General features: G+C 43.3%; 10 protein-coding genes and 1 long non-coding RNA gene across 27 annotated transcripts; 6 read left to right on the top strand and 5 right to left on the bottom strand.

The window, feature by feature from the left end:
* Positions 1–11,754: 11,754 nt before the first annotated feature.
* LOC125750652 (interferon regulatory factor 1-like) lies at positions 11,755–15,587 on the top strand. The gene is made up of 10 exons (XM_049028800.1): positions 11,755–11,909; positions 12,843–12,931; positions 13,074–13,173; positions 13,309–13,479; positions 13,596–13,642; positions 13,755–13,848; positions 14,099–14,206; positions 14,398–14,438; positions 14,537–14,669; positions 14,957–15,587. The coding sequence occupies exons 2-10, from the start codon at positions 12,845–12,847 to the stop codon at positions 15,073–15,075; spliced, it is 900 nt and encodes a 299-aa protein (XP_048884757.1). The 5' UTR covers positions 11,755–11,909; positions 12,843–12,844; the 3' UTR covers positions 15,076–15,587.
* A 676-nt stretch (positions 15,588–16,263) lies between these two features.
* LOC125750653 (uncharacterized) lies at positions 16,264–29,003 on the bottom strand. The gene is made up of 2 exons (XR_007400392.1): positions 28,901–29,003; positions 16,264–16,629 (listed from the first exon to the last, which is right to left on the bottom strand). It is a non-coding gene; the product is annotated as an uncharacterized LOC125750653 (long non-coding RNA).
* A 2,951-nt stretch (positions 29,004–31,954) lies between these two features.
* LOC125751172 (PDZ and LIM domain protein 4-like) lies at positions 31,955–40,376 on the bottom strand. Its single transcript, XM_049029756.1, has 7 exons — positions 40,169–40,376; positions 38,706–38,857; positions 36,120–36,204; positions 34,899–35,077; positions 34,569–34,696; positions 33,753–33,879; positions 31,955–33,651 (listed from the first exon to the last, which is right to left on the bottom strand). Exons 1-7 carry the CDS (start codon positions 40,259–40,261, stop codon positions 33,456–33,458), a joined length of 960 nt encoding a protein of 319 aa, XP_048885713.1. The 5' UTR covers positions 40,262–40,376; the 3' UTR covers positions 31,955–33,455.
* A 3,260-nt stretch (positions 40,377–43,636) lies between these two features.
* On the top strand, positions 43,637–53,385 carry LOC125750887 (prolyl 4-hydroxylase subunit alpha-2-like). 5 transcript variants are annotated; one of them, XR_007400449.1, is made up of 16 exons: positions 43,637–43,774; positions 43,884–43,982; positions 45,142–45,242; positions 45,413–45,509; positions 46,271–46,422; positions 46,556–46,693; positions 47,673–47,912; positions 48,333–48,523; positions 49,268–49,444; positions 49,633–49,703; positions 49,832–49,931; positions 50,077–50,130; positions 50,811–50,870; positions 50,943–51,008; positions 51,598–51,666; positions 52,018–52,088. XR_007400449.1 is itself a non-coding variant. In XM_049029223.1 (16 exons), the coding sequence occupies exons 3-16, from the start codon at positions 45,161–45,163 to the stop codon at positions 53,034–53,036; spliced, it is 1,599 nt and encodes a 532-aa protein (XP_048885180.1). In that variant the 5' UTR covers positions 43,637–43,774; positions 43,884–43,966; positions 45,142–45,160; the 3' UTR covers positions 53,037–53,385. The 5 variants fall into 5 exon arrangements, 4 of the variants coding, with proteins under 4 accessions (XP_048885180.1, XP_048885178.1, XP_048885176.1 ...); XM_049029223.1 differs by lacking the exon at positions 50,943–51,008 and adding an exon at positions 52,966–53,385 and having other exon boundaries at positions 43,884–43,966; positions 52,018–52,114; XM_049029221.1 differs by lacking the exon at positions 50,943–51,008 and adding an exon at positions 52,966–53,385 and having other exon boundaries at positions 43,884–43,966; positions 45,132–45,242; positions 52,018–52,114.
* Positions 53,386–54,899: 1,514 nt separating this feature from the next.
* LOC125750339 (janus kinase and microtubule-interacting protein 2-like) lies at positions 54,900–70,946 on the top strand. Of its 6 annotated transcripts, XM_049027966.1 has the most exons (22): positions 54,900–55,034; positions 58,917–59,170; positions 60,181–60,678; positions 61,045–61,254; positions 61,999–62,097; positions 62,291–62,437; positions 63,132–63,272; positions 63,555–63,608; positions 63,693–63,815; positions 63,989–64,117; positions 64,697–64,780; positions 64,945–65,007; positions 65,109–65,207; positions 65,390–65,488; positions 66,018–66,071; positions 66,192–66,257; positions 66,497–66,565; positions 66,672–66,749; positions 67,365–67,568; positions 67,960–68,025; positions 68,334–68,407; positions 68,575–68,711. In XM_049027966.1, the coding sequence occupies exons 2-21, from the start codon at positions 59,042–59,044 to the stop codon at positions 68,382–68,384; spliced, it is 2,463 nt and encodes an 820-aa protein (XP_048883923.1). In that variant the 5' UTR covers positions 54,900–55,034; positions 58,917–59,041; the 3' UTR covers positions 68,385–68,407; positions 68,575–68,711. The 6 variants fall into 6 exon arrangements, 5 of the variants coding, with proteins under 5 accessions (XP_048883923.1, XP_048883922.1, XP_048883920.1 ...); XM_049027965.1 differs by lacking the exon at positions 68,334–68,407 and having other exon boundaries at positions 67,374–67,568; positions 68,575–70,946; XM_049027963.1 differs by lacking the exon at positions 68,334–68,407 and having other exon boundaries at positions 68,575–70,945.
* Positions 70,947–72,645: 1,699 nt separating this feature from the next.
* Positions 72,646–89,289, bottom strand: atp7a (ATPase copper transporting alpha). Of its 2 annotated transcripts, none has more exons than XM_049027958.1 (24): positions 89,076–89,289; positions 88,822–88,924; positions 87,177–87,307; positions 85,776–86,253; positions 84,645–85,352; positions 84,354–84,554; positions 82,084–82,247; positions 81,831–81,992; positions 81,680–81,756; positions 81,346–81,568; positions 81,006–81,239; positions 80,794–80,885; positions 80,511–80,638; positions 80,247–80,401; positions 79,458–79,592; positions 78,946–79,140; positions 78,195–78,377; positions 77,882–78,089; positions 77,626–77,772; positions 77,416–77,558; positions 76,403–76,606; positions 75,066–75,183; positions 74,207–74,309; positions 72,646–73,763 (listed from the first exon to the last, which is right to left on the bottom strand). In XM_049027958.1, the coding sequence occupies exons 3-24, from the start codon at positions 87,294–87,296 to the stop codon at positions 73,490–73,492; spliced, it is 4,452 nt and encodes a 1,483-aa protein (XP_048883915.1). In that variant the 5' UTR covers positions 87,297–87,307; positions 88,822–88,924; positions 89,076–89,289; the 3' UTR covers positions 72,646–73,489. The 2 variants fall into 2 exon arrangements, with proteins under 2 accessions (XP_048883915.1, XP_048883916.1); XM_049027959.1 differs by having other exon boundaries at positions 89,124–89,289.
* A 27-nt stretch (positions 89,290–89,316) lies between these two features.
* LOC125750338 (A-kinase anchor protein 17B-like) lies at positions 89,317–94,143 on the top strand. 3 transcript variants are annotated; one of them, XM_049027962.1, is made up of 5 exons: positions 89,317–90,217; positions 90,573–91,322; positions 91,440–91,573; positions 91,898–92,120; positions 92,353–94,143. In XM_049027962.1, exons 2-5 carry the CDS (start codon positions 90,588–90,590, stop codon positions 93,871–93,873), a joined length of 2,613 nt encoding a protein of 870 aa, XP_048883919.1. In that variant the 5' UTR covers positions 89,317–90,217; positions 90,573–90,587; the 3' UTR covers positions 93,874–94,143. The 3 variants fall into 3 exon arrangements, with proteins under 3 accessions (XP_048883919.1, XP_048883917.1, XP_048883918.1); XM_049027961.1 differs by having other exon boundaries at positions 89,318–89,919; XM_049027960.1 differs by having other exon boundaries at positions 89,317–91,322.
* Positions 94,144–95,883: 1,740 nt separating this feature from the next.
* Positions 95,884–104,761, top strand: fbxl3l (F-box and leucine-rich repeat protein 3, like). Of its 2 annotated transcripts, none has more exons than XM_049027969.1 (5): positions 95,884–96,229; positions 99,983–100,361; positions 100,500–100,622; positions 100,718–100,889; positions 101,490–104,761. In XM_049027969.1, the coding sequence occupies exons 1-5, from the start codon at positions 96,171–96,173 to the stop codon at positions 102,131–102,133; spliced, it is 1,377 nt and encodes a 458-aa protein (XP_048883926.1). In that variant the 5' UTR covers positions 95,884–96,170; the 3' UTR covers positions 102,134–104,761. The 2 variants fall into 2 exon arrangements, with proteins under 2 accessions (XP_048883926.1, XP_048883927.1); XM_049027970.1 differs by lacking the exon at positions 95,884–96,229 and adding an exon at positions 96,747–97,120.
* A 15,988-nt stretch (positions 104,762–120,749) lies between these two features.
* On the bottom strand, positions 120,750–185,433 carry atp10b (ATPase phospholipid transporting 10B). Of its 3 annotated transcripts, none has more exons than XM_049028814.1 (23): positions 185,371–185,433; positions 151,786–152,068; positions 151,037–151,231; positions 144,105–144,309; positions 141,489–141,574; positions 138,842–138,948; positions 137,297–137,428; positions 137,069–137,196; positions 136,700–136,952; positions 136,219–136,430; positions 133,182–133,361; positions 128,611–129,187; positions 127,578–127,684; positions 126,901–127,027; positions 125,988–126,172; positions 124,753–125,026; positions 124,249–124,325; positions 123,949–124,074; positions 123,637–123,837; positions 123,328–123,408; positions 123,113–123,217; positions 122,606–122,793; positions 120,750–121,805 (listed from the first exon to the last, which is right to left on the bottom strand). In XM_049028814.1, exons 2-23 carry the CDS (start codon positions 152,061–152,063, stop codon positions 121,514–121,516), a joined length of 4,116 nt encoding a protein of 1,371 aa, XP_048884771.1. In that variant the 5' UTR covers positions 152,064–152,068; positions 185,371–185,433; the 3' UTR covers positions 120,750–121,513. The 3 variants fall into 3 exon arrangements, with proteins under 3 accessions (XP_048884771.1, XP_048884773.1, XP_048884774.1); XM_049028816.1 differs by having other exon boundaries at positions 151,786–152,064; positions 185,371–185,418; XM_049028817.1 differs by lacking the exons at positions 151,037–151,231; positions 151,786–152,068; positions 185,371–185,433 and adding an exon at positions 149,543–150,261.
* Positions 168,524–174,937, top strand: LOC125750145 (uncharacterized). Its single transcript, XM_049027552.1, has 3 exons — positions 168,524–168,553; positions 173,849–174,208; positions 174,251–174,937. Exons 1-3 carry the CDS (start codon positions 168,524–168,526, stop codon positions 174,548–174,550), a joined length of 690 nt encoding a protein of 229 aa, XP_048883509.1. The 3' UTR covers positions 174,551–174,937.
* A 10,755-nt stretch (positions 185,434–196,188) lies between the features above and the next one.
* Positions 196,189–229,451, bottom strand: gabrb2a (gamma-aminobutyric acid type A receptor subunit beta2a). 2 transcript variants are annotated; one of them, XM_049029668.1, is made up of 10 exons: positions 229,242–229,451; positions 229,049–229,140; positions 228,342–228,409; positions 213,676–213,896; positions 208,102–208,184; positions 202,857–202,994; positions 201,359–201,511; positions 200,486–200,730; positions 199,265–199,405; positions 196,189–197,721 (listed from the first exon to the last, which is right to left on the bottom strand). In XM_049029668.1, the coding sequence occupies exons 1-10, from the start codon at positions 229,322–229,324 to the stop codon at positions 197,371–197,373; spliced, it is 1,575 nt and encodes a 524-aa protein (XP_048885625.1). In that variant the 5' UTR covers positions 229,325–229,451; the 3' UTR covers positions 196,189–197,370. The 2 variants fall into 2 exon arrangements, with proteins under 2 accessions (XP_048885625.1, XP_048885626.1); XM_049029669.1 differs by lacking the exon at positions 199,265–199,405 and having other exon boundaries at positions 229,242–229,446.
* Positions 229,452–241,126: the final 11,675 nt, after the last annotated feature.

The following is a 241,126-nucleotide window of genomic DNA, read 5'->3' as shown; positions in this document are numbered from 1 at the left end:
TATGTAAGGCGTAGGGTCTGGGAAACAGCACCCCACACATCGCCTGCTGCAGCACCCCCGCTGAGCCTCACGCCCACTGTCACACACAAAACTCTGTCTCGCTTAATTCCCCCCCTCCCCCCCCCCCCCCGTCACACATTTCTCGACAAAAGAAAGATACAATCTTGCTAACATTAGCCAGAGGTTCCCCTTCAGGAATACCTGTGTTTCCCAGACTGGTGCGTGAAACATGTGAGTGGACATGGCATATCATATACCTTCTATAAACAAAACCTATTATAAATGTTCTGGCCTAATTTGGTTAAACTGTGGCATTATTAAGAGACATTATAAACCACTCCCCAGGGTCACACTGCTCTTGTAGGGGACGAGGCAAAGTTGGTAACGGTCTATAGTAAATGAAAATATTTACATGCAGTGCATTTAAAGCATGAAACCCTGAAAATTAATTTTAAAGAGATATACAAAGGGATATTAAAAATATATACACATCTATATTTAAAGCAAAAAAAAAATACTGCAGAAGCCGAAATGTGAGACTGACAGGCCCAAGAGAGGAGCTGCTGTTTTCACTCGGTTGCCAGACCAGTTGCTCGGTGGCAGCCTTGATAAGGCAGCCTGATGACAGGGGGGGGGGGGGGGGGGGGGGTTCCACGGCACTAAGGGCAGAAAAAAAGCGAGCCAGCCCCTGCATGTGTGTGTGTGTGTGTGGAGGGGGGAGTCGGCAGGGGGAGTGGGCTTGCAGGGCCGTCGTCCTGGCGATGACGTAACCTCCTAAAATTAGCAACAGCGGCAGGGGCAGAGACAGCACAGCGAGAACGAAAATATTTAGCTTCGGTATCCAGCCGTGACGCTTCCAGCAGACCAAACATCTTCATCGCTCCTTCAACTCAGCCTAATGTGACTGAGCACTAGGAAACATCAGCAGACGGTAAAACGAGTCCCCAGTTATTCCACTGCAAGCGGCAGCCCAATATTTTTCCCCATTTGTAACCTCTGTCTGGTACGGCACACACGTCACAGAAGTTTGGGAAATGCATGATAAATTCTGCCAATTTTCTCAAAAGAATGCAGATGATTCCATCCCTTCAGCAGCAGAACTGGGAGCATAGAAATATCCTCAAGATCTTAGTCAGCAGCGTGTGACATCGGGACATTAATGCCCTTTATATTAGGATGCAGAGCAGGTTAACCGAGAGGACACCATGTAATAATCATGGAAAGAGAGAGACTGCAGGAAACAGCCATCGCATGAAGTCTGGGTTTTTAAGGTTTCCCACCCAAGCCTAAAATGAATCATCTCTGTCTCTCTTGGCTCAAGGAATGAATTGCAAACACTCTGGAAACCGATGGATGTGTGTCTGTACATTGACGTCTCCCAGTTAATATACAGGGAAAGTCGCAATAATCACCTGTCTCCCGCTTAGAGAGCAAAGCATAAGAAAGCCTGCAGGACAGATCCCACACAAATACTGTTTTCTCAGTATCTTCCAGCTGACAAAGACACTGGGGGAATTATTCATATGACTAGTGTTCCTCTTATGGAAAACACTGAAGGACCAGAATAGTGCTGTGAAAGAGGGATATGAAAGCCGAGGGTCTCCATGACCTGAGATGTTAGAACAGCGTGAATGATTTTAAAACTTTGTGTAATTCATAAATCTAGTCCTGGAAATGATTTTTTTCTTACACTTTCTTTGAATTGCACATAGGTGCTGAAACTGACAAAGCCATATAAAATTAAAATATTTAATAGTTCTCGGCTTATTTCAGCATTTATTTACGAAATTCAACAGGACATCCGGCACTTTCATTAGGAATTCCGGATTACATCTAACATTGTCATGACTACTGCAGTTCCTTGTGACTCCTTCAGACGATGTACCATTTTGCTGCTAACATTCTGCCGCTAACATTGGCAAAATTAATGTGATGGATGGAAGTACAGATATTTAGACGTGACCTTTAACTCCAGTGACTCAAGAGAAGTATTTGCTTCCAGATGTTTCTGCACTGAGTAAACCCTGGATTAATAGGTTTTCTGCTAAGACGACATGAGAAAGAATGCAAGCAAAATACAATAATCAACAAAAAATCCTCTTTGGTTCATACGCAATATATATGTTATCTTGATGGATGAATGATAATTTCATTTTTTCCTAATCAAGATAGATGGTTTAATTAACAATTAACAACATCATTACTGTATTAAGTTTATATAATTGCGGCCCTTTCCCCTTGTCCTTTAGCTATTGGACGCTGTGCGGTCCTTTCCCCTTGTCCTTTAGCTATTGGACGCTGTGCGGTCCTTTCCCCTTGTCCTTTAGCTATTGGACGCTGTGCGATCCTTTCCCCTTGTCCTTTAGCTATTGGATGCTGTGCGGTCCTTTCCCCTTGTCCTTTAGCTATTGGACGCTGTGCGATCCTTCCCCCTTGTCCTTTAGCTATTGGACGCTGTGCGGTCCTTTCCCCTTGTCCTTTAGCTATTGGACGCTGTGCGGTCCTCTCCCCTTGTCCTTTAGCTATTGGACGCTGTGCGGTCCTTTCCCCTTGTCCTTTAGCTATTGGATGCTGTGTGATCCTGTCCCCTTGTCCTTTAGCTATTGGACGCTGTGTGATCCTGTCCCCTTGTCCTTTAGCTATTGGACGCTGTGCGGTCCTTTCCCCTTGTCCTTTAGCTATTGGACGCTGTGCGGTCCTTTCCCCTAGTCCTTTAGCTATTGGATGCTGCCAGGTTCTGTCCCTTTGTCCTTTAGATAGATTGGCGGGTATAGAAGGTTGATGTTAGTATGAGTGGGTTTGCAGTCTATTCTAAAATTAATCAGTTAAGGAGAGTTAGGTTGGTTTCAAATGGATGCTCTTGTGAACTTCAAATATACTCCAAGCAAGGATGGTATTATAAATGGACATGAATAATGTGACCATCACATGCATAAAAAAATTGTTAAAATACAGCAAGTAGGAAAAGGAGAAACTGAGGAAGTTTATGCGGCGGATGTATGGAGAAAGACCAGCTGAAAAACAGGTTAGGCAGAAGAGCCTTCTCACCAAGCCTGTCAGAGACAGGTCATCTCTGGGCAGCAGCCAGATGAACCCGCCCGCCTGTCCACATCTGCCGTGATGCGGACAGACTCTGGAATGAGTGCATCCTGCAGAGAATGTGCCAACGGAGCCACTGGGTACAACATGCAACAGAAATCTGTGCCTGTTTCCAGGTGAAAGTAAGATATTTACCTGTTTAATGTGTGTTGACTCTGCAATGACATGCAGCCCCATCTTTTCATCCTTCAGTGAACTTGGATGAAACCCCACGACAACACGGGGAGAACATGCAAACTCCACACACATGGAGCCTTGGGGGAGACTCGAACCCTGGTCCCAGAGGTGTGAGGTAACAGTGCTAACCATGGTGCTGCCCCCTAGCGGAATATTATTTGTATTGTTTTGTTTTGTATATATATATATATATATATATGTGTGTGTGTGTGTGTGTGTGTGTGTGTATAATTAAATTATAATATATGGAGATGATCCCCTCTTGCATATCAAGACATTTTGGACAATTCTATGCTTCCAACTTTGTGGGAACAGTTTGCAGAAGGTTCTTTTCTGTTCAAGTAAGACTGTGCTTCAGTGCATAAAGCAAGATCCAGAAAGACATCGTTGGGTGACTTTGGTGTAGAAGAGCTTGACTGGCTCACACAGAACCCTGACCTCAACCTCATCAAACACCTTTGGGATGAGCTAGACTGGACTTTATGAGCCAGGTCTTCACATCCAACGTCATTGCTTGACCTCACAAATGCTCTGGATGAACGGGCAAAATATCCCACAGACACAGAAAACATTCCCAGACCCAAAGTTCCCCACAATGTGACAAAAACCTGTTATTGTGACATTGTTGGGACCATTTTTCAGGTCTTGTATTTAGTTTGGTTATTTATGGTTAGGGTTAGGGCTGAGTAGGGCTTAAGGTCGTCATGTTGGGATTAGAATTTTCACCATAGAAATGGTGAAATATATATATCTTTATGTATATCTTTATTCTACCACTAGATGGCGCTATATGCTTAAGTTGCTTCATACGTCCTTACAATAATATTCTCTTCGATTCAAACTGTGTTCTGTAAAAAAAAAAGAAAATAATACATTACAACAATACATAACACTAATTAAGAATGCCTTACTGATGCTTACTGCTGAAAAACCTCCACAGTGGAATTTTAAAGACACCCACAATGTTTATGGAGGGGTGGCTAAAATCAATGCAGCTGCAGGTGACATGCAAATCAGTAGATAGATCACACTTAGATGCCGTGAAATCTTACCCATACGGGCCATAGCAAGCTGCTGGGCTTTACTGTGTCCTGGGAAGTCCACACCACAAGGTGGAGTACATTAGAGAAAGTCTTCAATCGGGGTGCTGACCATCGGTGGAGTCACATGTTAGGCGAATGGTAACGGCTACAGTGAGATGTTGGAGGGAACCACTTTCCAAGAGGTTCAGTCCAAACTGTCCCCAGATTTCACTGTATATACCTGTGTATAAGAGAGAGAGAAACTGTAAAGGCAGACTTTCTGCTGGAAACCTTCAGCCAGAGGGACACACTAAGTTAGACATATTGATTGCTTCGCAAAGGTTGAAATCCTTGATACACTTGCATTCAGAACAGGGAAAAATCACATGATTAGGGCCCTGTACGGATTACGCAATGAAGTGAATTTATGCTACCAAGCACACGCATAAACATGGACACACCCATGTTGTGCTCACCGAGTCATCAAAAATGATGATGATGATTGAGTTATTATTACCAGTTGGACTCCTGTAACCTGTACTTACAATAAAACCCTGAAAAAAAACTGTTGTGGTCTCGAGCCTCTTGAACAAACTTAAGACTCATTTAGGTTACATTGGAATTTCCCTGTTGTTTATATGAGATAAAAAGGTGGTGTTAGGTAAAGAGGCATATGGTGTAACTCTACCTTCTCAGCAGGCAGAGCTCAGCCCTAAGCACCCTTGATATCCCTTTTTTCCCTCTGAAATCTAATATCACTGAGCTCTGGTCAAACAGCTAGAAGAGAGAGATGGGCCTGCATGTATGAGACGCTGCGACACCCACAGAGTCTGTATTCCCACGGCACCTTCTCAGCTGCCCTGCTTTTAATTCGGCAGCTTTTGATGACATCACCAGGCACATAACTATGCTGATGTCATTATCATGCGACACATCTGTGCTGATGTCATCATCATGCATACAACCACGTGTTAACAGGGAAAGGGAAACCTGGACTGAGCCCTCATTCTCTCATAGTGAATGCAGCTGGAAAGGCCTCCAGAATTGTGGAAGACCCCTCCCTCTCTGTCCCCCTCCCATCTGGCAGAAAGTACAGGAACATCCAAGCTCCTCTGCCAGGTCCAGGCAACGGCTTCTTCCTCAAAACTGTTAGGACTCTGAACTGCTTACCAGCCCTTTTATAAATCTGGTTTTACCACCAGCACTAACCACCTTATCCAACGGACTCTGCACATGACTGCAAATTTCCTACATCTGTGACACGTCTGTCGTATCGGTACATCTGTCATATCTATTAATTAATTTCTTTTTACTGGCCTATTCAATTATATTTCAGTCTGTTATTACTAGGATATTAATGCATATAGAAAATTCTGCGCACTGTGAGTGCACATTAGCAATACACTGTGGCCACCTTTGGTCATACCTCCACCACCCCTGGGATACCCCAGTTATAAATTACTAGACCCGCCTCTGGTTTCAGCATATAAACATTACTGCACGCGACTGGCGTAGTGACTTTGGTTGGCACTCTAGCCTCAATCCCTGTAACCCTGAATTAGTGAAGTGGTTGCAGAGGATGTATGGATGCACAGTATTCTGTATTCACTGGAGGATCTGTGACAGTGTGCTGTAGAGGAGACAAAAGACACACAAACAAAAGTCATTGTCTTTGGTTTCCTTGGCGTTGTGGGTTACCACGTTGGCCTCGTGGGTGAAAGTGCCCCAGTCAGTCACCTTGGGGGATGGGGTGTGCCTCAGTGGGTTAGGGCGCTGTGTCTATGAGCGCAAAGTCAGCAGCTCCAATCCCGCATATACACGCTCTTAAATTGCGTCGTGGGCGATCAGAACCCAAGCAGACAGCTGAGACACATCGCCTTTTACACTTGTGCCTATCATGCCTCTCCAAGGTGTCCAGCTGACCACTGGTGCTCATATTTCCTTACTGCCCTGCACACAGTTACTGTAACGTCCTAGTGTGGGACACATCCAGGATGCATTTGCATTTACACAACAAAAAATATGGGGTCAAATTCGCCCCAGACCACCTCGGTGAGTGGTTTGCGTAATCGGATCACAGTGTGTCTTGGTGGTTGTTCAGACTTCTAATTTGCACTGTCCATCTGTGATCCGGTTTCCCAAGATGCATTTTAAAACCAAGTGTAAAAAGAGTCAGTGGAGTGGTTCCATTCTTTGCGTCCTTAACCCCTAGTTGCCTCAGGGATTGTCTGACGCTACTCTCAGCTGCACCTTGTATAAAAGCATCTGTTAAATGAATAGATTGTAATTGACAACAAATACAGTCTTTTGTCCCTGTGCTCTCCATTTCAGCCAATGAATATATATTTTGGTATAACTAATGAAGCGGTTTGTCTAACTTGCAGTCCACACACAGAGCTACCCCAACCATTATAGAGTATGAAAAATCCGGAGTGTAGCCTTCGCGACATTCTTATGTATCCATTGTATGTATGCTAAACGGCCTAGAATATTGTCTTTGCATGTCATTGGTTGGGTACAGATTCATGCATAGGCCATCTTAGGCTATAGTCCAAGGTCCGGGCAAACGTCAGAAAAAAATGGAATGACTAAACTTATTAAATCTGGCCTGCAGATGGATGCGCTGGCACCCTGTGCACTGATTAGTGGATTATTTACATAATGTCTTTCTTTTATTCCTTCATTTCTCTTTTGGCTCAAAAAACAGCTCAACTGACCTGCTTGGGAGAAGGACTCTTACCCATCAGGCACTAAGCTTTTTAAGTGTGAGATCCTGGAGTTTAGCTAAATCGACAACAGCTGAGTGTCCATGCCGACATCGGCCTAGGATCCCAGATAGGCCCGTAAAAAGCAGCGTATGCGTCCACCTCCCTCAATTTATTTTAAAAAGACAACAAACACACACAGTGACGATGTTTTTGTTGCTCCAAGGATGGTTTGACACACATGTATTCACACCAAAAGGGGGAGCAATTTGACAAGAACTGTGCTGCAAAACATTAGCTGCAAAGGTAACAGTAACATCAGCTGCAAAGGTAACAGTAACATCGGCTGCAAAGGTAACAGTAACATTAGCTGCAAAGGTAACAGTAACATCAGCTGCAAAGGTAACAGTAACATCAGCTGCAAAGGTAACAGTAAAACTTATTTGAGCCCAGATGTTTCCGAGGTAAATAAACAAGCACCAAATTTTTAACAGTTAGAAGTACTGGTGTTGGGGTTGGCACCGACCTGTTTGTAAGTTTATAATGCATAAAAGCGCCACATAAATTTGTGTACTGCATCAGGAAGCTCTAATTAAACAAAATAAAAAAAAAAATAATAATAAAAAATTCACTAGGCAAGCCATGCCCATACATGTAAGGCAAGATAAGACCAATTCAGATTATTTATTTAATTCTGTTGAGGCTTATTTTACCATTATTTTTTATTGAAAACGAGAGGTATGCTGTCATAGGAAAGGTCCAGAAAGCCTCACCAAAAATATTAAAACCAATCTTTTCATGGATAAGGAGGCCTAACAAGGTAACCAAGAGATAAGAAACAAATTGGATGATAAATTATAGTTTTGAGGGTATTTTATGGCTGGTTTAAGACACGGGTCAGCACTAACCCGTTTAACATAAAAGATAGGAACAGAAAGCGAACACAGGATGAAGGTTAATCACAAGACAGTGCCCTCTTGGTGACGTTCCTCTATGACCCAAAGCATTACAAAGAGCAGCTGTGCAACTGCATGAGAAGCACTGGCCAGTGTCGCTGGCAGGACTCAGACTGCAGGACCCAGACTGCAGGACCCAGACTGCAGGACCCGGACTGCATCTTGGGAGAGTACATACTCTGCCAGTTCCACTTTTCTCTGCAGCACTCCCACACTCTGCTTTATCACAAAAGCAGGATGTGGCCCTGAGGCACACTGAGCCATCAAACCGCAGCAACATTGCACCAGCAGATGTCTTGCAGAAACTGCTAAACATATTACCTGGTGGTCAGTAAAACTGCAAGACAGGTCAGCATTAACAAAGACCTGCAGCACTCAATGATGAGAATGAGAAACAGTGGCCAAACTGCACATAATGAACCTGCCACTTCGTTTTGTGACGTGACATAAAATAACTTTATGAAAGACTACAGTTCACTCAGACAGAGTTGTACAATGTCAAATAAACCTGTACAGACTTCGAATGGAGACGACGTGATCTAGCAAAAAAAGATAAGAAAGTCCATATCACTCACACATATTTCAAATATAAATAATTACTGGCACACAACATGGACCTCAGGTCATGCAAGACGTCCCGTCAACGAAGCAGTGGAGACAGACTAGTTTTTTTCTCACTTTTGCAGCGATGTTGCCTGTTGACGTTTTCAAGGATCTTGTTTTTCAAACAAGGACCTAGCGTCAGCAATCTTTCTTGTAGGCCGTAGGCTCTCGTTTGCACACTGCATGCCAAAGGTGTTATTGGTGGTCTTGCTAAGTAGAACAGCTCTCTGGAAACATTTAGTGAAAATGCCATAATTACAACACATTTTTTGTTAAAAATGGGCGCATGGATGTAAATGTTTTTCATTTATGCAAGCTTACAGTGTAAATGACTTACAACCTAATGTACACAAGCAAACCGTAAGAGCCAAAGGAAACACAACACAAGCAGAGAATCGGTGAGTAAATGACATGTAAATAAATGCCAGTGTTCAAAAAAAGGAAGGAAATCTGTACAGAATTTCATGGAGAAATTAATATTTAATCTAACTGGAGCATACAGTGATTACAATTTTAATTGCAAAGTTTTTAAAAATATGTCTCATTTTGCAGACCATTTGCAAACTCTTTTCTCACGGTTCACTTCATATTAAGCTGCCTGACCACATTGTAAGCAGTCTGATACAGTCATCTGCCAGTCCGGCTGACTGGCTGAGTGCAGAACGCTCAATGTTACGTGAATCTTCATATCTGAAATACTCATCATCTCTATACAAACAATTCGCTTGCACAGGAGCAGAGAACTCGACACAATATACCATTTTCCATGGGCACGTATGCAAAAGTGTGGCACAGAGGAAGAAATGTGTGTCCTACAAATGAGTGGATGTCCGCGTTGCCTCTGATAATCAATTAACAACCTGCCATTAAAACAGCGATTAAAAATTAAGCCAGAACTTGGCATTGAATAGGGGCTTTCCAGTGGATGTATTTTGTTTTGGGTGTCAAACATTAAAATGTGTGGAAGTAAGATTGTAATATAAGTGAACTCATGCCAATACTACTGTCTGTCCATGATATTAAGACCTCCACAACACTGAAAGCGCGGAAGGTGTAACAAATTCACAGACGATGAATACTGACTAGACATAAACTGTGAACAGCCTGCAAAATGATGCCCCAATTACAAGGTCTCCTCGTGTGAGGGGAAGGACAGGGAGTATCACTGCTTTGGCACAAATCCCATGGTGCACCAAAGGCAGTGACTCACTGGAGCTACCCTAAGGCCTGGGAGCCACAGCTCTGGAGGGCAGCATTGTGGAGCTGAGGATTTTCCCTCTGTCTACTTATTTGGCTCCTGAGGCAGTAAGACATGCTGCTGGACTGAAAGCAGAAAGGAACTCAGTGCCTTATAGAAAGGAACAGAAAGAAACTCATAAGCTTAACTGGGGATTGCTGTGGCAGTGCGATGCCAGTGACAGCCATTATCCTGGACGGGGACGTGAGACAGCCAAAACACTATTCCTGGTAAAATAGATTCAGAATACTTTTACCCCATCCCCCCCTACAAGAGGAGTAAGGTAGATGTGCCGCCTGCAGAGAATGGCACTCCATCGCAGGGTACACGGTAAACCATTCAGACCTCCCATCCTTGGGGCTCCTGCTGCCATGTCACGGGTCACGTCCATTGGGACATTGCAACTGTGGCTCCCGATGAAAGCGATCCAGCCCCGAATGATTCACTTAGCTCTCAGCGTGACAACTCCAGATGGGTCGAGAACCTTGCAACACCCCTGGTTACTCTTGTCGTTATGAAATTATATTCTATTCTTAGTGCCGTTCCATCTCATTTTCTCAGAGGAGTGTATGCAAAAATATATAGGGATATCTATACTATTATATGCTCTATACTATTATATGCTATATATATAGTATATGCATGAGTATATGAGTATAAACTTGCAATGAGTATATGCAAAAATAATGTTACTACAGCAATCTGGTTCAACATATATGGCACATAATAGAATGTTAGAATGCTTTGCATAATATCCATGTTCAGACTTTTTATCCAGTACTGTCACAATGAGCCTGAAAACGATCTGATGAAGCACAGCGCGTAGTAGAGAAGATACAGGTGGAATACAGGTGACGTACCAAACGTGTAAATATAATTTTGTTATTTTTCGCGCATTATTTTTTAAATTGATTTTAATTGTTAAACGTCATTAAAAATACTTTTTGTGAAGCGTGCAATGGTCTGGGGCTTCAAATTATAGTACGTTGTTAAAATATCGGTCATTTTAAATCATAAATGAACATCGATATTCCAAAAGACAATGCTTAAATCTTGATGGGAAACCCCTGTGCTTTCCGGGAACGGAAAACCCTGCGGAAAATACCATGGTTCCCTGAGCGCCACGCCTGCTACTGCGCAGAATCGGAAATGTACGAGGCGCGCGTGATAATAAACATTATTATAATCTAAAAAGTACAATAAGAAAAAGAGAAATAGACATTTGAGTTAGTCGGTAACTACTGTACGCGTCGAATCGCTACAGATTCAGATAATATAGTCAATTTTAAATAGAGGTAAAGTTGATTATATCCCGAAACATAAATAAGGATATGGATTATCCTTCCAAGTTAAATTGCATTTGTTTTTGGTACTGTTCGTGTCTTTAATGGTCAATTATATTTGTTTAGTGTAATCACTTTTAATGTTTGTATCAAGGAGAGATCGCTACTGACTTCGGAAAAGTGTCCATATATGAAAGGGTCCACAGCGCCACAAGTGGCTCCATATAAATATTACAGCATTTCCCGGAAAGGCGCTCTACAGCCTGTTCAGCGCCGTTTACGAAAAGCCGCGATCCAGTTATAGATGCCGAAGAGGGCAGCATGGGACGCCAGCATTGCTGTATATGCATGTCATGCACATACTTCAATCGACAATATGATCATGATAGACTTATGAAATATATGACGTTTAAATTAGTCTAGCCTGAGGTTTAAAATATTATTTTAGTCACGTCAGTCTACAGTTATTGCGCTTAATGTTATATTCTACGTGCTTCTTAAAGTACACGTTATTAATAAACCAGGCGCGTCCTTGTTTGCACGTGTGCGCGTACGCGGTGGCCTTGCAGCCACATACTTTTTCGTCGCTGTCATCTGCTGCAGACAATGTGTTGATTTCTCGGAAATCACACCGCCTCGCAGCATGTTTGCGATCTGCTCCGCGCGCAGGACCCGCCCCAAACACGGGCGTCACGTGAGGAGTGCGGGGAATCCCGGTCTCTTCTTTAAAAGGAGGACGCTGGGCCGGCGTTGGTAGTGAGAGAAGTGCGCAGGTAGATCGGATTATTCAATTTCCAAAGGACACCAGTCATATACGTCGTTGCACAGTAAGTTTATTTAGAGTTTTGAGAGGCGACATCCAGAAAATATGTCATCGCATGCCTTTATTGTTTAACATATATAGAGTGCATCATTTTATATTAATTTTTTTTCTATTATATGTGTGCTATCCTGTCTTATTTTTTTATTGAATTAAATCCAAGGCTTGTGTTTACTTTTTAAACTAATTTCTAAAACGTTAGAAATTGTGTTTCTGTATTTAACCTTGTGCACATCAGTAACTATGCTTGTTAAAGCGTACGTTGTAATTATGGCATTTTCAGTAAATGTTTCCCGAGAGCTGTTCTATTGCTATTTTAAATTGCAATATACATATGTACAGGTATTATTATTATAAATCCGGTCACTTTTGCGAACGACATATGCATTTGCGTGTTAATTATTCTAAGTAATGTCAGCGCCGAAAATTCAATGCATTGTAGTAAATAAGGCTGTAAATATCGTCAGTCTTGTCCGCATCTAGCATCAGAAAGCAGCTACAAAGTATTGTCTTCTTAAGGCATACCTCTTCCTGTTTGGCACATAATGAATGCTTGTCTTCATATGCTCCACCCAGTTCCTGTGAATTACAAATAGGCAATAGATGCACAACTGTTTTTGGACTGAACTGGTTGTAGTGGTCAAACTACTGAAAATGTTTTAATGGTCATGGGGGTCAGGCACGTTAATTGTTTGGTCCCCACTAAGACCACCTAATTTTTCAGGCTGTATGCCATCTTTTGTTGTGCAGAAGTGTGGCGTGATGACTGTTAACTGTGCTTCAATATACCCTGGAGGAAAGACTATAAAACAAATGGAGTTCTGTAATAATTAGAACGATCCCATCTTGTAATTTTTGCATCATCTTTTTACGTAGTAAATAAATGTTGTAATAATACTCTGCATGTCTCTCTCTCTGTCCCCCTTCCTGTATCTGTCAGTCATGCCAGTGGCACGTATGCGAATGAAGGCGTGGTTGGAAGATCGCCTTCAATCCCAAACTATCCCTGGATTAGTGTGGCTGGACAAGGTATAGCGCTTTTCAACCGTTGCGTTCCAATGTTTTTGCCTTGTTTTCTTGAGAAACTCAAATATAAGTATATTAGTTTTAACTTGAACCTTGGAGACAATATTGAAGTGCCTGAAATTCTTGACTTTGTGATAATATCTAGGATAAGAAGATATTTTCCATTCCCTGGAAGCATGCAGCCCGCCATGGCTGGGAGATGGAAAAAGATGCCAGTCTTTTTAAACAGTGGGCGATTCATACAGGTAAGATCACAGAGACAATAAAGATGTTCTACAGTAATAAAACAAGCCACTGTTGAAAAACCCAAAACATGGTTTTAAAATTGTCATAAAGCGTTAAGTATGTTTTTTTTGTTTGTCTTCCTTTTTTTGTTTTAGGAAAATACAAGGCAGGAAATTCTGATCCGGATCCTAAAACGTGGAAAGCTAACTTCCGATGTGCCATGAATTCCCTGCCAGACATCGTAGAGGTCAAAGACCAAAGCGTGAACAAAGGCTGTGGAGCTGTGAGGGTTTATAGAATGCTGCCGAATGACTCCAAGAAAAAAGGTAAACACCACTCGGATGGATTTGCTGCTTTATTTAAAAATTGTAAAAAAAAAAGTGCTAAAATAAAAGGACACCGATGCACAGTTTTCAAGATGGCGTCTTCCTTTCATCCTCAGTGAAGAAGTCACGCGCTAGAGAGGCCAAGCAAAAGACGAAGAGCAAGGCAAGTATATTTACATTTTTTTTAAAGCATTAACGATTAACAGATGACGGCATTCTATTCTAAAACTTTGACTGGACTCACTTTTGTAATATTTTGGGGACCTGCTTTACAGAGGGAAGTTGAAAATGAGGAACCCAGTTGTCACAGTGCACAGACTGAGGAGCACGTGCATGTACCTACTAGCACTGAGCACACTCCCCAGTCAGGTACGGCACGGCAGAATGCTCTGCCCGCTCTATCTTAAGGCTGTTTTATTCCTGTGCCATCACAATGAGCAAACAGTGCGCCACCAGGCCTACACTCATGTTAAGAACCGGTTTTATATTTCTCACCCTGAACGGCATGTTAGGGCTGTTACTTGTTTGGACGGCATAGTCATGGCTGCCTGCTCTAAAGACTCCCGGCAAATAAGTTGGGATGCAGCCATGTGGTTTAACAAATCTGTTTTGTTTTTAGAAATGGACATTTCAAGCAGTCCGTATTCGACAGATGAAGGATCACTTGAAGATCCGGACAGTATGGCTATCCAACATCTCCTCCAAGTGTCACCAAGCCACCCCCTAGGTACCAGACGCATCATTTGTTGTAGTGTTACTGTTCATAATGTTCGTGTGATAGAACTAATTTGATTCTGCTGAACTGAATTGTCATTAGTACAAATATACAAGATGTGAATATTGACATTTTCAGTCTGACGCCAATTACAGTCACTGTAGAATGTTTCTAACCATTTTTTCCTGCCTTATGTTTTCCAGATTTTGATGATAATGGTTTTGACGATAAAGTAACACCTGAGGTATGTTGTTATATTATGTTGTATTAATTTTTCTGCTCAGATCTGTTGCACATTCATGTGGGATCGTGAAAGGGTGTCACAGAACATACTATCTTCAGCTCTTTCAGATTACACAATACTTGGAGCAGAACCCAACGCAATGGCAGGAGTTCGAATTTGAGCTGCAGAGCAACATCGTGAATAGTACAGACCTATCAGACAGCTCACTAGACACCTGGAGTGACAATTCAGGTAAACATGCATTAATTACCGTAAGGTTATGAGGTATTACTGAAGGTGTACTGAGGTCAGGGGCGTGTCTACGGCGTACTGACTTATTATATAATAATAATATGAGTTTGTTCATTTTTTTCCATAAAAAATGGTGGGGAACCAATATTAATATCAGTGTGTCAGCAAAGAGCAAATAATAGTATGAATTTACAAATAACAAGCACTCAGAATTTTATCATAATTATCAATGAAGTTCTGCAGTCTGTTCTTTCCAACAAGTATATTCTGTGTTCTGTTGTTTTCAGGAAAAGAAATTGAGGTTCGATTTTATACTGAACTGAGGAGGGGCTTGGCAGACAGTGAGGAAAGCCCTGGAATTAACGATCCCTGGTCCATCTCCAGCTTTCTCCAGCGACTTGCTTGACTGCCCTCACTCACAACTTCACGAACTGTTAACAGGATCTCAGGCAAAGACTGTTGCACCGTTGTGGATGCTAAAAAATCCGTCTTCTTCTAGTGAGCACCAATCACGAGGGACCCTCTGAATGTCTGCAGTGCTGTTGTTGGCTCCAGACAGTCGCCATCCAGGACTGTTTACCATCTCACCTGCTGGACTTACTCTTTTTAAAGTATGCACTTTACTGTGATGTGTAGACTTGTATGTGAACTACTCATGGACTTGTTGCAAAATGTGTTTTGTCACCAGCTGTTATCCATTGTTTTGTTGACCATAAATGAAATTGCATCTCCATGAATCTACACAAAACAATGCTTCAGGATTTACTGGAAATTGGCTGATTTAGCTGATAAGGTAAATTCTGCATCAGAGTTTGTTTCCATGCTAAACTGTACATTTGTAAATGTTGTAAAGATGTTTCATTTGCCGTTTTCTTATTGTCGTTGATGAATATATTAATAAACATGAATTTTACCATATTGTCATAAGTCTTACACTGAACACCTTTCAAAAATTTGCCTCTTTGCTGCTCTCACATGCAATGCTCATTTACATAACAGGAAATACAGGCATCTCCTCATCCGGGGCCTCTGTGCTATTCAGTCTAGGCTAATGATTCCCACTGTCTTGCTGGAAGGATGATTCAGCTTCATTGTTAATTACTGGCTCTGTAAAAGGAACTCATAGCGACCAATTAGACACTTTAAAAGCCTGGATAACCAGTTTATAAAATAATCAAACTTAACCTGCTGTAAGATAAAGTGGCTTAGAAATCCGAATGACACAAAAGCAGGTTGAAATGAATTTTAAGCATAATGGGAAAAAAAATGTCTTCATATTTTAAAGTAATCCTAATATATGATCAATAAAAAAGTAGAACTAAAAACAATATAACTAATAGAAAAGGAAGTATCACACAGTCGAATTACTTAAAAAAATTATCATCTCGTGGGAAAGGGAAGTGGCTGTTTATTAAATGAATAAGGGCGACTTAAAATGAAAAGAGTTTGATAAATGCAAAAGAGCAACATATTCATGATTCAGCACACTAAAAAGACCCCTAGAAAAGTTACAAAGGATCTATTTCACACCTGCATATCTTTTGTTTATCTATAAAATGTGAATCATTTCTGTACCAACAAAGTAATTCCACGCTTAATTTTTTCACTGAGCTTTACAGTCAAGTGTTAAGACACAAAGGTACTTCTGTGAACTTTAATCAAGTTATGTTCACATCCATTATTCATTATTAGTCCCTTGGGCATGAGAATTATTACATGTCATACAAAGGAATTTCCTAACGACGCACTTTCCTTCTTCCCCAAACTTAGTTTCATGTGTCAGTTGTAGGTTTACCACAAGCGTCTCATGATCAGTAACAAAAGGATGCAGCAGTATTTCTCAAAATCATGTGCAGAACTTGTTCAGCTTCGCTCATTTCATCTGCCTGCCTGCCATTCAACACACAGTTGGACCAGCACCGTCGTTAGACTGCAGGTCAGGTTCCGAAGCATTCAGAGTCTGAAAAAGAAGAAGGCTGATTAGCAGAGGAAAAACTCGGGAGATCGGTGTTCAACCTACAGTGTACTGAGGTCAGGGGCCTGTCTGTGGCGTACTGAGGTCAGGGGCCTGTCTGCGGCGTACTGAGGTCAGGGGCCTGTCTGCGGCATACTGAGGTCAGGGACCTGTCTGCGGCGTACTGAGGTCAGGGGCCTGTCTGCGGCGTACTGAGGTCAGGGACCTGTCTGCGGCGTACTGAGGTCAGGGACCTGTCTGAGGTGTACTGAGGTCAGGGGCCTGTCTGCGGCGTACTGAGGTCAGGGGCCTGTCTGCGGCGTACTGAGGTCAGGGGCCTGTCTGCGGTGTACTGAGGTCAGGGGCCTGTCTGAGGTGTACTGAGGTCAGGGACCTGTCTGAGGTGTACTGAGGTCAGGGGCCTGTCTGAGGTGTACTGAGGTCAGGGACCTGTCTGAGGCGTACTGAAGTCGGGGGGTGTCTACAGTGTATTCAGTTCAGGGGCCTGTCAGCGTCGTACTGAGGTCAGGGGCCTGTCTGTGGTGTACTGAGTTCAGGGGTCTGTCTACGGCATACTGAGGTCAGGGGCCTGTCTGTGGTGTACTGAGGTCAGGGGCCTGTCTGTGGTGTACTGAGGTCAGGGGCCTGTCTGCGGTGTACTGAGGTCAGGGGCCTGTCTGTGGTGTACTGAGGTCAGGGGCCTGTCTGCAGCATACTAAGGTCATGGGCCTGTCTACGGCATACTGAGGTCAGGGGCCTCTCTGCGGCGTACTGAGGTCAGGGGCCCACCCCTCATTGTTCTGCTCTAACTTAGCATCCCCATTCCTTTTGTGACCTCACTGAGAAGAGAAAGGCATTCATAAAGATCCTAAATATTCAGCATTAATATAGGAGTTCATCTGCAATGATACAAAGAAGCTATTTTCACATTGTCAACTCTACAACAATGGCTGCACTCATTATATAGCCATCTTGAATTATTGTGTGTGTGTGTGTGTAGCCCTGCAAAGGTGTGCAGAATAATGGCTGGGGCTTGATGAGAATCAGACTCAGACATTCACACGGTCAGTCTTGTCAAAAATATGTCACAGTAATGTTATCCCATCCCATGGCCCCACCATCCAAAAGGGAATATGAGCTACGGCCGGCAGGACAGATTTGGGACTATAGAAAACGTACCCAGGGGTTGAGGCCAATAGCCCAGGCCCAGGTGCACCCTGCTGGAGTTCAGGCACTGTGCCTCTGGATGGGAAGACAGGGGTGATGGTCCCAATCTTTAAGAGCTGTACCTCCTATACTTTTATATTGTGTATTGTAATTGCTTCATGCTATTTATTTGATCTGATTTTCATCTAGTACAGATTTTACAGAGGCTTCTACAGGAAGATCCAAGCATTATCTCATTGTACTCGTTCAATGACAAACCGGGCAGACCGAGGCATCGCAGCAACAGCAGCGAATAATGAGAAGACTTGCTTGCAGGGAAAAATCAGGCCCTTTTATTGAGTGCTTAACAGAACCAACACAGACATCCAACAAATACCAATCATAATACAATGGAGAAAGACAAGGAGGTCAGACACTGGGTCACCTACACAGTAGGAGATTTATACAAAGCTAAGGACACGTGAGGATTGGACAGGGTCCACATAAGACATGAGTAAACACACACTTGGCAGTTGGGAGCAAGCATGAAGAATAATACCACAACAAGGGCTATTTGCAGTACACAGACAGGGGCAATTTACAAGTGCCCATGAGCATGTTGGAATATACTAATCCCTGCCAGTGATACAATATCTTGTATCTTGTATGTACCAGCTTCAGAGGGATCTGGTACTGGAGATCTATGCCAGAGTACTGGAGATTACGGTCTGTCTGTTGATCGAACCTCGGACCCAGAAAGTACAATACAAATTTCGTCCTGTTCATGGAACACTGGACCAATCTTGACCCTCCCAAGGATTCCGAAGGGTTAGTAGGAGATTGCCCAACTGCTCTACATGTGTTCTGTGGACTTGGAATAGACAAACAACCGTGTCCCTCGAGGGGTGCTGAAGAGGGTGCTTTGTCACCAATTCTATTTCATAACTTTTATGGACAGAATTTCCAGGCATAGCCAAAGGGCAGAGAGGGTCCGGTTTGGGGACCCCTGGATCGTGTCTTCGCTTTTTGCAGATGATGTGGTCCGGCTGGCACCACTGACCTGTGACTTGTAGCATGAGTGCGAAGCCATAAATGAAAAGAATTAGCACCTTTATCAATGAGCAGATCGGGGCAGCAGTAAGCAGGAACCAGGCATTAGATGGTTGTCCCCAGAAAATGGATGGTCACTAGTCACTAGTGCCAAATTCTGCAGTGTTTTCATATGAACCTTGTGCTCAGCTGTATAGGACAGTTCTTGTTATCATGGGCTGAGTGGTTGATGTTGCAGTTGAGAAATCATACAGTTGATGTTCCTCCAGTATTTCATACATTAATTAATAGAGAATGCAAAACATGCGGAATCATTTTACAGTGCAGTAAATGAAGATATTAATGTTGCGATGCCTTCAACCTGTTCTATGTTCTGTGTAACGAGCTGCAATCAGTTTTACTACATGAGAACTTGACAACTGGTGTGCTTTCTCAATGCATAATCTCGAAACAGAGAACAGCTTAGAGTTCTGTTTTGGGAGTGTGGAGGTGCACAAACCACAACACTGTTTCATTTTGCCAAATATCACAAGTTCTAAAATGAAAAACAAACCCATGATACATGTATTGACATCTGCATTTATTAGCAGAAAAGAACAGCCTGCATGTCTGTTAGCTTGAGAATGAAATAGACCGTAAAATGGTAAACCCACCTATCACACGCTTCAAACCAAAGGGCGTGTAAATTAACTACAAACTTCTATGCCTCCACACTGACCAACTGTCGTTTTAAAAAGTCTAATTAATCGTAGTCAGAGCCAGCTAGTGCATAAAGAGGGCTCTCTGGAAACCTCGCAGTTTCACCTTTCACCTATAGCTCACACCGGACTAAGCATGGAAATATGCAGAAGTAAAACAGTGTCATAAGCTGCAGATCCGAAGCTTTAAAAAAATGAAAAGCATATAAACGTGAACCAGAAGTCCACTGCATCATCTGCCTGGCCAGCCAGTGTCTCCTTTATGCTACATCACAGTTAGACCCAACAGAAACAGCCAATATCCCTCGCATTGCAATCAGAGAGGCAACGAGCATCTTGCAGTCACACCTGCAGTCTTTAGTCATGACGTCCACTTAATCAGGTGCCTTGTCATTGAGCACCTGGCACCTGACGTCATGACTGATGTTCATAACTAAAGAGCAACTTTCCAAAACGTAGCCTTTTATTCGCCCCGGTCCCTTAATCTGGCCCATCTGCGGCACTGCAGACAAAATTCCGATAGAAAACATTGTATGTAAAACAATCCGATTGAAAATGAGTTAATTACAGTGATGCACACGTTTCCAACCATTAGTAAACATTATAAGCTTAAATTAAAAACTTAAATGAAAATAGTAATACTATTTGCTACAGTATGTCTACTAGTTAGCCTGTGCACTTCCTGTTCGTTCACATGAGTAACATAACACTCACAGCACTAAGACTCATCTCGGCATTCATACCTCCATAAGGGTCCAAAGATCAATTTATGTCGCCGGCCTTTAGTCTAAAAACAAGCTCAGAGGCTCAAAAACAGCAAAAACCACCCCTGTGCGTCACGTTACCAGTTACACCCCGTGGTTTTCAATACGAACACTATGTATTCACACAAATCACCCATTCCATACGTAGGCCTCGGCCTACTGAACAAAATGAGCCTGAATACGAGCTAATCTGGTCAGTTTTTGCTGAATGACAAGGGTTTCCAGCCGAACACCTCGAAACGTGGGAATTACCAAAACTCCATTTTGACGGACCTCTCGTCCACCCAGTAGCTTGCAGCTCCTCGAAACAGGAGAAAAACGACCAGCCTGGACAAAGATGAGTTCAACGACATATCACAAGCCACACCTTCTTTAAAAGCTATGCTGGACGACAGCTTCATGGCACTGGTCATTTCAGCGGCGGACAGTGACCAGTGACATACAGATGATGGTTTCCAGCCCAAAAACGGTTCAATAGTTCAGTATTTTAACTGCCACGAATGCTTACTGTACCATGATTGAAGCAGGGCCATTGTTAAGCCTACTGTAGGATTTTTACCCCCCAAAATAAATATGTGTTTATTGGCTTAAGTCATAAATAGTTTGCCATCAGCCCCCCCATTACAGACTCAGCCCCTCCAATCCAATCATCTCTATGCCCCTGCTTAAAAGTAGGCATGTGTTGCTTGATACCTGATCTAAACAATGTTACGGAGCAATGCACAAGCACCTCACTTGAAACCACGCTTTCCTGCTATCTTTGGAAACAGCTTTGTGTCTCATCTATGCTGCTCTTTGCACAAGCACGAACACACTCCGAGTGCATTCAATGCGCCCATGCCTGGTTTATGGTCCCAAAACTGGTATATTAACAGAAACAGATACAAAATAATTGCGTAATCGAGCACATTTCTGTTCTTAAATACTGCACCTGTGAGGTAAGTTGCCGACTGTGTTGGGCTGCTTGTGAGGCCTGACATGGCTACTTTTTTAGCGCTAATTTTACAACATAGCATATATACACCTGCAGATAAACGTTTTTATGTTTGCATTCTGTGTGAAAGGACATTTTCCATTTGCATAGTATGCATTTTTATTTCAATTCTCTGCACCTGCACTCATCGGTTCATGCCCTGAATCCAAAAGTTGCTAAGAGTCATCGGCAGCTATCAGGCCTGTTCCGTGAGCGTGAGATTCCGCAGCAATGTGCAGTGCGTACTGCACACCTTCCTTTCACACAATGTTCTACGCAAAGATGCATCAGCAGTATCATACTTTACATTTTCCAAACAATGAACTTTCACTCGCCGTGATGGTTTCCCCCGCAAACATGACATTTTTTATGCTGCCCTGCCCACACATTTTATTTATAGACAAGCCCTATGTCCACTGAATAGTTTAACATAGTTACAACGACGGACATCAGTGGAAATAAAATCGCAAAAGATTGCTTTGAAGCTTTCATTAATTATTATTTTAAAAAATTTGTGCGGTTGAAGCCCTTGAGGCACCGGAGGCCAGTGCCTAATTTTAGCACCGAGGGGGTGGGAGCGGGGGCTAGGACGTGCGAGCAGTGGTTTCTTAAGTTGGCACCTCCTCAGAAGATGGTGCATTAGGGCAGCTGCCAATTCAGCACTGCCCAGGAACATGGTACAGGGGGAAGTGAAAGAAGGAAGGTCTGATGCTTGGCTGGGGCTTGAGTCATGTGTCTATGCTTTGGTCTGCTGTCACACTCACTGACGGGACAAAGTGGAGAATCTGCTTCCCGGATCAGAGACTCCATTGGCATGACTGCAGTAATCCCAGAAGAGACAGGTTACCATGGCGACCTGCTCACTCTGACACTACATCATCTCTCATCCATCCTTCTGTCATTACTGCATACCCAATGCGGCCTCATGTAAGTCAAGCTGCAGATCTATAGGTATGATCAGATATTTATAGAGGGAAAACAATGGCTCTCTGATGGCTCAGGATGTAGGTCCTGACCAAAGAGCCTCACACAGACCCCCTGGGATGGAGCGTCTTACAAACACAAGCATGTAGATAATAATGGTATCTGGTGAAAATGCATACTTTCAAACAGCAGGGAAGCTAATCACAGCTCACACCCTGGTCTTCATTGGATGTTTTACTATTAAAAGTCTTGCCTTCACAAATCTGGCCTTGCTGAGCAGCATTCCTGCGTTACAATATTGAGTATATAAAATTAGAACTTTGCATACCAAATAACTGTATCACCTGTATGACTGGACAATAAGTCACCATTTAGTCACACATACCAACAGTTTGGTAACTCCAATAAACCTCAGCATGTTTTTGGACTGTGGGGGGAACTTGGAGGAAACCCCACGACGACATGGGGAGAACATGAGAACTCCACACACACGTAGTCATGGCCGAGACTCGAACCCGGGTCCCAGAGGCATGAGGAATATAAACTTATGCAACACAATGACAAAATGTAAGCTTTGAAAAACTTTTAATCAATGTAGTTTGTGGTGGAACATAACCTTCTTAGCATCACATCAAAGTAACCAGAGAAGCATGTTTTTGTGCCGTGCCCTGACCCACACTACATCTTATGGCATATGATGATGATGATGATGATGATGATGATGATGATGATGATGATGCTGGGGAGACACCTAGTCCAAGGACATCCTCAGTTGCCAAGGCACCAAATAATCGTAAAAAGGCGCTGGAGACAAAAACCAGCTGGGCGAGCTGGGAATGGAAATGGGGCAAGGAAGAGACGATGCTGTGAGACTTTCCTGTGATAAACTATTCGATAAGAAGAGAAAGCATATGAAAGATGTGTGTAACATGGCGTCAGACACACTCCTGCAGGGTGTCCAACCTTGGCTGTAACTTTGCGGATACAATAAGGACTGAATCTGGAGATCTATACAAGCAGCCTCTGACGCCTGATTGGCTGAGAGGAAAAGCCACAGCAATAACCCTAAAAAAGGCTTATTCTACAGTATATTAATTCTTGAATACTTTCCATTGCACTCCTATTTAATTAAGAAACCATCTTTTGCTTTCAATATTGATGCTGTCTACAAAATGTATGATATTTGGGTGAAATATATTTTTTAGGAGTATGATAATAGGAACCTTTCTCGGGAAATCTAACTTCTACTGTGATGTTTAAGTCTTAATGAGACTAATGTCACCCAGGTCTAAGTTTTAAAGCAAAATACATTGCCTTAAATTGTCTGGATCTCTTATATGCACCTGCTGAAATCAGGTCGGGGTACGAACAGCAAGGTTCACAAACGCGTGTAGCTTTAACGAATAGTGCATATAGGTCATAGTGTTTATGAACTGAATTTGGGTAAATCTCAAGATACGTACTTGCCTGTCCTTGTGCTCTCGTGTACCTGTTTGACGTCTCCCATTGCCGAAGACCTTTTCCAATACTAAGAGCACAAGTACGCAAAGACAGTGAAAATCCCCGGATGCTGGTCCTGCTCTGCCCAAAATAAGGATACATCAGATGCATCCTCGCAGAATGAGACCGATCCCATGATTCATTGTGCCCCAAGTTCGTCCTTGGAAGGCGAGTTGGCAAAACCGCTCTTGCCAAGACCACAAGTACAGTCTTTGCATTCTTGGAATCAAGATTCATCCTATGTCTTATTTCAGCCCTAAATCTACTTCTAATGACACTTTATTGATCCCTCTGCGGGGGGGGGGATTCTCTTTTCCTACCCCATCTTGCTCTCCATGAAACACAGACAGGTGAGAACAAGTTTGGCAGTAAGCATGGAGCTGAAGCTTAAGGATCACGGTCAAGGGCCAAAAGGCATGTTACTCTTCAGCGACCTTGAGCTTGTGACCTTCCGACCGCAGGTTCAGAGACTTGCTGGGCTGCACACCACCCTCAGTATAGATGTGGAGTTAATACATAACTCAGTAATTTCTAAGATCAAACGGAAGGGGCTATACAACTGATTGTGTTTAGAAGTACATCTTATTTACCTTGAAAACCCAATAAGGTCTTTGTGCCCCCAAAATTAGATTTAGGTGTTGCTGCATTGTTTCATTGTATATGTAGAGGGGCTGCACTGCATTGTGAGTCCATAGTTTTTTATCCTCATTATAAGTACTCTGCATGTGAAAATACTTTGCAAACTGTAGGCAAATGTCAGGCGCATTCAAAGTTTTACAGTGGGATCATAATTTGCATGGTCAACGGTTTACAATAACATTCCGTGTTGTTCCTAAGAAAAGCATGAAAAATGATGGTGGCTGTTTGTTACAAAAAGACTGTCTTTAAAATTTAAGGAGGAGATTCCTCAGAAGCACAGTGCCATGGTGCATAAATCTCTGCAGTAAACATCTGATGATTTACAGGAAGTCTGGGGTGGCTCCACACCTCGCAGAGGAATGCAGTGTGCCTGCAGTGTGCCAGCCGTGCAGCATAAAGATTGCAGTAAACATGCACAAAAAAAGGAAAAATTTGCAAATAAGGAATATGACTAGTGGCGATTTGAAAAATAAATTTAAATAAATAAATAAAATTTAACATTTTTGAAAGCCAGGCATCATATGTAACAACAGTCTTACATAAGTGTTATTAAGTGCAAGGTCATTGTGATACCGCCACTAAGAATAACAACAGAGCTCGTTCCAGTGACAGGCAGTTAGTCAAACTGGTGCGTGATTGTGTGTGAATATTAGCGTACTTTCTGCATTGATTCACTGCTGCCCTGGCCAATGGCTTTGTAAAGCAGATGGATGCATATTAAAGATTCTTTGTTGCACTCCCTAGGTTTGCTGGCAGATAGCATACGTGCCGGTCACACGCTACTCTCTCCCTGTTTCTCAGCAGTCATGTGACATCGGTCTACTGGCCTGGAAGGAGGTGGGCGGGTCTTAGCTGCAGCAGTATGAATTACCTCACATGCAATTTACTTCAGCTGTTGCACAATGCCCTACTTACAGAAAAGACAACTGTTAAAGGAAGTTACACATTACTGACTGCAACATAACCCCTCAGAATGAAGGGGTAGCATTAGCACACAGGCTGTATGTGCACAAATCAGTTGTCAGAACCTTCGAAGAACATTCATAAATTTTCCCATCAACACTATTATATTTATTCACAATGTTTTACAGACTGGGCTGGGTTACTATAGTTCCTTATGTGAGAAGTTATAGAATTTTAATGTCTTATCAAAGGAGAAGGAGAACAATGACTTGGAGGGTCACTCCAGGACAGCTCTGCAGGAAAGCACTCCCCAAGGGCACTCAAAGGCTGAGATGTAGCAATACTGCGAGCACTATCGCCATGAAAAAGCCATTGGCCTCATACAATCTGTAACACATCATACAAGCTGTAGTACGAAGACAAATAATAGGGGGAGGAGTTTAGCAGTAGTGGGAGGAGATTAAGAGCTGGTTTTGCAGTTTCCCAGGCTATAATATTGCACGTCTGCCACTATATGTCAAATTTCACATCAAACCATATACTTCTTATATGTAACTGAGTTAGATGGCATGGATTTGTAATAGACCTGGACATGCTGTCGTCTGTCATTCCCAATGCAGCTCCCCACTTGTGATCCTTGGGGACCTGAATACTCATCTCAGCAAACCATGCCAGCAATGGGCTACAAGAATGATTCCTGGTCTTAGAGGAATGTCTTATGAGGAGAGGTTAGCTGAGCTGAATCTGTTTAGCCTTAAGCAAAGGAGACTAAGGTGGGGACATGATCCAGGGATGTATGATTTTAAAAGCTCTGGATGTTATTCAGCCCAATAGTTACTTCAATATTAGTTCAAATACAAGAACTTGTTTCCATAGGTGGAAATCAGCAGGAGAACATTTTAAACTGGATTTGAGGAAGCACTTCTTTACACAGAGTGTAGTTAGAGTATGGAATAGTCTTCCTGTTAGTGTTGTGCAAGCTAAAACCATATGGTCCAGTCAGAGCTAGATAAGATTTAAACCTCTCTGAGCTATTAGTTCAGTTCATCCAAACGAGCCTAATGCACCGAATGGCCTCCTCTCCTTTGTGAATTTTATGTGTTCCTGTGTTATTTTACTCCTAACTTCCTTACTTTCCTGACCTCATTTGGCTTCGGCCTGCTCTGCATTTACACAAACTCCAATGTGAGGCTACTCCACTCCTAGTGTCTCCTTCAGCTGTAACCTTTGCTCCTTCTTCCCTTCCTCATTCTCTACTTCTGTCTCCTCTCTCATTCCTTCTCCTTACAAGTTCTGTTCACTTAGCGTTAATAAAAACTTTAACAACCTCATGCTTGGACGCCTTCTGTGCCCTCTCCTCCACACTCACAGCCCTCTCAGCCCTGGTTCCCCAGTACTCTCCCTGGGCAGCGGACAAATTGCCCTCTTGACTGTTGTGGATGCCCTGCAATATACCAGATCTGCATCTCTGTCATCTGTTCTTAACTTTCGAAGGCCATTGTGCAGCCTACGACACAATCAGCTACCCAATCTACCTGTCCACACTTGCAGATCAGCAACACAGGGACTACTCAGAGATGGTTTGACCTTTACCTCTAAGGTAGATCATTCCAAGTATCTCGGGGTGCAGAAGTGTCTAAGTCCCATCAGGTAACAACTGGTGTGCCCCAAGGCTCAATACGTGGTCCCCTCCTCTTCACCATGTACACTACCTTTCTAGGTCCATCACATGGCTTCTCCTGCATTTACTATCTTACCGACATCCAACTCTATTTAACCTTCCCCACTCAAGACAGTCCTTCACATGCCTCACTGACATCGCAGCCGCGATGCGGGATTGTCACCTTCAGCTGAACCCGTCAAAGACACAGCTTCCTGATTCCTTTGATAGCCCCACCATTTACCGCAGCATTGCTGTACATATGAACCTATGTTAACATTACCTCCATCAAGATCTTCCAGAAACCTAGAGATCATAATAGACGACCAGTTATCTTTTGCTGCCTGCTTTGCACCTATTTTATAGATTCACTCTATATCACTACATGATGAAGGTCAATCCTTATTTGTCAGACTATGCAGCACTGCTACTACTCTTACTACCATATTACTGTAACTCACTGGTAGTGTTCGTGCTGTTAATCAACTGCAGACAGTTGACCAAAATGCTGTCATGTTATGCCCCTTGTCTCTCTTCACTGGCCCCCTATATGCCTCCAATCAAGCTCAAGTCCATAGTGCTGGCTTACAAGAGCCATTAATGGAACAATATGCACTTTTGCCGAGACACTTATCGAGACCTATACCCTGTCTTGCTCTCTTTAGCCAGTAGGCTAATGCCACTTGGAGAAACTAACCTGCTCCACTGCTATGACCTCTTGTAAATATTGGATGCTCTTATATTTTTGTGCTTAAGTCATAGGAACCCAGCCCTCATGGTCATTTCATTCGAATACCTTTTTAATTCTTGCAAGGTTTTGTGATGCATTATTGATTTTCGTCATGGAGGTCTCTCATTGGAAGCTCCAGGTAGCTGCACTTAAACCTAACTGGCTCCTATGCTTGTGTCTCAGTTGTATATCACTATTCAATATATGCCTATAATGTAAATGTGCACGACAAGAGTGCAGATCATGTGATTTGTGACGTATGTTTTTCTGTTTGCCTTTTTTTTCTTTTTCTATGTCCTACCCTGTAATTTTCTTCATTTCTCTTAGCCTCCAGATAAGCATCCCCAGATTGTCCATCCTTTTGTTTTTGAAACTCTATTAAACTAAAACAGCTTTTTTTTCTAGAACACCATAGTGAGATTCATGCCACTTTTTATTTGAAACATAGTGAAGTCCCAACTTGGGGTTTATAGCATAATATCACAGTTACCTCTGAGGTCTAAGACATAATCTTAATAAGAATGACAATAATAATGATTTAAAAAAACCACTGAACACATGGACTACAGAGGGAAGGTTCCCGTTTGCGTATCTGGATGAAGTAACCGAAGGGTAATGCTGCCCCCTTGTGGCGAAGTGCATTCTAACAGTGTAGGGCTACAGGTAGTACCCATCAAAAACTTCCCCAGTGTAGAACACAACATATGGTTTGTCGAAAAGCAAAATCCTGTATAAATTAACTAAATCACTCTGGATTAAACTGCATAGTAAATTGTAAGACTAATATAAACAATCAACAGAAGAAGAACAACAAAGATACCAGGGAGAAGTATGACTAAACTGAGAAACTATATAACGCAAATCAATCAAAATGATGCAGAGGCAGCCTCTCTGTAAGGTTGCTAAGGTCTTGCTATTGATAGATGTTACTTGATATTGTCTATTGTCAGATCCACAGTAGATACTATAGTCACCTGAAGCCATGTGGCTTTACTGTTAAAAACAAAAGTGAAAGTAACAATTTCAAACTGAAAAATATAAGCTTAAAACCTAAACTTCAGTTTTTTAAATGTCGAACAACGACGCCCCCAAAAATTAAGAGTATAATTTACAACGGTGATTAGAATTCATCAACTTCACAATCACCATCTTTCCATGTTTTTGTTTAGGTCTTAGGAATTATCCAATTATACAATGGAGAATTATTATTTATTACACAATAAAACACAAAATTGTTTCAATAAATAAATGACTTTCTTTGAACTGTACAGTAATTTTGTTTCTACTCACCATTAAATATTCCTGCCCTATATATCCAGCTGCTGAGCTCACTTTTACGGCTAAACCTAAAGAGTAAACGGACTGCGATCTCCCTCTGCTTTTACTTTCATTTTTACTTCGTATGTCATGGGAAAATATCTATCTTTCAGCAGCAGATTCCACCACGTGTTACAAACTGTCACAAACAAAACGACAGTCGAGCTGTGGTTTCTGTAAAATTTTTTAGTAGTAGGCCTATAATGCCTTTTTGGCCATTATCACAAGTACAGTTACATTTGAACGCATCTCTTCGCCGATCCCATCTTACTCTTCACAGCTTGACAATCACAGCGCAGGGTCAGCTAATTAGCAGCACCCCGACACAGACACACAATACAGAGACATGCAAAATCTGAAAGAAGTTATTTATTATAGGGTAACAATATAAATATACCTTCTTGGATTATGGAATATTATTTAGCACTATATGTAACGCATACAGAATGTAATCATTAGGACTCTATTAAGAAGCTGAAGAGTGAAGAGTGACCTTGTAACCTTCAGAGAATGCAGACCAATTATTGATGTGCACAGTGTGACGAAGAACAAGTATGAATTAGTACCTGGTGTTGGCTGAGAAGTTTCTGTATCTGTTAGCTATCTTATGTTAGCCTTTGGTGTATGAATATGTATTCTATTAGTTCTGCAACTTATCACTATGTTGAAAGACAAATATATTATAAACCCTCTAACCAGACAATGTGCAAGAAGCGGAAGCCGCCAAGATTTGCTTCTGAAGGGAAGGGATTCGCCTGAGTTCAGCAAAAGTTTTTTTCTTTTTTTAAAAAAAAACCGAGTAGAGATGGTCGCGCCACAGTTTGTTCAGCTGAGGGACCAAATAGTAAAAGAAACGGCTGACAAACTTATCACCTATGAGGTGTGCATCAAGGGAGAAGACAATGATGGTGAATAGTTGAAGGAATGCTTAAGTGATGAGATATTGTTAAACGGTAAGAAAAGGTATAAAAATTTGTGTAAAACAGTACTGGACACACTGCTGCCGGGTTACGGTTGGGGTTATGATTAGGGGGGTATATTATTATGTCCTCTTGGGCAGGTATCTGAGGATTAGCGGAGATGCTAAATACAATCAGACAGAGTAAGATCTGGAATGCTTGGAATAATACATGTTGTATTATTAAAGGGATGATTAGATAAATTATCCAAAGCTAACATAGCTGGTCTGATTGTTTCAATAGTGTTTAGATAAAGCTTACTTCTGTAGCTAATGGCAACCTGCCACCTAAAATTCAGGCACCATACGATGATGATGGTATGAGGTGGTGAAAACGCAAACAAGATTTTACTCGAAGAGGGAACAGCAGGACAATCTGCAATGGAAACGATTAGATTAACGTTTAACTCTACCTAAGCAAATGAATGTATTTACATATTTTATCAATAGATGGCGCCAGTTGTCTGTCTGGCTGCCTATTTCCTAACTTTTCTAATTTTCATATACTGTATACAATGCAAACTGTATCCCAGACTGGCTGACTTAAAATCCATTGAGGATAGATTTAATGCTAGTAATTTATTTTGGTAAGTGCTGCAGACTGCAATGCCTGAGAGCTGTCCTGAAACGAACAATCCAACCAGCAAACCGAGGGGGGAAAACTGAGGTAGTGAGAGGGACGTTCCAGGTTCCACTGCAGGGAGACACAGAAAAGCAAAAGTGCTCTGAACGCCGATAGCATTAATCTTCATAGTATAGATCTTCACTTGGGTATCACTTTCGATTAAGATACATTTGGGTTGAATGGATGGATGGATACATTCAGATAATGATTATGAATAATAATTATTCATATGGTTTATATGTTATAAAACAATCTCAAGGCAACATTACATGCATTTCTATACTGTTACCTACACATGTGTACTTCAGAATGGGTGCTTCTACATAGTTGCAACGTGTGTTGATGGTCCTTTAACCACTGGCAGTTGGTAGTAGGACAATTTATGACAAAGCATGATACATGTTACATTGAATTTTCTGATACGTTTTGATCCTCTGCAGCCAGCAGCCCAATGTCAACGGGCAGAAGCTTTGCTCGTCTCTCATGACATATTAGGCAGAACTGTGCCAACGCAGACTCACCTCGGTGACAATGGGAGGGCGAAAGGTCTGACTGTAGTCTGTCCAGCCATCAGCACACTGCTCCAGCTTGAGATCAGTGACGTGGACGTCCACTCCAGGCGTGTAGTGGAGGTTGTGGATCACACCCAGCCTGCATCTGCTGCACCTGCTCTGCTCCATCTACCCACTAATTGTCTTCACAGGGATGATGGCGCCTCCCCACCCCTGGCTGATGTGGGAGGTGTCTGGAATCTTGTGGTACTGGGGAGGCACGGATCCCGCAAACACGATGTAGAGGCTTCTGTACCCCATGGAAATGTAGATGACATTGAGCAGGAAAAAGGTGGCCCCCCATACAAGCCCCCCATTGGCCCAGAAATGCAGTTATTTCATCATATCTCATTAAAATGTTCTGCCGTTTAGCTCAAATGAGCAAATTCTGACGTTTTGGTAAAAGCAGTTACAGCGATCACGCGTACCACTGATTACGTTTCTAAACAAAAGTTCATTTGCCACTTAATACAGTGAAAAGTTTGTTTTGTCTGTTTGTTTAGCTGGTTCTGAGAGAGATTCCGCACTTCTTTGTTCCTGTTGATCATTTTCTCTCCGGCAAAGAGACCGGAGTGTCACACAGACACACACTTTGAATGGTGTTCGGAGGTATTTTTTTTCATTTCATGAAGCACAAGGAGGTGGAATGTTGCGAAAATGTACGCACTGATGTGAAAATCAGCAGTCACGTGACCCGCTATCATCAAAGATAGCTGCCGGTCTGAAAAACTGGAAAAGAGTTCGACTGATTGCAATCTGCAGAGATATAAATTGCAACATTTGTTCGTGAGATTTTGTGCAAAAAATACAGTAATATAAAACAAATAAATTTACTTGGGAAAATAAAATTAAAATGAATTTCAGAATAAGTTTAATTTTCCTGAATGCTGAGTCGTCTGCACAACAATTAGAAAAACGGCGAGCAATAGTACATGAAATTACAGGACTATTGCAGTTTCATGTAACAGCAGGTAGAGGAAAGTAACTAAGAGGAAACACAACATTGTCTGCCGCGGTGCTGCTAATTGGTAGCGCGCAGTACATGCATATTGTTAATACCCATGTTTCAGTTATGGTAATGAAACATGGAAAAGTAAAGGTAACAGAACAACCTTTGATGCAAGGCAGTGTCCCAAGGATCACCTGCACGCGGTCTGCTCAGCCTTCTCTCAGATCTCGATGCTGGTGTTCTGGGCTGGGCTCTCCGGTGATGAGCCATGTGTGTCATCAGTAGCGTGCTAAGCAGGTTAGCCTTTGAAGGTGTCTATTGGGGAGCCTTTCCACCACCTCTGCTACCGCACCTGCTTGTGGGACTGAGGCTCCTGGCAGCTTGTCAGCAAAGCAAAAACCAGGTTTAATTTACATGTCAGCAGCACGGAGGACTGAAATGATTTATGCCTGGTTACAAAACTGAAATTGCACCACACCGAAATATTGCCTTAGCACATGTTTATGTTGAGTAAAGGAATCTTTCTCTAATCTAATACCACACAGTCCGATCTGGACAAAAATATACAACATTTTTATTGTTCCTTTACAAGAACAGCTGCCAGATTGAAATATCTGAAAGCTGTTTGGCAGATTAATAGTCGGAATCTGTAAGGACATAAACAGAAACATTCGTTCTCTTGTTTTTGAGAGTTTTGGGCAAAAGTCAAATTTATTTCATTTTTGACCTTTGGAGTAATTGCATAAAATATAAATGAATTTCAGTTGCAGTCCGCAGGGCGACATTTTCCCAAAAGTACTTTAGCAGTAGCTACTGCAGAAAGCGGAGTCATTTACACAACAATTTAAAAACCAGAAGAGGCAACAGTGTAAGAAATTACTGGACAATTACTGTTTCATACAGCAGCAGCTGGAGCAAAATAACTAATAAACACAACATACCTCATTTCCTATATGAGGCCTGCTGTGTTGCTGCTAAATGGCAGCATGCAGTACATGCATTCTGTTAATACCTACGTTTCAGTTTCTAAAGTGATACAACTGAGGACTCATTTCATGAATTTAATGCAACAAAGAAAGTAATGGTGACAGAACAAGCTTTTCCTGCAAAGCAGCGACCAAGATCTTCCCATTGCAATGTTTAAATGAAGAGCAACAATGTAATTAATTTAAACATTTAAACTAATATATCATAAAACAATGAAAGAAAGAAGAAGACCAAAGTATTACTAAGACCCCCATACCCTTACTTCATGGAAACTACCTGTTACACGTGTAACCAATCAAAAACCATGGCAGCGATAACGCAGGTGAGATTATGAAATGTGAAACTTCATCTTCTGTTAAATCCTCCCATTCTTGTCACAATCTTAATGTTTTTTGTACATACCATGTAGGAAATTGAAAACTAAGGCACATATTTGAACGAACACCGACTCAAACCAGCTACACTTTGGCGTTGGGGTAGACCGCGACGACGTCGTACCCCTCGGGGGGCTGGACACGGGCCTTGGCGTGGGTCTCACAGTACAAACTCTCCTCGATGATAAAGTAGCCCTTCCCCTTCAATTTCATTCCGCAGTCGTCACACAGGAAGCACTCGGGGTGGTACAGCTTGTCTCTGGCTTTTACAATCACGCCGCTGTGCGTCACGACAGACCAAGACGCCACATTAGCATGTTTAACTTCATATGCAACATTTCCTGTAGTTTAGTTATATTACTGTTCACATGCTCTACTCACATGATATTCTTTGCACAGCGGGTACACTGAGGCAGTAGCTGCACACTGGGGTTGGGGCCAAGGTGGGGTAGCGGGGACTTGGCGGAGGACCTCTTACCCCCAGCCAGCCGCTCTCCTGGCAAACGACCTGCAGAAAAGGCCAAGGGGGCTAGCTGAGTTTTCAAGTCTGGCTTTAAATGAATTCAGCATATTGGTCAAAGAACGAAAAAAAAATATATATTGATAACACTTTACTTGACGAGGCACAAATAACAGTATTATGCTATTGCTTATGTATTAATTAGCTACAAACTAAGTCATAATTACTTACTGATCCCATGTTAATTCATCATTAATGAATCGTGATGCATGTTGTAACTACTGAAGGAACTAGTGAAGGAACAAGCCATGAATAACATAAGTGATATAGCGATCTCATGCTTGTTCATCATTAATGAATCGTGCAGCATCTTTGATCTCAAGTATCAACTATCTTCGTTGATAATTTGCACTTCAGTAGTAACTATTTGTGCTGTGTCAAGTGTTACCAAAATATTGGTAGCTTTCCCATATACCACATACAGATTTCTCCACTTTGAAGCGCGATATTTTGTTTGCAGTTCATTAAATTTTTATTAAACCTGTGTGCAGTCCATTCAATCTGTTTTAACAGGCCACTAGTGAAAATCAGGAAACAATTCCGAAACTATTTTTCCAGTCCATAAAATGTAAAGGAAGGAGAGCATTTTTAATGAAAAGTGACTTTTGATTTAAGTAAAAAAAACAATACACAAAAAGGTGACTAAACATTTGAAGTGAGACTGCCAGGCTACAGACCTCCTCCTTCCGCTTCGAGCATTCCCTGCAGGTAGAGAAATGTGCCAGACTGCTTTGGCGCCATCGGCGGCTCTTCGGGCTCCCGCAGCATTTTAAAGACGTCTGACTCGCCAGTGAACGTGCCATCGCTGCCGGGAGTGAAACACCCATCAGTGTTAAGTGATTGGAACTTACAGTGTTAACTTATCGGAAGTTTGGCCACTGCCCAGACACGTGCAGTAGGGCTGAGCTTTCTGCAGAGCTTATTAGCTGGGTGTGTATTTCAGTTCACGTTCTGCTTTTCGCTCTGGGAATGTTGTTTACATTGTTCACAAGTCACCTGTAGCTCACCTCTGAGAGCTGAGGCTCAGGTCGGCCATTTGCTTCGGTAAGCCAATGCTTCTGTGTGAGTACAGCCCAGCAGGACTATTGCACTGGGGGGGCAACCTGGAGTTTCTGCTGCAGAGAGTCACATCTGGGCCGTTCTGGGCCACTTTTCCATGGCACCCACTTCCAATAGGCCTGAAATCCTGGAAAAGAGCAGAAACTAACATAAGAAATTTAGCTTCAGCCTTTACATTTGCTGTAAGGAATGGGCTTGTTCTCAGCCTGAATTTGTAAGAACTGTGTAATCTAATACATAAACATTAGCGAGGGCTCTTGGTGGGAAATTTGACCGAGACTAGGAGTGTGTGGGATGTTGCGTGTGATGTTGCATGGGATGTTGCGTGGGATGTTGCGTGGGATGTTGCGTGGGATGTTGCAGGCGATGTCTCTGTAAGAGTAGAAGTCCTGGCGTCTTGCTCTGGCTCGCCCTGCAGAGCTCTTAAACGGGCTGAGTCATAACATGGAGATGAGACATCGTCACTCTACCCCCCTTACTTCACACTTGGCCTCGTCTGCTAACATTCTCTCCCTCCAGGGGAATTCTGGGCTACCGCAGGATACACTGCCAACAGGTAACAGGACAGTAAACTTTTAGTTGCTGCACCTTATTTATTTAACTGTTGAATGAAGTCAACATTAGTTGGAATATTTGCTTGTTCAGTTGTTCTCTGGGGAAACGTTGCCCTATTTAAAACGAGTTATTAGTTATACCTGTCGACCTACCCATGCTTTGCCACCTACCTAACCACTGAAAAGCATCCGAAATGGCAAAAGAAAACCATCCATTCTACAGCCCTGTAGTACATACAGTGTAAAGTCACTTTTCAGCTGGTATAATGTTTTAATTTTATAATGTAGCAGTATGTTTGGAGTTGATTATTAAAGTTGATTATTATAAAAGTATATAAAAGACTGGAAAACACAAATTTTCAGTCATCAAAAGCTGCCAGCGTGTCTGTTGGTCCCCATTGGTGCTGTTTTGGTCAACTGAACATGCTGAATCAGCTACTTGGTGAAACTGAGCTATCTGATTGGGCTGCATGTCAACCATCCCATCTAGTTGTGCCAGTGTGTTCCTGCATGAATTTTCACAATCGACAGGAGGGGACTGTGTCGGACTTTGGTGCGAGTGTTTTGCTGTTGGCTTGGTGTGTACCTAGCTTATCATTGCACTGATGGTCATACCTTAGACTCAGACTCCACATTAACATTGCATGGCTTTGTTCTGTCATCCTCAATCACTAACGGAGAGTCGCTTGTTTCTTTTGACCTGTAAAAAAAGATTAACCATATTCAACTGTTTTCTGTGACAAGTGTAAGAATGGCACTGAGTGACCAGTAACTGTAGCACATGGTCCTGCTGCTGTACCCTCACGGATCACCTGAAAGTGGAAGTAACTCTATTATGCTGAAAAGGAATTAGACAATGAATTCTAAATTTGCAAATTGAATTCCCAGAAACAGCTAGAATTATTTGTTACAATCATGTTGTCTTTCTGCTATACTGAAGCAAGACATGACAGGACTTGTGTCATTGAATTATTTACACCTTGGCAACAAGATCCTGTTACTTCAGAACAGCTACAGTCCATTTAAAGCAATGAAAAAAATGCTGAAAAATCAATATTTAATTTTTTTTTCAGAGAAAGCGGATGTTTTAAAAGAATAACCACACAATGGCCAGATGTCAGTTAATACTACAAAAGAGGGCTCCATCCATCCGTCCGTCTGTCTATCCATCCATCTATCCATTTTATGTATGAGTCGCGGGAGAGCCTATCCCAGAAGCTACAGGTGCAAGGCAGGGAACAACCTTGGATGGGTCGCCAAAACATTGCAGGGCTATTTTGGTAACAATGAAGAATAATTTCAGTTCATACTTTGAACATAAAGTTTGACAGGACATCCCAAACAAAACAGATTAATATATTTTATAAGTTAATAGGCTGAGGAAAAATTTTTATTTCTCCCAGATAACTTCACCAAATGTGAATCTCAGTATTTTCTCGGGAATTAAGGATCAATTACACACAGCTGCTTTGGAAAAACCCTGGAAGCAGTAAACTATGTTAACCATGCCGGACCTTCTGTTTGTCTGGCTACGTTGGCATCCTTTCCCAACATGGATCCCAGCTCTTAGGATAAAGACTCACAATGACTCACTGTTTCCAATGTCGGACTATGAATTGCCTAGACAAGTCATGCTGTTGACTCACCCCGTTAGAATCAGTTTGGGAAGGCTGTTCCCGATGTGCTAACCATTTGATAATGTAGTCAGTAACTAGAAGCTCAGCTGGAGGGCATGCTTGTCACGGGGGTGGAGGGGTGGGGTGTCTCCATGAGCCGATGTGTCATTTGCTGCACTCCTGCTGGGCGACCTCACGCTGACATTCCCAAAGCCTCACACCATGTTTTAGGAGAGCATCTGGGGATATGCTGCCATGTAGCGTTTTCCTGAAGCCAAAATGGCTCTTTTTAGGGAAGGGAACTTCGACAGTGGAAAAAATTTGCAAACGGACTGTAGCTAGAGGCGGCGGGCCAGGCTCACAGTACAAGCCGTACACCACAACTTCCTGTCACTTCACAGTGCAGCCCATAACAACGCAGCAGCTCGTTAAAATAGAATACAATCTCGGCAGGGATACAACCCTTTCTTTGAGAGGAAAAGAGGACATTTGCTTATTTAATCAATGGCTGTGTATGAAATACGCTCAGGGAGGACAGCGATCTCTTGAGTTCACTGGAGACATGCATGTCATTCCCAAGGCAGCAGTCATAAACGATATATATCTTCACGACTTTGCTATTTCAGTGTTTTATTCCGTGTTGCACAATGAAAGCTTAGCCTTGAGTCTGCTGCCTGATTACTGCTCTTTTCTTGGGCTCCAGTCTCCTTCATCAGCAGTATCAGACGTTAGGTTTGCATTTTCACCCTGGACACAAGGGGCCCTGTTCTGCGGTGGGCTAATTCGCAAAGAGCCCAAGGCCTATTCTGGACACGCTGTTCATGCTTCTACTTACACTTTCACTCTGTTGCCCTGTTTTACTGGGAGAGTCTCTTGAAATTTACTGCAGTATTTAGTCATGGTTCCACGTCAAGCAGTTATCTGAGTTACTCGTATTATTGGCAAGGATCTGAACCAACATCCAACAGCTGCAGGCGATTCTGCGTTGATTCAGGTTCATCTCTATGATACTAGTTCCAGGTCACATAACAGGGCAGCTTATGCTTTATTCACTGTGACAAAAGAGGAGATTAAAGGTGTTTCTGTGGCCATTTGGACTCTGAGGAACGTCAACTGTGTGTGATGTAAAACAGCAGCATTAAGAGCCTCTCTGGGAGGGGTGGGCTGCTAAAGCCACCCTACCATGGGCATAAGTCCCCCCTCCCCCATGATTAAAACCAACTAATACAAGCCCCCCCAATAATCATGTCTTCTCCGAAATTAGTGGAGACCTCAACCCCCCCCCCCCCCCCCCCCCAATATACAGACCAAAATTACGCTCTTGCACCCCACTGCCCCCATTAAACACATTTCTTGCCCAAGGGCCCCCACCCCTGTCACTGGCAGCCTCTCCTCTGCTGGTGCACCCTCTGGAAGCGAGGCTGGGCTTGCTGGTTCAACACAATCCTCATGACTCAGAAACCATCTCAATGACTTTCACTATTACCTCTCCTCTTCCTTCATAAGCCTTTCTGGGCTACTTGTCCCTATGCAATGCCCTAATTTATGAAGACCTTCACTAACTGCCCATATTTCCTCTTCTTACCTGCTGATGTCCAGTGTGAGGTGGTCAGAACTGCCCTTGATGCGACTCTGTGCTTCCATGTGGCTGATACTCTCTGTGCTTTCTCCATTGATGGCCAGGATGACATCGCCGAGCTTCAGCTTGGCCTGCTCAGCCTTACTTCCCGATGTTATCTTTTACAGAACAACAACAAAGGGACCAGCTCACAGAAACCCTTCGACTGAATGTGAATCTGAATTTTGGTGCATTGTTAGAGACTGTCCGTTAGAGTCTCCCTTCCACAAATTCCTGTTACCCATTAGCACATATAATAAGAAATAACTGGTGTTATATGTGAAAAGAATTCCAGAATATTTGCTATAGAATGAAACTCACAGCAATCCTTCCCATTTAAATATTGTATATTATTTTGATGTAGTTAGGGGTATTTATAGATGCAGTGATTAACATTTTTCACAATTTTTCACATTTTTCACAAACGCGAATTATTTAAGAAAAGTAAACTTTTAGCTACAATATTAGACATTCGAATCATTCATTGTATTAAACATACCTCAGCGCATAATGAATTTCTACTTTGATCCCCGGATTTGTAAACCTACAAACACATATGTAATTTTTGGATAACATCTATGTCATATGCATATGCTCATTTATTAACAGGGTTTCTGTTTGCCTGAACGCGAATAACGTTTCTTTGAAAGCAGCGAACGTTGAAAAGACATAAAACAAGTTTGCGCTTCATTTGACTTTGTGAGTGAGTCTTGCATGACAACCTGCCGATAAATCTTACTTTATCTCTAACCACAAGGAATGGGATACTTTATGGATTCAAAATAGAAAGGGGTCACATAAAATAATAAGAAAGTAAATTAAACAAACGGAAGCTGAAATCCCGACAAAGGGAAGATGAGGAGCGTAAAACAGGAATAAGCGGACACGTGTCAGATAGGAGACAAATACATTCCTGAGATACATTTAAAAAGCCAAAGAGGAGTATAAGAGTCAACGCAGTTAATGTCATCATACTAAAATGAGAATTTTACATAAATCGTCTTCAAAAAGATAAAGGTCTTGTATAAATCAACTGAGGATCCGTGTGTTCCACCTTTTTTAACAGTCCATTCAAGATGAGATGACTTTTCGGAATAGTTATAAATCCGTGGTACGTACGTTATTTGATAAGTATTAATAAAGCAAATTAGGCATTATTAATCGAGGTATTGATAGTTATTATGATTGAAAAAAGTAATACATAAGCAGAAGTTACGTTTATTTATCCATTAATTGCGTTATAGTCTGTGGTAAGACGAACTCGGTACGGATGCATTAGTTAATAAACTTCTACAGATGATAGAACCGCACTTATAATTGAAATTGAAATACGGGATGGAAACAATAACCATATCCCACACCGAACCTGAACTTATTCCAAGCGACGGAAAATTCACTGGAAGGTAAATAAAGAGACAAAGGAAGCCTACCTTAGATATTGTTAAAGGTGTACTGAAATCCCTTCCACCGACAAGTCTAAAGCCCCAAGGAGAGGGTCCGTTTAGAATTACAGTTTTGGACATCGCGTTGTTTGTGATTTTCTAAAAAATGAATTAAAAACTAAAATAATATCCAATCCACAATGCAAACTTAATATAGCCCTACTGCGTCGGTGCGTCAGAGGATTTTCTCTCTCACTTGTTCGCACCTTAAATAATGAATCATCCTCGTGACGTTGAATAAGGGAAGTTTTGTGGACGAGTGACACGTTAAGCGACAGAAACCAAAAACACACGTATAAAATATAAATCATTTAAACGTGTTTAAGATCAAAATGGAAACATCGTAATCTCCATACAGACCAAACATCTTCCCATAACTGAACAAAGCAGCGTCCCACCAGCGAGTCGCCGCTTACAATAGTGATATAAAAAAAGGCAAGATTTGCAGTTGAGATCAGCCAGGGATCACTGGCAAGTCGGCTTCATTTTACACCAAATCTTCTTTCAATGCTTCTGATTTTAAGATGACATTAATGCACTGCATCTATTTTCCTCATTTTCGGGGATTGTGCAGCCCCGTGTGACAGTGTGATTTTTACAACCGGTACACGTGCGTCCTTCTGCATGTCTAACACCGTATTCCCAGCACGGTGTTATTCCCAGTACAGGTGCTGTGAGCGGACCTCAGGGCGATCGGTGTCGCTTTGTCGGGATGCCTGTGTTCTGCCAAACAGTGACTGTCTGCCAGAAACTGATTACGATCCGCGGGAGCCCTCACAGCCTGTTCTGGACACCTCGCACAGTTTCTGTGCTACTACATCGGCTATTTTCGATATCAAATCGTCTTAAAGTGCAAAAAAAAAAAACAGTACATGTATCTCCGAACTATAATAGCGAAGGTATGTCTCTGGCAGATGTAAGGGTTTGGTGAATTTTTAAATAATTAATTGAAATAAGAGTCAGAAGAACCCATTGTCATGTAAAACGTTTTAAACTAACCTTATGTCATGAAGCCATGGAAGTTCAAATGCGACACGTAAATGAACATAAATGTAGATTTATGTTCATAAATGTTCATACGTCTAAACGAGTTTCACTACACAACCGATGTGGATTATTTATGAAATAGAGACAATTCTTCATCTTGCAGTCATATTAAAGAGTCAGTGGATTGTTCCTGCTCTGTGCTGCAGTATCATCCATCCAGTCCTTTTACCACTTTAACACCGCATTTTACCCATGGCCAAAAAGTGATTACAGTCAATATCTTTTTACTGGCAGGCATTTTCTGCCTGACTTTAACTGCTATGCACTCCTTTGGGTTATATTTACAGAATTTGATTAACGCGTTCATTTTAACGTTATATGTCCAGCTGAGATTGGATAGTCCCGTTTGGTGTCCTGTTAAAATGTTTTACCTTTTGATAAATAAATGAACGAATAATCAAAATATATATAACCTGTCTCTACAGGACTGAAACATCGTATTTATAGAACAAAGAGACCTTTTATTCACATTACTGTATAATACAGTTTACAGTTTAATGCAAGTTTTCATCCGATCTTTGAATAGAACTAAAGTGTACCGTGTCTGCTGCTTTATGAAGGCACCGGGGTGTGATAAGCGAGTGCGTAGCATTGCTTGCCTTGAACAATGTAAGCTGTGTTTTATTTACAAACCGTAGCAACTAATACATTTGCCGGCGCAAGCATTTGAAAAATGAAGCTGCAAAATATGCCTACCAATGCTATTATTAAAGACAAAGCATCTGAATTTCCACCTCACCTTCCATAATATTCTTTAGAAGAGATTCTCATTCATACACTGGTGTTTAACCCTGTTGTGGAATGACCCGTATTTTTGTGTGAATTGTGTTCTCATTCGAGTATCAATAACACGCCTACAGAAAAAACTCTGTATTGTCTGTTTGTCTAGGTCACGCTGTCTACCTCCGTCTGCCCCCGTCTTGTTCCTGTTTGGCCAGCAGATGTCGCAACTGGCCATCCCGTGTGCTCTATTTTTCCACACTTGCCATTAGTCAATTGTTATGGTTCACACCTGTCCCTCACGTACAGTAATACCCATTATCTCTGTATGTATTGTGTATGTATGCATGTGCCTGTATTCGCCAGGCTCCCTAGCTCAGTCACTGATGTTATGGTAGCTGTTGTTTGTGTTGGTTCAGTGAATATAAGTCAGTATAAGTCTTGTCACTATCTTGCCTGTTACACTGCGTGTGTCTGAGGTTAGTCCTGGTCCCTCTAACTGGTTTCTCCTTACCCCTTGTTTGACTCCTTGTGGTCCCTTGATTTCTGTTACTCTGTGTTTTGTTTGTCAAAAAACCTTATCCGTTCAAATCACATGCCCATTGACAGATGCCACTTTATCCTGCATGGTGTCCAGGCACATGCAGAGTGACACCATTTCCATTAAAACTTGGTTGTCACCGTACTGCATAGCAATACAAACAAACATACTGTAGGCAAAGTAAATAAAAAATAATAACTTGCATATATCTCACAAAAAGTATGTTTCTCTGATCAGAGTGTGGCCTCAAAGGAAAATAAGCCCACTTGTGAATTGTTCTTGTGAATCCTAGATATCCATGTGGAGTATTGTTCACCACAAAACGAAACATGCACTCTCATTGGCTAGAACAGAACAAGATTTAAACAGAACCTTACAGTGTAATCTTTGAAAATAGCTGCTCTACATACTAAGTAGTTCATATAACCACAAGTAGTATTCCTCATGTTCGTCATCCTCACACCAAACTCAGAGGCATACTCTGAGAATTTGGTTTTATGGCATCACTATCATCATATGTGAAGTAATTTAACAGGCTTTCCACAATTCTTCCTAAAAACAGAGGACTGTTTCAACAACATAAGCAGTAATGGAAAATATCTTGACTAGTAAATGGGAAAAGATACTTATTGTACAATAAAACTTCTGAGTCCCAAATAAGACCATTCATCCACTCACATAAACAGTTTTACTTCCACAGAAACACAACAGTAAAATATACTGGGAGAGGAGAGGATTTTACATAGACCAACAATGTTATCTACAGGCCAATGCAAGTATTTTTACAGAGTGTTGACTAAACAAATGAATACTAAAAGGGATAGAGTATAATAGTTTTAATATAAAATGTATTTAGTCCTTGAAAGATGTGTAAAAACAGATGTATGCTTAATCCAAATAATGAATGCTCCCTTAGTGGCGCAAATTTCAACAGATATTTTGGATTCCATATATAAAATACATACTGTTAACAGATCCAAATAAATTAAATATTACTTTTTAAATAGCTAAACTCAAATTATAGAAACAAAAATTTCATTGTTATTATTTTTATCACCATCAGCGTCGTCCCCTTTTTAATTAAACGCGCTCTATTTGTAAGTCAAAGACCCCCTGAAACGTATTTTTTCTTGGCGCATTTTATACAAGGTTTATGTCACTCTTTGGGATGCTACCAAATCGGGAGGGGTGTTTCCTTTTAGGCAAAGGCATCGACACAACGTTTAAATTGTGGCTGAAGATTTAATATATTGTTATATAGAGAGAGTAATGTAAAGAAAATCCAGGTAAGCCTGATCACTGACCGCATTTCTGTTAGAATAACTCTATCTATTATTCATAAAAACAAAAGCGATGTCGATAACACAGACTTGCCGCGCCTCCAACTTTCTGCAGAGCTTCGGCGCACTGAAGTTCTCGAAGCTTCCAGAAGTTGAATCACGTCCCTGGGGAAGCTTATCAGCAGAAAATCAAATACGGTCAGCATATGCCACAGTATGTTTTTTTAAATATATTTTTCTATATCAGCTTTAGCAGGGTGTCAGGATAGACATCGTCCAACCTTTCTGATTTTACAATGCTTAACATCTTAGTGCATTACAGATACAATTGGTTTTTAGGATGTTTACTTTGAAGGCTTCGGTCCCAAACTTTGGGGGGGGGGTAAGACAATTTTCTAATCGATGTCCAATTAAAGAGTTACTGGCACGGGTGTGTTGTATATTTTCAGTCGAAAGCAGGATTTTCGATGTTGTTTGCAGTTGGTGTGTTGTACTCAAACTCATCTAAATATGGGAAATTGGTGAATCACTGCAAAGCTTATTTATTCATAAATGATACAATTACTTTTCAGTTGTAACATTTTTCATGTCCTTTATGTAAAATGTATCTGGTTATTAAATGAAGTGCAATACAAAGACTGTTTGAAATTGAATAGAACATGGAGGTATATTGATACCCTGAATGAAGAAGCACTGTGGCTTTGTACCCCGTAACCCTGCACTGGACAAGCGGGAGTTTCTGCAGGAATCTGTTTCCCTTCCATTTCAGATGCAACAATGTATTTTCCTTGGCACTACTTATACAATGTGTGTGGTACTTTGAATAAAATCTTCTGCTTAATATAATACACCGCATTCTTAATACTATGCTTAATATTTTGCTTATAAAATGCAACTTATTTTAAAAAATAAGTTTTAAAAAAATATATACCGCAAAAGAGAGTGCAAATCTGATAACTGGACAGTGTAGAAATGGTGCAGTGATAGTCTGTATGGTAGGGCGAACCATAGTGTACTTTCTTAAAAACTTTTGGCAACACTTTGCAGCTTTGTTCTTTGGGCATTCACCGTATTTCCTGCAACTGAAAAAAGCTTGTTCACTTGGAACAGAGGTTGCTGTAGTTAGCTATGAAATTTTGTGATATGAAATGTTGTTACTCCCTTTAGGAAAAGAACAATTTAGTTTGATTGATTGAGTTTTGTCTCATTCTACATGCTGATTGCTGCTCTCAGTTTATATACGGACATTTCTAGCATTATGTTTTGACAATAAGAGAGTAGTGTAAATGGAGAACAACTCTCTTAAACCTTGGCAGACTGAATGTGCTGACTGCCTTACCTCAGCACCGTTTGTCTTATTCAGGCTTATTCAGGCTTTATACTGAAGTAAACATGAGACTGGCCTTGTTCTTCTGCGTGTCCGGAGCCCTGTGCTGCATCCCTCACATCCAAGCCGAGTTCTACACGTCTGTCGGTATGTGTGTTCTCATTACACAGGAATGCACCATACTTTCATTACTTGTTGCTGGCAGAAACGTTTGACGTAATTTAAAATTAGTTTAAATGATGAATGTACTTCTTTGAATAGCGTTTCAAAAGCAGGAATGTTTTCTTCTGTCTTTTCTCCAAATCGCTTTCTTTTAGGTCAGATGACAGAGCTGATATTTACAGAAAGGGAACTGGTTCACTCTCTGAAGGAGTATATAAGCAGTGCGGAGTCGAAACTTGCATTTATTAAAAGGTAAAGTAATAATTACTGAAATGTGAGTTGTAATACTTGTGTTGGTAACATTTGAAGTTCTGGCTCCATTCTTTTTGATGATTGTTGCATACTCAAATACTTATTTCTGTAAAACACATTGAATTACCTCTGTGTATGATAATATGTTATATAAATCAACTTGCCTTGCAAACTTACAGTGCGAGCCTGACACCAGGCAGCAGTAACCCATTTCTGGAAATATATAAATCAGCTAAATGACAATTTAATCCATCCATGCATCCATTTTCCAAACCGCTTATCCTACTGGGTCGCGGGGGGTCCGGAGCCTATCCCGGAAGCAATGGGCACGAGGCAGGGAACAACCCAGGATGGGGGGCCAACCCAACGCAGGGCACACTCACACACCAGTCACTCACACACGCATTCCTACGGGCAATTTAGTAACTCCAATTAGCCTCAGCATGTTTTTGGACTGTGGGGGGAAACCGGAGTACCCGGAGGAAACCCCACGACGACATGGGGAGAACATGCAAACTCCACACACATGTAACCCAGGCGGAGACTCGAACCCAGATCCCAGAGGTGTGAGGCAACAGTGCTAACCACTGCACCACCATGTTGCCCCCTTTATGATTGATATAAATTATTATTTTTATTATTAATCAGTAATAACGGCTTGGTAATTCTGTACACGTTAAACAGCGTGCAGAGTCACCTGAATCTGTGTTTCTGTTATGCAGTCATGCATCGTGTGATCAGTGTATGTGTGTCTTCCTCAGTTGGGCAAACAAGCTGGATGTTTTGACACGAATGTCCACAGCGGACCCCGAGGGCTACTTGGCTCACCCCGTCAATGCCTACAAACTGATGAAGAGGCTCAATTCAGAGTGGCCACAGCTGGAGGCCTTGGTGCAGCAGGACCTGTCCAGCGGTAGGATCGAGAACCAAACTTATTTTAGGGCTTGAATCGGTAGAACGGGGAGTTCAGTTGTGTGTTTGTTGCTTGCGGCCCAGGAGGCTGAGGTGAAGGTCAGCTCTGCTCCATTCTCTGTCACCTTCCTCAGGCTTCATCGCCAACATCTCACTGCGCCGTCAGTTCTTCCCTGATGACGAGGATCAGAGGGGCGCGGCCAAAGCACTGCTTCGTCTTCAGGACACGTACAGACTCGACTCAGAGCTTTTGTCGAGCGGCCAGCTTCCAGGTGAGCGGGATGGGGCAGTGGAGTAAGGTAGATCATTGTGTTCCCTTTTATCACAAGTGGTAGCTTCTCTATTACATACTGCTATAATACCTCATAAACTTTCATCCCTTTTAACATGGGCTAACATATTTTTTTTGCATGGAGGGGTGAGAGTCGAAGGAAGATCTTTTGAGAAATTTGATGTTGAAACCCTCAACTGTGGTAATTTCCATTTAAGCTGTATACAATGTTTTCCTCCAACACTTATGGCTGCCACTAACGACTGTTTTTCTATGGATTTAATTTATCGACTATTTTACCAATCGATTAAAAACTGCACGTCATTGCGGTGCTTTAGTTAATGGATGCCGACTTTTCGACACGATACTGGAATTACTTTCGCCCATGATTCCATAATCATATATTGTGATGCCAGAAAGTTTAAAATCTGTATGCATATTAGATTGGGTTAGTGGGAGCTCTAGGCAACCACAACATCTTTTAAAAGAGGACATATTGTGGCTAAACTAGGCAGAAATATGTCGGTAGTGTGGTGTTTCTTTTTGCAGATTAAAGTCTGACACTTTTTTGGGGAGGCGGGAGGGAATACAAGGACAAAAGCTATTAAAACGCTCTCTGTACTAATGGAAATTTAATAAACACGAATAGATATTGCTTATGGTGATTCCCCCCCCCCCCCATTATGGCAGTCCATCACCCAGAATAGCACCTGTGCATTTTCTCTTCAGCTTCTTGCGCGTGTAGCATGCCAACAAAACTTCGCGCAGCGTACAAACCATCTTTTTGCTTTGTTGTAATCTGAACTACTCCCATAATTGCACAGTGGTATTTAAGAAAAAAAAAAACGCATTCGATATAATGAACTGAAGCATTTCAGAAATCATAAAGGTGATTTCATGAAAATAATTTTGAAAAAGCCATGCGTCGATGTTATTGCGATATCCCTAATTCCTAGAAGTAAAAAGTCTCGCATGTTCAGGTGTGCAGTACAGCAGCCACCTGACAGTGGACGACTGCTACTCCTTGGGGAAAATGGCGTACGAGGAAGAAGACCATTACCATTCCATACTGTGGATGCAGGAAGCACTGCGGCGGCTGGACACAAGCGAGGAGGCCTCCGTCTCCGAGGTTGAAGTTCTGGACTATCTCAGCTATTCCGTCTACCAGATGGGAGACGTTCATCGGACGCTGGAGCTGACAAGACGCCTGATTTCAGCTGGTAGACCTGGCTTCTGCCGCCATTTTCATCGTCCGTTTCAGTCTGTCTGTCACAGCAGGAGCCTTTGCTGTCCCTATTTGGCCTTTTGCAGTTTTACTGTAAATGCTTACTTGGTTTCCCCTGAAATTGCAATGTTTTATTCAAAATGCAATTGATTTATCCATTATGTGGCTTTTAAAATATATTTAGTTAATGCTATAGTGCTTCTAGTTTTGCAAGTTACTCTCGTAGTTTTGCATTTGACACCGATATATCACAACCTGAATGAAATTGACTGGAAGAAGATAAATCGTCGTACAGAGTCGTCCATGAGGCTGCGTTGGTCTATAACGATAACATTGGGAGTGCGGTGACAGCTGGAAGTCGAGCCCCCGACCGAGACGTCGGTGTCAGAGTAACGGTCCTTTCTGTCTTCGTCAGATCCCACCCATGAAAGGGCGAGAGGAAACCTGCAGCACTTAGAGCTGATTCTGTCCAATGAGGCGACCCAGAGCAGTACCATGGTAACAGCGGCAAACCCCATAACGCTGGAAACCTATGAGCGTCCCCCCAGTCATCTGTCCGACAGGGAGATATATGAGGCCCTTTGCAGGGGAGAGGGGGCCACAATGGTAAGTCTCCAGTGGGGAGTCTGCTGAGCTGCTGTCTGTCTGCCTAATGGCTGTCCTGTGTTGACCCGTTCCAAATTGATGGGGGGGGGGGGAGTTCTGCAATACAGGCTGCAACATGTTTATGAAACTTGTATTAAGTCTGGCTAGCAAATTGGTCTGTTATTTTCCACAGAATAATAAAACCATGTAACATTGCCAACACTTGTTAGCAGGATAAGTTTACCTGTCCGCACCTATTGTATTAGACAGAAGTATGTCAGTTAGCGACTGAATTTTGTGATGCTGGAATATGGAGTTGCAAGCAAAAAGTACTGATTAATGCATTTAAAAATAATTCCATAAGCTCATTTTTGCTCTACTGTTGATCTTTTCCCAGCACTTCTGCATAACTTCCATGTTAGTGCTGGTGATTGTGGTCAACCAGTCAGCAGAGTACATTGAAATGAGTCCCACCCAGTAGTTGTTGATCAAGCAAAAAATATCCAGTCTGTAGTTAGGGACCAAAGGTTCAGGACCTGCTCTGAGGAGGTACAGTCGGGCCAAGTTCTTCCAGTGGGAATACAACAGAAGTTCCTGGTTCCTGAAAAAGGTTCTGGTTTCTGCTGTGGGGAAGCCCCTTTTGTCGCTTCATTCATACATGTACTCTCCCATCTCGCAGACATGAGTAAACAGTAGGTGTAGACCGGTGTTCGCACTGCTGATAAATGTGGTGAGTAACCCCTCTGACCCCCATCTTGCGCTCAGACTCCAGAAAGGCGCAGTAAGCTCTTCTGCCGCTACCAGGACCGGAGCAGGAACCCACGGCTGCTCTTGGCCCCTATGAAGGAGGAGGACGAGTGGGATAGCCCACACATTGTGCGCTACCATGATGCCCTGTCTCAGGCTGAGATTGAGAGGATCAAAGATCTCGCCAAGCCCAAGGTGAGAAGGTCACGGCACATGTCATTGAAGGTCATGGTCATGCTGCTAGAACTGCAATTAAAATCAAGGAAGTAATTTCAGTCTTTGGTCAATTTTGATGGAAGTACCGCATGTAAAAAACACTTTTCGATGATTATCTGTTTTTCCTGTTTTTCATGTTTGTCTTTTGTTTATACCTGTTCCTGAAGCTTGCAAGGGCTACAATACGCGACCCAGTGTCAGGCGTACTAACTGTAGCAAATTACAGAGTATCTAAAAGGTAAGCAGTGAAACGGGCTCGTTGGCCGTGTTCCCCGTGCTGACCGATTCCTGAGATCGTCCTGGGCGGTGCCTGTCTCCGCTGTTCATGCTGGCTCGGTGTCTCGACTCTCTTTCATGTGCCCCCAGCGCCTGGCTCGAACACAGGGTGGACCCTGTTACTGCCCGCGTCACTCAAAGGATAGCCGACGTAACGGGGCTCTCGCTGGAGACTGCTGAGTCGCTGCAGGTGCTTTGTGTCTTTCTGTGGGTCTGATGTGCATCTGAGCTGTCCTTAGATACACATGTACCCATCAGTCCAGAGCCAGAACATTTCCTCCCATTTGCTGCCTGTACTTCCTCCTTAAATGCGTCTTTTATGTGTCACTGAACAGGTTGCAAACTATGGGATAGGAGGCCAATATGAGCCACATTACGATTTCTCAAGGGTAAGCTCTAGACGCAGATGGCAGCCTAATCAATGACACTGAAAATCAAAATTATTTTCAGAGATGAAAGATCCGTTAACCCTCTGGGGTCTGGGGCGTCGTCGACGATGCAGCGTATTTTTGCGTGTCTATCTCAGTTGATATCTCGCTGAAATCTTTATGAAGAAACATGAAAAAAACAATGCAATGTCTATACTTTGATGTCAAATTACAAACTTCCCATAAAAATGACATATTTACGAAGTACACCAAGATTAAGATGAGTTTAATGCCAAAACAAATATATAAGAAATAATGTATTTGCCATGAATTAAGTTTATGATATTTGAAGAAATGTATGATCGTGCCCTAGTCAGTGAATGTGTTTCCTACCCCTAGACCCCAGAGGGTTAAAACAGGCAAATACTAAATCCCCGGTTTACTGAGTTGAAATCCAATTATTGGTCTTATTAGGTTAACTGACATGTAAAATACTAATGAAAAATAGTATTTTCCTGGACTGAATCAGATGGGTGTCAGATGTGGACAGTGTTGGTTATAGTGCCACCTAGTGAGCAATGCACATTTAGTTAACAAACATTAACCCCTCCCTGCATATTACACTTATAATTATACTGTATATTTGCATTGTAAGGGCCAGAAGTTTTTGTTTGCAGTTAAAGCTGTAAACTTTCTTTCAGCGTCCGTTTGACAGCAGCCTCAAGATTGAAGGAAATAGGCTTGCGACGTATCTGAATTATGTAAGTACGTGACTCTCCTGTGGGGCACACGCTACCCTTCAATGGATTTACTGTACAATTTTATCTTCATAGAAAGATGAGCCTGATGGTATCAAATCATTAGGCAGTGGAAATCATCAGGCTACTTTTTAACGTTAAGTAAGTATGAAAGTACCGATGACACAAGTGGACGAATCAATGTTTTTCCTCGCTGTTTCCATCGTAATGCATCATACTTGGTGGTGTTTCTGCCTAATGCATCAGCTGTAGCTTGATCTTGCATTTTAGATTTACTGTGTATTCAGAGTGAACTGTTTCTGTTTTTTTTTATTAAATATTAATTATCATTATTAAAAAACTAACTTTATTGTTGTCATTGTATCAGAAATGCAATGAAATTTGTTTGGTAGCTCAAGGCTCAGCCGCAAGGAGTCATACATTAATGTACCACATTAATATAGAATAGAGTCTCGTAGACATGGTATAAATATGATGATATAATTTGCAAAAAGGCTGATCTCTCCCAGGTAACAGTTACCACTTCTGTGCACATGATGTAACAATTACTTGGCACGTATACATTCATTATAGCCTCGCATTGAATTGCATTTTCACAATCCCTTATCAGTAAAACTCTGTGTCGTAACAGTAAACCTTTAACTAAATATTAAGTTCATTTTGGCAAGCAGGCAAAATGTCGGCTTAAGCTGCGACTGCCCGTCTGACATCGCTGTGTTTCCCTCAAAAGCTGAGCGACGTGGAGGCTGGAGGTGCTACGGTCTTCACAGACATCGGCGTGGCGTTGAGGCCTAGACAGGTGGATGATCATTTCAGTAAAGGGTGACGCTGTCACACTTGATTGCACTGCGTGCAAATATCATTCTATTCTTTGGAGGTGTATTTACCCTACCATAGCAGTAGGTGTCGCAATTTCACATTAAATTTCTTCATGGTAGTCTCCAAACTGTCAGGGGTAGGTAATGAAAAATATTGTTTTAGGGAGCAGTATTTTCTTCCTCTTAATTTGATTTAAATCAAATTTTGAGTTATTGCCATAGCACTTGATTTTTAAGCATTTTTCAATAAGTAAGAATAATCAGCAGAAATGTTTTAGCTCTTTTTTTTATCTTTCTTTTTCTATAATTTCCCCTATTTTCTTACCCTCCAGGGTACTGCTGTGTTCTGGCACAACCTCTATAGGAGTGGAAAGGGAGACTTAAGAACGAGACATGCTGCCTGTCCAGTGCTGGTAGGAAGCAAATGGGGTGAGTCTGCACAGTGTTACCCTCTGAGTACAGAGACAGACAACCGTTCACATTTAAACTTCTGTGTTATTCACCAAACCTCATGTGCTAGCAAAAGGAGCTCGTGTACCTAAGATGGACGGTGTACTATTAAAGCAATGCTTCCCAATCCGGTCCTCAGGAACACACTGATGGATCACATTTTGCTCCATCCCAGCTTCCTGTCAGACAGTTCACTTTTTTTTTTTGCTTGGGAGGGAGCAAAAACGTGGACTTTCTGCGGGTCCCTGGAGACCGGACTGGACCGTATTAAAGAAATAAGCCGAACATCAGTGAACGTCTGACACCATCAGGGTGCCAGCAGTTAGAATGCAGTCTATACTTACTGGTTCCTGGTATTTGGGCTCTGTGGCGTTATGTGTCTCCCCTCGTTTTAGCTCTCTGTGGTTTGTTTTTAATGTTTTCAGAGCCAAAAACCAAACCGAAGTTCAATTCATTTAATAAAAAATTGTGTTTAGCAGTTATTATTAGCTTTTGATGATTTTTTTTGCTTTATTTGTTTAGTGTTATTGAATTAAACTCTGGAGGTAGCGGATTAGCAGTTGTCGGCCTTTTCCGGTTAGCTGTACCCACCGCTGACAACTGACATCGGTGACTTGGCCTGTCCCGTGTTCCCTCTTTTTACTCTCTAAAGTAGAACCACGTTAGGGTAGCCTGTGCTGCCTCTTCACTAGCTTTTTCAGAACCGGAGTTTTTAACTGTTGCACAGTAACACCAAGCAGCTTGGTACTCCTTGTGAGATCAGTGTGCTGGGCAGACTGCAGTGTGAACCAAATTAACACATTCTGCACCTGACATTTTGCTGTTGGCAGTGGCAAATATGTGGATCCATGAGCGAGGCCAGGAGTTTCGAAGGCAGTGTGGACTGACGGAGGGGGACTGACCTGGATCGCTGCTGTCATCTCCCCAATGTTCCCAGCCAGTGATTGCTGCTGCTTGTCCTTACATGGTTCTCATTCTTCACTTGGGCTGCAGAGTAGCTGGAATTTAATGCAGATGTGGAAGCCAACATTTCTCTAATTACTCAGTTTTAATGCTAGATTGCTTGTTTTCAGTTTCTGTAAACCAAACATTTTTTAATTTAGCATTTTACTTTTTCTTTTAAATTGCATTATATAATTTAAATGTAGTAAACAATTATACTGTGTATCACCTGACAAGCTCCCGAAATAGCTATGTTTTTAGTCTGCATCAAAAAGTTAGTCAAAAAGAATAAAATGTTTTTCAAAACATGTCCAGTAGAACTTGTCTAAATTATTTAAATGTATGGAATACTGCATCGTTGATAACAGACAGTCAGCTATTTTATTTATTGTATTTCTTAAATGAGGAATACAAATGGGTTTAGAACTGGCCACTGCTTTCATGGCAGATACTTATTAAATCAAAACATATTTGCCAATTAAATGAAATATTTTACCAGCTTTGCACATGCATTGTATGGGTGAAAATCTGGAATTGATCAAATTTTGAGACAAATCACACCAAAATTAAATCAGCGCTACTTAGTTGCAGCAAAGGGAGGGTGACTGCAGAAGAGTCTTGACCTTGTGCATAACTCAAAAAGTATTTGCTGAGTGTTATTGTCACTTAACAACAACGTTATATGGATCAAGATCTATACCTGATTGTATTTTGATACAAATCACACCAAAACTGAAGAGGCAGTGCCATGTGGTCACAAAGGAAGGAAAGCAGCTGTAGAAGATGTTTGTTCTTGTGAACACTGGAATTCTATTAGAAGTATTTCATGGATCTTTCTGATTCTCAATGTTAATGACACTAAATCCCTATTGCAGCAGTTTAAAATGCTGACTTGCGATAACCTATAAAAATTGTTAATCCAATGGTTTTCTTCTACCAAAATTATTATCTGGCCAAGAGTCAGCTGTTGAAAAGATTTTGCTTGAATGCATGGATTTGTGCTTTAGGGAGATCCATTAAATCTGTGGATTGTGGCTCAGTGACTCAAGGTAAGTCCTCAGTGAATATGAATACTTCATGGGACCATAATGGCTGATTAACAGATAGATATTTTGCAATGCAATCCAATGCAATTATGGTTAATGGAATTGCTATGTGTAGCTTCCTTGATGTGAGTTTTACATTCGAAAAAGATCATTTTTTTAAACTTAATTAGATGCCAGTGTAGTACAATATAATGCAAAGACTTAAAGTCTCCTGTTAAAGCCAATACCTGTTTTGAAATATTCCAAATTGATCTTTCGCAGTCGGGTTACCATTCAGTGCAATTTCACTCTAGTGTGTCTTTTGCCAAAATATTTCCAAGGATGCTTTTTAAAATAATGACCAGAATTCAGGAGTCAAAGAGCATCTGCACTTAAAACGTATGAAGTTAACAAGGTAAAGGTGGCAAGTGAAACTGTGTGTGTTTTATTAAAGAAAGTGTGATATCATCAATACAAAAGTGTAACTTTCTGAAATTACTCAAATAAGCGTAACATTTCAAAATACATACTTATTTATATTTTCAAAATTACCTTTACTCTGTATGAACCATTGAAAGGCACACTATTCAAACCACTACAACCACAAACCACTACAAAACACACATATGATTAACTTTTCCCATCGTTTCCCTGCGATATATATCAACATATTCGGATGAGGAACCTAATAAGTCTGTTAGAATTAGCTGGCGGAGAAGCGGAGAGCGGAGCGGAAGCTGTCAAACCGGGCAAATTCGCTGAGGATGCCGGCGGCGGCGGGCGGGGCCTGACAGCATCATCATCACCGCCAGCGTCTCCGCCATCATCATCCTCACACGCAGTTGCTGATGTTGAGCAGCACTGGAGCGAAAGCGGGGAAGCCATGAGTTTGACTGGCGTAGGTCTTTCCTCTTCGGGGTTTTCATAACAAGGTAAGAGAGTTTATTGCCATTGATGGCGCTGCGCAACCGACAGTCTGAAGGACGCAGCAGCTTCTCTGCCTCATGGTTTGTATTATGCGTTCACACGTATGGGAATTTCCCTGTGCCTGTTATAAATGCGGTCGGAGACGGTGATCAGTCATGTAAAAGCTTTGGACCGGGGCGAGGACTGCTTCTCGGTACCTTTACACATTCCTGTAAATGCGCCCGTTTTTTATTACTATTTGCTCTCCCCCTGAAGCCATATTCGTTATAAAAACAAGCGACTGTTCCTTTTAATTTATTTCATGGCAAAATATATCACGCGGTTCTATCTTATTTTATGTTACTTTATTCTTTTCCATCTTCTTATGCTGCACAGGGTTAGTTACGATCGCGGCGTGCGGATACCTGCGGAGGACCGGCTCTCTCCGCCGGCTCTCCGGCTGCCTGGCATCCCTGTATGATGTGTGATTGCCCGTGTGATCTCCCCAGGGTGTCCCGATGCCTCGGGGTGGCTTCAGTACCCCCCGTCTGGGATAGGTGTATAGATGGATGGATATATTACGATGATCAAAAATAGAACTGCTCTCTCTCTCTCTCTCTCTCTCTCTCTCTCTCTCTCTCTCTCTGTCATGGTAGTCTTCGATTTATTTGTTGGACGCATTTAAAATCGCCTCTATGCAAAGCTGAGCGAATCTGATGTTTTCATTGCGGCTGGTCTTTTACTCTCTCTTATTGTTGTACTGAGTCCATGTCCTTTAATTTCCCTGTAAATTAATATGATTCTGGCTTTTATAACAGTTGTATACATACTGCTGAGCTGGTCAAAGTGGTTCTATTACTGATGAAGGCCCAGAATAAATTAAGGCCTCAGAGCTTTTCTGATCATCCGCATCTCACATCACCATGACTTAATTACTTTATCGAATTCTTAGAATGTGTGAACAAAAATACTGCACACTCAGTGGTGCTCACTACTGGTTGTCTAAGGACTATCATGATATTTAGTACTAGATATATCTTAAGAAATTAGTAAACAAATAGTGTGCATCTGCTCTTTAGAACACATTTTTAAAGGTACGTATTAAAAATAATACCTGTATATGGGTGTTTATACTTTCCCCAAGTGAAACAGCATGGTTTTATTGTAAGCAAAATAAAAGGTATTGTCTTGTTTTAAGCAAAAACTTCTTTTAGTGTAACTTATGAGGACATAAGTCAGAAATGACACCAGGCTAACATCACATGTGTAAAATACTAGGTTAACCGTCACATGTTCAAAATAATTCACAAAAAAAGACCCATCGATATACTATTTATCAAAAAATAATATTGAAACATGTTTCGATGTGTTTTTACCTACAGTACATAGTCATTTATAAGGGTGTTAGACACATACTAATGGTACTTAATGCAAGATCATGATGCAGTATATGAAGTGTACCTTAAGTTATAAAATGCAACTGGAATACTGTAAGATTCAATACTTTACAAAAAATAAAAACATAAAACTAAATAAAAAAATAAAACGTTTTAAGAGGGGCAATTGAGAAAAGGGTGTCAAAGATAAAATGGGCCGTTGGCACATCTCTGCGCATCAAGACCAGAGTGAGACGTAGGAAGAGAACGTCTGTAGAACCTTCACTAATATCCTGGTCTTTGCTGCTAGACTTGATGTCTGACTCATCGTTGATGAAATACTAGAGCAGGATTCCGTGTCTGACCGGTACTTTTTGTTCTCCTCCGGCAAACTTTCACGATTAGAGGATCCCTCGAGAGATTTTGCGTGGTCATCTGTTATCGATAATGGGCACTTGGGTCATTAAGGGATTTTCCTTGTCCGAGGCCTGGGAGACACCTCAGACAGAATGGCAAATGCAGGCTGCGGAGCTGAGCCAAAAAGTTCACCAGAAACAGGAATTTTTATGGAGTCGTCCTTCTAGAAATTGTCCCTCTAGATACAGCCTTGTGTGTTCTGCACTTCGCAAATGTACATTGGTCACTCTGGAGAAAGTAATACGTAGAAGCTGGTGTTCTGTGAAGTCGTCTCTTGTGGTCCCTATTTTAAGGCGTTCAGTGTCAACAGTGGGCAGTTCTGTATTTACAGTACAGATACATTCATAAATAATTTGTGAACCTCTATTTCAGGGCTCCCCAGTTCTGGTCCTGGAGGGCCAGCCTGCACCACAGTTTGCAGATTTCCATGCTCAAACACACCTTATTCAGCTCATGTCAATCACATTTCAGATAGACAGAGGGGCCACTGGGTAGACGGCCTCGATTAGTGCATGTTAAAGCACGTCCAGGCATTATGATACATTATGCTGCTTCGGAAACTGCTGTTCATGTTATTAGATTATTTTCTGTTTCTGGGAATGATGTTTGTTTCTTAGTAGCTTTTCAGAAACTTCAGTCCTGCGGACTTTGGCTTTAGGCGCTTAAGGCTGGGGCACTCTGGGCAGAGGATACCAAGTCAGCCCTTCAGACTTTGGCTTTAGGGGCTTAAGGCTGGGGCACTCTGGGCAGAGGATACCAAGTCAGCCTTCAGACTTTGGCTTTAGGGGCTTAAGGCTGGGGCACTCTGGGCAGAGGATACCAAGTCAGCCTTCAGACTTTGGCTTTAGGGGCTTAAGGCTGGGGCACTCTGGGCAGAGGATACCAAGTCAGCCTTCAGACTTTGGCTTTAGGGGCTTAAGGCTGGGGCACTCTGGGCAGAGGATACCAAGTCAGCCTTCAGACTTTGGCTTTAGGCGCTTAAGGCTGGGGCACTCTGGGCAGAGGATACCAAGTCAGCCTTCAGACTTTGGCTTTAGGGGCTTAAGGCTGGGGCACTCTGGGCAGAGGATACCAAGTCAGCCTTCAGACTTTGGCTTTAGGCGCTTAAGGCTGGGGCACTCTGGGCAGAGGATACCAAGTCAGCCTTCAGACTTTGGCTTTAGGGGCTTAAGGCTGGGGCACACTGGGCAGAGGATACCAAGTCAGCCTTCAGACTTTGGCTTTAGGCGCTTAAGGCTGGGGCACTCTGGGCAGAGGATACCAAGTCAGCCTTCAGACTTTGGCTTTAGGGGCTTAAGGCTGGGGCACTCTGGGCAGAGGATACCAAGTCAGCAGCTCACTTCTTAGAAGGAAACTCACTTATGAAGAAAAACTTTTTTGGGGTCGGTATCTGTTGGTCCATCTGACAGCACTTTACTCGAGGGAACACAAATAATGTAGTGTAACTCTTACTCAATGTATTAACCAGAAAGTAGGTGTTATTTACATACTGATCTCATGTTTGTTCATCATTAATGTATCACGACGGTTCATGTAATTCATGCAGTTATTATATTTGTTCATGATTTGTACTTCAGTAGTAATTGAGTTACTAAGTTACTTGTACCTCCTCAAGTGAAGTGTTACCGTATATATTTGCGCTTTCAAACTTTTAGCATCGATCGATTGCATCACTGTTATGGAACGGCCCCTCCCCCCCTGAAAAGGCACGTCTATTATTGACTGTCCTACTTTTATCTGTTCCCCTGTTACCACTACAGCCTATTGGTTACCTACTCACTGGCATCAGCATTGATCTGCTCCATTAGGTAGATGCTACACATAGAGGGAGAGGGACCTCAGGACTGTGCTTAGAGACACTCACCGAAGAGTGAGCTCAAGGATCAGATTGTCAAACACTGAGGTTTCTGACCTACTGAAGCTCCAGCTCCAGTTAAAACTCGCTGCTATTATGTGCTGCTAAACTTTAAACCAGTGCAGGCAGAGAGCATGCAGACCAAGTGTCCCACAAGTTGAGTTATCATGGTTTGCTAGGTCACAGGATTGAGAACGAGTGAAGTCAGGTGCAAACAGATATTTGTGGGTCTGTTTTCAGAGCATGATGCATTTTTGCAGGTCATCGGGCCACTAGAATAATGGGAAGGAGGAAGGACTGGAAGCCTTGGAGGACCTTACGTTCGATCTATGAGGTGATGGACCTTTCCAAATGAAGGTATCAGAGAAGGAGCTGATTTGATGCCATGGCCAAGAAGGGACGTCCCAAGGGCGAGAGGCCCGAAGTTCTTATTTCCTCCCTGCAAGCAGCTAACGAAGAACTCAGGTCCAAACTCACTGATATTCAGATAGAATTGCATCAAGAGAAATGCAAGGTATGTTTCATTTTATCGTGGTATTTTTGCTTTCTACTGTGTGTCTGATGAACTTTCATAAGATATGCCCGAGATTTTTAATGAGAAAGATTAATTTAGGTATTTGGTAAAAATGTAACATAAAAATGAATTAATCATTCGACCAATGAACTAGCTTCCTCCGTCAGATCGTGTCTCTTAATCCCCTCCCCCATCCCTCATCATTCCCGTCTTCTACCAATAACGTTGCACATCATCAATGAGTTGTCACGCCATGACATTCACGCTCGCATCTCAGCTCCCGTAAACAAGGTTAGCTAGCTGTTTACAATTGCTAGCCAAGTTAATGTGCTACTGCAAGTCTTCAGCGCTTGATTGTTTCTATGTTGTCGTCCCACAGACATATGTTGCATTAGCCTAAAACTATCAAAATATATCTCACGCATGTTTGCTTGGGTAGCTACGTAATCAGTGTGCTTGCACAGACATACCGTGACACTGCGTTACGGACTTATGTTAATGTCACTTGGCTAACGTTAGCTAGCAAGACTGATGGCCGACCAACTGTCTTTGTAGTTTTGCCTGTACAAATTACGCTGTCCTACAATATTTGCTAGCCAGCCACAAACACCAACGTAACACAGCCATTTCCATCTTCTGGTCCTGTCCACAAACACCCCTGACTATATCAAACCATGAACCGCAGAAGAATTAGTGACATCGTCTAGACCAGCGATGTCAAACTTCCATCCTCGGAGACCTGAGCCCTGTGTAGCTTAGTTCTTTCCCTGGTCCTCCACAGATGATTCAGCTCAAGAGCTGTGTGCTAGTTAGCACAAGGAGTTTGATCAGGTGTGTTAAATGAGGGGAAACCTAAAAACGTGCAGGGCTCCGGCCCTTCAGGACTGGAGTTTGACATCCCTGGTAAAGACTGATAAGAGTCAATTCCAGAGTTGCTTGGATCACTTTCAGCTTTCAATTACCAGCATTCCTGCTCTATCTGTCATCTTCCCAATTCTTCTTGTCTGCAGGTGAGCAAGCTGGAGCGGGAGAAGTCGCAGGACGTCAAGCGGATCCGAGAGCAGGAGCAGCACCGGCACACGGTGGCGATGACGGAGCAGCGAGCCCGCTGGCATGAGGAGAAGCAGAAGGAGCTGCAGGCCTTGCGGGAGATGCTGGCACGCCAACACGAGCAGGAGGTTGCCCGTATTATCAAGATCCGCGATGCCGAGAACCAGCGGCTGAAGACGGCTCTGATTGCCCAGCGTGATGGCAGCGGGGAGAAGGTGCGGACGGCCCTCACGCTGGAGGCCCGGGAGGAGGCCCGGCGATTCTTTGACCAGGAGCGCCTAAGGCTGCTTCAGGAGATCACCGAGCTCAAGGCCTCCAAGAAGCAGGCGGACCAAACATTGAGTGACATCATCCAGGCTGATAAGATGAAGGCTGGGGACTTGCGCAGTGAGCACCAGTTGCACCAGGAGGAGCTCTCCAAAATCAAGTGGGACTGCGAGCGTAACATCCGTAGACTGGTGAGGGCATTTCCACGATTTTTGGGGAATGCCAAGGAAGGTAGAATATGAGTTTCAGGAAGAACAGTGGGTCAATCTGTGGGCCCTTGAGCAAGGCCTTAGCCCCCAACTCCATGAGCACTAAGGTGCAAGAAGTGGTAGGCAAAAAGGCAATTTCCCTGTGGGGATCAATAAAGTGTAATTATTATATCTGATCCTGAGGCATCATCTACAAAGTCTCTCTCATTAGCTGAAATGCTACATTTAATGCTTCTACGAATTGTATTTAAAGGACATATAAACCAGCAAAAACATCCTTTACCAAGATGTTCAGCATATAATTCCTCAGGGCCATTTATGTGGCGTTCTCTGTGCTGATATACGCAGGTGGACGAGATCAAAGCAAAGGATCGCACCATATTCTCCCTCGAGAGGGAGCTGGAGACGGCGATGGGCTCCGTGCAGAAGCTGCAGCTGCAGAAGGACGCCCTGGACGAGCAGCTCTTCCTGGCCAAGGAGGCCGAGTGCAACCTGAGCAGCCCTAAGCGGGAGATCCCCGGCCGCATGGGAGATGGCGCTGAGCAGTGCGGCAGTCCGGTAAGAGGTCCGGGAGATGGGAAGCTGAAGAACAGCAACAGCTAGCTGGACCTCGGTTATAAGCTCTAGAAACCCAGCGGAAGTTTCCAGAGGATAAGGTGGATTAACATTATTTGGTTAATAACACCATATGAACAAAAGTATTGGGACACCAGCTTGTCCAACATCTCTGTGAATCAAAGGGTATTAATATGAGGTTGGCTAACCCTTCGTTGCTATAATAGCATATGATCTTCTGGGAGGGCCTTTCCATTAGATGCTGGGAGATCGCTGGTGGGATTTGCTGCCATTCCGGTTGGGTATTGATGTTGGGTGATCAGGTCCCTCTCTGAGAGCTTGTGTGGCCCCCCCACCTTGCAGCTGAACCTGCACGTCACAGACACTTCACTCGCAGTTGGCCAGGGCAGATCTAGCAGGACAGAAATGTGGAGAAGCGACTTGTTGGAAAGGTGTCCAATGGTGTCCAACGACGGTGCTGGACTGACTAACCTCTTCTGCATGATCCACCCCATGCTGCTGCCATTGTGTGACGCTGCAGGTTGCATGGCATGCTTAATTACACACCTGCATCTCAGCAGTGGGTGTGGCTTATGTGGCTACTTCCTCTAATTACTACAGGTGTCCCGATACTTTTGTTCATATAGTGTAAGTAAAATCATAATGTTACAGGAAATAATATGCAAGAAATATTGAGATCCTCTTGTTGATTTAACTTCGTTGGCCGTTTTGGGTGATGTGACCCAGGATTTGCGCAAGAACCAGAGGCGTCTGGCGGGACTGAACTCCACCATCCGCCGACTGGAGGACCGCAACGCTCTGCTGGTGGAAGAGAGGAACGAGCTGGTATGGGGCTGATCATGAGCTCGAACCCGTGGCCTTAACCAGCTAGCAGGTTCCTCTGGACCTGTTATATTCGACCAGGAGTCGTGGACATGCCTTTGGTTCACAGTTAGCATGAGAAACTCCTCTGCAGAGGATCTGGGGTGACGAGCGTTCGGCCTCAGGCGCCACTTCTAAGCACGTGATGTTCTTGCAGCTGAAGCGTGTTCGAGAGACGGACAAACAGATCAAGCCCCTGTTGGAGAAGAATAGGCTGCTGGGTAGGAGAAACGATGACTTGAGCCAGTCTCTTCAGCGACAGGAGGAGAAGATCCGCTCGCTGGCCAAGGAGAACATGGAGATGGTAAGACTTCAAGCTGCAAGATTATCGCTGCGAAATCTTCTTATAAATCAAAGGCAAAATTTATGTCAACAACAACAGAAACAAATTTAATTTATATACCACATCACAGAGGAAATAAAAAGTTAAAGGTATTAATTACAAATAAAAGGTAGAAGAGATGAAACAGAACCACAAATAATATGACAGAGACAGTAGACTACCTCAAACTGTAGTAACAGAGAATAGATGAGAGAGTCACTGATCAAAGAAAGACCAGCAGCGGAGAGAGAAGAGGTGGGACTTGAGTTGAGATTTGAATATGGGGAGAGAAGTAGAGGCTCTGGGGGAGGGAATTCCTCCACTTGGGGGCTGTAGCCTTAAATGCGTTCTGTACTGTCCAGGCTCACCACCACCCTACTGGATAGCAAGGGTGTAGATTTGGATGTAGACGGTAGGCACATTTCCCTAAACATAATGTGGGAGTATTGTGTCTGGTTCAGAGGGGCGATAATTTGGGGCTGATTCTGTCCCTACCAGCGTTGAAACCAAGCTTTCACCCTTGGTGGACAAGCATTTGGAAATGGATGTATGGACAAATAGGTAGATGTTCCGATGGACACTTGTTTCCCACAATGTGATTTATGAATTGTCTTGTCGGAAAGTTACGAGGTTATGCAGAAAGGCTATAAGGACCAAGCCATGTTTTTGCCTGTAGAAAGAAAAGATCAGTTCCCACCCTCCTCTGAAGAAGCCAAAGTCTCTGAATGATCTGGACCAGGTTCATGCCGAGCAGGAGATCGAGTTCCTGAAGCTGCAAGTTCTGGAACAGCAGAACATTATAGATGATCTGACCAGGGTGAGTCCACTAAATTCAGTTACAGATCATTTGATAGAAAGTACATCACCATTACCTTTGAAAGTCATCTCGTATAACACCCTACCTTTGTGAAATGAAGACTGCCTTCTTTTCCATGGAAGCAGCTTTCCGATATGAAAATTCTCATGCTGAGTCAGACACCCAAACACTCAAAATTCTGTTGTTTCATTATGTTTATTTATAGAAATATTTCTATATAGTATATTAAAGCGCATGGTCTTCTGATTTGCCGTGTGTGAGTTAATGTTCTCATTGTGTCAGGATAGGGAAAGACTCCGTAGAAAGCGTCAGAAACGCAGCTCCAGGCCTTTGAAGGTAGGAATTCCATGGGGGTTAAAACATTCATTTATCTCAAAGGCAAGGGACCAGATAACGGTAATAACATGCTGATTGGTGCAGAGGCATACAGTGGTGGACACCTTCTTTGGGTATGACGAGGAATCGATGGATTCTGAAACCTCGTCGCTGGCCTCCTTCCGAACCGACAGGACCCCCGCCACTCCTGAGGAAGACCTAGAAGAGGTAAATCACCCGATCGCTGCCTAGCAGCATGTTTGTTCTGAGTTTCTGTATGTCGTGCGGCTTAAAAGTACGGCTCCGTACGACTTATTGGGGGACCATGTGGTCCTGACACCGGTCTCCTCTCCACTGTCGTCCCCTCGCTGCTCTCTCACCCCACCTGTGCCTCTCTGCAGGGCTTACCCTCGGAGGATACGGAGCTGCGTTTTCGACAGCTGACACAGGAGTACCAGGCATTGCAACGAGCGTATGCCCTTCTGCAGGAGCAGAAAGGGGGCGTGGTAGATGCTGAAAAGCAAGCTAAGGTGGGTCAGCAAACTCGCGCGACTTGCTGACGTTAAACAGCTGGGCAGCGTAGTCATATATGAACTGAAATCTGAGATACGCTACAGTATATAGCCAAAAGTAGTAATTAAGCCACGTCCATTGCTGATGCAGGTGTATAATTAAGCACACAGTCACGCGGTTTCCAGCAACAAACATTATCAGGAGAATGAGTGGTTCTCTAGAAGAGGTTAGTGACTTTCTGCTTGGCGCCATTACAGGACGTCATCTTTCCGACGAGTTGGTTCTTCACGTTTCTGTTCCGCTAGAGCTGCCCCTGGCGAAACACAAGTGAAGTGATTGTGTGGGTCTGAATGTCTGGGAGCAAGTTTGGTTGTGAAGTGGTTGGCCTCAAAAGCTCACAGAAACCTTTTAACCCAACATCTCCCAGCATCTAATGGAACGCTTTCCCGAAAGAGAAGAAACACCGAGAGGACCAGCTTCATATTAATACCCTTGGTTTTGGATCGAGATGTTGGACAAGCTGGTGTCCACATACGTTTCGCTGTACAGTGTGTGTATTTGGACCTAATACTTCACAACGACTGTATGTCGCTCAGGCTCACGAGCAGCTCCAAGCTGATCTTCTGATGTACAAGGCCAAAGCTGAGGACCTCGAAAAGGAGCTCACCCTGAGAGGACAGGTACCAGTCCGCAGAGGCTGAGAACAGATTACCGTCATTCAATGCTATATGCAATATCATTAAATGCTAAATGTGTGCAATTCCTCTGGAGCTCATTCATGACCACAGATGTATCAACGGTGTAACATGCTGCTGTAATGTGTAGAACACGGTCCAATTTTCAGGACTCAAAGTGGGTGGAAGACAAGCAGTTGTTCCTCAGAAGAAACCAGGATCTCGTTGATAAGGTCTGGTTCTCTCTGCATGACAACATCTGAAAATTCAATTTGTACCATTTATCTGCCGCACCGGCGTAACTGTGCCAGAGTGAAATTGGGCCTGTCTCCAGGTAGAAAAGCTTGAAGCGGATGTTAATCAACTTCAGCGGGAGTTACAGGACACCAGGGATCAGGGCGAGCTGATGGAGTTCAGGATTCTGGAGCTGGAGGTAACTTTCTAGGCCTGAATCGATGAGGACAAAAATTCCTTAAAGAGCAAGCAGCAGTAATCTGGGTCTTCGGATTTATGCAGTTGGAGGCTCTGATCTCCTGTGAACTTTCAATCTCTCTTAGTGGTTTAGCTACATGTTTCGGAAGAAACTGGTAATGAAAATATTTTGTTGTTCTGTAGGAGCGGGAGAGAAGATCACCTCCGTTTAACCTCCAAATTCACCCTTTCAGAGAAGGGGTCAGCGCTCTGCAGATATACTGCATGAAGGAAGGGGTGAAGGTACGACTCTGACCTCGGTACCACGTCTGTATACAATCCAGCAGTACAGCAGAGGAAAACCCATTTAAAGAATTTGAAAGCTTCAGTAAGAAATGCATAGAATAATTTGCAAGCATGTCAGTTGGATAAAATTGACATTTGTCTTGAATGCATTTGAATATGAGAAAATATAAATCACACATTAGATTAGCATTTTAGAAAAGTGCTTTTTTTCCCCCAATATATCTGCGGTCCTACATTCTGTGTGTTAAGTTTGAATGTGTGTACTTCATAAACTACTTAAATAATTTCTTTTATTTTTACTGTTCAGATGTTAAAATACATGTACACATAACCTAAAACTGAAGAACCCAGGAAGTGAAGATTACCAGGCACTACCCCTGTGCCTTTTGCTGCAGCGTAATAAAGCCTGTCTGAGACAGTGAGGGATGTGGGACGTAGCAGGAGAGCATCTGAGTGACTCTCAGGTATCGACTTCAGTGCTGCGTTTCAGATGATAATGACCCTGATGTGTCTGTTCGAACCCCAGGATGTCTGTATTCCAGATCTAATCAAGCTGCTGGATATCCTCGGCGATAATGGGGTGAGCATTATGTGATCGTGTTAATTACCAGGTTTATCCGGACTCCTGTCCCAGACAGAAGCTGAGCACTGATGGCACCTCTCTGTGTAACTGAAGTTTGTGACTTTCCTTAAAATGCAGAATTTGCGAAACGATGAGCAGGTGGCGATAATTCAAGCCAGCACTGTACTCTCACTGGCCGAAAAGGTGAACTTCCTAATATGCGTTATTCTAAATGTATGTGTTTTTTTATGATTATAATTTAGTTTAAATAATGTCTTGTGTTTTTACCATTTATGTCCCCAAATTGCTAATATTAGCATAGCTAAAGTAATTTTAATTTGATTTCTTTAGAAGTCATTCGGAAGATAAAGGGGTCTATTTCTCTGACAGCAGTGTGACCTATGACACTGTATTCAGCACGTGGCCTTTCTGTCGCCCCCTAGTGGATCCAGCAGATCGAGGGCACAGAGGCCGCACTCCATCAGAAGATGGTGGATCTGGAGGTAGAGATGGTGGGTTTCCTACGTCGTGTTACCAGAGGCCTCAGTGGGAGTCTCACTGAGACCTGCTGCTGTCAATAACCTAGACATGCTCTTCATGCCGTGTTTTTTTATGCAGGAAATGTTCCGCAAGCAGAAAGGCTACCTGGAGGAGGAACTCGACTACAGGAAGCAGGCCTTAGACCAAGCCTACACGGTACATACACTAAATAATCCCTTTTTAATGATAAAACTCACGTTCATGCTTTTAGATAAGGTTGGTCAGTAACACGGTACTTCACAGGGCACAAATACCGTAACATTATGCTATTACTTATGTATTAATTAACTACAAAATAAGTCTTAGTTGCATGCTGATCTCATGTTTATTCATTAATGAACTACAAGCAGCTACTATATTCGTTACTGTATCTTTTAACTCTGCAAACCTTCGTGAACTACTGAAGGAAAAAGTGATGAATAACACAAGTGAAATACTGTTTTTGTGTTTGCTCATCGTTTAATGAACTGTGACGTATCTTTTATTTCAAGTGGCAGCTATATTTGTTCATGATTTGTACTTCAGTAGTAACTGAGTTACTTTCCAAGTATTTGTGCCCCGTCTAGTAAAGTGTTACTGGTTGCTCTTACTCAAATGTAATATTTTCATAATGTGGTCTCCTTTGTTTCATGCCAGATCCTTAAAATAGAATTAAGTTTTTAATATCTGACTGGAATTTGTGGTCATAAGAGCAAAAAAGCTGGAGGCTGCATGCAGGGGGTGCTGTTTGGGGAGAGGTGCTCAGTCAAACCGCAGCCTCTCCTCCCTCAGCAAATCCAGGAGCTGGAGGCGACGCTGTACAATGCGCTGCAGCAGGAGCCCGCGGTGCTGTACGGGGAAGCCCTCAATGACAGGCAGCGCGACGAGCTGCAGGCCGCCGTGGGCAAACTGCGACGGCAGATGCTGCGCAAGAGCCGCGAGTATGACTGCCAGGTGCTACAGGAGCGCATGGAGCTGCTGCAGCAGGCCCAGCAGGTGAGCACCTTCGGGCAACGTGACAGTTCAGTTCCAGAGACTTCATGCGGCTTCCTCTGGACACAGCCAAGCCGAGAGGGTGTGCATTAGTGATGGATAAAATGATGCTTCATGCACCATTTGCCGTATTTTCTGACCCCACTAGACACAAGACGGTGCTCTTGGTTTACTTTGGCCCATGCTTTGTGCCCTCTTTGAACAGAGAGCACCATCTAGTGGAGTCAAAAAATACAGCAAATGGTTCATGAAGCACCATTTTGTCCATCACTAGTGTGCATCTGCGCAAAGCCACTGGCCAGGTTCACTCTGGGTCTTAGAAACAACACTGGAATGTTGCGGCCATGAAACCGAATCTTTTACAGTGGAGCCTTTCGATCATTTCGTACTGCAGAGAATCCGAGATCTGGAGGACAAGACCGATATTCAGAACAGACAAATCAAGGACTTGGAGGAGAAGGTGAGGAGGCTGTGGTCGAGTGCCAAGCCCACAGGTCACCTACCTCTGTCACGCTGTAGAATTAAATTCCTTTGTTTGCACTGTAACAACAAGATATCGAGCGGCACTGTTGTAATTGAGATCTGCCAGGAAGCCCATAGTTATTCCAGGTGGGAATGCAGCACGTACACAGAGCAGAGTGCATGCTGTTAAGGGGCTGCTACTTGTTCAGATAATGACAGTAATTACACATGAATAGCTAAGTTCTATGGCTTTAACTAACTCTCTCCCTTTCCCCACTTTTCTCTCCCTTTCTATTCTTTCTGAAGTTTCTCTTTCTGTTTTTATTCTTCTCTCTTGCCTTTATTCTTTGGCCTTGATGTCTGTGACATCACCTGCTGAGGTGGGTAGACCTCCTAAAAATCAAAAAAAAAAATGCTTTTCAGTAGAACAGAACTAAAAGAAGGTCTGGTCCTACATGAACTGTGTTATACTGGTCTTTGCTTAGCCTGTGCAGTTCTTTATGTCTGACAGGCCGTGCTGATCGTTCTCTTGGCTCTCTCCCCACAGGCTCTCTGGCAGCGCGAGGACACTGTACACAGCAGCATTAGTCTTAAACCATTTGTTCACCCTGGCCTTGTTTACAGCTTTCACATGTATGTAGCAAGAGCTACTCCTGCCGGATGAAGATAAGCCATTTGCTGGACGATGAACGGAGATTCTGCATGTTTCCTTGTAAACCCACAAGTAACACTTATATGCTGCAGTATTAACTGGTGAAGGGAACTTCTGACTTTCATGGGACAAGATGTGACATAAAAAATGAACTCCCATCTCAGATATCAAGCAAACCAAAGATGGGAAACCTGTTTCTCTGCCATGCAGGGGGAAGCTAAACGACATCACTGTCTCGAGGTCAGCGACGGTGAAGCTGTGTTGGGGGAGGCGCCCTCTGGCTGTTGGAGGGTTAACTGCGGGCAACCCTGTCCCTACTGTAAAACCTCTTTGAAGGCACGCGCGCCTGATATCTCGCCACACTGTGACGGAACGCAGAGAATCACGTCTTGCTGCATGCATTCAGCAGATCTGAAGGTGGGGTGGCAGACACAGCAGATTGGTGATCACTGCTGCTTAATCCTTTTTAAAGGATTTTTTTCTTTATTTAAAAGAAAGGTTCTTTATTTAAAAAAAAATATATGGAAAAGACGCCTTTGTCTCCACATTCCGAGATATCGACCTGTGTACACAGGCATACACTATGCAGCCGAAAGCGTGTGTTCACAATCACCTGCTGTTTTCCTGCACGGACAAACGCAAGTTCCAAACTGGAATCGAAGTTTGCCCCCCGCCCCTTTCACTCGAGAAATTATCTCCTGTCTCACAGACTTGAGGTCAAATGCATTGGTATTTATATGCACCTGGAAATGCAGTGTTTAGCGATAGATAGTTCACTTTGAACTGAATGTAATTGTGCTTTAAAGAGCATGCACCCTGCAAACATACAGGTAAGCAATGCTGAATTTTGCAACAACAGACTCAGAACTGCCTTATTGCATTTACTGGTAATGGATTACGTAAAGCACTGAATGTGATTATTTTGTGCTGTGCTTATGTGAGCCTTATACATACAAATTCTTTTCCTCAAAGAATTTAAAAACGTGCATGTTGGACAAAATTTAACACTTTGGTGTGAAAGACAATCTATTTTCTAACTTTATCACACTGTAGTTCACGTTCAGTGTACTGCTCTCAGTGCAGCTTTTTGTTACCTAGCGCAGTATTTTCCAATCCGGTCCTCATGGAATGTCTGTGGGTTCCCACGGACTGGGTTTGAGAATCACTGGTCTAGAGTGGAAGAGGAGTAGAGGGAGATGGATATGTGTGTGCATTGGGGATAGCTTGGGAAAGTATATACGCGTTTGTAGCATACAGCGTTAAAATGCAGTTTTAAATAGTCTTGTTAGATTCCTTAATTCTGAGAGAATGTGAAGGGCACATGAATACTGCATTTGTATGCTAAATCTGAACATGATCAAACTATTTAATGAATGTACAGAATTTATTTCTATGCATTTGACCCCAGGTCTGATTCCCTGTCTGTAACTACATGCCTGATGGATCATGGCGTGTTTTGCTCGTCTGTAAATACCTGCCACGTTTGCATTTTGGTGGATTACGATGAGAGCGCTTACATTTTTTTAAGCAGGAATTAATTTAAATGTCTTTCTCTGCAGTTGGGAATAGATCTTTGTTTGATGCAGGAGGCATGGAGAGTGTCTGTAAGAAATACCTGCGATTGCATTATTGTTCCTAATTATTGCCAAGCTATGGTCCCGCTTGAAAAATGTGTGAATAAGAAAATTATTCATGAATAAATGGTCAGTCAACAAATGGACACGTTAAATGGGATGTACATGGCAGTCGAACATTTTTGACAGATTTTTAACGATATATCTATTATAAACTGCCTTAAATTCACAGATCCTCCTTTGACAGTTTGATTTAACGTGGTGTTTTGGTATTAACTTTTACACGTCTATTCTTTGTCCATTTATTTTTACTTTACTGTTATATTCTTTGTAATATATGCCACAAAAAAGAACTAAATTAAATGTTCATGGCCTTCAGACGTTTGCACCTTACGTTGTGATGCTGCTTGATTGGCTTGATTGTAAGATACTTTACAAACTGGCCCTGAGGGACCAATATTGATGACTTCTATTATTTTGCATAAAGTGATCTTAAATCGTAGGTCATAAACACTGTATATTGTCACAAATAAAAAGGGGATGATCAATATAACTATCATTTTAGTATATTTTAATGTCTGGAGGTTTGTAACCAACATATAAGTAGGTTAGTTTTGCAGACCGGTTCACCGGTTCAAGACAATATCCCATTTATCACTTTTACGACATCAGTTCTCGAGCAATATAAAAGCAGTTTATTCCTTACAACGTGCAATAAACTTATAAAATACATTATTTCAGCTGGATTGAGACAAGCCACAGAGAGTGAATGCCAAGAACGATGTTTCAGAACAAGAAGTTCAGTAAGATAAAACAGATAAAATGTTCGAAATGAGGAGAAAATAAATATGAGGAACAAGGATCAAACAGATGATGACTGAGCAGCTTCAGTAAGTAACATTTTTGGATTGACAAGGAACCACTAAAGCAAAGGGACAGCCTGCCTGTCCGCGTTACATTCACCCTGCACACACAGCAAGCCTGACACATCAACACGTGCTAGTAGGAAGTGTGTCGCTAGCAGGGAGTGTGTCCTTCAGTATGCGGCTCCACACAGTGCAGCGTGTAGTGAAGTGTCAAAGTTCAAAAGTCACAGTACGCTGCAGGACACCGGTCCCGGAGCAAGACCGCATGCCTGTACTTAAACTTACACTTAAGTCCTAACCTAAGGCTAGTCTCTAGGTCAGGACTAACCTTGCAAAACATTGTATAGCAAACATAAATGCAACATATATTTTTATACGCTTAAGGGTATATAACAGCATGTATAAATAAAAAAATCAATCTTCTATTTTGGAATGGACACTGCCCCCCACAGGGACGGCCTGGGATGGTTCTGCTAGTGTTAACATATTCGGCACGTCTGCATAAACGCAGTACTGTAACTGACAGCAGCTTCACCATGCTGGCTCAACAATTTGCACCAGTTCACTCATTTCAGCCTTAGGTTTCTGGGAAAGTGTACATCTCTTACCAGCCCTGGCCCACGAGACTGTGCCCATCAGCAGTCAATGTCTTCTGTAGTCACAGTTAAGGCAAGCTTATGACTTTACTACTATATTTCCATTCGAATCCCTAATTTCTCATGTGATTCAGGCTGGTACCCATCTGTGACAATCTAACAACCTCAATGCTTTCACGTCCATGCAGAGGTCATGGTAGGAGGTAAACAACAAGCATGGAACATGTGACATATTAATACATATATTAATATTAATACCCAATGCCGTCATTTTCACTGACGGATTCCTTCATTCACCGCTCAGGCTGGTATTTACAGTCAACTCCAGAAAAAATGACCCCCTCAAGAAAGTGAGCACTATAGATAATGCATGTGATGATTATAAAGGTTGAAAAGCATGGACCTGATGAAAATTTGCCAGGAAGGGGACACATCCACATACTGCCCCCACAGTGAGGAGGATGCTTAGAGAGGCAAAGAGCAGCACAAAGATCACAGTTTCATAACTGCAACATTTCAGATCTAAATCTGGTCGCTCCAGCCAGACAACTAAAACTAGGCCGAGGCTGGGTCTCCCAACAAGACAATGACCGGAAGCACAGATCAAAATCGACAAAGAAATGGCTGCAGAAACCTGGCTCTTTCAGTCTTCGGACTTTTGTGGCATCAACTGAACAGAAGGTTCTCAATGAGTTGGAAATGTTCTGCATGGAACATATACCCCTCCACGGGTGATCCGCAGAGAGACCCCCCCCCACGGGTGATCCGCAGAGAGACCCCCCCCACGGGTGATCCGCAGAGAGACCCCCCCCCACGGGTGATCCGCAGAGAGACCCCCCCCCCCACGGGTGATCCGCAGAGAGACCCCCCCCCACGGGTGATCCGCAGAGAGACCCCCCCCACGGGTGATCCGCAGAGAGACCCCCCCACGGGTGATCCGCAGAGAGACCCCCCCCCCACGGGTGATCCGCAGAGAGACCCCTCCACGGGTGATCTGCAGCCTTGTTAAGCCCTACAGAGAAAGAGGCGAGTGCCGTCATTCCCACCAGGGGAGGCTCCACCAAACACGGAAACTTAGGCTGTCAGTATTTTTGGAATTTGCATTTTTCAGAAAATTTGTGTTACTAAAGGAAAACTATATTTTGCTCTAAAAGTCTGTTTGAAAATAAAAACTATTTTTTTAGCCAAAAAATATTTTGCATGTGTGATTCTTTTAAAATACTCATTTTAGTTCGTTTTCATGAAGGGTGCCAATAATTCTGGAGCTGACTATATGTTGGGAAAACAATTTGCTGGTCCTTCTATCATAATCATATAATCATATCGCTTTAAAAGACAAAAAAATTATATTACTCTTTATATAAAAAATTTCAATTGTGTTACAACTAAAAGATAATCATTTAATAAAATATTTTATCAAATCACTCTATCAACAACATGGGTAAAATTCTTTTTACACTAGGGGATTCTTCTAAAAGCCTCCGATTGTCTTAAAACAGCACTTGTGTCAGACTGGCTCTTCACTGCCCTCCATGTGGGCCAGTGAGTCTCCGACCTCCAAGCTGAAGCACTGTGGTTTAAGTGATCCTGGCTACCAGCTGTTGATTAAATAAAGCCTTTACAAATACCCGACTAGCTCCCTTTGGAGTGCAGCTTGCATGGTGGAGATGACGGAATGGAGAATCGACGGGCCTATAGAGAGTGCCTTGGCACTGTGGTCTGACCCGTATGGGGGATGGGGTGTGGTTCAGGTCAAGGCCCTGGGGGCGACCGGTCACACGGCATCCTCGTCATAGCGGCCCTCCCCCACCAACAGCGAGTGCTTGTCGGGCTCCGCCATCGCCATACTGTTTAGTGAGCGCTTGTCGGACCGCAGCGAGCTGAGGGAGGCCCGGCTGTAGTGCATGATGCGGTCCAGCAGGCTGAGCCGGGGCGAGGGCCGACACCGATCCCCCATGCCAATGTGCACGCTGACGTCTGATAGGCTGCTCTGTCGCACCGGGGCCTGGAGATGGGACTCCAGCTTCTCAGCACTGGGTTTGGAGTAACTGCAGGGGGGGGGGGTGGGGGTTTGAAAAGGAGAGAGAGAAAGAGAGAGGAAGGGAGGGAGGTAACCTTTCAGGAGGAGGAGGAGACTAGCGACACAAACGCTCCTATAATGATGAGGATAACGATGTTAAGATGTCATAATAATAAGTGCTATTTCTGTTACAGTTTTCAATAAACACCTGATCGTTTACGCACCACACTGCCAGCTATATGGTGCCTCTGGATTTAAAGCATCTTAAACCGTAAGCAGCGACTGAGGCCTTGCTGGACTCTACTTGAAACCCGTGTGAAAATATCACAACCAGGAGGACTTCCCGGCTGCGGCACTTTCCTGGCTGTGGCCTCTGTTTCCAGAAGCTTCCAAAAAGGTTCCATAAAATCCAGGGGTCAAAGCACAGTGGATTAATAGGGGAAGATCAGCGGTAGGGAGCAGCAAGCTCACCACTTCAGCAGGAGGGACGAGAGCACGACGGAGACGGAGGAGGCTGCCATGGCGGCGGAGGCCATCCAGGGCTGGAGCACAAGGCCAACGGGCAGGAAAACACCTGCGGACGAGCCACACGTACATGCATGAGCGCCCAGGCACACGCCATCACACACATGTACATGCATGAGCGCCCAGGCACACGCCATCACACACATGTACATGCATGAGCGCCCAGGCACACGCCATCACACACACGTACATGCATGAGCGCCCAGGCACACGCCATCACACACACGTACATGCATGAGCGCCCAGGCACACGCCATCACACACACGTACATGCATGAGCGCCCAGGCACACGCCATCACACACACGTACATGCATGAGCGCCCAGGCACACGCCATCACACACACGTACATGCATGAGCGCCCAGGCACACGCCATCACACACACGTACATGCATGAGCGCCCAGGCACACGCCATCACACACATGTAAACACACAGGTATACATGTTAAACCATTTAGCATGGTAGTGCCAGCAAGGTACGGGGCAGTGTGTACATTATTACATTATTACATTATTACGTTATTACATTATTACGTTATTAGTATATAAGGTGCCACTTTAATAAGGTAACATATACAGCGTTTATGAATGGTTTATAAGCTGGTTATTAATTAGGTTGTAACACTTTGTCAAGTATTAATAGACAATTTTAAACAAGTTATAATATATATATATATATATAGTTGTCTTTTTTTAATAAGTTACTACCATTTAAAAGTGGGAAAAGGGAGCCTTATTGTAAAGTGGTACCGTATACAACATAAGAAAACAAACATAAAACACGCAGAAATGGAAACTCCTACCTGCAGCGATGGGAATCCCAACAAGATTATAAATCAGGGCAAAAACAAAGTTAATTCGAATCCTCTTGACTGTCTTCTTTGACAAGTCAATGCTGCCGACCACATCCAAAAGATCATTCTGAAAAAACACAAACATCAGCTGGCTGTTAATATTCTCCTTAGTACCGTTTAGGCCAGAAATGGCTGAAATTATTCTTACTTAGATAACGGTCCCACTCTCTTTAACAGACACCTTCTCTAGTCTATACAGCTGTATGTTTTACTGTTGGGGTCACGCTCTTCTGGCTTAAAGGTCACGGCGGCAGCCGTATGGCTGCACCAGCAGCACCTTTCATTACGGTTTCCTGTTTACCCAAAACACAAGAATCACACTAACAACATGCTACAGTGTCACCGTTTTACAACAGTGATGTAACGAAACCCATGTCACTCAGGTAATAAAGGCTAATCCATCTAAGCAAGTAGGGATCGGAACTGGAATGCTATAAATTGGAGAGTAGGAGCTCGCAGGCGGCACCGAGTCGGACCCAGAGCAGGCCGGCTGGGGCTGGTGTTGCATGCACTGCCTGTCCCAGCATCTTGCTCCCTAAAGTGGCTCACGGCCGAGGTTTCACAGGAGTCCTGGGGAACCTTCAGCAAACTGCATCTGATCAGCAGCTTATGGACAAACATCCGTCACCGTTTTGGCTCATTGTGCCAGTATGTTTAAGATTCAGTCACGCATTTCCAGAGAGCTGCCCTCGGTGCAAAGGTAATGCCTGGTGTAATTCTCTGGATGCTTTATAGGTTTTACTATAATGCTGATAAGTTATCTCAGGGTACATAAGCGGTAAGCTTTTCTGTTTCAGTGTTAAAGGCTTCACTAACACCGACTCTAGACTGCAGACAGGTCAGAGTTACTCCACCGAACCTCCAACGTACCAAACAGAAATTGGTGATCAGTGGTCACTGTTGACACACCACAGCACACAGTGCACAACAACGAAAGGCGTCCTCTGCATTTAACCCATATGTGACAATGTGACATAGCAGGGGGCAGCTAATTCAGCGCCCGGGGAGCAGTGCTTGGGGGCGGGACCTTGATCAGGGTACCTCAGTGGTGCCTTGCTGGTCGGGGATTCGAATCATTAGGACACCACTGCCCAGGAACAACTGTTTGCTTTTGTGATTTTGTACGGCTTTGCTATGCACTTCCTGCATCTCAACTGTTGAGAGACGACAAATGTCATCAATGGGGTTCTTAAACACCAACGCCCTGTTGCTCCTTGTTCCGAGGACAATGTCCATCTCTGTCAAAGCCTCAGTTCCAAGAAAGATATCAAGCCCCCCCTGCTCACCCTGATCAACACGACGTCGGCGGCCTCGATCGCCACGTCCGTGCCCGTGCCAATGGCAATGCCCACGTTGGCCATGGCCAGCGCCGGTGAGTCGTTGATGCCGTCCCCGACCATGGCCACACGCCTGCCCGCTTGCTGCAGCTGCTCCACCTTGGCCACCTTGTGCGAGGGCAAGACCTCAGCGAACACCTTCCGGATGCCCACCTGGCACGGGAGAAAAGACACGGGTACAGCTCAACACACCGAGGGATACTTGCAAAATCTGCAAAGATAAGGTTCGCAAATTGGATGGCAACATGACGAACTTTTTTAACCGTCTCAGAAGAAAACACCGGATAGAGTACGCTGAGCGTGTTTGTCTTTTGGGTGTTATCCATCCATCCATTTTCCAACACACTTATTCTACTGGGTCGCGGGAGGTCCGGAGCCTATCCCGGAAGCAATGGGCACGAGGCAATGAACAACCCAGGATGGGGGGCCAGCCCATCACAGGGCACACTCACACACCATTCACTCTCACACGCAGACCTACGGACAATTTAGCAAGTCCAGTTAGCGTCAGCATGTTTTTGGACTGTGGGGGGAAACCGGAGTACCCGGAGGAAACCCCACAATGACATGGGGAGAACATGCAAACTCCACACACATGTGACCCGGGCGGAGACTCGAACCCGGGTCCCAGAGGTGTGAGGCAACAGTGCTAACCACTGCACCAGCATGCCACCCCGATGTTATTATCTTATAGGGAAATAAATAAATAACAGAAATAGGGCAATTAGTTTGGTTGCACTGTTAAGTAACTCGCAAAATAGTTTTAAAAACAATCATGAAAAAGAATCGCGATAAGATCATGGACCGTGACCCTACATGAAAAACTGGTGATGTGATACGTTCGCCGTACTGCCCACCCCTACTTTCTGTTACTGCGTGCGTCCGTGGCCGACTGCCCCCTCGCAGATCGGCCTCCGAGATGTCACTTTAATGCGACAGGGGAACGGGGGCGGCGGCCTGACCTGGGCCGCGATGGCGCGTGCGGTCTTGCTGTTGTCCCCAGTCATGAGCACCACCTCCAGGCCCATGGAGATCAGCGTGTGGACGGCCAGCTCAGCCTCCGGCTTCACCGTGTCTGCGATGGCCAGCATGGAGCAGATGACCCCTGCGGAGGCCATGGTGATTAGAGACCGTGGGGGCGGAGTCGTGGTGGGGTTAGGGGCGGCCCTTACCATCGACGGCGACCAGGACGGCCGTGCGGCCCCTGCACTCGTGGGCCACCATGGCCTCGTCCACATCACCAGTCACCTGCAGCCCGTTCCTCTTCATCCACTCCCTGTTCCCGATGAGGACCGAGTGGCTGGCTGTCTGCACCAGGCCTGCACGCGTACGTGATCACATGACCGTGCAGGTGAAATTATGCATGACATGTGCCATCAAAAAAAAAAAAAACAGAAAAGCAGCACAGACTGTCTCCCCCCCCCTTACTTAGCGGCTCGGGCTCCATGATTAGAGGGTGCGAGCTGAGGCTGCCCCCGCTGTCTCCCAGCTGCACCAGCAGCGCGTTGCGCTGGTTCCTGTCATCTCCGTCCTCATGGCCCAGCGGCGGCGGCATGTTGCTGACCTGGCAGCGGATCCCACAGCCTGGCACGGCCTGGAAGTCGGTGCACGCGCCCAGCGACTCGGATCCCAGCTCCTACACGCGAACACAGGCACTGAGGCCATGACCCGTGACACCCGGGAGGGGAGGAGTCAAAGGTCGCCGGCGAGAGGCCCGGCGCTGAAGCGTCTCCCTGCGCACCTGCTTGCAGAAGCGGGCGATGGCCGCCCCCAGCGGGTGCTCGCTGTTGTTCTCCGCCGTGCCCACGATGGCCAGCAGACGGGAGCGGGGCATGCTGTTCCCCTCCGCCAACATCTTCACCTGGACCACTTTGGGGGTGCCGTAGGTGATAGTCCCGGTCTTATCGAACACCACCGTCTGGATCTGCAAAGGAAGACCTTCTGAGTGACACACCCAAACGCTTGCTGTATAATAACTGAGCAGAATATACAAAAACATTCAAATGCATCCCCTTCAGCGAGTCGCTGAACTGTGACGCCACTCACTTTGTTTAGGCCTGAAATAGGTGAAAGTGTTTTGCTGCTTGGATGATTTCCCTCTTCCATTAAAAGATGACTTCTCCAGTTTATACGGCTGTACATTTTACCGTTGAGGTTTAGGGGTTAAACCAGTGGGGCTCTTCATCCATAGAAATCACATAACCAAAGTGCTACAGTCTCACCTCTTAACACCAATAAAAGGAAACACAACCTGTCACTCAGACAATAGAGGCTAAACAGGCTGAAGAAGTAGGGATTAGAACTAGGATGCTATAAACGATAAACAGGACAGCAGGCGCTAGCCGGTAACACCGAGACAGACCCAGCGCAGGCCAGCTGGGCTGAACAGAGACCGCAGACACTGCACTGAGCTTTCAGTGTACTTCAGTTACCACCAGCTACAACATCTTTGCTGTAATCTGACCGAAATGAAAGGCAGTGCTCTCCCTCACTTTGTGAGCCATCTCCAGGGGCTCGCCGCCCTTGATGAGGATGCCGTTCTGGGCTCCCACACCGGTGCCGACCATGACCGCGGTGGGCGTGGCCAAGCCAAGGGAGCAGGGGCAGGCGATGCACAGGACAGTGATGGAGGCCTGGAAGGCGAACCTGATGGCCACCTCAGCCTGGGAGATGCTCTGGTTATACCCCTGGGGGGGGGGGGGGGGACAATAGATAAGAGCACAATGACTCCACACTCCTATTTAAAAGTCAATCTGGGGGTTCATTCAACACTCAGCATGACATTACAGAGGAAGCACTCAAAGAAGGAAACATGTAGTAATTACAGAAAGCTTCTAGGTTGTAGCATATTGCCGGGAGCTATCAAAATATTCAACATAGCATCAATTATTACATTTAATTACAGTACTAAACAGGCAATCCTCAATGGTACTAATTTAAACATGTTCTGGAGGGCGCAATGTCATCCGCATGCCTGCTTAAGCAGAAGGACAATGTCACTCACTGGGAAATATTTCTCAACCAGAGAAAAGTCTAAAAATCCAATGATAATCCAGGCAAGCAGGGTGAGGAAGGAGACGCCGACAATGAAGGGAACGAAGTAGCCACTGATCTTGTCTGCGAACTGCTGGATGGGAGCCTGGTGAGAGAGAGGGGATGAGAAGGGGGTCTGTCAGCCGGAGCAGTGGGGTACGGAGGGCAGCACAGTCACGCAAGCCGCGGATCACCATTAACCTGAAAAGCAGGACAGTCTTCAAGTGCCTCATCAAGGCTCCTTTATTTGGACACTTTTCACTCTTCATGTGATACTAAATTCACAGTGAAAGCGTAAAGTAGGGCATGTGACTCAAAGCTCGATACACAAGGAGTCTGCTGCTCGGAAATGAATGTCCCTTTATTCTCTATGCTGTCCCTGTAAAGGACAAGCAGGGCAGCTGCAGGTCCCATTGCTGGAGGCGAAAGTGGGTGGAACGACGGCAGGGAAATGGGGCACAACTGATCTCAGGTCACCAGTAACTGCGAAGTCCCCTCTCTAGTCCCAGGAAGGATGGGGGGGGAAGGGCACTACTTGCTTACTAGTTGTCTACATTTGCTAGAATTGCAGTATGCTTACATTACCTTCAAAACTCAATAGCATCCAGAAATCTAAATGAGCGGAGAAGTGGACTGAAACACTCAGTGTCTCACGCTGTGCATGTGACCAAACCAGCAGCTCAAATCCGACTCCCAATATACAACAGCGTGACTGCAGGCGTCACATGACCACTGACATGTGAGCCGAGGGAAAAGGCACCTTGGATGTTTGGGCCTCCTCCACCAGCTTGACGATCTGGGACAGGGTGGTGTCCGCCCCCACATGCGTGGCTCTGATGAACAGGGACCCGTTCTGGTTTATGGAGCCGGCGATCACCGAGCTGCCGGGCTTTTTCGTCACGGGCATGGCCTCTCCTGCAACGCAAAGCCAAAGTAGCATTTGTGGGTCTTGCTGATGATGCACAACGCCAGAGAGTGGAATGTTCTGCAAACTTCTGTCACATGCATTATAATTTACCGATACCTGTTATGAGAGACTCATCTGCCATAGAGTGACCTTCAAGGACTCGTCCGTCAACGGGGAACTTCCCACCTGGTACAACCTTGACCACATCTCCCCTCTGAACCAGCTCCACGTCCACCTGCTCCTCACTAGTGTTGACACACAGCCACATACGAAACCATCTTCAGGTCTACCACATACAACTGTGTCACAAACCATCTTTACACCGGATCCCCCATCGATGGATGAACGTCCTATGAGCGTTACTGGAAATCCCACTGATGACAGGCAGAAGCAACAGTACCTCAGGACAGACATGTCACTGTTAAGAGTGACAATGGTGGCCTCCGTAGCCTGCAGCGACATCAGCTTAGACAGAGCTTCAGAAGTTTTGCTCTGAAAACAGCAGCAGAGAAATGCAACTAAATGAAGCAACAGATGACACTTTTGATACTGGTATAGCACAGCAGCTATGCATGTGATAGCTGAACAATTTATAACAATTAAGCTGAAAACCTTTGCTATTTGCTCGAGCCACCTTCCCAGCGAGATGAACACGAAAAGCATGGGAGGAGTATCAAAGAAAGTGGTGGGGTTGGTCTTCGCCTTCTCGATCATGGCCACCAGCAGGATCACCAGAGAATAGGTGAAGGCTATGGAAGTTGCCAGGACGATGAGAACATCCATGTTGGCCGTCCTGTGCTTCAGAGCTTTGTATGCTTGGATGTAGAAGTAGCGACCGCCGATGAACTGTCAGAGGAACAGGATTGAGGTTCGTAAGTCTCAACACCACGATAATTAAAAAGCTTCCAATAACTTCACCGTCCTTTAAGTTGTGCATAAACGCTTGAAATACCTGTACTGGGACACAGAAGAGGAAAGAGATGAGATTCATGATGGACAGACCGGGAAGAAGCTGCCGCTCAAGGATCATGTTGGAGTGATACTGCTCGATGTCTGCCTTACTGGCGTTATGGTGGTGCTGCGTGTTTATCTGGTGGTCCACGATAATCATGTACATCATCATGCCCATCACAGGAACGCAGAAAAAGAGGCTGATGATGAAGGACTTCCTCCACCTTGAGAAAGGAGACAGACTCACTGCCAGCTTGGCACTGGAGGCCGAACTGAAGATAGAGCCACCACCATGCATGAGATGCTGGCAAAGACCCCAAAACGTGCCAACTTACTGCCGTATCTCCTTGCTGTGGTCCAGGTGACTGGCGGAACGGTCTCTTTTCACGAGAGACGCCTCAAAGCCTAGATTCTGCAAAAAGAAGGGCCGCTTTAAAAAGTCATAAGAATTGGTCAAGCAAGAATTCCAGAAGGGTAAAATCTCACCTCAATCAGTTTGATCAAATCACGTGGTCCAGTTACTTCCGGGTCATATTTGATGTGGGCTTTGTTGGTAGCTAACGCCACAGATGCATAGACGACACCTTCGTTTTTCATCAGGTTCGACTCGATTTTATGCACACAGGAGGCGCATGTCATCCCCCTCACCTGGTGAGTGGAGAACATTCCCCATATTTAAGAGCATCCAGCACGAGACTCAAAGCATGGTGTAAAGGGCGGTGCGAATACGAGCCCTCACCACCAGTTCCAGGCTGCCATCAGAGCCATCGTAATTCTCCATGACAGACGCGGTGAAGCCCAGCTCTCGGACGCACTCCGCAATGCTGGCAGCGTCAATGATCCTAGGGTTGTAACGCACTTCTGCCTTGCTGGCCATTAGCGCCACGAGCACAGAGTAAACTCCTACACAACATGACAGGCAAGAGTACACGAGCATGAGGCCGACAGCAGAAGAGCCCACACCTCACAGCCATCAGCAATATACATTTCCCCTCATCATTCTTTTGGCATTCCACAGCCTGGTCTGACAGGGACATGCGGTACCATCAAAAATTACTGCCACTGGTTAAAACTGAGGTTATGCAAAAATGTTTCTGGTTAGTTTAATCTCATGGTAGCAACAGGTGGTTAATGGTTAAACGAAACTTAATTGTTGTTGCTGTTGATCAAGTTCTTCAGGAACACAGAGATGCCTCAGACTGGACTGTGATCATTCCTGAAGTTCAGATCGGCCTTATGAAATCCTCAATACAGCACCCTCCAGAATTATGGGCATTTGTAAAAATGGGTAAATAAAGCTATGAAAAAATGTGTTTCTGGCCATTCAGATTAATCTCACATTGAAAATGTTGGCAAATTGCAACCTTTAACAGATGTACATTTATTCCAGGAAAAAAAACAACAATAATCAGAATCTTTATTGCTGAATGATTAAGGCCGGGGGAAATTTTTGTTGCCACAGCTTGCTATTGCTGAATACATCATGACAACAGACAATTAACAATTAGGGCATAGCAGGGACAGTAGATAAATATATGGGACAAGATGTACAAGAGTAAATGCAAAGTATGTAATTAACAAAACCAAAAGTGCCACAATTACTGGCACCCTTATGTTTAGTACTTCATCCAGTGTCCCTTTGACAACATTACAGTATGTCCTCTTCTTCAATAATCTGTGATAAGATTTCAGAAGAGCCAGGAACACGAGAGCAAGAATTTAAAGGGGTACCAATAATTACGTGTCATGTGTGGTTTTGGTAAAATACAGCTCTGGAAAAAATGAAGAGAACGCAGAACATTTTTTTATTTCACTCATTTCTCAATTTATGGGGGTGCATCTGTGAATAATTATATATATTTTTGCAAACTTCAGCCTGGTTCCTCTCTCACATCAATGAAGGGCTTCATTCTTGCTTTATGGGACTTCCTGCTTCTAGGAGCCTGAGCTAACAGTGCACTTCACACCTGCACTTAATGTCTCCTATTCTTTTTGACGGTCACTTGAGGTCATTCTCCAGTTCATGAGATGCTGTCGGATAAGTTGATCCTCTCTGCCCTTAGAAAGATGCTTCCGCCCACCAACTGCCTGGTTTCGGTCATTCCCAGCGTTTTGTTTCTATCCTCTTTTCCGCTACAGTTTTTGTGCCTGGAAGCAACCTAGACTGTAGAGGTTTGCCAGCAGAACCAGAATGAAACCAGGATTTCACTAAAACATTTTTTTAACATGGAGGGGTCTCTTAATTTTTGCCAGAGCTGTACATATAATACGTTCAGACCATAAACTTATTATTTTTTTTTTTTACCTTTTTCTCTTATTGCTTCCAAGAGCACCAATAATGCTGGAGGGCACTGAATTAATGCTGCATTCCTATTACCTCAGAGGTTGGAAGGTGGAACCGGGAGTGACATAATACCCAAACTAAACGCATCCCAGTACAAGCCGGAAAGCTATTTAGCAGTACCAGTTCTACCCAGGTTCACTGTTAACTATTGCTACCGATACCAATTGATAAACGTATTATGAGGCATTTTGCATATACAAAGACCATAGACACAAGTCCTCAGATAGAGGTTGGACAGTACGACTGATTTAACGAGACACAAATAATTCATAAATGCTAATAAACCGTAAAGAGCTACAGCCTTCAGTTCTGTTGAAGGCCGCAGCAGCCATCTTGAATTCCCAAGTTGGGGTTGTAGCGCATCTCCCGGAACGTCAGGGGACGTTCCAGCTGCAATTCCCAACTCAGAACTTCAAAATTCCGACTTCCCAGTTCGAACGGAGAGCAGAATAAGGGTTACATTAGGTCATTCTAAACTTGAAGAATGCTCACAGGCCAGTCGGAGACATTTGTCCTTCCAAGAAGCCTATCCCCTGTACCTGGTTCATTATAAACAATTAACTATTCTAATTTTAATGTACAACACCTACTGCTAGGCTATTAATATCTATTGTCACACTAAAGGCCATTGTTTCCTGGAATTCAGAGCATGACCATGTCCGTACCATCCTCATTCTTGAGGTTCCTCTCGATGTTTGCCACACAGGAAGCACAGGTCATTCCCCCAATGTGTATATAGCACTTTGACAGTGTTTTCGCCCCTCCTTGCTCTCCCTGAACAGCCCCAGTATCTTCGTTACCCTCGTCCTTCCTCTTGGGGGTGTTTTCTGGGGGCAAAGGCAACTCCGTGACCAAGGAATTTGTTTCTTTGAATAAAAAAAAAAGAACAAAAAGAATGAGAGAGTACCAAGATGCTGATACTCAACCACAACAACAATTTTTCATATTAAATTTACCTGGTAAGAAAGCATCAAAGCCCATGTCTTCGATGGCCAGACGGAGCTCTTCTGGTGTGGTGACAAGAGGGTCATAGTCAAAAGTGCCCTTATGGCTGGCGAGAGAGACCTGGACAGACTTTACCCCCTTGTGCTGAGACATCATGCCCTCGATAGACTGCACACAGGAGCCACAGGTCATGCCTTCGATGCCGATAACTACGACTGACCCCTGGGGCAGCAAAACTCCGGGTTCTGGGGCCAGCGGCAATGGGGCGGAAGGGCCCCAGGACACTTGGGGGGGTTCACCATCCATACAGACCCGGAAATTCCCGGGTGGGAGTGCTTCGATGGCCTGGCGTATCTGTGTGACCGAGATAAGCCTAGGATTATACCACACAGTGGCATTCTCCCGCTCCAGAGAGACCTCCACAGAGAGCACCCCCGGCAGAGAAGACGTGTTGTCCTGGATGTTGGTCTCGCAGGAGCGACAGTGCATGCCAGTCACCCTCAGCAGCACGGTGGCAGCAGTACCCTCGGAGGGCGGCAGGCCAGTCGGTCTGGGGGAGGCCTGCAGGTGCCCGACCTTGCTGCTGGACAGCTGTATAGGACTGGGCTTGGATTTCACATGAGCCTGGAAGCCTTCCGCGCTGATCTGGCTGACGATCTCATCAAGAGTGACGATCTGAGGCACATACACCACAGTGGCTTCTTGAGAGTCCCAAACAACTGCAGAACGTGAAAAGCAGACATTGTATTTAAATGATTTTATATAATTAGCAGGATCATTTTTCACATTCTGATGCTACACTCAGTACACTGCGGATTTTCCACTGCATACAAGACATTTCAGGCTTAAGTATAACAAATAGGGGAGTTTATGGCTCCGTACAAGAAGGTTTCCACTTCAAATCCCAGTAGGAGTGATTTCAGCATTGGGCCCTTCAGCAAGGCCCCTAACCCCGGCTGCTACAGGAACTGGCTGACCTGGCTTTGTCACCTGCACATTGCTTTGGCTAGAAGTACAGCATGCACTAAATAAATACATGTAATACAAATCTGAAGTTGCCCTCGGATACGATACTATATGATACTTGGGGCATGAAAGGGGAACACAGAAAATCTTCAGCATTCATTGGCGACTCGAATTACCTTTGACCTTCCGAACACCATTCAGCTTCCCGATTTTCCCTTCGATGGTGGCGGTGCAGGAGAGGTAGGCCATCCCGTCGATACGCATCTTCACCTGCACCTCGCCATTCTGACTGGCCCGCGGCTCCTCGGGGGGCTCGGCCTTCGCTTCCAAAGCTAGACCCCCCAGCGCTTCATCGAGCCGCTTGGCACTGGTCATGGACGGAATGAAAGTGAGGGACAGACTGTCCTTGCTGGGGACCACCGAGGCCTGCACAACCCCCGTCAGCTGGGACAGGGAGCTCAGGGCCCGGGACTGGGATTCAGGGGAAAGGCCCGTCAATGATACAACTCTAGTTTCTGTGGGTACAGGTACAGCGGCAGGGAACTCGGGCAGGCTGGACTCGAAGCCCATGTCTTCAATGGTTTCTGCTAAGGACTCAGGGCTCTGGAGGCTTGGATCGAATGTCACCATAGCCTGCTTCAGCTCCAAGGACACCTACAAGTAGTTATTGAAAATAAAAAAAAAAGCACAAACACAGATAACGAGTGTTAGCTCATTCAAGCTGAGACAGAGCAAACATTTACAGATTTTGTCCGTCATACAAGAATGGTGCTGGTCCAAGAAAGTTCAGACTGAAGGGGAAAATACACACTGCTGATATTTTAGCGAGCAGCGCGACTTGAGTGAAAATAAGGGAGGAATAAAAGTCACTCGATCTTTCAGCTCAGAGTCACGAGTCAGCAAAAAAAAAAAAAAAAAAAAAAAAAAACCTTTCAGTAATGTCCAGAGATTTCACCGATATCAGAAAATCAGGCTCCATTTGGATCTTCAACTACCACGACACAGAGGTCAAACAAGATAAAGCCAGATGATGTTCATGTACCCCCAGGCCAATGACATTTGACAGGCCTAACCAGCTATTGGAAATGGGAAATAATGCTGTAGGTTTCAGTTTTGCAAAGGCCAGAACTCCGTCAAAGGGCAGATTATTGCATTAACTGCTCGTTCTGCTTTTCCTGCAGGGAAAGCAAACCATTAGGGGAAGGTCAAGCTTCAGGAAAACTAAATTCTAGAGAGTCCTCCAGCTCCACAGATTACCACATCTGCTCAAATGATAGACACTCCCCCTGGGAGAAGACAGTTAATCCATTTGCTATTGTTAATCAGGATGCCTGGGTCTTGGGCAGAGACCAGCTTGTGTCAGAGTGACATCCCATCCATCTCAACAACCCAGACACTGTCAACATGTTGACCCATGTCAACATTAAAGCACAGCACAAATACGCCCCACGCCATCCCTGACAATCTTCGTAATGAAACATGCATTATTCAGCAGGTTAGCAGTTGTATAATGATCATGATTTACACCCCAGAGAGAACCCCAGACAGCCCGTCCAGGCTGAAGCATACTCACTCACCTGAACGCCATAGATGCCGGGGAGCCCAGCGACTTGCTGCTCAATGCTCTGCACACAGGAGCCGCAGGTCATGCCTTCCACCCCCACAGTCGCAGAGCTCACTGCCGTCTTCAGAGCCATGACTTGGCAGCCTTCAGGGCAGCCAAAGAGGAGAGTCGTTACAGCACGTTACAGCCAATGAGGAGAGTCGTTACAGCACGTTACAGCCAATGATTCAGAGAAATAAGAGCACCCCCATGGTTCAACGACCCTGGCATTGACTTCAGTCAACGATCAGAAACCCAACAGAATTTAATCGCCGTGCATCTACCAAATACCAGATCCATTCAGCTGAAACTCCCCCACCAGTCTAGTTTCCCACATGTTACGCATCTCATATAGAGTGAGGCTCGAATCCCTGGCTCTTTAAGCCACAATCAGAAAACTAGAGATTTAAGTATTTCCAGATAATCAGCAGACACTGCACCACAGCCAGATCCCCGAGATCCAGCCCAGTAACCTTTAAACACCCATTCTGTTCAGAGAGCTAAGGCTGAGAAGGACAAAGAAGGAAAAGCCTCACAGACCATTTATGAAAGATTATACTTAGGAGAGTCGAGACTCAAAGGTTTAACTTATGTTACACAAAATGGCATTATGTTAAAGACTTACAAAGCCGATGCAAAACCAAAAAACAAAGTAAATAATATATAATGGATGCAAACAATATATGAAAGAACAGCAAGATAAGTAGTTTCTCTCAGAGGTAAAATTCTTAAAGTAAACTATATATAATAGTAAACATATTAAGGTTGTTCAGTTGTTAAACAAATCATAGACAGACTGTTCAACAATGACAAATGAGTATTATCGTAGGTTACTGCACACTGAACAGTCATTTTCGCGAAACTGCTCACAACCATATCTAGTGTTGAGAATACAAACAAGTTCAGATTTATACACCTGTCTCAGTGTCTGTGTCCCCCATTGGTAGCGACATAAGACAGTCAAATGGACCGTTTCCCCTCAGTTGTCTATAAACATGCAAACTCCAAATAGACGGCACCCTGGTGAAGATTCAAACATTGGTCCCAGAGGTGAAGCGGCAGTGCTAACCACTGAACAACCCCCGTTTCAAGCATATTTTTATATTTTATTGTTAAAAAGTACACATCATAAAAAAAACTAACTTTGGCGAAACTTTTACTGGCATATTCTAGTCTAATGGCCGTCACTGGCAATATTCATAACATTCCATCTAAAAGAACAGTTAGATAATGTGATGAAAATTTATTTCAACACAGACAGGAAACGGCTATAAAATTATCTATATATTTACCTAAACATCCTTAAAATTAAAGAGTAGCAGACTGCCACGATCGAAAAAAAACACCCCGATATCACTTTGTTGCAAGTCACTCTTAGGAGGCATTTAACTTTTCTGTATCTGAACTGCCTAAGCTACGGAAAACGGTAAACAAAGAATGACAGATAACGTTAAAACATTTTTTGAAAAATAGTATAGCTACACAGCTTATACATAATACATAATCCATATCTTCATAGCGCAAAAGGTTATTTAAGATGTTTACCATGATGGTAAATCGTTAATAACGGTTTAAAAATTGCTTAGATAAGTAATGAAAAAGCTTAACTAGCATATTACCTTAAAGCAGTCACGTCCGAAGTCAAAGCTTCCAATGAAACTTGCGGTCAGCTTCCCCTTTCTCGCACTGTAAAGCCAGATTTGACCCCAGCTCACTCTTCATCTGCGGATACACAACATCACATAACAAACTACACCAGAATAAGATGGTAAATAGACGAAAAGCTGTTAAATGTCAACAGACACATGCATATTTAATCTAGCTAGCTGCACACCGCTTTTTAGTTACAGACTACTATACACAGCGCTCTCACCCCAATGGAACGCTGGCGCTGGTGCTCAGTGGCATTTTAATGACAGACCTTTGGAAGTGAGGCACCCTTTACATTCATTTACTCCTTGTCTTCAGCTTGTAGAGTCATCACAGCCTACAGGCTTTATTTCATACAACCAATGCATTTTTTTGGAGTTCCTTCAAGTAATTTATAGCCATGTCGTCACGTCCGGTATGACCGGAAACACGGGGCGCAGCATGTTGCAAATGTGATACATTCGGAAAAGGGGCGCGTCCTAGACCCCTTTTCATCATAATTAACTTTAACGGAGTTATACTTCACAATAAACAATAGTATTTTCTTGTTAAGATGTTTAGTTAAAATATTTGTTGTATCAGCCAACGGGGCTTTATACTTGTTTCGAGAAGCGTAAAGAAGATTATAACGTTGTATTGTATTCTCAAAACTCCGTCCAGCAAGTTATTATAGCGTAGGAGAATGTTAGAGATAATAATACAGATTAATTAAATAAGGAGCAAAGACTTAGTGTCTTACGTTATCGATAATAAAATCTTATTCAGTTCGATGTATTTTAGTACATTAAGTTGAGTTTTAGTTTATATAATTTCCGAATACTTTATCTACTTATGTATTATAATTCATAATTTTAAATATTTTATTTGTTGACTAGGACGCTAACGAGTCTATACAGATAGAATTTTTACTATGATAAATAACCATTTTAGTGAAGACGTGAGCGCGGTCATTCTGCCGTTGGAAGCGCCATGACAGCCTCAACCACCTCCGATCTGCGGAGGTAACTGCTCGGCGTCAGTAGCAAGAACCCGGAAGTGCTTACAGCTAGCGTTCCCTCGTTAAAAAGGTATTTTGGAATAATTAAAGTGGATATGTGTAGTTAGCATGTATGTTTTATTGTTATATTTCCCGCATCGTGAAACGATTTACGCGTTAAGTGCACGTACAGCTGCCAGCATGGCAGTTTCTGACCCGAGCAATGTTAGCCTGCATGGCTACTGCTAGCGCCAGCTATCTATGGCAGCCTCACATTCGTGCGAAAATAAAACCGTCGACTAGATGGTTCTTAAAATTTTGCTGTTTCGCAAGCTGCAGATCAGTGGACTCCTTTTGGTGTTTACACAACAGACGAGTGTGTTATCAAGGTGTGTTTGCATAGTTCGTCGACTGGCTAAAGCTGCTTTACTCTGTTGTAGCTGAGTTGGTAAACTGAGAATGAAGTTTTTCTGCAGCGATTGACTGGTTTTTAGCGCAAAGCAAAACAAAATAACTTTCAAGCTTATATAATTGTATAATGAGAGACTGTTAAATTGGCACAGTAGGCTAACGAGGAACATTGCTAAAGCGGTTTATTTAGGTAAACTAGCTTGCTTTTGAGGTTAAAGATGGCATGCGTGACTACTCTCGTAAATATTTGCGGCGAACTGCGTGACGGTGTCACTGTAGAATACAATTCTGTACTGGTCAATGATGCAATTTTTGTCTTTCACTTCTGTGTAGGCCATAAAAGTTAGTATGGCTGCGACTATTATTCATGACTCCTCTGAAGCGCTGGAGTTATGCTGCAGCCGGCGTCTCTTCCTGAAGCCCATATCGAAGCTGGCCATTACAGTGACGTGGGCCGACTTACTGGAGCCTGCCAAGGCAGTGTCCAACTGGGAGGTCATGGCCAGGCTTAAGCAGATGGTGCACCCCCTCCAGTTCACCTCCATACGTGTTTCTAAGAGTACTCTGGATTTTGTGCGCTTTGAAGCGGAGCTAGAAACCAAAGCCTTGGGCAAGGTGCTGTGTCAGAAGCTGAATGGGCAGACACTGGATGGCATGGCTGGGGACAGAGCTTTCCAGGTCCTTGCTTCTGAATGCAGTACAGACTTCCCAACTCGCAAGGAGTGGGAGTCCTTCTTCCAGGATGAAGAGGAATGGCCAGATACGCTACACCTGGATGGTCTTCCCTGCAAGTGGTTCAGTACCTCAGAGTCCCGGTGCCAGAAACCTAGGGAGGAGATCGTTCGGGAGGTGTTTGAACACTTCGGCCCTATACGCAATATGGACATTCCAACTCTTGATGTTTACAGAGAGGAGACGGGCAGTAAACTGTCTAATGCTTTTAGCGTGTCCGGCCTGCAGACCTTTGATGTTTACCTTCAGTTCCAACAGCGTGAGGACCTTAGGAACGCGATGGAGTCTCTGAGAGGAATGAGGCTAATGCTGAAGGAGAGCGATGGAAAAGCCTTGGTGTGCAACGTCAAGGTGTGTGGAAGCGGCGGGGGTGGGGTAGCCCGCAGGAACCTCAACGGCGAGGATCTAAGCGTTTTTAATATTGCTCTGTTTGCAGAGGCACTGCTAATAATTGTGCATGTTTCTTAGGTAAGCTTAGACTTAACCAGCCACTTGAGTGAGGCAGCAGTGCAGAAGAGGCAAATGGAAAGAAGGCAGCTGGAAGCACTGGAGGAGAAGAGGCAGCGGGAGAAAAGATACGAGAGGGAAGAGGAGGCTGACAGGTAGAGGATGTCACCAGAGCTGCCATTTTGTCTTTGTGTGGCAGATTAAGAGTTCATCCCTGCTTGATTTTATTCCAAAGTGCAGTGTGTATATATTAATATAATGTTTGTTGTTGCATTTACTATGTGTTTACAGCAGAGTGGATTGTCTTTTAGTAGAAACTCATGTGTTTTATGTGTTTTAATCACTTGAAACATCTACAATACATTAAAGAAGGACCAATCCAAAGTAAGCCTGAGTTAATAGGTGATATCGGAACATAACCGTTCCAGTAGTGTCTGATGAGGACGGCCCGGGTTGTGCTTCTTTTTCCTAAACCTAAGAAAGCGACGAGAGGACCAGCGACTAAAAAGGCACCAGGACAAGCTGCGACGGCGAGCCGAAAGACGAAAAGAGGAGTCTGAGAGGAGGGCGCTGCAGACGCAGGCACACGTGCAGAGTCAGGAGGAGAAGGAGGAGCAGCTTTGGGAGGAGAGGAAGTTCGTTTTGGTGCAGAGAAGGCTGCAGTCCATCAGACTGCTCTCCGCCCTACTTCACAGAGCCCAGGTACAGACTTGTAATGCTTTAAGCAGGAGATGCTGCCCTTGTGAAAATCACACTTCAACGGTTATGTCTAGTAATATCTACCAATAATCTGTCCACATATTAGTAAGATTACGGCAACACTTTGGGAATCTTTCATTTAATATCTACTTTATTCGTTTTTTTTAGTGCTCATTTTTATGTTAATTAATGCTCAATTTTATTGTGCCAATTTTGTGTCTCTTCTTGCTCCTAGCGTGGTTTAGCCAAAGTGCAGTATGCAAGAAAGGTGATCAAAAAAGAAGAGAAGTCGAGCTGCATACCTCCAGTTTCTTCATATGAAGGAAGCAGAGATGTAAAGGTGGAGCCTGGACAAGACCTTTCCGCAGAAAGCAAAAAGCCTGTGGTTTGTTCTCCGGACACTATCATCCCAGTTCCCTCCAGGGAGCGTACCACTGGCGATGAACATGCTCCGTCTCAGGAGCATTCAAGGCCGAGTGGACCGTACAGCCCACTCCGGATAACAATCAGCCAGAGTCACACACAGCGGGACCTCACCGAGAACACGTGGCCTCCGACAAATCAGCGTCACCACAGTTGCTCCTTGATAGCAGGCGGAGAATTTTCTAGCGGTAAGCACTGGTTTGCAGTACACAGCAAGAAAGAAAAGGTCTATGAATCGGAAGAGTTCCTAAATTACATACTCAACCACTACCCACATACAAGCTATTTGGGGCCGTATGAGAACTTCCACCCCCCATGCAATGAGTCCATGTGGCGGAGGAGGGTGTCTGATGATGGCAAAAGTTTCCTCATCAGCCTTAGAAACTTAGATAGGGGGGTTTGCACAGAGGTGAGCATCAGTCAGAATTCAGATAAAAGTAATCCCAGTGATGAGGATAGGTACAAATGGAAAATTACCATTAAGGAAACTGAACCAGCACAGAAGATGCTCGGCCCACACAGGGGGTTGATGGGGGGATACAGCAGAGAGTTTGAGGTTTCCTGGAACAAGTCCAGCTCTCAGCACACAAAACACACCTCCCATAATCAGAAGGATGACCGGGATGATCATCCCAAAAGAGGGACTGTCGTCTTAAAAGATGAATTTCCAAAGAAGAATGAGTCAGTCTGCCGTCCTGCATCTGCTTATTTTAAAGAATGTCTGAGTGAAAATAAGTGCAGAGAGTCCAAAAAGCTGAGTGCTGAGGATGCTGATGGCAAGATTCAGAACCGGAAATACGCAGAATGCGAGAAGAGAATGGATAGTGGAGGTGCCTGTACGATTGGGAACGAGAAAGACGAGGTTCTGGAGAAGAAAGTGGCGGTTATGGAGAGTGAAAGGTGGTGGGAATGTCCCCAGCCGGAAGAGAAACTGAGGAAGAAGGCAAAAAAAATGAAGAAGGACTACAGTGGCCAAGCAGATGAGGCGGAGGACACGAAGAAAAGGAAGAAAAAGAAGAAAGAGAAGCACAGAGATGTGGAGCCTGAGAACGACAAAGTGGATGTGGCGGGAGAAACGAGGACATGGAAAAAAAGCTGCAAGGCCCCCCCGGGGGCTAAGTCTGATCCGGCACGCAGGAGTAGGAGCCATGAAAGACTGGACGCTTCCTGTGGAAATAAGGCAGCTGCAGATAATTTTGGTTACTATGGTAAATGTATGGACGCTAGAACCACATTCACCTTTGAAAATGAGCTTGCAAACTGGAGGTATGATGATGAAGATCAGCTCTGTTGGGTTAGGAGTAGCAGCAGCCATCTGGGAAACAAAATGTGACATTGACTTAAGGACTCAAAGTGAGCCAAATAGACCTAAAACTGTACAACGTTCGGATTTTTAACTAAAAATCTTTGATATGTCTAAAGAAATTATTTTTGTCGTATGTGACTATACAATGACACAATTTCAGGGAGTTTAATATGCTTGTATTTTTTTTCTTTTATTTACCTCAGAATATAAAGCCTTTTCTAAATTATGCCTTTGAAATGTTTAATTTCTTGGTATTGCACCATCTGTGTTGAGTTTAATACAAACTTCTAAGCCTTTTCTAGTGTTCAGATTGGTGTTCAGTTTAAACCTCATATCCCAAAGCACTTATACAAATTAATAATACTCCAGAAATTCCAACAAACTAGTTTTCTTACAATGTGCAAGTTCTGGCAAAATAATGATATAAATACTGCAATCACAGCATCAGCAAGATCTTGTAAGAAGTCTTTGTATGTGCAAATACATTTCAAATGAATTAGCTAAACAGTTTATATTTCAGGAAGGTTCCCAGATACAGTATTTGCATTTCATTTCTCAATGAATGTTAATGGATGGTTTTACATGTTCTGAGAAATTAACCATCCAAGGGTCTTAATGTAAAAAGTTGCTTTTTGAACCAGCTGATAAGCGGATCTGGTGTTAAAAGAGGCTGATGTGCCACTTCTGCATAATTTCTGCCGTATGAGGAAGGTGTCCCTTGTGGAGAATGAAGAACGTGTCATAAATACCACTGGAAATGTATTTCAGGGATTCATTGTATTACCAAAAATTTTGTAATCACTGAGATATCTGATATGTTTACGCTGCCTTGTGTAATATGCAGTGTGAAGAAATCAGGAGAAAATATTACATATATTAAATTAGTGTCGTTTGATTCATTACTAGATGTAGTGATTTTAGTCTTGTGAGATAAAAAATTTGTTCTAAAAAAAAAAATCTAAATCCAATTTCTCTTGGCAGTGATGGATGTTCACCGCCATGCGTAACCTGATGAGAAGCTTAATATTGTTATCCATTGAATAATGTTTAACACATATCCGGAATCAAAATTAACTCAGGGTATTTTTCCTTCAGGATATTAAGGTTATCATATTTTTTCCAGTCTATAGCCACGGTTAGACACGATTGGCAATTTTCGAGTGTACAGTTTAATCATGTTCTTCAGACAGGCGTCAGAGTTTTTAAGTTTTAGTTTTTCCGCTGAACAGCAGATGTCGCTGCTGCACACAAAAGCATTTCATTACGCCGGGTTTGGACGGTGAAGAACTTTTGTATTGTACAAAAAATATATATTGCGGATTTCCATCCATCAATTTTCTGGATGAACAGTGCTGAAAACAAAATCTATTCATTGCCCCTTCTTCCCGTCCATATAATTCCATTTGCCCCCCCTTTCCTACAATTACACGGTGTAATATTATTCTTATATGCTATTTATTACTTTTTATACTATGATCTAGAAGAGCCGAGACGGCAATAAAGATACCTTGGTATTTTTATAGCATGACGCAGATACGGCCTCTTAATAATGCAGGTTCTTTTTGCTGCTTGCACTGACGAGTCGCTTGTTTCCCATATTCGAGCTACTGCTGCCTGACACACTGACCTACTTTCGGAGCTAATCGCCTCCTGGGAGCTCATGAGTAATGCATTCAGCAAATGGCTTGAATTTTAAAACCTATGTGTTTTTAATGAAAATAATCACACCCGGAATAAGCAACAGTAATCATAGTAATAATAATATTGTATAATTGAACCCGTATTCAATATGTTGTGCACAGATTACATGCAAGGCATTTAATTCATGTAGAGTGAATCATCATCTCATATAAGCATGTTTGCCTAATGTTCACGGTCCCGCCATCGTCATAATTTGTCTAAATTTAAAATTTTCAGAGGATTAACATCCACTTCTATAACACTAATAACAACATGTATAAACACGTACACCAGTCTGCCCAATAGGAGGCTGGTGAACAAATCGGAGTCTGCGATCAATGGTGGCCTGACTTGTCAATCAAGGTATATTTTTTTAACTCAAAGCTTTGATTCACACAGCACCGGCAAACAAGTTTACAGCGGGTCTGGACGGCTGATTGTAATTCAGAGAAATACAGTTTAAACTAAATGCGTGAAACAAATTCATGTAAGCTGTATAATTCCATAACTGATTAAACTGTATTAGGGTTTATTAATATTTGCGATTTTATTCTGTTGACACTTATAGACTTGAGGGTTTATGATACGTATTTTGAGCAGAAGTAACATAAAAGCAGTAACACTGGAAGAGGAGAAGACGTCACATGGCTACAGCCACTACGATTAATTACTATACGAATTACAGCCGCTCGAGACCTTGTAGGTGAGTAACCTGCAGTAAATTGGGGTAAATCGCCTTGTACATCTTCCAGAAGAGCGCGTTTGTCATGTAAATGATTTCTGTGATCAAGTCAATTCTGCCATATGTACAGGACATAGATGATTGAAATTATCTACATTTAGTGACCTGTTATTGTTTGTTAATGTTAGGAATTACAGGGCATTACGAAATGTTCGGTATTATTCATACCACGACGATAAATCCATGCGATTGGTTTATTGTGTCGCACAATGTTGTTATGAAAGGTTATTATTTGATTTCCTATTTCGCAATGAATTCCTTTCTTTAACTAGTACACTTATTGTAAGTACACAGAAGCGAAATATGAGAAGTCATTGATACTACATGACAAAATAAGGTTTTTTAGGAAGTCACAGAAGTGGTATTTGTTTTTATAGTTCAATCTCTTCGTCCTGTAAACTATTGGAAACAGTAAAGTAAGATTGTGTTTTCCAGTAAATAAGAGTAATAAGAGTAATAACATGATAAAATTAAATATTTTATAAATTGCTTTGTCCCAAACCACGTTCGTGCTTATTTATACGCAGAGTCGTTCCTGACGTGGCCCTGCGTTTTATTGGAGGAAAGCAAGCGCCTCTTCTACGTCATTCTGCGCTAGGGCGCCTGGCGCTTAAGGGAAATCCATGTTTCGCGGCGCTCACGTGCAGCCGGCGCTCGAGCCTCCAGCCCCATGCTGTCTATTGGGCTTGCTGCCAGGAGGGAGGCTGGCCTATATCCTAAAGGGAGAGATCTGGGGTAATCTGCGGCGATGACGTCTCTTAGGAGTAGGGGTGGCGCAGCAGCAAATACAACATGACTTAGGGGGATTTTTCTTCCTAGGAAGAATCAGGAAACGAACCAAGCAAAATCCGAGTAAGTTAGTATGGGCGCCTTATTATCTGATCTGAAATACCACCGCAGTATCATGAAATTCGCTAAAACAGCTTGATTATAAGCAATTTTGAGGCTACTTGGAAGCACTTCGGGCTGTTTGTTTATTGGGCAGTGATCATTTTGCTGAATAATAAAGCCAATGTTCCTGTTTACGTTAGATTGAAACATTATTTGCAGTTCTGGGCTGTAGGATGCAATATGAAAGTTTGCATCAGTGTTGTCATTTGTTTCACAGTTAGCTGTCAAAATGTATTTCAGCGTGTCGTGTTCCCTTTGAACACCTTCAAAAGTAATTAAAAGCATTCTGAAAGCATGGTTTGATATGAAATTTTAAGCCGCGTAAGCCTTCTAATCATTATTAATAGCTGCAGTCGTTGTCACAGTACAGTATATCCCGTACATATGTTTCAGAAGATTTTAAGAGGACTCGCCCCGCAGTGCAACAACATCACACGGTTATGGCGAGCTGTATGTTTCTATTCATCCTAATCAAAATTCACATTCTTTTTCGTACCGCTGGGGTCCCACTGCATGATAATTGGCCACATCGCCGAGATGAATGATCTTGTTGCTTGCATTTGTTAAAACCAGTATTTGGGTGGCGAGACACAAATAATTTATGATTAATTTATTTTCACCAGAAGATAATTACAGCTACTGAACTAAATGAACATTAAGTGTTCATATCAGATGTTGGGATTCCTTCTTATTGTTGGAGATGCTGACTGATAAAACCAATACTGCAATAACGTCATTATGAGTAATGATTATATGGTTACTAGTAGTATTACAACCAGTACTAGTAAATATATAGTAATGATACTCATACAGAACTGTGCACAAGTCTTATGCAGTCAAACAAAATGTTTAAAGCTGTGTATCTGCATAGTAAGATAAAGTAAGTGTATCTTTGCTCAGAAAACAGCACAATTTAACATTAGAACATATATTAATAGATATTATCATTAACACAGTAAAAGCAACAAGATTTTTTTTCTCTCTTCCTAAAAGTTGATAGCTTATTGGATGGCTAGATGAACACCGCTTCAGTTCCCAAACCTCTCCTCAGGGGCACCTCAACCATTCCATGCATGCATAAAATTTCGCCACCAGCTTAATTAATTAACTTAATTCATTAAATAACTCAATGAGGAATTAATTTGCCAAACGGTGTGCTAGTGGTACTAGTCAAAAAATACATGGGTGTGTTGGATGGTCACTGCAAACTTTGGGATGACTTTAGGAGAGCTGATGAAGTGGCTAAGCTGACACTTTGACTGACATAATGCCGAAGTTTTACACCAACATGAAGATCATATAAAAATTTTCTTTGACTGCCTCAGATTTTTGCACAGTACTGTAAATACAGATGCTTCTGTACTTGCGAATTTTCAACTTCCGAACTTTCAGACATACGAACGAAAAGGACCGTAAGGGCTCCCGCAACATCAAATTTTGTTCTGCACGCCAATTCCGCCTAGTATGAATTCTGGCTGCTACTCCCGCCACACGCAGTGTAGCGTGCGTACTACCAGCATCCCGGGTCTATGTACTTGCGTATCGGTTAGACGTGCTTTCTTGAGATTAGTGTGTTTTAGGATGAGACATGTATTGACATTATATCATACTTACTCATGCATGCAGATTTGAGTACCCTTAAAATGATGTTGAATAATGACTTACGAACACTTCAATTCACGAACGGCCGTTCAGAATGTACCTCGTTCGTAAGTAGAGGAGCATCTGTACTGATAAAAGTTGACAGATGGAGAAACACATGTTGAGGTTGTTGTGATGCCATAAAGCATCTGAATGTCACGCTTGGCTTAGTATGATCCGGAGTGGCCTTCAGGCTGTGGGGGTCAGCTGTTAGGTCACAATCTGTTCAGTGAGAATAAAATGAAAGTAGGTGAGTGTGACACCATCATAAGCTGCTGCCTCCATCCATCCACCTTGCCTGAGCATCAGGTGGGTCAGTGTTCCTCACTCGTATCCTCGTGCACATGTTTGCTCCTTCCCAGAGGACTGGGCTGAGAAATGGTGGTCCAGGTCCTATGTGAGGTAACACAGCTGCAACCACATGGGAGAGTCTCTGGCCAGCATTTGACATGGAGGCTCGGCACAAAAGAAAATGCTGAAATGTGGAGCAGGGTAAACCACCATAGAATAGGGAGACCGGACACGCCATGCTTTATGTCCTGATGATGAAAATGATGTCAGCAACATGAATTATTAAAAACTGCATTTTATGGCTGGTGGTCAGGAACTGGTCAAATTTTGAGACACCTCGTACCAAAACTGAAGCAACACTGCTTACTGGCAGCAAAGGGAAGGGTGACTGCAGAAGACACGTGACCTTGTGAATTTGATAACTCAATAAGTATTTGATGGATCTTATTGTCACTTCACAAAAACGTTATATGGGTGAAGATCTGCATGTGATTTCAGTTTGAGACACTTCACACTAATGTTGACGTAACACTGCATAGTAGCGACAATGGAAAGGATGGTTACAGAAGACATTTGGTATTATGAACAGAGAAACTCCAGAAGTCTTTTACGGATCTTTTTCAAATTTTCGAGACACATTGTATGTAAGGTGACTTTGGGTGACAACAGCATCAAATTTTTAGTTTGGTTGTTTTCATTTACTCTCTATACAGCACTTCGGTCAACAAAGGTTATTTTTAAGTGTTTTATAAATAAAGTTTGTTTACTTGCTCACCTAACTTTTCATTAGGAAATGTAATATAATACTGGGAAATCCATGATTGGACCAGTATGTCCTCCTTAGTGTCAGGATCTGATCTGGGTCACTTTTCTTTCTTTTTTTTTTTACAGGATGAAGCGAGGAAGATTAAATATCAAGCCAGATAGCGAAATCCTTCCCACTCGTGACGGGGCAGTGAAGCGATGTAGGAGTGCAGCGGTGGGCTTCTTCCGTGGCCAGTCCCAGCAACACGACAGCGTGGAGAACTGGGGCAACCTGCCTCACCACGTAGTGCTGCACATCTTCCAGTACCTGTCCCTGGTGGACCGTGCCCGTGCCTCCTCGGTGTGCCGCCGCTGGAACGACGTCTTCCACATCCCCGACCTGTGGCGGAGGTTCGAGTTTGAGCTGAACCAGCCGGCCACATCCTACCTGAAGTCCACCCACCCCGACCTGATCCAGCAGATTATCAAGAAACACGCTCAGCATCTGCAGTATGTCAGCTTCAAGGTAAGGCTCCCTGCCTTATGCTGAGTGTGCACAGCAGGCGTCACCTATCAGGGCATCTAGTCTTCGCCGAGGAAATGCTGCCAGCATGTAAAATGGACTCTTTTTGGCATTTAGTTAACTGAAGACCTGCACTTTCAGGTTGACAGCTGCACAGAGTCTGCAGAGGCAGCTTGTGACATCCTGTCCCAACTGGTCAATTGCACCATCAAGACCCTGGGACTCATCTCCACAGCGAGGCCCAGCTTCATGAACGTTTCCCAGGTAGGGCCCAGCCAAGCTGGCTTGGACAGCGATGGAGTCAGACAGTGGGGCCAAACTGCGAGCCAAAGATGTGCCTGTTTCTGTTCCTCCCGCAGTCGCACTTTGTCTCAGCGCTGACTGTGGTGTTCGTAAACTCCAAGTCCCTGTCGTCTATAAAGATTGACGATACGCCCGTGGATGATCCGTCCCTGAAGGTACTCGTGGCCAACAACAGTGACACGCTCAAGTTGCTGAAGATGAGCAGCTGTCCTCACGTTTCACCCGCAGGTGGGTCCGGCTGTGACGCCAGTCGCTGACATCAGAGGTCTGTGCTTTTTATAACCCTGATTCTGTGTTCAGTGCCTTCGAACAGATCAGCTGGGATTAACCACATGAGTCCATGGCTCAGGAGTTTGTAGAAAGCGGTTACGTTAACTGAGTGACAGAAGACATTTACTCAGAATGTGCCATTTTATCGAAAGTACTAAGTGCAAGGTGAGCTATAAGGCCAGCTATTAAGCTGCTAAGGTAATGTAATCTGGTTCACTCACCAAAATGCTGAGTGAAATAGTTTTGGTTTATTCTGGGCAACATTACAGATGAACTACAATCTACAGACTTCACATTATATATATTTTGATCTCTGAATCGTATGCAAACAGACATAATAAAAGATATGCGTTCACTTTCACGGGTGCAGCAACAGCTCATGTTGTTCTTGAGAACATGTCTTTTGAAGGATCTAGCTGCAGGTCTATTGAGCAAAGTCTTTAACCGGAATTGCTCCAGTAAATGATACAGTTGCATGCAGTTGTAAGTTGCTAAGTAGCTAAACTGTAATGTAGCATCTTAGCTTGCTGAGGTCCTTCAGGCCTTCTGTATCTGCAGGCATCCTCTGTGTAGCAGACCAGTGTCACGGGCTCCGGGAGCTGGCTCTCAACTACCACCTGCTGAGCGACGAGCTGCTGTTAGCCCTCTCCTCGGAGAAGCACGTGCACCTGGAGCACCTGCGCATCGACGTGGTGAGCGAGAACCCAGGCCAGACGCAGTTCCACACCATCAAGAGGAGCAGCTGGGACGCCATGGTGCACCACTCGCCCAAGGTCAACATCGTCATGTACTTCTTCCTCTATGAGGAGGAGTTCGACCCCTTCTTCTGCGAAGAGACGCCCGTCACCCATCTCTACTTCGGCCGGGCCGTCAGCAAGGAGATGCTGGGCCGCATCGGGCTTAACTGCCCCCGGCTGGTGGAGCTGGTGGTGTGCGCCAACGGACTGGAGCCGCTGGACGAGGAGCTGATCCGCATCGCCGAGCGCTGCAAGAACCTGACGGCCGTCGGGCTCGGCGAGTGCGAGGTCACCTGCAGCGGCTTCGTCGAGTTCGTCAAGATGTGCGGCGGCCGCCTCACCCAGCTCTCCATCATGGAGGAGGTGCTCGTCCCGGACAACAGCTGCAGCTTGGAGCAGATCCACAACGAGGTGTCCAAGTACCTGGGCCGCATGTGGTTTCCTGACATGATGCCCACCTGGTAGACCAGCCCAACAGGAGCATTGTCTCATGTCTGCTCCTTCCTGGTACAGCTGTTGAGCTGTTATATGTCCGTCGCCTTGTCATGTCTTATTTAATATGTGTAGTTGTGCAGTTTTAGGAAGTATTCATTAAAAATGAATGGTGTTAAAAATTCTCCTGGATGAGAGACTAACATGCAAGATACATATTCCATCCATCCATTTTCTGTAACTGCTTGCCGGTTGCGGGGGTGGGTCCGGAACCTATCCCAGAGGCTACGAGTGCAAGCAAGATACATTTTATTAAATGCACTGTAACCCTAATAAGCAGCACTGATATTTGTATGTCGGTGTATAAACCCATTGTCAACAGTCAGAAATATGAGGTCTGACTGACTCAATTTTTATTTACTCCATCATATAAAAGAGTAGGAAGCCATATCCATCCAACCATCGTCCGTCCATCCATCCATTTTCCAAACCGCTTATCCTACTGGGTCGCGGGGGGTCCGGAGCCTATCCCGGAAGCAATGGGCACGAGGCAGGGAACAACCCAGGATGGGGGGCCAGCCCATCACAGAGGAAGCCATATGTACAGGAAAATGTTTGTCTTTCATCTATAAATTCAAGGCACTTGAAATATTTAAAATATTAAGTGTATATTTTTAGCATTGTCTTTTTTGTTCATTTGGTGTTTGTTCAGGGTAACTACAGTGACATCGCTGCATTTCTGTACGTCATATAACAGCTTTTCTTAAGCACGGTCGTATGGCATGCAATATGCTTCTACTGGTAAGCGGTTGGAAGATTCTCCAAGGTGATGAAAAGAAAACAGGAAATCCAGTTTTGAAATTCGAAAAAAAAGAAACGCATGTCCCCCAAGTCCTGTGAGAATGACCTTAACAAAAAAATAACTCGGGTAACTGGTCCTACTTTTAGCAGCAGAGACAGAGGTGGGTTCCCCTTATGTTAGCCAGACATTTGTAGGTCAGTTTGTCAGGCCTACATCCATTGCACTGCAAAGCCGCCTTTCTCAGTGTAATTGTGGCTGCAGCACCTTCAGAATATGCACCATCTGTGCAGTTCCTGTTCCATGGTTTCTTCTGGCTTCCCCTACCCTGGCTTTAATACCACGATACAATGGTGACGTCAGCCACTGCAGTTGTCACTGATTGGCTGAGTGAATTGCTTACTCATGCATTACTAACACGAGAGGTGCGTTTTTATATAATAGTAGATTTGTTTTTGGTGTAGCATTGGGTAGTGTATGCTTTTATAGGGGGGTGTCTCTCTTTGAAAGGGGAGCTGATATTGCCAAAATGTCTAATATTTAGGTACACAGCTCTCTATTAAAGATATACCACAAAGGTGTTTACTTTTGGTGTCAGATTAGTTTGGTGTGCTAGCAAAAGCATAGTGTGCTAGCAAAGCACAATTTGACCTGTGCTATGAATTTTGATTCGTGCCATAAATACCGTTAAGTAGTGATGGACAAAATGACACTTTATGAACCATTTGCTATAATATTTTTCCCCACTAGATGGTGCACTCTGGTCAAAAAAAAAAGGGCACAAGCTGTGCCCCAAAGCAAGTGAAGAGCACCCTCCAGTGGGATCAACAAATACAGCAAATGGTTATGGAGGCTTCGTTGTATCCATTGCTATGATTAAGATTCTTTAAAGGTAGTATTGATGGTGTTGCTCATAAAGACCAGTAGCAAATCCACATCTGTAGGTGAACTGATAGGACTGCATGCAGCAGAAAGAACAGAGAGGCTTGGATCAGGACTGGCCAGCACTGCCTTGGTTCTCATGAGAGTAACACTTCTGCAGTCTTTGCTGCATCTTTGTAGTCGCTCTGTGTACCTTTGCAGTGGAGTGTGCAGATCTGCGACATCCAATAGATGGAGACATGCCGATAAACTGATCATGAACTGCTTCATCGCAAAGAATTCATGTTCGGACTGCTAAATTTCAGCTGCTTTGAATAGTGTTATGGAAGCGCCTGGTTCTTTTAAGTTATGCTATTAAAATTGTTGCAAATAGCCCCAAAAATCCTTTTGTTTTCATTGCTCCAGGACGTGGTTTACACTGGCCCCTCAAAACATCCATTTTCACTACTTCAAGAGGTTAATTCAGCATGTCGTAATAAATGCTCCCCCAATGAAATCACACTTAGATACATGGGCTTTTTTGAATTTGCCATGTGGCTTGGCATCATTTGTAGATTTCTGAGGCATTGTGGGTAATAGTGCTCCAATCACACTCCTCATCCATCACCTCTGCCAGGTCTGAAGGACCTGAAAGCTTCAGGCCTGAGTGCATCACGCAAAGCACCACAGCAGCTTATTCATCCTACTTTGGCTTTTGGTTTTGACCCACTAATGTTCCTGAGAAAAGGCCGGTGGGTGAGCAGAGAGCAGCCACAATGCCTGATGGACGCCTCTGCTCTCAGAGTCACAGGGCCACATGGCTGAAATTAAGTCCACCAGCACAAACACATTGCCATTTAGGGTTCATTCATCCTTCTTGATTCGCCTGTGCCATGTCACGCAGGAACAGAAGTCTCCGAGCTGGGCCGTGGACATTTTCACACTGTGAATTTGATTAATTCGCCAATTTAATTTCCTTTTATTCTTTTTCTCTCCCTGACAAGGACATTGATATTGTAATTGTTGTTCATGGTCCATAATAAGTCCTGATGAGACCCTGGCACGAAGATTAACACATGCATTGTGTAAATCTGGGTTTCTCAACCATTCCAAGCAGACGATCCTGCTGCTCCCCATTTATCATGTCAGGGGGTGGGGTGGGGGGGTCCCGGTCCCCTCGGAAAACTTTGCCAGTTGGGGCCAGGACTTCTAGAGAGCGAGCTGATTTCCTGCCAAAGTTCCACAGACCAGTGGTTGAGAATCCCTGGTCTAAATTACAGAGAAAGGGTTTGTCACAGTTTCACTACAAAATTCATTCACTACTCTGTGATATCTTCTGGAAAAGTTGGAAGATATCATGGGTGAAGATGTTGTAGCTTTGAAGTGCTGGTCATTCCCTCTAAAGACCGAATTTCCATTCTGCATCATTATCTTCTCACCAAGCTTCATGTAGGCTGACAAGGCCCCATTGTTTCAGTCACAGCAGGACCTGGAAATACTGAAATATGTCTAAATAAATCAATACCTGGAAAAGCACCATTCTCCGCTTAATATGTCAGCTTTGTGTCAATGCAATCCTTGCATCTCTGAGTTATTTAACAGTTCATGCAAAAGTGATTAATGCACCTGAAATGATTAGGTGTCATCACCATGGTGAATGCTGACATTTTGATCAAAATGCAGTTTTTACAATGCTATTTAAAAACGTTACACACACACGTATATATTGAGGATTTCTGAAAATTCCACTTACGTGCTGCAGTTGTAACTATACTAGAGTTTCCTGAAGCTTTGTCATTACTATTGTTTCTGACGGAGTTTCCAGAGCAGCCACTAGAGGGAGACAGAGACAATGTATTATTATAATTATTATTATTATATAATGATGATGATGATGATGATAATAATAATAATAAGCAAGTGAAATGTGAAATACCCATAGACAAAAGTTCCAGGTTAATAGAAGTTTTCCTGTGATTTAACAATTTGAACATTTTAAGGTATAAAATTAGTTAGATGATGCTAGACTGAAGAAAAGTATTTCAAAGAAACACATTATCATTTAACATTATGGGTTTCCCTCAGCAAGGATCATGTTATTTAAGCCCCAAATTGTCCACTAGGTGACAGAAGAGATTCACAAGAACTGGAGGTTGTTCATTCCACAATCTGAGTGAAGGACAACGAACTCACAGAGATGACTACGTCATCTGATTCTGATATATCTATAATAATGAGTAAACATATATTTGTGATTAATTGTAACTGCTGTAACACATTGCCAATGAAATGCCTAAATTATTGCTGATATGGTACATATATATTTTCGTATATTTTTTACTTAAATGCCTAGATAAATCTCAAAGTTCCATGTCTGAAATGGGTCTCTGCTGTCTGTGAATGAGAACCACGGAGTGCTGTTTTGTTTCTGAGGTAATATAACAAAGATCTAAGACAGGGACGCTTGTAACCAGCGGCGCTACAAATTTGCCATTAAAGGCATTTTACTGTAAACTGTATTAACAGCAGTTACAAACTGGCAGCATGAGGGGGCTGACGGTGAGTGGGAGAGCCAAAAAGCAGGCAGGGTGCGTGAAAGAGGTGCTTTATCAAATATCTGCAGAGCACTTGCTGTGCGACCCCACGTCCTGGCAGCCAACCTTGGCTATGGAGACGAGCACAATAACGTCTTATCTCACAATTACAGCAGCCTGAGCTGGTGTAACTGCATCTTTCTGAGGGCTACTTTTGCAACAATTTAAGAAAAGCTACAAATCACAGTACAAGAAGGGCCATAATAAGATGGACCATAGTAAGAAGGGCCATGGTAAGAAGGGCCATAATAAGAAGGGCCATAGTAAGAAGGGCCATAGTAAGAAGGGCCATAATAAGAAGGGCCATAGTAAGAAGGGCCATAATAAGAAGGGCCATAATAAGAAGGGCCATAGTAAGAAGGGCCATAGTAAGAAGGGCCATAATAAGAAGGGCCATAGTAAGAAGGGGCCATAATAAGAAGGGCCATAGTAAGAAGAGCCATAGTAAAAAGGGCCATAATAAGAAGGGCCATAGTAAGAAGGGCCATAGTAAGAAGGGGCCATAATAAGAAGGGCCATAGTAAGAAGGGGCCATAATAAGAAGGGCCATAGTAAGAAGGGGCCATAATAAGAAGGGCCATAGTAAGAAGGGGCCATAATAAGAAGGGCCATAGTAAGAAGGGCCATAGTAAGAAGGGCCATAATAAGAAGGGCCATAGTAAGAAGGGCCATAATAAGAAGGGCCATAATAAGATGGGCCATGGTAAGAAGGGCCATAATAAGAAGGGCCATAATAAGAAGGGCCATAGTAAGAAGAGCCATAGTAAAAAGGGCCATAATAAGAAGGGCCATAGTAAGAAGGGCCATAGTAAGAAGGGGCCATAATAAGAAGGGCCATAGTAAGAAGGGGCCATAATAAGAAGGGCCATAGTAAGAAGGGGCCATAATAAGAAGGGCCATAGTAAGAAGGGGCCATAATAAGAAGGGCCATAGTAAGAAGGGGCCATAATAAGATGGACCATAGTAAGAAGGGGCCATAATAAGATGGACCATAGTAAGAAGGGGCCATAATAAGAAGGGCCATAGTAAGAAGGGGCCATAATAAGAAGGGCCATAGTAAGAAGGGGCCATAATAAGATGGACCATAGTAAGAAGGGGCCATAATAAGATGGACCATAGTAAGAAGGGGCCATAATAAGAAGGGCCATAGTAAGAAGGGGCCATAATAAGAAGGGCCATAGTAAGAAGGGCCATAATAAGATGGGCCATAGCAAGAAGGGCCATAATAAGAAGGGCCATAATAAGAAGGGCCATAATAAGAAGGGCCATAGTAAGAAGGGCCATAATAAGATGGGCCATAGTAAGAAGGGCCATAATAAGAAGGGCCATAGTAAGAAGGGGCCATAATAAGAAGGGCCATAGTAAGAAGGGGCCATAATAAGAAGGGCCATAGTAAGAAGGGCCATAATAAGATGGACCATAGTAAGAAGGGGCCATAATAAGAAGGGCCATAGTAAGAAGGGGCCATAATAAGAAGGGCCATAGTAAGAAGGGGCCATAATAAGATGGACCATAGTAAGAAGGGCCATGGTAAGAAGGGCCATAGTAAGAAGGGCCATAATAAGAAGGGCCATAGTAAGAAGGGGCCATAATAAGAAGGGCCATAGTAAGAAGGGGCCATAATAAGAAGGGCCATAGTAAGAAGGGCCATGGTAAGAAGGGCCATAGTAAGAAGGGCCATAATAAGAAGGGCCATAGTAAGAAGGGCCATAGTAAGAAGGGGCCATAATAAGAAGGGCCATAGTAAGAAGGGGCCATAATAAGAAGGGCCATAGTAAGAAGGGGCCATAATAAGAAGGGCCATAGTAAGAAGGGGCCATAATAAGAAGGGCCATAGTAAGAAGGGGCCATAATAAGATGGACCATAGTAAGAAGGGGCCATAATAAGAAGGGCCATAGTAAGAAGGGGCCATAATAAGATGGACCATAGTAAGAAGGGCCATGGTAAGAAGGGCCATAATAAGAAGGGCCATAGTAAGAAGGGCCATAGTAAGAAGGGCCATAATAAGAAGGGCCATAGTAAGAAGGGCCATAATAAGAAGGGCCATAGTAAGAAGAGCCATAGTAAAAAGGGCCATAATAAGAAGGGCCATAGTAAGAAGGGGCCATAATAAGAAGGGCCATAGCAAGAAGGGCCATAATAAGAAGGGCCATAATAAGAAGGGCCATAGTAAGAAGGGCCATAATAAGAAGGGCCATAGTAAGAAGGGCCATAATAAGATGGGCCATAGCAAGAAGGGCCATAATAAGAAGGGCCATAATAAGAAGGGCCATAGTAAGAAGGGCCATAATAAGATGGGCCATGGTAAGAAGGGCCATAGTAAGAAGGGCCATAATAAGAAGGGCCATAGTAAGAAGGGCCATAATAAGATGGGCCATGGTAAGAAGGGCCATAGTAAGAAGGGCCATAATAAGAAGGGCCATAGTAAGAAGGGGCCATAATAAGAAGGGCCATAGTAAGAAGGGGCCATAATAAGAAGGGCCATAGTAAGAAGGGGCCATAATAAGAAGGGCCATAATAAGAAGGGCCATAGTAAGAAGGGGCCATAATAAGAAGGGCCATAGCAAGAAGGGCCATAATAAGAAGGGCCATAATAAGAAGGGCCATAATAAGAAGGGCCATAGTAAGAAGGGGCCATAATAAGAAGGGCCATAGTAAGAAGGGCCATAATAAGAAGGGGCCATAATAAGAAGGGCCATAATAAGAAGGGCCATAGTAAGAAGGGGCCATAATAAGAAGGGCCATAATAAGAAGGGCCATAGTAAGAAGAGCCATAGTAAAAAGGGCCATAATAAGAAGGGCCATAGTAAGAAGGGCCATAGTAAGAAGGGGCCATAATAAGATGGACCATAGTAAGAAGGGGCCATAATAAGAAGGGCCATAGCAAGAAGGGCCATAATAAGAAGGGCCATAATAAGAAGGGCCATAGTAAGAAGGGGCCATAATAAGAAGGGCCATAGCAAGAAGGGCCATAATAAGAAGGGCCATAATAAGAAGGGCCATAATAAGAAGGGCCATAGTAAGAAGGGGCCATAATAAGAAGGGCCATAGTAAGAAGGGCCATAATAAGAAGGGGCCATAATAAGAAGGGCCATAATAAGAAGGGCCATAGTAAGAAGGGCCATAGTAAGAAGGGGCCATAATAAGAAGGGCCATAGTAAGAAGGGCCATAGTAAGAAGGGGCCATAATAAGAAGGGCCATGGTAAGAAGGGCTATAGTAAGAAGGGCCATAGTAAGAAGGGCCATAGTAAGAAGGGGCCATAATAAGAAGGGCCATAATAAGAAGGGCCATAGTAAGAAGGGCCATAGTAAGAAGGGGCCATAATAAGAAGGGCCATAGTAAGAAGGGGCCATAATAAGAAGGGCCATAATAAGAAGGGCCATAGTAAGAAGAGCCATAGTAAAAAGGGCCATAATAAGAAGGGCCATAGTAAGAAGGGCCATAGTAAGAAGGGGCCATAATAAGAAGGGCCATAGTAAGAAGGGCCATAGTAAGAAGGGGCCATAATAAGAAGGGCCATGGTAAGAAGGGCTATAGTAAGAAGGGCCATAGTAAGAAGGGCCATAATAAGAAGGGCTATAGTAAGAAGGGCCACAGTAAGAAGGGCCATAATAAGAAGGGCCATAGTAAGAAGGGCCATAATAAGATGGGCCATAGTAAGAAGGGCCATAATAAGAAGGGCCATAATAAGATGGGCCATGGTAAGAAGGGCCATAGTAAGAAGGGCCATAATAAGAAAGGCCATAGTAAGAAGGGCCATAATAAGATGGGCCATAGTAAGAAGGGCCATAATAAGAAGGGCCATAATAAGATGGGCCATAGTAAGAAGGGCCATAGTAAGAAGGGCCATAGTAAGAAGGGCCATAATAAGAAAGGCCATAGTAAGAAGGGCCATAATAAGATGGGCCATAGTAAGAAGGGCCATAATAAGAAGGGCCATAATAAGATGGGCCATGGTAAGAAGGGCCATAGTAAGAAGGGCCATAGTAAGAAGGGCCATAGTAAGAAGGGCCATAGTAAGAAGGGCCCATAATAAGAAGGGCCATGGTAAGAAGGGCCATAATAAGATGGGCCATAGTAAGAAGGGGCCATAATAAGATGGGCCATGGTAAGAAGGGCCATAGTAAGAAGGGCCATAGTAAGAAGGGCCATAATAAGAAGGGCCATAGTAAGAAGGGCCCATAATAAGAAGGGCCATAATAAGAAGGGCCATAGTAAGAAGGGCCATAATAAGAAGGGCCATAGTAAGAAGGGGCCATAATAAGAAGGGCCATAGTAAGAAGGGCCATAGCAAGAAGGGCTATAATAAGAAGGGCCATAGTAAGAAGGGCCATAATAAGATGGGCCATGGTAAGAAGGGCCATAGTAAGAAGGGCCATAGTAAGAAGGGCCATAATAAGAAGGGCCATAGTAAGAAGGGCCCATAATAAGAAGGGCCATAATAAGAAGGGCCATAGTAAGAAGGGCCCATAATAAGAAGGGCCATGGTAAGAAGGGCCATAATAAGATGGGCCATAATAAGAAGGGCCATAGTAAGAAGGGCCATAATAAGAAGGGCCATAGTAAGAAGGGGCCATAATAAGAAGGGCCATAGTAAGAAGGGCCATAATAAGAAGGGCCATAGTAAGAAGGGCCATAATAAGAAGGGCCATAGTAAGAAGGGCCATAGCAAGAAGGGCTATAATAAGAAGGGCCATGGTAAGAAGGGCCATAATAAGAAGGGCCATAGCAAGAAGGGCCATAATAAGAAGGGCCATAGTAAGAAGGGGCCATAATAAGAAGGGCCATGGTAAGAAGGGCCATAGTAAGAAGGGCCATAATAAGAAGGGCCATAGTAAGAAGGGGCCATAATAAGAAGGGCCATAATAAGAAGGGCCATAGTAAGAAGGGGCCATAATAAGAAGGGCCATGGTAAGAAGGGCCATAATAAGATGGACCATAGTAAGAAGGGCCATAATAAGAAGGGCCATAGTAAGAAGGGGCCATAATAAGAAGGGCCATAGTAAGAAGGGCCATAATAAGAAGGGCCATAGTAAGAAGGGCCATAATAAGATGGGCCATAGCAAGAAGGGCCATAATAAGAAGGGCCATAATAAGAAGGGCCATAGTAAGAAGGGCCATAATAAGATGGGCCATGGTAAGAAGGGCCATAGTAAGAAGGGCCATAATAAGAAGGGCCATAGTAAGAAGGGCCATAATAAGATGGGCCATGGTAAGAAGGGCCATAGTAAGAAGGGCCATAATAAGAAGGGCCATAGTAAGAAGGGGCCATAATAAGAAGGGCCATAGTAAGAAGGGGCCATAATAAGAAGGGCCATAGTAAGAAGGGGCCATAATAAGAAGGGCCATAATAAGAAGGGCCATAGTAAGAAGGGGCCATAATAAGAAGGGCCATAGCAAGAAGGGCCATAATAAGAAGGGCCATAATAAGAAGGGCCATAATAAGAAGGGCCATAGTAAGAAGGGGCCATAATAAGAAGGGCCATAGTAAGAAGGGCCATAATAAGAAGGGGCCATAATAAGAAGGGCCATAATAAGAAGGGCCATAGTAAGAAGGGGCCATAATAAGAAGGGCCATAATAAGAAGGGCCATAGTAAGAAGAGCCATAGTAAAAAGGGCCATAATAAGAAGGGCCATAGTAAGAAGGGCCATAGTAAGAAGGGGCCATAATAAGATGGACCATAGTAAGAAGGGGCCATAATAAGAAGGGCCATAGCAAGAAGGGCCATAATAAGAAGGGCCATAATAAGAAGGGCCATAGTAAGAAGGGGCCATAATAAGAAGGGCCATAGCAAGAAGGGCCATAATAAGAAGGGCCATAATAAGAAGGGCCATAATAAGAAGGGCCATAGTAAGAAGGGGCCATAATAAGAAGGGCCATAGTAAGAAGGGCCATAATAAGAAGGGGCCATAATAAGAAGGGCCATAATAAGAAGGGCCATAGTAAGAAGGGCCATAGTAAGAAGGGGCCATAATAAGAAGGGCCATAGTAAGAAGGGCCATAGTAAGAAGGGGCCATAATAAGAAGGGCCATGGTAAGAAGGGCTATAGTAAGAAGGGCCATAGTAAGAAGGGCCATAGTAAGAAGGGGCCATAATAAGAAGGGCCATAATAAGAAGGGCCATAGTAAGAAGGGCCATAGTAAGAAGGGGCCATAATAAGAAGGGCCATAGTAAGAAGGGGCCATAATAAGAAGGGCCATAATAAGAAGGGCCATAGTAAGAAGAGCCATAGTAAAAAGGGCCATAATAAGAAGGGCCATAGTAAGAAGGGCCATAGTAAGAAGGGGCCATAATAAGAAGGGCCATAGTAAGAAGGGCCATAGTAAGAAGGGGCCATAATAAGAAGGGCCATGGTAAGAAGGGCTATAGTAAGAAGGGCCATAGTAAGAAGGGCCATAATAAGAAGGGCTATAGTAAGAAGGGCCACAGTAAGAAGGGCCATAATAAGAAGGGCCATAGTAAGAAGGGCCATAATAAGATGGGCCATAGTAAGAAGGGCCATAATAAGAAGGGCCATAATAAGATGGGCCATGGTAAGAAGGGCCATAGTAAGAAGGGCCATAATAAGAAAGGCCATAGTAAGAAGGGCCATAATAAGATGGGCCATAGTAAGAAGGGCCATAATAAGAAGGGCCATAATAAGATGGGCCATAGTAAGAAGGGCCATAGTAAGAAGGGCCATAGTAAGAAGGGCCATAATAAGAAAGGCCATAGTAAGAAGGGCCATAATAAGATGGGCCATAGTAAGAAGGGCCATAATAAGAAGGGCCATAATAAGATGGGCCATGGTAAGAAGGGCCATAGTAAGAAGGGCCATAGTAAGAAGGGCCATAGTAAGAAGGGCCATAGTAAGAAGGGCCCATAATAAGAAGGGCCATGGTAAGAAGGGCCATAATAAGATGGGCCATAGTAAGAAGGGGCCATAATAAGATGGGCCATGGTAAGAAGGGCCATAGTAAGAAGGGCCATAGTAAGAAGGGCCATAATAAGAAGGGCCATAGTAAGAAGGGCCCATAATAAGAAGGGCCATAATAAGAAGGGCCATAGTAAGAAGGGCCATAATAAGAAGGGCCATAGTAAGAAGGGGCCATAATAAGAAGGGCCATAGTAAGAAGGGCCATAGCAAGAAGGGCTATAATAAGAAGGGCCATAGTAAGAAGGGCCATAATAAGATGGGCCATGGTAAGAAGGGCCATAGTAAGAAGGGCCATAGTAAGAAGGGCCATAATAAGAAGGGCCATAGTAAGAAGGGCCCATAATAAGAAGGGCCATAATAAGAAGGGCCATAGTAAGAAGGGCCCATAATAAGAAGGGCCATGGTAAGAAGGGCCATAATAAGATGGGCCATAATAAGAAGGGCCATAGTAAGAAGGGCCATAATAAGAAGGGCCATAGTAAGAAGGGGCCATAATAAGAAGGGCCATAGTAAGAAGGGCCATAATAAGAAGGGCCATAGTAAGAAGGGCCATAATAAGAAGGGCCATAGTAAGAAGGGCCATAGCAAGAAGGGCTATAATAAGAAGGGCCATGGTAAGAAGGGCCATAATAAGAAGGGCCATAGCAAGAAGGGCCATAATAAGAAGGGCCATAGTAAGAAGGGGCCATAATAAGAAGGGCCATGGTAAGAAGGGCCATAGTAAGAAGGGCCATAATAAGAAGGGCCATAGTAAGAAGGGGCCATAATAAGAAGGGCCATAATAAGAAGGGCCATAGTAAGAAGGGGCCATAATAAGAAGGGCCATGGTAAGAAGGGCCATAATAAGATGGACCATAGTAAGAAGGGCCATAATAAGAAGGGCCATAGTAAGAAGGGGCCATAATAAGAAGGGCCATGGTAAGAAGGGCCATAATAAGATGGACCATAGTAAGAAGGGCCATAATAAGAAGGGCCATAGTAAGAAGGGCCATAATAAGAAGGGCCATAGTAAGAAGGGCCATAATAAGAAGGGCCATAATAAGAAGGGCCATAGTAAGAAGGGCCATAGTAAGAAGGGGCCATAATAAGAAGGGCCATGGTAAGAAGGGCCATAATAAGAAGGGCCATAGTAAGAAGGGCCATAGTAAGAAGGGCCATGGTAAGAAGGGCCATAATAAGAAGGGCTATAGTAAGAAGGGCCACAGTAAGAAGGGCCATAATAAGAAGGGCCATAGTAAGAAGGGCCATAATAAGATGGGCCATAGTAAGAAGGGCCATAATAAGAAGGGCCATAATAAGATGGGCCATGGTAAGAAGGGCCATAGTAAGAAGGGCCATAATAAGAAAGGCCATAGTAAGAAGGGCCATAATAAGATGGGCCATAGTAAGAAGGGCCATAATAAGAAGGGCCATAATAAGATGGGCCATAGTAAGAAGGGCCATAGTAAGAAGGGCCATAGTAAGAAGGGCCATAATAAGAAAGGCCATAGTAAGAAGGGCCATAATAAGATGGGCCATAGTAAGAAGGGCCATAATAAGAAGGGCCATAATAAGATGGGCCATGGTAAGAAGGGCCATAGTAAGAAGGGCCATAGTAAGAAGGGCCCATAATAAGAAGGGCCATGGTAAGAAGGGCCATAATAAGATGGGCCATAGTAAGAAGGGCCATAATAAGAAGGGCCATAGTAAGAAGGGCCATAGTAAGAAGGGCCATAATAAGAAGGGCCATAGTAAGAAGGGCCATAATAAGAAGGGCCATAATAAGAAGGGCCATAGTAAGAAGGGCCATAGTAAGAAGGGGCCATAATAAGAAGGGCCATAGTAAGAAGGGCCATAGTAAGAAGGGCCATAGTAAGAAGGGCCATAGCAAGAAGGGCTATAATAAGAAGGGCCATAATAAGAAGGGCCATAGTAAGAAGGGCCATAATAAGAAGGGCCATAGTAAGAAGGGCCATAGCAAGAAGGGCTATAATAAGAAGGGCCATAATAAGAAGGGCCATAGTAAGAAGGGCCATAATAAGAAGGGCCATAGTAAGAAGGGCCATAATAAGAAGGGCCATAGTAAGAAGGGCCATAATAAGAAGGGCCATAGTAAGAAGGGGCCATAATAAGAAGGGCCATGGTAAGAAGGGCCATAATAAGAAGGGCCATAGTAAGAAGGGCCATAGTAAGAAGGGCCATAATAAGAAGGGCCATAGTAAGAAGGGCCATAATAAGAAGGGCCATAGTAAGAAGGGGCCATAATAAGAAGGGCCATGGTAAGAAGGGCCATAATAAGAAGGGCCATAGTAAGAAGGGCCATAGTAAGAAGGGGCCATAATAAGAAGGGCCATGGTAAGAAGGGCCATAATAAGATGGGCCATGGTAAGAAGGGGCCATAATAAAAAGGGCCATAATAAGAAGGGCCATAGTAAGAAGGGGCCATAATAAGAAGGGCCATAGTAAGAAGGGCCATAGTAAGAAGGGCCATAGTAAGAAGGGGCCATAATAAGAAGGGCCATAGTAAGAAGGGCCGGCCTAACACAATGAATTGGACAAGGGGCAGCATTGCATTTATAGGTTAATAGAAGCCCTGTAGAGTGCCTATGGTGAGGCAGAAGCTTCAGGGAATTCTCCACACAAAATTGTTTTCATATTTTGTAGTACCTCCAATAGCAAAAGGAAAAGGAGAAAATGGATTTATACAACTGCTGAATGGCATCAGACTTAAATAACTTTCATAATGTTCTGGTAGATGCCGATAGGCATTAAATAAGCATGACTGATGGGTTTTGTTTTTGGGGCATAAGGAGCAGTGAGGCACAAATTGTTGTACAGGTTACGAATGCAGAAATGCGTCAGGATTTTGTACATCACCATTTAAGATGATGCTAAAGGCAGATGTGGAATTTCTTTAGGGAAACATGGTCTGAACAGAAGGACCCAGAGATGCAGGACAGATACACCAGAGCAGCAAGGATGGTGCTTTATAAACATGGGGGTGCATCAATCCCTTACATTCATCCCCTTTGAGCCTCTGCAGTGAGATTGCCCAGTTCCCTGTGGGCACAGACCTGCACGTGGATAAATGTGGTCTTCCACCTGCCGTTCCACCATATTTCCAAGGTGAGTGCAGATATGCATTTGCGCAGACATGCACAGACAGACACGGATGCAGTCGCGGACAGACATACACACAGCATACAAACAAACATGAATGATTATTGCCCAAATTCAGATTGCTGTTTTGTTTTAATTCCATATTATTCCTGTTTTATCAGAAAACCATGAACGAAATGCAAGAAATATCATTTCACTTTTCCTGAGTCATAGATGCGACCTCCTTCAGGGTGACACCCCCCCAGGCCCTTAAGGGCTGATGCTGAGAGACGCCTGCATGGATCGCTGCAATCCTTTGGCCCTCAACACTGGCTGACAAAGACACTTCCTGAAGATTACAGAGTCGGCCTTGCTGAACGCTTTTTGCTGTTTAAACCCAGAGATTGAAATATTTGGCAACTCTATGTCGGGGGTTCTCAAAATCCAAAGGAAATGTGAACCAAATCTTAAATTAATCTGGACCCAGTTGGTAATGCGGCACATGAATCAATATGGTTAATGTGAAAATGCTTAACGTGGCTTGAAGTGGAACCACCAAACTCATATACATACATAACTCCTCATAACCACCACCCTCCCCCCCATGACAGACAGTCAAAATAATCAGCAAATGTTTGCGTTAAGTTCCTATTATTGTTATATATTGATGTCTAATGTAGAAAGTTAATGTTGATTCATTAAAGTTCATGAAATGCTGTTTTGCTTTTGAAAATTGTTCTGTACCTCTGACTTTGAACATAAATCTGATGCAGATGTTTTATAAAAAAGCATGAGAAGCTCCTGCTCTTGACTTCCGAAGAATCCGGCAGACAGTGAAGCCACTGGAGGCACATCTGCTCTGCAAATACGCAGCATAAACTCTATAAATTGCCCAGTTTGCGGGCGTCTGACTCCTGAATGCAGAAAGCTACATGTCATTGTAAAGAACCTTTAAACGGGACGAAGTGGGTCTCCACGAGCTCTTCGACATACCGTCAGGTTATATGTTTCTGTCTATACTCGCAAAAAAACAGTCATTGTCATTCTCACACATAACCTAGCCTAACCTAACCATACACCAAACCCTGTGAAATCAATGGCCATGTTCTTTGTTTTGAGAGAAAGGACACTGGAGGTGAGGATGGGGTTGCCCACTGTCAGCATGATGTTCTTCTGACGATGTCACAGTGTGTCATTCAGAACAGTTAACACCACTGGTGTCATTCTGCGTGTGTCACTGTTTATATTATCCACAGTTACCCTTACAGCAGCACAGTCTCCAGTAAACACATGCACACACATATGCAAAACAACAGATGTATGATTACTGCTACAAAATTAAAGAAGAACAGTAACACTCGAGGCGACACAAATACTTAGTGATAGCTCAGTTACTACCGAAATACAAATCATGAACAAATCATGAACAAACACTGACAAAAAGATGTGTCATGAATGATTAATGATCAAATATGAGATCAATATTTTACTTGAGTTATTCATGACTAGTTCCTTCAGTACTTCCTTCATTAGTTCACAAAGGTTTACAGAACTGGATATAGTAACAAATATATTAACTTTGAGATAAAAGATGCATCGTGATTCATTAATGATTTATGGACAGGAAATCAGTACGTAACTAAGACGTGGGTGAGGAGGGGGGGGGGGGGGTCGCACGCTGATTACAGCACATTATCACACCCACCACACGACAAACCAGCTCAGGGATGAGAGCCTGAGCACAGCTGTATGGGCGGTGATACCTCAGCACCACACTAGTCCAAATGGGCCAGTATGAGTTTCTTCCAGCAGCTGGAGTGCCAATCCTGCCACCAACCCCCAAATTCCCTGGTAAGTTGGAGGACCTGATTTCAGGGCTGGATGTAGATTAAAGTCATACCCAGGATGAAGTGAATGCAGGTATCACTGCTGGCATTCGCGGGATGTGATCCACTGACCTTACAAACGCGGGCGCAAATCCCTAGCCTCAGGGTCACCACTCCGCCAACTAACTAAGACTTAGTTTGTGGTTAATTAATACATAAGTAATAGTATAATTTTATATTATTTGTGTTCCATCAAGTAAAGTATTACCAAAAGAACAAATAGTCCTTACAGTATGTGTAACAAATGTGTTGATCAAGTGCAAAAAGATGCCATGCAGGAAAGCATCAGCAAACTCCGGGTTCAGGTGCAGTATCTGGCCCGTGGCAGTGACAGCACTAAACTCACATGATTATTTTTTGTCCTGCTTTTTTCCTTTATGGATAGTAACAGACAGACAATTTGAATAATAAGGCAGCGTGGGTGAGATTCCAGCCTGGTTTGCGCTGTGTCACATGTGAGCCCCTGTGACTCCTTTAGCACGGTGAAAATTAGAGTGTGTGAAGCACAGACACATACGGAACGGCACGTTACAGGGACTCTGAGTCAGTGCTTCAGCCGTGTGTCTCCTGCAGCTTTTTTAGGGCATGTGTGGCCCCTCCTTAGACAGACCAGGCTGCGCCCCACCCTCTGCCGTCCTCATTAAAGCCCATAGTTTGCACCCATGTCCCAGGAGAAATCCACCATCCATTTTCATCTTTGGAGCTTGAAAAAGGGGAAAATGAAAATGGCAAGTGGCAGGTTCTGAGCATCACTCTCTCCTATTACAATGGAAATGAGCCACCTCCTGTTCACTGTGGCCCCCATTTAAGGGCTGATTGTGTCTCTCCCGGGGCACCTGCAAACTCTCTCATCTTCTGCTGAGCTGAAGAATCGTCCAGAACAAACTAAACGCCTGACTTTATGGTCTGTCTCATTGGCCTGATTTGAATTGATGTTACCCCACATAAAACACCAAGACAACAGTCACTGTCCTGTCCTGAAGTCTTTCATAGTCCGATTAAAGCTGATTTTGCCAGCATTGCTTACATGCAGCCTGGGTTTGGCAACATGAATGTCTTTTCATGTCGACCAACAGATCTACGGATTTAAGATGTTGAAGACTTTCAGAGAAACATAATTTTTTCACTCTGAAGAAAACAACCTCGTGGGTGGAGGTGAAACAAAGCAGTTATGTAATAGCTAGAGTATTAATCTATGTCAGTTCACGGCGGGAGGGGGGGGGGGTCTTGGCAGCGATTGTAGTTCACTCTGACCTACAGAACTCTGCCACTCCCCCATCTCCCCACAGCAAAAGCGGGGGTTCCTGACAAACGGGATTCAGGTACGTGCTGTAATTCAGCAGAACGTGCCAAGAAATGCCGCAGATTCTCAACCGATTTGAGATGCCGGGGGAATGCTTCCGGAAGCAAGCACCGACGACAGGCCGTGGCGTGTGAACAGGCCCCTAGACCCACCAGACACCTCCCTCTGCAGCAGTGATTCTTCAGTCGTGCCACTTATGCCCCCCCCGTAAAGGAATCTTCATAAACAGCTGGATTCCATGACAGTATTATTTAATTCTACTTATCTGTGTGTTTGGTCGGTGTTGTGTTGTTAGTATCCTGTTATGTCTGTACATGTCAAAACCGCGTTAGCTTATCCCGGTTCGGAGTCACCCGGCGCGAGGCGTATAACCTGACAGAGAAATGGCTCTTTTAACTGTCGCAAGGAGGAGAGCAGTTCTGTGTGCTTTGACTCAGCACGGCATAGAGTTGCCCTCGGGACGCAGAAGGCTTCTCAATATATGACGTGTGATGATATAAATGATCACGGCCTCCCAGCAGTACTCACAAGTTGGTGCCAGGAATGTCTTTCCAGCACTCAGGCGAAGGAATGCACCCCTCACCCACAATCTGACTACTCATCTATCGTCGCTAACGAAGATGCACAGTTACGGGGATTACAGGAGACCCTGAGCAGGACAAGCAGCTGAAAGATGGATGGATGGGTTATTTGAATGAGAAAAACACTACCCAGGAGTCCCTGCTTCCCCTGGCCCCAGCCTCACACATTAATAGCGTGCTTCAGCAGCTCCACCAGCCCACGTTCTTCACGTTCTTCAAGTGCCAGTAGGGTATCGCCTGACTTAGTGCACTTTACGTGATAAATGCCTCATGGAACAACAAAACCACACTGTGATGGATTACTGCTGAAAAAAACTCCACATTACATCTCTACAGTAAAGACCCTAAGGCAGGAACTGATATATTTCCTGTATTATAATATTTTACAAATACTTTGTATCGTGTGCAATTCTGGGCTGTGTATAGTAAGAAGTACTGCATTTACTTTATTTAGCAGAAGGTTTAATCCACAGTGACGTACAAGATCCATTGTATAAATAATGACTAGTGGGAAATCACACTTGATCCACAGCCAGAAAAAATTATATATATACAGTATATAAAAAAACACCAGCATTTGACAGCCACACTCTTTACCTGACTTGCTTTGCACAAAATCACACAATTACATTTTATTTTCTTCGCGTTTTATTTGTTCTGGTGGTTTGTCACAATTTCTTTCAGATACAGAAGAGCAGGACATCCAAGACCCTGCAATACTTCATTGTAAAATTCAAATGCCATTTTCGTCTTGACCCTGAGCATTAATCAAAACTTAATGATGAATGACGAAGAGGAACGGAAGAATGTCCCCAAAACCGTCTGTGTTTCATCAGCTTTGAATCATCTGCACAGTGTAAACATGATATAATCACTACATCAAAAAAACAGACACAAAGTAAAAATGGGTCTCTGATGTTACCCAAATCGGTCAAAAAACAAGGGGAGAAGGGGAATGTAAAGAGAAGTGAAACACTTCTATTTGTCAGATATCTGACAGGAAAATGGTCATCCTTCGACATACTAAGCACGATCAAAACAGTAAAAATACATATTAAAGACAAAATGTGTTTTGTCAGACAGTAAACACATGAAGCTCTCTAAATTGCACAACACTGGAAGAGATCCAAAAAATTTATTTTATTTTATATGAAGTACATGGAACTACAAAAAAAAAAAATTCCTTCAAGTATTTTTGATATTTAAAAAATATCATTAAAAGTAAAAAAATAAACACTTGATTTAGCTCAGATTTGCATGCGAACAGTACTTTTCCCAGATGGACCATGTCTGGTCCCATTGACGGACCAATTGATCTGGTGGCATTTCATAGCGGCTCGAGTCCCAGTACAGGGCTAATACAGTAGGTCCAGTGTGTCACAGCCGCCTCTAGATCGTCATGGTGCTGATCGATCGCCTGTGTCCGGGACTGAAAGGCTTCTCCGTATCTTCATTACCATCCTTGTGCAGACTCAGGCCCCGGTCCACTGTGGGCTCTGTCGGGCTGCCTGGCCCCGTTGGGGAGGACAGTACCTGGTCAGACGCAGCTTCAGAAGCGTCTTCCTGGCTCCTCCATTCTCTGATGAAGGACTCCCTGACTTGCGGGGAGAGTGTGTCCAGCTGTCGAGCGCGGACCAAGGGAGACAAGGCCAGCGTGCCCTGCAGGACACGGAAAGTGTACCTAGGGGGGGAGCAGAACGTCACGCTGCTGCTGACAGTATGTGCGGCCTTACGCATCCGAAGGTGCCCTGCAGGCGTGTTTCTGATGGACACACTTGGGTAAGAGTCTTATACTTTGGAGAAAAACACCTGCTAGGAAATCGAAAAATGTAATCTATTCTAATTAAAAGACACCTTTGCTCATCCAAGAGCTCAATCTATAATAATCTATTTAAATTACAAGCAGTCTCCCCGAATTTGGACTTTCAATTCTACATTGTCGACATGACAATACAACAGGTGTAAGATGCTGGTGAACAGACACTTTGGCCTGAATTGATGACGAACAAAAACATGAATGTGGCTCATAATGAGTGAAATCACTCCGACATGACGCTTCTCACTGCATATGACTTCCCATTGTTTAGTAAGAGTTAATTGTAATTACATGAGGCCTGTAATTAACACGTGCGTGTTTTCATACCGATTGACTGAGCCATCTTCATGCCTACAATAGTGAAAAATTTAAAATGCAGCACAAGCAAGATTACCAGCGATATTAAACTGCTTAATAAATTGATTTACCCCTCGGAACGTGAAATAGCAATTATAGAATCAAATAAGTCTTCCACAGTAGCACTCTTGCATGAATAACAAAGTCAGCCCTGTTACTAATTTAAAAATTACTATTAGCCATGGTCACCTGGTGCGGGAAGTTATGGCTGCGTTCTAATTTTAAAAGCCCACATGAGCTGGGAGCTCCTTCTAGATCCTTCCTGCCAGCCTTTCCAGGCTGAATAAAGCATCACACGGGGGTCCTACCTGGGCAAAAGGGCCAGAACCGTGGTGAGAATGCATACTAGGTAGAAGACTGGATCAGCCATCTGATTCTCCATGATCCAGTAGGGGTTGGACGGAGGGTTGCAGTCGATGCAGAGGGCACTGTAGGACAGGGCGATGATGAAGTAGAGCAGTACACTGCCTACCATGACCACCCAGTGCACTACCGTCTGAAAGAGAGACACCTCACGCTCATTCCGCATCCTGACAAACGCCGTTCATTTTGCTACGATATACGGTGCTCAGTGTTGATATATAGCTTAACTATGCCTGGCACGACAGAACTGATCCTGTTTGAAATTTATGCGATATGCCACCTGAATGTGACCCAGATCGACACATTAAATGAGTAATTTGAACAGTGCTGCACATTTGCAGTTATGCATTTGAAAGCTAACCAGAGCATGAACAATACTGTGAGCCGATTCACAAACAAGAGCGGAATGCTGAATGAAATGTAAATTCCACGTTAATCTGATATACACAGACCCAGGTCCTTATTTCTATTGCCAGGTGCAGCAGAATGGTAAACAAGGAGGCCGTGTTCATGGGCGTCCCAAAGGAGTAGATGTCAATGTCTGAGTCCTGGTAAGCCTACAAAGAGACACGAAGGACACATGTGCATCAGAAAGCAAATAACACCCGATGCTAAGCACGTGAAACATGAAAAGCAATTAGCACTGGGATCCTCTTAACATTCTTACCAGGTATGGAACGAAAAAGCAGACCAGGCTTTGATAAAAGGCATCCAGGAGGGCCACCCAAAATGTGGAATGCCTGTAACCCTAAGAAACAGCATAGAAGAAAGTCTACTTTCACCTTGACATACATCTGGTACTCTCTCTTCACTTTCGCTCTATAAAGCGAAAACATGTGCAGATAAGATAAAATCTTCATTGGGAAAACGATGCATGTTACGCTGCAACATCAACTCATCACTGAAACATCGCAGTAGTTGACTGCAGGCATTTATGAAGACGACTAAAGTTTGGCCCCCTGCTACGGGATCTGACCTCTGAGTTCTGGCCACTTTTGTACAGCTCTGGGAGACTCAGTAGTGTCCCGGCTGAAATATCTTTGTCCAGGATGCCAAACACGATGGGTGGGACGGAAGTGAAGAGCAGGTTGAAGAATATCAGCAGCCAGTAGTCGATCATTGCTGTCCCAGAAAAGCCACAGAAAAACTGGTACCAGAAAAGGAGGTTCACATACGCCTGAAACGAGATGAGAAACATGAACCAAGTAAACAAAATCGAATCACATGAGGCACCGTGTAAAGAATGGATGAGAAACAACAGGCTGATGATTTTTTAAAACATATTTACCACGTTCTTGTAGAAGAAGTAGATGACGGTGCTAGCCAGCCTGCTATAGCACCAGTGTCCATGCACCAGCAACAACTTCTTGAGGTGTTTAAAGTGAGATATTGCAAAGTCACTGGCCATAACTGCCTGTAGAGCAACGACAATTTACGACGTTATTATTAGTCACTGAAGACAAAGGGCAGAGGAACAGATAATGTCACGTTTTAAGACCTGTCTTATATTGCTAATCAAGCCAACTTAGCTTAGGAATAACACACATGCCCTTGGAGAGAGAAGAGGAGGAAGAGCGTGGTGACAAACCTGCATCCCTTCTTGGCCGGAAATGCCAACACCGATATCCGCGGCCTGGATCATACTGACGTCATTAGCGCCATCGCCTGCGGGCGACACGCTTTCAGCTGATGGCCCTCGCGCAAAAACAAGCACCTATGCACTGTCTTTTTAATTAACACAACAAATGAATATATATCTCGTTTGCGCGGATGGTATAATCACTAGAGATTTATGATGGAGGGGGGTAAGCTATTACTAGGGGGGTCTGATTTTTTACAAAAACCACACTATTTAAACTAATTAGTGTACATTTATTGGGGAGGGGGGGGCGGGGCAGCGACCCTGGTTACTATTCTGTCCGCTTTATTGTAATGTTTGACAATTTTCAATCCAATTCGATTTTATTTGTATAGTGCATTATCACAACATTACATTATCTCAAAGCGCTTCACTGCATCCCTGCCCAAAGCCCCCAATGAGTAGAGGAAGTGAAATGAGCAAGATAATCTGTTTGAACATGGAGGCCAGTACCTATGGAAAGGGTCATGACCTTGAGCTTGTTTCGCACCAGCTTGACCACGGCGCTCTTCTGCAGCGGCGTCACACGGCAGCACAGCACCGAGCGGCAGTGGCGACTGAGCTCCAGCAGCCGGAGCTGGAGGCCAGCCTCAAACAGCAGGCCCAACGTGTGGCCCTCCAGCACCAGGCCGAAGGCGGGGCCACGGGAGCCGCTCTGCCACGGGGGCTGCACGCCATACCTCTTCACCTCCTCCAGGGTACAGTCCAAAAACGAATTGCACTCATCCTGTGGAAGAACGGACCACAGCAATACCGAATCAGGCTGGGTAGCAGGTTTGTCCAAACTGTCAAACACAAAGTCGCCTCTCTGCATTATTACACTGGCATAATCCACATTATTCTACTGATTATGGAACTATAATAAGACATTCAACAGGCACTTCTTATGCACCTTGTGACTGTGAGCTTAACTAAAATCTGTATGACTTTTTGGCCTCCTCAAAAAATAAAAATAAAATGCCAAAAATACTCAACGATTAGCTGAGACCTAGTGTGACAGTGTAACAGTTACAACGAGCACAAAGTGTGATAGTGTAACAGTTACAAGGAGCACAAAGTTTGACAGTGTAACAGTTACAAGGAACACAAAGTGTGACAGTGTAACAGTTACAAGGAGCACAAAGTGTGACAGTGTTACAGTTACAAGGAGCACAAAGTGTGACAGTGTTACAGTTACAAGGAGCACAAAGTGTGACAGTGTAACAGTTACAAGAAGCACTTCAGCACCAAAGATGGATTATGAAAGACCTGAGATGGGCCACCTGGACTGGAATTATTTAGATAATTTATTAGTTGTCCATTTATTTATTTAGATCTTAATGACTTGCTTCTTTCTATGCAAATACAATAAAGTACATAAGCTACTCTACTGATCCGCTCGACACACTTTCACGAGTGGCTCATAGATCAGATGGATCACTACTGATAATATTTTTATTTTTCCCAGTGTATGTTTATTTTTTAATTCATTTCTCTTAAATGTCTGTAAAGCACCATGTAAACCCTGTGGTTAAAACAGTGCTATATAAATAAAGATTGAGTGATTGTTTGATTTCCTACAAGAGACACTTGAACAGCACTTCAGACATTTGTCTATCCTGAGGACCTTCAGAGCTCAAATTCCCGAAGTGTGTGTCCCCAGTGTCAGACAAACAGACACACTGTCCTTTCTGTGAGTGATACTGTACCAGGCTGGCTGTGCTGAGAGTGAACACCACGTCGCTCTGGTCTAGCAGTCTGCAGGAATAGGCTATGTTGACAGCAGTCTCCTGCTTGTCACCAGTCAGCACCCACACCTGAATCCCTGCCTTCCGCAGTGATGCGATAGTTGCTGGGACATCTTCCTGTAGCCGGTCCTCAATCCCAGTGGTTCCTAAATGAATGTGACCAAAAATACAGGGCTCATTATGTTCAGTAGCTGCAGGACGTTTGAAAATTAGGATGGAGCCAAATACTTGTACTGCACCAATTACAACTTTCGTAATACAATTGGTGCACATGAATAGCAACACTGAACAGCTGTTTCCAGGCACAATTAAGCACACCTTCAGACTGACTGCTATGGGAATGAGGTGTATAAAATGACACACAAGACAACTAGAGGATAATGTTCCTACTAATGTCCTCTATGTTTTTCATGGAGTCTGATCAGGAGCCTACAACTTTGTACCCAAACCTGCTCTTAAGGTACAACAGCATCAGTTTAAAGACAGACCCCAGGGTATTTAAAACAAATAAATCACAAGGTCAAATTCTATATTATCTCATAAATAAAAGCTTATCGAGACTCTAAACCATAAATCACAAATGATAGCTATTATTATAAATTAACTGGCTTTTTCTCACAAGGACAAAGAAGGTTTTGCTGACAGTTTGAAAGCAAGGTAAACTGCCGTAATACCTTAAATAAAGTATGATGTTTAAAAGGTGCATCACTGCACAGTACAAAATGTGCATCTATTACACGCTCATACAACAATTATGTTACTGTGAGAAATCACCTGACATGTGCCTTTGGGGTCAATTTGACCCCAGGGTAGGTGTGAGAGGTAACTATGAAAATATATGTTATTTCCTGCACATACTGAAGATGTTTCTTACCTATCAGAGTCAGGTTAGTCTCTAAATGACTTGCAGTTTCCATGAGCAGCTCTTCTCTGTTGTCAATGGCAGACTCCGCCTCCTGTCTCACGGCCAACCAGTCAGTATAGGCCTGCAAGCTCATTACCTGGAAGGGAGTTAATGGAACCACAGGCACCATACAGAAAGTCAGGAGGATCTGAGAAGGGAGGCGATGGGACCACAGGCACCATACAGAAAGTCAGGAGGATCTGAGAAGGGAGGCGATGGGACCACAGGCACCATACAGAAAGTCAGGAGGATCTGAGAAGGGAGGCGATGGGACCACAGGCACCATACAGAAAGTCAGGAGGATCTGAGAAGGGAGGCGATGGGACCACAGGCACCATACAGAAAGTCAGGAGGATAAATGAATTTCCTTTCCAGGTCTCAAATCACAAAGGTTGCAGGCTCAAGCCAATGAAAGCTCCTGCTGCTCGGTTCTTGAAAAGGGTATTTTTGAGCAGGAAATTCAATAATCTAGTAAGATTAAAATGTATATCCTGCTGTTTAAATGGATTGCAATCATGCTAAGCATGAGAAAGCAGTTTCTAAGCAACTAAATAGATAAGAAGCTACCAAGAAGCAGGCATTACACTGTCAAACAAACCCAAAACTTACGCTATACATTTTATTGTATGCTTGCTATTAATATTTACCTTTTTAGCAATGCACAGAGTGCGTAATCCATCTTTGGCATACAAGTGAAGGTGCCTCTGTGTCTTAGCGGCAATCCTTTTTCTTTTATTCTCCTCCGGCTGGTTTTCTGGGAAAATGAAAGGATTCGGCTATTTTTATTTAGCACCTCCATCCCAGTTGAAATAGCCGGTGGAGTCTAGCTGTCGCTAATGTAACTGAAGGGGAGAGAACGATATCCGCGCATGAGCACCTGTCCAGTGCGCGTATCGTCCTCTCTGCATTCATTTGCCTGCTCCAATGCTAAGACTTCAGAGCTACCTAGCAGAATCAATGTATCTACATAACTACATGGCTAAGAAAAAGAACAGATGAAGAAAAAGTCACATTTTCTTTTACGGGAAACTTTCTCCAGTGGCAGGCAAAATGCCCTGCACTGCATTTTGATGGAGATTACAGTGAGAGTGTCAATGTGTTATTTTTGGAATCTATACAAGAGGTAGAGCCACAGACACAAAAGAAATGAAACACGAGCCTTTCGTTTCAAACAGACCTGCCTCTAAATGAGCGATCCTAAACACAAGCAGTGAGAAGTAGCACAGTGCTCTTTAAAGACTCGATTCAACTTCGATAAAAGTTAAAGGGCAATATTAAAGACAGCTTTTCTCTGCCAGGGGGCTTTTATCATACTCTTAAGTGATCTACTCGTAGTTTGTTAGCAGAATTAACGTGATGTATTCTACTTTCAAATTTATCTACTGGGGAGAATTTTTCGAGACATATACGCATCATTTCCAACACAACAAATATAAACTTCACATGGTGCCGCGTCGGAAAACAACAGCGTGCTGAACAAAACACCTGCATCAACGGCACAGGCAAAACTAATTTCTTTCGGGTTTGAGAATAGTCTTGGTGTCCAGTGGATACAAACGGGTCGTCAGCATTAAAATATGTACATTTTTAATCAGAAACAAGGGCCTCAAAGACGCTAACGAATTGCTAGCGGAACGGAGAACAGGAAGTAGGACCTGAAGGTCCTGGTGTTTTTCCTACCTGCTGATTTAGCCAGACGCTCCATGATGGCCGAGTCAGCCCCCTTGGTGTAGATGACGACCTCATTGGTCACCGGATGACGCACAACCACCGACATCCGCTTGCGGACGGAGTTGAAGGCCAGAGTGCCCAGTATCTCGAAGGTGAGCAAGGATCCTTGGGGAAGCCTAATGGTGACATGGTCCGGAGTGCGAGCCAGCAGGGTGTAGCCGTAGGCTCTGGCGGCATGCACCAGCGCAGCCTCGTCGGGGCTCTCCGCCTCGTAGCACAGTCCGTCCGAGTTGGGATCGGTGCTCCTTTCCGTGGCCGCTTCCTCCGTCGGTGGAAGATCTGCTTCACTGTCCTCCAGACTGGTGTTCAGGGAGCCGCTGTCCGTGATTCCGCCCATGTCCTCCTTGTCTCCCGCCGGACCAGAGGCCGCTGGGCTGGGTGGGCTGGCCGGGGTGGTGGGGCTGCTCTTCTCGGAGATGGAGTGCAGCGAGGAGATGACGTGGCTCAGGGAGCCGAGCCTTTTCAGCAGGGTCTGAATGTGACCCAGGGACTTCAGCGTGGTAGAGAAGTTCAAGGGGCCTGTCACCTGGAAATCCGGCACGCATCATCACAACCAATCAGAGAGAATCGCCGTTCAAAGACACAGAATCACAAACAGAACCAAGAAAAACCTGAACATGTGTCAAAAACACTACTCTGAGTGGGGAGGATGGACCTGGACACCGGAGGCCGTTTCACAGCTGGCCACGTCAAGCCTTGAATCTCATCTGAGTAAGGATTTCATTTGTGAATAACCTTCTATCACATTTTTCCTTGTCAGGAGGAATGATTTTACCTGTTTTGTGATAATTTTTTTTTTTTGGTTTTTCAGCATTCAAACATACATTAGAATCGACAAAAGATGCCCAGAGTAAACGCGCCCAGAGATACGAGCAAGTGAGCCTGCCCAGACACAGGAGTGAGCGAAAGGGCCCAGAGACAGGAGTGAGCGAAAGGGCCCAGAGACAGGAGTGAGCGAAAGGGCCCAGAGACAGGAGTGAGCGAGCGGGCCCAGATACAGGAGTGGGCCCAGAGACAGGAGCCAGCGAAAGGGCCCAGAGACAGGAGTGAGCGAAAGGGCCCAGAGACAGGAGTGAGCGAAAGGGCCCAGAGACAGGAGTGAGCGAAAGGGCCCAGAGACAGGAGTGAGCGAAAGGGCCCAGAGACAGGAGCCAGCGAAAGGGCCCAGAGACAGGAGTGCGCAAGCGTGGCCAGAGAGAGGAGGGAGAGAGTGGGCACGCCCAGAGAGAGGAGGGAGAGAGTGGGCACGCCCAGAGAGAGGAGGGAGAGAGTGGGCACGCCCAGAGAGAGGAGGGAGAGAGTGGGCACGCCCAGAGAGAGGAGGGAGAGAGTGGGCACGCCCAGAGAGAGGAGCACGCAGGCCTCACTCACTTCTCAGTAGCATTTCAAATATGACCTGGAAAAGACCATCTGCTGGGACGTGATTTGAACGCTAAGCAGTGTGAGCACCAGCCCAGCATGTGAGATGAATAAAAAGACAGACTTGAAAGTGTGTCGTGGAAAAAAAAATAACACATTTCAGAATTCAAACAGGGCACTTTTACAGTTCCTCAAAATTCCACATGTTACTGCAGTCCAAAAGGACACCTTGAGGTGCTCCTTAAATTAGGCCAGTGTTTCCCAAGCCGGTCCTTGGAGACCAGCAGATACTCCACATTTTTACTCTTCTCCAGCTCCCAGCAGGCATCTGGCCTGTCTGACAGGGAGCTGGGAGGGAGCAAAAATATGGACCATCTGTGGGTCCCGAGGACTGGACTGGGAAACACTGATTGAGGCATTAAGGCTGTCTGCAGGTGCCCTCCTATCTTTGCCAGCACTGTGCATTGACTGAAAGGAAGCACAGATATGGAGTCATTTAGCACAGAGAATGTCTGCTGTGCTCATAGATCACTGGGGTTTAACTGCTGCCAGAATTTCACCTCTACAGAATCTGCTATATGTAATTGGTACAATGACATCACTAGCAGTATATATAATTTTGATTAAATGGTGCATGAAACAGAGCACTTAATTGAGCATAAAACTTAAATAATACATTTCTGAACTACTGAATGTGATCTTACAATACTACATTTATAAGAAGTGGGTCATTAAAATTACAAGGATTTTTAAAAATTGTGGAACAATAATCATCACTGGAATACGAACATAATAAATCAAGAACCATGTTCGGTGTTAAACTACAAAAGCTTTAAACAGCATTCCAGGGCTTCGTAGCAGAATCACAGGGGTGGGTAATTCTCAAACCGATCGGGAATAATTCTGCTTTTTTCCCCAGATTCTGCACACTGGGAAACAGATCTTTACAATCAATTTGTGTAAAAACAAACAAACAAACAAAAAGCTTCAGTCTTAGTGTTTGTGGTTTTGCAGGCGCTGGTAGGTTTTTCTGTTAGTTGCTTTTGTTTCATTTTCATTTTTCTTGCCCCGATCTGTGTACAATGTATCCACTTTGCAGATTAACACACTCGTGTAATATTTCATGATGTATGTCATTATTTGATTGTGATTAAGTGACATAGTTTCTACTGAATTAAAAATGACTAAGTTTAAATAAATAATTAGGGTTCACGTCACTTTTGACCACTTTTATATGTCTACCAAAGACAAATTATGGGTAAAAGTAAGAGGCTATGGATCTGGGTTTATATGCACAGATGCATCCGCAGATCAGGGGTGTAGTTTAATAGTGGTCCTTAAGCTTCCCACTGTCGCTGCCCCACACCCTGACTGCCATACTCTCGTCCTTTTTTTAGCATTGTACCCAGGGCAGAGTGATGTGGCTATGAGCTCCAGCATGCTAACACCCCCATCATGGGATACTCACACCACCCGATCCACTAGTTCATAACATGCATTATGTGCTGTTTCTACGACTCGTATAAAGGCAGAATTGCTCAATTGCTCATGTGCAACACAACTCGATTCATATGACCTTGCCTGGTTTTTGCGCTCCAATAGAAGCTCATAAATCACATATAAATAAGAATGGATGGTAATAATGATCAGTCTGGACATAAGTAATGCACTGTAAATATAAGCCACTGACTCACAAAAGTGGATATGAATTATTCTGTTGGTGGATACATCAATGGACTAACAAGGTAGCTTATCAATTTCTGTCTATGTAAATTTAATGTTTACACAGCAAATTTTAGGTCACATGATCTAAGAAACTCGACACATGACCAGGCATGGAAACTGCATATTATTAACTCCCTTGGGGAAATTCTCTTTTCGCCTAACTCATCTTGCTCTCCATGACACGCAGACACGCATATGTAATTAGCATTAGGTTGCATATATTCTCAACAAATCATATCATAGTTTTGAGGCACGGATAAATAAAACTTAGCTTTCCATTTGTTACTTAAAGAACTTTGAGAACACTTACAGCAAGGAACCTTCAATATGCTGCATTCGTGTAAACACACAACTGCTTTGTATCTTTTCACTGCACCTCCGCGTCGTACGGGAGTCCATAGAGGACATCCCTCATTACCTTTCTCTGTCTCGTTATGTCGAGATTATGACTTATTTTTCTCGTGATCTCAGCTTAGCCAAAGTTGTTTTCTCGAGATCACAGTTATTTTCTTGAGATCACAAAATAACAGAAGCTGTCATCTTTGGAAAATAAAAGTTGTAATTAGACACACAAACAGCATTCGTCTGAAGTGAGAGGGTCGACACAAAACACTCCATGGTTAAGGGTATTGAATTGGCACATTTGTAATTGCATTCCCACTGAAAATCTATAATTCCCTTCCATGCGCTACATATAAGGGGGGTGGGGGAGGAATTCTCCCCTATTGTGCAAAATGAATTTCAAACCCAGAATGCATGTCCTCTGTACCATTGAGATTTAGGGAATTATTATGTTACAAAGTAATAGCAGCAGAAAAAATGCATCTCACACTATTTTGATTAAACTTTGCAATAATTAGTCCACATGCGTGTTGAACCGTGAGGGGTATCTGTACGGATCATAGATCGACTACGATTCGTTACATCACTGGCAAATTTGCAGTACAAATCCATTCTGTTCGGCCGTTCTATAGTACTTCTTCAATTAGGACGTTAGAAATTTTCAGATTCTGAGTTTTTGGTAATGCATCAATACATTGCCATGTGTGATGCTACTAATAATATATAGAATATGCCCTTTGTCCCTTTATATATTCCATGCATATGGAGACAGAAAAACAGTATCTCCATACATTTTGACCAATCAGATGGTAGTCACTGCACCAGCTTGGTTTGGTCATATTTTCGGCCCTGCTAATAAGCAGGATCGTGTCAGCACACACACTGGTCAGGTACTGTACGGCTTGCATACTTTGCAATGGAAAACCACCAGTTTGTGGTAGGGCTCAGTTCTTGTTGACAGCGGAAAAGCGCCAACTGACAAGACATTATGTTTTATTGCGTTAGTTTTATTGATTTTCATCATAGTTGAATGGCTACCGTATTTCTATGTGATAAGTGAAGGTTGGGGCAGAGCCACTTCTGAGGATGCTTACCCTCTGCCTCGGGTGCATGGCTGTAGACACCACCACAGTGTTGCAGATGGCCAGCGCTAAGAAGAAGTCCATGTAGCAGGCGCCACCGTTGATGCGACTCACGCGGCACCACGCCTCCATCTGACCGGCCTCGTCACCGGTGATCCGCTGCAGCCTCCGGTCCGGCGCCACGTCCGTCTCCTGTGAATCGGGTTCAGAGCACGGTCACAGATGCGTGGAGCAAGTTCTGCTGAAATGAGCCTGGCTCTCGAAGCGGGAGGACGCTGGCTTTGGGGGCGGCTGCCATATTTCCCCAGTCAACAGCTTCATTTCGGGATACTCAATCTGTTTCGCTTGGCATGCCTTTCCAGCTATTAGCTCCATTAATTAACCCAGTGCATGTCTTCTACATTTCTACAGCAACCACTCGTCATGCCAGCTAATGCCAGCTAATGCCAGCTAGACGCTACGCAGACCACAAAATAGGGATGGGTACAGTCCAGAACAGTTTTCTAGGAATTCGCATTTTACGTATTAAACTGAAACTGCCCACCCAAATCAGCAAGATTACGTCACTGTACGCTAGAACCATATAATCCCCACAGATAGCCATCATTTTGTATTTGACATTCATATAACAATAATAGGCGGCATGGTGCTGCAGTGGTTAGCACTGTTGTCTCACACCTCTGGGACCCAGGTTCGAGTCTCCGCCTGGGTCACATTTGTGCAGAGTTTGCATGTTATCCACATGTCGTTGTGGGGTTTCCTCCGGGTACTCCAGTTTCCCCCCACAGTCCAAAAACATGCTGAGGCTAAATGGAGTTCCTAAATTGCCCATAGGTGTGCGTGCGTGCGTGTGTGTGTGAGTGAATGGTGTGTGAGTGTGCCCTGCAATGGGCTGACCCCCATCCTGGGTTGTTCCCAGCCTCGTGCCCATTGCTTCCAGGATAGGCTCCAGACCCCCCGCGACCCAGTAGGATAAGCGGTTTGGAAAATGGATGGATGGATGGATGGATAACGATAATAAAATGCTATTATGGATGACATGGAACAGTATTCTCTTTGTGGATTCACTGTAATGGTTTTATTACTGAGTGTGACCTCAGCTCTGGCTCTTTGGTGAATTAGCTAATAAGGAGTCACAATCACATGATCACCAGCTTTGTCCCTCCATGAGAAATGAGTAACTCTGATGGATATGCAGGTGAACATAACAGTAATTCTCCAGGAAATGTAGGAGGTCACTTTTTCAACAGAAGATTTCCCTTCAGTCAAACTGTAGAACAGAAGCACTTATGGACAGATCTGGCTTCTCAGCAAGGGCAGGAGATGGCAGCCAGCCAAAAGAAACCCACTGACTTGTTATTGTAGTAACTCGTGTCTCAATGGCACCAGGTGACTTGGATGTGCACGCACGCTAAAAATTCTGCGACGACCATCCACGGTCAATTTGCCACAGTGTGCCCATATGTTCACGCAAGGAAAAATAGTACCACGGATGTGGAGCGACCCAGCCCATATGGAGAGCATGCTGGGAGCGTGTGGTACCAGGGCCTTGTCAGGAAGCCGGACCCTGCATGACCACGGTCAAATTTGGGTCTTGTGGAGCAGACAAGAGGAAGAGCACAGGAGATTAGTGGTTAGTCACCTGGCTAAGTGTGAACGGGCTCTGCACCATCGCAGAGTGACTCGGGCTCACTTGCCAGATGTCGACAGCATCACGCTCTGCCTGTAGGGATGCCTGAATCTCTATTCCTGTCTCACCCAGAAGTCTGTCTGCCTCACACCACATACTAAAAAAAGCCCTCTGACTGCCTCACAGAGCTCCGGCAGGGTATGAGCTAAGTCATCCTCTGAGTGTGACCCGGAATTTGGCAGAGAAGAACCATAATTGGTGCGTTCAAGGAGAAGGAGAAGTCGCATTAACGCCCCCTAGGGACATGCTGGGTGCTAGCAAGCTGTCGATCGTGTCTACTGAGAAAGAGTGCCTGCTCTACTGCACGGTGCAACGTGATGCAAAGTTGGGAGAAATGTGCATGTGGGTGAGAAGGTGCTCTCTGACCTCACGGTTCCTGGGGATGACTTACAACTGGAGTGTTTTATAAGGTACTGCAGTGGTGGGCTGCTGCTTGGCCAGAGGGGTTTTTACTGGTAACAGTAAATAGTAACAGTAACTCATCTCTCTTTGTTTTGGGTGTCAATGAGTGAATAATCACTGTTTAGATTTGCAAGATGAAAGCGCTCTCATAAACACACTTAATTAAAGCTAGACCATTAAGATCTATGAAGTTCAACCTTTAAACCTCTAATGTAATTATAATGTAGTTCACAGGAGCATCGTTTTCAGGAAGGATGGAAGGTCTCCCTAGAACAAGAGGCCCACCTACACCAAAGCATGCATAGTTTACCTAGCATAGAAGATGGAATATGTTAAAAAAATCCCACCTAAAGATGACCCACCCAGACTTACCCTGACAGCACTGCTCTGGCCCACCGCACCATGAACAGGATGCACAACTCCTCCCACTGCCCACCCCCAACCCGGGCTGCTATACCCATACCGACTTCCCCAGTTGTCCCCCTGAGACAGTAGGTCTGGCCCTGCTCTTTAATAATATCCATCTGTCTCAAGCACCAGTGTTTACTGTGTGTGATGCTTGACTTTTTACTTCCACTGGCACATGGCCCATTAAAGTGGGAAGTCTGAGGAGTTACCCCCCCAAAGAAACTCACTGCGCCTTCTTCCCAAACTGATGCACTGGACCTTCTGCACAGAGAGGCACACTGCACCTCCTGCCCAAAACGGGCACACTGTACCTTCAGCCCAGCGAGGATCCCAGCACCTCTTTCCCTGAGAGGCTCATTGCACCTCCTGCCGAAAGAGGTTCATTGCACCTCCTGCCCAGAGAGAAGCAATGCACCTCCTGTTCAAAGCAGGCACACTGCACTTCCTGCCCTAAGAGCCTCACTGCACCTCCTGCACAAAGAGGCTCACTATACCTACTGCACAAACCGGCTCACTGCACCTCTTTCACTGGCTGTGAGAGTCACTCACCAGGGGGCTGCTGAAGGCCACATCACTGTGGGGGCTGAGCGTGACCTCGGCCTGGCCACGGACACCAATGCGAGCCCGAGCACTGTTCCAGCGCCTGAGAGCAGCGCCGCTTTTCCCCTTCCGGAATTGGAGCCGTGAAGGAACTTTCTTCTGCGGGAAAGCGGGATCCTCCTCATCCGATTCAGCCTCGTCGAGGGCAGCCAGGCGTAGTGCTGTTAGCGGACAGCAACATTCATGGACATGGCGTGTTACAGCAAGAACCCACAGCAAATTTGGAGGACAATGACTTCCGCGATGCATTCTGCAGTATCATTTTACTCTGGAGGTACTATATAGTACAAGTTTTCCCAACCCAAGCTCCCTTCCTACCAGGAACAAAACATGGACCATCTGTGGGACTCCAAAGACTGTACTGGGAAACACTGATATAAAGTGTCTCTTTCTTTAGGGCATCCAATCCTGCAGAATGATGGAGACTCACCATTCTCTTTGTGGCAGTACTCTGTCCCCATGATACTACATCGCCGGAATACCATCTTGTTCTCCGTAAGAGTGCCCGTCTTGTCCGAAAAGACGTACTGGATCTGCCCGAGGTCCTCGGTGATGTTGAGGGCCCTGCACTGCACGCGGCTGTCTGTCTCCTCGTCGTACAGGTCGACATCATTAGTGATGAAGAATACCTGCCCCACTTTGATCAGCTCGATGCTCACATACAGCGAGATGGGAATCAACACCTGTTAAACAGGGATACAGCAGCTGCTCTCAGACACATTACCGTTTAAAGGCGTGGTGCGGGAGAGATTCCACTCAAATATGCCAACTTACACATGGACGCACACGTAAACTCTACCTGCAGGAGGATGATCATGGTGAAGAACATGTAAAACCCCGACAAGGATGGAGGAATGTACACATTGTTGCTGTCAGGGGGCACAAACGGGGGGATGCTGGGAAATGTGCCCAGCCAGAAGTATTGGCCTACGTGGAAAGAGGGAGAGTGCCTGTGTTCTTTCACCCATTCATTTTCTATTCACTCTGTATTCGATCAGGGGTTTTCATTTACGGTCTGTCACTTTACCGAGTGCTCCAATAAGGCACATGATGAAGAGGATCCCCACACAGAAGAGCACGTCAGTGTTCATCTTTCTCTCCAGCTTGCTGCGCTTGTATCTCGGCCCTTTGTTGTTGAGCATGGCCTTTGTCTCATGTCCTACAACAGATACATTAATTTGCTTAATCAGCAAAGCCTACTGTCACTGTTCGACGACCCCATTTAAAATCAAAATTACATAGAGACCAATAGGATAAAGTTCCCTGGTGCTCTTAAAACCAACATGATTATTTTCAGCTCATCCACTGGTAAACATTCTAAGCCAGCACTTTCCCAAATTACCTGTTTAGGATTATGAACATATAGCACTGATAAATCAAAGCAAATGAAGGCGGAAGGGCTGGGGTTTCGAGGAAGAGCAAGGCATGCGGCATCAGTGAGATTATAAGGAAAAGGATGGTCTGTTATCTGTGTCAGACTCTGAGCTGAACAGTCAGACACACCTTTAACTTCTACTGAGATACTGAAAATGACTTTTAATCGATCATATCTTGCAACACTCATTTAACCCTCTGGGGTCTAGGGGTAGGGAACACACTTTCACTGACTGGGGCATGATCACACATTTCATTCAATATCATAAACTTAATTCATGGTAAATAAATTATTTCTTATATATTTGTTTCGGCTGCAAAGGGCTGGCCCCCTGTCCTGGGTTGTTCCCTGCCTCGTGCCCATTGCTTCTGGGATAGGCTCCAGACCTCCCATGACCCAGAACAATAAGCGGTTTGGAAAATGGATGGATGGATATTTGTTTTGGCATTAAACTCATCTTAATCTTGTACTTTGAACACTTGCAGAAACATTATAAAAGTACATAGTAAGCAACAGTGGCAGTTTGTTTTGATCCCAGATATCTGATCACCAAAGTCTTGGCTGCATGAAGATGACTAAATGGTAGGGTTGCAACATTCAGTTTGATAAATAAATAAGAAAAATCTAACTCATGTCACTATTTCGGGGCTCCTTTCATTGAATATGTAGCAACTTTCCTGTGTATGCATGAGCCATTCACGCCTGGTCACACCCCTCCCCCTCCTTTTATGGTGCTGATGGGGATGTATCTGGATCGCGTTTTGCTGTTGCGCTGTTTATCAAATCACCATGCAAATTCCATTTGAATACACGGTAATGCGGCTATTTAGAATGCGAATATTGATCTTCTGGTGAGGGTGACACTACACACCCCCTATGCAGGTAAAACAAAGGAAGGTGACATGGTTTAATTTTTTGCCAATTTAACCTAATTTTAAAAACTTTAATACTTCCGATAATTGCTGTTTCGGAAAGAAGACAGATTAGGGATTCAGTCAGCGTTTTTTTTTCATGATTCTACATGAAGATTTCAGCGAGATATAAACTGAAATAGACGCGAAAAGTACGCTGCGTCGCCAACGACGCACTCGAGACCTGAGGCAGAAGCCAGAGGTGGAGGCCAGAGACGGAGGCCAGAGGTGGAGGCCAGAGGTGGAGGCCAGAGGCGGAGGCCTGAGGCGGAGGCCGAGGGCGTACCTGCGTACACCACGATGCCAGCGGCATTGTCGGTGTTCCTCACGGTGCAGCCCCGCAGCAGCAGGCTTTCTCTGCCAAAGCCGATCTTCTTCTTCTCTGGCATGGCTCTGAAATGTTAAGCATCCATCCGTCCCAACGTGTTATTGTTAAATACCAGTCATTTCGGTTATCATTCCTGCTACGGTATCACTCCCTTGTTGCAAGTTTTGCAGTTTCCCTTTACGGCTGGCTGATGGATGAGCTGCTGGCTGCGTAAATCCTTAATAGACTGTGCTGTCAGATGCAGATGAACTTTTTGATAATGGCTAACGAAGTGAGGCTATTATGGGGGAAACACAGAGTGTGTTCATGAAGGGGGCTATGGGTAGAGGGCAGATTCTGCGAGTCCAGCGAGCTGATGAACGCTAATGAGCCTTCAGCACGGACAGCTCTTCTTCTCACTAACCGCGAGCAGAAGGCCAAGGGCTCTGACACCTCTGCTTTGGTGTAAGTCAAATTTCCTATCATCAGTCCTATCATTATAACTGTCAAGACAAAAACTCTTTATCCAATTCTAATTTATTCAGCTGTAATTGCACCCGAGTTCATACCTTAATGTGTATGACACCCACCCCATAATGCAAAAGCTGATGGCATAAACCAAAGCAAGTCAAACTGAGTGGGCCTCTTGGCCATAACCTCATCAGCCCATTGTGATCACTTCAGCGCATGGAGCCACACAGCAATGCGCATTTGTCCAGGCCTGACAAATAATTTATCTGAAGGTTGTTTAGCACTAGGGTGTCATGATGGCCGGACCCATTCTGACAAAGGCTCCACCGACTCCCAATACAGGAGCGACATAAGATCAATGCATCCGCTGTAATGACAGATGGGTTGGGACATTGGGGTACAGCAGTGGTTTGCACCAGCTTAGCGCAAATTCGATCATAAGGTCGGGTGTAAAGTGTACCTTAAATTACAAGTTAAAACTAGCTAGTTTCAAACTAGCTCTACATCTTTTGTTAATTGCACTACTGCTACTTCAGTTACATTGTAGTTAGTAGCTACCACATAAAAATATTGTTGCCATAGGATGACATTTTCCCTGTGGACAACCAATCACTATCATTGTCTGATATTACCGGAACCAGCTCGCTGTTCCACATGTTTGTCGAGCTTGGGTTACATGTAGCTACCGAATTGTTTTCTCTGTATTTGTGAGAAGTATTTAAAACAGAGCTGTAACGAAACCTGTAATGTGGCAGGTGTGGCGTGATGTAAGAAGTGCGTTCGCTAGGTAGCTTTCTGGGTATGGTTTAGGGGAGCAATGGGTCACAAAACTCACTGTTCGGCTCGTATCACGGTATTTGAGTCACGGATTAGATTATTCTTCGTAAGAAAGAGAAATATAACATTGTTTTCCATTTATTACTTAAAGAACTGGAAGAAAACTCAAAGCGAGGAACTTTTAACCTGCCTCATTCATATCAACACATAACAGCTTCGTCTGCATTTTTTAACTGCAACTTGGCATCATACGGAAGACCACGGAGGACAAACATGATTGTCTTATTTTTTGTCTTATTTCTCTCATGATCTCAACATAGCCAAAGTTGTTTTCTCAAGATCATGTCCTACACATAATTGGAGGGACTCTCTCTTGTTGTGAGATTTTAGGTTTAAGAAGTGACAGCGGAAATATAACTATTTCACACTAACTCAGTTTAATTCTTAAACTTAATCCTCGGTTTATATATGGGAGGGGGAGGCGCATGGATCAACTAGGGTCTGTTAGTGTACAGTTACTGGTACAGTAAGACAGACATTTATTGTAGGTGCTTGACATGCGTTCTGCTACTTGAGATGCTCAAGCTCAAGAAATACAAACAGGGGTTCAGGCGAGAAATAATGGCAGTACAACGTATTTCTGCAGCTTGCCAGCTAACGTCAGTTTCAGAAAGCAAAACAAGGGGAAACCCTGCTTGAGAATAACAAGATGAATAAGTGCACTCTCTAATGAGACGGAGCAGCCCAAAAGAACCAGACCACAGCGGAGTATTGGCCTGTCCGTCAGCCACTATAGTAGGACATCAAGGACAACCCTCTGATAAACAGACAGCTGGAAAAAAGCCTTTTCAAAGAACTGTCCCTTTGGGAACTGTGCAAGAAGGGCTTTGGTGATGTGGTGTGATGTAATGCGATGTGAGATGATATGCGATAGCTTTCCGGTACACTTGTTATACATCAGGATCAGTTATTCTCCCATACAGATGTATACCTGATCACTTCAAAGTCATAACCAGCCTTTCTACACTGGTCAGCATCTCAGGTGAACACATCCTACCATTACTCACTCAAGCGGTACCTTAGAGTCAATGTATTAACTATTGAATGCAGCAAAAGCCTCATTAGCCACGTTTCCAATTTCAGTATCGTACCACAATCATATATTCATATATACATAAAGATGCAATGCTGTATTTGTGAGCATAAATTAGAGGGTTATGATCTTTCAATGCTATTGGTGGCTTCATCGTGGGCCAGCATAAAAACAGGCAGAGGTTGACAGAAGTCCTGTTCACACCGATCTGGTGGCACATGTGTAAGAAGCTCCCCTAGCAGGACCAAACCGCAGTGCTCGCTGGAGATGAGGTAGACGACTTACAGGTATCCTTTGAAGTGTGTCAGTGTCTTGTTGGGCTTCTCACAGACCACGGTACCGCTGAAATGCTCTGGCTGAAATGAACAATTCTGAAAAACAGAAATAAACGAATGCCTTTAATAATACAATTAAATTTTTCTGGTGGGGGGCGGCATGGTGGTGCAGTGGTCAGCACTGTTGCTTCACACCTCTGGGACCCGGGTTTGAGTCTCCGCCTAGGTCACATGTGTGCGGAGTTTGCATGTTCTCCCCATGTCGTCATGGGGGTTTCCTCCAGGTACTCCGGTTTCCCCCCACAGTCCAAAAACATGCTGAGGCTAATTGGAGTTACTGAATTGCCCATAGGAGTGCATGTGTGAGTAAATGGTGTGTGAGTGTGCCCTGTGATGGGCTGGCCCCCCATCCTGGGTTGTTCCCTGCCTCGTGCCCATTGCTTCCGGGATAGGCTCCGGAGCCCCCACGACCCAGTAGGATAAGCGGTTTGGAAAATGGATGGATGGATATTTTCAGGTGATAAACAGTTTGGTCAACGTGTGAGTGCCTGAATGACAGTACTGCTACTGTATACAGCTAATTCCTCTTCTGTTTCAGTTGTTGGTATAAGATCCACTGATCCTGTGGTTAATCGCCATTGACTTCTGATTCAGTTATTTCTATAGGAGCCTGGAGCCAGTGGCAGGAAGCATACAGTGAATGACGTGGTCTGTCACGGCGGACATGCATGGAGAAAAGCAGAAAGTCTGGGAAGCTGCTCGAGCAAACTGCAGGTCACTGCAGCGCAGTGCAGACCAGGCATGTGCAAACTCCATGAACATGAGCAAATAAAGCACAATATTATCATGGCTCAAAGTAATGTTTACAGTCAATTTAGTCCGTTGCTAAGTGACTGCTAAGTTATATTCTTAAGGAATAAATCAGTGAACATAATAATTTGCTTAAGAACAGAATTAAAAATTGCCATAGTTACTGGCTAAAAATATAATTCCTTCAACACTAGGATACAGACGTGTCAAGAAAATTGTGAGAGCAACTAAATATCCACCGCGAGGAGAGAGAGTTAAAAACAAACCCCGAAAGAAACCGAGGCAAGTGGATTTCACTCATTCGAATGACAGAGCATTTAATTTGCCAAATGCTGTCAAGTCCTGCATCTAGCAGCTGAAGACACGCTGTCCTCTTTCTGGTTTCGTTCTTGGAAATAGACCTGGAAAAGGTTAAATGGCGCTGTGATATAGTGGAACTTGAAGCAGACCACACCCGAGGCAGACACCTCACCACATGCGTGGTATGCTAACATTCAGGTAGCGTCCTTCAAAGCTCCACCGATGCGGATATATAGGCAGTACAGGAATGCTGAGATGCCAGCGGACGGCATTTTACGTAGCGCATGGCATGCAAAGATTGGAGCGATAGAAGGATTCATCCAGAATCCGGTTAGACCTGCAGCGAGGAGCAAACGTTCGTCACTTTCACATAGTTTCCACTGGACCTATACAATAATTGTATGGACTTGTATGGAAGCAGTTTGATGACCAATCCGATGATCATCACTGACACACTCTGTTTACACAACATCCATGATGAGCCAGCAAATATGTCTGTGCTAAATGTAGTGCAGATCTTTGTTAATGGGGTGTGTGTGTTTGTTGTACAAACTCAGGCCCTGATTGCTTCAGTGATGTAAAGTCAGTCACCCATTGATGCTTTTGAGGCACTAATTAAGATCTGCAAGGCTAGTCCACAAGGTTCATCCCATGTAGAAAAAGCAGCATGATTCATGTAAGGACATCAAGCATTTTTCTTATTTCGATTACATATCACCACGCATGATATTTTTGATATGTTCTCTGTAGGTCAATATTTTTTCTTGTATTATTTTGGCCACATTCATAACAAAAACTCACTTGACATGTAAGGCACTCAAGGGAAAAGCCTATAGGAGAAATATACAATTTTTATATGAATTTTACATTTACCATAGATGATATTATATGGTTTTAGTAGGAAAATTTTGTTTATGGTTTTTTTAATTAAGTTTGATATTGCTTTTGTATTATTCTAATGAAAGATGTGTATGATCTGTCCACATTCAGCTGCTTCAACTAGACATAAGAAAATTCAATGAAATTAACTCAACTGTGTTACATTCTCAGAACACAAAGCGAACGCATCAGCTGAAGAGACTCTTTCCTTTTCAAAATACGCATTCAATTTGTGTGGAACCGCCGTCTATGATTCAACCCAGGTCATTTAAAGAATTGTGCATAAAAACTAATACTGATGAAACATTCGTTTAATATGCATTGTGTATCAATGTAGAACTTGCATTTTGGTCAGTTTGACAAAACACTAATATGCATTTTATATGAATAAAGGATATATAGGACTATGTTTGACGCTACATTAATTTCATATGTATTTTAAATGACTAAAGGACATATGTCTAATGACACATTAAGCTAATATGCATTATATATTTATTTTGCGTGTCATATAAACAGCTTATATAATTTGGGTAAAACACATAAGATTCATATTTCATTTTTAAAAAACTTTTCCATATGGGATGACCGGCAAGCCCAAGTCTGTCCGAACGCGCCGGTGTGTTGAAACACTCACCGGGGCAGCAAAGCCACGCACCACCTGCCTTTGCTTCAGGTTGGTCTCCCCGTCCAGGTTGGCGGTCTCGAGGTGGCAGACCCCATTGGGGTCTGACGTGTTCAGGAGCAAGATGTCTGCCGGGATCACCTCGTTGCAAACCACCTTCACGAAGTCTCCGACTCGCACGTCCTTCCAGCGTTTCAGCACAAAGTCCTGCTGCTTCCTGAAGGAAGAGAAGTTTACACGCTTCAGGAGATGCCTTCTGAGCCCCTCCAACCACACCTGCTCTACATTCGTGTGCCATCATGGCTCATCCTTTGCTTCCTTCCACATTCTTGCAATTATTTTGCAGAGATCAAGGAAAGGCTAAGAACACTTAATGGATAGCGAGGTGCTTTGAAATGGTTGTGTAACTCTTTACAGAGGTGTGATGTGAGTACAGGTCATGATGAGCTGGCAGACCATATATTATATGGACAAAAGTATTGGGACACTTGCCCATTACACCTACAGGAACCTCCATGACATCCCATTCTAAACCCATAGGCGTCAATATGGAGATGGTCCCCCCCCTTTGCAGCTATAACAGCTGCTACTCTGGGGAGGCTTTCCACAAGATTTTGGAATGTGTAACTGGAGTTTTTGCCCATTTATCCAGAAGAACATTTGTGAGGTCAGGCACTAATGCTGGACATGAAGGCCTGGCTAACAATCTACATTCTAATTCATCCCAAAGCTGTTTGATGGGGTTGAGGTCAGCGCTCTGTGTGGGCCAGTCAAGTTCTTCCACAGAAAATTCACCCAACCATGTCTTTATGGACCTTGCACAGTGAACAGAAAGGGCCTTCCCAAAGCTGCTCCCACAAAGTACCACAGAATTGTCCAAAATGTCTTGCTATGCTTAAGCATTAAGAGTTTCCTTCTCTGGAACTAAGGGGCCAAGCCCAACCCCTAAAAACAACCCCATACCATTATCCCTCCTCCACCAAACTTTACAGATACTGTGGCATGATGTAGTCAGGCAGGTAACATTCTCCTGGCACCCGTTAAACCCAGACTCATTAGACTGTCAGACAGAGAAGCTCGATTTGTCACTCCACAGAACATTTCCACTGCTCCAGAGCCCAGTGGCTGCAAGCTTCACGCCACTCCATCTGACGCTTGGCATTACCCTAGATGATGTGAGGCTTACTTGCAGCTGCTTGGCCATGGAAGCCCATTCCATGAAGTTCCAGGCTCACAGCTTTCGTGCTGGGTCTAATGCCAGAGGACGCTCTGCAGTTATTGAGTCAACAGAGCGTTGGCGACTTTTACACACTATGCACCTCAATATTTGGTGACCTCGCTCTGTAAACATGGTCTGCCACTTCATGGCCGAATTTCTGTTGTTCCTATACATTTCCACTTTGCAATAATACCGCTTATAGCTGACCATGGAATATCTAGCAGGGAAGAAATTTCACAGACTGATTTATTATAAAGGTGGCATCCTATGACAGGACCACGCTTGAATCAACCGAGATCTTCAGAAGAGGTCATTCTTTCACAAATGTTTATAAACCTGACTGCAAGGCGAGGTGCTTGAATTTATATACCAGTGGCAATGGGTCAGTATGAAACACTTAAGAGGTGTGTCCCAGCACTTTTGTCCATATAGTGTAGCTGCCAGTGCTGGGGTAGGATGAACTGGCGAAGGCCTCTCGTCCATTCAGTGACACAGAATGATAAAGTGGCTGATATTTGAGGGGCTGTCTAACTCTGCAGCATTCTGTGACCTGCAGTGCTGATAGGAAAGAACACCCACAGCTCTGTCAATGGCCGTGCACATGAAATGCTGTTAGCCCATTCAGTATGGTATTTGCATGAGTATGTGTTAGAGTACAATGCGAATACTCCTGAGAGAGTCCAATGTGAGTACTGCTGGGACAGTCCAATGCGGATATTAGTGGGAGAGTCCAATGTAAATATTAGTGGGAGAGTCCAATGTGGGTATTAGTGGGAGAGTCCAATGTGAATACTGGACGAAGTTTGCTCAAGAGATACTAACGATAATGTGATACAGGAGTACAGACGTCTTATGAGCTGTGACAATAAAAGAGAGCGGGACAAAGCTGAACTGAAGACCTCCATCTTCATGCCCCAGCTCACTGGTAGCTACACGCTGTTCCCTGTGATGTTTTTATGAATATCTTTGGTGTTTGATCACCGTATGCTGACTGGACACATGAAGTATGTTTCTCAGAGAACCCCGAGCAGCTGCCCCCACTGGCGTTAAAAATCAGCTTGACTGAAAACCAGTGGCTGCCCGCTTTTACGTGGGGGCCCAGACCTCCATTCCGGGAACACAGGCTATCAGCATGGGCCCGGGGGCGATGCCGGTATGGGGGGGGGGGCAGCATGCCACATGTGATGACGCACTGCAGTGGAATCCTGTCAGGCCTGTATCACCACACCACCTATCTGTGTAAACAAACCACACCTTCCTCAAATGGTGCTGGATGATGGATGCTGCACTGTTTCTATTAATAATCTGCTACATGCACGTATACATACACCTTCCCGATGATTAAATTCAGCCGCATGACAAGAATCGAAACACAAGTGGTGAAAAACAACTTAACACAGAACAGCATGCTGCATCCCTACTTTCAAATGGTCTAGGTTCATAGGTCACATGACCTTTATTACTCACCAGACAGGTACTGAGGTAGACACAGAGGTGTGGAGGTTGGTCTCCAAAGAGTATTTTTAGGAAAACAGACTGCAGGGTAGTGATGTGAGACTAATACCATAGTCTTAGAAGAATAGAAAGTGATTTTTCAGAGATATGAACATGCCAGGTCAAGGATGTCAGTCTAGTCAGTATTGTCTAGACTTTTACAGCAACTTCCAGTAAAGCTAATTAAGACGCTCGCCTCACTGGTAAGGAAATGCTGCAGTCCAGGGGTTTTCAACAATTCCTAAACCAGGGCAGCCCCTACCACCAAAGCATTATTACATAAATAATTAAAAAATGCAGGTACTGTAGGGGCTTTAATATGACCTTCTCCAGGGGGGGTTGTCCACCGTGAACATTTTTGCGCTATTAAAATCAGATGATAATATTAACATTTTCTCAGTTTACAATGGCTCGAAATCCCACACGGGGGCGCTGGGCCTTGGTTTAGAACCCTTGCTAAATAGGACGATGTGGGCTTTCCGTATTTGAAAAGCAGTTTTCTATTTTCCATTCCAGAAAACAAAGAAATGAGTAGAACTCTGCAGAATGACAGATGCCTGTCAGCGCTTAGGCATTAAAATATCTACTTGTTCTCACCTTGCAGTATCTCGAGTGGGTTAATTCTGTCAGTTTCAGAAAGGGTGTTTATTTCATGTGCTTGTTTCCTTGTGACCCAAAAGAATTTCAGTCTCTGCTCTGCAATTGTTCCTAAGCAACACATTTATTTTTAAAAATTCTCAGCTACTGTTTTCTTTTTTTTCTTTCTTTTAACACTGAGAAGCCAAGTCGATAAACCTTTCCAATTTATAGTTAAAGGATTTTACAAATGGGAACGACCGACATTTTAATTCTGCTGACTGTTTCACGAGAAATTATCGGAAGAAAAAGACACCCCCCCACGAGAAACCCCATTCTTCCCCGAAAGACATTCCAACGAAAAACGAATGAACGATCCAAGTCATTTTGCTTAATGCATCATGCAACTTAGTCATAATTGCAAAAAGAAAGATCATTCCTTCATAAGTTAGACAAAGTTTTCAGTGTTTTCTTATCATATTATTTATTCTCGACCTGTAATTTATAATGCATTAGGAACTACTCAGCTACCATGATTTTGATTTTTTGTTCAGATCTACATAAGTTAAGTAATGAGTAAAGGACAGCAGCTTGCAATGTACCTTGAAGTACACAAATGATCTTATTTTTCCTTTAAGTTGTCCCAGCTGACAGCATTAATTGATAACATCCTTCATGCATTCAGGCCCCAAACTGGACTATAAGCACAAAGTCTGTGTTTGTACAATCCAGCCAGCCTGTGGTCCATCTGCAATCCTGCCACTGAACTTTCCTTTTTTATTTGTTTGCACAATAGATTTGCTGGAAACTATATTACATACAGTCAGTGATTGCACAGATTCGGCCCCACCTTCCCCCGCTTGCCAGCTTTAAGATTGACTTGGTTTCTAATATGCCCTAAGAGGTAATGATTACCTACGACTCTTATCAGCAGTCAATAACATGCTGTAACATAATATGTTACAAATCGCACTTGTGCAATCAGGTACAAGATAACACTGTGCAGAGGTTAAATAGCCTGAGAATAACACTAGACCATTATTTTGACATCAGTTTCATACCATCGCAAGCAACAGAGGTGACGTCACAGTCTACATGCCTGGCAAGTTGAACAGGCAGGTATGCATTTCTGGCTGACTGCGTAAATTATGTCTGAAAAACACGAAATGCTGCGTAAGACAGCTGTCGTTATTCTTGCCCGAAGGGTAAACATGAGCCTGATGATGTAGCAAGTTCTCCGGTGGCATCAGGACACATGCAGGCTTCACCCTCGATCACAGCCGGGCAGGGCCGTCACCTGGACACCTGGAGCTGTCAGCGGGACCATACGGGCACTGTGTTGGGGTGCATTTGCCAGGTGCTGTCACAGAGTGGGGGCTTGAGGAGGCTATGGGCTGGGTGCAGTCTGTGAACTCAATCCCCAACAAAGCACTGCTTCCGTGTTAGAGAAGCACTATCTGATGATCATGAACCCATTTGAAGAAACTCATGGCTGGACTAGGATGGTGAAGTCACTACCACGGATATCTGATGTGTTATTCCTCAAGCAACGACGACGTAACTGGAAACCTGCTATCATCGGTTATCTAGCAACTTAACTAGTGGCCTGCCACCAGTTTCACTGGTCAGCAAAGCTTAGGTCACCATGCGACCCACAGTTCTGAGGCTGATCCGGACCACATGCAAAGACAGCATGAACCCCAGCGCCTGAAACAGCTATTCATCTTCCGTAAACAACGTGTTAGAAAGACACATTTGGAGTGAGAAATATCTGCATGTCACAGCAGAAGCAGATCCCTTCCAAGGCTCCATTCTTCCCTACACACCCCTTCAATATCTCTGCAACTCAGAGCACTTGAAACAGGATGGCATATTCAGCTAGCATGGGGGGCTGCAATTCCGATCATCTCACCAGCAACATTTCATGTGAGGCACTGAGCTACATTCTTTGATACTGTACTGGAAAAATCAAATCATACACCACCTGTATTCACTTGGGACTTTCAAAGAGTGAGACAACGCAGCAAAACACAGCAAGAGAGAACTCTGAGGTGAACTTGTGTAAACCTGCTGAGCATTTTCTGGGTTGGAAAACTCAGGTGAGACAGACACAAAACAGTGACATGTTGAACAGTGTGAGCAGCCCCTGTCTGCACAGTACCTGCTGTAAATGAGACACGGGGTGTTATTAAGGTCTTTGTCTGCCTGGTACCTCCGGAAATCCTCCCAGGCGTCCTTCATGGCAGTGATGGAGAGGATGATGCAGATGGGGATGAGAGCCACACCTGGCTGGAAAGCATTGACGACCGGCACAAAATTCAGGGCAGCGATTGCCACAAAGTAGATGTTGGCGAGGCGATGGAACTGCTCAAAGAGATTCATGGGGATGAAGGACCACAGGGTGTACTTGTTTGTCCTGATGCTGTTGTCTGCATATCTCCGGTTGGGCTGATCCTTTTTCCCAAAGTCCTCAAAGGGTAGATTGGACACCAAATACCTCACTGTCTCCTCTCCCGTCTTCACCCTCCAGCCCTGGCTGACTCGGGTCAAAAGATCCCTCAGCCGCATTGCTGCTCACCCAGTGTCTCCAACAGGAAATCTCTTCCACAGCTCACATTCGATACTGTGATGGCCCCTCATAAGGTTTGAAGAAGTACTCAAATGTGTCTCTCATAGGCAGCTCTTTCAGGAAGGAATGACTGTACGCCGTTTCTGTCAGTTGCATGACTGAAATGCTCAGGCAGGTAATCGGCCAATTAGCACACCTGCCTTCCCAGGCCAAACCCCTGGGTCCTAAGTCCCGCCCCAGGGCAGAAACAGCAAGCTGACGCAGTGGCAATTATAAAAATATTATCATGCTATAATATTCTTTTTAAAAAAATGTATATCTTTTCAATCTTCATTTTAATCTACTGCATGACATTTGTTTTTTTTTTTAATCATACCAATTTTTCTGGATATGATTAACTTATGACATGAAGTGTAACATTCCCTAGCTCTCTTTAAAAAATGCTGTGTCATATATTTACAGTAAGTAAAACTCAATAACGTGATAAGACTAAACTTCAAGCTGAAGTAAGAATTATAAAACCAACTTCAATATGACTTATTGCGTAGAAGTACATATATATATTGCTTAGTTATTTACGAGTTATTACGGGGAAAAAAAATCAGATTTATCCTGCACAAATGGTTGCTGAAAATATACTTATTAGCTGAAGTCACACTATAAAATGAGATTTACCCTGAAAATGTAAATATTATATAACAAAAATCATTTAAATTACAGCTAGAACAGTTTAATGCTGATCTTATTCATTTGTATGTTTTATTTGATTAAGCTGGTCATTACTGGTCTTTACTACAGATATCTCAGCCAGATAGTGTTCATGCATCAAGTAGCCTGATGCATCCGGGACAAGTTTCACTTTCAGAAAGCTTTAATTTAACACTTTGATGATTATCAACCTACTGCCATTACTGACAAACCACATTCCTTAGTGAGACAAACACTCAGCAAACAAAGGTCAACTTCACCGACAGGATTCTTAAAGAACATGTCTTAAAAACAAATTTCAACATATTATTACATAAAGCAATGCCTGAATGACGTCTTATTTGAATGACTCCCTTCAAAGACAAGGGAACAACCTACCAGTCATAGACTGAGGCTGCTCTGTAGTTTACGATCCTGTCAAACTTGTATCTTCTGAAATCTTCCAGGGCATCTTTTAATGATGAAGCCACAGTGACGACCAGTAGGGGCAGCATTGTGATCTCCCTGTGGAACACCTCCATTTGCGGAAACCAGTTTATGGCAACAAGGAACACAAAATAAATGTTGGCGAGCCTGCGGACACGAAAAACAGACCGTGGTCAGTAAATGCAAAGCAGTCTTTAAAAGGTCAGAAGCTAAGATTAGGTTTACTTCTGAGTGGGAACATTATTCAGAATAATGTCCTCACAGGATAAGAAACTCCGCTCTTGCTTAAAAAAAAAAACTTCCATGGACCGTTGTGAGAAAAGGTTCATGAGACTTTGTCAGCAGCACAGAAATTCCGTATTTTAGGATGGTGGAGTCAAGCCTGAGCTCAGACCCACCAAAAGGTTTAGCAAAATCTTAGCAAATCCAGATCACTCATAAACTAAATATCTCCTATGTTTTAGTGGTGGCTTAAGGAATCACATATTGCATTGAAGTGACAGATAAAATTAATATCCATAATAACAGGTAAAGAACATGCAGTGTTGTGCATTTCTGTGTAAGGAGGATAGACAGCATTATAGACACACTCACACACACACACACACACATAAAGTGAAGACAACACAGAGGGAGAGTCATGTTTACATTTACTTGATTACATTTTCTCTTGGTCACATCAGCATGATGAGCCCACTCACCTGTAGAACTGCTGAAACAGGTTTTTGGGCAGGAAGCTGAGGAGAGTGTACTTTGTGGTCCTGATCTTATTCCCAGGATATCGGTCCATGAGTTGCTTATGGCTGGGGGTTATGGCGTTAACGCTTATGGCGTTGTTTGGGAAGACATGGCGGAGAGCAGCAGGCAGCGGGATCTCGCGGTCCTGGTGGGGGGGTCTGAGAAGCGGCGTGGTCTCCGAGTCCCCTGTGGTCTCAGGTCTCCGAAAGCAGCAGCTCAGCCTGTCTATGGAGTGTGTCATCCTTCCTTAAGGAGACACGAAAGGGGGAAATGAGAAAAGCAGCAGGAGCAAAGTTCCAGTAAAAGGATTGTGACTGCTGGCAGAGAAGGAACGGCTAGTCCACACAGGAGTGGAATCTGTAGGACACAACTATAGGTTATGCTCCGAGAGTAAGATGTGAAAGGAAATGCTATTGGTCAGTGCCGTTTATGGAAAATCAAAGGTGCTGCTGTGGTAAGAAAAAAATAAAGAATCATATTTATCAATGAGCAGTAACAGACCACCTGGTCTCATGACTTATGGCGTCACTAATGTTACCACCTAAAGATTCTAAACCGGATACGTACATCGTGTTAGTGAACTGGTGTGTAGCATTGGAAAAAATGCCGTCATCTTTGAATATGACAAGGTGAACAAAGATCTTTATTAATAATTAACCACAATTACGTTAAGGATGTCTAAATTATAATGGCATTTTGAACTCATATACTACATACTGTGCTGCAATAAAAAAAAATTGATGCTAACCCCTTTAAAATTAGCTGTAATACTCACTCTTAAGTCAGCAATAACTTCTTGTGTTGCCTGAGTGCTCATGCAGCTACAGTATAAGCAGACATTGCCTTTTCTTTTTGACTTATTAATTACAGGGGCCAAATTCTGACCTGGCTGCATACATTCATTTCCCTCAATAAGCTGCTGTTTTCTCTAACTATTGTTCTACTTGTAGTATAAATTAATCCCCACTGACTTGCTCGTATTTCATCCGAAAAAGCTCTACATGGGTCTTCTTGCTAAATCTTTATTGCCTGCTACACCACCTGAATTGGTACCATCTGCAAATTTAACAAGGTTGTTAAGTCTCCCAAATCCAGCCATTTACATAGATTGCAATAACAGCCATAAAACACAACCTACACTTATAGTAAAAGGCATTAACCTGTTACAGGACCTGATATGAATCAGTCAAATCCACAAGTACAATCTATAACCGCAAATTATGTTTGTGTTCATGTTTGTTACGCTATTAATGCGATTTGTTGAAATGACTCATTGCTGAACCAAAACAAGCCACCCTGGAGAATACCTACAATGTCCAACAGAAGTCGAGTGGGTTTACATTTTTTGTTTTGCTAATATGGTGCTTCAAGCCGGAAATATGTTCCACTTAGGCCTTAATTATCAGTGCTATCTGATGATTCCGACATGAAGGCGTCTCCGTGAGAAGAGCCTGGTAAATTGATGACTTTAGCGTAATCTCAGCTGCATAATTCTGTTTCGGCTCGTGACAAAAGGCCGTAGGTAGAGTCTCCCAGCACGGTGGAAAGTGAAAGTTTGGATGCATATTGCGTTTCAAGCTACACTTAGAATCTTAGAACAGCCATTGTCGAGTATGGAATGTCGCCCTTGGCATTCTGCAGAGGGAGTCCATCAGATGTCCAAGTACCCAGACTGAGACCCTCCTCTTCTTCTCCTATCAAACCTTCTGGAACAGAAAGATGCTCATTTACTTCTTTTCGGTGGCAATAACGGTAAGCTGATGGGTAACGTCAAATCCGCACGCTCCAGGTTGCTGAGCCGCCCTTTCATCTGTCTTCGGGAGCTGAAGCCATTTAAGGCATATTTAAACGTGTCATTTTTCCGGTTAAAGGGAAGAATGTGGAATAAAAAGTCACACTGGGGAAATATATATTAAAAGAATGTATAGGTAGAGCTATATTATGTCAAAATAGTGACATCAGGGGATGCTGGGAAAAATGAATCAGTGCAATTAATTTCGCTAATGCTATTAATTTCCCTATGAAAATCTGGCCCCTCCCAAAGTTCATCCTAGAATCGCCTTACTGCCTTCCCCAAGTTCTCAAATCCTTTGTTACGTTGTTGCCCCCATGAATGGCCACACAATGGTCAATCAGCAACTGCACACACATTCATACAGTACTAACTCTCTCTCCTTCAGTGTCTCCCACTTCCTTTTCACCTCCACCCACATTTCGCACCATTGTACCCTTGCATATTTGCACCCACTACACATAAAGTGTTGCGCTAATCGTTATTTTTTGTCTTATTGATTTTTCGATATTGTTATGTTAGGTATATTTTATTAAATTCCGTATATTTTTAGATCGTAATTTCTCCAATTTTGTGTAGCACAGTCAAGGAACCTGTCAGAAAAACCCTTGCAGTATGTTGTACAAGCACAACTACATGTGATAAAAAAAAAAAACTTAAAAAAAACTGACCTTAATTTCAAATTGGGGGCCAGCGAATTAAGAGTGGGGCGTGTGTCATGCTAATATCCTACCAGCTGTCTAACAATTAATACTGCTGGCTCATTAAGTGTTCATCAACCACTCAAGTTGCATGTAACATACAACGAAAATGATTAAATAAAATAAGGTTACTTAAGTTACTGCCAGGGAAAAATCCTAAACCTACAGAGAACAGGGGAGAAGAAGGAAATCAAACCATCTCAGTGACTAAGTGGCTATTCTGAGATTGCTGATTTCATTAATTCCGGAAGGATTCTAGACAAACAGCCAATTTGCAGCTTTAACAGCAGTGACTTCTCTCGTAATGCCGGGAAGTATTGATGCCCTGCATGGATAAAATGCACCTTTAAACTGACCCATCTTCCTCAACAGATTCCCCGAGAGGCCAGGCTCCGACTCTCAGCCCCAGTGTGGCGTGCGCCTGTCTGTTTGTGAAATCTACCTTCTGCAAGCTCGTGAATGTCAGTCAAGGCCCCCAAGAAGACGGCACTGATATGAAGGTCACAGACACTCGATGCCAGAAATGCCTCAGTACGAAATATTCAATGTGTCAGTAAGGAATCAGTTTCAAGCTCCATCTGTTATTCTTCACAGAGAACAAAATTTTCTTGTAATAAAGCTGAAGCAACTAAATATAAAGAACTCAACTAAACGAAAAACAGAAGACTCATTAGCAGATTTCCTGGGTAATGAGCCACAGGCTACCATTATTTGTTAGACAACGTCAGTATTAAAACAGATGCTTCTAGCTACAATCATCCGGCAAAAAAATCCACTGTGAAAGCCCACAGTAAAACTGTGACGTTTACAGTTAAACCTTAATTATTCACAGTTTTACTATAAAGTTTACAGTTCTACCATGAATGTTTCATAGTAGACCTGTGAACACTCGTGTTACTATGAAGTTCATGGTCACCTCTTCTGGCCATTAATAATTCTGACAGTGAAGGTCAACTGTAGATTTCACTGTAGAACCAAAAAAGTGTGCCAATTCATTATTAAAAAAATCATGGTTGAACTGTGAAAATACATAGTTAAACTGTAAAACAAGTTTACAATTTTACTATGAAATTTTACAGTGTGTTTTTTCCTGGGCAGAATTTTTTGTTATTTATTATTAATATAGGGGGTGGCATGGTGGTGCAGTGGTTAGCACTGTTGTCTCACACCTCTGGGACCCAGGTTCGAGTCTCCACCTGGGTCACATGTGTGTGGAGTTTGCATGTTCTCCCCACGTCGTCGTGGGGTTTCCTCCGGGTACTCCGGTTTCCCCCCACAGTTTAAAAACATGCTGAAGCTAATTGGAGTTGTTAAATTGCCTGTAGGAGTGCATGAGTGAGTGAATGGTGTGTGAGTGTGCCCTGCGATGGGCTGGCCCCCCATCCTGGGTTGTTCCCTGCCTCGTGCCCATTGCTTCTGGGATAGGCTCCGGACCCCCCGCAACCCAGTAAGATAAGCAGTTTGGAAAATGGATGGATGGATTATTAATATATTCTTCTCAATGTAAAAATGGAAAGGAACAGCTTCTGGTCAAAGATCCATGAAAAAACCACATCACAAACAAACCATATCAAACGATGGTTCATGTTTATGACCCCTGCCCTGCGATGCACCAGCATCCCGTCCAAATCACGGCTCTGCAGCTCGCTTGCTGTGACCCTGCTTTGGCATACTGATGGATGCTCTGACCGCTCCTTGAATATATTATATAATCATTGCCCAGTATCCCATACCCTCCGTCTTCTCTGAAGCTAAATTCAATGCCTGTTGGCAGGAGATCAAAGAAGCCGCATTCAGAAATACACACTGCTTCAATATCAAGAGTAAAGCCAAAGACAAAATTCTGAAATCACACTCAAGACATATCTGCTTGGAGTAAGACAAAGAAGGGAATTTACAAAATGTACACAAAAACATCTCAAAATGTGGCAAATCTGAACCGGACAAAAGATTCTGCAGATGAAAATAAGTAAGCTAAGAATGTATCTAAAAAAATATTTTTATTACAATTATAATATATTTAATTGTATTTCAGATGTTAACTCTGAGTTTAGTATTTAGAATGTTCTGGATCTGTAATGAACATGACATCAATAATCACATAACTGTGCTTAGTGTGATTATCCTGACCTTTCTGCATCCATATTAATCGCACCATCAGTCACCACCAATGCTGAGGGACTTCAATGAGGGCCAACATTGCAGAAAAAAACATTTTGACCACTTTCATGCAAGATGTCCCCAATACACCCGGTTGAAAACTCTAATCTGATTTGCATGATAACATCAATAACTGAACACTGAGTATCATAAGTGTAGCAAAATGAAAAGAACATTCGAGATAGGATGAGAGATATGTGGATCTGCTCATTTATTTTAGTTTAAGGGGAATGAATTTCATTCAATCACCATTCCCCCATCACTATAAATTCCCACCGAGGTGCACAGCTGAAATGCCAGATCTGACATAATAAGATGAGAATTTCTAACTGAAATACGGCCTCCTTATGCGTTGGTGTACTTGGAAGAAATTCTGAAATCTTGAGCAAAAAAAGCCAATCTATTTCTCCATAGTAAAGTACTTTTCAGGGTATAAGAAAGCTGTTGTTCTGTTGATAGGCCAAAATACTTTAAAGTCGCTATTATCTATCTGCCACAAATGACTTACAATGTTGAATGTCATGTTTAATGTAAAGTGAGCGAGTGTATTAATCTGGGTTTACTTTCACTCTGCAGTGCAGAAACCTTTCAGAGTTTTCAGTTTTTTCACTTTTGCTCTACCAGTCTAAATATATCGCTTAATTTGAAGTAGGCTAATTTTTAAGCTTGGTTACAGTACGTAGGTGTCGGCAGGTAAAAGAACAGGCTTTGGAAACAGATCTACCTGCACCTTAATGCAACATTCTGTGTATAACACCCAACATATATTCACTGCCAAGTTTTTAGACAGAACGGAACAGGATGGTGGGTGATTGACAAGTTAATAAGGGCCTGTCTGCGTATGTCCTTCTTTCTACCAGCAGGGGGGAGTGCAAAACCCTTGTTCCAGTATGAGAGGTGTGAGAGTTGGGGCATAGTGTTGAAAATTTAAGTAAAAAAGTACATTAAATTAAAGTGTAAGCAAGAAAGTTACAAATTTTTATGCGTGTTAATCATTCTCTTTCCTACATGAATAAAACTGCCTTCCTGTGCATACTTTTACATAATGTTTCCAAATAAATAGCTCGCAAATAACTCAACTTCTAAGAATGGCAGTGAAATCTATATCGTTTGTATAAAAATATATTTTATTTTGCTGCAACCCTGCACCAGTAATATTGGTTACTGGTGATTTACTACTGCATATATTGATATTAAGTCACCAGATTTACCCAGGAAAGACACATCTGGGCCTGGGTTGCATGGATAAGACCGCCACAGCCACCGTAATCGCTCATGAACTTTGCGACTCATGGAGGAGGCAGCCCTGCCGCGTATCCCGCTGGTAGGAAGTCAATGACTGTGACAAAGCAAATTAACTTACAGGATGCAGTGGACACTGCAGGACAGCAGATGACTCTGCCCTCAAAGAGCAGGAAACGATGCGGCAATTCCAGAAACTTTCTTTAATGGAGGGCCAGCCAGTACCACAAGAGCACTACAGCTTAATGCTAACGGATGAGCAGAAAGCCACGCCACTGGAGGGGTGTGTCAGCGAAACCATCAACCACCGGCAGGGCACAGAGGGCGGAGTCAAGTCAGTATGGACTCAGGCAGCCTCCAGATCCATTGCAGAATGCTTTGAGAAAATGGCAGATGATATAGATCATGAGTCACAGAGCGAGAGTGCTCAAACTTTATGCTCAAATGTCTGTATCAGATTTTTGTTCAAAGTCAGAGGTCTGGAAATATTTTCAATAACAAAACAGTTCAAGGCATTTCATGAACTACAAAGTGTTCGATATATAAGAAAAATGGAAACTTTGCTGATCGTTTTTTTTTTTTTTTTATGTCAAACCATGTCAAGCCTTTTCACATTAACCATATTGATTCATACAGTGCATAATTGGCTGGGTCCCGCATCCGGACCGAACTCCAGACATTGAGGACCCCTGTCACAGATAATCTCTAAGTGAAATTTAAATATCTCAATGTATCATTGTTTGACTGGGCAGAAGCCCAGAGGTCTTTGCTATATAGGCGCCTCAACTAACCCGGTTTAAATAAACTGAACCCATACCACTAACACCACCATCATAGAAAGTAGGGGAGTCTGTGACAACTTGAATCGCTGCCGGGTAAGTCTGCTGTACGCGCTGACCCTGTTAATGTGTCACTGATTATGGAGCATCATTTTTCGTCAAAATAAATTTAAAAACACTGCTTGATCATCCCCCCCGCGACCCAGTAGGATAAGCGGTTTGGAAAATGGATGGATGGATGGATGCTTGATCTATAGCAAAGTGAAATTAAAATATCTAAATGTTTCACTGTCTGTCAGGTTCAAGGTTATCAAAAAGCCAAAGCGACTGTAGACATTTCTGCTTTGGCAAAGTTTTCTTTAAATGGTGTGTTTTGAATGTTTATATGCAATGTATTTTGTGTCATGTAGTAGTTCAAGAATTAGTCTTATTATTGCGTATCTATTATTCTTGGTCACATGTGCACCTGCCTCTAGAGCTGAGGGCCAAAGAAAGGTAAGACAGTACGGCAGATCTTATAAAAGAAACATCATTATTATTATTATTATTATTATTATTATTACAATGGATATCAGCCTTCCTGTCATAAAAGGGAATGGATTTATTAAGCCGACACAGAGAGAATTTTTATCTGTTGTCTTGTTTTTCCATGTTCGGCTTCCAGCATTTGTTCTGTTCAGATTAATTTTTATTGCTGTTGTGGATTTTGCATTTAAAAGGCATTACATTTCTTGTCACTTTTTGCTGCTATGCAACTGTAATACAGATGAATGGGGAAGTAATAGCTAGAGGTTCTGTGTAAAGACAAGCGGCATTATTATTTACTAGGTACATGTTGTGAGCAATATCTTGCATTAAAATGTTTTGTGTTAGAAAAATTCCTGCATATGTTTCATTTCCATACGTCTGCAGTGGATTCGCTTAACGAAGAACACCGAGAGGAGTTCATGGCTGAAGGAAGAACCGAGCCAGAATGAAGCAGTCAAGTTGACATGAGCATTAAGATGGCTGCAAAGAGCAGATGGGCCGAGGCCCGGAACTCTGTGCAGACTGTAAGCGGAGAACGAAGCGTGACAGTATCGATTACGCTGCTCCGTGACCCAGATACCACGGTCTGGCATCTGTAAACTTCAGCTGAGGTTTGTGCGTGGAGTTAATCAAGCCAACACAGATAAAACAGCAGTTTTGCTCTTACTGCTGCACTTTTAAGAAAACAGCCTCGTCCTGGAGCTCTCTGACTCTGAGGTCCGGAGTCTGATCTCTTACCGGAAAAGTACAGATTCTGCTCCATAATACCAAGTGCAATTAAATTTACTGTGGAGGAATTATAGCTAAAAAAGAAGGACTTACTGAGGATCATTTGCAGTCATAACACATAAGTCTCTATGCTAAGAGTTAGTTTCATACAGGAGGCCCCGCCTAGGTGAGAAATAACTTTTAATTGCACAAAAGAGGCTTAGCTGGTCTCTGCGTAATCCTAGGCAGTTGCATTTCCCGGCACTATATACATTCACAATGCATTATGTTATTTAATTGTGGGGAATAAATACTGAACAGTAGCAAGTTGCTATGTTAATTAAAACGTAAGTTCTATTAGTGATATTTTAACACTGATTGTTAAAATTAGAGGCTTCAGAATTTAATGTGCTGTCTTTCAGGAAGGATCTCAGCATCTAAATATGTTGAATATGGTGCTTGTCAAATATGATCCTTAATGTTCTACTATCCTATAAAAGTACAGAATATACCACATCATGCAAAGCTCCTTTTCTAAACCAGTAAAATACATAATTGCAAGTAATATCATTTGTGCTGTTTCCAACCCAAAAACGTGTATAATGTGACTAAATGTAACCATAAAAACACTACATGTTTCCATCCACATATAAAATTGAGGTTATTAACAAGGGTAGTAACAACAATATTAAGGTGCCAACTAACTTTTTACAAAAAAAAAATTTAAGTAAAAAGTATCCCTGTACACTATTTTTATCTGTCGCACATTTATGAAAATAGTTTCTCTACCAGATGAGAAGAGAAATGCAGCCAGACACTTCAGCCACATGCGTTTTGCGCCGACAAACGATGCGCTTTGCATTGTCATGTTCTTCTTAACTTTGTGGGGTAATTTGGTGCCACTGGTTTTGCAGTCCCCAGAGAAAGTCTACGCTGGTGCTTTTATTATTATTGGTGGGCACTTAAGGAAACACAGAGACGCGCTCGTGCTCACGGTGCCACTCACATAACAGCTAATGCACGACTTCTGGCCTTGTCTTTTAAGAAATTTCTCTGCTTGCCCTTCCTAAGCTTTTTATCCATAAAACTTACATTTGTTTTTTATTTGTGCGCTTGCGGAATCGTGCCTCAGGTAATGAAACAAATATAACTGAGCTAAGCACCTTGTTCAGGTTTAAATAGGGCCAGCTTTGTAGGTTTTTGCCCCTGCCCTGCCCCTTTCATTATGCCATTTACCCATTTGGCCAGCAGGTGTCACTGGCCATCCCGTTTGGTGGTAGCTCCTTATGTTTCTCTTATTCCTTAAGCCACCACATGGCTTAAAGGGCTGAGCAGGTGGCTATATCATACAGGCTTCCCCTTCTGTTGTGGGTTTGAGGCCAGCCTCAACTAGTTATAATTTAATATTGTGTAAATTAACTCAGGTTATCATGTATTTGTGTACTTCTGTTGCAGTTCCATGTCATTGCTGTTATTCCCTGTATGCAATATTAGTCTGTTGCCTTTTATTATTATAGTCCCTGCAATTATTTGAGGGTAGAGCGGTGGCTATGAGGCTAGGGATCTATGCCAGCAATCAGAAGGTTGCTGGTTCGAATCCTATGAATGCCAGCAGTGATCCCATTCTGCAGGATGCTTGAGCTAGGCTCCTACCCAAGATGAAGCAATGGCAGGGTATGATATTAATCTCCATCTAACCCTCCAACTTATAAAGAAATTTGGGGGTTGGTGGCAGGATTGGCACTCCAGCCACTGGGGGAAAAACACACAGTGGTCCATTTGGACAAGTGTGTCACTGAGATATCACCTACCGCACAGCTCATCCCTGAGGTGCTTTGTTGTGTGGTGGGTGCAGTAACATGCTGTATTCAGCACTTGCCCCTTACCTGTTGTTTGATCCTCTATCTGATGCCCCTCACCTGCATTCCTATGAGTTTAATGCTTCTTAATGTTTTTCCTCATTGTGTATGTATTTAAATGCCAGCCCCTGTTCCTCTCATCAGCTGGTCATTGTGTTCAGTTGCATGCCTTGCAGTATGCTGTACATGTATGCGCTGCATCTGCTGTATGCACTGTACATGCTGTCTCTGCTGTATGCGCTGTATCTGCTGTATGCACTGTATATGCTGTCTCTGCTGTGTGCACTGTACATGTTGTCTCTGCTGTATGCACTGTACATGCTGTCTCTGCTGTATGCGCTGTATCTGCTGTATGCACTGTATATGCTGTCTCTGCTGTATATGCTGTCTATGCTGTATGCGCTGTATCTGCTGTATGGCGGAATGTGAGCATATGAAAGCAGAGAGGTAGCAACGCGGGTGCAAGTCCCAGAGCGAGTACAAGACATGGTGCAGAAAACATGCTGTGTATTTTTAAGATACATTTTTAAATTAATCTAAACTAATAAAGAACATAAAATTGCGTGAAAATTGCTCTGTAAATTAAATTAGATACTTATTTTATTTTTATATAATTTTTTTTTTTTTTAACCAGAGAGCAGCCGGTCAAAAACAGGTCCTGGAATGCGATCCAGCAGAATCCAGCACAACTGAAGCACTGGTTACCACACACTGGTCAACACACAGCATGACCTTCTTTCAAATTTATAATAAAATTGGCACATTTTCAATAACATGTGAATTACATAATATTATAGCAGAGGGTTGGAATGTAACTTAGTGGGCAGCACAGTTGCTTCAAGCCCCCAGGTTGGGCTTTACATCCTGCCTCTGCTCCATGCGTGTGTGGAGTTCTCATGTTTACCCTGTTGAGCCTTCCTCCACTTACAGTCCAAAGACATGCTCTTAGGCTAACTGGCACCTTAGTGTGTACGTGGGCATGCATGTAATACATTGCGGGGAACCTGTTAATGACCTTGTGTGTGACTGCAATCAAAAAACAAAAAATGTCTTGTATTTTGTTTGGTTACTTTTGGTTAAGGTTAGGGCTGTGTAGGGGTTAAGGCTGTTATTGCTGGGATTAGGGTTTTTCCCCATAGACATGAATGGAGAGTCCCCACAAACATACAGATACCTCATCTGTGTGTGTGTCCTGTGATGGACTGGAAATCTGTGCAGGGGATACCCCCACCCTGTACCCGATTCTGCCTGCAGGCTATATTACAGCCAATTTAAGGACTGTGATATGGTTTAGGTCAGGGGTAAAACAACTTATCCATTGTGAGACTTAAACCAACGACCTTTTCTTGGTTGCAAGCTCACATCCTTTACCACTACAATGTAATCTGCCCTACTTGGTAGTACAGTAAGTTACACAATAGCACATTTCTGCTCCAGCCGGCTACACATTCTTGTGTTTTTCAATTCACATTGTAAGTTTAAAGTATATCGTACGCGGTGATTTATCGTAAAGGCAGGGGAATGTTTCCCTGTCTGGAAATCCGGTGATGCCAATACGCACCTTAGGGTAACACTATCTCCACAGCTTTGTGGCTTCACTGAGAGCTCTGTTGTGGAAAGGGTTTCACTTCCAGGGATCATTTCATTGCTATGGTCAGATGTTCTGGGAAGAGCAGATTGAGATGCCGCTGTCACTGATCTTTAACATAGAGCTACTAATAACAGCACAGCGTATCCCCCAGACGTCTCTGTCACCTCCATCTTGCCCACTTTCCTACATTACGGCTCCATCATCTACTGTTACCACTACTGTGAAATTGAGTCAAGGGCAACACCGCAAATGCCCAAGATCTCGCTCCAGTGCAGTGATTTTGTATTGCCCGGAATATTTCTAGATCACAAATGAAATAATCTGCACAGGCATTAATAACAGCACATGGGCTGCAGCCTGTTAATAGTGTATATAGCTGTACATAATAAAAGGGTTCAATACCAAAGCTTATGCTCAGGCACAAAGTGCACATGGGAGATGGATGGATATGGTACCCTTCAAAAACAATAAGAACAACAACAACAACAATAGTAATAATAATAGTTAGAACATTTTATATATAATGTAAGGATTTCATAGTATTTTCATATTTTTCACAAAGAACAATTGTATAACCCATTAAAAAATAATTCCATGTAGCACAATCATAAAAACGGATTGAACGGATTAAAGATGGATTAACAAATTATTCCCAGCCAAAACATATCGGACATTCATCATGGTCCTGCATTATTAGAGAAAATAGAGCAAGGAGGAATTGTCCAGGATCAGAGAGATTCTTTCAAGCCGGGTTACCATCTCAATGTAAAGCGTCTGGCCGAGGAGCTACGGACGGTGAGGGAGAACTTGTGACTCTCTGACTTTGCAGACATTACTAGTTAGAGTTACGAGCTCTGACAGTGTCCTTTTGTCCTCTGCAGCTGCAGGTCGTCACCATCTCACAGTGTAGCTGTACTTACAGCAGACGTGACCACGGCTCTGTCACACCATCCATTTGTGCCTCCCTTTCATGGAGATCCAACCCTGCTTCCCTCCATCTTTCTTTTCATCAGCCCAGCACCATAAACACGGACCAAAATTCCATAATCAAGGCAACATTTCGCAGGCCCTAAACAAAGAATTCTGAGGAGGTCTTTCTCTTCCTCCACTGGCCTGTTGCGATTCGTACCTCCAAAATGGCCAACGAGGGACCATGGAGTGAATAGCATGGAATGCGGAGCTGAGCGGTTCCCTAACAGTGCTGAGGACTATGGCTCTGGTTTCAGTGCAGAACGACCTGAATCTGCTGCAGAAATGGTGGAGCTCAGCAACAGACCAGGCAAATAAAATGGCAGGAAGCTGCAATCCAGCTACAAACATGCTTCTTTTCAGTAACACTGTGTGATGAGGCTGGGAGAAATAAACAGGAGATACATATTTAAAAAATCTATTTTGAGAATGTATATTTATATCATATTTATATAATTTATATTTATATTATTTAACAGTTTTTCCCGTATATTTGGGTGCTTGACTGAAGCATTCAGTTAGCAAATGTGGCTATTTAAAGTGCTATTTTTAGCACACTGGTGTTGCCATAGAAAGCAGAATGACAGCACGGATAATTCCCTGTCTCGACAAACAAGAAATGATGCATCGTTGCGTCAAACAGGCAAGATTATTGCGAGAATACAGATATGCAGATACAACAATGGTATGCATGGAGGCGGACAGGGCTGCTGATGAAGGGAGAGGAGGGAGAAATACCTCATTAAGCCCTTCAGTGCTTTTATGTACATGTAGAAAAATAATAAGCGCAGTACACAGTCAGGCGAACTGTTAGCGTTTTCCCTCTGACTCTAGTGCCCACGCATGTCACATCTGAAGAGCCGCACTGAACCGCTCTGTCACACTGCGGTGAAGTTTCAGTCAGGCCCGTTCTGGTGCACCATGGGAAAATCTGAAATTTCAGCATGATGCGAAACACGACATGGGTGCAAGAATGAGCCAGCCCCCATCGTGTGTTTCCTTTGTTCGGGAAAGGCGAGCAGTGAACAGACAAATATGGTCAGAGATGGTTTCATCACAAGAGTAGATAAGGCTGGAAAAGATCTCATCATACCTGTAAACAAGGCTGGGACCACATTGTAAGACAACTGCTACTCAAATCCCTTCTATCCCTTCATTTTGGTGAGAAGTAACGATACTTAAGACTCAGATCTACTAAGACATATCCAGTTAGCCCATAAACACCTCTCTCTGCCATAAATATACCCTTGAGAAGTGTTAACGTGAAATTCTGTGGTTTTATAGCATTCATGTTCCGCATGACAGGCAAAACAAACAAATCACGCAAGCCCGCCACAAATGATGTGGGATGCTGATTTCCTGTTTGCACTCTTCCTTTTTTGGAAATTGTTTTTCAGTCTGCAAGTGATCTGCCTGTTTAGGTACCGTACAGGCACAACGACGGACAGATTTCTGCTTAGCAGGCACATGCGGGGGGGGGGGGGGGGGGGGGGGGGTTTGGGGGGGTGCCTGAGCACCTGCCCCTTTTCCCCGAACTATTTAAAGTGCCATCCTTTAAAGGCACAGAGTGGCCCTTTTTTACCTTTGAGTAGAGGTGGATTCTGGCAAGGGTAATATAGGCAGCACCTTCTGAGGGGGTGCTGATTTAGCACAACTTTTACCATCGACATCCACCCCCCCAGTTGACAACCTTAACCATTGCCAGTCCACCCCACCCACCAACCCACCCACCCACGCACCCCAGTTGGCCGAAATCAATGCAACCAGGAAAAATAGGCGGGGAGTAGATTGGTAAAGACTGTCAACTGGGGGGGTAGGTCAGCACCAGTGACGAAACTTGATTAGCCCCCCCCCAAGCTACGATTGGCACCACCTTTGTGCACCCACCCCAGAAGATGTCTCTGCATGCCCCTGCTACTTAGCAATACGTAATTTTAGAAAGCTCAACGTAAGATAAGCTCCTTCGACGATGTCTAAGCGCACGGTCCGAAAGCTGTATCCCCCCACCCCGCCCCCCCCACACACATTAAACCCATTTAATGGTCTCGGCTGACGACTTGTTTCTGCTGACTTCCTTGCACGTCACATTTAAGCCTAACAAAGTGGCAGACGGATATTATCTCCCACACGGGGCTTGGATGAAAGGCAGAGGCCACGCTTGTTAGCCTGTAAGTGGTGGCATCCATCAGCATCGCAACCTGCATCCCACATTGTCTCTTGGTAATGGGTACGAGATGGTCTTTGGCAGGGCTAAAGCATCCTGAACCCAGGCCATCGACTTAGGGAATGGCTGTTGCTCACACTTAATTGCTAAACGTACGTGCGGATGCTGAGAAGGAGCGGAGGAAAATCTGGGCTCTGGCACCCCGACAGTTGGTGACTTCGTTTCACGCTGATCTTTATATAAGCTGTAGTCACTGTGCACATTGGGCCTAACGCACCTTCATGTAGTCACTAAATTTTAGTGTGATATGCAAATGGCTCAGAATAAATGATTCTGTCAGAGGACAACCTGACACATAAAAAACAATGAGTCTTGACAATAAATAATATTTGCCACGCCACTGCACATGGACCGCGGGACGAGACATATGGCCGTGCCATTTAACTTGTCAAGTTTAATACATTTCAAAGATGGCAAACACGCTGGTGCTTTCAGTAAGTGAAGCCACAAAGATCCTTAAGGGTCCACAGCACGATGCTGACAAATATTAATGCCTTCTGTTCCATCAATTGTGATCAACTGCACAAAGCAGCAGAATCTGACTACTTCGTTCACCGGGATTTCAGCCGTTTGCTTTGGGTTCCTCAGTGTTCTCAATAAGAAAAAGGATCAGATCAGAGAGAGGCATGTCCCCCAGCTCTGTGTAGGTGTCCATAAAAGTGGATGACGGATTCAGTGTCCCTCGCATGCACCGGGGCGAGGTCTGGATGCTGTATACCACTGAATTCGTCTGTGCAGGAACCAGCATTTGATGTATACATCAGCATTCATGGATCTTTTCCTGCCTTCTGAGGCAGCGGTGGCTGTTTGCACAAAGGTGCTCATCACTTCTGCCGTGATTCACGCACATCTGAAAAGCCTGTCTGAGTAACACCACTGCAGCCTGCAAACATAATCACTCAGCGCCGCCGAGATCAGACAACAAACACATTCTTCCGGCATCAGATGGGTGATCTTCACAATACCAAACTGACAAGGCACTTTATTTCAGCGGCAGAATATGTTAGAATAAAACAGAAAAAAAACTTAATAACACAGCTGAGAGAAATCTGGGGGATTCTGGGTAGCCAAAATCTTCAAATAAGGAAAGTTGCCATCTCCAGTTAAAGAGCAATTAAATATAGAAAGCATTGCGCAAAAAAAGGTAATTAGAATATAATGACCTCTTACAGACGGCAATGTTTTAACAGAAAAGGGGGAATGCAGCAGTACAAATTCTATAGAACTATTTTTGGTCAGCATTGAAGGGTGCAATTACATTAATTACCTGGATGCCCATTAGTCTGTTCACAATGGAAAGCTACTAGGACATGCTAAAAAGAATGAAAGTCAGCCTTCCACAGGCTCTGCCTGTGAACAGATTGCTCATCGGTTATACAAGGCAATGGATGAACGGATTAAATATAAAGTTGGCCACAGAAGCGACCAAAACAGAAATAAGGGGCCAATAGAGTGGAGAGCGGTGCCACATCACTTCCGTGACCATTAGCTCTGCATGGCTGCTTCTCCAATGCCGCGCAGGAGCTTTTCAAGGAGGCTGGCAGACGTGTGAAAGTCAGCGTCGCTCCCCACTGTACCGCGATCACTTTGATCAATCTGCTGCCCGGACTCCCAGACGCTACCTGGTCTGCGATGGCTCAGGTGCCACTGCGACGTCCCACGGTGGAACACGCGGTCAGAAAGGTCTCAGCCAAAGCAGCACTCCCTTTCAGTAAGAGCTAGATCTCACGGCTCAGTTATTCATCATTCAGGAGATGTCATTCTTCCTTTGGAACTGAGGCACCAGGTCGTATAGACGCAGCGTTTTGGGGATCCTTGGGAGGCTCTGATTCGCTGGTCAGGACATTTTAAAGTGCCGATGGAGGTGAACAGCTACAAGCAGCAGAGCCTTATTGAGACTTATTTGGTTAGATATGCAGAAAATGTGTGAACACACCTCAATAATCTTTACTAAATCAGTTTCAGTCCCACGTCTGTTCCTATGTAGTGTACCAATCATCAGTGGACCTCTTTTTGTTCTGGGCCTAGGAAACACCCTCTAGATCACTGTTTCCCAATCTGGTCGTCAGGGACCCACAGACAGTCCATGATTTTGCTCAATGTGAAGAATGTGGACTGTCTTGCAGGAAGCTAGGAGGGAGATAAAACATGGACCGGCTGTGGGTCGCCGAGGACCGGGTAGGTAACACTGCTGTTGATCATCTGGAGCATTTTAGATATTTGTTTTGTTAAAATCTGGGGCATGAAGGAAAACGTGTTCTTTAAAGTCCTAAAAAAAAGGGTGAATATTCATTCATATCCGACGATCAAGTTCCGAAGGAGCTCTGTGTGAGCTAGTGTGCGCTGTGACAATCCTTCACTGTTTCAGGCTGCAACATGCTTCTCAGCTGGGTAATCTGATACTCTGCCTTTTCACAGTTCTGAGTGGCTTGACAAAATCAAACAAAATCACGCACGGCAGGTAATTCGATCAGCCGTCTTAGCCATCGCCACCTTCTGCCTCACGTGCTTCGGTCTTCAGCAGAACAGCTCATCCCTGCCACTCAGTGCTCCACGGTGCTGGCTGACTCGAGATACGTTTCAATGGGCTTCATTAGCCGCCCACAGGACAGACACTCTGCTTTTGACCCGGAGCTCCACAGATGCCGATGTAGGACAATAACACACCATCTACTCCTCTTCAGCTGTAACACAACACTGTCATTTAAGGGCATGAATAAGTGCGATGTTGACTAACAGACATGCTGATGATCTGTACGGTCCTGATCTTTGTGGACAAGATGGAGAACATAGGAGCGCTGTGTATAAATACAGTGTGAGCTCTAATACATGTTCAGAATATGGAATATTTCAGGTTTAATTGCACTAATACTAAACACAAGGAGCCATAGTGAAATACTAAGATTCTTTACTTTTCAAAAAAGTTGAGAGCTTGATTTTCTCACGTTCAGACTGTTAACACGTCATCACTTCAGTGGGTCTGAAGTGATGTTTGACACAGGTTTACTGGTTCAGACTGGAAGATACGACAAAATGACGGCAATCAGAGAAAGGCTTTTGTTGCTTCTTGCTAGTCTGGCTTCCTAGCAAATCAGCATTCGTCAGCGATACTCGAAAATGTCCTGCATCTTAGCCGATGCCCATGACCCACATTAACCGGGTTCGGGTCAGGACGCCTCCCCTGGCCACTGTCCTCTACTAAAGGACAGTGGGCCTTAACCGGGTTCGGGTCAGGACACCTCCCCGGGCCACTGTCCTCTACTGAAGGACAGCGGGCCTGATTTAGTGAGAGGATAGGCAGCAAGTGTAGGAGCGGTGAGCGCTGCATGCCAGTTTGTGATGGGCACCAGCTGAGCGTCAGACTGCAGTGTCAAACCGTGCCCCCAGCACCTGACAGGAAGTCATATCCTATCACAACAAGATCTGCCACCGCATAGGTCATGTGACTGTGGACAAATAGCACTTCAGTCTATAATGTGTAGTCAATTAACTGGTGGCAGGAATCCAGGATGAATAAAAATTTACAGATTTTTTAAAAGTATACCTTTTGTCTTGCTGTTCTGTCCTTTTATTAACAAAATAATAGTACCCCTGTGTTGTACTACTGCTTTTAAATCATACTGATCTCATTGAAGTGATTCACATACTCAAATTCATTTTTGCACAATTTTGTTATGGGACCATGACATGGAGCCTGGTCCCATTCTGCTAAAATCCTTGCAAACATTTACAAGAAACCATATTAACTGCTGAAAAATTAAATGCCTGGTAAACATCTGGTTTGTAGAGGATGACACTAGGACAGGGGTGCCCAACTCCCATCTTGGGGGGCTGGAGCCCAGTGTAGCTTAGTTCTTTCCCTGTTCCACCATAAATGATTCAGCTAAAGAGCTGTGTGCTAATTAACACAAGGAGTTGAATCAGGTGTGTTAAATGAGGAGAAACCCAAAAATGTTACATTTTTAACATTGCGACCTGCACTAGGACATTATATTAGCTGTTTAAGACCTCTGACCATGACCTAAATGAGTTCTTATAGTAACTGGAAGTTAAGATCAAGATGACCATTTTGGGTTCTACTAATTTGATGCTCAGATCAACTCTCTTCCAGAAATGAACAGTGAATCCTTCACTAATTACCTTCAACAAAGAGGACAAAAGTAAGACAGCCTGGTCATAATTCACCAGATTTTTTATTGAGAATCATTGTCTTGTTTTGTACACTCAGGTAATGATTTGCAGTATTCCCTTCTTGTTAAAGCACTAGACACATGTTACAGCCCTTGATAATTAGATAAAGGTCAGGTTTGGGGTACTTACAGTCACAAAATGGCCAGACAGCACCCCTGTTACTCCTGGTGCTGATGCTCACAGAAGAGAGAAGGTCTCCTCACATTTCTGCCTGCATCTGGCACCATCGGTTTCCACAGCTTATAAAGCTGAATAATAATGCCTTCAAATGAGTGCCAATGAAGAGACCTCCAGTGCAAATTGGTATGTGTCACACAAGTATCTCCACATCCCCACTGAATTACTAGAGAATATGAATTTGCTTTCAAGTATTGTCCTTCGGCCCTCTTTCATATAACAGGCGTATGAATACAAACAGTGGTGTTAACAGTCCTATTACAATAACAGTTGGGATTGGTGTACTAGACGTGCAATTCCTTAGAGCAATGTTTCCCAATGAGGTCCTCGGGATGCGCAGACAGTCCATGTTTTTGCTCCCTCCCAGCTCCCTGTAGAGAGCAAAAATGTGGACTGTCTGTGTACCCTGAGGACTGGATAAGGAACTTAAAGCCTTAAAGTAACAGATAAAATGTGTTTGAAATTTACACATTCATATAAGGAAATCATTGTTTTTTTATATACTGCTGATATACTTTCTTTGTCCCTCACTCCGGCGTGACTAGTGACACAGAGCTGCTGTGTGTTAGATCACTGTACCAGCCAGTGACCCAAACTAGCAGATGTGCAGGTACCTCTAATGATGACAGGCTAATGAAGACAAGGTCACGGTTACCCACTGGGAAGTCTGTTAACGAAGGCGCTGCCTGTGTCACTTAAAATTCCGGAAAAGCCACAACTTTAATGGACATCTGCATTTTTAAGCGTGTGGCTGAGGAGGAGCAGATCGATTATAGCTGGACTCGTGTAAAAAACACAATCTGTCCTTGTGTGTCTCGCTATCCTGCTAGAAGAGTGACTCCCATATAAAAGCTGAGGATTGGGATCACACTGTTTGTTGCCTGTATGGTCTCCTGCAGTAAGTCTGTGTCCTCATGATACAGTACTAATAATCAGCATAATGTTAAAATGAAAGCGGTTAAGAGTGAAATTATTCATCCTGATAAGAAAAAAAGGAAAGGCCGGAAATACAGCCTTTCAGCACCGTCTGGTGAATTATTCAATGGTTCACTTCATAAAACAAAAGTAAAATGCTGTTTTCTTTAATCGAGGTGCAGGTCATCACAGACACGCTGTTGCACTACTTTGTATTTAACTGCATATTCAGTAGGTGTTTCCAAACAGAGTTAATGTCTTACAGTGCTGGAGTTTGCACAAGGTAGAGTAAGTTACTGTTTGCTTATAGGCAAAGTCAGTGGGTCTCTACGCAGCCGTTCACACAGATTTCTAAAACCTGGCAGAGCAGCAGGAAATGGGTGAAAAAAACGATGCCAAGAATAACTGGAACAGAGGAGAAGAGGTCTCTGGGACTTTCTGTGGCTCTGAACTCGGGGTTATCTGAAATGGTCTTCCACCCTTAACAAAGACAAGGTGGTCTAACCAAAATGTACAGCAAAATCACTGTTTCCTTTCTGTTTGAAGGAAATGTCATAATAGCAATGAAACAACATGGGGTGTGAGTGTATAACTTCTCATCATCGCTTGAGAGCTTGGGGTGCTGCTTCACACTAAAACATAAAATAGAAGGGAAATTAGAAGTCTGTGTACATACATCTGTATCAGTGTAGTGCTATAGTCTTGAGAACACTAATTCTTTTCCCTCTCTTTTTTCAGAATTCATTATTGACTGGTAAATGAAAATTATTTGCAGATGATTTCCTCCATAAATTCATACCATAATAGCCAGCGAGAGCTTGGGCCAAACTCATTAAAAAGCCTTATTGTCTGGATAGTCCTATAAATTGTCAGGGGCAACGTCACAAAAAAAAAAAAAAACAGAGCGAAGCAGGTCGCACATGGTTAAGCTGAAAAACAGGAAGCTGTTGACCTGGAGATAACGATGGATTTCAGATCCTCCTGACACTGTTCCAAAAACTGAAGGGAATAAGGTAGCTGAAGAATCCCCTGTGACTCAGCAGAACCACGTCCCTCCATTAACCGTGATCCACTCACAGGCAACATTCTCTGTGCACAATCAACTCATGTTCATCCCTGAAGTAATGCGGCAGCCATGAGAGGGGACCGATACCCATTTAATCCGACGCAAAATAGTACACAGATGACTTTGCTCTAAATGCATGGTAATCATCTGAATTTCTTTATGCTTATAAATAGCAAATAGGCCCAAAGCCTCCTACTGGCCTTTTGCAGAAAATTTATCCAGGATATTTATTTCTACTGCAAAGCAGATGTTAATTTAATTTGAATAAACATGGTTAGAAATCTACAAATGCTGTTGCCAGATCCATGCAAAGTAGGTAGATGACTGCAGGGTATGTCACAGAGGAATTAACCTTTAAATATACATGCTGTAACGGTTTTTATTTTGCATCAATAAACGTGTGTCCTAGTTTGCTTTATGCTTGAGGAGGAGATGGACAGTGTTCTGTTTGCAGACGTTTGTGGACTATTATATATCAGTACTCGTAAACAGAGGTTAAATCTGAATCAGAGACGAGGGGCAGCTTGCACATTAGTTTATTAGTTATCATTTGTATGTATGATCATAGTCTTAAAGTTCTTTTGTTGTCATGTTGTTGTTTTTTTTATCAATTTTAAGTAATACAGTTATTTTTACTTGATATGACTATTGTATGTATTGGATGGTTCAGTTGTCCATGAATTTTTTAAATGTACCATGTAAATGAAATTTATGAATGCATCAAACTGGCATATCAATACAAGTAATATTCTTTCATATACATTCGTAATGCCCCTGTGAATATCAATATAAATTTATTCACAGATTGCTTACTACACACTCTAGCAGAATTTCTCTGCTAAGTGAAATTTTGGCCGCAGTATGGTAAGCGAAATAAGTCACATCATGTAGGAATATCTCATCCACTCAAGAACTGAATGTCTGGTCAGAGCTACTAATGAAAATTAACATTAAAGCTGATGAAAAAAAAAAAAAAGATTTTTAACACAAAATTGACCTTTCATTAAACTTTTTCTAATAATGTGTGATTTTAATATTTTCTTAAATTTTGGGATCTTAAGAAAAAAGGTGAGTGTTGAAGGGGGGCGAAGTTGCACTATGCCAAGGTGCGATTTGGACATTAGGGGGTAGAGCTGTGCTCCGCCAATGTGCGATTTGGACATAAGGGGGTAGAGCTGTGCTCCACCAAGGTGCAATTTGGACATAAGGGGGTAGAGCTGTGCTTCACCAATGTGCAATTTGGACATAAGGGGGTAGAGCTGTGCTCCGCCAATGTGCCATTTGGACATAAGGGGGTAGAGCTGTGCTCCGCCAATGTGCGATTTGGACATAAGGGGGTAGAGCTGTGCTCCGCCAATGTGCGATTTGGACATAAGGGGGTAGAGCTGTGCTCCGCCAAGGTGCGATTTGGACATAAGGGGGTGGAGCTGTGCTCCGCCAATGTGCGATTTGGACATAAGGGGGTAGAGCTGTGCTCCGCCAATGTGCGATTTGAACATAAGGGGGTAGAGCTGTGCTCCGCCAAGGTGCGATTTGAACATAAGGGGGTGGAGCTGTGCTCCGCCAAGGTGCGATTTGGACATAAGGGGGTAGAGCTGTGCTCCGCCAAGGTGCGATTTGAACATAAGGGGGTGGAGCTGTGCTCCGCCAAGGTGCGATTTGGACATAAGGGGGTAGAGCTGTGCTCCGCCAAGGTGCGATTTGGACATAAGGGGGTAGAGCTGTGCTCCGCCAAGGTGCGATTTGGACATAAGGGGGTGGAGCTGCATTCCAGTAAGGTGCAATATGGACATAAGGAGGCAGAGCTGGGCTTTGGCAAGGTGTGATTTGGTGATAAGGAGGCTCTGTCTATATTAAACCCTGCTTGTAAATGATTTTCTCTAAATAATTGACAGTTTATGTGCATTAAACTGCTGACTTTTGATAAAGGTAAAATGTTCATTCTGGTAAATCGTATTTGACGTTCCCTGTATTATTTGTCGCATGTGTTTCAGGCTGGCATTCAAGATGGAAGCCTCTTTCAGACTTTCTGCTTCATTTCAGCTTCTCTCATGGAAGGGAATCCTTTCCACACCATGACTTAGCTGATTTACTGGACTAAAATCTAAACATCCTTCCACAAACCGGCTTCTCAGGTTCTAACTTCGAGAGTAGATAGAGATTCTTAATCTCAGTTGTCTAATTAACATGTGGAATGTTTGGGAAGCAGGTGTTTAAATCCACGGATTAAAAACTTAATTGAACACACTGTGCAATACCATGATTAATGAAATGGTGCTACGTTAACAATAAGAACATCACCTCTCAAGCACAAAGCTATGATGGGACAAAGCTCAGTGTCGGCCTGGATCTCATACCAAACCTGCGCAACTGCAAGATAAAACTGAACTAAGCAAAGTTGTATTCTACCATGACTCAAATCATGGGTCCCATCGATGTGACGAAAGGGTGCTGGTCATAAGTGCCCAATACTTCCTGAAACACATTCTCATGCTTACGCTGCATGACTAAAGCTGATAACAGAGAGCATCTTGTTGTGATTGTACTTCCTACTGGAGTCACCAGCAGCTCCCATTTTAATACAGGGGCCATTTTATTTACCCGCAGAGCCTGTCAATATCTATGACTTTCCTTTGTAATTGATATGTGAATCTCTATAATAAAAAAATATATATATTTTCAGCCCTTCAGACAAAGGAGGGTTTATAAACTTCTACAGTAAGTGGTTTAACAGTTAACCTGGGGCACGGTTTGTAAATACAAAGGAAAAGTCTAGTGTTTTTCCAGGACGTAACTGGGCTTGGAACCGTGAAGTGGGGATTGTTGGTATACAAAGACACTGAAACACACCGAAAGTCAGCCCTATGTCGTGCTTCCTGCTTGATCTTCTATGTGTTATTTTTCTGTCAGAAACTGTCAGTGGCTATCACTCCAATTCCATCCATCCATTTTCTGAAACCGCTCGTCCTATTTAGGGTCATGGGGGGCCATAGGCTATCCCATAGGTGATGGGCGCTAGGCAGGGGTCAGTCGCTTCATTAATGCGATTAACCAGCAGAAGACGGGTTCTAATTTGATTAGTAAACAAGCAGTTCGAAACCCAAGTGCCAGTGAGCACGATCAAGCCGCATCCAAGTCCCTCAAAATACATCCTTCTTGGACGACTTTATGACATTCACCAGGATGCAACTACACACACGTTTTCACTGCCCGCCTGGTTCGCTTTTCTTCCAAGCAGTGATCAAATATTAAAGTTAATTAATAATAAATTAGTTAATAATAATAATAATAATAAGTTAGTTAATCAACATGTCATTATGTGAGCAGTGCGCAAATATCTATACTTGCCACAAAATACTTTTTAAGACCAATAAAGTTATAATATACAGCATGTGAGATCGGTAATGAAACTTAAATTAACTAATTTAATTTAAGCATCACACCATTTCCTAAGCTATAGTTGAGGCATGCAAAACCTGTTAGTTGTATAATTATCAAGATACTTCTGGTTACTTGTAGGCCCTGTTAGACAAGAGCTGGCTTCCTGGCAGCAGCTGTATTTTAAGACTGAGCATTACTCAACAAGAGCGGGCATTCCTCAAAGTTATTCCTCAAAGCTTTTCCTATGATGACAGATGACTTCATCATAATAAATCCATTGCAAACAGTTTGTACACCCATGCCAAAATGACAAAGATTAATAAAATGAGAGAATTTGAGTACAGAAATTTTTAAAAAGTCATCTTTTTAAAGGAGGTGGGTAAAAGTGGCAAGAATTATCATTGGATTGATTAAAAATATTATTTAAAAAGAATATAGAACAATAATTCTTATTAGGAAGTAGTATTTGGCATGTCTTTTGAAAGTATTTTATCTATATCGTCTCTAAACATAAATGTTACCATATTGTCAGATAATAACATTTACATTTTATTAGTGTCTGACATTTAGTATCAGCATCGTGGTCATAATACCATTTAATTTTGCCAACTTGTTGGATAATGATTTTTTTTTTTATATCCCACTGGGACGTCCAAAGAGCAAACGAAATCAGATGATTCTCAGTGAGGCAGCTAGACATCCACAGTTTTACATTTAAAGTTGTTTTCTTTAGTATTCATGCTTAATTCACAAACATCCATTTATTTATTCGCGTTAATTATTTGTTGGCATCCCATCCAGGGCAAACCCCAGCCTTCTGTCCTGTGCTGCCTGGGATAGTTGGAAGACGGATACATTTGAAATATTTATAATAAAATCAATTTTGTTGCGTGTGAAAGTTTATTTCATTTATTACTTTATTGCATAGATATACCTTCAGGGCCCTGGTATTTTATAGAGCGTTCTGCCTCATGATAAAATCCCTTACAGTCCAATTCGGCACCTATATTTTTGTTTGAAACTTCAATTTAAAAAGCTACTTAAAATAAAACCAAAACTGCACCCTGGCTGTACAGTATGAAAACGCTGAGAATGATGACACCTGCCTCAGCGACAACTGATGGATCACAAGTGTGTGTGTGTTTTTTTTTTACCTTATTTGATCATTTACTTGCCAGGTCGTGTATTACAAACTCACTGTGATAAATCTTATGATGCAGCGATCCCAAATCTAATTTACACACTGTGGGTTGAACATACGTGACAAAGAAAGATGAAGTGAGAATGAATGACACAGAACTCAGTGCTATGGATGGGAAGGGAGGGGACGTGGCAGAGTACCTGATAAGTATCTACACTGCACATACGCTCTATGTAGTCTGCAAGAGCAGTCAGATGCCACTGCATTGTTTCAGCAGTAAGTCTTGCTTCTCTGCGTCATATTATCAGTTAAGATCTAGAACGCCTGCTCTAGAAAAGGAAGGAGCTTTTCTTCTGGGAAATATGGTAAAACAGACCCTCTGATAAGACAGTCTGAGCCCGCATCTGCTATGGCATTCTGGTGTGATGTGTCGCAATGCTGACCGATTTCAGTTCACTATGCCGTCGAGCAGCTACTCAGTGTTCAGGTAGGCTTTGCTAACTCCTGCCCAAATCCCTCCTTTGTGCTCACGTCAGCTCACACCTCTTAGGACACCGAGGGCTAGCAGGAGTCACGAAGACGACGAAGCCGCTAACAATCTCCACAGTTTCCACAGTCTGGTATTGCTTCTCAACATATATTTAAGATTTCTCAATTAAAGGACTCTCCTTGTTTAATTTGGTAATACATTTCAGGGACTCTGTAGGTCTGCAGGAAACTCAGTAATAGCCCAAACCTCCACAATGCACACGTCCTCTACACTTACGACACACTAACATCTATCTGGGGCAATGGCATCCATGACTGCATGTGACGCGTTACACTGAAATCTCTGATATTAGAGGATCCCTGCAGTCAGATTTAGTCTTCATGCCGATTATCGCAGAGTATTTATCGCTTATAAAGATTAGCGTCTCCTGGACTTGTTGATGTGATATAAATGCAAAAACTAAAAAAAAAAGATTTTTTTAGGTGAACAGAAATGAGAAAAAACTGAAGAAAGACAACATTTGTCTGCATAGTTAAAAATAGAGAGTGAGAAGGTAGGTTTGCTTATAATTACCCAACATTCAATAGTACCTGTAAAGATCCATTTAAAACTTGAAACAATGACATTATTATTAGGATGGGTGTTAAATTAAACTGCGTGTACACTGACAAATTAGATAAGGAAAAAAGAATAGAGTGATAGATGGGAAGAAACTATCCTAATAATTGTTATATTTTTATCAATTCAACTAATTAGATATGCCTGCAATAATTTGATGGCTATAACATTCCAGTTTAACTGAGCATTAACACTATTATTTGTCTTGACTGAGCCACTGCCTCAATGAAAAAATATATTCGCTATAATTATAACTTAATTAAATATCAGGATACTGTTATTCATGACTGTGTTTTGCACAATGTCTTTTCAAGTCATGGCGTGTCATTATTCTGTTAACTGTCATTTAAATAAATTGACATGTGGAATTAAAATTATTAATTGCATTGTAAGCAAGAAGACTAAACTCAGACAAAATAATTTGTATTCTATGATGGATGCTTTCCGATCCAAGAAGCCTGCCTGCGTGGCCCTATGCTGCCTGGGATAGGCTCCGGAGACCCAGTGACCCTGTAATGGATGGATGGATGGATGGATGGTATGATTTTGGTGAGGGTTTAAAACTTTAATCCTGATGTCAGGACGATTCCCAAGCAGGGAACACTTACTCAGCTAAGAAAAATGCCAAATGAGAATACACATCTCTCCATCTCTCCCAGCCCTTATCCGGTACAGGGGTGTTGACAGGTGCCATTAAGGTGCCAAGCATGGTGAAAGCAGAAGACTCTGCTTGTTATTTTTCTGCCCGCACTCCATGCTTAAGGTTCTTCTGTCTGTGTTCCTGCAGGGAAGCTCACACTTCAAGGCATATGTGTGTCACGATGTCGCTTGACGCTGGCGTTCCATGGAGCGTATCAGAAATAAGGGCGATGCTTTGCTGTTTTCCAGATCATGCAAATTGTAGAATGTCCCCTGCCTTCAAGAACCAAGGCAGCCAAGAAACACTTCGGCAACGTTATACGTCTATTTCTCATTCTGGGTATTTTGGGTCCTCTTCTATTTTGAAATGAAATGGTAAGTAAAAACAGGTCAAAATAAATATGTGTAAAAATGGTGCAGCATGTTTATTTCTGTTTTTTTTTTTTGGAGGAAGCTAAGGAAATAATATTTTACAAAGTGGCATTTACGGATCATGACAGAATCTAGGGACAATGAAGAAGATGGTGCCACGTGACGCAGGGAAGGGGGCCTTGTCAATTCGGGGAAGGTCATGTTTTTCTCAGGGGTATCACGGCCCCTTTAAGGTTTCATGCGGATGGCACAGGCACACAAACACGAAACAAACTGGGGCAGGAATGAGAAGAAAGAAAATTTAAAAAGCCATTAGAACTTTGGCCATTTGGGACAAAACAAAACAGAATATACAAAGTAATGCGTATATCGCTAATGAGGGTGACTGAGCTAAATTATCACTGATGATCACAGTCACTGGATTCTTGCTCCTGAAATGGAGACACCGGTCTCATATCAATGAGGTTCTTTGTTATCTTTCTTATTTAATGCAGAACTTCTACATTTTTTCAGAACTTGGTTAACTGGAAAAATAAACCCAAAAGTCAAACAGGGCTCGATTTGTATCACCTTGCCAAGCTGAATCACAGTACCGCCAGTGGACCCGGCCAGTGCATCCATCCATCTATTTTCTAAACCGCTTATCCTACTGGGTTGCAGGGGGTCCGGAGCCTATCCTGGAAGCAATGGGCACAAGGCAGGGAACAACCCAGGATGGGGGGCCAGCCAATCGCAGGGCACACTCACACACCATTCACTCACACACGCATTCCTACGGGGAATTTAGCAACTCCAATTAGCCTCAGCATGTTTTTGGACTGTGGGGGGAAACCGGAGTACCCGGAGGAAACCCCACGACGACATGGGGAGAACATGCGAACCCCACACACATGTGACCCAGGCGGAGACTCTAATGTGGGTCCCAGAGGTGTGAGGCAACAGTGCTAATCACTGCACCAGCCAGTGCACCATCCATTTCAAATATCCTAATATTACTGTCTTGGTATCTCACCTCTGGACACCACAGCACTTTAATGCTTATTTCTGTTTCCAGTGGATAGGCTGCCTCTTTCATCTACTGTAGTTTGGTCTTCATTTTATGTGAGTCAGACAGTCAGTCGTAAACAGACACTAAAATCAGTGTTATTCAACAAGCCTCCCAGTCATAATAAATATTAAATCACTGCAGAATTACTGTAGAGGATATCTTAAAGAAGATTAGAACAAATTCATAAAACTGATAAGGAAAGTGTGGGAGCCATTTATAACTTTGGGGTGTATTATGTATTTTGGCCATTGGGGGGGTGTATTGCACGGGGTGGTTTGATCACGTGAGGACAGGTGGGGATGAATGGGTGTTTTCCGCTTGGACGGGGATGGCGGAGGGAACACGGTTCTTACTGTAGCACCTGTAGACAGCATGGTATAAACAGCAGGCCACCAGCACATTATACAGCACAAGTGTTGTATGCTAAAGATAAAAGACCCTTTTTATGTGAACTGAAGATTTGTTACAAAGGGGAACATCACCCAACTGCAGAGACTGCTTGGACATTGGTTATTAAAAGCTACGCGTTGAGAACACTTGGCCATCCACTCTGAAGCGTACAGGAAAGCCTCTACAGAAAGGTCGAGGAACCACTGAATTTATGGATGAAAGCAATGCGATTCCTGGAGGAATCCAGTGACAGGAACTTACATTGCAATTTAGTGCTAGGAATTGTTTCCAAGAAACACCCAAAACTGTTCTTTATTGTTTCAACTGCACTAACCAGATTTCATGTATATATCTTTTCCAAATAAGCAGCACCTCATTGAAAACCTAATAGGCTCTACATAGACAATGTGTGGCTCAGCAAGCTAAGCCTCCATGTTTGTGATCAGAAAGAGATAAACAAAATTATTAATATCATAGTAAATGATTTACGCACTTGGTTCAGGTTCCCTTTCAGTTGGTTTGTAGGACGGCCTTAATGCATGCTGTTTAAGACTACGATCAGACATCAGGGGTTGCTGTAAATATTGTATTATCTGCTGTGGTTACGTATAACTGAAGGAACATGCTCTCCTTTCATGCCTTTTCTAAAAAATGAATCTTGATGCTACATTATGTAGTTTTCATACAGTAAGAATTCAAATAACTTGGATTATTTTTCATCCAGGCAGCCATGTCCTGGCTAAGGGTACAGACAGCTGAGGTGTTGTCACATGTAAAACTACCTGGATGATTTGTGGAACAGTGAGTGCTTAATTCTGTATAAAAAACCTTCACACAGAATATTTAAGAATAAACAAACACTACTGCATTATATTGCATACATAATTCATTAATGTACTGCACCAGAAAGTTTGAAACGTTAGTCTGTTTTAAGCCACCAGACAACCTTTTGAAATCATTATGGCATCGGCATAAATAATTATTGAATAAGTCTTAAAAACAGAAGAAATACTAAAAGCATTGCTTTCCAGATTGTCCACGGACACTATTGAGCCTTAACAAGGTAGTCAGTTTGCTCAATGTCAGCTGAATTCCTGAGGCATGTGTGGCACCGGGCGGGTCAACGGTCCCCATGGCGATGCAGCAACACCCAAGCTCACGCGAGGGGAAGTTCACCAGCATTATCCTTTCAGACAGAGCACCGGCCTGCAGCCAATAAGAAGCTGTTCTGAGCTCTTTCTCCTCCCACCTTCACAAATTACCTTCTTGTCTCCAGATGAATCCACAACCTACTTATGAAGATACAAACAATAAGCGACCAGCTCCATCTATTATCTGAACCTTAACCTCCTTTTCCCTCTCATATAACATGCTACCACAGGAGATGTCCTGGGACACAAATTAACAGCAGCTCCCTGACACCAGCAAATGATGCGCAGTGTCCTAGAAATTTGCCGTTACACTATTTGCTGGCAAAAAGTTTTACCCCCCTCTCTAACCAGCAGATAAATCTTGCTACAGTCCCCTCCCCACTAGCCTGCAATAGGCTTGGGCAGTATCTATCTGTTAATGCTGTCAGACAATCCAAACATTAAACTGTGGTATGCGGTATTTTGGCGATATTTTACAAAACAATGTTACTTCGGTATTTCCCAATAAAAATTGTGAAAGTTGGTTGAAGTATTTTTTACTGAAAATAATGCTTTACCATGCTTTACGGTATTACCGTAATACTGTCCATGCCTAGCCATCACCACCCTTCCCAGTTGTCCCTCATCCGCGCCCCTGGAATCGATATGCCTGAGGTGGGATATCTGCCTCACTGTCCCACCTTTGGTCTACTGGTCCTGGCCAGTCTCATGTAGGCTTTCTGCAAGCTGCCAACAAGGCATGAAGGTATCCACAGCTGATACATCTTCTCAATGCATATCTGTGTCAGTCAATTATTTATGCACCACAGGCCCACAGCAAAGCAACTCAACATTGAATTCCACCATTTTCCACCTGTTCTCCGTCTTTCACCCAAGGAAAATTAGAACCTATGTTAGTATTGCAAGACAACATAAACTGGCTAAACTAAAAATCAGCATTGATCAGTAAGCTGGCTGCCATGTGGTATGAAAAGAATTAGGGATTAGCGTTTAATTCAAAACTGTTTTCCCAGCTTATTTGCAAATGAGCAGATGTTTCTAGCAGCTCAATAACGTCTATCCCATAGCATCCAGGTAAACCTGGATAACTGTTCTTTCACTGTAGGCTCAAGCTATGATTGTAGATTTATCCAGCTGCTATGATATTGAAGGATACGTTTACCGAGGAGTCGTAAGTAATTTAGCAACTCAGTTACTACTCAAGTACAGATCATGAATAAATATAGTAACTGCATTAAGTACATGAATCATTACAATTGATCAATGATGAACGAACATGGAATTAGTACGTAACTAACACTTAGTTTCTGGTTAGTTAATACATTAAGTAAGAGTGTACTACTACATTATTTGTGCCCCTTCAAGTAAAGTGCTACCAAAAATATTCCCGTCCTCTGAGATAAATCAGGATTTACATAGCTGGTGTTGAGTTTTTCATATAGTGCTAGACTGCAAAAAACCCTGATTGTGTAATGTGGTTGGATACAGAAAGCAGGATTACAGTTAATAAAATACTATAACTGATGCATAGAGTATCATATGGTTAGCATTGTCGAACTGCCGGTTGACTGCATACCAATGAGGAGTGTGCAGAAATTCCTAAAGTTATGAGTTAACCACAAGCCGGAAGCGAGGAACTCGAAAATGTTTAGCGGTAAAGGTAGTTGTGCAACTGCATTAACGCTGAAACTTATTAACAATGTATTATCAGTTCTGGTTACTTCAACAATACTTAGTACAGATTTTTATTTGTATTATAATTTTCTTTTTCGGGATACCGAATGATAGTTTCGGTGCTTGAAGTGGGTCAGTATTACACAATACTATATGGTTTACTCTTCAGAGCACTGGCATCTATCATACTTTTATGTAAGAAATAGAATATTGCAGGTGACACATCTATACCAGTCTATATATGGAGACTTAAGGCTTTATGGTTATTTAATACAATAATAATAATACATAATACAAATGATTATTAGGTTCATACGCTACGTTCAGAGATCCATGTTTAACAGGTAACAGCTGTCCAAAAGCAGCCCCAGTCTAGGTGATAACAGAACTAGTAAACTCAGGGGAGACACATCTCCTATTTTTTCCTTGCACAATCTTAGAAAAATGTCTCATTACCCCAGCAAAAATATAACAGTCAATCCTGCGGATGACAGCAGACTGACCCAGAAATAACAGGCAGCCAGCCATGTCGGCTGAGCAGAAAAGGGGGGCCAGAGGGGGGGTGCTGGAACAATTATGGAAGGTTTCATTTTCCAGGAAGGCAGCCCCAAATTAATTTCGCTGTGATTACACTATGTATCCCTGTGAAAACGGCACCATCTGCACTCTTTTCTCCACAAACTGAACTATTTAATTTCTGAATATTTTACTGTTTATCTGGGGTTAATCATTTTAGACTAGCCCTTTAAAAATTACTCAAGATATAGAACATAATAAGTAACAATAAAAGTAATTTCTCAGAATCTGCCAATGTAGATGTCAGCACAGCAGTCTCACTGCCCTTTCTAGCGTCTGTCTAAAGGAGGTGACATCACCCAGACCCTCCTAGCTGGACACTCTGTGTCCGCTTTGAAGTCCAAGTCAGTGGGAGTTTTTTTATCTATGATGTCACAGCACATGACATCATCAATGCTTTGGCAATTCTGCAGTTTTCCCACCATAGTGATTATTACCATAATGAAGAAGGGGCTCTGGAATCTGACTCATCAGGGACAACATGGATTTTTAAGGTGCTCCATCTATCACTATTGTGCCATTTATATGTTCAAATTATTTTATATTTTCATTAGTATTACATCCAACAGCTAAATGAACAGTGATGAATACATAATCGAACTACTTTTCGGTGCTTTTCAGTTATTGTGTCATAATCAGCAAGAGTAGCCTTGTTATAAGAATAATTAGATTTCATTTGCTGAAAGGAACTGGAAAGAGCTTCCCACATAGCCAGACATAAAAGTTAATTGTTAAGAGAAAGTGATCACTCAATCCTGTTTGAAAAGCTTTTTTCATTCATTAAATACATACAACTGTCTGGTTTTTATTAAAATATATTCTGAAAAACCGTAAATATATCTCCAGTTTCTTTATGTGTTCTTTACAAATGTCAGCAAGCGCTGTCACTATATATTTGCCACTAGATTTTGAAGACATTTGCTTTTGCCACGGTGACTTCAGACTCAAAATATTAATTTAATTTCTCCACGAATTGGTGAAGTCTGGGGCTGAAGTGAGAGACAGCTTTCTCCTGTCATTTAACTGTAACAGTCAAAGCAGAACGAAACACGGGAAGAAGGCACTTTTCCAAAAGCGACCAACCATCGAAATGCTGTTAAAACACCCACTAAAGCTTTGAAAGTTAAAAACATAAAACAGTAAAAGTAACAACCCAGAGCACTTACTCGCTGTTTTGGTTCCTGCCCGCTCCCGAGCAATCCGCGCTCGGCCCCTGGGGAGGAGGAGCTTAGCGCCAACACCTGAGCGCGCGCGGCGTCAAGGGGCGGGGAAAGTGTGCAGGTGGAAGCGCACGTTACATTTAAAGGGCCAGAGCCTGATTTATAGGGCACCGCGTACATCTAGACATCAAGCACCAAAATGTGCAGAGCGTGTATAACACTCTAACTCCAGTGTGAAAATCAGAGGCAGAATTGTACTGTTTATTTATTCATCTTTTTCTACATGAGATGATTCGTGTGGCCTTCATCCATGTGCCTGTCGTGCTCCACCAAGCCTCCACATTTGCCTCTGGCTAAACAGCAGAAACCTCTCAAGGTTAAAGAACGACTCCTCCGCACTGGACGTGTGATGTGCTCATCACTCTCTCATGGGGGCCTTTCAGAGCCCGAGACTTCCTGCACAAACAGGGTTTTCAAATGAGCCGATGGCATTAGTGATATTATTGAGGCTTCGAGGTTATGCACAGTTTGACTGACATCTCAGCCCGCTGGTGGGGCCCCGTGTGCTACTACTCTCCAGTCAGTGCACACACAGTGAGCGCATGCCTCAGATCAATTTAATCCCCTATTACTTTTAAAGATTAGGGTGGGAACAGCGAAAAGAGATGGAGAGCTCAGGATGGAGGAGAGTGGGGTCGCTATGGTAATGCGGCTTACTTCCCTTCTCCGCCGCACCTCCTCCTCTGCGCCTCCTCCAGCCCACAGCTGTGGGTAGTTCCCACGAAATGAGTGAGAAATCCTCAGTATTTGCCGCGGTGAGGAAGTGCGTCCTACCAGCACACTGTGGCGTGTGGCTCTCAGCGTGACAGGGCTCCCTGGCAGCGTGACTTTGGTGGCTGTACCTCATTAGGAGATGACACTGGGAGGTGGGTCGCAGCCCTGCCACACTCGTTCATGTAATATCCTGCTAGTTTAACAAGTCTCGCCTGCAGTGCCGTGCATTCATTATCATGCTGATTTTACAGGTAAATACAAACCGCAAGTCAGTTTTCTCTTAATTTACTGCCCCCTGTAGAGCCTTTCTTACCCTCTGTCTGTCAGTCCCTATCTAAGTTGCACAAGGTGGGGGATGGCATGGAGGGAAAATCGCACATTAGAAGCCTTTCTCATGGGCTTTTCCCTCACAGAACTCCTTAACAGTGCTGGAAATGGGACAGCCAATAGCTTTAATTAATCTGCTAGAGGCACCAATTAACATGCATTCTTTTAATTAGATGGTGGCGGCAGGAATTAAAGATGCTGTTTGATATCCTTTAAGGGAATAATAACACTCCTGGCATTTCAGATTCCTTGCACAGACTCCCTGGTAAAGACTCCACATTGTGCCAGGCCCCTGGCAGATATTTGTCAGATTCCTGGTACAGACTCCCCGATGTTTCAAACTTCCTGGTATAGACTCCCTGATCTGTCAGACCCCCAATACAGACACCCTGATGTTTCAGAACCACAGTACAGACTCCCTGATGAATCAGACCCCCGATACAGACTCCCTCATGTGTCAGACCCACAGTACAGACTCCCTGATGTTTCAGACTCCCTGGTATAGACTCCCTGATCTTTCAGACCTCCAATACAGACTCCCTGATGTTTCCGAACCACAGTACAGACTCCCTGATGTATCAGACTCCTGATACAGACTCCCTGATGTTTCAGTCTCCCTGGTATAGACTCCCTGATCTGTCAGACCCCCGATACAGACTCCCTGATGTGTCAGACCCACAGTACAGACTCCCTGATGTATCAGACTCCTGATACAGACTCCCTGATTTATCAGACTTCCTGGTTTAGACTCCCAGATCTGTCAGACTCCCAATACAGGCCCCATAATGTTTCAGACTCCCAATATAGACTCCCTGATTTATCAGACTTCCTGGTTTAGACTCCCAGATCTGTCAGACTCCCAATACAGGCCCCATAATGTTTCAGACTTCCAATACAGACTCCCTGATGTTTCAGACCTCTGGAAGAGACTCCCTGATGTTTCCAACCCCTGGTACAGATTCCTGTTTTTTTGTTTGTTTCCTTCGCCTTTCTCTTCTATGCTGTATTCAGTGGGTACAGGTCGACAGCCCAGGGTTCAGTGCTTCTTATGTAGGATAGGGTTATGGTTTTAATATAATCAACATACGGGAGTTTGAACACATCAAGGTCCAAAGGAGCTGGCCTTCAATTCTCACACCATTACACACCGTTCCCGTGTCAGTATCCGGTAAATCTGCCGTTGGTGACAAAGCTTGGGGATTTTGGGCCTGAACCTGTCACATTTGCTACAAACCCATGTCCATCTTTCCCCTTCACAGGCAGTGTCAAAGGCTCTGGAGGCCCCCCGGCCCTATTCTCCACTTCACACTTCTGATAGCTGAGTCCCTCCACCCCCCCACCTCAGTGGCGATGAGAAGAGAAGCTTGGCCTTAAATGTGTGAGAGAACCCATGTGCCTGTCGACAGATGGATTTAGCAATCTTGTCAGTACAAAACCTGGAGCAATCACACCTTTTTCCCAACTGCCTCTGTTTAAAAAAGTGAGACAAATTTGTTTGTTTGTTATACGTGTTTCTGAATTTGGTGGTTTGGGGATATAGCCTGTTATTTGGTGTAAAATAGATGTCAGTGGAAAGTGTTCACAAATATAGCAACATAACTCTGTGTGTGTGTGTATGTGTGTGTGTGTGTGCGTGCGCACATGCATGCACATGCATGTGCATGTGTGTGTGTGTTGCAGTATTACTGTTAGGCCTGTTAGTATCTGTGTGATATTTATTATTCCCACATAGAGACACCAGCTACTGCAATATTATTTCTGCATGCATATATATGCTTGGAAAGGATTCCTCAGATAAGCTTTCTCACGCTATACTGCTGTCTTGCGTTATATCTTACGCTTCTGCTCTTCCATTGTTCTCCCTGCCAGTCCTTTATCCTTGTGCTTTTTACATATTTTTTCGAAGATTGTCTTTTCAGAGGATGTCACTCATACTACAAACTGATCGTTGTCCCAGTTCTCTCTTACGGCCAGTTTTATCTTGCGGTAAATCAGGAAGATTAGCAGGTTCGCTTGTGTCCTTCCTGTTATTGCGGGGCATTATGAAGGAGAGGGACGATCCATGGTGTGACTCTCAACAAAAGGCATTTATTAATAACCAGAACACAAATGGAGAAGCAGCAAAGGGGGGGTGGGGGGGGGGGGTGGGCATCAGGGGTCAAAAGAAAACAGGTGAAACATGAACTTAAACTGCAAGGAAAACAAACGCTAAAACTTGAAAGACATATGGGAACCAAGCAAGGAGTAAAACACCAGTAACACAGGAACCAACACAGTTACACAGTAACAAGTACAACTAACAGCACTAATACAGGGCACACAGCAACAATGGCCGACTAAGGAACAGATCGAGGACAGGCACTCAAATAGACACAGATGAGGGCTAACAAGGGGCAGGTGTGGACTATTACTGTACAAACTAGGGGCAAGGAAGAGCAGATGAGGTCAATTAGCAGAGGATCAAGACCAAGGGAGACTAGAAAACGAGGGTATATAAGCATTACTAAAAACAAGAACAACATTGAACCATAACACAAAAAAAACATAGATCAAGAATATAACGAAACAGAGTCAAAAAGACAAACATGGCTGAAGTTGGTCTCTGGTAGGGCTGGGCGATATAAAATCAATATTATATCACGTAAGCCCAATAATCACCTGGGCTTCAAATCACAGGTGAGACATTTGGCCAGACGCCAGCTTTTTGGTACTGTACGGACATTTATTTATGTCCACAATTTGTTAAGCAGATCAGTAGTATGGCTAAAATATTGAGCCATTTTATGATGTTCAGAAGTTAGTAAATTTGACATATCCTTATGTTTCATAAACGCCTCAGACCACTGACATCCTTTTACCTGGTTTATCCACAATATCTCTTCTATTAAAACATGTGGCTGCTGAGCTATCCCTTTCCCCTTACCGCCACTTCAGTGCATATCGCATACCACACTCAAGTATACCAAACCATAGGATACCAATACAGTATTGTTGGTGTGCTGTACTAACCAAATTTAATAAACATAAAAATATGCCAATTTTATACAGGTTACTAATTTTGGGTGTCACAAAACACATCTCGTTAATATTTTAGTCATATTGGTATTCTTTTTACCAACCAAATAACTGAGCATACACAATATAATATCGATATGATATTGCCCAGCCCTAGACTCCAGCAAGCCTTGAACTCCTAACAAAAGTCAAAACGGGGTGGAAACCACCTACTTAGCCCATTAAGCCACACGGGGGCCAGGGGACTAGGGAACTACTAGGAGCTAAAAACCTGGGAAAGTATGGGAGCTCAGATGACCAGCAACACCTGCTGGCCAAACAGGGAAAAGAGGATTAGAAAACGTAGGTGACTCGGCCAGGTCCTTACGGTGCAGGACTCCTTTGAAGCTATGTACCTCCCTGATAGGTGACACGAGAGACGACTCAACAACGACACCGATAGGAGAATGGCTGTAGCAGGTTTTTCTATGGGAGCGGTTCCCTCTGTTGGACTCGGAGCTGGAGAGGAGCTGAGGGATACAGGTCCCAACCCAACCGCATATTTGCTAGTGCCTTAGTATTGTCCCTTTGAGTCATTCTGCTGTGGCGGAGAATCAAAAAGGAGGAACGATACACGTAGTGATTCAGCAAAAGGGGTATATTGAGGAGCACAAAGCAAATCGGGAACCAGAAGATAAAAACAGGTACTGTTCCTGTAAAACATGAACCAACTGAAACTAACCTCAAGGAAAACTAACACAAAAACTAGACACCCACTGGCCAAACAGGGAAATGACACGTGGATCAGGGCAGGACAGAAACTGATCCTAACACCTTGCAATACTCAGGGAAACTTGCTCCGTCCTGCCGAGTTCTCATTACTATCTGCCCTATTGTGTGGGGTATAGTGACTGTTCCCTGCGTACAAGTTAGCGTGAGTACGTCATTCTGTTTGGTGGGAATGTTTGCCTAATCTCCATCACATCATGCACTTGGGTACAGCAGAACACACATACCAAGGCTGTCCGGATCTGTGATGTTCACATGGTGCCCTAACTCTGTTTTTGTGGTGTCCTGATAAAATGATAGACGTTTGCATAAGGATGACAGGAGCCAGTGGATGACGGATTGGAATGAGGAGTATCCTCATTAGATGCCTGAGGTATCTAGGTCGCTTTACCCTGTTTTTATTAAATATTTGATGGTAAAAACGGTGTTATCAGGGGCTTTGGCTGGCGGCTACCAAAATAAGAAACGTAGCTCGTGTCGCTGCCAAAGCTACCCACATAAGAGCACTTGACTCATACTCATTTCTCAGCCCAAGCAGCCGATTGACAGTTTTAAAATGGGTTTTCAACAGGGAGCTGCCTGTAATACACACTGTTGTGTAAATGGCAGTCAGGAGGGGCCGGGAGGGGGCGAAGTGGGACGCGTGGGCAGGCACCGCGTCCGGTAAGTGCGGAGATGGTGTGACACCCCACACTGCGTGTCAAATTGCCACCTGCCCTAAATGAAAATGTCACGAGTCGTGGTGAGCAGCTCCAGCAATGGCACGTGTCGCTCTTCTGAAACAGGTTCATTTGAATAATTTCTTCTTTTGAAATTTCGTTATTAAAATCTCACCAGAGATATGTCAGGTCATGTATTTGGCTGACATCTCCAATCAGAGCAGCTGCTAAAAAGGACAGCTAATCGTATATGAGCGAAGATCAGAGACGAGTGAAGATCAGATGCAAGTGAAAATATGGCAGTATCCTTTATGCAACGAAAAAGTGTGTGTGTGTGTTTATAATTATTACATTGTGTGAATGCAAGAACTAAAATAGCCAAAAATTTTTGTATTTTATTTTTGCCTACTTATGATTAAGGTTAGGGCTGGGTAGCAGTTAGGGTTATCAAAGTCGGGATAAGGGCTATGCCCATAGAAATGGATGGAGAGGCTCCACAAAGATATGAATACTTGGACTGTGCATATGTGTGTGCGTGTGTGTGTGTGTGCATGTGCGTGTGTGCATGTGTGTGTGTACGTGTGTGTGTGTGCATGTGTGTGTGTGCATGTGTGTGTGTACATGTGTGTATGTGCATGTGTGTGTGTGCGTGTGTGTGTACGTGTGTGTGTGTGCATGTGTGTGTGTGCATGTGTGTGTGTACATGTGTGTATGTGCATGTGTGTGTGTGCATGTGTGTGTGTACGTGTGTGTGTGTGCATGTGTGTGTGCGCACGCCTTCACAAGCACATGGCACATAGTGATCAAACCAGTCTTGTATTGCATTAATTACTGTAATTGACCCCTTTATGTGACTCTAATTGCAATCAAATACATTGGGAATTCATCCTAAATTCTCTATGAAAACTTCACATACATCTAGATGCAAACATGTATGATCTATAAAAAACAAGCAAAAGTATGTGCTTTAGAAAAAAGGGTAAAATGTCCCTTAAAAAATGTAAGGGAGCAGTGAGGATGAGAACAGCAGTGACATAAAGCCGGAAAAGCCCCATGTCCCTGAGGCAGGAGTAATAGGCTGTGCCTGTTAGTGTACAATGGAAGAGAGGATAAATGAAGACTTAAAGGGAAAGAAATGAAATGCAAAGGAGCAGAAAATGGGGAAATCTCTTCTATTATAGAAAATGTAAACAACACAAGAGATAATTGGTGTTTATTAAGGGGCTGCAGAAAAATCAAACAAAGCTAGCTGACACCTTGGGTTTTGGTCACATGTTTAGCTTTTCTTTAATGGACACCAGCCCGTCCATTGTGGTCCCTGCCTCCCACCCTCTGCTTCCTGGGATAGGCTGCAGGTTCACCGTGACTCTGTACTGGAAAAGCAGTGGGATGCATGGATGGATGGATGGATGGATGAGATGAGATGAATCGACCTGCCTTGATGTGCCCCTGGTGAGCTTCGTGGGCCCTGGCCGCAGGAGACTCGCCTTGCTGTTGTGTCCTAAAGCTCAGCGAGGGGAGAGCGCTGCCCTGTTGGCTGTGTGACACTCATGGGCTCCTGTGCCAGCACTTCACTCCCAACTTCAGACTCAGCTCCACAAATCACACGGTTTTCGGTATTATGATAATAAGGTGTGTTCTGTACGGACACCTACACCAAAAGCGCTTTAAATTACTAACCAAATGGTTTAATCAAAAAAGGTAATATTAGCATGATAGATATACTGTGGAAAAAAAGCAAGAATACGGCTTTTTTAAAACTTGACATTGGAATATATAAATCTGTTTATCAATCAGAATCTTTACCAGATTTTGCATAAGACTCCACTTTAATCATCCCAGTTTTGGTAACTGTTACTCCATGTAACAGGTTTTGCTCTTCGTCCGAAAGGAAGGGTCTCCACCGCACAGCTACACGTCTGGCTCCATCAAAGGCACGTACAGTAGGACCCACCCCTACCAAACAGCAGCAGGGACACCGTCTATGCTGAAGAATGACTGTTTATTTCCTCTCAAATGAACTCCAGCACCAACATACCCAGTTATAAATCCAGGACTGTAAAAGCGAATAGTATCACAGGTGGCAGGGTCATATATGGACATTCAGCGAAGGCTGAGACAGGCAAACAAACTGAAAGCACAGAGTAGGGTTATGGCTAGAGGTGGATACGGTGAGACAACATCCTGAACAGCAGTGACAATAGATAAATACTCTGGGTGTGTATGTATTTATATGAGCTCTCTATAGTGAATTCACATAGAGGTGTACAGTACCCTGTGCGCTGGATCAAAGCTGTAAACCTCTGCAAGGACGATTTCAGGAAAAGAGGCCTCTTACGTGACATCGCTTCCTGCTCTCAAGGCTCAGGTCGGCAAACTTTCAATTAGCGCGAAGGACGGAAACACTGGGCACGAGGTACTTAGTGACTTGGTACTACTCAATGACAAATCATGGACAAATATAGCAACTGCATGAAATATGTGATACGTAATATTGTTATGACTGATTAATGATGAACAACAATGCAATCAGTATGTGACTAACACTTAGTTACTGGTTGATTAATGCATTAAGTAAGAATGTACTACTACATTATTTGTGCCCCCTCAAGTGAAGTTACCTGAAAGGGATAGAAGTATACTGTTAGCATAAGCTGTGCAAATCAAACGTATTCTGCATTACGTATTTGTGTGACATGCATGCCTCTTGTTCTGCGGTGTTTATATACACACCCAGACTTTATATTTAAAAATGAATGCAAATGCCCGTTCGTATCTTTGACGACTGCAAACTTTCTACCTTCTCACAGCAATACTCTGTAAGCTGTAGTTATAATTGCCTTTTAATTGACCGCAAAAAAAGATAACAAGAGCAATTCTGCCAAGAACTGCACCCCTAATCTGAACATAATCCAGGCAATTAAGAGGCGTAATTAGGAATTAGGAATGACTGATCAATGTTTTAACAGAATGATTATAAAATACGGCATATAAACTGTTTTAATGGACTCTAGGCTCTGATCTCACCCTGTGTGTGAGTGTTAATGTGTAATGTATCCAACATGCTTTAAATAGGCAGAAATGCTGTGCATTACAGCAAAGGCGGGGTTTCTGTAGATTAATAAACTACCCAGTATAGCAGGGAAGATGTACATCCTGTATATAATATATCTTTCAGTCCTCATCATGTTCAACAAAACAAATACGAAAATTAAAATACCGAAATATCAATTGTTACCTGATGTACTATGAGACACTTCAAAATATTTACAATTTTTATTATTACCTCAGCATAAAACATTGAATTGCTTTGCATTCGCCTTACAGTAAAATACAAACTGGGCAAGTTTAAAAATTGCCATAAGAAATCTTCTAATATTTACAGAAATATATGTTCCCAATAGTTAGTTACCCACAGATTACTCCATGGTTATAATAAAACACACCTAGCAACATGATCCAAACACACACGTTTAATGCAAGGTTCCCACCCCATTGAATATATGTTAGTGTCTTATATTTCCACCAAAGCAGGTTTTATTCGAATAATCTTAAGCACCAATGTACCTCTATGAACTGGTAACACCTTAAAATCAGTCTGCACCATGCAGCATTGCTTATTTTGTGCTAAAATAAACTCAAATGTATAACAAATGATCTGTGACGTGAGACGAGTCGCTATATTTTTCAGAGCTTTTCTATTAAATCATTTCCAAAAATGTCAGTGATTCATTTTTTTGGGGACACGTTTTCAGTGCACCTGCAGGAGGCGGAGCAGGAGGTGGATCAGGAGGCGGAGCAACAGCCGGAGGTGGGGTTTGGATGCCTTTCTGTGTCCGTGGCTACTGTTGCTAGCCCTATTCCTGCACGTGCTCTAGGCAAGACCGGCTGACCCTGATTGGAAGTATCACCTTGTTAGAGTTTAAACGGGGTCAGCTGGATGAACTGGAGAGAGACGAGAGAGGGAAGGGGTCACTACAGACCTCGCAGTCCAATCTAGCTACCTGAAAGGAAGCAGTCAGTCATATCAGTACCGATCTCCATTCTCACTGCTGTCCCCAGGACAACAGTCTGAGCGTAAGTCGTGGATGCAGTGAAATTTACCCCCTGACCTGATGCACATCATTAGCCTGTTTCTGGCTTTTGTTTGTGGACCTTGCACACAGTGAAGGGTAGGAGTAACTGCAGCAGCTGCTTATGTCCTCTTTCACTTATCTCCAGGATTTTTCTCCATAACATTTTGCTACCATGTAGCTATCATGTCATTCTGTGATGTTGTTCCTGCTAGACGACTAAGTGACTTTGAGGCACCTATGTCAGTTAAGGCACCATGAGAAATGGACCCAAATAGAGACATGCTTGGTGCGCCTACGCTTTGTCTTTCTCCATTTGTCCTCCCGGGTTTCATCTAACCGCCAACGTTAGCATCTTGCTTTAATAAGTTTAATAAAGTATGTCTTAGGCTGCAACATAAAGTGAATGTGCTTCTTGGCTTCTATCAACCGATCTTTATGTAAATGCAGCAGGCAATGAAAATATACTGAAGAAAGTAGACGGAGGGGGCGTTTCTTTTTCAAAGACTGAAATACTTCTGAACATTGTCGATAGGCTGTTTTTGTGTCTTTAAAATCCTCAATTTGCTCTCGCTGTTTCTGGTGTTGTTATGGTTTTTCTAAACATAATATGGAGGAAATCATAAATTCCAGGCACCCCTTATAATCTGGTGGGCATTATGGCTCAGGAGGTTTCACCCACCATTAAAACGGTGCCCAGGAACTGCTGTAATAAAGTGCTTTTTTGTTCTCCGGAGTTCAGTTTTTTTTCCACGTAATGGCTAAGGGCACTGCAATGTAGATAAAGGCTGTGTTACCATATTTAGATTACTATTACTACATGGAGTTATACAGATATAACTATCCAACCCATCCCTTTTCCAACCCGCTTATCCTTCAGGGTCGCGGGGACAGATATAACTAGTTATACTATAAATATACATATGTATAAAGTTGATCTTTAATTTAATATCACAAAAAGTGCAGCTTAGCAACAAACTTGAAGATGTGACCTCATTAGCCTTTCCAGTGAGAACTGACTGTTGTGCTTTTTATAGGAACCGTACTCTGTCTTACCAGATCGTGATTCATTTTACCACATGTCCGTCCTTCCATTAACTTATTCATTAAATTGTCTTGTTATCTTGGTAATTGCACAATGGGCCTTGATTTAAATGGACCGAAACGCAAACACACCTTTGCGGCTCAACGGAATTAGGAGCACTTGCTTGTAATATGTACATCATTTAATCCATGCAAAATAAGTTGCCTATTAAAAGGCTCAAAACCATTTGAAAATATTCCAGAACTGTCAGCAATGAATGTACAGGGCTATTATTCACACAAGTAACAGGACTTTCCATCCAAGCTCTAATTACTTTCCAAGAAGTGATTTGTTAATGACTCCACACCTGTTCTCGGGACTGTGGAATACCAGCACAAAATTCCCGGCGCAAACACAGAATACGCTGAATGAATCCTCATTCGGATTTTAACTGTTGTTCAAAAACAAAATGTATTTACAGGTCATTGTGAAAGTTAATGTTGCAAACGTGGGAGACTTAACGGCCTTTTACACTTAGCAGCCTTAACTGCTGGCTTCCAACCTCATCATAGGAAAATAAGACGAATGGCGACCCTCTTTCTCGTGAAAGTCATATTTAACACAGTAATCATTTCCAAAATGCTAATCTCATGACGGTTGCTGGCTTTTCTCCTTTGCAGACATATTTGCAGAGTACTTGCAATCACTTCCATATTGTTCATCCAATGCAGTTTTGTAAACTTTACGGTTTCACTTTAGAGGTAAGACTTAAAGAGGACTTCAAGAAAGGCTTTTCATTTATCTTCTGACTTTCTCTGACAGGGGTTTGAAAAAAGAAATTACACATGAAAAACGAAATACAGATACAAATACATCAAAATAATCTGATATCTCAACCAAATACTGGTATCCACAACAAAAATATATATTTACTGTAGGTTATATAACTGTAGGTGTTATGCATAAATAATTCTACAAAACTCAAAATGACTGCCACTGCTTTATATAACCTCAAATTAACACAGATTAGAGTGAGCTCTCAGACACCCTGCTGATTCTGAAGAAGACGTCTGATGTCTAAAAATACACTGTAACAATTTAATGTTACTCGGACAAGATAAAGATAGATCCAACCATAATGTTCAAGTGTAAGCAAACACGATTCTAAGTATTCGATTCACTACAGACATGATGTGCGCAACTTTTGGCACCAGGGATCCATTCTGTCTTTAATCTCCGCGTCTACGACATTTATGGACAAGCCAGCAATTAAGGTTTCCCAAGGTCAGATAGAGTCAATCCTGATTTACGTCTGGATGAAGTGATTCAAAGTCTTGCTCGTGTCATAAACCCACCAACGATCTTCTTAATTCACATAGTAGAGCCAATAGACTATGTTGAAGAACGAGAAAACCGTGGGGAAAATCATTCTTGACCACTTGTCAATAGAGTTTACGTCAGACAGATCCGGGATGGTGACTTTCAGCTGGGAGGCACGTCTCCGTAGCCGACCTTTCTTCTGGGGCGCATGCCGCTCAAGCGCATTGCGGCCAAAGTTTTGCCGGGGCAAGCCCGCCTTGCGATACTGTAGCGTGGAACCAGCATCGTAGGCCAGCATGGCATTCCGAGGGTCCCCCAGGCCGAGAGTCATCTCCGATGACCCCACCTCGTTTTTGATCTCCAGTGTGCTCAGCAAGATGTTTTCGTGAGGGTCCATCTGGAGGGACAATGCGGGCAGGTCTGTCAGCTGCCTCTATGGCCATCAGATAAACTGGCATTTAATTTACTGTGGTTACCTCAGTCAAATAGGACAGCAATTCACATTCATGTGTCAAGCAAATAATGAAGTCACATTTTGTGTGAGAAAAAATGTATTAATTATAAAGTGGATATGCATATCATTAACAATTTAGAAGTAACATTTGACAAATCCATGTTAAATCAGCTTTGGTACCTGAAATATAAAATAATTTCAGAATCATGACCCACGAATTTCAGCCATTAAGTCTGAAATTCTGTTTGTGAATAAGTAAATAAATAAACTGAAGGAAAATGTAAAAAAATAGAGATTAACAGCAAAATTGTGACTATTCTAATGGAGGAAAAGCACAAGAATGCATATCTGGACAGATAAATGAACAGCTGCCTATAATCAGGATGTGCATTTCAATAGCAAAGGCCTTTGTAACACTGATCCGGGATCAAGTGTGGAGAGGGCCACACGCTGATCGCCCAGAGCGTTCCTCAAATGAACATTCCCGCCTCAAATCGGCACTAATGAGTCTGCTATTCCAGGGGCTAGACCTGTTTCTCTGCCTCCGACACAGATGCACTAAAACACATGACTAGCACTTAGCTATCAGCATCAGCGCTGCTCTTGTGCTGCGATGCTGCTCTCATGCTGAGATGCTGCTCTTATGCTGGTGATGCTGCTCTTATGCTACAATGCTGCTCTTATGCTGTGTTGCTGCTCTTATGCTACCATGCTGCTCTCATGCTGAGATGCTGTTCTTACGCTGGCGATGCTGCTCTTATACTGACAATGCTGCTTTTATGCTGGCAATGCTGCTCTTATGCTGCGTTGCTGCTCTTATGCTGCCATGCTGCTCTCATGCTGAGATGCTGTTCTTATGCTGGCGATGCTGCTCTTATGCTGGCAATGCTGCTCTCATACTGGCAATGCTGCTCTTATGCTGCGATGCTGCTCTCATGCTGGCAATGCTGTTCTTATGCTACGATGCTGATCTTATGCTGAGATGCTGCTCTTATGCTTCGTTGCTGCTGTTATGCTGGCGATGCTGCTCTTATGCTGGCGATGCTGCTCTTATGCTGGAGATGCTACTCTTATGCTGCGATGCTGCTTTTATGCTATGACTGCCATGGAGGAGTCTTTCACATGATATGCAGTGAGACAGGAGCCTTTGGCTTTTGTTCCTGAATTCGGTATTAGAATGTAGTGAGGGACAGCCAATAAGCTGCGAATGTCATAGAATTAAGGCAAGGTGTTGCAGCTGTGTTACTGTTTTGGGTTAAAGCCATTCAGTACAATTCAAAGAAAAGGCAGGACAGCACTGATAATGGGAATGAATGTGAAAATAAGGCAATGAATGAATGAATGAATCATTTAACATGTATTTGAGCCTGGATATTAACAGAGCTGTAGTAGACTCATATCACTTAGTCTCATTTTTGAGCTGTACCTTATTCTTTCGAGCAGTACCTTATTCTTTAGAGCAGTACCTTATTCTTTTGAGCAGTACCTTATTCTTTTGCTCGCCTAGTCCTAATGCTGCATCCTCCACAAAGATGGGCTGCCACATTGAGTCATGTGCGTCAATATCCCTCTGTTTCATTCTGGCATAGAGAGTATCATCTCTCTGAACTACATTTCCCACCAACCACTGCAAGCATACAAGATAATCAGTGACAATTGTGTTAGTTACTGGGAGATATTTGATTTACTCATGAACAGAGGGCAAAATTAAAATGGTAACACTAAGATTTAATTTTGTTCCTTTGACATTAAAATGAAACATTGCCATTCCTCATGTACTGTGCTTCTGACAAATGCTAACTCTTCCCCTTTAAAGAATAAACTTACTCTTGTTGGTAGTAGATTGAAGACATGTAATAAATGGCCTTTTTGTCCAAACAAGCAAAAATAAAGCAGTACCAATCACACCAGACTATGCTCCCATTTCCTTAGAAGTATCTAATGCTTCTAAATACTTTGGCCAATACTTCTGATAAATATGAAAGTAAACACCCACTGTATAAGAGCATCCAGCATCCATGTTTATGCTGATTTCATAGCCATAGATTATCTAAAATAATGCATTTCTGTGTATTTTTTAAATTTTGTAATGTACATATACATAGTAACACACATATATATTTGTTAGAATGTGGCCAATATACACAATGAAAGCACTGAACAAGTAACAGAGACAGTATTATGGAGGTCTGAGGACATTCATCATAGAACACATTTATAATCATGGCAGGAACACGCAAGCTATCCCCTTAACTGAAGGCAGAGAATTTAGTCACTCATCAAGCGAAGAGATCTTAATTCCTTTATAATTGCTGAGACACTCATTTTGCAGTATTCTTTCAAGTAAATGAAATTTCTAAACAATTAAAACTTTGCGTAACTGAAATAGTTCATTAGAATTATCAAAACTTAATTCAGGCAATTATCAAATCTTAAGTATTAAGCAGACATTTTCCCATTTTTACCAGGCTACCAAGAGAAAAATTCCAATGCTGAAAAATGTTGGGAATAAATAGCAAATGCCTCTTGAGGAGGTTTCTCAGGGTTAGACTAAATGTTAGTTAGGGTTAAGTGAAGCTAAACCTCCCAACAATGAACAGGAGTTGGGTTAATGCTGTTAAATGTTGTTGTGGCTTAAAGGGTGTGAGTGCAGAGTTGATGCCAATGACAGCTGCACAGAAAACAAATTTTAAAATGGTCTCCTGACCTTGTTGGCATCCATCCTTGTTCTCTCGTTATTAGCGGTGGCCGCCTTCTCAGCTGCCTTCTTCTGTCGCTGAGGCCCTCGGCCAAAGAAGATGTAGTTGACGAAGGCGTACTCCAGCAGGGCGAGGAAGACGAAGACGAAGCAGCCCATCAGGTACATGTCGATGGCCTTGACGTAGGGGATCTTGGGTAGCGTCTCCCGCAGGTGGGTGTTGATGGTCGTCATGGTGAGCACCGTGGTGATTCCTGGAGTACGGCAACTAGCACTGCGTCAGTCACCCCTCCTGAGGCATCTTCAGCGCGATCGGAAATAGAAAGCACGACGCAGAACAGGCACCGGAAGGCGTCTCTCCATAGACGAGCCGCCACTAAGCCAAAGTCTGTTCACTGCATGCTTAATACATTCTGGGTAAATTAGAAAGGCAAAGCAGTGTACCCTGGGCCGAGCAGGTGAACTAGAGATATCGCTCCTTGCTGGGCTTTAACATCCTTAACATGATTTATATCACATACTTTTCTAACTGTCTCCAGAAAGTTCTATGTGCACAGTGTGATTTATTTCTGATGTTGGTATCTGACTGGGAAAGAAAGGTTCATTCAATGTATCCGTAAATTCATTCCATGTTCCCCCATCTGGTACCTACATGAGCCAAACTTCACCCGATGAGTGTAAACCTCCCACTCATTGTGAGAATCTTTGTTTGCCCTTTCCACTAATTTGCAGTGAATTCTGTCTGAGGACCACATGGGTAAGATGTCCATTTTTCAGCAATTGATCAAGTAAAAGGAGAGACCGTTTTGGTCTACGAAGTGGTGCTTCACTGGCTTCCTAGTTAAGGGTTACGATGCTATGGTACCATTATTTTATCGTTACCTAATGCCACCCGGGCAGCAGAAGCATCATAGTTGATCCAGAAGGAGACCCAGGAGAGGATGGTGATCAGGATGGAGGGCATGTATGTCTGCAGGATAAAGTAGCCGATGTTCCTCTTCAGCTTGAAGCTGAGGGAGAGCCGGGGGTAGGATCCTGCAGAGAGAAATGTGTTTCAGGTGTGAGAGTAGAAGGAGACCCCAGGGCCCTCTCATCTCATGGAGGGGATCACCATGACAACACAGCCAATACAGCAATGAGATTTTATATCACTGTATCCCATCACCCTAACTGTTACCTAGATACACTGGAAAACTAGTCAACGGATCAATGGACAGGTGGATCCTCTATACTGAAAATTCCATTCCATCCATTTTTATGCACACAAGCAAAGGATAATTCGGAGGCACTGTTACAGCTGCCTTTGGATTGTGGGAGTTATCCGGAGTGCTTGGAGAAAACCCACACAAACAGAGTAATAACATGCAAACTCCCAGCGCGCCAGGCTGAAGAGAGACACATTGCTACAGGCCGGGGTGTATGACGGCAGTGAGAGCGCAGAGCTGCTCAGCGAGGCTTTGCATCAGCCCAGAAACGTAATGAGTTTTTAATATGATAGTGGAGACAAATAATACACTACCTTGTGTATTTGGTAGAATATAAACACATGGTAGGCATTAAAATTATTACGGTGTCATTTTGCATTTCAGTGAATAAAAGTGAATTTAGTGCATGATGTGAGGAAATGTAATAAAAACTGCACACATTCCTAAACAGTTTGGGAGTGAATAAAATCACTTTAATCTGAACTTTTTACAGGTCTGCTGGGGGATCTGAATGCCTACTGTATTATAAGTTACACAGAGGAGCTTGCGTAAATTCATCATCTACTCAGGATTTCAACCCAATTATGCAAAGACTAAATTCAGGGCACTGTCCCATTGTCCAGGCTTTTTTTAAGGGCAGAGTCACTGGTACAGTATTACCATAGTGCTCAAATACATAATCAGTAATAAGTGTCCAAAAATGAGGCACTGTCATTAGAAGAATATACTTCAAAGGATGGTTCATTTCTTAGCAAATTCCCCATCAGTCTGCATCTCTTTGGTACAGCACCTTCCCCCCGGTGCTTGGTCTGGATCAGCCCGGATCAACTGGCCTCCTCAGACATTGAGGGCTCCAAGCAAGCAGTACCTGACCATACAGACAACCCAGCAGGAGACCTCCTACCACCCAAAAGCTCCCCAAGTAGCTACTTTCTCAGCCAGACGCTAGTCAGCTTCTCCAGCGTGCATCGCCAGGAACGGCTCAGTACCGAAATAGAGACCCAAAAATGTCTGTTTAATGAGATTCCTGAGGATATGGGCTGTGGGGACAGCACACGGCGGTGGGCAGAGGGCAGAGACACCCAGGTTCTGCAGTCTGATTATAGTGCTGTATAATACGGTGAGTGAGGCCGTCATGGGGACTGACTCTCCCCTACAGCCACTCAAGCTTCTACCTGTTGAAAAGACCACGTTCTTGGAGATGAGCTTGTAATCCACGATGGAGAACTGAGGCAGCTCGATCCTCTCCACTCCTGTCACGGCTCCGTCTCCGCCTCTCCAGTAGAACTCGATGTCGTCCGTCGTGTAGCCGTCTGTGAGGGGGGGGGGGGAGGGGGGAATCATTTAGAAAAAGGCTTTCATGGGGCATGTAGGCAAAAGTAACTAACACCACCTTCCAAGAAGTAGAATAAGGAGACAGCAGTAAAAAGAATCACACAGTCCACACGTACTTTGGGTCGTACCTGTGCAGGTTACAAAATGATTTAATCAGCTAAGCAACAATAGACAAAAAAGGAAAAGGGAAGCCATCATGTAAAAATGGTGCTGTCCTTCGGATGAGATGTAAAAACCAAGGTCCTGACTCTCTGAGGTCATAAAAGACCCCTGGGCTTATTTCAAAAGAGTAGGGGTGGTACCTCGATGCCCAGTAGCTAAAATTGCACTCTGTGGCCCTATTAAATCTGGCTGCCCAATCATCCGCTGTATCTAACTTGTGAATCCTCTCCTGCCCCTTCACCACCTTAGTTACTGTGTGGTGAGCATACTGGTGCAGAATGGCTGCCGTTGCATCATCCAGGTTGGGGCTTCACAGTGGTGGTGGTTGAAGTAGCTCCCCATGACTTCTGAAAAGTGCTTTGGGTGTCTTGTAAGGGCTATATAAATGTAACATTCATTCATTCATTCATTCAATCATTCATTCATTCAAAACATCTACTTTGGAGAGTACTCAATTTTTCATCTTTTGATCGCTGCAAACAATGGATACAGTGCCAACAACAGGACTGTCAAAGGTTCAAATACTTTTAAATGTAATCTTCTTACCACATAACTAGGTAAGTGTTATTATAATAAGGAACAAATTCATTTAAACATAATGTCAGTCACAGGGTATCCGTGGTTGCATGCAATCGATGTGGTTTAACTGGAAAAACCTTACCAAGCTCAGGTAAAAATCAGCATGACAGATAGCAAATGTTGGGTCTCTTGTGTTTTTCATTACAGGCATCAATGGCAGCTTAAAACGTTGGACGCAGTGTGGTCAGATCCTTCAGTTCTCAATGATGACTGATGTCTGACGAGTCAGACGTGTGGCACTTAACGAATTTGTGTAGTCAGTTAAACAAGAAATCTTATTAACTATGGTTTGGTCGCTAAAACTATTCTATCAATCAAGAAAAGAATTGCTATGATGTACAGCCTCTGTATATAAGAGCACATCGATGGAGAACATATCACAGGTTGGAATCAGGCACAAACATCTGAGCAACATTTTACGTAGTTGCAGCAAAGGTGATTCTCCATGTGATTACAGTATTGGATGAGTTTGGAACATCGTTCCAGGAGTTAATCCAACCGAGCCGACAATCACCTAAAATCTGTTAGCACACCAGCAGTGACCCTGCTAATCCTTCAACAGGAATTACTGCAGCTCCGGGATCCATAAAAACGAACATTTGCATAATAAAGTTTATTATCTTAAGGTCTATAAACTATATGACTTTTAAAATTGTGCTGTATAACACCAGCTTGTGTGTGATATAATGTAGCATAATTACACAGCATCAGGGGGCAACTGGTGACAAGAAGCAGCCCCAAAATTTGCCGCTGACCGGTTGGAGTGTTTCCCTTGGTGCATTTTATGGAACTGATTGACCACCAAAGACATCATCTCCAGTGATCAACCTGGAAAAGTGCCGAAATCGACTAACGGACTGGGAATCTCTAGTATATAAACTACGTAATGCTAGGGTTAGGGGGGAAAGTCTGGCCCTCGCAAGACCGGCTCAGCCAGAAAATTCCCAAACTTCCCGATGGCTAATCCACGCCTGCATGGCATCTGATGTCCTGTATCCCTATTATTCAAATCAAGGTCCTCGAGGTCCAAGCATTGCTGGTTCTCCAGCCTTCCTTTACCTGTGAACCAGGTGTGAAGCCTCTGACCAATCAGAATCAGTAATTCTTAAGCTACCTGGGAGAACTGAAAATGCGGCCTGAATTTGGAATCGAGGTCCAGATTTAAAGAGCCCTGTCCTATATGTTTGACTTCCAAAATCCATTTCTGATCGGAATCCAAGAAAGGGAAACATTATGCATATGTATATGAGTACATAAAAATGCAAAAGTACGCACTTACTAAATGTATTAATAAACCAGGAACTAAGTATTAGGTACAAACGAGCCCATGTTCGTTCATCATTAATGAATCACGACGGTTCATGTATTTCATGCAGTTACTATATTTGTTCATCATTAGCACTTGAGTAGTAACTGAGTTACTTGTGCCCCCTTAAGGTAAGTGTTACCAAAGAAACTCTCAGCTTGTGACCTGAATTTTGCCATGCTTCAGTAAGCAGGTACCAACACTACACACCAAGCAGTACCAGGAAATCCCAGACACACATCTGACTGGGCTGTCAGCAGGATGCCTCATTTTGCCTGACATTCCACACTCTGGCCTTTGCTAATCATCAGTAGAATGTCAGCATCAATCAAGTCCAGTGGAGTTTGCATATGTAATAACTCAAGCCAGGCAGATGTCCGTAAATTTTAAGGAGGACGCTCATGGCCACAAGTTGAGTTGCGTTTTAGGCCCAATGACTTCTTTCACAGGTATGAAGCAAAATAAGGTAGCAGCTGCGTATGTGAGAGATTCAGAGGGCGGAGAAAGTAGACAACAAACCAAAAGGAACAATGAAAGCATATGGAAATCTGAGAGGCAGGCAGCCGAAACAGGTCCACAGGGAACTACAGTGAGAGATAATGCAGCTGGATCGCAGTGCACATGCCCATTGATACACCTCAAGTGCACCTTTGCAAGCAAAGTGGGCCAAACAAGACAGGCAACAGCAGAGAAGCGCTGATCCGAAGGGTGAACCATCTTTCACCTTCCTCTTAGTCTGCAGATGAGTGGAGGGCACCAAAGATGATTACAGGCTGGAGTGCTTCTTCCCTGTGGCGAAGGTGGTACATTTTCCTGGCTTGTATATGCCTTTGTATGCAATTCTGAGAAGGTGTCCATCCCATTGTGTTACATTTCTATCCTTATAAAGGGGAACGTTCCATTATGACAGTGACATGTATGATTGTGATGATTGCAATGACACACATAATTTTTATGATGTGAATGGCATGTATGAGAAAGGTGCATGAAACTGTGAAGGCTTGTGGTGGCCTGTGAACCAACAGGACACTAAACTGGAGTTTGCTACTGACACAACAGGCTTGCTGCCAGTATATGCCGATGTAAGACTAAAGCTGGACTGATTCATAAGAAATTAACAAAAGTGATAAAAACAGAATATCACCGTTGCGTCTCCATTGTCTGTCAAATGATGCTTAATCAGTTAGTTCACACGTCTCCCCAATCACGACTTACTGGCATTCCCAGAAGGCAGCTCGCCATTCACACTGCGCTCATGTGACCCAGCACCATGGTTTTCTATTCTGTATAGAATTTCCCCATATGTCCTCCTTCTGACTCTTTAGTGGACCTGCGTCTATGCTTTCCCCATATGTCCTCCTTCTGACTCTTTAGTGGACCTGCTCCTATGCTTTCCCCATATGTCCTCCTTCTGACTCTTTAGTGGACCTGCGTCTATGCTTTCCCCATATGTCCTCCTTCTGACTCTTTAGTGGACCTGCTCCTATGCTTTCCCCATATGTCCTCCTTCTGACTCTTTAGTGGACCTGCTTCTATGCTTTCCCCATATGTCCTCCTTCTGACTCTTTAGTGGACCTGCTCCTATGCTTTCCCCATATGTCCTCCTTCTGACTCTTTAGTGGACCTGCTCCTATGCTTTCCCCCTATGTTCTCCTTCTGACTCTTTAGTGGACCTGCTTCTATGCTTTCCCCATATGTCCTCCTTCTGACTCTTTAGTGGACCTGCTCCTATGCTTTCCCCATATGTCCTCCTTCTGACTCTTTAGTGGACCTGCTCCTATGCTTTCCCCATATGTCCTCCTTCTGACTCTTTAGTGGACCTGCTCCTATGCTTTCCCCATATGTCCTCCTTCTGACTCTTTAGTGGACCTGCTTCTATGCTTTCCCCATATGTCCTCCTTCTGACTCTTTAGTGGACCTGCTCCTATGCTTTCCCCATATGTCCTCCTTCTTATTGGTCAAACATCTTACTCAGTCCACAAACATCCTACATCATTGATTATTTGGGTGCTTCTGAGATACTTCAATGAGGTCTGCTGGGGGATTTGAATGCCTACTGTATTATAAGGTACACAGAGGAGCTTGCGTAAATTCATCATCTACTCAGTAGTCCAACCCAATTATGCAAAGACTAAATTCAGGGCACTGTCCCATTGTCCAGGCTTTTTTTAAGGGCAAAGTCACTGGTACAGTATTACTTCAATCCTCTTTACTGCTGGATATTAAGCATAGTTACTTTACTAAGTTAGTATGCCAGGGAATACTAATTAACAGCCATGGCTCCTAGTCTTGTTGTATATATATAGTTTTGACACTTTTAAGCCTGGTGTGTAAGAATAATACAGGAGGGATGTGACTGTAGCACTAATTACTGAAACATATTACTAGATGACATTTAGCTGACAATAACGTGTCACAATTTTCATCCTTCATGCCTGTTCTTTGACATGTGGTGAATCTATACTATAAATACTATTTTGCGCCCACTGCTCCGGTATTGTGTACACCTACACACTGAAGGGGAGGGAAGCCGTTCTCCACACTGTAATGGAGACTGGAGAAGATGGAAATAGAAGCGACTTCACCGTACGCCTCCATTTTGTGCCGCACCAGGGCGGAATACAAAGGGGAACTTTGATCTGCTCCTTTAATCTTTATCACTGTCCTAAATGGAAGATGAGGCTTCTCCCAGAAGTCTTATTAGCCTGCTGAGTTTTTCTCACTGTCAAAACAATGCTGTTGACAGAAGGGCTTGGCGGTCATGTGCAGAGGAGGGAATCTTTAGCTATTTTAATGGCTTATATCAATGTGATTATTTTTCCTCATTGTCTCATTTATAAAGTGCTAGCAATTGTCTCACTAACTAACAGCTGCCTACACCTAAACATATATGTATTTATGGCTCGAAAACTGATTAATAAATTACTTCATCTTCTTCATTCTTAGGCCACCATGGCTTCTGTCCACTGCAGACAGGATAACAAGAAACAGCTTTAGAGCTGACACCAGGCAGATCGTGCAAAGGAACAGCTACTCACAGCTCTCGATCTCCAAGGTGCAGTTCTGCTCATCCAGCGGATACCGCCGTAGGTCCATCATACAGGCTGCTGTGGTGGTGATCCTGGAAGTACAAAAACCAGGGGTGTCAGACTGCAGCCGAGACAGGGTGTTTAGCCTGTGACCCCAGCTACAGGAAATGAGGGGTGTCTGGGTACAGTAAGGACAGGCTGTGGAGAATGTAACCCCAGCTACAGGAAATGAGGGGTGTCTGGGTACAGTAAGGACAGGCTGTGGAGAATGTAACCCCAGCTACAGGAAATGAGAGGTGTCTGGGTACAGTAAGGGCAGGCTGTGGAGAATGTGACCCCAGCTACAGGAAATGAGGGGTGTTGGGGAACAGCCAGGGCAAGGTGTGGAGCATTGATCAGTGTATCGGACAAATGAATGAGATGTAAAAGACCTATAAAACAGATACTGTTCTTAACAATATTTTTTTGGAAATACACTATACACTCCTTCCACATATAAGGCAGCACACTCAATCGACAAACCATCAACAGCCTTGTGCCACTTAAAATGAGCTTAAATAACGTCAGAACACTATCAGAATAAGCGTCCCTCTTCAGCGCTATGCGTGGTCTTATATAATCGTCCGTGGGCACACAGAAACTATGGATTAAAATGCAGCATCAAATCGCTGTCCCAGTTCACTCTTTTTGGCAGCAATGCTCCCCCCCCCCAGCACCCAGAACCTCCAGTCCCCTGTTATCACAACTCACCCGTCATACTAAAAAAAGCAAAGCAAGAGAAATCAGGACAAAAAAATATATTTCTGTGTGTTCATGGAACCAAAGATCCCTGTTTAAAAGGGTCAGTCATTGAAACACTCAATATAGAAACGATCATCTGGAAAAACCCTAAACCTGACTAAAAACAATTAACACTCACCATGGGTGAGTCCATTGACAGACCATCCTGGCTCAACACACTGGCTTTTTAAAACACAAATGGGTAAGAACAAAACTGGATGTCATTGTTCTGATAAGCAAGACAAGCAATTAACCCCGAAGTCAACAACCGAGGCATAATAAGATGAGAAAATATAACATGGCTAAGACTGACCCCAAAGCAGCCCCAGTGGTCACTAAGTACTGCACGCCTCATTTCCAGTTAACCACCCCAAACTTTAACGTTAATTTAGACGTATAACAGGGACCGTCACTTGCAGACGAACCCAACACCACAATGCTTATTTTTGTGGTTGGTCATTGCCTCATTCAAGTCTTTGTATTCAAATTTAACTTGTGAAATCTGAGCTTTGCCATTTTTCAGCAGGCATTGTAGTGTGTCGATTTACTGTTCGGATTATTCCCAGTGCCTCCATTTTAAATGTGGGGTGCGAGGAAGACCCTCCATTGCCTTGGTGAAACATGAACATGCATCCCTTGAAGTTAACTTGATTTCTTCGAGCTTGGTGCCCTGGCCTCCCCGACAGAGTGGTCGACGTTATTAAGAGTTTCATCTCAGAGGGACGTGAGTCTTTGTCAGCTTTTCGTTAATGTATAAATGGGAGGCAAGCCTTAATTACCATAATGTTCTAGCTCCTAATTTTTTAAACACCAGCAATAGGCATATTCTTCTGGTAAGAAATCTATGCCTAGGGAATAGCCCACTTACTCAGCTGAAAGCATAATGCGTCAGTCTGCGAGATGAATACACGGACGGGCCTGCATTGGGGCCATTGGATCTGCTCCCTTATCCATCTCCGCTGTCCTGGTGTCCACCTGGGTCACCCAACACCCTGACTAGTAATCTTGACCCACCTAAAGCATCACTTACGCTCTAGCCTCCTAGGCAGCTCAAATTTTCTTCAGTGCTATCCAGACAATTATTGCCCTCTTACCGGAAGGCGAGGTGGGAGTCTGCACTTTCTCCCTCTCTCATCACTCTCCCATGCAATAAAGATCACCTTACTTCACAGAAAACCACGACTGCTCTCTCGTCAGTGCAGATCCTATAAAGATGGAGCATTTTGCTGCCCTGATCAACTAGAGGCATGAAGCCTTCGTCATATCAACTCTTTAGCACAGACGCAAAAATAATAATTCTGAACACAAATGCCCTTTTAAGAACATCACAGGATCCCCTTCAAGCTGAACACCCTCCACACTACGACATGAAAGTTATACCCTTGTTTGTGCCTCAGCTGTTCCATATGACGACTGTCACCCCTCCACCCAGCTAATATGTAAATGCGCATGTATCAGGAAGCTTCTGGAAACACAGAGAGCGTCTCTGCACGGCAGCGTCAACATGACAGGCCACCCGTCAGCTCTGAAAAACATCCACTGCCAGCTCTCCTTTTACCCCTCTCTGCATGCCTTGCTTTCTCACAGAGATTTGTATTCACCTGTTACTGCAGGAGAACCAGATGTCCAAAAAGGAGACTTACTATAAAAAACCAGATCATGTTTCTCAGCCAAAGATGCATTAAAGATGCATCTAAGCACAATGAATGCATGAATCTGGACAATTTATCAGAAACAAAACACACGTTCATCCTAACATACGTGCACGTAATAGGATCCCAGACTTGGGACCACATGTGCACAAGGAGATTATAATTGGCATACACTTAAGCCTTTGGCCAATGGTAACCTGACAGAGTACTGAAGTTGATCTGAGTGAAAATAATGAGAAAGATAGTTTGTTCAGTAACGGTTCATGCCCCTGTGAAAATGAGCCTGTTCGTTTCCACTCACTTTAACCACATTCATTTGCACTGGATGCAGGTGCCTCAGTTTAATCTAGCAATTTTACTGTGATTTCACTGTCATTGCAAAGGCTGCTGGTTGATTCACTAATTTACTTAAACACCAGCAAATACTTACTTGTATTTGTTTTGTAATGACATATCTTTAGAGCTGAACCCTACAGCTGTCTATAGTTAGTCTGCATAAGTGTGAGAGAATAATTGCATAAAATCTGCATAAGTGTGATAGAAAACAACACAGCAAACTTTTATAACGCACACAAGGAACAAAGAGTAAACACGACGTGAACTATGCAAACTAAACGAGCTGTCTAAGTAGACTAGGGCAGTATGTGATTTCGCTGTAGCATACCTCAAATACCGAGGCATACCATATTACTGTAATAGCGCCCAAGCCCATCTTTATCAAAGGCTACATCTGACCAAAATACACACAATACAACACAAGAGGAAACGGAGAGAAGCGTCGAAACACTATCTGGTCGGCTGGCCCTCAGCTTCGGAAGTAAGACGCTACTCGTACTGGAAAATCACCTGGCATTTGCAAAGAGTATCTCCAATGATTTGCTGAAGAAGTCATTGAAGTTTATACACAATTAAGACAAATTCTTCTGACATACCAGATCTTAGCAGTTAATAAAAATGTGTTTCAACAGCATAGCTAAAAGTGTCTTGGCTTTGTAAAAGGAGACGGTATGCACGTGTCCATGGTAACAGCAAAATGCAGGTTACCAGTTCACAAAAGTCTTCTCCAAAGCAAAAAGGTGTCATATTTCACCATGTTCTTCTCTTCTGCACTGCCTGTAATCGCAGCCCCACAGAAGGCAAATGAAAATGAGTGTTATCTCCGTACCTGTGTGGCTTACCTCAGTAAATCTGGAGCTCTCTATTGAACTGACCCACAGGATCGGCAGAAAACACCTTCCATTACCAACCTGCTCTTCTCTATCATCCAAGTGACACAGACAATAAAGGCCCTTCTTCTTCAGTTACACAGAATGTATAAGTGATGTAAATACAGCGCAGCTACATGTGTAACTGTATGGCGCGACTCCGAATATCGACCGAAAACCGCTGCCACGCCCAACGTTTGGTTTATAAAAGATATTAATCATGGCTCTCTCACCTCCCTCAACACAAGACGAATATTTTAGTCTGTGCCATATTGTGAGCAGAGTAATTGGATCAATGTGTTTGCCGTGACAGTCGGACCATGCTCTGACTGACAGATGGGGCATCGGCAATGTTCTGCATCTACTCATCACCGCGGGTCTGGCTTCTGCGCACTACGAAAGCTCACTGTGCTGAGGGGGGGGGGGGCAGACCTACTGGCCTGCCATGAAACCGCAGGCTTGCAGAGCTGTCGAACATCTCGCCTTCATGCTTTGGGCACGTCCCATCTACCCCGAAGCGTTTTCCCCAAAAACCCACGAGAACCTCATGGGGATCTTCCCACGGGAAGGTTGTGGATTAATATTCACTACCCTGTGCCAGCTGGGAGAGAAAACAGCTCACCCATGAACTTCGATGTCATTTGGTGTGTTATGTACATCATTTATTCACCTCCAGGTGTGAGGAGCAACATTTCTAACTTTAATTTGAACCATGCAGATATTAAATTTGAGATGTATATCTGTTGGAGGTACAGTGATGGTGAGTCATTACTTAGAGTGTCCTTGGGGCAGGACTTTCCCAGTCACTTGTAGCTGATCCAAGAATCTCTGCACTGGATGGTAAAATCATGTATGATAATTCTGTATTGTGTCGTTGAGAGTGGGGCAGCGGGGGCTAACTACAGGAAGTACAGACATAGACACGGACTCCGGACATGCATTTCACTGTTAATTTGAACAAGGCCCCACTGAAGTGACTATAGGCAGTAAACTCTGCCTCAATTCTATCTTAACCAAACACTTTCACTACAAACCATGAGCGGTAGCCGCTGTGCATGATGGGAGAGCGATGATGTCACTGCCAAGCCAAGTTAGCGGCTCTGGCGCTAGAACGGTTTCCATTTTCATAGTACGACGTTCTGTTCCGAAATAAAAAAACTGATGCCAGACCAGCGTTGATGTCTGGCTATTTTATTTCCAATCGCTGGGATGAAATAAAACTGGCGACGTTCTCAGCAAAATCACATAATACATACAGCAGCAAGATTGCAGATAGAAAGGAATGGGGGAGGACGACGTCTCTCCCCAGGAGGCCACCCCCTCGGATGGGCTCCACGACTTTGTGGGGAATATCAGGCCTCTGCTGTATTTATAATTATGGTAATTACATATGAGAGGATGCAGCTAATGCTCGCTCATCGCCACCTTAACCTCAAATCAATTTCTCAAGAGTTAAACCATTACCCAGAGTCAGCATGTGCCAAGGTAAGTGCACACTTAAAATGGAGCTTCTGTAGGCTAATCCTACCTAAGAGGACCGGTCCCCTTTGTATGAATCACCGCCGATGAAAGTACAAAGTACACCGCAATTCAAATCACGAAGGACATGGAGATTGGTCCACACGTTGTAACATCCCTTGACGAACCACGAAAGGTGTCTACATTTCGCAGGGAACAGTTAATGACATGAAATATTGATGTCATGGTTGTCTTAAAGGCTCTATGCTATGTATCTTACATATATCTCGCCCTAAGACACCACTGCAAGGCCTCTGACTGCACTGGAAACCTTATGGTCCCAGATCTGGGTTCCCAAATGACTCTTGCGCACACTGCAGTTCACACAATTTAGCAATTCAGAACGCATGACTGATCGGGCAAAATTTCTGACATGATCATTTGCTAATAATGTAAAATGGGCAAAATCTGAGAGAGTAGTACATTACCTTAAACCATAGAGCACTGTTCCATCTGGATGAAGGCGAATCATTCTGTTTTTGACTGTTACTCCGTGTACAAATGACTTCTTGTCATTCAGGAAATATGTGTCCGGCACCCAAAGCTGGTCTGCAACCCGGTTATCCAGAGTAAGATTGAGTGGAATCTCTGAATAGGACAACCTCTTGTCTCTCCAGGCTTGCTGAAAGTACATAGTCAGAGTATAATCCTAGAAAAAAACAAGACATCACAATTAACTTGCAGAAATGCTTTCTGAAGAGCATAGACATCTGGATAAACAGCAGAGTTACAAAGCAAGTTCACTTTGGCCATGATACAGACTTTGGATCAAAGGTTCATTCAGCCCTAAGTCAGTGACCAAAGCCAGCCCAACTCTCCCTGATAACATTCATCTCCCAGCAGTAAGTGCTTCGATAAACCAAAAGAAGCAACTCAAAATATCTGCCAGGAGAAATTTGCCACTTGAGTTTTTAGTGTCCCTCGATTCGCTCTCTAAACCTGACGAGTATCTAAGAGCCCTTGAAAACACTATATATGGTTGTCACCTCCGCTCACAAAAATATGACAGAAAACAGTACAAATGGTTTAGTGAACGAAATTACAGATAGCAACTAAAGAGAAACAGGCTGCATTCGAGTTTATAGCAAACACAAGAGTGGTTATTTAAGTAAGTTAAAAAACTGGATGCATCTGCTTGTTCATTAATTCATGTAATGAGTAGTGAAATGAGGCCAGTTTGCGGGAATTTATAAAGGCATTGAGTCTGATTACTGCATTACAAAGCCTATTACATGTATACTCTAAGACAATGCACTGAAACGTTTTGTCAGGACATCAAGACCTTCTGCGGTAAATATGTTAATATTCAAGTCCCTGTTCAGATTGTCAGCGTAACAAACGCCGAAGAGCTTCTACTCTGGCCGAATGCCAGGGCACTGATCGTCACGGAAGTTGTCACCCGGGTCCCCAAAACCAGGCCCAATGTCCTCAAGCAGTAGCTCCACCTAGCTGAGGTCCTTCAAACGCCGGGCACGGAAGTGGATGACCAGAAGAAAAGAGTATTAAAAAAATGGAGAAACTGGATTTAAGTTCAGCATATTTTTTTCAACCATGTTTCCAACAATAAGAATAATTCAATAAACAGATTAACCAAGTTCGGACACCACTGTGTGACTACGTTTTTTAGACTGATTTTCTTGAGCAAGCTTGGAGTAAGGAAAAACAAGACAATACTCACTTCAGAGCAAGCAAAATCATGCACTACGTTGAAATGAAATACACAAACAGTCCTTCAGTGTGTTCAAGAAGCCAATGGCAAAGCCAGCCAGATGCCTAATTGGCACAAACCTGCAGTATTACCAGAAAGCTGAAGATGCAGGCCTGTGATTGGATATTGTAAACGCAGCAGTTTGTGACAGCTCTGCTCATCCTGTTTTCCACACGAAAGTCATCCAACCCCAAACTCTACAGCTGCACGATATGCAATACTTAATTAAAAAAAGCAGAGCAAGTGTAGCATGTAAACTGGGACATACATGGCCGTCGCTAGCAGGTGTTTCTGAAGGACGTCACAGCACCCCCTGGGGGTGAAGCAGTGGCAGGAGGGCAGCAAGCACGTAAGTCATAGGCTAATTCGGTTATCCGCTTCTGGTCCCTTCCCTGCCTCTTCTCATCTTGTGCTGTATGACATTTTTCACTTTCATTCATGGTCAGGTCCAGTTGGGGGGCATGCACTGGCACCCCTCAGGATCCTGGACGGTGATCCCCAGGCCGTCACACAGTCCAGTCCCACCCTCTGGAAATAATGACAGTCTATCTGCCGCAGCCAGGTGTTACGTTGGGCGTCCCCTTGGCCTGGTCCTCAGCAATGAGGATCCTCAGGGAAACACGCCACATGGCCGTAGTGCCGTAACTGACGCTCCCTCACAATGCAGGTAATGTGCCTCATTCAGGACTCCAGCAATGAGGATCCTGTGAGCCGGATCACCCTCAGGGAAACACGCCACATGGCCATTATACTGTAACTGACGCACCCCAACAATGCAGGTAATGTGCCTCATTCGGGACTCCCTGAGCAACTGCCTAAGCAATTCTACAGAATATTATACCTAGTGAACCAAACATTAAAAAAAAAAATTGCATTAGTAAACTGTCATGATGTGCAGGGACAAGAGCAAAAGTGTGGCACAAAAGAAAAGAGATACAAAAAACAAAGATTTCTTGTTTGTAAAATATCATCATAGCCAGGACACTGAAGTATACAGATCCCCCACTGCTAAAACTGAAATGCTTCAATGTTCTTTGCGATCAATGCACTTCACACCTTTTGCCAGACATATTAAACTTTGTCACAGCAATAAAAAGTGCATTTATAGATTTTTTTCTGTCAAAACTTTTTAATGGCATTGAATGATATTTATTAGGTGTTTAAAGTATCCTAGTGGATCTGAAGAGTGCTTTAGGAAGCACTAATTACGGTGGCCCCTGCTGGGGGCAGAGGGGGGGGGCACTTTGAAGCTGATGGTGCCCACTGGATCTGGACCAGAAAAAAATAAGTTATTTTTAGGGAGGCCAAAATAATACTAATCCAAAAGTGAAAAACCAGCAAAGAGTAAAAGTACGGGAAGAAATTACATAATTTACAGCAAGGAGAATCCCAGTTTATGTTTAGAATATGTCTATCGGGCATCACACAGAACACACAAAATATGCATGAATTCCATAAAGGCAGCAGTTAGCCTTTCGGAATGGTCTCATTATTTATTTTCGATCCTGTTTCCAAAGACATGTCTAGTGGAAAACCGTGTCCTGAGAACGACGTCCTGAAGCACATCATCAGAACCAGGTGGGCAGTGTTTACTGTGCAGTTTGCAGATTCTCTGGGGCTCGTAGGGGCTGCTGAAGTCATCCGTGCCTCATCAGGCACGTCACACTCCACACGGCCGTCCAGGCGCCCAGATTAGCGATGCTCATCTTTTTCACGTCTGTCGGGAGCTGATGGGATTTCCTTTCTTAGCTGACATCGCTGAAGGAGTTTAATTAGACCTTTCTGATCTTCAAAGAAAATAAAGACGCCCCCTGGAGACCATCTCTTCAGAGTGCTTAGAGGTCACCTTCGCCTCTGGGAGAATACCGATAACGCTCCCGTGATTCTTACACGCAAGGCCGGGGAAAAGCCGTTTAAATGCTCATATCTGCCGAGGAAACACAAATCCCATTGTGCAAAATCAAATCCTATAAGCCATGCTATATAACAGGTAATAATGGGCATTGAAGTATAAGACACATTATAAGCAGGTTACTGTTGTGTACAGTATTTACACGGGCAACAGTAGGTGTAACACCATAGCCCTCCTGGCCATTTTGTAAACATTTAACTGGTAAAACCCTCGTAGGAGGTTTTAATTTCATCGCTAAGCTTGCTCTGTGTCACGATCCTCTTCACGCGCATCATGCGCGCTCGTCACCAACACTTCAGCACGCTTGAAGAAGGGTGTCCTTGAAAAAGCAATATTGCTTCTCCACGGGAGTGACCTAAAATGGGCAAGGAAGGATAGACATTGACGGAAGATTACAAGCAGGGAGTCAGATGGTTCAGCTGTCAGCTGGCGTCTCGTCGAGTGAAGCATTCAAGGCCTCCGAACGGAGCAGGAAAGAATCGACAGTCTGGATAATGGACAAGCGAGAGCCGGACAGACTGGGAAACCTTGATGGAGGCTCTACATTCCGGATAAGGATCAGTATCCTGGGAGAAAACGATCCGTCTGTAGGACTAAAGGAGCAAAGGCATGGGCTGATATTGCTCTCCACAAAAGCCCCCCTAACATGATTACAGCCCCCTACCAGGGAGATAAATAGCAAGTTTTCACACACGCAGCAAAATTCAGGCATAATTCCAAAGCACTGCATACTCCACTCAACATAATTTGCTTAGAGACTGCCTCACACATTTCAGAGATATTATGGGATGGAGCAGAACTACATCACTCTAAGTGATTAACCTTGGTGTTTATAAATTATATAGTTTTATTTTGGGATTTATTTGTTCATTTCAAGTCACTTGCGCAGTAATTAAGATTCGGCTCCTGTCACCCTTTTATATTATCAAGAATAATGAGAAATATTTCATTAACCAACTTCCAGCTACTTATCCTGGTCAGGATCACGCGATGAGAAATATTTGTTGTCCTGCGGTATCTTACAAGGCTTCCTGATGGCGGTAATTAAACCAAGGGCAAAGTATTAAAAATAAAACAGCCCTGTGAAATGGCCAGTCTTGGTGTGAGATGCTAGCGTACAATATGGTGTAGAACATCAAGCCAGTTATGATGTGCTGTTACAGTGCTGATGCTACGAAGTTAACGGAGGTAGACACGATATGATTCCCCTCCCTAAGCTGACAGCACCACCAAGCTCACTCTTTTAAACCAACTGGGACAGTATAGGAGCTGGGGAGGGCAGGGCAAAATCAGTGCAATGAGGATGAGAGCCAGATCTCACTCCCACAGCTCTCAGGGCCCATGTACGCCTACTCTCTCTGCGCTCACTCCTCGCTACGGCACCCTGTCGCACAACGACACAAAGCTGAGGTACAAATTGTGCTGCTTTGTTTGCGCATAAAAATAAACGGTGAAAGGGAATCTGACGCTGAACTAAACAAAAGCGGCATCTTAGCATTGGTAGATGACTTTTTAGAATCACCACACTCATTTATCACAAGTTCATTTCATAACTCAAGAGTCCCCTTACCTATTTTGCGTTTGGCTTGTGCAAACTTGTAGTGTAAATTTAACCAATGAGTGACTTTCGTCCAGGTTTTTAAAGCAACCATCTATGTTTATACATTCTCAATACTCTGCGTGTCAATTTATGTCGCTCAATATTACGTAATAAGTCACTGCCATAGAATGAATAACCACCTACAGAGCATCTCCAAAACATGCTATCTTCTGTGCCTATAGTTTTTCTTTATGGAATACATCAGCCGATTAATCATTATATAGAGTGCAGCTTATTTTTAAACAGATTACGCAAAGCCTTCCGGTGACCACAAACCACTTTACTTGCTAATGTGTTCTTTGATTACTACTTAATGCAGAGCCACTGGGTTTCTGTCAACTGTTGTCTAAATTGAGATTCTATCATCTGTAATACACAGAGACCAATAAACACTGTCATAATTAAGGGATTCAAATGAATAAGCAATAGCCTTTTGGCATAATACATAATGAAATCATCGAAAAACAAAAGAAAAAAAAAACATATTCTTGGGTTGACATCACATGTATCAAGACTGAAAGATGATTGGCTGACGATTTCTGTGACTTCTGTGATAAAAACAATGGAGACAATAAATCTATGACGTGTACGGCAATGATAATTATCCACTCTAATAAGATTAACTGATATCTGTGGTGGCGAGAAAGCTCAGGAATGAAGAGCATTGATTGATTGCTTCTGTCACTTCCTGTAGGCATGGAAATCTTACCATACCGGAGGCACCATCTGTAGATTTTGGCCTGGAAGTCATTCAGAAGCAAACTGCCAAAACAACAATAGCAGAGGATTTGATAATATCACAGAGCAACCAACAGGTTTGCAACCTATATAGAGTTACCCTTCCAAATGATTTTAACCAATCATACTTAAATGGCTGGATATTTTTCTAGCCCACTTCTGCCTTTTTTCAATGTGATGTTCTCTTGAGACCTGAACCAGCAAGACTCTTAAGTCAGTCTTTCTTTGGACATTTTTACACTAGTTGACTGAAATTGTCACTACAGTGTCTTGAATTTACAGAAAATGGCATGATAAACAAAAACATGCAGTCTGCAATTCTGTGGGTAGAAGCACCCTGCAAATGAAAAGGTCAGGCCAGAATGGGCAGACGCAGTAAACAGGCAGGCAGGCATAACACCTCAGTATGCTTTCCTGTAAACTCCAGACACTGTAGCGAGTGGTGAGCAGAATGCTTTCTTTGAACATGCTACCCCTTAAACACTAAAGTGGAACTGAAGACAAAAGCAGGTCATTCCTGGTACTATGCTGGTGTACCTTGTGAAGCAGGTACTATATTTGCATACCGAGTGAAGCGGATACTACGCTGTATACCTAATGATGCAGGTACTACACTGTGTACCTAGTGAAGCGGATGCTATGTTGCCGTACCTAGTGAAGCGAGTACTTCACTGTGTACCTAGTGAAGCGGGGACTATGCTGGTGTATCTGGTGAAGCTGGTACTACACTGGTGTACCTAGTGAAGCAGATACTATGCTGTGTACCTAGTGAAGCAAGTACTACGCTGGTGTACCTAGAGAAGCAGGTACTACGTTGGTGTACCTAGTGAAGCGGGTACTATGCTATGTCCATAGTAAAGTGAATGCTACGCTGGTGTACCTAGTGATGCAGGTACTACGCTGGTGTACTGTACATAGTGAAGCAGATAGTACGCTGATGTACCTAGTGAAGCAGGTACTACGCTGTGTACATAGTGAAGCAGATAGGACGCTGGTCTACCTAGTGAAGTGGCCACTTAAGAGTTTGTGTGTACCTGTGCGTATGTAAATATGTGTCCAAAGTCAAACAAACCAGCAAACCCAGTGAGAAAACAGCACATCTGCTAAATAACATTTAAAAAAAAAAAACATGACCTGGAAGGAAATAAAGTAATAAGCGTATTGGCATGTGGGGTCCACAAGGTGTTACTCTGAGTACCTTACAGTATGGAGGGAAATACTTTGGATTTAGTGTAATTTGCTACAAAATTTCACTTTAGTAAATAATGCTGTTAGTTGTCCTGGTTTATAATTAAGTGTGTGTTTATTCTAAAGATAAGCTTTTTGCCGTATAGTAGTGATGTCTTCCTGATAAAATCCAGTTGTTAGGGAGGTACTGTGGAGAGTTTCATGAACAATCTCCCCATCACCAGCCGTCAAGGCGAAGACGCCTTAAAGCTGACAGGTGTTCCAGCGGCTGGCCAGCTTGTCCAGCACATTTCACTGCAGTGTCAGTTTAACGAAAATGTGGACACAGACATTATCCTAATATGAGCATTCCGCTTGGTCAGAAGTTCACATTATGGTAGACAGTAAAACATGGGGGAAAGCATGAAACAACGGACGCTGAAACAGAGCGTTTTTAAGAAGAAACATTAATATGGAGCCCTGAGACGAACTGGCATCCAGCCCAGGCCATCCCCTGCCTCGTGCCCTGTGTTTCCTGGGACAGACGCCAGGCTCAGTTTGACCCTGCCCTAGGTAAACGGTTATGGAGGATAGGTGGCTGAGCGCTGACTACAGCGGGGACTGTTTTATCTAGCATGGCTCAGCAGACTGATGACCCACTAAATCAAATATTTATAGGTCTTAAAAGGCAGAGTGCAACCAAAAGGCAGGTAAACCCAGGACAAGTGGGATGTACACGCCGCTACATCCGAGCACATCACTACCGTTTGTAAAAAAGCTGGATTTCCCGCGACACATTTACAAACACGTTTACCTTTCCTGTGTATGATGAATGAAGAGATAATGGGAAAAAGAAATATTCAGCTGTGCCATGTTTTATCTGAACTGGTGAAACTGTCAGGAGACATCATCACGAAACTTACCAAAGCACCAACAAATAACTATCAAGGCTAAATATCAAGATTGAGGGGAAAATGAACACTAAAATACAAAACCATTGCTTCATCAGCCATGGGAATGACTTAACAGAGTTGATACTTTAGTTTTCCTACCTGCATGTGGCCTGATGAAATTCACCTGGGGTTCATATGACCCCATAATCATGGTCTCAGGGTGGTTCCACCAGATTACTTATTTGTCGGAAAAACAATAACATCTCAATAGTAAAGTGGTTCATATGTCCTTGGTTTTAATTAAGCCAGTTAGTTTCTTATCGACGAGATTACTATAGACCTGGATAGTCCCTGCCTGTTACATCAAGCATGCAGTTTCTGAAATGACAAGAGTTTTAAATAGACTCTTAGGGTCTTACCAGAATCGAGACATATCAGAGGCTATAGAGCAGCTCAAATATAAATACAGCAATTTCTGCATGCAGGCAGCGGGGGCCTGAAAGATTAAGAATAACAGCACACAGAATGCTTCCATTTTGCTGACAAACAGTCACCATAATCTGGATTACTGTACTATGCACTATATAATAAGTCTACTGTATATCATAAATCTATATCTATATCATAAATAAATCACTCATGCAGGATTAAGTCTATGAAATACAAACAGCAATAAGACAAGACAATCTGACTGCAAATTTGAGTGTTGATATCATTAAGTGATGGGATAAATGAAGCTTTAACACCATACTGAACTCTGCCCACTGACTGGTCCTCTTGAGCTCAAACATTCCAGCTTCTGGAATAAGCTGCATCAGATCAGCAAGTGAGGAACAGCACTGGAAGCAAAGACCTTCAGTCATCCAACTTGCAGACTCACTCTGAAGGAGGGATGCGATCCGACCTGATCCTTTTGACTAAATTAAGTATAAACGTCATACCCAATGAGAAATATCACCATCGGGCTTCATTTCCTGGCCTGTCTGTCTGAAAACCTGCAAATGCCAATTGTTGACTTTCTCAAGAGCGATTACGATCACCATCATGCAGTCATGTGACCAAGTGGCCCAAGGAAGGTGGGGGAGAGAAGAAGGCAGGGCTGCCCCTTAGTCTTTAGCACGCTCGGTCTCAGGAGTGCTGTAATGAGGTAGAGTACCTGTGTCTTCCAGCTTCAGAGAAGTAAATAAGTGGATTTACGGTGCTTGGCGTAAACGTAGCCCCTGTTCAGTCATCCTATCCTACAGAAACCGCTAGCATCTTGTCCTGTTCGCTGTCATGCAAAGACTACTTTAACCTCTCCCTGAGGTCAATCCTCCAGCTAATTAAAGTCCTGAAGAGGTGGTAAAGCTGGGAGGCAGGCAAGGGTGTGACTGTAGAAATAATTACTGTTAGCAGCCATGTATGAAAGTGTCTGTGAAACACAAATGTTTGTTGTATTCAAAAATACGCGCCGGACTGAAACAAGAGAAATAATCAGAAAACTGTCCTTGTTTGCTTCTCTTTTTCACAGATTTGCATGCAAATTATGAAAGAAATCTACATTTAAAACATTTACAAAGGAAATCCTTATCCGTATTTTTGCCCTTAACACGTCTGGGTGTCTAATAGAGGGATTGGTCTGTAATGGAATGCCCTGTAAGCTGCCTGTTCATCATGTAGCTTGCCTTGTATACTGCATGCAGGGACACACTCCAGGACCACCATGACCTGGCAATGGATAAGTGATTATGGAAATATAATTAATAATCAATCGATGGGTATTTGTTTCATGAAGTGGCTGGCTTTCTGTCATATTTGATTTAAGCATTTCAGTGCACCAACCATTTTGACTTTTGCACTCTGTGACACTGGACCTAAACTTCACATTTATCTAGGGCATACGCATTGCAATAAGGTTAGTTACTTCCAATATAATAACAAAACAAACAGAAATACACGCCCAGTGTTAGCAGTAGCCCTAGGAACACTGTAAAGATCACTGTTATTGCAGCTCTTTGAAGTGCCTCATCAAATGTCCTCCTTAAGGAGACGATGATACTCCTCTGCATCTAAAGAGCTCATGAACTGGTGCCACATGAACTGCTGCTAACCTTCTGCTCTCCACATGCTCTGTGCCGCTTTTACTTGACCTTTTCTATTCTATAGCAGAAAAAAATCCACTTTTCTACAGAATTAACAGAAAGTCAGCACAGTGACTGAGAAAAAGAAAGCCGACAAACTCCAAGAAAACACTGTCATTCCGAATGATGTCACAGGTCATGTGAGACTCCGAGGAATTTTGACCTCACTGTGCAGGGCGTTGGGATTTATCATTATTTCTTTGTTTTGCAAGGTTCCATTCACCTTATGACTGCTTTTATTTGATTATTCCTATGATTTGCAGCTTAAGAGACACCAAAAAACACTTGTAATTCTAACCACTGGGTCACTAAAGTTTGAATATGGTTTCACGGACTGCCTTTGTAAAGCTAGTGGTCTGTGTTGAGACTTCATAATCATACATAAGCAGACTTGTTGCTGCCGGCTCTAATTTTGAGGTCCATGGCCGTAATTATCGGATGAGATATGCCTGTCAGAACACGGCCAAGTGCATAACATATAACCTCTGCTAAACTCACCCATGCCCCCCCCGCCCCAAACCCACTTCTCATTCTGACCGGCAAAGCACTCTGAGACTTCCACCCCTTGAAATAGCAAACTCCCTCTGCTATATTTAAAAGGGATTTACACGGCATGAAATTGTCTCAAGTGCCCTGTCATTTGTCGTGGAACTGCGGGGTGGGTCATTTTGACGGGTTTTTAATTAAGTCCCTGAACCCGGTGACTGACACCTAAGTGCTGTCACTCAGCCGTCCGAGAATCTAAGCACTTTAAGCGTCGCGATGGAACATAAGAGGGAGATGAAGAAGAGACGCAGCCTCTGCACCGGACAGGCCACCTACGACGGCCAATTAGACGGTGGAGCATGATGGACGTCCCTGAGTGACCTTCAAGGCTTATTACAGCAATCATTTCATTGTCACCGAGAAGCCGCTCTGCTGTGCCTCACTGGATGCTCAGGGCCCGTAAAATCATCATTAATAAATTACACAGATTGCATTACATCTCATGAACTGTAAGGCAAAATGATTTGTCATTGTGGTTGACAAATTCTTCGTCTGGAGTTGAATTCTGTATTAGAAAAGGCGGTGAGCTCCTGATTACTGATTATTTTAAACACCATACAGTGTAGCAAAAAACTTAACTCTACATCTCTGTTGTGTTTCAATTATTGTGTGCAAAAGCCACATGTACAATGGTAATATCATACTGACCAAGCACTACTGTATGATACGCATTATGACATCATAAAGACCTTATCGCATCATCACATACCTTTTATATGCAAGTTTTTCCCCGTATAAGTTTAGTCTAAATCATTTGTGTACTTTTGGATCTCATTTTAATCTGCACTTCACACGGATACCAGGCCAGTCTAAAAACAGAAAAAGCTGATATATGTAATACACACATCATGTTGCCATGGAAACAAGTTGTTAAGCAGAGATTTTTAAGACTGTGTTTATATTTACAGCAGTTGTTATTTCACGGCATCTTGTAATGGCAGCATGTGCAACATATAAATGGCAATTAATGGTGCCTTTTAAGCTAAAGTCTATTAAATCACTATATAGAAATTCTCAAATGGAAAGAGACAAAAAGGCTTGTTTTAATCAGCTTGTTTTAACTCACCACGTTATGAAGAACACAGTAATTCACCGATGGTGCACACAAGACTGCTGTAGTAGGGCCCATTGTTTTTATTATTTACATTATTGTTTTTCTTGTGTTTTACAGAAAACTTTGTGTAACAGACTGCTCAACAGTCTGCAAAGAACAATACTACTGTTACTTTTCAAAAGTTTTTATCAGTTTTAAATGTATTGCATGATCAGATGACTTCCAAACTCTAATTTGACATTTCAGTTAGCAAAACACCCTTCTGCTACAATGTATGAAGTATAAAATTAACATGTTGCAACAGCCATATTGAGGTGTGTAGCTTGTTCACCTTGCGACTCCACCTAGTGGAGAGAATGCTGAAGTTAGGCTGCAGCCTAACTCTGCCAAAGCATCACATGTAATTGACATGATAGTATTTGCATGGGAAATACAGGAAATGAAAACACATTACATTGAAAGTGCGCACTTAAATTGAATGAGTGTCAGAAATTATGTCAGTCAGATATATCTATATTTGATTAAAATGCAGTGGGGCTTCTGATCATCTCAAAGACTAACTCCTTAGAGAAATTTGGAAATTGCACTTAAATGTGCTTTTTTTGATCCATGACAATAAAGCTTGTAACCAAAGTTATTTCTTTTGGCATTTAGCGACTGGGAAAACAGCTCGATCAGTGTCGATGGAGCTGTGCCACTTTGCCCTTGAGCAAGATTTCAACAATGAATGGAGAGTTATGTTTTTGGATCTGCCCCACAAGCCGAATGAAAACATCCTACAAATAATTCACACGCTGTTCAATGCGACGTAAGCAGCGCATGCCATCCCAGCGCCGCCCCCACTGTCTTCCGTTCTGACAGCCTAACAGGGGCCCAACATACAACACGACTCCCCACCCGAGAAGAACCCAAAGAAAAGTCACTGTGTGGCCGAGCATCGTCACGCCATGTGGAAATAAAACTCGCCACTTCTGACATTTTCACCCTATGGAAAATGGGACGGCACCCAAGCACAAGAATAGTAGAGAAGGGAAACAAAGCAAATCGTTAATCAGTTGATACAATAAATAAAATATTTAACAACATAATATGGCAGAATGACCCTGAACCTGATATGTGGTTGAAAGATGGATGCACAGATGGGTTATATGGCATTATCGTATTGCATTACTAGTTATTCTTTGTTTTGGGATCTACCTAAGTGGTTTGTTCCGATGTTCTGCTCCCTGTTATCATCCCTTGAGAGACGCTGACAGACATTCATCCAACCGAACGTTCCCCACACATCACACGAATTTCTCAATCAACGAAAGGATTGTAAATGGGATTTCGAGAGCTTCACGCAGTTTGGGGACCTTTCGCATTACAGTCTCAGGCTTTGTGCAAGCAAGGAAAATATGAAGCCAGAAAATAGGAAGCACTCGGTGTATATCATATGGCGAAGCCCAGCCATATGGGCCAAGCTCTACGGAGTTAACGTGTATCTACAGACTAAAAAACAGCAGCCGTCCTCCTGATGCACACAAATCATTCCAGGGTCTTACTAAAAGGTCGTTTGCTTTCTGTTGTGAGTCACCTGAACCCAGCACCGCTTGAGAGAGTGACCTTCCTTACGACTTTGTTGTGGCTGCCCCACCAAATAGCCCACCGCTGACGCTGTGAGCCCGTTAGGGGCTCGGTGGCAGCCTGACTAACGTGTTTATTTTGCCCAACACCACATCCAACCTTGGTTCGGCACAAAGGGCTCTGAATACACGCCCAGGGCAGAAGGCCTCGCAAGGGTAATGGGAACAAACAAAACCACAGAACTCTGCATTTACCTGAGCATGCAGCATGTGTGGTCAGTACCACAGAGGTTATAAATGCAGGAGGGTCCCCCCCCCCAACCTGGGGGACCCAAAGGGTTCTGCTCATAACAGGGAAGCCTATGCAAATGGAGCAGACGTCTACATTTAAAACATGTTCAAAGCCTATGCAAATGGACCAGAGGACCAAATAAGTCAAAGCGGCAGAATACGAAGGGAGTGGGAGTTTGTTAGGGAGGAGAGAGGAGAGAAAAAAAATGGGGAGATGAAGAGGCCACATTGCCGCCCAATCTATGTGACGCAGTTTTAACGCCACTCTCACTCCCACAGTTTTAACGTAAATGTTTTTAGAGAACCGCCTGGGTAGAAAGCTGGTTCGCAAATAATCAGTCTACTTCTGGTTGCGTTCAATGAAAAATGACCAATGAAAATGACCAAATCAAAATTGGAAACGAAAAATCATTGTACAGAGATAGCACATGAGAGATTCTGCCGGTTGCCGTTTCCGGGAATCACAATCTCCACATTTTACACCACGAGTTACTTCTAATTGTGATCATTTACTTGATCGCATGCGTTGCCATATACTATTTTTATTGTAATTATTGATAATCATTTCAGAAATATGAGCTATCTTTAAAATATTCTGCCCCAGGTGATATTACTATTTCTATAATTTAATTTGCCCGCTTATAAACTACTAAGAATTTCAGATAACATTTAAAACAACCAATTATTACATTTATATATTTTCACTGGTTTGTTCAAATATCCATTAATATATAATTGCAATACTTAAAACGAAGGATCACGTGGATGCCGCAAAGTTACAGCTTCCATACATTCAATGGACATTAAATCAATTAGGAGGTTTTATAATGATTATTTTCATAACTACAAATATTAAATGAATTTATGCTTCGGCATCACTAGGGGGTGCTCTTGGTTGAAGCAAACTTTGTTTCTGTCCTCGTGTACTGTATGACCCAGATGTAAATATATTTTTCTTTGAACTTGTTTGTTCATATAACTGTCACTCTCTGAAGCATATTAGGGACGGCGTGCAATGAAACTCAAATGTAATCTGTCATTATACACCACTGTCGGCCATTTTATGATGAGGTTCCTCCTCCTTATTTAATAAACCCTATAATAAAACGTATTTCCAAAAATGCACCATTCGACAGCCTCGTTCTTCGTTTATCTGGGTTCTTCAGATTCAGCGCTACTGTTTTGCGTTGTCATCTGATTTTAACGAAACAAAAATTTAATATCACTGGCAAAGAGATAGAGTAACCAGTACCCTTTGGAGCACAGGGTACCTTTACTAAAACGGTGATTGCCTGTGTGACCAAAGTGAAATCTTTAATTTGTATAACCGGATACCCTAAACGATGTCTTATTCCCCGAACCAGCCGTTAAAATGAGTAAATTAATAATAAATCGATCTCTTATTCTTACAAAACGCCTATCGAATCCGAAATCGCTGCTTTTACAGAAACCAATACGCTGCTTATCATAGATGAAAGAAGATTGCAAATGAATACTTACCATATTGACTTCAGAGACCATATCTATGCTTGCGATATCTATATTCATCCCCACAGCTACTGGTGCACCTGTAATCCAAGATTGCACATACTGTGATTCATGTTATTTTAATATTGCCGTTGACAGGTATGTAGCATGCTAGTACATTGCAAAGCAGCCCCGCGATTTCCATCGTAAATATGAAATTACTGTCATACCGTCACTGTTGTATAAGAGCTAACGTACTTTTAAAATGGTTATTCCCATATTGCCGCTGTATTGTAGAAAACTGATAGGGATCGAATAAGGGTAAAACACCCTGCTCTTTGTGTGTTAATGCTTGATTTCAGATCCATACTGAAAACGTGATCCTTAAATATTTAAGGCATTTGTTACTCTTAAATGCAATTCACCGCTGGCCCCGTAGAGGTACACGTTACATAACAAGATGTTTGTATTTTAGCTATATAATGCTTATAAGCCGGAGTTGCGCTGGGTTGTTATAACTGTTTCTGGCATGATTCGCGACCCAGTAGCGCTGCGGTTCGATACTGTCCATTGATCATGTATCCGGCCCGATGCTTTTTCACCTCTGCCAGCGTGACTGGAAGGTATGTACGCTGAACTTCCACGTGTCCTCACGGATAATGAAGCACACATTTCAACAAGCACATTTATAATGCGGGGAAAACATTCATATATAAGCCGTACGAAATCATTTTAATTACCTCCAAAATCTGGCCTCAAGCGAATGTCGTATCCTTTCAACAGTCTATCCACAGTTTCTTTTACCAGTGACATATTGCTCGGGTCATTGACACTAGAGAAAGAAAAAGCAACATTCTTAGATGCAAATCTTTCACTAAAGTAATTCATAGAGTTAAACCTTTCATTATAACAATGTACAACATGACCGCTTACCTTTGTGCACAGACAACAGCCACTATCAAAGGAAAAGTCCAGATCCCAAAATAGCTTCTCCGGCGGATTCTAATGATGGCCATAGTTCAGATATGATTTTATGATTTTATGCTGTGAAGACAGAGCAGACCCAACTTCTTCTGCTCAGTGCTGTAATTCCAATGTGACGCGCATGCGCACACGGAGCCACAACATCGGGGAGTAGCGGCTCTGGGTGCTGATGGTGGAGCAGGTTAAAGACAATTAAAGGGGAAAGGGGGGACTGAAAATAGTTTAGAATTTAAAAATTGAGAATAGCTACCTTTTATAGCAAAGAGTTGTTTATATTGTTTTTTAAAAAAACAAAAATTTTAGTAATTGTTTTCAGCGATTATCTTGCTGCCTGCATTTTTCATAGGCACGATACTTTTGAGCAATAAATATTTCACTATAAATACGTGTAACATTCTCGAGTAGTCTAATTTAGTAGATATGCATCGTCATAAACCTAAGTGTAATTCTGTTGCGCTTAAGCAGACGTACGCTAGTATATTTGAATATTTATTTATGCAAATTACACATATCTTCCATTAAATCCATCGGTACTGACATGAAGGGTGTGTTGGTAGTATTCATATATGTGTAAATTGAAAATAAGCGCATCCGCCTTTATTATGCCAAATAATATAGATGGTTGCTGAGTTACCCTTATCAAAGACAAGCTATTTAAGTGGCTTGTTAAAGGAATCTGCAGCATGTCGTATCTTGAAACTAAACGTATCCTGCATAGCAGATGAATGACAGCAATAACATGTGTAAAGGATAAGCGGCAGCTCTTTTTTAATGAAATATGGAATAGTCATTGTTGGGCTTCCCTAACATTTGAGGATAGTCTGAAATGAAAGGGTTAGTGAAGAGCCCCTTTACATTTGGATGTTTTTTTGATTAGCATAAGGGCAATCACGCATTGAGATGTGCAACAATGGATCACCTTATTCAGGACCTACTTATTCCAGTCCAATGATCTTCTGTTGTCATTTTGTGGTGAGATTCACTCGACGGTCCTGAAGAGCTCTTAGAAAAATACTCAAATACTCCATAGCTGCAAAGGATGTTATTTACTTTGATCAGAGTAAAATACCATGAGCACCCAGAGATCACAGAGCAAACACAGTGTCCTTTGCTGGGTGACATAAGGCTTCAGGCTTTTAACACCAAATTATTCACCGAATGAAGTAGAAAATAAATGAAAAGGCGTAAGATCTGGTTCACTGTGACCTAAAAAATCTGTATACTTACCTAGATATTTATGTACATTACCTGCAACATTTATGCACGTATTTTAATAGTAACACCCAAAAATCAAGTAAGAGTGAACAAATAATACTCCCCAGTGTGTCACAGGGTCACACCTTGGAGATCCAGCAGACGTTTCAGTCCATCCATTCTCACTGAGATTCTGGAAAGATGGAAGCTTAAATTTGTCAGTGCATTAATTATGACTAATAATAACGACATAAAAAGATAAAAAATGTTTACCTCATTATGTGCTAATATAAATCATAGATTTACCATTCCTTTTTAATAAGCTTGAAAAATGCCCAACATATCATATTGACAGAATTTGCCATCATTCATTTTGTATTCCAGATTAGTATCTAACAAACTGCATTTTGCAGCATGATTTTTATAGACTGCACATAGCCCACCATTTTTTCGCCCGCATTCAACCTTTGATGGTGCCCTCTGTTGCAGAATTCAATGTAATAACAAAATTTTTTTTCCATCTACATTTCCTTTTCAGCACCCACAGATAGGACACTGAACAAAATTGATCAAAGAATCATGAATCCCAGTAAATGTTTTATGTGCTTTCATGTAATTTAATGCGGGGAAATAATTGACAACCCAATGAAATATAGGTTGTGGGATTTTTCTGCAGTGGTTATCCACCAGAACAGAATAAAAGTCATGGATTTCACACTGCCTACTGATACTGAAAGACCAGCTGTCATCGAGATGTACTGTTGGCCTTTATTAGAAAAAGACCCCTTCGCGGATTCTTTTCAGATTCATTGCTCGTCACAAGGATCTGTCATAGATATTCAACGCTGAAGTTGCAAAATGTAGGAAATTCACGGAGTTAAGTATCGGTTAGATGGACAGTTTCCTTTTTTTGTTTTTACTCTTTTTTTTTTTTTCCAAGTGTGTTGCCATGGCACCCTGATCTGCTGCTATTTGTATGTGAGGTCTCCGCGGAATGGCTGTTATGTTTGCATCCTCGTTTGACTTCTGTGAGGAATTCATGATGCAAGATTAGCTGTAAATCAAGAAATCTTCCACGTAAATGTCAAATACCATCAATCTTCTTTTTGTCATATAATGTCTTATGCAGTGATTTTTGCAGAAGTGTTTTTGGTGCAGCAACGTGACTGATGGTATGAAGTTCAGTTATATAAACTATCTCTGTTTTTTTTTTTTGTATAATCTTCATCAATCCCATTTGGGAATATAAATATGTACTCACACTTTTCAAGGATAAAGTGATGGAATTAGTGGTTGGAATGCTCACATCTATTCACTATTTCATTATCAACTTGCGTGAAAAATATGGTTCCAAAGACACATGGAATCGGTCTCAGGAACCAGTGGTCTGAATCCTGTAATTCACTTCATATATGTCAAGGGGTCACACTAAAAAGTCCTGAGGAATTTTGTCTCTTAAAATTTTTCTGAGATGCATAATTCATATTTTGGAGCACTTGATAAAAACTAGTATTTACTTACTTACTCACATTTTTACTTACTGTCATACATTTGTTTAATGGGTTCCATCTGAATCAGAGATCATAAACACTCACAGTTTACATCCTTTGTAATGTAATTCTACATTTAACTGCATAAAAATTAATTTAACATAAGTGCAATGGTATACCTGACATCCTGAATGTCGAAACCACTTTTGTCGTAATTTTGCCCTACAAGGAAAACAACATCTCCTAAGGAGAGGCCACTAATTCCCTGCTGACGGATTTCTTCCTTTAATCTTCCTCCATGCCACAGGGGATTATTGTCAAAGTTCTCGCTGCCTGCCCCGTTTCTTGGGGATCGCTGCTCTAATTGTAAGTTCTAATTCCTCGGAAGCATTCAGGTGAACTGTCAAGCAAACTGATAGACATTTTGTGGCCTTCCAACAAAAGTTTGGATGATTTTGCTCAAGATTTACAGTTTTCTCGGGATTTATCCATGGAGCGTGTGAAGACCTTACTGGGCATGGAGGATGACAGAGGCACGGCCTTTCTGGTCGCTTGGACGTTTGTGTTTTGGTGAGTGTGTATATTACTAAGATCTACTGAAGAAACATCTATAAATTAATTTTGATATTTCTTCAAATACAACAAATGCTTCCTAGATTATTAAATTTTTTTATATTTAAGGTACATGCTATGCTATTACATTTCAGTTTTGTACAATGTACACTGCCTGTATTTACAGTTGTAGCAGAGTCTGGGGTGGCTAGTGTATATTTTGGGATGACATTACGCAGATTTTGGATGGGCTACTTGACAACTATGACAACAGGCTGAGACCTGGATTTGGAGGTAATATATGACACTGTTGAGTCTATATCGATCACTTCTACCCAGATCAGCTTAAAGAGACAGTACATACCTTGTAGCGTTAAAACTTTGGCTTTAACAGAGGACATAAGGAGACACAATCTGATCGTGGTGTGCAGGCAGAAGACATCTTTGCCCCCACGCCTTTAAAATATTTGTCGTCTCCAGTTTTAAAAACTAAAAAGCAATTTGGTAGAACATCAATAGAGCACACTGGAGTACTTACCTGCCTGACCGATTTTTACAACAGGAAATATTAAACCTTTTGTCAGTATGCAGTTCTATACTTTTCGATAAAATATTAAAATTTAAGTTTGAATTAAATAACGAATATTATTCTGTTAAATCCCACCATGTTTTTGAAACACTTTCAGGTCATGTTGATGAAATCAAACCGATATCTTTGTGATTAGCTTTGGCCCAGTGTCGGACATTGAAAGGGTAGGTGGCTGCACATACTGTACAGTAAGTCATTGTTTTCATTCTTAAGTAGAATAAGATCAAATGTTCACAAATAAGCTAGTTCAACTGCTAGAAACAAACAATAGATTATGTCACAGTCACCTGTCTCAGATATGCTCGTTTGCCCTGGTGGCTTCTGTTATTTAAGGTGGATTAGGAATTTTTATCAGCTTGACAGCTAGGACTGACAATGGTGTTTTTTTGCGTTTTGTGCTCTCAAAAGTTTCTTTTTCTGGCGTTTTCCTTAATCAGTTTAAAAATTAATGTTTTCAATCTTTTTGTATGTTGAAATTTGTCTTTTTAAACCTACAAATGAAACTTTCCTATGAAGCACATGCTCACACATGCTGTGGACCATTGCAGGATTACACTATTGATTTTTCCTTCCGTCAAACATGCTTGGATGAGAGACTGAAGTTTAATGGGCCCTTTGACGTCCTGCACCTAAACAACCTCATGGTCAACAGAATCTGGACACCAGACACCTAGAACAAGTCTAGAACACACAGCATGACTTCCCCAAACAAGATGTTTCGCATGATGAAGAATGGGACTGTCCTCTACACAATGAGATCAGCTCTTCTTTTGGTGGTTTGACTTCCTTTTTCCATCAGTTCATGCATGTCTATGTAATGGAACTTATAAAGAAACCAATGCCAGTGTTTTTGTGGGAAAAAAAGACTTCCAGATCTCACCCTTTAAATGTTTCTGGAAGACTTCTTTAGGAAAAGGGAAGTGACAGTGTACAGTGGTACAGTGGACTGGTGCAGTGACTAAGTCAGATGCCCCCTGCACTAAGTGGCCAGAGATTAATGCCGCTGGGCTCCCCTGCGAGGCCGGAAACGTTAAGCTGTGCTCAGTCCTGTGCAGAAGCTGCTGTGCCCAGAAACCTCACATTGGCACATACACACATTAATAGCCTAGTATTTGGTGAATTACTCAGACATCCTCACACCAGCTTAGTATTCCAGTAATGTGCTGGATATAGCAGTTTCAGGCACGTGGATGAATCTGTTGGTTGTGCACGCAGACTGACTATCAATGCGGAGTGTCCAGTGAGACTGAGGGACTTCCCAATGGATGGTCATGTCTGCCCTCTCAAATTTGGCAGCTGTAAGCAGATCTTTCTTACATTCAGGCTACTTTAGCCAGGTACCTAGTGACTAACCCCTGACATGACAATGTCTGTCTCAAAACGCAGATAGCTATGCAAACACCGAGGTCTTTTACACCTAGAAGAAGGGGGTGCTCTCATTCGATGTGCCGAAAGAGTCATCAAGCTTGCTGCAGTATGATTTGGTGGGACAGACATCATCCAGTGAAACTCTGAGGCTGAACACACGTACCGGTACATGCTGAGGTCAGAGCAATGGTCATGGCGCAAATACCATTTGCACCATGGTCATTTGCACCATTGATGTGGTATAATATGTCACAGCTGTGGTATTTAAAAGTCTCTTTTTCCGGCCTTATCTTGCTCACCATGACACACAGAAACATTTACAGGCAGATGAGAGCATGTTTAGCAGAGAAGGGCAGCCACCTGCAGTAGCATCCATGGGGGGGGGGGGGAGTTAAGGGCCTTACTCAAGGGCCCACGGATGCAGCTATTCTTGTGAGGTTAGGGCTCGAACCAGCAACCTTCTGATCACAGGCACAGAGGCTTATACCACTAAGACGCATGCTCCCCCCTACTCAGATGTTACATACAAAGTGTATTAACTGGGGACATGTCTAACCTCGACTTCTCAGCTATTTACTATAACCTCAGTGATGTCAGAGAAACTGACTCTGACTTCACTACAGAACAAAAGGGATTCAGCCCCCTCCCTCTGCATATGCAGGCCCCCTTATAAATGTGTCTGAGTAAATGTGATTCATTTTGAAAGCAGCACATTTAAGCACACTGCGCTCGATTTAGAAGTGCCGCGGCCCCCAGCCGACGGAATACGTGCCACACTCACCGAGTCGCCGCTCTTAATTATATTTGCTGAAGTTCTTATGATTCAGTGAGTAAGCCACCTCAGCATGACTCGCATGTCACTCCAGTGATAATAAAAATGGACCCGGACTGGGCAGCTCTGATGCTGAGCTTTTTCATGTTGTTGAACATTCTAATTTTAGACACAAGAAACAAACACGGAACATGTAGAAGCACAGCGTTCACTAGGACAAGTGGACAGAATATGGATGGATGCAGGGATGACTTACGTCATAAATATAACACATCAAAATAAGTCAACACAGCTATAGAACAAACTTTTCTTCCCAAAAAGGTTGATATTTACTTAGCACTCTGAATTCACAAGCACTCTCATCTTGTCCTTTTTATTAAATAACAGTGTCAGCCCCCTTACATTGAGCTAATTGTATGACTCACCTAAGAAATTTCGATCTAATTCCCTTGAAATAGCGTGAAATCTTTTTACACATATCTGAGCCTTTGCTGTTATTCTAAGTCTACCATGTGCCTCTGATACAGATTCCTTACACAATATATGTTTTTTTTGAACTGCCCAAGTGAAGATTACTTTTCTGAGTAGCCACACACACTCGCAGTTGCTTTTTCCATTTACCAATTTCTCCTTCTTCTAGGCGAATACTCTGTGCAAGTAATCTATTTCATGCTGCAGAGGAAACTGGGATACTACCTCATTCAGACATATATACCACTGATCATGACTGTTGTGATGTCACAAGTTGTGTTCTGGATCAACAAAGAGTCCGTCCCAGCGCGAACCACGGCTGGTAGGGCCACCTCCTGTTTCTCCGTCTGTCCCCGTTTTGAACTGAAGGGTTGGTGCCACAGAACGTAGGCGCAGATACCAAAAGACTGCATGCGCAAGAGCTCCTGAAGTCGCATGTGTCTAGCTGCTTAGTTTGTGGTCTTATTTCTCCAGTAAAAGAGGGACACCGACTGCTGTTGTGTTTATGCCTCTGATGAGCTCCTTCAACAACAATACGAAAAAATATTTTTGCTAGCAAATCACACGTAGCTGCATGATGTTCGGTGAGGTTCTTGCAAAAAAATTCCTTCCTGAAAGAATGTCTATGATTTTTATCATTTTCCATTATTATTTGATTCTGCTTTGTGCATGTCAGGCATCTTCATTATGTGGTTAAACTCTCAGCAGTCCAGTATGTAAAATCTACAAATTTCTAAAAAAAATGCCCCACCCACTATGACAAAAGCAAGTATAAATTTTCCTCCCTCTTAACATTTTATATTAAGCAGCTCATTTTCCTCTAAATGGGTCTGACATTTGTCACTAATAAATATTCATAGGCCACTTATGCACGTTGTTTAATTGGGTACTTAGAAAACTCACTCAATTACCAGAATTTCATATGTAGAGATAAGAGTTTGTTTATGCTGTTGTCTTGCATTGAAGCTACAGAAATCCTTCTGGAAGGACTGAATTTATACTCTGTAACAATACAGTGCTGTGCGTAATCTATACTCTGTGCTACACGTCACTTCTCCCTACTTTATGTCTATTCAATAGAAATGACAGTGAGCTAAATGTCCACTGTCTCTCTCTGAATGTCCGCTGCCTCTCTCTGAATGTCCATTGTCTCTCTCTGAATGCCCACCGCTTCTCTCAGAATGTCCACTGCCACTCTCTGAATGTCCATTGTCTCTCTCTGAATGTCCACTGCCACTCTCTGAATGTCCATTGTCTCTCGCTGAATGTCCACCGCTTCTCTCAGAATGTCCACTGCCTCTCTCTGAATGTCCGCTGCCTCTCTCTGAATGTCCATTGTCTCTCTCTGAATGTCCACCGCTTCTCTCAAAATGTCCACTGCCACTCTCTGAATGTCCATTGTCTCTCTCTGAATGTCCACTGCCACTCTCTGAATGTCCATTGTCTCTCGCTGAATGTCCGCTGCCACTCTCTGAATGTCCATTGTCTCTCTCTGAATGTCCATTGTCTCTCTCTGAATGTCCACCGCTTCTCTCTGAATGTCCACTGCCTCTCTCTGAATGTCTATTGTCTCTCTCTGAATGTGCACTGCCTCTCTCTGAATGTCCACTGCCTCTCTCTGAGTGTCCCTCCTGCGCCATGTATCCCAGGCATCACCGCTATGCTGACCATGACCATGCTGAGAATTGGAGCCCGACACTCCCTGCCCAAGGTGTCCTACACCAACGCTATGGACTGGTTCATTGCCGTCTGCTTCGCCTTCATTTTTTCGGCCCTCATCGAATTTGCTGCCGTCAACTTCTCCACCATGAGGGCCCACCGTGCCCTGCGGAGGGCTTCCCACGCAGCCGGGGCACTGCGTCCATGCAGCCACATACTTAACTCATGAAGGCCCAAGTCTGGTCTTTGAGCAGAAGTTCTTCTGTGCTGTTCAGATTCCATTTCATTCGAGCAGTGCAAATAAAGGTTGGCATCAGGAATATATTGGAGGTTTCATGTCACTTCCATCTTCTGAAAGGTCTAGCAGTCGTTGTTATCTTTCCAGTCCTGTCTTAGGTACAAAGGCTGCGATACATCTTAAAGGCTTAAAGACACATGGATCCCGAGGGCACATGGCCGTCCTGAGCATAATCAAACACTTGGCACATGGTAAGAAGTGCGTGAGTTTGTGGGACCAGGGGTGTGGCCATGATTTTGTCCAGCACCGCTTACAAGCAAAGCGGATTGTTTTTTATTTACTTCTGGGACCACGTAAGGTCCATGTGCGTTGTTTTGTTTGCATACCAGCAGAGCGTACGTTATTGCTCCCAGAAGACAGTGCCATGCCCACTGGGAGCTGGCCCACGCGGTACAGTCATCGCTACCGTTTCAGAAAGAGGCTCAGCGCCTCCCTGCAGAATCCCCCACGTCCGCCGGGCGCGTGCCGCCATCAGCAGCTGACATTTGCAGCCACAACCTGGTCCGTGATGGAAGGCATTCAAAAAGCCACGCCCCCCCACTGGCTGTAGCCATGGCGCTCTGGGCGTGCTCCCAAGCTACTCTTAAAGCCAAAGGAGCCCTTTTTATATGTTATGGAGGTGGGTCGGCTAACTGCTTCACCTCGCCTTACCTCTCTGTTGTCGTTTTTACTCTTTTGCTTAATTTGTCAGAATCGTATATGGCTGCACGTCTGTTGAAGCTGTTCTCGACTAGCTCTGGCCATCTAGCCCCGCCCTCGTGGTCTCTGTCTACAAATGCCTCAGCTCCTCATTTTTTGAGCACTCTCCTCTTGATTCTCCTCCCCTTTCACTCAGTATCACATGGTAGCTCCCTGCATCAGAGATAGGCTGTGGGCCCTCTCAGACAGGCTCTGCCAAGCGGACTGCTCCATTCACACTGTGCTCCACAGGGAACGCCGCTCAGCGTCTCTCGCCACTGACTGTCGGTCAGCCCGCAGTTCCCCGGTCAGCCTGTAGGGGACGCTCCTGCCGCGATCACCTGAGACTCTACCTCAGAACGAAGACAGACCAGGTTTAAGTCACACTGGCACCATGCACCAAGCGCCCTGTTGGCTGGCAGAGCTACCCCAAGCAATGAGAGATGTCACTCTATGCGAATGACCAGGCTCCTCCCCCGGCCCCTCCTCCTGCCCCTCCCTGGCCCTACCCCCTATGCTCACTTCACAGGCACTGCCCGACAGCAGAGGCCCGAGGCGGAGGAAAATTTTGCTGTTCTGCAGGGAGCAGTTAGGAGCTACACGGTTGCCAGCCTTCCTCCTGCAGGACTCGGCCATCCCATCTGCACGCACCTACAGTACATGACGGGCACCAGCACCATCGACAAGGACGCCCATGTCCTCTTCCCACTGTCATTTGGGCCATTCAACCACATCAACCATGGAGCCCCCAAGGTGCTGTTTTCTGCGCATCACAAAATCCTCATTTATATTTGTGTGAGACCTGTTCACTTTTATGCGTTTAATTAAATTCATATAGATATCTCACATTGTATATCAAACAACCAGTCGTTGCTATGAACTTTTCAGATTAAAGATTTCAGATTAAGATTCCACTCACAGCTACAGTGCCTGATGTCAAATACATTATTCCGCCATGGAAATTTTAAATTTAAATCAAACAGGCCACTGATTATTGTAGACAAGATTCACCAAGTACAGAACAATGTTCCATTCTGCAAAACAAGCTAATGGAAACCTTGAATGGTGGGAGATTTTAACTCACCGTGAACTCTCCCTGAATTAAACGTCTTTAACGAGTTAACAGGCCTTACAGGGAGTGGCCGCCCAGTGAGGAGGCTGATCCCCTCACTGTTCCCCTGTCCATGTGTCCTCTCCCGTCGGTCTCCACACAGAGAGTCCCGCTGAGCCTCCTCTCCGAGGACGTGGCTGCAGGCTGACTCAGCCCAAGAAGTCCTCCTCTGGCCCCTCTGCTCCCTGCTTTACCGTGAATGATTGTTAGGAGGTGCATTTTGTAGAAGGAACCCAGTTAAACATTCAGCATCTTTATTTGCAATATAAAGATTCCTCTCCTATTTACTTTGGCCTTTCCTTTATTGTTTGTTCTGGAGGGAGTGACAGATTAGTATCGCCTCACCAGCTTAAAACTGACACATATATGAAAATGATAATGATGACAGTAGCATTTTCAATAATTCTGCACGCTGTTCTTCTCACTGTTTCACTCCGTAAAATCTGTAGCTTTCATTGCTGCTGCTTGTTGTGATTAACATGCTTCAGATTTCAAGAAACAAGCCATTCAGAAGTGTATCTGTTTAATTTTTACAGAGATATACATGATTTACAAACTCAGCTGTTAAATCCTCCCTATCTGAACAAACTGACTCAGTGATCTGTTCAGAAATCTGTTTATCTAAGTAGATGCTGTATTATTCATTCGCCAGTAATCTCTCTTCCATTAGACCGACGCTTCTGGGCCAGCTTGCTTCCTGTCGCTATTCTCGCTGCAGAAGGCTGTAGGGCTTCTTGTTTTATGTTCAGGCAAATAGATACAGAGATATACTTTATCAAACACCCAGCTGTTTGTCTGTGACTTTATTTCATATAACAACAGGCAAAAAACAATCAACTCGCAGAATTTAAGGAAGACCTGCACCATCCACAGGACAGGCAAAATTTGGGAGTATCCGGCTGATAGGACGGATCAGACTCCTAAGGGGGTATTAACAACGCAACATTGCCTCCAGTCACCTTTCCGGTCACCAGTCCAGTTTCCAGCTGTTGGAATGGAACATTCTACCATAAATATACTTTTAGCCAGCTGGAACAAACGACCAGCATAATCACTAAGGAGGTGATTATAAATTCTAAGTTAATGTACGTAAATTACTACAGCAGTCACTTGTCAGCAGTGCAATGTAATCTTCTGTTTATCTGGGTAAAAATGAATGTCCCTGCATCTTAAGTTTCTATCAGCCTAATGCTGTTGTAATACATCTGTGTTTTTCAGCTGTTCTCCAGTAGAGTGGTGATTTGCAGGTGACTGGATAATGCACATAACTAGGCTGTGTCAGGCTTGACACGCTTGTTAAAAATACAAACAGATTCTGAAGGTATTATGTCACAGTCGCAGATCTTGATGGCAACTGCTTCATATTCAGTGGGCATGCAAACCATCGATGTGTCAGTGACAATGATCATATGCTGTTTTTGTATTTTGACCTTCTTATTGCGATTGTGTTGTGTGACCAGAATTAAACTACATGTGTGTTTGTCTGTGTGTGTGTGTTTCTGAGCCATGATAACACAGTGAAAGCAGCCAAAATTACTTTATGATTAGGAATAAATTCTAGAAGTATGTTTGTGATGATTTATGGGACAGTGTCAGAGTCAAAAGCATTTCAATTCTCCCAATGTGCTTGGAAAACGGGATGTTCTGGAAGG

This window comes from Brienomyrus brachyistius, chromosome 10, assembly GCF_023856365.1.
Source record: "Brienomyrus brachyistius isolate T26 chromosome 10, BBRACH_0.4, whole genome shotgun sequence".
Taxonomy (NCBI): domain Eukaryota; kingdom Metazoa; phylum Chordata; class Actinopteri; order Osteoglossiformes; family Mormyridae; genus Brienomyrus; species Brienomyrus brachyistius.
This window is presented reverse-complemented; position numbering and strand designations above follow the sequence as displayed.

Coding starts and splice junctions, on each gene's coding strand:
- LOC125750338 (XM_049027962.1), top strand. CDS start 90,588: ATGGCTGCGACTATTATTCATGACTCCTCTGAAGCGCTGGAGTTATGC. Junction 91,323..91,439: donor CCTTGGTGTGCAACGTCAAG/GTGTGTGGAAGC, acceptor CATGTTTCTTAG/GTAAGCTTAGACTTAACCAG. Junction 91,574..91,897: donor AGGGAAGAGGAGGCTGACAG/GTAGAGGATGTC, acceptor CCTAAACCTAAG/AAAGCGACGAGAGGACCAGC.
- gabrb2a (XM_049029668.1), bottom strand. CDS start 229,324: ATGGCCATCATTAGAATCCGCCGGAGAAGCTATTTTGGGATCTGGACT. Junction 208,185..213,675: donor ACAGTGCTCTATGGTTTAAG/GTAATGTACTAC, acceptor TTGTACTTCCAG/GATCACCACCACAGCAGCCT. Junction 199,406..200,485: donor CAAGGATGGATGCCAACAAG/GTCAGGAGACCA, acceptor GTATGCTTGCAG/TGGTTGGTGGGAAATGTAGT.
- LOC125751172 (XM_049029756.1), bottom strand. CDS start 40,261: ATGTCCAAAACTGTAATTCTAAACGGACCCTCTCCTTGGGGCTTTAGA. Junction 38,858..40,168: donor CACCTTTAACAATATCTAAG/GTAGGCTTCCTT, acceptor GTTCTGTAAAAG/ATAACATCGGGAAGTAAGGC. Junction 33,880..34,568: donor GCTCGAAGCGGAAGGAGGAG/GTCTGTAGCCTG, acceptor CCTTTTCTGCAG/GTCGTTTGCCAGGAGAGCGG.
- LOC125750652 (XM_049028800.1), top strand. CDS start 12,845: ATGCCAGTGGCACGTATGCGAATGAAGGCGTGGTTGGAAGATCGCCTT. Junction 13,174..13,308: donor ACAGTGGGCGATTCATACAG/GTAAGATCACAG, acceptor TTTTTGTTTTAG/GAAAATACAAGGCAGGAAAT. Junction 13,849..14,098: donor TGAGCACACTCCCCAGTCAG/GTACGGCACGGC, acceptor TTTTGTTTTTAG/AAATGGACATTTCAAGCAGT.
- LOC125750339 (XM_049027963.1), top strand. CDS start 59,042: ATGGCCAAGAAGGGACGTCCCAAGGGCGAGAGGCCCGAAGTTCTTATT. Junction 66,072..66,191: donor ATATCCTCGGCGATAATGGG/GTGAGCATTATG, acceptor CTTAAAATGCAG/AATTTGCGAAACGATGAGCA. Junction 67,569..67,959: donor TGCTGCAGCAGGCCCAGCAG/GTGAGCACCTTC, acceptor TTCGTACTGCAG/AGAATCCGAGATCTGGAGGA.
- LOC125750887 (XM_049029219.1), top strand. Junction 46,423..46,555: donor GCAGCAGGACCTGTCCAGCG/GTAGGATCGAGA, acceptor CACCTTCCTCAG/GCTTCATCGCCAACATCTCA. Junction 48,524..49,267: donor GGGGAGAGGGGGCCACAATG/GTAAGTCTCCAG, acceptor TCTTGCGCTCAG/ACTCCAGAAAGGCGCAGTAA.
- atp7a (XM_049027958.1), bottom strand. CDS start 87,296: ATGGCTCTGAAGACGGCAGTGAGCTCTGCGACTGTGGGGGTGGAAGGC. Junction 82,248..84,353: donor GAACCTCAAGAATGAGGATG/GTACGGACATGG, acceptor CATGTTGTGTAG/GAGTTTACTCTGTGCTCGTG. Junction 81,757..81,830: donor ATTTGATCAAACTGATTGAG/GTGAGATTTTAC, acceptor TTCTTTTTGCAG/AATCTAGGCTTTGAGGCGTC.
- atp10b (XM_049028814.1), bottom strand. CDS start 152,063: ATGACACACTCCATAGACAGGCTGAGCTGCTGCTTTCGGAGACCTGAG. Junction 127,685..128,610: donor GCGTCTGGCTAAATCAGCAG/GTAGGAAAAACA, acceptor TCATTTTCCCAG/AAAACCAGCCGGAGGAGAAT. Junction 127,028..127,577: donor CTCTGTGCATTGCTAAAAAG/GTAAATATTAAT, acceptor ACTCCCTTCCAG/GTAATGAGCTTGCAGGCCTA.
- LOC125750145 (XM_049027552.1), top strand. CDS start 168,524: ATGGACCGGCTGTGGGTCGCCGAGGACCGG. Junction 168,554..173,848: donor TGTGGGTCGCCGAGGACCGG/GTAGGTAACACT, acceptor TTTGGACATTAG/GGGGTAGAGCTGTGCTCCGC. Junction 174,209..174,250: donor TAGAGCTGTGCTCCGCCAAT/GTGCGATTTGAA, acceptor TGCTCCGCCAAG/GTGCGATTTGAACATAAGGG.
- fbxl3l (XM_049027969.1), top strand. CDS start 96,171: ATGGCTACAGCCACTACGATTAATTACTATACGAATTACAGCCGCTCG. Junction 96,230..99,982: donor AGCCGCTCGAGACCTTGTAG/GTGAGTAACCTG, acceptor TTTTTTTTACAG/GATGAAGCGAGGAAGATTAA. Junction 100,362..100,499: donor TGCAGTATGTCAGCTTCAAG/GTAAGGCTCCCT, acceptor CTGCACTTTCAG/GTTGACAGCTGCACAGAGTC.